The 260,036-nt window shown below is 43.1% G+C and overlaps 7 protein-coding genes across 12 annotated transcripts in view; 5 read left to right on the top strand and 2 right to left on the bottom strand.

Annotated features, from left to right (window-relative positions):
• Positions 1-71,215, top strand: part of LOC109885611 (protocadherin Fat 2-like) — an 80,336-nt gene extending 9,121 nt beyond the window's left edge. The window contains exons 2-29 of one of the 3 annotated variants that reach the window (XR_004202976.1): positions 4,065-7,385; positions 7,799-8,110; positions 14,051-14,109; positions 14,876-14,986; positions 15,293-15,502; positions 15,805-16,012; positions 19,606-19,745; positions 19,832-20,107; positions 20,319-20,529; positions 20,900-21,086; positions 21,241-24,724; positions 24,897-25,281; positions 25,647-25,843; positions 26,040-26,193; positions 28,353-28,586; positions 31,487-31,876; positions 35,312-35,523; positions 36,090-36,227; positions 36,478-36,621; positions 50,051-50,248; positions 50,632-51,472; positions 52,139-52,299; positions 60,526-61,027; positions 62,164-62,317; positions 64,538-64,637; positions 65,026-65,476; positions 66,091-70,266; positions 70,381-71,215. Coding sequence is in view for 1 of the 3 variants with exons in the window: in XM_031789599.1 (XP_031645459.1) it covers positions 4,082-7,385; positions 7,799-8,110; positions 14,051-14,109; positions 14,876-14,986; positions 15,293-15,502; positions 15,805-16,012; positions 19,606-19,745; positions 19,832-20,107; positions 20,319-20,529; positions 20,900-21,086; positions 21,241-24,724; positions 24,897-25,281; positions 25,647-25,843; positions 26,040-26,193; positions 28,353-28,586; positions 31,487-31,876; positions 35,312-35,523; positions 36,090-36,227; positions 36,478-36,621; positions 50,051-50,248; positions 50,632-51,472; positions 52,139-52,299; positions 60,526-61,027; positions 62,164-62,317; positions 64,538-64,637; positions 65,026-65,476; positions 66,091-66,611 (13,284 nt within the window). In the remaining 2 variants the exon portion in view is untranslated. Of the gene's footprint in view, positions 1-4,064; positions 7,386-7,798; positions 8,111-14,050; positions 14,110-14,875; positions 14,987-15,292; positions 15,503-15,804; positions 16,013-19,605; positions 19,746-19,831; positions 20,108-20,318; positions 20,530-20,899; positions 21,087-21,240; positions 24,725-24,896; positions 25,282-25,646; positions 25,844-26,039; positions 26,194-28,352; positions 28,587-31,486; positions 31,877-35,311; positions 35,524-36,089; positions 36,228-36,477; positions 36,622-50,050; positions 50,249-50,631; positions 51,473-52,138; positions 52,300-60,525; positions 61,028-62,163; positions 62,318-64,537; positions 64,638-65,025; positions 65,477-66,090 lie in introns of all 3 variants that reach the window. The other 2 variants (XR_004202975.1, XM_031789599.1) reach the window with 2 other exon arrangements.
• Positions 71,216-97,317: 26,102 nt separating this feature from the next.
• LOC109905911 (melatonin receptor type 1A-like) lies at positions 97,318-102,705 on the top strand. The gene is made up of 2 exons (XM_020503560.2): positions 97,318-97,549; positions 101,743-102,705. The coding sequence occupies exons 1-2, from the start codon at positions 97,318-97,320 to the stop codon at positions 102,543-102,545; spliced, it is 1,035 nt and encodes a 344-aa protein (XP_020359149.2). The 3' UTR covers positions 102,546-102,705.
• Positions 102,706-110,038: 7,333 nt separating this feature from the next.
• Positions 110,039-164,138, bottom strand: LOC109905912 (proton-coupled amino acid transporter 1-like). 2 transcript variants are annotated; one of them, XM_031789597.1, is made up of 12 exons: positions 163,908-164,138; positions 155,528-155,620; positions 154,665-154,791; positions 154,286-154,376; positions 152,818-152,906; positions 152,320-152,409; positions 151,879-151,963; positions 140,160-140,378; positions 136,852-136,950; positions 136,506-136,672; positions 130,713-130,882; positions 110,039-113,312 (listed from the first exon to the last, which is right to left on the bottom strand). In XM_031789597.1, exons 1-12 carry the CDS (start codon positions 164,044-164,046, stop codon positions 113,038-113,040), a joined length of 1,644 nt encoding a protein of 547 aa, XP_031645457.1. In that variant the 5' UTR covers positions 164,047-164,138; the 3' UTR covers positions 110,039-113,037. The 2 variants fall into 2 exon arrangements, with proteins under 2 accessions (XP_031645457.1, XP_020359150.2); XM_020503561.2 differs by having other exon boundaries at positions 163,998-164,138.
• Positions 164,139-164,680: 542 nt separating this feature from the next.
• On the top strand, positions 164,681-166,969 carry LOC109905983 (copper transport protein ATOX1-like). Its single transcript, XM_031789598.1, has 4 exons — positions 164,681-164,813; positions 165,930-166,002; positions 166,216-166,366; positions 166,492-166,969. Exons 1-3 carry the CDS (start codon positions 164,805-164,807, stop codon positions 166,341-166,343), a joined length of 210 nt encoding a protein of 69 aa, XP_031645458.1. The 5' UTR covers positions 164,681-164,804; the 3' UTR covers positions 166,344-166,366; positions 166,492-166,969.
• A 25,698-nt stretch (positions 166,970-192,667) lies between these two features.
• LOC109904951 (SPARC) lies at positions 192,668-213,456 on the top strand. Of its 2 annotated transcripts, XM_031789595.1 has the most exons (10): positions 192,668-192,829; positions 206,148-206,215; positions 206,355-206,393; positions 207,214-207,310; positions 209,116-209,237; positions 209,433-209,553; positions 211,036-211,169; positions 211,585-211,733; positions 212,074-212,222; positions 212,632-213,456. In XM_031789595.1, exons 2-10 carry the CDS (start codon positions 206,156-206,158, stop codon positions 212,658-212,660), a joined length of 900 nt encoding a protein of 299 aa, XP_031645455.1. In that variant the 5' UTR covers positions 192,668-192,829; positions 206,148-206,155; the 3' UTR covers positions 212,661-213,456. The 2 variants fall into 2 exon arrangements, with proteins under 2 accessions (XP_031645455.1, XP_031645456.1); XM_031789596.1 differs by having other exon boundaries at positions 192,730-192,829; positions 206,355-207,310.
• Positions 213,457-226,664: 13,208 nt separating this feature from the next.
• LOC109904953 (ras GTPase-activating protein-binding protein 1) lies at positions 226,665-237,356 on the top strand. 2 transcript variants are annotated; one of them, XM_031789594.1, is made up of 12 exons: positions 226,665-226,695; positions 229,151-229,267; positions 230,002-230,083; positions 230,326-230,499; positions 230,623-230,713; positions 230,970-231,063; positions 234,516-234,738; positions 235,111-235,212; positions 235,507-235,624; positions 235,889-236,017; positions 236,315-236,424; positions 236,583-237,356. In XM_031789594.1, the coding sequence occupies exons 2-12, from the start codon at positions 229,173-229,175 to the stop codon at positions 236,823-236,825; spliced, it is 1,461 nt and encodes a 486-aa protein (XP_031645454.1). In that variant the 5' UTR covers positions 226,665-226,695; positions 229,151-229,172; the 3' UTR covers positions 236,826-237,356. The 2 variants fall into 2 exon arrangements, with proteins under 2 accessions (XP_031645454.1, XP_020357631.1); XM_020502042.2 differs by lacking the exon at positions 226,665-226,695 and adding an exon at positions 227,141-227,432.
• Positions 237,357-258,876: 21,520 nt separating this feature from the next.
• Positions 258,877-260,036, bottom strand: part of LOC109878039 (glycine receptor subunit alphaZ1-like) — a 90,985-nt gene continuing 89,825 nt past the window's right edge. The window contains exon 11 of the mRNA XM_031789593.1: positions 258,877-259,230. Coding sequence (XP_031645453.1) covers positions 258,937-259,230 — 294 coding nt within the window. The 3' untranslated portion in view covers positions 258,877-258,936. The remainder of the gene's footprint in view (positions 259,231-260,036) is intronic.

Genomic DNA, 260,036 nt, shown 5'->3' with positions numbered 1-260,036 from the left:
GGGGATGGGAGACAGAGAGAGAGAGAGAGAGGAGAGAGAGAGAGGCGAGAGAGAGGGGGGAGTGAGAGGACAGACACACACAGAGAGGGGAGGAGGGGTGAGAGACGAGGACACAGAGAGAGAGAGAGAGAGAGAGAGAGGGAGAGGGAGAGGGAGGGAGGGGGATGAGAGACAGAGACAGAGAGAGAGACAGAGAGACAGAGACACAGAGAGAGAGAGAGAGAGAGAGAGAGAGAGAGAGAGGAGAGAGAGAGAGAGAGAGAGAGAGAGAAATCAATGAGCTGTTTAAAAATCATGACTCAGAAACACTGCAAACTTTGCCCCAAATAAATACATTTACAGGTACAATACCATGGAGGTGATGTTGAAATTTGATCTGTTCTGAGCAGCATGGCGTGTAGCAACAGGTCCTGACTGCGGGGGTTTGAATGAGGAGGAGGAGGACAGGCTGGAACACACAGGAACATGAACAGGAGAGCATCCCACAGCTAACAGCAGACAGACCTCAGTAATCAATGACTGCCTGAGGATCTTACCCACCAGCAGCACTGCCAGCCAGAAAAACATTTCATTTTAACCCCTACATCTGGAAATGAAATGGTTTAGTGCCATGTCCACGGCCTTACTTCGACAAATGACACCAATTCCCTACATTGCGCACTACATTTGACCAGAGTGCCCTGTATATAGGGAATAGGGTGTAATTTGGGACTCAACCCATGTTCATGTAAAGGATAAGGTTCATTTAGAATGATCTGAAGACTGTAAATTGATATGGCATCAAATTGAAAGAGATGACAGGAGCTGTTTAAACCAAGACAATATCAATACTGTGGTCCTTTGTAGCTCAGTTGGTAGAGCAGAGTAAACACCAGTGTAGAGGGTTCAATTCCCAGGATCACCACCAGGTTAAATTGAATTCCATATTTTTTATTATTATTTCACCAGGCAAGTCAGGTAAGAACAAATTGTGATTTACAATGACGGCCTACCCCATTTGTGCACCGCCCTATGGGACTCCAAATCACCAGGATGGATTTGAACCAGGGACTGAACTGAGAAGCGGTACCCGAGACCGCTGCGCCACTCAGGAGCCTTACGCATGCATGACTGTCGCTTTGGATAACAGCGTCTACCAAATGACATATTATATTATGATGTCACCAGCACGGCCTAGTTAAGACAAACCACACCTACAGTTGAAGTCGGAAGTTTACATACACTTAGGTTGGAGTCATTAAAACTCATTTTTCAACCAATCCACAAATTTCTTGTTAACAAACTATAGTTATGGCAAGTCGGTTAGGACATCTACTTTGTGCATGACACAAGTAATTATTCCACCAATTGTTTACAGACAGATTATTTTACTTATAATTCATGTATCAAAATTCCAGTGGGTCAGAAGTTTACATACACTAAGTTGACTGTGCCTTTAAACAGCTTGGAAAATTCCTGAAAATGATGTCATGGCTTTAGAAGCTTCTGATAGGCTAACTGACATAATTTGGATGTATTTTAAGACCTATCTTCCAACTCAGTACCTATTTGCTTGACATCAAAAATAAATCAGCCAAGACCTCAGAAAAATAATTGTAGACCTCCACAAGTCTGGTGGAGCAATTTCCAAATGCAATTTCCAAATGTCTGAAGGTACCACGTTGATCTGTACAAACAATAGTACGCAAATATAAACACCATGGAACCACGCAGCCGTCATACCGCTCAGGAAGGAGACTCGTTCTGTCTCCTAGAGATGAACGTACTTTGGTGTGAAAGTGCAAATCAATCCCAGAACAACAGTAAAGGACCTTGTGAAGATACTGGAGGAAACAGGTACAAAAGTATCTATATCCACAGTAACAAGTCCTATATGGACATAACCTGAAAGGCCACTCAGCAAGGAAGAAGCCACTGCTCCAAAACCGCCATAAAAAAGCCAGACTACAGTTTACAACTACACATGGGGACAAAGATTGTATTTTTTGGAGAAATGTCCTCTGGTCTGATGAAACAAAAATATAACTGTTTGTCTATAATGACTATTGTTATGTTTGGAGGTAAAAGGGGGACGCAGCATCATGTTGTGGGGGTGCTTTGCTGCAGGAGGGACTGGTGCACTTCACAAAATAGATGGCATCATGAGATGGGAAAATTACATGGATGTATTGAAGCAACATCTCAAGACATCAGTCAGGAAGTTAAAGCTTGGTCGCAAATGGGTCTTCCAAATGGACAATGCCCACAGCATACTTCTAAAGTTGTGGCAAAATGGCTTAAGGACAACACAGTCAAGGATTTGGAGTGGCCAACACAAAGCCCTGATCTCAATCCCATAGAAAATGTGTGGGCAGAACTGAAAAAGCATGTGCGAGCAAGGAGGCCTACAAACCTGAATCAGTTACACCAGCTCTGTCAGGGGAAATGGGCCAGATTTCACCCAACTTATTGTGGGAAGCTTGTGGAAGGCTACCCGAAACATTTGACCCAAGTTAAGCAATTTAAAGACAATGCTACCAAATACTAATTGAATGTATGTAAACCTCTGACCCACTGGGAATGTGATGAAGGAAATAACAGCTGAAATAAATCATTCTCTCTACTATTATTCTGACATTTCACATTCTTAAAATAAAGTGGTGATCCTAACTGACCTAAAACATGGAATTTTTTACAAGGTTTAAACGTCGGGAATTGTGAAAAACTGAGTTTAAATGTATTTGGCTAAGGTGTATGTAAACTTCCTACTTCAGCTGTACCTGACTCTGGCTGTCACCCCCTTTAGCAGTTGTTTTACGAGAGATGGCTGAGGAATGACTAATTTTAAAACATTTGATTAGTCAAATCATAATTTATAATAATGTGTAAAACCTTGTGTTCTTGTATGAGCATGTTTGTCTAAGCTAGTAATGATTCTACGGACCAAAACGATCGATCACTTTCTACGAGTGATGACACACTGAAAGTGAAAGGTTAGTTAGGTAAACTGTCGTTTTGTTCGTCGCCACAGTAACAGATTGACAGGTATTTTATGTACATTTTCTAAGGAGCAGCTAATTATTATGCGTTCCTCTCACTCCAGATCTCTCTGATATCTCCGGTAAACTTCAGGTGTAAGAGAAATGAAAAGGTAGCAGTCATGAAGCAAGAGCTATGGGCTTTTAAAGTGCTGAGAGATGGTCAAATCACCATGCAGGAATACTGGAGTCTTTATTTTTGCCAAGTACAGCACTAAAAACTAGACCATTTCACCTGAAGGCCAATTATATATTTTATTTATTTTGAGGATAATATCTGTAGTTCTTTGTTTTTATTGGCAAATATACATTTTTGTTATCCACTAGAGAAAAGGGCTTATGAATTGTTGAGCTTTAAATGTGTTTACATTTAGGAGTAAAAGGGTAATGTCTGAACAGCCTACGCTGAACAGAAGACCGCTCAGAACACAGACAAAAGGTGGAAACAAACCACCAAATCCTGTTTTACATCTGTCATCACGTAACAAAATCCAGTTTTATTAACACATGTTGACAAAGGCTTTATAATAATGATTTGATTATCAGTTGTTGCACTCAAGGGAAAGAAATAATGACATGGGGGGGGGGGGGGGCACCACCTGTCTAATGCTGCTCTGAGGCTGTTTCTTGTCATCAAACAATGTATTGCTTTGCTTTGGTCAAGGCATGTTAGAACAGGAGACAAATACCTCACAGCAGGCTTTCACTGTGGTGTTGTGTCATTGGATCATTATTCTCACATTGTACTGCTCAGACAGGAGCAGGCACTAGGGAAATGACTGATGTGTTCATAATCTGGTCAAAGAGATGTATTTTGTATGGAATGGACGCAATTTTCGTAGATGATTGAACTATAAGTTAAGATGTATATGTTTCCTCGCCATATGAACTCAAATCTAATTCTCTCTCTCTCTCTCTCTCTCTCTCTCTCTCTCTCTCTCTCTCTCTCTTTCTCTCTCTCTCGCTTTCTCTCTCTCTCTCTCTCTCTCTTTCTCTCTCTTTCTCTCTCTCTCTCTCTTTCTCTCTCTCTCTCTTTCTCTCTCGTAGAGCTGAGGATCCTGGTGATGACAGTGAAGATGGTTAAAACAGACACAAGTACACTACTCTTAGTGGTAGCGGTCTTACTAACCCTAGTAGCAAGTAACGAGTATCACAAAATACCAACAAAATGGAGTTTGGGAAAGGTGCTTGGAAAGGACAGCTCTCCCATGAGGTTCACTTATCATCTCTACAATGCCACCATTAATGAGAACTCAGCCCCCAGGACTGCTGTGGAGAGTCCCATCAAGATGGGCATCGTAGTGACCGATCCTTTCTGGGACATCAAGTTCAAACTCGTCTCTGGAGACGACGACGGCCTATTCAAAGCGGAGGAGGTCAGAGTAGGGGATTTCTGCATTCTGCGAATCAAAACGCGAAGCAGTAATTCTGCATCACTAAACAGGGAAGTAAGAGACAGTTATACTCTCACCATTGAAGCCACTGAAATCACGTACGACATCCAGGCCAGGACCAAGGTATTGGTTCAGGTGATTGACACCAATGACCTGAAACCGCTCTTCTACCCAGCCTCGTACAATGTAGTCATCAGGGAAGACGCTCCGTTGAAGTCAAGCGTGGTCAGGGTCAGTGCGACGGACGCAGATATTGGCTGCAATGCTGAGTTCTATTACTCCTTCATGAGTAGAGCTCATCCGTTCGCCATTGATCCTTTCACAGGCACCATCAGCCTCGTCAAGAGACTGAACCACAGCCGAGCAGAAACATACGATCTCACTGTATTAGCCGAGGACAGGACCAAGAAGATATCTGGGGTTCAGAAGTTTGGCAACGTGGCCAGGGTTAAAGTTACCATAGAAAAGGTCTCTTCGACCGGCCCCACCATCAAACCTCTCCCGGTTGTCCTGGCTCAGAAGGATGAAGAGGAGAAGATAACTATTGATGTCCATGTAGAGTCGGGTGTAAAGCAGGTTGAGTCCGTTAGTATTGTTGGTGGGGATCCACAGAGGTATTTTGAAATGATTCCATCCAGCCTGCAAGGCAATGGATTCCAAGTGGTCTCCACCAAGAGAATGAACTGGTCCCAGAGCCCATCTGGATTTAACCTCTCCCTTCAAGCTAAAGACAGGAGCAGTCCACCTTTAGTTTCTCCAGTTTCAGAAATCCATATCCCTCCCTATAAACAAAGCCTGTTTAGCTTTCTGGAAGACACTTACATTCTCACACTAAGTGAGTTTTCACCACCAAAAACACATGTGGTCAGAGTTAGTGTGAATCCGGCATATTTGAATGTTAGATACCACATTAAAAGTAACTCTGATAGCTCCAAATTTAAGATTAACCCCAAAACAGGAATAATCGTTACCTCAGACTCCTTTGACTTCGAGAAAAAGTATCGTTATGAATTCGACGTGATAGCGAATCACGGCGAAGCCGAGACCCATATAGTTGTTGAGATAACTGACGAAAATGACAACGCCCCCATATTCACCAAACCTTCATACCAAGCCACACTACCAGAGAACGTACCTATAGGCAGCAGCGTTCTAACAGTCTCTGCAATAGACGAGGACAGGGAACGAAATGGTTTTGTGACCTATGCCATAGCCAACTCAGCTCCTTCCCCATTCACAATAGACCCAATCAGTGGAGTGATCTCTACATCTGAGGATCTGGACTACGAGTTGATGAAGAGGTGGTATCATCTTAGAGTATGGGCTTCGGACAGCGGCAGTCCCTTCAGTCATGTTTCTGAATGCGCTGTGACGATCACCATGAGCAACGTCAACGACAACACCCCTCTGTTTGAGCAGGTGGGATGCAATGCCACCATACCTGTAGATTTAGCGGTGAGAGAGCCAATCGCAGAGCTGTCAGCTGTTGACCTGGACGAACTACAACAGCTCAGATATGTGATCGAGTCAGGGAATGACCAAAAACTGTTTGACATCGATGCTGTATCAGGAGTCATTACACTGATCAGACAGATACCCACAGCTTCGATAGAGACTGAATTACCTTCGTTCAGACTCAGAATCACAGCAACCGACGGTAAACATACCTCTGATCCCTCTGTTGTTACTGTTACTATCGGTAACCAGGGCACTGAAGCCACCGTCAGTTGTCAGGAGACTGGGATTTTCAAACGGCTTACAGACAAACTGATTGAATCCATAAAGCCAGGGCTGACTTTCCAGGAGGAGGAATCCTTCTCGGACGTTCATATCATCAACCGCTACTCTCCTAAGTTCAACTCTGGCATCCCGAGTACTATTGACATCAGAGAGGACTTCCCTTTGAATTCAACTATCCTTTACTTCAAGGCTACGGATAACGACACTGGATTCAACAGCAAGCTTGTGTACGCTATCTCAAGTGGAAATGAAGATGGGTGTTTCTCCATTGGTATTTTCTCTGGGGAGCTTCAGCTTGTGTGTCCTTTAGACCGAGAAACCAAAGAGTTCTACATTTTGAATGTTACTGTCTATGACTTAGGAAGCCCACAAACCTCAGCATGGAAATTTCTCGCTGTGAATCTGTTGGATGTTAACGACAACCGACCTGTATTTGACCAATCCAGGTATGTCGTGCACATCCCAGAGAACACGGAGGTTGACACAAGGATATTCCAAGTGCACGCAACAGATTTAGACTCTGAGGACAATGGAAACATATTATATTCGATGCTAACTTTAACTGATCTTTTCAAGATCAATGAACTCACTGGCGAAGTGAAAGTGTCTGATCGTTTAGACAGAGAGGCCTTTCCCAGACATAACCTGAAGATAGAGGCTAGAGATCAGTCTAAAACAGACCCACAGCTCTTCTCTATGACCGATCTGGTGGTCGTGTTGGAGGACATCAACGACAATCCTCCCAAGTTCGTCCCCAAGATCTACAACATCAAAGTCCCCGAGGACATTCCCTTGGGGACGGTGCTACTGTGGGTCGAGAGCTACGACTTAGACCTGGGCAGCGCTGGACAGGTCAGCTACAACCTAAAGAACAGTGAGAACGGGGCCTTTTTTCTGGACGCGTCGACGGGATCTCTAACCCTTGAGAAGGAACTGGACTTCGAGAGGAGACAGTCTTACAACCTGACGGTTCGAGCGGTTGACCATGGCCTTCCTCGGTCACTCTCCTCCTCCTGTTTCATCGAGGTGGAGGTCCTGGATGTGAATGAGAACCTCAATAAGCCGGTCTTCTCCATGTTTGTCTATGAGGCCTCAGTGAGGGAGGACGCTCCTGTGGGAACCTCAGTGTTCACGCTGACAGCAGCAGACAGGGACCTGGGGAGAGATGGAGTCGTCAGGTACCACATCCACGATGGATCTGGCCTGGGAGTTTTCATGATCGATGAGGAAACAGGTAAATATATATGTGTGCCCGTGTGCGTGTGCGTGTGTGTGTGTGTGTAATAATAGTAATGAGCAATGTAAAAAAATAACCTGAGCCTCCTTGGGACCCGTCTATGTTCCTACATAATGGATACTTTACAGCTGATAGCCTGTGACCTCACAAATTATCACGTTTCATTAGTATGCTTGACTCCTGTTGGAAAAATGCTCTGTCATTATAGTGCTGAACACCTGCACTGACGCACCAGGCCTCCCTTTCAGAATATTACTCATACTTATAATCTGACAGTGTAGTATCCAGTTTTAACCAAATAGCTATTTTTTGGGGTCAACCTAGATGATTTAACAAAGTTGTTCATCACCACACAAAAATGGAAATACAGATGGATGACATTATAAACGATTTCTCCTTATGTTTTGCAGGTGTAATCCGCACGGCTGAGACATTGGACCGCGAGGCCGTCCCACACTACTGGCTATCGGTCTATGCCAAAGACATTGGCACCATTCCTCTAGTGACCTGGACAGACATATTTTTGGAAGTCCTGGACATCAATGATAACCCTCCCCAGATGTCCGAGCCGGTCTACTTCGGCTCCGTCCTGGAAAACATGCCTAAAGACAAGTCAGTGGTTCAGGTCACTGCTACTGACGTGGACAGCTCCTCTGAGGGGAAACTCACCTTCCAGCTGTTGGAGTCACCGCGGATGTATTTCACCATCAACACCAAGACAGGTAACTGACACATTTCACAAGGAAACACGGACCGATGTGATTTTTAAAGAGATTTTAAAGTGATTTTTAAAGTGATTTTTAAAGTGATTTTTAAAGTGATTTTTAAAGTGATTTTAAAGAGATTTTAAAGTGATTTTTAAAGTGATTTTTAAAGTGATTTTTTAAGTGATTTTAAAGTGATTTTAAAGTGATTTTTAAAGTGATTTTTAAAGTGATTTTCTGTAGTAGAAGTCTTAACACTTTTCAGGAAAGATAGACTGCTGTTTTGTGCCCATATTACATTCGACAACTCTACGCCAAATATACATCTCAATATAAAGTTTAACGAGCTGTCATTTCTCAAGTTGAGTAGAAAATTGTATATTATAACATGTCTCAGCAGCACTGTGCACAGGCATCCCTCTGGGTGTGTCATAACCTGTGGTGAAAACCGGCCAAGGTTAAACTGCCCTTATTTTCTACCTATAAATGTACACAAAAACACAACAAATGATGCAGTCATGTCAGGGTGTGGGAGGGCAGTGAGTGTAAAATATCAACTTCTCAACCAGAAAGTTAAACCCAAAATCTCTGACAGTTTAGTCATGCAGCTGAGTGTCTGTCACACAACAACATAGCATGGGCATGCTGGGCTCTGTGTGTGTGTGTGTCTGTGTGTGTGTGTGTGTGTGTGTGTGTGGTGTGCCTCCCTACCCTAGGCTTACACCAAAGGATTAAGGCTGAAAAGGAGCTCCATTAATGCCTTGGAAGATGTACAATAGATTAGATGTTTTATAGAAACCCCCAGTGTAATCAAGACACAGGTTAGTTTCGCTGAGACTGCCTGGAGTGATCTGAGTGCGGAGGGGAAAACTGAAAACTAGCTGTTATTTGCAGCAGGTTCGCAACTCTCTTTCTTATTGAGTCTATTAACTCGATTATGGTCTGGTGATGTCAAAACTCTGTCCCACCGAAACAGGCTGAAATTTCAGGTGGTCTTTTCAAACAGCTCTTACACTAAAATTACAGTATCCTAATTTATACTGAATGTACAAGATAATAGTCCAGGTAAAGTCAGGTGAAAGCCATGGTCCCTTATTGATGTCACTTGTTAAATCCACTTCAACAAGTGTAGATGAAGGGGAGGACAAAGGTTAAAGAAGGATCTTTAAGCCTTGAGACAATTGGGACATGTATTGTTAATGTGTGCTATTCAGAGGGTGAATGGACAAGACAACATATTTAAGTGCCCTTGAACAGGGGATGGTAGTAGGTGCCAGGCCGGTTTAAGTGTCTAACGCTGATGAGTTTTTCACGCTCAACAGTTTCCCATGTGTGTCAAAAGGACATCCGGCCAACTGGAGTCAACATGGGCCAGAATCCCTGTGGAACGCTTCGACCCCTTGTAGAGTCCATGCCCTGACGAATTGATGCTAGTTCAGAGGGCAAAAGGGTGTTCAATATTCCGAAGGTGTTCCTAATGTTTTGTACATTCAGTGTATATAAAACACAGGAAAATCAGGCCTTTAAACTCATTACTACGACACAGGCCTTGTTCTTCTACAAAGTGAAAAGTACAAGTGGAATAAAACACTATATGAATAAAGTGAAAACTCAACTTGTATCACTCAACAGCATGGTAGATTAATGGCTCGTCGTGAGAGGATATGAGCTGTGCTCCTCATGTCTCAACAGGATACACATGACTCAGAGAAGTCTGACTAAGATCTCAGTTCAGGAGTGTAGCAGCAAAGTGCACACACAGTACAGTATCTGTAGAGATGTCCCAACAGAACGTCAGCTAAGAACCAATAATACATTTCAATACAAGCAGTGTAGCTGTATTACCAGCTGGAAGATACACAAAAACAAAAACTCGGAAAATAAGTCATATTTTGGGGGATGCTTATATTTGTCCTGTTATTCATTTGTAGACGTGTGTAACAGAAATGCCTTTCTTGCATATCCTAACTCCCCCAGTGCGTGGAGTCACCATTGTCCAGCACCCCTGGAGAAACTGGGAATAACTGCACAGAAAAATATTTATTTGTGGGCTCCAGGATTTAAACCAGCGACCTTCCGGTAAACTGGCCCAACGCGCTAACCTTGTTGGCCACCTGCTATCCCAGAAAAACCCTATGAGGTCAAGAGTCCTCTTTACAAGGCAACTCCATTACGAAAAACACTGACACAGGATGTGAACCGACAAGTCTCAGCTAATGATAAAAACAACAGCAAAATTTCTAACGCGTCTCCCGTAAAGACCCAGCAGGATGGGTTTTGAGTGCTGTAAAAGCATTTCGCACCCCCCCCCCCCGTCCGCCCACCAAACACACAATGTGTAATTAGTCCCTGGGGTGTCACTTGGGGCAGTCGGATGGTGAACTAAACTGAACTCTGATATATACTGATATCAACTCAGGCTGTGATCCAGACAGCCACACCCAGATTTCAACACAAAAGACTAAAAAAGTCCAAACCAGTCATGTAACCTGTTTTGTCAGTTTTTCTGATCACATAGTCGCTTTAATTTGGTAGGAGAATTATCCTACTAAAGGAATAGAATCAGCATGGCAGGTGAATTAGCCTACTAAAGGAATAGAATCAGCATGGCAGGAGAATTAGCCTACTAAAGGAATAGAATCAGCATGGCAGGTGAATTAGCCTACTAAAGGAATAGAATCAGCATGGCAGGTGAATTAGCCTACTAAAGGAATAGAATCAGCATGGCAGGAGAATTAGCCTACTAAAGGAATAGAATCAGCATGGCAGGAGAATTAGCCTCCTAAAGGAATAGAATCAGCATGTCAGGTGAATTAGCCTACTAAAGGAATAGAATCAGCATGGCAGGTGAATTAGCCTACTAAAGGAATAGAAGCAGCATGGACAATCTTTACCAAATGACAATACAGTTGCATAGCTTATCAGTGGATAGATTGGGAAAGGGGAAAGGGAAAGTGGGCTACCTAGTCAGATTGTAGCAGGTTGATGTTTATTGTCAAATGATTTGTCCTGGGGGGAGAGCTGAGCGATTTCCCTTTAGGCTAGCTGCAATGTGAAAATTGGCTGTTTTGTAAAATGTGTGATATCAAAATGATCTTTTTGTTCTTAATTTAAGGTTAGGGTTGGACATTAGGGTTAGCAGTGTGGTTAAGGTTAGGGTTAAGTTTAGGGTTAGGTTTAAAATCTGATTTCATGACTTTGTGGCTGTGCTAGCTAGTGACCACTCTGCAGACTCCAGAACATCATTCACCATGAAAGATGTTAACCTGCTTGACTGTATTGGCTCTTGCTACACACATTATAATAGTAAAGTGACCACAGACCTAAAAGGTTGAGTATTTTATGAAAATAAGAGGCTCTGGAAAGCTCTCAGAGGTTTCTTTAGTGAAGACTATAAAGCCAAATAAACACTGTTAGAAAAACAGACTTGTGGGAAGGAAGAAGAGTGAACCAGCTGCCTGGGGCTCGGACAGTGACAGGTGTGCTGGGTCATTCCGCTATTTAGGTGTCTTTTGAGAAGCGTAACTTGGTTTAAAAAAGATGTAACTTTTGATTTCAGCACATTTTACCATTCTGTCACAAAGAGCGCATGTTCAACAATAAAAAACACGTTTTCCTATCTCAAGAGGTTTATAACAAAACGACTGTAGTAAGTGCCTATTTTTGTATTTATTTATTTATTTATTTTACCTTTATTTAACCAGGTAGGCAAGTTGAGAACAAGTTCTCATTTACAATTGCGACGTGGCCAAAGGCAGTGGTGGGAAAAGTACCCATTTGTCATACTTGAGTAAAAGTAAAGATACCTTAATAGAAAATGACTCAAGTAAAGATGAAAGTCACCCAGTAAAATACTACTTGCGTAAAAGTCTAAAACGATTTGGTTTTAAATATACTTAAGAATCAAAAGTAAATGAAATTGATAGAATATACATAAGTATACAAAAAATAAAAGTATAAATCATTACAAATTCCTTATATCAAGGGGATATATCAGGATCTTTTCAGAGTCAGATATATTAGATGAACTCATGGATACCATATTTATTTCCCTGTGACCAATATATATTATTATATAATATGAAGGAAATTAGAGGAAGTTTTGCGAGCCAATGCTAATGCTAGTTAGCAATTATGCTAGTGCTATTTAGCAATTTCCTTCAAACTACAGTCTGAGACATACAGTGAATTTTCTCCACATTTTGTTAAGTTACAGCCTTATTCTAAAACGGATTAAATCGCCCCCCCCCCCCTCCCCCATCAATCTACACACAGTACTCCATAATGACAAAGCAAGGTTTAGACATTTTAGCAAATATATACAAAAATATATATTTAAGTATTTACATAAGTATTCAGGCCCTTTACTCAGGACATTGTTGAAGAATCTTTGGCATAGATTACAGCCTCGAGTCTTCTTGGGTATGATGCTACAAGCTTGGCACACTTGTATTTGTGGAGTTCATCCCATTCTTCTCTGCAGATCATCTCAAGCTCTGTCAGGTTGGATGGGGAGCGTCGTTGCACAGCTATTTTCAGGTCTCTCCAGAGGTGTTTGATCGGGTTCAATTCCGGGCTCTGGCTGGACCACTCAAGGACATTCAGAAACCTGTTCCGAAGCCACTCCTGCATTGTCTTGGCTGTGTGCTTAGGGTCGTTGTCCTGTTGGAAGGTGAACGTTCGCCACAGTATGAGGTCCTGAGCTCTCTGGAGCAGGTTTTCATCAAGGATCTCTCTGTACTTTGCTCCGTTAATCTTTCCCTCGATCCTGACTAGTCTTCCAGTCCCTGTCGCTGAAAAAAATAGCCACCACCATGCTTCACGGTAGGGATGGTATTGACCAGGTGATGAGAAGTGCCTGGTTTCCTCCAGACGTGACGCTTGGCATTCAGACTAAAGAGTTCATTCTTGGTTTCATCAGACCAGAGAATCTCATAGTCTGAGTGTCCTTTAGGTGACTTTTGGCAAACTCCAAGCGGACTATCATGTGCCTTAAACTGAGGAGTGGCTTGCGTCTAGCCTCTCTACCATAAAGGCCTGATTGGTGGAGTGCTGAGGTGATGGTTGTCCTTCTGGAAGGTTCTCCCATCTCCACAGAGGAACTCTGGCGCTCTGTCAGAGTCACCATTAGGTTGTTGGTCACCTCCTTGACCAAGGCCCTTTTCCTTCAATTGCTCATGTTGGAAGGGCAGCCAACTCTAGTGGTTCCAAACTTCTTCCATTTAAGAATGATGGCGGCCACTGTGTTTTTGGGGACCTTCAATGCAACGTTTTGATGGTGCTGGAAGGTGGTGTTGGTCAGTAGGAGGCACTCTTTCCTCTGGTCTAAAATAAATTATCCCAATGCCCAAGAGCAGTGATTGGGGACATTGCCCTTTGTAAGGGCAATGGGACATTAAATGGGATATCGGATGGGACATCGGGTGGGACATTAAATGGGTGTCCTGGCTCTCTGTGGTCACTAAATATCCCAAGGCACTTATTGTAAGAGTATGGGTATTTACCCCGGTGTCCTGGCTAAATTCCCAATCTGGACCTCATACCATCATGGCCACCTAATCATCCCCAGCTTCCAATTGGCTCATTCATCCCCCCCCCCCCCTCTCTCCCCTGTAACTATTCCCAAGGCTGTTGTTGTAAATGAGAATGTGTATTCAGTCAACTTACCCGGTAAAATAAGGGTAAAATAAATCAATCAAAATACAATTAAATATTGGTGCACAATTTCTACTTAAAATACCAAAGAGACTCAAAAGACACTCATTTCGTGGAACTACCCTGCTACTGCTGTCCATGTGGGAAAGATTCCTTACTGATGACCCTGCTCCTTCTTCCTCCTTCCCTCCCATCTCCTCCACCCCCCCCCCCCTCTCTGACCCCTCCCCCTCTCTCTGACCCCTGCCCCTCTCTCTGACCCCTCCCCCTCTCTCTGACCCCTCCCCCTCTCTGTTTTCTTAGGCGTCATCAGCACTCTGACCTCTCTGGACCGGGAACTGAAATCTGAGCACAGTGTTGAGGTGAGAGACTGAACCACCTGCTTGTGATTAAACAACATGTGCATTTTTTATGAGATCGTTAAAAGGCCTAACCATGAGAGCTTGCACTAGACTATTATTTATCCATCATGTGTGTAGTCTTTATAAAGAACATTGCTCACAAAATACATGTGATTTATGATACATACCATTTTTTATTTTAATTTTAAATGTCAATCAATACTCCACAGACTAAACCCTCCTACTCCTTATCCTACTGTTAGACTAAACCCTCCTCCTCCTTATGCTACTGTTAGACTAAATCCTCTTCCTCCATATCCTACTGTTAGACTAAATCCTCTTCCTCCATATCCTACTGTTAGACTAAACCCTCTTCCTCCATATCCTACTGTTAGACTAAACCCTCTTCCTCCATATCCTACTGTTAGACTAAACCCTCTTCCTCCATATCCTACTGTTAGACTAAACCCTCCTCCTCCATATCCTACTGTTAGACTAAACCCTCTTCCTCCATATCCTACTGTTAGACTAAACCCTCTTCCTCCATATCCTACTGTTAGACTAAACCCTCCTCCTCCATATCCTACTGTTAGACTAAACCCTCTTCCTCCATATCCTACTGTTAGACTAAACCCTCTTCCTCCATATCCTACTGTTAGACTAAACCCTCTTCCTCCACATCCTAATGTTCGACTAAACCCTCCTCCTCCATATCCTACTGTTAGACTAAACCCTCTTCCTCCACATCCTACTGTTCGACTAACTAAACCCCTCTTCCTCCTCTCAGGTGATAGTGTCGGACAACGGAGCCCCTCCTCTCCGCTCCACCTCGACAGTGATCATCCAGGTGCTGGATGAGAATGACAACAGACCCCAGTTCAACCACAAGCTCATCCAGGTCTGCTTTTGTTGGCTCTTTGGGGTCTCCTACATTTATAAACACAGCCTACATAGGGCAGCCCAATTCAGATTTTTTTTTTCAACTAATTGCTGTTTTGACCAATCACATCAGATCTTTTCACATCATATATTTTTCAGAGCTGATCTGATTGGTCAAAATGCCATTGTGCATTACTTCTGACAAGGACCATGTAGGGATCTGGCAACAAGAAGTGCACTATTTATGGAATAGGATGCACATTGTGACAACTAAAAAGGGCTTTTGTAAATAAATGTGACTGATTGATTCATTGATTATTTCCAGGTCAAACTACCTGAGCAACACAAGGGTCAGGGGGTGAAGCCACAGGTGGAGGTGTGTCGGATGGTTGCCCAGGACGACGATGAAGGGCCTAATGCTGAGGTCACCTTCAGTCTCCAGGACAACCAGAACGAGAAGTTTGAGATCCATCCAGACACTGGGGTGGTGACGGCACGGGGAGATTTCACAGCAGGCAACTACAGCATCCTCACGGTAGGTGGACAATATTATGATAGAACACCACAATTACCATGTTCCACTGATTCTTCTGCTTTTCACATTCACACAAAATGGTGGAACACTCTTTAGGGACACCTGCTATCCCTAAATAAATACAATCACACCTTCTTTCATGGCTCTCATTCACATGCAGGGAGTGTGTAAACTTGCATGTGAATACCATTGTGATGTACCCTGTCATTTTCTTATGTACTGTGATGAGTAACACAAAGATCCACACCCCAGCGCAATAACATTAACAGTGTCCTCTCCATCCCAACCCTTCCCTCTGTCAGATCAAAGCAAAGGACCATGGGAGCCCGGTGAGATCGTCGACAGTCCGCCTCGACGTAGAGTGGGTCTCCAAGCCGACGCCCACCTCAGATCCGCTGACGTTTGACGAGCCACACTTCACCTTCGCTGTCATGGAGACGGATCCTGTCACACACATGGTGGGGATCATCCTCACGGAGACACAGAGGCTACTGTGGTATGACATCACAGGTGAGGACTAACATCTGACGGGTGGAGATGTGCAGTATGTTGTGTGCATCGTGTTGTGTGCAGTGTGTTGTGTGTTGTGTGTTGTGTGCAGTGTGTTGTGTGCAGTGTGTTGTGTGCAGTGTGTTGTGTGTTGTGTGCAGTGTGTTGTGTGTTGTGTGCAGTGTGTTGTGTGTTGTGTGCAGTGTGTTGTGTGTTGTGTGCAGTATGTTGTGTGCAGTGTGTTGTGTGCAGTGTGTTGTGTGCAGTGTGTTGTGTGCAGTGTGTTGTGTGTTGTGTGTTGTGTGCAGTATGTTGTGTGTTGTGTGCAGTATGTTGTGTGTTGTGTGCAGTACGTTGTGTGCAGTGTGTTGTGTGTTGTGTGCAGTATGTTGTGTGTTGTGTGTTGTGTGCAGTGTGTTGTGTGTTGTGTGCAGTGTGTTGTGTGCAGTATGTTGTGTGTTGTGTGTTGTGTGCAGTATGTTGTGTGTTGTGTGCAGTGTGTTGTGTGTTGTGTGTTGTGTGTTGTGTGCAGTATGTTGTGTGTTGTGTGTTGTGTGCAGTGTGTTGTGTGTTGTGTGTTGTGTGTTGTGTGCAGTGTGTTGTGTGCAGTATGTTGTGTGTTGTGTGTTGTGTGCAGTGTGTTGTGTGCAGTATGTTGTGTGTTGTGTGTTGTGTGCAGTGTGTTGTGTGCAGTGTGTTGGTGATATGGACCACGCAAAAGTAGAGAAGTGTTTTTTTAGTGAATAGAATTACACCGTATTTTCTAGAAACTAAAATATGATCAGATTTGTGTAACTTGATGTTGTTATAGCAATAGTTATATTACTCACAATAAAGGCTTCGAGTAAAGTTAGCCGTTTTATTACACTGACCAAATGGGATGAGTCAAAATGAAGATGATTTGTCAACATGTACAAAACCTGACCCGTCAAAAGATTGCAAATGGATTGCGAAGGAAAGGAGATTATTATTGAGGAGAATGTGGCATGTGAGTCGTGTTTTGCTGTGCTCTGTGTGTTCTGCTGTGCTCTGTGTGTTTTGCTGTGCTCTGTGTGTTTTGCTGTGCTCTGTGTGTTTTGCTGTGCTCTGTGTGTTCTGCTGTGCTCTGTGTGTTTTGCTGTGCTCTGTGTGTTTTGCTGTGCTCTGTGTGTTTTGCTGTGCTCTGTGTGCTTTGCTGTGCTCTGTGTGTTCTGCTGTGCTCTGTGTGCTTTGCTGTGCTCTGTGTGTTTTGCTGTGCTCTGTGTGTTTTGCTGTGCTCTGTGTGCTTTGCTGTGCCCCATGTAAACTATGATGGTAATACATTGAGTTCATGTCAGCCTGCTGTTGAACAAAGTAGAGCAGGCCTGGTCTCGGTGTGGCAGATAACACCTCAGCTAGAGGCAGTTGCTCAATGTGTGTGTGTGTGTGTGTGTGTGTGTGTGTGTGTGTGCGCATGCGTGCATGTGTGTGCCCTACACCCCAGCACGAGGAGAACACAGACATATTTCCTCAGATGAAGGGCCAGGACACGACAGGATAGATAGAGCCTAACTCTGATGGATGATCTACCTCACGTGGCCACGTGGCAGAGCACGCTGCTGACCCTTTGCTAAAGTATTCATCCAGCTCTTTGACAATTAAATGAACTTGGATTAACATGGAAAAGATAACAATTGATACCAAAAATCAAGTACGGTAGCACTTACATTTAAATTATTTTATTGAACCTTTATATAACCTTTATAAATCCTTTATATAACCTTTATATAACCTTTATTTAACCTTTATATAACCTTTATAAAACCTTTATAAAACCTTTATTTAACCTTTATATAACCTTTATATAACCTTTATATAACCTTTATTTAACCTTTATATAACCTTTATTTAACCTTTATTTAATTAGGCAAGTCAGTTAAGAACAAATTCATATTTACAATGACGGCCTACCCCGGCCAAACCCGGACGACTTTGGGCCAATGGTGCGCCACCCTACGGGACTCCTAATCACGGCCGGGTGGTGATACATCCTGTAACACTATAGTGTTACAATTCCTGCTGCAGAGATATGTTTGTGAAAATATTCCAATGAAAGCATGAAAGCTTTGCGATGGGACATGCATGAACTCAAACATGGCAATTTAGATGGCGCCTTCGAAAAGCGTTTGATGGCTGAGTGTGGCAGCCAATGCAGTTCTAACGTGTTGAGGTTTTCAGCTTTTCATTTGACTTGTTCTTCGACTGTGCCAGCTGCTGTTCAACCCTCCATCTGGTCAACTAATATATATTTAAACAATCTATTTCTTCTTTGTCTCTTTCAATATCTTTTAATCTGGGCATGGAATACATTTGATGTTTGTTTTCCCGCAGATTAGCGTTTTTCATCATGAATGTTGTTCTAAAGGCAGCTTCACAGTCATCAAACCTCTAACCTCTAACCAATTATAACTTTGCAGCTGGCCTATCTAAGGGGAAATCGCTCAGTTCTGCCTCCAGAACAACCAACTGGTTGAATCAACATGGTTTCCACATAACTTCAATGAAATTACATTCAACCAACGTGGAATAGACGTTGAATTGACGTCTGTATCCAGTGGGAAGACTCATGACAATAAACACCAACTTGCGTTTTGTTTTTCACTTGTGGCAAAAGCACCAACTAGAAATCTAAACATTTGATTAATTATTCCATAATGTGATTTTTTTCTTTTTTAGGTTGTATTTAAACGTGGTCCCCACCGGTGGTATAAAAAAAGGGAAAGCTTGTTTAAAATGGAGTCATGTGAGCCTTGAAAAGGTGCATCTATTTCTTAATAAACACCATCTGGCTGAACAAGCATGAGCTTTACCCCTACTGTTCCCGACGTCTGTTCGAAGTGTGTCGCTGCCAAACGTTTCCCCTTAAAACAATTGTGTTACACTTATTCTGCGACACTTGGACACAGGGGGCCAACCCTTTGCTGCAACCTTGTTTTCTGTCATTAATACATACATGGCTGAGCATGTGAGGATGACGGTGGTTCGTTGGCCCCATACTGGCACATCGTTTTTGATTTAGTCTCAGTAAATGAGGCATAGTATGCACAGGGAGTAATACGGGTTCAAAACAGTACCTGTTTTTGTGTCCATATTCAGTGAGGGGAGAGGCCTTTTTAGCTCATATTCTGTATTCACAAGCACGCATGCAGGACGATGGCCAACAAGATTCGAAGGGGTGAAATTAGGTATTGACCTCTCTCAGTAGCTTTGGGATGTTATGTTGTTGTTCTTGTCTTTCCACCTGTCCTGACTGGGCAAACTCCGTTTCCAGTGGACGCTCCAATGCCCACAAGTCCATCTGTTGAAAGAATGATCCTCCAACCACGGCCAAGTCATTATGGTTCTGGATGACACACCTGTGTGTCACAACTGCCGTATGGGCTTTCACTCACTCCTCCCATAAGACTATTGGTGCCAGTCTCAGTGACAGACACATATGAAGCCAAACATCCTGAGGGACTCTGGGCAGGCTTCTATTGAGGCCTTTCAACTGTCAAATTTCAAACGGTCAAACTTGAAACGGTCCTTGTATGGGATGATTGAATGATATTGATTTATTTCTACCATCTCCTATCTATTGTGTTGTTCTACCCCAGGGGGCGATGAGGAGCAGGACTTTGACATTGAGAGGAACACAGGCAGCATCGTGATCGCCAGGCCTCTGGATGCAGTGAAGAAGTCCAACTATAATCTGACTGTACAGGTTACAGACGGGCATCAGGTCGCAACCACACAGGTGATACACATATGAAATATATCGTAAATCAGTAGTTATCGTAAAACTTTAGATTAAGTTTCTCTTCCTGTCTGTATGTCTCCTAGGCATATATCCGTGTGCTGGTCATGAACGAGCATCGACCCATGTTCATGAAGTCCATCTACGAGGTCAGTGTACCGGAAGACACCTCTCCATGGAAGGACATCCTCCACATCTCTGCTCAGGACCAAGACAGCAACAGCAAACTCATCTACTCGCTCCACGGCAGCGTCCATCCAGACAGCCTGAAGATCTTCCATCTGGACCATAAGAGTGGTGTTCTGGTCATGACTGAGCAGCTGGACCGTGAGAAGCTTTCTGTGCACACCCTCATTGTGATGGTAATGTTGTTGATGTTTTTTAGTTATCTCCCTTACCATTTGAAAACATGGAGGATCTAAAGTACAGTGTATCTATCATAACAGTTTCACAAAGCAAAGTCATCTCTGTCTGATTATAGCAATAATTTTTGCTGGTTATCTAGGAATTTGATTTTGATTAAGTTAATGTCCCTATACTGTCCTGCTCTCACCATCTCCTTTAAATGCGTAGGTTCGAGATCAGGAGATCCCAGTGAAAAGAAACTTTGTGAAGGCAGTGGTTTATGTGGAGGACTGCAACGACCACTCTCCTGCCTTCCTGGCGGCCGGCTATGAGGGAACTATCACCAATCTGGCTGCGGCTGGGACAGAGGTGCTGCGTGTCAAGGCTGTGGATAAGGACACGGGGAGCAACGCTCAGATTATCTACTCCCTTCACTCAGGTACAACACAGATCAGAGATTATGAGTGGTAGATTATGATGGATTTGAATTGTGAAAAATCTTCAAATATGATTATCTATTTTTAGCATTCTTTATAAGAGTGCTACAGCATAAGTATATTATATATTTGAGAATGTTTTTAACTTGATTGATCACTCACATTCTGGGGGTGGCAGGTAGCCTAGTGGTTAGAGCATTGGGCCAGTAACTGAAAGGTTGCTAGATCAAATCTCAGAGCTGACAAGGTAAAAATCTGTACTTTTGCCTGTGAACAAGGCAGTTAACCCACTGTTCACATATAGGCAAATGGGTTGACAATTTCAAACATTCAACAATATTTGTTGATTTGGTCTTTGATTCATCTTTACAGGGAACGTCGACAACACCTTTGACATTGATGGCGAGCTGGGGAGTATCACTATTGCCAAACCTCTGGACAGCCTACCCCAGGAGCAGTTTCATCTGACAGTGAAGGCCACAGACCAGGGTTTTCCCCAGCACAGCGATCTCTGTTCTGTCTCCATCACCGTCCTGCTCTCAGACAGAACCCCTCCCAGGTTAATATGTATATAAACTAGTATTATGTTGTTTGATAATTCTTAAATGCTTTGATTTGTAAATTGCATCAAATAATTCAACTTCAGGTACTGTTGATATTATATACTGCTTTTCTAATTGTTAATAAAAGCCATTCTCTCTTCTCTCTCCCAGGTTCCCCTCTGATGAGTTATTCTCAGAAGTCAGTGAAGCCAGTCCTCTGGGAACTCCCGTGATCACTGTCTCAGCAGCCAGCCCATCCGCAGTCCACTACAGCATCAAAGATGGAGACCCTAACGGAACGTTCCACATCAATGCAGAGTCCGGAGTTCTCTCTGTCCAAGCAAGCCTCAACTTCGAGAGGTGTTTCTCTTACAAACTCAAAGTGCATGCCAGCACCTCGGCAGGAGCCTCGTCAGATACGGTTGTTTACGTCTATGTGATAGATGAGAATGATAACCCTCCGGTGTTCCTCCAGGAGAAATTCCATGGCCAGATTAGTGAGTCTGCTCACATAAACAGCATGGTGATGGGGGAGAGCAACACACCTCTGGTGATACGAGCCTCTGATGCTGACAGGGACTCTAACTCTCTCCTAGTCTTCCAAATCCTGGAGCTGGAAGCGATGAAAGTCTTCAAGATAGATCCCAGCATGGGTACACTCTCTGTGATATCTGAGGTGGACTTTGAAGAAACACCTGAGTTTCACTTCAGCATTCAGGTACGGGACTCAGGGGAACCGTCGCTGTACGCAGCAGAGCCAGCCAGAGTCACCATCCGTGTCCTGGATTTCAATGACTGTTCCCCCATATTCTCTAGGCCGGTGTACGAGTCGTCCATCATCTTCCCTCCCGTCAGAGAGATGGAGGTTGTACGGGTTACGGCACAAGATGCAGATTCAGCTGTCTCGTACAGCATCACAGAGGGCAACATTCACAATGCTTTTCTCATTCATCCTTCCACTGGTGCTATCTCTGTAAACAATGTTTCAGAGTTTAAATCCTTTTACCAGCTGCTGGTCAAAGCCTCTGACGGCCTGTACAAAGACCTTGCTACAGTTAAGGTAAACGTCACCAACATAACAGCAGGCGGCCATCTTCAATTTGAGCAGGGATTGTATGCAGCCACCAGTGTGGAGAATACGATGTCGGTCAACATGTTAGTTGTTTTGAGAGCATCAGGTAGCTACTTGAACGAGCCTCTGATTTACTCTGTATTGAACCCAATGGGACGGTTTTCTATAGTCCCGACATCAGGGGTGCTTGAGACCACCGGCGTCCCCTTCGACAGAGAGGAGCAGGATGTCTATGACATAGTGGTGGAGGTGAGAGACATGAGGAGTCCCCCTCGCAGGGCAATAACCCACGTCAACGTTTACATAGTTGACGTCAATGATAATCCACCAAGGTTCTTGAACCTGCCTCACTCCATGATGATCTCGGAAGACACAGACCCAGGAGATGTAATCTTTCAAGTGATGGCGTCTGACAGGGATCTTGGAGAAAATGGCTCTGTTATATACTTGTTGGAGGAGGATTTTGATCTCTTTAGGATAGACCCTTATGTTGGTGACGTGTCCCTTCAGCGGCCTATAGACTTTGAAGCTGCTAATAAATATACCCTGACTGTCCTGGCCACAGACGAGGGCTCGCCCAGTTTGACCACTTCAGCAGAACTGAGTATCACGGTGAGAAATCGCACCAACCCCATTTTTCAGACTTTGCTCTATCCTCTAAAAGTCCCTGAAAACATATCTCCCTTCACCACCATCTTGCATGTACAAGCAAGAAACCCAGAGGGATATCGGCTTATTTACAATCTGGAAGAGGAGAATGCCTCGAAAAACTTTCACATAGATTTTAAAACAGGAGTGTTGAGTGTCACTGATTTATTGGACTACGAGAGCCAGACAATGCATCTATTGACGGTACGAGCCACTGACTCTGTGACAGGCTCCTTTTCAGAGGCCGCTGTCGAAATAGAGGTTGAAGATGTTAACGATAACGCTCCGGTCTTCTCCAAGCTGACTGACACAGTGGATATACCTGAAGGATTACCCATAGGCACGTCTGTATTACAGATATCAGCCACAGATAGAGACTCCGGCAGAAATAGAGACTTAACCTTTCATATTTTGGGGATGGGGGAAAATGAAACGGACTTCTTTAACATTGACCCCCAGAGTGGTCTAATTGTTACGACACAGGTGTTGGACTATGAGAAGACAAAACACTTCCAGTTAAAGATCACAGCCAAAGATAATGGCACGAACCCGTTGAGCAGCGATGCCTATGTCATTGTTAACGTAACCGATGTCAACGATAACCCTCCAAACTTCTCCAAGACCCATTATCAGGCAACACTGGATGAAATGGCCAAATGTGGCCACATCGTCATAAAAATCCAAGCTTCGGACCCCGACACCAAAGACTTGAACAATCTACAGTATAAGATCCTCTCAGGTAATGAGGGAAGATACTTCGCCATCAACGAATCCTCCGGGATTATCTCCTTTTCTAACGTCTGCAAGAGAAATGTGGACCCATACTACAACCTCACCGTGGCTGTGTCAGATGGAGTTTTCCAGAACACAGCCCCTGTGAACATTGATATGATGAACACTAATAAACACAGTCCCTATTTCAACAAAAACATCTACGAGGCGGAACTAGCTGAGAACGCTGAGGCTGGAACACGTGTGATTCGCCTGGCCGCTATAGACCCTGACGATGGACCTTACGGCAGCGTGGACTACACCATCATCAACAAACTGGCAGATGAGAAATTCTCTATAGACAAGAATGGACAGATCATAACATCTCAACCTTTAGATAGAGAGAACCCATCCCAAAGAGTGATCGCCATCAAGGTGATGGCTAAAGATGGTGGAGGGAAAGTAGCGTTCTGCACTGTGAAGATTATCCTGACAGATGAGAATGATAATGCCCCTCAGTTCAAAGCTACAGAGTACCAGGTGTCAATCCAGTCTACTGTAAACAAAGGCTCTCCCGTGATTCAGATAGTGGCGTACGACGCAGACGACGGCAAAAATGCTGACGTCACCTACACGGTGGACGAAGCAGAGGAAGTGACTGAGGACATCATTGAGATCAACCCCTTCACTGGCATTGTCAGCGTCAAAGAGAGTCTGATAGGTCAAGAGAACAAGATATTCAACTTCAAAGTCAAGGCTCGGGACAGCGGATTACCATTCTTCAACTCCACGGTTCCGGTGCAGGTGAAAGTAGTCCCACCTGAGGTCCCTCTTCCGAAGTTCTCCGAGCCGCTCTACACCTTCTCCGCAGCCGAGGACATCTCCATGGGAACAGAGATCGGGACGATCAAGGCCGACTCCGACATGCCAGTCATCTACAGCCTGGTCAATGGCAACACAGTGGAGAGTAACAGAGACAGAGTGTTTGCTCTGGATAAAGAGAGCGGTACTCTACTCGTCCAGAAGAGCATTGACCACGAGAAGACCAAGTGGTATCAGATAGATGTTATTGCTCAAGGCAACCACAACGGGACCGACGTAGCCTCGCTGGTGTCGGTCAGCATCCAGGTCCAGGATGTGAATGACAACGTGCCGGTGTTCGAGGCCAACCCTTACAAGGCCTTCCTGGCTGAGAACATGCCACCAGGAACCACCGTCATCCAGGTATGTTCTTTTTCAGATATATATATTTTTTAATTAATCTTATATTTTTGTAATTGAATGTTGTATACAATTCTTTACGATTTCTGTGTTCATATGATGTGCAAATCAAATTCTCATTTAGGGCAATAACAGTTTAGTTTTAATTAATGAATGAATCCATCCATCCATCCAGGTGACGGCCAACGACCCTGACCAGGACACTAATGGACAGGTGACCTACACCTTGGAAGCCGAACCCGATGACATCACCGATGTCTTCTCCATCGACAGTGAGAGCGGTTGGATAACTACTCTGAGAGAAACGGACTGTGAGACGACTCAGCACTACAGCTTCACAGTGGTGGCTACTGACCACGGGGGGGAGGTGAAGCTCTCGTCCTCAGTTCTAGTGGAGGTGACGGTGACTGACGAGAACGACAACCCTCCTCGGTTCAAGGAGGACGTGTACCATGGGTCTGTCATGGAGAACACTAGGCCTGGGGATGTCATCATGAGCCTGACGACCGTTGATATGGATGTGACTAAAGAGAACAGGCAGATCACGTGTTACATCACAGGTGAGTCTTGTTGATTGATTAATTTGGTTGATTGAATGATTGATCACATACACTTTTTTGAAGTAGTTGAATGGTAGTTTTTCAGGTCTATCAGCATTATGGACAACATTTTAATAAGAAACAGATGGGCTCAGTATTTCTCCAGAGCAATACACAGTATCTACTATAACAACGGCTTATTATAAGAGAACAATATATTGTCTATACTGGATCATTATAACAGAGAAATATATATATATATGGTTCATTCTAAGTGTAAAAGTGACTACAATGACAGGAAGAAATGTGATGGACATGATCAAAACCCATATAGGCCCCCAGGTAGCATTGACATGCATGTATTACATTCAAATGTTTTTCCTTAGACGGAGACCCATTAGGCCAGTTCTCCATTGTGCAAGAGGGAGAGGAATGGAGGCTGGTCCTCAAAGAGTCTCTTGACCGTGAAGCTAAAGATAACTACTCCCTGAAGATACGAGTTACTGACGGGAGATTCGAGGCCCCTGCCACTGTCGAGGTCCATGTCCTAGACATCAACGATAACAGTCCTCTGTGTGAGCAGGTATGTCAGTCAGCCATGACAGTAGACACTTAGATTCCTGTAGATAGCGGTAACATGTTGTACCTACATCAGGACTTTATAACAGTTCATACATACGTAACACATTAATGAGCAGTAGCCTACCTAAAGCATGAATAAAATATCAACAACTGCACTTTGACCTAAGACGTAGCTAACTATCAATGTTTCTGTCCAGTTGCTGTACACAGAGGTCGTCATGGAGAATTCCCCGTCAAGCATGTTCATACTGAAGGTTTCAGCGTCGGACCCAGACATCGGCACCAACGGACTAGTGTCCTACACCCTCCACGGCCCCAACGCAGACAAGTTCCATCTTGATCAAAAGACAGGTTAGAGACTACTTTTATGTGAGGTCTAAAAAAATGGAGGTCCTAAGTGAAATCCATTATTTGTTTGGTTTGACAGATAGCATCTCCATTCTTACAAAATACTTAAACGGAGGTCTTCAAGAAGACAAGATGGTGCACTGTCAGACCACCATAAATAGTTTTTTTTCCATGTTTGGTGCTTTGGCTTCTCATCAAACATACTTCCTGTTTGTCATAGCACTAGCCTAGCTTCATTATTGTAAGCCAATCAGAGCTCATAATCTCAATAATTTGTCCTATCACAATACATATATGCTAGGAGAAGCTTTAACATGGCCTTCAACCCAAAGTAATGGTTTGGCGCTGGTAGAACTGTGAACGACTACCAGAAATGTAAATATGTTGTGATTTATTTGTACTTCTCATGGTTTCTTTTTGATAGATTTCAGTAAATATTTTGTAAACTGTGATGCTATTTTTAAAGAATGCATAGGCCTACTGTCTGGCCCTTTTTTCCCATCCTTTTGAAATACTGTACCAGTCAAATGTCTGGACACACCTACTCAATGCAGGGTTTTTCTTCATTTTTTGTTATTTTCTACATTGTAGAATAATAGTGAAGACATCAAAACTATTGAAATAACACACAGAATCACATATGGAATCATGTAGTAACCAAAAAAGTGTTAAACAAATCTAAATATATTTTATGTTTGAGATTCTTCAATGTAGCCACCCTTTGCCTTGATGACAGCTTTGCACAGTCTTTGCCTTCTCTCAACCAACTTCATGAGGTAGTCACCTGGAATGCATTTCAATTAACAGGTGTGCCTTGTTAAAAGTTCATTTGTGGAATTTATTTCCTTCTTAATGCTTTTGAGCCAATCAGTTGTGTTGTGACAAGGTAGGGCTGGTATACAGAAGATAGCCCTATTTGGTAAAAGACCAAGTTCATATTATGGCAAGAACAGCTCAAATAAGCAAAGAGAAACAACAGTCCATCATTACTTTAAGACATGAAGGTCAGTCAATCCGGAAAATTTAAAGAATTTTGAAAGCAGTCACAAAAACCATCAAGCTCTATGATGAAACTGGCTCTCATGAGGACCGCCACAGGAAAGGAAGACCCAGACTTACTTCTGCTGCAGAGGATAAATTCATTAGAGTTATCTGCATCTCAGATTGCAGCCAAAATAAATGCTTCATAGAGTTCAAGTAACAGACACATCTCAACTTCAACTGTTCAGAGGAGACCTGAATCAGGCCCTCATGGTCAAATTGCTGCAAAGAAACCACTACTAAAGGACACCAACAAGAAGAAGAGACATGCTTGGGCTAAGAAATACAAGCAATGAGCATTAGACTGGTGGAAAGTCCAAATTTGAGATTTTTTGGTTTCAACAGCCGTGTCTTTGTGGGATGCAGAATAGGTGAACGGATGTTCTCCATATGTGTGGTTCCCACCACACTTAACCAGCATGGCTACCACAGCATTCTGCAGCGATAAGCCATCCCATCTGGTTTGTGCTTAGTGGGATTATCATTTGTTTTTCAACAGGACAATTACCCAAAACACACCTTCAGGTTGTGTAAGGGTTATTTGACCAAGAAGGGGCGTGATGGAGTGCTTCATCAGATGACCTGGCCTCCACAATCATCCGACCTCAATCCAATTGAGATGGTTTGGGATGAGTTGGACCGCAGAGTGAAAGAAACCAGCCAACAAGTGCTCAGCATATTTGGGAACTCCTTCAAGACTGTTGTAAAAGCATTCCTCATGAAGCTGGTTGAGAGAATGCCAAGAGTGTGCAACGCTATCTTCAAGGCAAAGGATGGCTATTTTGAAGAATCATAAAAAAATATATTTTAATGTTACTTTTTGGTTACTACATGATTCCATATGTGTTATTTCATAGTTTTGATGTCTTCACTATTATTCTACAATGTAGAAAATAGCAAAAAAATAGTAGGTGTGTCAAAACTTTTGTCTGGTACTGTACATCTAAGGGTTTTTCCCCCACCATTTTGATATACATCTCAGTGTCTGTCAGTCAGTCAGTCAGTTTCCATCTATACATTTACTGTACTGTATGCCCTCTGCTCCACTAGGAGATAGAAGGAATAAGTTAAGTCCATCTTTTATGTTCATCTAATTATTTGTCATTTTTATTTGTGACAAGGGGAATTGTTCACTCTGGCCCAGTTGGACCGGGAGAAGGTGAGGGAGTATGATCTGGTAGTTAAAGTCACAGACGGTGGAGGCCGCTCCTGCCAAGCAGACATCTTACTTATGATCCAGGATATGAATGACAACCCTCCCAAGTTCTCGAACAACCACTATGAAGTCACTGTGTTCGACAACACCACCATCAGGACACCCATCGCTGTCATCTACGCCAAAGACCCTGACACTGGTAAGTCATATTATTGAGATAAAATGAATAGAGTGGACATTCCCATTCTGAGGGATAGTCTGAAATGGGATTTGTTGATCTAGTTATTCTATTTCTATGGGCCAAAATATATAGAATCAGAATGACTAGAATGGACATTGACGTTTTGAGGTATGGTTTGAGGGGCATTGTCTGACCTAGTAATTCTATTTCTATGGTCAAATCTAAATCTCCCCTTTATGTAGCAGATGCTCTACACCAATATACTTACCAAGGTAGAGACTGTTTTCCTATCCCCCAAGTCATAACATAGAGACTATTCTCCTATCCCCCAGGTCATAACATAGAGACTATTCTCCTATCCCCCAGGTCATAACATAGAGACTATTCTCCTATCCCCCAAGTCATAACATAGAGACTATTCTCCTATCCCCCAGGTCATAACATAGAGACTATTCTCCTATCCCCCAAGTCATAACATAGAGACTATTCTCCTATCCCCCAAGTCATAACATAGAGACTATTCTCCTATCCCCCAAGTCATAACATAGAGACTATTCTCCTATCCCCCAGGTCATAACATAGAGACTATTCTCCTATCCCCCAAGTCATAACATAGAGACTATTCTCCTATCCCCCAAGTCATAACATAGAGACTATTCTCCTATCCCCCAAGTCATAACATAGAGACAGTTCTCCGATATACTTCCTGACCACCACCCACCCGCCCTTCATCCACACAATATTTCATGAGTTTAAATCTGCCTGCCCTGTGGATATAACCACCGAGACTACGGGTTATGAGTCAACAAATGCATCACTAATTTATGCATTGTTCGGGTGCCCACTTATAAATATCTGCGCATCTGAATTGACGAAAAGCTATCTTTCAAAAATCATGTTGATGAGTTGGTTAAGAAATTAAGAATTCAAATAGACGTCTTCTATGGGAACAGGTCCAGTCTTTTGTTAAATAGTAGAAAACAAATAATTCAGTCAACATTCCTGATGGCTTTAGACAATGGCGACACCATCTATATGAATACAGCTGCCAATACACTGAAATCATTGGATGCAGTTTATCACAGTGCACTATTGTCACGCCCTGACCATAGAGAGCCTTGTTTATTCTCTATTTGGTTAGGTCAGGGTGTGACTTGGGTGGGCAAATCTATGTTTCTATTTCTTTGTTGGCCTAGTATGGTTCCCAATCAGAGGCAGCTGTTTATCGTTGTCTCTGATTGGGGATCATACTTAGGCAGTCTTTTTTCCCACCTTGGATTGTGGGATCTTGTTTTTGTATAGTTGCTGTGTTAGCGCTACAAAACTTTACGTGTCGTTTATCTTTCTTGTTTTTTTGGTGGTCATTTAATAAATTCAAAATGTACGCCTACCATGCGGCACCTTGGTCCAATCCATCTTTAAACGATCGTGACAGCTATGCTTTATTACGGGCAGCAGGTTCAGGACACATCGCATGCATTCTGTATCAGAAAGTAGGCTGGCCCTCTTTGAAGTCTCCTGGATCGATACATTGCTCTCATTTTGTCTATAAAGCCCTCTTGCATAAACTTCCCCCATGCCTTACCTCATTGTTAACCTTCAAACACATACTTAATCATGTATTATCCTGAGGAACAGGGCCACTCCTGTATGTGTGTAGAAACACATAGCTAATCATGTATTACCCTGTGGCTGTTTATTATTGATGTTTATTATGGATGTTTATTATAGATGTTTATTATAGATGTTTATTATGGCTGTTTATTATTGATGTTTATTATTGATGTTTATTATTGATGTTTATTATTGATGTTTATTATTGATGTTTATTATTGATGTTTATTATTGATGTTTATTATTGATGTTTATTATTGATGTTTATTATTGATGTTTATTATTGATGTTTATTATTGATGTTTATTATTGATGTTTATTATAGATGTTTATTATTGATGTTTATTATTGATGTTTATTATTGATGTTTATTATAGATGTTTATTATTGATGTTTATTATTGATGTTTATTATAGATGTTTATTATTGATGTTTATTATTGATGTTTATTATTGATGTTTATTATTGATGTTTATTATTGATGTTTATTATAGATGTTTATTATTGATGTTTATTATTGATGTTTATTATTGATGTTTATTATAGATGTTTATTATTGATGTTTATTATTGATGTTTATTATTGATGTTTATTATTGATGTTTATTATTGATGTTTATTATTGATGTTTATTATTGATGTTTATTATTGATGTTTATTATTGATGTTTATTATTGATGTTTATTATTGATGTTTATTATTGATGTTTATTATTGATGTTTATTATTGATGTTTATTATTGATGTTTATTATTGATGTTTATTATTGATGTTTATTATAGATGTTTATTATTGATGTTTATTATTGATGTTTATTATTGATGTTTATTATTGATGTTTATTATAGATGTTTATTATTGATGTTTATTATTGATGTTTATTATTGATGTTTATTATTGATGTTTATTATTGATGTTTATTATTGATGTTTATTATTGATGTTTATTATTGATGTTTATTATTGATGTTTATTATTGATGTTTATTATTGATGTTTATTATAGATGTTTATTATTGATGTTTATTATTGATGTTTATTATTTTATTGTTCTTCATAATTGCACAATGCATATTGTTTTGATACAGCTTTGATAAGGCCATTAACTCCTAGCATACTTTGGAAGAAACCCAAATTCGCCGTGCCAAACCAACCAGACTGATAATTCCTATTCTCCTCCGGCAGATATGATCTCTGAGGTGAAATGTCATAGAGATAATAGTAGCTAGATAGTGTCCTGTCTCTATATGAAATAGTCTCTGCTCAGAACAACCAGACTGACTCCTTATTCTCTCCTCTCCTTCTGCAGGTATAAACTCAGAGGTGAAGTATTCTCTACTCGAGGACAACAGCGGCCACTTCTCATTGGAAGAGTTCTCCGGTATCCTGCGCCTGGAGAGGTCGCTGGCCGAAAACACCCGGTCGACCTTTGAACTCAAGGTCAAAGCCACAGACCGGGGGCTTCCCCGACAACTGTACTCCGTTGCCACAGTTACGGTGCACGTTGTCGACCTGAGCGACTACCAGCCGGTGTTCCTGAGCCAGGAGTACTCCGCCCAGATCCCAGAATCCACCTTAGTAGGAACAGAGGTCATCAGCGTCTCTGCCCTCACTAGAGACGGGACCGAGACGGAACCCATCGTCTACTCCATCGTCTCTGGCAACGAGGGGGGAAGGTTCTACCTGCACCCGGCAACTGGTAAGGTTCTGTTCCGTTACTTCCTTGAGTTCCATGGGTCAGTAAGGTTCTGTTCCGTTACTTCCTTGAATTCCATGGGTCAGTAAGGGTCTGTTCCGTTACTTCCTTGAGTCCCATGGGTCAGTAAGGTTCTGTTCCGTTACTTCCTTGAATTCCATGGGTCAGTAAGGGTCTGTTCCGTTACTTCCTTGAGTCCCATGGGTCAGTAAGGTTCTGTTCCGTTACTTCCTTGAGTCCCATGGGTCAGTAAGGTTCTGTGAGATTCCGTGAAATTCCGTAAGGTTTCATAAAGTTTTTTTGAGTTCATTTGTGCAAATTCACATATTTATGAAGCGCCAACCAATCTCTGTATTAGTTGTCAAACCATTCAGTAGCCGGGTTGTGTATAGTTCCATCCCAAGAGTAATCATCCCACCACACGGTTGTTTTGAACCCTAAAACGTACACCAACATCAGCAAGAAAGAACTGGGAGCAGGCAGAGAAGCCCACTTATGAGGTTGTTGCAACGCTAAAGGGTAAAAGCACATACCTATTCACCTGGTCGTGCTGCTGACTGCAATGAAGTACCATTTCTTGAATGTTTTGGCAGAGATAAGTCTGCTTTCTATTGCCACTCAGAAGTCAGATATCGGAGCAGTATTGCACAGCGAGGCAGAGAAGTGATTGAAAGTACATTGTCACTGCCGGTGCACTTTTGATAGATTTTGTAAAGGTCCTGCTGATATACAATGTACAGCAACCAGCTACTCTGGAGGAGTATAAACATAGTCAGTACGGTATCATATTGCCTGGTCCAGCACTGACATGCACCTATATACCGTACCTACTGTTTTCTCCCTGACTTCTCTTGGTATCCCATTCATTACAAATCCTCCCTGGTTTGATCTACCTGTAGCAGGGCAAGGAGTCTCATTGAGCTTGGTTGGACTGAGTGAAAAACCAATCTCCGGGCTTGTCAGCAACTTAATCAATTTGTGTATATAGTTCCATTATCGCACCACACAGTTGTTTTGTTGTCATTGCTACATGTGTCAAAGTAAAGAAGTGGCTTTTTTAGTTATGTTGTATCTATGGAGACAGACGTGGAAGCTTAATGTTATGTATTAGATGTTGTATCAATGGAGACAGACGTGGAAGCTTAATGTTATGTATTAGATGTTGTATCAATGGAGACAGACGTGGAAGCTTAATGTTATGTATTAGATGTTGTATCAATGGAGACAGACGTGGAAGCTTAATGTTATGTATTAGATGTTGTATCAATGGAGACAGACGTGGAAGCTTAATGTTATGTATTAGATGTTGTATCAATGGAGACAGACGTGGAAGCTTAATGTTATGTATTAGATGTTGTATCAATGGAGACAGACGTGGAAGCTTAATGTTATGTATTAGATGTATCTATGGAGACAGACATTGGAAGCTTAATGTTATGTATTAGATGTTGTATCAATGGAGACAGACGTGGAAGCTTAATGTTATGTATTAGATGTTGTATCAATGGAGACAGACGTGGAAGCTTAATGTTATGTATTATATGTTGTATCTATGGAGACAGACGTGGAAGCTTAATGTTATGTATTAGATGTTGTATCTATGGAGACAGACATTGGAAGCTTAATCTTCTTTTCTTTTTTAACTTTGGTCTTTGGTCTGCAGGTTGAGGCCATGTGGCAGAGAGAGATGCGGGCACATGAAAGAGAAAGTTTAGAGGTTTGAATGAGTTTGAATTCATGATTCTCTTTGTTGTTGTACTTCAGAGCAGAGCCCTGCAGTATGACATAATACATTAGTTTGTTTTCTTTAGTTTGAAAAATAGTTTATCTAAATGTTGAAAGTGCGTGGGGTGACGGAGAGAAACAAAATGGTGCAGGTTGAGGCCATGTGGCAGAGAGAGATGCGGGCGCTGGAGATGTGTGTAGGAGGGAGTATGAGAGAGAGAAAAACAGAGAGAGAGAAAGACAGATGTGTGAGCAGGTGGGTCTGGGCAGGGGTGATGTTGTGGATGTTGGTGAGCGTCTGTATGTTGCCATTTGTCTATGGATGTTTTGTATTGTTTTAAAAATGATACAAAACAAATTCAGAAAAAGGCAAATAGCACTGAGGGGTCCGGTACCTACGCCAATCCCCCTGTCTGTCTGTCTGTCCCCCTGTCTGTCTGTCTGTCCCCCTGTCTGTCTGTCTGTCCCCCTGTCTGTCTGTCTGTCTGTCTGTCTGTCTGTCTGTCTGTCTGTCTGTCTGTCTGTCTGTGTCTGTCTGTCTGTCTGTCTGTCTGTCTGTCTGTCTGTCTGTCTGTCTGTCTGTCTGTCTGTCTGTCTGTGTCTGTCTGTCTGTCTGTCTGTCTGTCTGTCTGTCTGTCTGTCTGTCTGTCTGTCTGTCTGTCTGTCTGTCTGTCTGTCTGTCTGTCTGTCTGTCTGTCTGTCTGTCTGTCTGTCTGTCTGTCTGTGTCTCTGTCTGTCTGTCTGTCTGTCTGTCTGTCTGTCTGTCTGTCTGTCTGTCTGTCTGTCTGTCTGTCTGTCTGTCTGTCTGTCTGTCTGTCTGTCTGTCTGTCTGTCTGTCTGTCTGTCTGTCTGTCTGTCTGTCTGTCTGTCTGCCTTATTTACTGATCACAGATGAAGGACAATATCCTAGCTACTCTGTTGAACAAGGGTCAGCTCTAGAAGTTTTTAACTAGCTCAGCAAACAGAGAATTGTACCTGTGTGATATAATTGCACATGTTGAAACCTGGTTTGGTTGTAAGAGGAATGCAGGTGGCAGTTATGTCTGTTGTTATGTTGTCATCTTGTCTTGTGTTTATGAAGTGTGTAAACCAGACTGGCAGACGGCCCAGGAACCCAGGAACTCTCTCTCTCTCTGCCCCATTTAAATGCGGAGAGATAGATAGAGAGATAGAGATAGATAGAGAGATAAAGAGATGGAAGGAAGGAAGGAGATGGAGAAAGAGAGGGAAGTGAGGGAGAGGAGGGAGGAGTGGGAGATTAAGAGAGGGGGGGTGAGAGAGAGAGGGAAGTGAGGGAGAGGAGGGAGGAGTGGGAGATTAAGAGAGGGGGGGTGAGAGAAAGAGGGAAGTGAGGGAGAGGAGGGAGGAGTGGGAGATTAAGAGAGGGGGGGTGAGAGAGAGAGGGAAAGTGAAGGAGAGGGGGGAGAGAGAGAGGGGGGGGGGGGGGATATTGAAAGGGCGCTGTCAAAAAAAACCACCAGGTGGAAACATGTCAGCATTGTAGTTTTTAACAAAAGCACCACAAGATGAATTGAATATATTGTTACTGTGGTAATCTTTGTAAATCGCTGTAATTTGTCCTATTGTTTTTGAAGGCTTCGAACATATACTCAAAACCCACACGTCAACCCAGGACTGTGTCAGTGTGCACAAGACCAAGTTAAAACACAGCTGTCAGTTAAATTAATAGAGTTTGTGTTGTGTGTTTTTCAGGTGTTCTGGCTGTGAATGGCTCTTTAGACTTTGAGCGGTGTCGTGAATACTACCTGTCATTGGAGGGGACGAGAGGCAAGTCGACTCTGAGCGACATCACCATGGTGATTATCAACATCACGGATGTCAATGACAACACGCCCGTGTTCGGACAGCGAGACTACAGTGCTGACGTCTCAGAGGACCTGTCGCCTGGTGATGTGGTGATGCAGGTAGCTATCACTCTCAACTGTCACTTCAGAAACCAGTGATTGTAGGACACAATTCAATGTGCTCAAGTCATTTCCCTGAGGGGACAAATAAAGTTGTTTTGAATTTGAATTTGGCATTTGGATAGAAACACATCTAAGTACTTATAGAACATGGCAGTTTGGTTGAGATAATAATAATACGACTGTCATTTCATTTGGTGTCAATAAGAGCCAAGCAGCTCAGTTCAATGAGGCTTACTGTTTCCTCTCCTCTCAATCCCCTCTCCTCTCATCCCCCTCTTCTCTCAATCCCCTCTCCTCTCAACCCCCTCTTCTCTCAACCCCCTCTCCTCTCTACCCCCTCTCCTCTCTACCCCCTCTCCTCTCTACCCCCTCTCCTCTCATCCCCCTCTCCTCTCAACCCCCTCTCCTCCCAACCCCCTCTCCTCTCTACCCCCTCTCCTCCCAATCCCCTCTCCTCCCAATCCCCTCTTCTCTCAACCCCCTCTCCTCTGCCCCTTATCTCTCCTCTCAAACCCCCTTTCCTCCTCCTTCCCCCTCCTTCCCCCTCCTTCCCCCACTCCAAGGTGACAGCCATCGACCTGGATGGGCCGTTGAACAACCTCATCCACTATTCCATCTCCAGTGGAGACCCTCAGGGGCAGTTCAGCATCGACCCTCGCAGTGGAGAGATCATAGTCAGGGCCACGCTGGACAGAGAGGAGGTGAGGAGGAGTGGGGTGGGGGTGGGGGTGGGTGGGGAGGAGTGGGGGGGGGGGGTAGTTTAGGCTTTTATATGGGGAAGGGATCACCTGGAATCAAGTTGAAAAAAACTACTCAGAACAGGGTTCCCTGGAGATTAACTGTCGAAGCCCTTTGCTCTCCTAGGAGCTAAGACAAAGCTAAGAGAAAGAAGTCAAGGAAGTCGTAGAACCCTGATATCCTGTATCTAACTGGTCTCTCTCCCTGTCCCAGATCACTCACTACTCTCTGACGGTCCAAGCAGCCGATGAGGGAGACCCTCCTCTGTCTACCGCGGTCCAAGTGACCTTGACCGTGTCCGATGTCAACGACAACCCACCTGTCTTCTCCCAGATTAAACACAACCTGGTCCTTCAGGTACCCAACACAGGCCACTTACCCTTTACACACACACGGACGCACACGCACGCACACACACACGCACACACACACACACACACACACACGGACGCACACGCACGCACACACACGCACGCACGCACACACACACACACACGGACGCACACGCACGCACACACACACACACGCACGCACGCACACACACACACACACACACGGACGCACACACACGCACGCGCACGCACACACACACACACACACATATATATATATAGACACACACAGGCACACGCACGCACGCACACACACGCACACACACACACACACGCACGCACGCACACACACACACACATATATATATAGACACACACAGGCACACGCACGCACACACACACACACACACACATATATATATAGACACACACAGGCACACGCACGCACACACACGCACGCACGCACGCTTACACACAGTCTCCCTCTCTCTCCCTCTACACGATCAGCATCCTAACAGCCGACCATCCCGGCTGCTTCTACACACCAGGCAGGCAGGAGTGGAATGGTTGATAGCTGAAGAACCAATCAGGCGTGTGCCATCTATTGATTAATTACTGAAATAATGAATTGATCTGATTCATTATATTTGATGAATTTGTTTATGCCAGGGGCACCATTAAGGGTTGGATATAGAGAGAGAGAGACCCTTGAATTAACTTCAAGACCTCAAGAACCCAATAAACTCAGTACTACGAATAATGATTTAAAATGTTTTACGAGATAATGAGGTAGTTAAGAGATACGCTATAGAGGGAAGGTATAACGGGATACACCACCGTTATTGAGGTTGAGTCTCCACAGGTCAATATAAATGAACTTCTGTACTCAACACAGGCAAATACAACAGTACATTCACAAGACTTTTGAGGATTAGATGGTCTTATTAAGAGAAAATGTGCGTGGGCTACATTAGCCACATAGGCTTTCACAACCGTTGAATCTAAAGAGAGTTTCACCGACCAGGAATAGACACTGGGCTAGGCTATCAGTTAGCATCATTAGCCACATAGGCTTTCACAACCGTTGAAACTAAAGAGAGTTTCACCGACCTGGAATAGACAATGGGCTAGGCTATCAGTTAGCATCATTAGCCACATAGGCTTTCACAACCGTTGAAACTAAAGAGAATTTCACCGACCAGGAATAGACAATGGGCTAGGCTATCAGTTAGCATCATTAGCCACATAGGCTTTCACAACTGTTGAAACTAAAGAGCGTTTCACCGACCAGGAATAGACAATGGGCTAGGCTATCAGTTAGCATCATTGGCCACATAGGCTTTCACAACCGTTGAAACTAAAGAGAGTTTCACCGACCAGGAATAGACACTGGGCTAGGCTATCAGTTAGCATCATTAGCCACATAGGCTTTCACAACCGTTGAAACTAAAGAGAGTTTCACCGACCAGGAATAGACAATGGGCTAGGCTATCAGTTAGCATCCGGTGTGGAAAGTGCAGAGACAGTATTGATCATTCGTTTGTAAATTAGACCTGCTGTCCTACAGCTGTCCTACAGCTACTCATTGACTTCCACCACACACTTTCTTATTAGTAACGTAGCAACGTTACTTGTATGTCATTGTTGCCTCTCGGTGGGATTGCATTTAAGAGAGGATAAGTGGTTGGAGGATGGTTGTCAGGCACACCTGTTACTGACAGGTGTATAAAACCCATTTGGCTATTTCAGCCACACCCGTTGCTGTTGCTGTTTTCCAGCCGCCTCAAACTGAGGGGGTGTGACTTTACTTTGTGGACTCTCGTCAACACGTGTTTAATTCAGCTACAGTATGACATCAGCTCTATGCTTTTCCTCTCCGGCTGACTATACACACCATCTACCTCCACTCTGTGTGTCTACAGAGGCTGACTATACACACCATCTACCTCCACTCTGTGTGTCTACAGAGGCTGACTATACACACCATCTACCTCCACTCTGTGTGTCTGTGGAGGCTGACTATACACACCATCTACCTCCACTCTGTGTTTCTGCAGAGACTGACTATACACACCATCTACCTCCACTCTGTGTGTCTACAGAGGCTGACTATACACACCATCTACCTCCACTCTGTGTGTCTACAGAGGCTGACTATACACACCATCTACCTCCACTCTGTGTGTCTACAGAGGCTGACTATACACACCATCTACCTCCACTCTGTGTGTCTACAGAGGCTGACTATACACACCATCTACCTCCACTCTGTGTGTCTGTGGAGGCTGACTATACACACCATCTACCTCCACTCTGTGTTTCTGCAGAGACTGACTATACACACCATCTACCTCCACTCTGTGTGTCTGTGGAGGCTGACTATACACACCATCTACCTCCACTCTGTGTGTCTGCAGAGACTGACTATACACACCATCTACCTCCACTCTGTGTGTCTGCAAAGACTGACTATACACACCATCTACCTCCACACTGTGTTTCTGCAGAGACTGACTATACACACCATCTACCTCCACTCTGTGTGTCTGCAGAGACTGACTATACACACCATCTACCTCCACTCTGTGTGTCTGCAGAGACTGACTATACATACCATCTACCTCCACTCTGTGTTTCTGCAGAGACTGACTATACACACCATCTACCTCCACTCTGTGTGTCTGTGGAGGCTGACTATACACACCATCTACCTCCACTCTGTGTATCTACAGAGGCTGACTATACACACCATCTACCTCCACTCTGTGGGTCTGTGGAGGCTGACTATACACACCATCTACCTCCACTCTGTGGGTCTGTGGAGGCTGACTATACACACCATCTACCTCCACTCTGTGTTCCTGCGGAGGCTGACTATACACACCATCTACCTCCACTCTGTGTGTCTGTGGAGGCTGACTATACACACCATCTACCTCCACTCTGTGTGTCTGTGGAGGCTGACTATACTCACCATCTACCTCCACTCTGTGTGTCTGTGGAGGCTGACTATACACACCATCTACCTCCACTCTGTGTGTCTACAGAGGCTGACTATACACACCATCTACCTCCACTCTGTGTGTCTGTGGAGGCTGACTATACACACCATCTACCTCCACTCTGTGTTTCTGCAGAGACTGACTATACACACCATCTACCTCCACTCTGTGTGTCTACAGAGGCTGACTATACACACCATCTACCTCCACTCTGTGTGTCTACAGAGGCTGACTATACACACCATCTACCTCCACTCTGTGTGTCTACAGAGGCTGACTATACACACCATCTACCTCCACTCTGTGTGTCTACAGAGGCTGACTATACACACCATCTACCTCCACTCTGTGTGTCTGTGGAGGCTGACTATACACACCATCTACCTCCACTCTGTGTTTCTGCAGAGACTGACTATACACACCATCTACCTCCACTCTGTGTGTCTGTGGAGGCTGACTATACACACCATCTACCTCCACTCTGTGTGTCTGCAGAGACTGACTATACACACCATCTACCTCCACTCTGTGTGTCTGCAAAGACTGACTATACACACCATCTACCTCCACACTGTGTTTCTGCAGAGACTGACTATACACACCATCTACCTCCACTCTGTGTGTCTGCAGAGACTGACTATACACACCATCTACCTCCACTCTGTGTGTCTGCAGAGACTGACTATACATACCATCTACCTCCACTCTGTGTTTCTGCAGAGACTGACTATACACACCATCTACCTCCACTCTGTGTGTCTGTGGAGGCTGACTATACACACCATCTACCTCCACTCTGTGTATCTACAGAGGCTGACTATACACACCATCTACCTCCACTCTGTGGGTCTGTGGAGGCTGACTATACACACCATCTACCTCCACTCTGTGGGTCTGTGGAGGCTGACTATACACACCATCTACCTCCACTCTGTGTTCCTGCGGAGGCTGACTATACACACCATCTACCTCCACTCTGTGTGTCTGTGGAGGCTGACTATACACACCATCTACCTCCACTCTGTGTGTCTGTGGAGGCTGACTATACTCACCATCTACCTCCACTCTGTGTGTCTGTGGAGGCTGACTATACACACCATCTACCTCCACTCTGTGTGTCTACAGAGGCTGACTATACACACCATCTACCTCCACTCTGTGTGTCTGCAGAGCATGACTTTACACACCATCTACCTCCACTCTGTGTGTCTACGGAGACTGACTATACACACCATCTACCTCCACTCTGTGTGCCTGTGGAGGCTGACTATACACACCCTCTACCTCCACTCTGTGTGTCTGTGGAGGCTGACTATACACACCATCTACCTCCACTCTGTGTTTCTGTGGAGGCTGACTATACACACCATCTACCTCCACTCTGTGTGTCTACAGAGGCTGACTATACACACCATCTACCTCCACTCTGTGTGTCTACAGAGGCTGACTATACACACCATCTACCTCCACTCTGTGTGTCTACAGAGACTGACTATACACACCATCTACCTCCACTCTGTGTGTCTGTGGAGGCTGACTATACACACCATCTACCTCCACTCTGTGTGTCTACAGAGACTGACTATACACACCATCTACCTCCACTCTGTGTGTCTACAGAGGCTGACTATACACACCATCTACCTCCACTCTGTGTCTGTGGAGGCTGACTATACACACCATCTACCTCCACTCTGTGTGTCTGTGGAGGCTGACTATACACACCATCTACCTCCACTCTGTGTGTCTGTGGAGGCTGACTATACTCACCATCTACCTCCACTCTGTGTGTCTGTGGAGGCTGACTATACACACCATCTACCTCCACTCTGTGTGTCTACAGAGGCTGACTATACACACCATCTACCTCCACTCTGTGTGTCTGCAGAGCATGACTATACACACCATCTACCTCCACTCTGTGTGTCTACGGAGACTGACTATACACACCATCTACCTCCACTCTGTGTGTCTACGGAGACTGACTATACACACCATCTACCTCCACTCTGTGTGTCTGTGGAGGCTGACTATACACACCATCTACCGCCACTCTGTGTCTGTGGAGGCTGACTATACACACCATCTACCTCCACTCTGTGTGTCTGTGGAGGCTGACTATACACACCATCTACCTCCACTCTGTGTTCCTGCGGAGGCTGACTATACACACCATCTACCTCCACTCTGTGTGTCTGTGGAGGCTGACTATATACACCATCTACCTCCACTCTGTGTGTCTGTGGAGGCTGACTATACTCACCATCTACCTCCACTCTGTGTGTCTGTGGAGGCTGACTATACACACCATCTACCTCCACTCTGTGTGTCTACAGAGGCTGACTATACACACCATCTACCTCCACTCTGTGTGTCTGCAGAGCATGACTATACACACCATCTACCTCCACTCTGTGTGTCTACGGAGACTGACTATACACACCATCTACCTCCACTCTGTGTGTCTACGGAGACTGACTATACACACCATCTACCTCCACTCTGTGTGTCTGTGGAGGCTGACTATACACACCATCTACCTCCACTCTGTGTGTCTGTGGAGGCTGACTATACACACCATCTACCTCCACTCTGTGTGTCTGTGGAGGCTGACTATACACACCATCTACCTCCACTCTGTGTGTCTACAGAGACTGACTATACACACCATCTACCTCCACTCTGTGTGTCTACAGAGGCTGACTATACACACCATCTACCTCCACTCTGTGTCTGTGGAGGCTGACTATACACACCATCTACCTCCACTCTGTGTGTCTACAGAGGCTGACTATACACACCATCTACCTCCACTCTGTGTGTCTACAGAGGCTGACTATACACACCATCTACCTCCACTCTGTGTGTCTACAGAGACTGACTATACACACCATCTACCTCCACTCTGTGTGTCTGTGGAGGCTGACTATACACACCATCTACCTCCACTCTGTGTTTCTGCAGAGACTGACTATACACACCATCTACCTCCACTCTGTGTGTCTGTGGAGGCTGACTATACACACCATCTACCTCCACTCTGTGTGTCTGCAGAGACTGACTATACACACCATCTACCTCCACTCTGTGTGTCTGCAAAGACTGACTATACACACCATCTACCTCCACACTGTGTTTCTGCAGAGACTGACTATACACACCATCTACCTCCACTCTGTGTGTCTGCAGAGACTGACTATACACACCATCTACCTCCACTCTGTGTGTCTGCAGAGACTGACTATACATACCATCTACCTCCACTCTGTGTTTCTGCAGAGACTGACTATACACACCATCTACCTCCACTCTGTGTGTCTGTGGAGGCTGACTATACACACCATCTACCTCCACTCTGTGTATCTACAGAGGCTGACTATACACACCATCTACCTCCACTCTGTGGGTCTGTGGAGGCTGACTATACACACCATCTACCTCCACTCTGTGTTCCTGCGGAGGCTGACTATACACACCATCTACCTCCACTCTGTGTGTCTGTGGAGGCTGACTATACACACCATCTACCTCCACTCTGTGTGTCTGTGGAGGCTGACTATACTCACCATCTACCTCCACTCTGTGTGTCTGTGGAGGCTGACTATACACACCATCTACCTCCACTCTGTGTGTCTACAGAGGCTGACTATACACACCATCTACCTCCACTCTGTGTGTCTGCAGAGCATGACTTTACACACCATCTACCTCCACTCTGTGTGTCTACGGAGACTGACTATACACACCATCTACCTCCACTCTGTGTGCCTGTGGAGGCTGACTATACACACCCTCTACCTCCACTCTGTGTGTCTGTGGAGGCTGACTATACACACCATCTACCTCCACTCTGTGTTTCTGTGGAGGCTGACTATACACACCATCTACCTCCACTCTGTGTGTCTACAGAGGCTGACTATACACACCATCTACCTCCACTCTGTGTGTCTACAGAGGCTGACTATACACACCATCTACCTCCACTCTGTGTGTCTACAGAGACTGACTATACACACCATCTACCTCCACTCTGTGTGTCTGTGGAGGCTGACTATACACACCATCTACCTCCACTCTGTGTGTCTACAGAGACTGACTATACACACCATCTACCTCCACTCTGTGTGTCTACAGAGGCTGACTATACACACCATCTACCTCCACTCTGTGTCTGTGGAGGCTGACTATACACACCATCTACCTCCACTCTGTGTGTCTGTGGAGGCTGACTATACACACCATCTACCTCCACTCTGTGTGTCTGTGGAGGCTGACTATACTCACCATCTACCTCCACTCTGTGTGTCTGTGGAGGCTGACTATACACACCATCTACCTCCACTCTGTGTGTCTACAGAGGCTGACTATACACACCATCTACCTCCACTCTGTGTGTCTGCAGAGCATGACTATACACACCATCTACCTCCACTCTGTGTGTCTACGGAGACTGACTATACACACCATCTACCTCCACTCTGTGTGTCTACGGAGACTGACTATACACACCATCTACCTCCACTCTGTGTGTCTGTGGAGGCTGACTATACACACCATCTACCGCCACTCTGTGTCTGTGGAGGCTGACTATACACACCATCTACCTCCACTCTGTGTGTCTGTGGAGGCTGACTATACACACCATCTACCTCCACTCTGTGTTCCTGCGGAGGCTGACTATACACACCATCTACCTCCACTCTGTGTGTCTGTGGAGGCTGACTATATACACCATCTACCTCCACTCTGTGTGTCTGTGGAGGCTGACTATACTCACCATCTACCTCCACTCTGTGTGTCTGTGGAGGCTGACTATACACACCATCTACCTCCACTCTGTGTGTCTACAGAGGCTGACTATACACACCATCTACCTCCACTCTGTGTGTCTGCAGAGCATGACTATACACACCATCTACCTCCACTCTGTGTGTCTACGGAGACTGACTATACACACCATCTACCTCCACTCTGTGTGTCTACGGAGACTGACTATACACACCATCTACCTCCACTCTGTGTGTCTGTGGAGGCTGACTATACACACCATCTACCTCCACTCTGTGTGTCTGTGGAGGCTGACTATACACACCATCTACCTCCACTCTGTGTTTCTGTGGAGGCTGACTATACACACCATCTACCTCCACTCTGTGTGTCTACAGAGGCTGACTATACACACCATCTACCTCCACTCTGTGTGTCTACAGAGGCTGACTATACACACCATCTACCTCCACTCTGTGTGTCTACAGAGACTGACTATACACACCATCTACCTCCACTCTGTGTGTCTGTGGAGGCTGACTATACACACCATCTACCTCCACTCTGTGTGTCTACAGAGACTGACTATACACACCATCTACCTCCACTCTGTATGTCTACAGAGGCTGACTATACACACCATCTACCTCCACTCTGTGTCTGTGGAGGCTGACTATACACACCATCTACCTCCACTCTGTGTGTCTGTGGAGGCTGACTATACACACCATCTACCTCCACTCTGTGTCTGTGGAGGCTGACTATACACACCATCTACCTCCACTCTGTGTGTCTGTGGAGGCTGACTATACACACCATCTACCTCCACTCTGTGTTCCTGCGGAGGCTGACTATACACACCATCTACCTCCACTCTGTGTGTCTGTGGAGGCTGACTATACACACCATCTACCTCCACTCTGTGTGTCTACAGAGGCTGACTATACACACCATCTACCTCCACTATGTGTGTCTACAGAGACTGACTATACACACCATCTACCTCCACTCTGTGTGTCTGTGGAGGCTGACTATACACACCATCTACCTCCACTCTGTGTGTCTACAGAGACTGACTATACACACCATCTACCTCCACTCTGTGTGTCTACAGAGGCTGACTATACACACCATCTACCTCCACTCTGTGTCTATGGAGGCTGACTATACACACCATCTACCTCCACTCTGTGTGTCTGTGGAGGCTGACTATACACACCATCTACATCCACTCTGTGTGTCTGTGGAGGCTGACTATACACACCATCTACCTCCACTCTGTGTGTCTGTGGAGGCTGACTATACACACCATCTACCTCCACTCTGTGTGTCTGTGGAGGCTGACTATACACACCATCTACCTCCACTCTGTGTGTCTGTGGAGGCTGACTATACACACCATCTACCTCCACTCTGTGTGTCCATCCACTTTCAGACCAGGGTTCAAAATCCTTTAAAATCCTTCATCTGGGATTGATTGAGTTTACCTGGCTTAATGGATTCAACTGGAAACCCGCACATCTGGTACTCCAGGCAGACTAGAGCAAAGTTCAACCTATTTCAGATTTCAAATAGTATTTGAACCTGTATTTGGTGAAAATGTACCATTATGTAGAAATGATGTTGAATATAATCAACTATTTTCATCAATCTGACTCCATTATTATGTGACTAAACTCAACAGGCCCTGTGGTTCTATTCAAAGCCTTTCTTAGTAGTGTGACTATATTGAACATGTGCCTTTCTTGTACGGTTATGCAATTATTAATTAAGAGACTTGTTTTTTCTTACTTAAAAAAAAAAACTCTGTGTTGCTGGTTAAAACGCTCGTAACTAAGCATTTCACGGTAAAAGTCTACACCTGTTGTATTCAGCACACGGTGACAAATCAAATGTTATTTGATTTGAGATAGAACCCTGGCGACCCAATGTACTAGCGTTATCATTTATTGAGGCAAGCAGATCAGAGATTTCAAGTTGGAACCCAAGCACATGCTGTGTGTACAGTGTGAATAACGACTATCAATATACATACTAATACACACCATCACTATCAATATACACTAAACTAAATGATGAGCACAATGGGCAATCAAAGAATTACTCTGTAAAACAAGGAATACATTTACTCAATTCAACTAAGAGGAAGGGTGGCAGGGTAGCCTAGTGGTTAGAGTGTAGAGGTGGCAGTGTAGCCTAGTGGTTAGAGTGTAGAGGTGGCAGGGTAGCCTAGTGGTTAGAGTGTAGAGGAGGCAGGGTAGCCTAGTGGTTAGATTGTAGAGGTGGCAGGTAGCCTAGTGGTTAGAGTGTAGAGGTGGCAGTGTAGCCTAGTGGTTAGAGTGTAGAGGTGGCAGGGTAGCCTAGTGGTTAGAGAGTAGAGGTGGCAGGGTAGCCTAGTGGTTAGAGTGTAGAGGTGGCAGGGTAGCCTAGTGGTTAGAGTGTAGAGGTGGCAGGGTAGCCTAGTGGTTAGAGTGTAGAGGTGGCAGGTAGCCTAGTGGTTAGAGTATAGAGGTGGCAGGGTAGCCTAGTGGTTAGAGTGTAGAGGTGGTAGGGTAGCCTAGTGGTTAGAGTGTAGAGGTGGCAGGGTAGCCTAGTGGTTAGAGTGTAGAGGTGGCAGGGTAGCCTAGTGGTTAGAGTGTAGAGGTGGCAGTGTAGCCTAGTGGTTAGAGTGTAGAGGTGGCAGGGTAGCCTAGTGGTTAGAGTGTAGAGGTGGCAGGGTAGCCTAGTGGTTAGAGTGTAGAGGTGGCAGTGTAGCCTAGTGGTTAGAGTGTAGAGGTGGCAGGGTAGCCTAGTGGTTAGAGTGTAGAGGTGGCAGGGTAGCCTAGTGGTTAGAGTGTAGAGGTGGCAGTGTAGCCTAGTGGTTAGAGTGTAGAGGTGGCAGTGTAGCCTAGTGGTTAGAGTGTAGAGGTGGCAGGGTAGCCTAGTGGTTAGAGTGTAGAGGTGGCAGGGTAGCCTAGTGGTTAGAGTGTAGAGGTGGCAGGGTAGCCTAGTGGTTAGAGTGTAGAGGTGGCAGGGTAGCCTAGTGGTTAGAGTGTAGAGGTGGCAGGGTAGCCTAGTGGTTAGAGTGTAGAGGTGGCAGGGTAGCCTAGTGGTTAGAGTGTAGAGGTGGCAGGGTAGCCTAGTGGTTAGAGTGTAGAGGTGGCAGTGTAGCCTAGTGGTTAGAGTGTAGAGGTGGCAGGGTAGCCTAGTGGTTAGAGTGTAGAGGTGGCAGGGTAGCCTAGTGGTTAGAGTGTAGAGGTGGCAGGGTAGCCTAGTGGTTAGAGTGTAGAGGTGGCAGGGTAGCCTAGTGGTTAGAGTGTAGAGGTGGCAGGGTAGCCTAGTGGTTAGAGTGTAGAGGTGGCAGGGTAGCCTAGTGGTTAGAGTGTAGAGGTGGCAGGGTAGCCTAGTGGTTAGAGTGTAGAGGTGGCAGGGTAGCCTAGTGGTTAGAGTGTAGAGGTGGCAGGGTAGCCTAGTGGTTAGAGTGTAGAGGTGGCAGGATAGCCTAGTGGTTAGAGTGTAGAGGTGGCAGGGTAGCCTAGTGGTTAGAGTGTAGAGGTGGCAGTGTAGCCTAGTGGTTAGAATGTAGAGGTGGCAGGGTAGCCTAGTGGTTAGAGTGTAGAGGTGGCAGGGTAGCCTAGTGGTTAGAGTGTAGAGGTGGCAGGGTAGCCTAGTGGTTAGAGTGTAGAGGTGGCAGGGTAGCCTAGTGGTTAGAGTGTAGAGGTGGCAGGGTAGCCTAGTGGTTAGAGTGTAGAGGTGGCAGGATAGCCTAGTGGTTAGAGTGTAGAGGTGGCAGGGTAGCCTAGTGGTTAGAGTGTAGAGGTGGCAGGGTAGCCTAGTGGTTAGAGTGTAGAGGTGGCAGGGTAGCCTAGTGGTTAGAGTGTAGAGGTGGCAGGGTAGCCTAGTGGTTAGAGTGTAGAGGTGGCAGGGTAGCCTAGTGGTTAGAGTGTAGAGGTGGCAGGGTAGCCTAGTGGTTAGAGTGTAGAGGTGGCAGGGTAGCCTAGTGGTTAGAGTGTAGAGGTGGCAGGGTAGCCTAGTGGTTAGAGTGTAGAGGTGGCAGTGTAGCCTAGTGGTTAGAGTGTAGAGGTGGCAGTGTAGCCTAGTGGTTAGAGCGTTGGACTAGTAACTGAAAGGTTTGCAAGTTCAAACCCCTGAGCTGACAAGGTATAAATCTGTCGTTCTGCCCCTGAACAGGCAGTTAACCCACTGTTCCTAGGCCGTCATTGAAAATAAGAATTTGTTCTTAACTGACTTGCCTAGTAAAATAAAGGTAAAATAAAAATGTGTTATGAAATAATTAACACTCAAACAATTACAGTGTAAACACATGACACATTACAGGATAACTCAGAGTAAATGTCCCTCAACTAAATAAGATATTACATGACACATTACAGGATAACTCAGAGTAAATGACCCTCAACTAAATAAGATATCGTCTGATACACACAGGCGCTTGCTAACAAGTTCTGAAAATATGAGCAAATTCATTTGCCTTTTAACCAAATTCAAGCAGGAAGTCACCACCAACCTGAAGTAACATTTCGTAGCACTTTGCCAGTAAAAACAATAGACAGGAACAACACATCCAGATTCTAATCAACTTCTATTTAAATAGTAGGAGGCCACATCTGCGTCGCTCCTCTTTGAACGGACCGACGTCCCGACAAAACAGAATAACACAGTGTCTTTGTAACAGTAACTCCATAGCACTTATCAGTAACAATGAAACATACAGTATGTCATAGCTCTTTATGAACTCCTGAAATAATCCTAACATGAAAATGTTATTCACACAGTAACGTTCATTTCCTGTCGTCGGTGACCCAAACACTTCCGTGGTAACGTCAAATCAAATCAAATCAAATGTATTTATATAGCCCTTCGTACATCAGCTGATATCTCAAAGTGCTGTACAGAAACCCAGCCTAAAACCCCAAACAGCAAGCAATGCAGGTGTAGAAGCACGGTGGCTAGGAAAAACTCCCTAGAAAGGCCAAAACCTAGGAAGAAACCTAGAGAGGAACCAGGCTATGTGGGGTGGCAAGTCCTCTTCTGGCTGTGCCGGGTGGAGATTATAACAGAACATGGCCAAGATGTTCAAATGTTCATAAATGACCAGCATGGTCGAATAATAATAAGGCAGAACAGTTGAAACTGGAGCAGCAACGTCTCTTTCCCAGAGATTGTCACGGCAACGGTGTGAGACGCAAATATAAGTCTATCCATACGGACAATGCCGTATTTAATCAACACGCCGGGCTGGCGTCAACAAGTCGCCTAGACGTATCTTCATCGCTGGCCTTCATCCTCCTTCCCATATCTCTACCAAAACACGGCACTCTGTTTCAAGGACCCGTTCCAGCTAAAATAGAGAGGCCTGAGGAGAAGGCTAGGTGTGTGTGCTTGTTGTGCCAAATTGTAGCACATCGCATAGTACACACTGTGGTATGAGCTTGTCTGCTTTCAAGCACCTCAGCCAAGTACTGTAGCATTCGGGGCAGGTGGAAACTTCCGGCAAGTCACTGGAAACTTTTGACATTTTTCCCCTCTTCGAGATAAGATCGCAATCAGCACGTTTTTTGTTGTTGTCGTAAAATCATTAGGCGCTGTCTTGTTTTAGACACTTGTGGAACAAGGTGCTATGAAAGGCTTGACCTAGTTTCTATGACTACTTAACTAACGATGGTACCGTATGTTCCTTGTCAGGAGGGCGAGGCCATCGGTAGCAGCATCCTCCAGCTGGTGGTCACAGACAGAGACACCCCTCAGAATGGACCTCCCTTCACATTCCACATCGCGTCTGGGAACGAGGACCGCCGCTTCCACGTAGACCAGGGTGGTCTGTTGTCCATCTCTGTCCCTCTGAAGAAGAAGATCAAGCCACAGCACCTTCTGAAAATACAGGTAACGATTTTTCCTCGTAAAAAAAGCACAAGATGGCGCACCACCCAGAGATCATTATTTAGTGTAGAGGTGCTGACTAATGGTGAATAAACTTTGAACTATAGTTGCACATTCCATATGGAAAACATCCCAGTCATTTATTGGGTAACAACAACAAAAAACATTTTGTCATCACTGTTCCTTGTTATGGGTGAAGAAGACACAGTGATGCTGAAACGTTGCAAGCAAAACATATTTACCTGGTTGTAATCTGTTTATCTGACGTCTATACAATGCCCACTGGTTATTTGGGATGTTAAAATAGAGTCAAACTTTATACCTACACAGCACTAGCAGATACGGACATTTGATAATGTATGTTTCTATTCATGTCCTTACCTCAGGTGACAGACAGCGGACACCCTCCTCTCTCCTCCATTTGCGTGGTGAAGATCAACGTCACTGAGCAGAGCAAGTACCCTCCTTCTGTGATGCCCCTGGAAGTCTTCATCACCACCACAGGAGACACTTTCTCCAACCGAGTCATAGGCAAGCTCCATGCCTCCGACCAGGACCTGCACGACATCCTAAACTACAAGCTGATCTCGGAGTCTCCCGATGGGGGAGACCCAGGTCCGAGCTCAGACCCCTCTGGAGGCCTCTCCAGGTTCTCTGTGGACCTGGTGGATGGGAAGATTTGGGCCGACGAAGACTTGAAACCTGGTCTCTACTCCCTCAATGTCAGCGTCTCCGATGGGAAGTTCAGCGTGTGGGCCGGGGTGAAGGTCCATGTATGGAAACCCACACAACAGGCCCTGGACGCTGGGCTCACTCTGCAGCTGGCTGGGCTTTCCCCGGAGGAGTTCCTGGGGGACCTCTGGAGAGGCCTCCAGAGGAGCCTCAGCACAGCCCTGGGTATAACCAGGCAAGACCTCCACCTGGTGAGCCTACAGCAGCAACCCAACTCCCTGGACCTGGAGGTTCTGCTGCTATGGAGGCCGCATGGTGGAACTGTAGAACCGTTACCAACCAACCGGCTGGCAGGGATCATCGCTGACATAGAAGACTCGTTGGGACTGAGTGTTCTCAGGGTGCATCACAATGGGTGTCTAGGGACAGAATGCCCTCCTAGAGGATGCAGGAACTCAGTCCAGATGAGAGGAGAGAGGCTGAGCCACTACGCCACAGCCAGGGCCGGCTTCATCACCCCACAACACACCTGGGAGAGTGTCTGCCCCTGTAACGGTAGGTGTACTGGGAGCATGTCTGGCTTTGCAACGGTAGGTGTAACTTGTGTAAGATGTGCCTGAGACGTGAACAATTGCATTAGCTCTACAAGTCCATGCCTAGGCTTTGGTTTAGTGGGCTAACTGGTACTTTTAACACACAGTAGACCCTGGGTTTGAACCCTATCAGTCAAATAGTCTCCTACCTTCTCTATGATCACAGTAGGAGCCTGAAGTCACCCCCTTCATGATCTAACTCACTTCACATTCCTATGGGGATTATCTGGGTGCAGGTGGCAGCTAGGAGCCACCAGCATAGTACTAGTGATTATCTTGTTGTCGTGGGTCTTCTTAGTTACTGTTGTCTGTCTGGCAGACATATTTCCATTGAGGTTATCGTCTCTTTATTAGACTATTTTAGCTAAACCCAGAGCCTCAACAAACCAAATGTCTCTAGGAAAGCGACATGGAAGATCTGAGACAGAAATATAATACATGAGGGGATTTTTTTTTTGTCTGTTTCAATCAAAGAGATTTGATGATGAGAACAAATTTGAGTGACTATTCATAATTTGACGGCCAGATCGTCATCCAAAATAAGTGCTTTGAATATTAGGCCTACATGTCAGTTAGACATGTTCTACAAATCATATTTAATATTTGCACCGTTTTTTTTCAACTTCAGAGTCTGCTGTGAGTTTTGACGGGACGGGCTATCTGAAATACCTGTATCAGACTGAGGAGGAGGAGGAGGGTCAGAACTTCCGTCTCTCTCTGCGCATCAAGACCTTCCAGCAACAAGGCGTTGTCATGAGTACCAATGCAACCAACTGGGGGAGCTTGAAGGTATTGTACAGCTCACATGCATTCATTATTATCGGAGATGAAAAAACACACGTCGTTATTTGCTTTCTTTTGTTAATCTCTCACATCTCATCCAATCAGGTCCATTTGATCTATAGCCCATTTTACATCATTGCATCACAGTATCAAACAAACTATGATAATACACTGCATTGTTATCAGAGATCATAAAAGCAACATGTTCTTTTTCCTCGGAAAGCCCCGTCCCCCCGTCCCCTGTCCTGTAGCAGTTTACATATGCCCTAATCTAAAAATGCCTGATTGCATATCAGAGGGCTGGCTTTATCGAGAACAAAACATTTCCGTGTGGATTCCAGGGTCAAACCATACGGATCTCTTATCATATTAGTCCCTCTGCTGGCTTTGTCTGTGTCAGTTGATCAATGGGACTTTTTAACTGATCCAACCATGTTGTGGTAAAGACTGTCTCTATCTTCATGTCCCCGTTTCCATCAATTTCTTTCATAGCCTGGTCCCAGATCTGTTTTCAGTATTGACAAACTCAATACTCTGAGTTTAATGTTTTTTTTTTTTTTAAAGGACCAGCACATTCTTCAGACACTTCTGGAATTTAAATTAAAGTGTTGGCAAGACATTAAAAAAAAAGCTCCAGATCGGGTACATCGGCTAATTCTTGCTGGGGTTTGGAATGTTGAGCTAGAGTCAGTTTTGTGCTGATGTAGGTTAGCCACAAAGTTTAAAGGGAATATTAAATGATTGTATATTTTGAAGAGAGGGATAAAGAATTCTCAGTGCTCAGATGAAACTTCTTGACACGCATGCAACATCCATCTCCCAATGGATTTCTCTTCATTTGTGTGGCATTGAATACATATAGATGGAATATTACATTTGTTCACTCTTGAAACATCAAAAGTAGCATTCACTTTTTTTCCATGCTTAGGCCTATTTCTGGGTTTTACATTCCTGGAACATCGGGGCCTTTTAATTCTAAGAAAATTGCTTCAAAAGGAATTGCTAAACATGGTTATTCAAGAATTTATTTCCAGTTTCTTTCCTCCCCCTTTACTTCACACCGACTTCATCAGAAGATACGACACGATTCATGTGTTTCCCTTGAGAGTTAGGCTTCACAGCACCTTGTACAAATTCTTAGCAATTCCCAAATCTCATCAATATTCTGACCTAAAGGAAAATGGTAGCAGCAGGCACATACATCCTTCAGAAACTTCTGAAATGGAAATTAAGTTTAGGACCTACTCACCGATCACCGGCTAAATCTTTTTCATGTATTCCACATCTTTTAAGTAAATTACCTTTGAAATGGAATAGATTTTTCCCATTTGAACAAAAGTGCCTGAGACAAGCCTGTGGAGAAAGAAGAAAGGGTGACTTGTCACATAAAACAACTGTAGCCTTTAACAATAGTGAGAGATTAGATCTATTATTACCAAGGAGAGGCATGCGGGAGAAGGAGAAGCATGCTAGAGAAGGAGAAGGAGAAGCATGCTAGAGAAGGAGAAGGAGAGGCATGCTAGAGAAGGAGAAGGAGAAGCATGCTAGAGAAGGAGAAGCAGAAACATGCTAGAGAAGAAGGAGAAGCATGCTAGAGAAGGAGAAGGAGAAGCATGCTAGAGAAGGAGAAGGAGAAGCATGCTAGAGAAGGAGAAGGAGAAGCATGCTAGAGAAGGAGAAGGAGAAGCATGCTAGAGAAGGAGAAGGAGAAGCATGCTAGAGAAGGAGAAGCAGAAACATGCTAGAGAAGGAGAAGGAGAAGCATGCTAGAGAAGGAGAAGGAGAGGCATGCTAGAGAAGGAGAAGCATGCTAGAGAAGGAGAAGGAGAAGCATGCTAGAGAAGGAGAAGCATGCTAGAGAAGGAGAAGGAGAAGCATGCTAGAGAAGGAGAAGCATACTAGAGAAGGAGAAGCATGCTAGAGAAGGAGAAGGAGAAGCATGCTAGAGAAGGAGAAGCAGAAACATGCTAGAGAAGGAGAAGGAGAAGCATGCTAGAGAAGGAGAAGGAGAAGCATGCTAGAGAAGGAGAAGGAGAAGCATGCTAGAGAAGGAGAAGGAGAAGCATGCTAGAGAAGGAGAAGCATGCTAGAGAAGGAGAAGTAGAAGCATGCTAGAGAAGGAGAAGCATGCTAGAGAAGGAGAAGCATGCTAGAGAAGGAGAAGGAGAAGCATGCTAGAGAAGGAGAAGCAGAAGCATGCTGGAGAAGGAGAAGCATGCTGGAGAAGGAGAAGCATGCTGGAGAAGGAGAAGCATGCTAGAGAAGGAGAAGCATGCTAGAGAAGGAGAAGGAGAAGCATGCTAGAGAAGGAGAAGGAGAAGCATGCTAGAGAAGAAGGAGAAGCATGCTAGAGAAGAAGGAGAAGCATGCTAGAGAAGGAGAAGGAGAAGCATGCTAGAGAAGGAGAAGCATGCTAGAGAAGGAGAAGGAGAAGCATGCTAGAGAAGGAGAAGCATGCTAGAGAAGGAAAAGCATGCTAGAGAAGAAGGAGAAGCATGCTAGAGAAGGAGAAGGAGAAGCATGCTAGAGAAGGAGAAGGAGAAGCATGCTAGAGAAGGAGAAGCATGCTAGAGAAGAAGGAGAAGCATGCTAGAGAAGGAGAATGAGAAGCATGCTAGAGAAGGAGAAGCATGCTAGAGAAGGAGAAGGAGAAGCATGCTAGAGAAGGAGAAGCATGCTAGAGAAGGAGAAGCATGCTAGAGAAGGAGAAGCATGCTGTTAAGAAGCAGATAGTCTTAATGCTACTAGTCACAGTGGCTGTACAGGACACCCTCTGATCATAATCATCTCCCGTGGGGTGCTAGTAGTGCATTAGGGCTCTGGTAAAAAATAGTGCACTACCCAATTAGGGCTCTGGTAAAAAAGTAGTGCACTACCCCATTAGGGCTCTGGTAAAAAGTAGTGCACTACCCCATTAGGGCTCTGGTAAAAAAGTAGTGCACTACCCCATTAGGGCTCTGGTAAAAAGTAGTGCACTACCCCATTAGGGCTCTGGTAAAAAGTAGTGCACTACCCCATTAGGACTCTGGTAAAAAGTAGTGCACTACCCCATTAGGGCTCTGGTAAAAAAGTAGTGCACTACCCCATTAGGGCTCTGGTAAAAAAGTAGTGCACTACCCTATTAGGGCTCTGGTAAATAGTAGTGCACTACCCCATTAGGGCTCTGGTAAAAAGTAGTGCACTACCCCATTAGGGCTCTGGTAAAAAGTAGTGCACTACCCCATTAGGGCTCTGGTAAAAAGGCAGAGCTGTACATTAGGCAGTCCATAGCTCCTCTCTCCAAAACAACAGAGGGGATCCTTTCATATCCATGTTAGCTCCATGTAGGCTCTCAGTACCCAGCAGCTCAGCAGCCAGGCACTGTGCTAGTTCAACATGTCCACAAAACCCTCAGAAGACTCTGCTGCAGTAGTTACAGTAATATGGAAAAGAACAAACAAAGCAAGAAAAAACCCATTACTCAGCAGTCCATCAATCAGTTGGTGTGTATAAGTGTGTGCTACGATGTTGAAGCTAGGCTTGGCTCTCTCTTCCCTCCAGGGTTTTGGGAGGGAGGGTGGACAATGAGCCTGTTATAGTGGATGTAAGCAATGTCCCCACACTCTCTGGCAGCTTTCATGACTGGGATCAGTTATTTCCTGTTCTGGTGCACAGCTTCAGGATAGTCCTCTTTGACTAATTCTAAAATTCTTGGGTCTTTCCAGAACAGTTACCTTGTACTTGAACCTCAGGAACTTGTCCACGATCGATCTGGGGCCTGTCACCTTGGCCGGTGATGGGATTTCCAGTCCCATCTTCAGTTTTTCCGAGATAATTTCCCTCACTTTGTCCTCAGACTCAATCCAGGTCTCGTGATTACCGTCCACAACAGTGTTGTGTTCCGCCTTGATTGTCCCTTGAGATAATCGGATTTCTCCGTCATGGTTATCATGGATTCACATACAGAAATGATGTCCTCTCTCAAGTAGTTTTGCTGTCATCTTGCTGTTCTCCCGATTAAAGTCTTCTGACCCTAGGAAACTGTAAACTGTTCTTCAGGTCCTGAACCTCCCTGGTCAGGTCCATTATTTTATTAGTTGACTGCAGTATATTAGTTAGTATTAGTATATTAGTTGACTGCACCAGTATTTGGACAAAACACTTGAAGTGATATTCTTGTTGTTGTAACAACTGCTTATATAACTTTTTTGTTTGATTTAAAGATCCTTCACCTGTGATAGGGAGACACGACTGTCCTCAACAGTACTCCCACCAGCTTTGGTCTTTGTTATGGTAGCAATGTAGGCAATGCTGTCACCTTCGCATTTCTAGACACAGCAGGTCGCAGGGCAGATGGAAACAGCAACAAACAGCAGGGATTCAAACAGTCACACTCCTGGGACAATCTGTGGTTCTAGCCTCAAGGGCTGTGGGCTGAGTACAACCTGCTAAGGAAACCTGGCTAGCTTGATAGCTAGCTAACGAGAGTTAGAAGCTAAGCTAGAATTTGCACCAATGAGGGAAAAATTTGCTACTTCTCTGGAGCAAAATTGACCTGATAATGTTGGGTTGGAGATGGCGATAATGTCGGGTTGGAATGGCTGAGATGACGATAATGTCGGGTTGGAATGGCTGAGATGGTGATAATGTCAGGTTGGAATGGCTGAGATGGCAATAATGTCAGGTTGGAATGGCTGAGATGGCAATAATGTCGGGTTGGAATGGCTGAGATGGCGATAATGTCAGGTTGGAATGGCTGAGATGGCAATAATGTCAGGTTGGAATGGCTGAGATGGCAATAATGTCAGGTTGGAATGGCTGAGATGGCGATAATGTCAGGTTGGAATGGCTGAGATGGCAATAATGTCAGGTTGGAATGGCTGAGATGGCGCTAATGTCAGGTTGGAATGGCTGAGATGGCAATAATGTCGGGTTGGAACGGCTGAGATGGCGATAATGTCGGGTTGGAATGGCTGAGATGGCGATAATGTCAGGTTGGAATGGCTGAGATGGCGATAATGTCAGGTTGGAATGGCTGAGATGGCAATAATGTCAGGTTGGAATGGCTGAGATGGCGATAATGTCAGGTTGGAATGGCTGAGATGGCAATAATGTCGGGTTGGAATGGCTGAGATGGCGATAATGTCAGGTTGGAATGGCTGAGATGGCGATAATGTCAGGTTGGAATGGCTGAGATGGCAATAATGTCAGGTTGGAACGGCTGAGATGGCGATAATGTCGGGTTGGAACGGCTGAGATGGCGATAATGTCGGGTTGGAATGGCTGAGATGGCGATAATGTCGGGTTGGAATGGCTGAGATGGTGATAATGTCAGGTTGGAACGGCTGAGATGGCAATAATGTCAGGTTGGAACGGCTGAGATGGCAATAATGTCGGGTTGGAACGGCTGAGATGGCGATAATGTCGGGTTGGAACGGCTGAGATGGCGATAATGTCGGGTTGGAACGGCTGAGATGGCGATAATGTCGGGTTGGAACGGCTGAGATGGCGATAATGTCAGGTTGGAACGGAACCTCTATTATTTCCAGTTTAAACGAATGATCTGCCAAAACTACATTGATTAAAGAGCAATCCAAGTATTATGGGTATTTCTGCAGGCGGCCTACAGCACAAGATTTCGCTTTCAGCGGATGATGTCTTGCTCTACATATCCAACCCTGAGAAATCCATCCCATTTTAGACACAATTGCTCAGTATGGCAAGTTTTCAGGTTATAAGATCAATTTGAACAAATCCACTGTCTGCCCTCTCAATATTACACTCACCAGCTCTATGAAGACACTATGTCCTTTCCAATGGAAAACACAGGGGTTTCAATACCTCGGGATCTTCATAACACCAGATCTGAATAGCCTTTTCAAGGAAAATTATCTTCCACTCATGGATCGAATCAAGAACGATCTCCAAACCTGGATCTCCCTCCCAATTAGCTTAGTAGGAAGAATGAATGTCATCCGTATGAACGTCCTCCCTAGACTGAACTATTTATTTCAGATGCTCCCATGCTATCTCTTAGTTTCCTTTTTCAAAATAACTAACCAAAGAATCACCAAATTTATATGGGGCAATAAAAAAACCTAGGATCAAGTTCTCCACTCTATCGAAACCTGAATCTAAGGGTGGTCTTTCCCTACCCTCCCTTCAATTGTACTACTCGTCTGCCCAAATCCGCAACATGCTAACATGGATCACAAACAGACAAGAGTCAACGTAGATTCAGATAGAAGCCCAATCCTGTGGTTCCTTGCCCTTAAGCTCAATTATATTCATTAATAACTTTAGTGGAGTGGGCAACATAGCCAAAACCTTTGTGATTTACAGCACCCTACTAGCATGGAGAGACTGTAAGAAATACCTGGGCATTTCCTACCAAATATGTTCTCACTTGCCTATAGTAGGCAACCCAGACCTGCCAAAAGCTCTGAGGGATGCCAACTTTAATCTTTGGCATACTCTAGGAATCAGGACCTTTTCAGACCTATTTCATCAGAAAACCACTACACTGAAATCCTTTCAAGAGCTCTGCAGGGAATTCAATGTCCCAAGATCCCATTTAAAAAAATATATATCCTCAAATATCTTCATTTACTTCCAAGAGGAGGTTTAGAACTCAGTTGAATGAAGTTGAAACCCTTCTTGTCACAGCACAATCCATTAAAGGCAAAATATCTTATATCTATAGACTCCTTTCTGAGAAAGGAGGCTCCTCCTTTACTCCTTTAAAAATAATCTGGGAAAAGGACCTGGTCTGACTATTTATTTATTTTAATTTTATTTTACCTTTATTTAACTAGGCAAGTCAGTTAAGAACAAATTCTTATTTTCAATGACGGCCTAGGAACAGTGGGTTAACTGCCTGTTCAAGGGCAGAACGACAGATTTGTACCTTGTCAGCTCGGGGATTTGAACTTGCAACCTTCCTGTTACTAGTCCAACACTCTAACCAGTGATGAGCTATGGGCGGAGGTTTGCAACAGGGTATACTGCACCTCTACTAATGTAAAAATGAAAGAATCTAATTACAATTTTTTGTACAAATTTTATTACACTCCTTTGAGACTCCATAGAATGAAAACAGATATGTCTCCTAACTGTAAAAGATGTACCTCTGAAAGTGGAACCTATATGCATGTATTTTGGAGCTGTAGAGAGATTGCCAGATTCTAAACATACTGCTGCACAGAAAATACTAAATGTACTAGATGTTCGGTTTGCCCAAATCCGCAACATGCTAACATGGATCACAAACAGACAAGAGTCCTTGTATCTATCTTCTTAATGCCCAGCAGGACTTTGTCCTTGATCCTGACAGAGAAAATTTGCTCATGACTATTACCTACTTTGCTAAGAAATGTATTATTCTATTGTGGGCCTCTAATGCCTCTCCTACATTTAAAATGTGGATTGACCAGATTGTTGACTTTCTCCCTCTTGAAAAGCTCACTTATGACCTCCACAAGAGACAGCCCAAGTTTGGTAGACTCTGGTCTCCACTATTCAACTGTATTTCAAACTGGACAGAGTGAACGGGGTGATTAGGGAAATGAGCAGATACATGTTGTGTAAGGTGCTGTAAAATCTAAAAAGGAATTATTGTCTCGTCGTCTCAGCGAAGGCTAGGAATAGCTGATAAGAGCCTTGATAGTGCTGCTGCACGTTTTATATGCTTTTTATTGATCATTTCTTGTTTATTGTTCTTTGTGAGTACGTGTAGGTATGTAGGATATGTGTGTGTGTATGCGTGTGAATGTATGTATGTATATGTGTACGTATGTATGTGTATATATATAGATGTGTATGTATGTATGTATATATATATAGATGTGTATGTATGTATATAGATGTGTATGTATGTGTATATATAGATGTGTATGTATGTATGTATATATACACAAAAAAAAAACATTTTTTTTAAAAAATTTTTATTGTGTTTTTATTATTATAATAATTATTATATATATATATATTTTTTTTTTTAAACCTGTCACATCTGTGAATGTGGAATGTGTTTTGTTGTGTGATTGAAAAACAAGAAAACTTCATAACTTTAAATTGAAGAAGAAAAAAAACTTAATTGATGTGTTGTGTTCTAGTCCACTGTCTCTACTTCAGACTGGTGAGGACTCTGAGGAATAAACGTTTACGAACAGTGAGCACTGTCATATTATCTGCATCAGATGATGGATAGTTGTACCAGCCTGTATATGAACAGTGTTCTATTATCTTCTACAGCTGATGGGTGGAGAGTTGAGGTTCATGTACCTCTGTGGCAACACGCTCCCGGGTTCCCTGCGTATCCACACAGCCCCAGTGGTGTCAGACGGGCGGTGGCACCACGTCCTTCTGGAGGTCAACGGCACCATCCTCAGACTCACCCTGGACCACATTCACTCATCCCAGGTCGTCCTCTCTGAACCCTGCCATCTGATGCAGCCCCATGGGGCTCTGATCCTCGCTGGTCCCCCTGGTCCTGGTTCTTCTCCCACCACCACCACCACCTCTACAGAGACCCAGGCCAGGGCCCAGACCCAAGCACATGGCTTGGTGGGCTGCCTGGAGGCCATGGAGCTGAATGGGGAGCCCATCAGGACAGAAGAGAATAAGGAGTGGAATGGGCCTGGGAGGAGGAGGGTGTTTGGGGTCTACCAGTGCTGTGTCAACCAGGTCAGGATCAACAGCTGTGACAATAACCCCTGTCTGAATGCAGGAACCTGTGAGGAGGAATCAAATGGAGGTCAGTTTCTTAACCTTGACATACTATATCACTCCCCAATAGTGTCAACCTCTAAAAACAACACAAATAGCACACTGTCAGCCTCTATCCACCTCATTCAAGGTCAGGTTCAGGGTTAAGTTAACCGTGTTAGCAACTCATGATATGTGCGGTAATGAAGGCATCACGTGGTATAGGCATGTAATCATATAGTATAGGGTGAGGGTGAGAGAGAGGACATTTGTAGAGAACATTTTCTCAAATGTTTTGCAATGTCATTGTGGTATTTGTCATTGTGATATTTGTCATTGTGATATTTGTCATTGTGGTATTTTGTCATTGTGATATTTTGTCATTGTGATATTTGTCATTGTGATATTTGTCATTGTGATATGTTGTGGCTCTGTGAAACCATAATCTATTTTCTCCGCTTGGTGAGTTGGCTATGAAGGCAAACAACGGGCTGTGAATAATATGCTGTGTATTGGGAACAACACATAACACATTAATAATATGCTGTGTATTGGGAACAACACATAACACATTAATAATATGCTGTGTATTGGGAACAACACATAACACATTAATAATATGCTGTGTATTGGGAACAACACATAACACATTAATAATATGCTGTGTATTGGGAACAACACATAACACATTAATAAAATGCTGTGTAATGGGAACAACACGTAGCAACAAAGCCTACAGGTTTTGAGATGTAGTTAATTGATATTTGATCTGAGATGTACCCACAGTATACTTAAGGTACATTATCTATCATCCCTTCAACAACAACAGATCAGGTAAAACTCTGCGAGGGTAGAAATTCAGTCACCAATATGAGAATACAATGTTGAACAAACTACAATGTTTGAACAGATTGGAGGTGTCCTATTGTCTATAGAGTATTATTATAATTGTTCTACAGGGAAGTTGAAACTAGAGTAGTGAGGTGCAAACTGAATAACCAGACCTCACGACAACGGGATGGAACCAAACGGTCTACCCTGTATTCCACTTTTTGAAATAGTTTGTATCCTATCCTTCCTTTGGAATCCCTCTGTTGTTACTAAGAGAGTGAGAGAACTTAAAAGGTGTTCTAGAACTTTGACCATCTTCGGGAAGGCTGATCTCGCTTCCTGTTTACCCTCCAGGGTTCCGCTGCAGCTGTCCAGTTCCCTTCTATGGCCCCCGCTGTGAGCTGGACAACAACCCCTGTGCCTCCCAGCCCTGTGCCCACGGTGGGGTGTGCGTGCCAAAGAGTCAAGGTTACATCTGTAACTGCCAACTGAATATGGCTGGAATCAGGTATTCTATCTCTCACATAGCTATCCTTCTCATCCCTGCAGCCTCTGTATTAACACGCTGTTAGTCCCCCCCCCCCCCCCACGCATTGCTCCAATGACGATTAGTGTTCAAATGTTTAGAACAAAAAGGCCCACACAATATTCTGTTCCTAACATCACCTTTTATTAATGATAGTGTTCACGTTTCTCTCATTTTTAAGTCCTCCTCAACTGCCATATAGTACTGTTTTTCTGATTCTTTAAGACCTCCTCACCTGCCATATCAAATCAAATGACATTGTATTGGTCACATACACATGGTTAGCAGATGTTAATGCGAGTGTAGCAAAATGCGTGTGCTTGTTCCGACCGTGCAGTAATATCTAACAAGTAATATAACAATTTCACAACAACTACCTCATACACACAAGTGTAAAGGAATGAATAAGAATATGTACATATAAATATATGGATGAGCGATGGCCGAACGGCATAGGCAAGATGCAGTAGATGGTATAGAGTACAGTTAATACATATGAGATGAGTAATGTAGGTTATGTAAACATTATATAAAGTAGCATTAATAATTAGCGTACACATCATAGACAAACTGAATTGGTCCACCCACACGGACAGCATCGTGAAGAAGGTGCAGCAGCGCCTCTTCAACCTCAGGAGGCTGAAGAAATTTTGCTTGTCACCAAAAGCACTCACAAACTTCTACAGATGCACAATCGAGAGCATCCTGTCAGGCTGTATCACCGCCTGGTACGGCAACTGCTCCGCCCACAACCGTAAGGCTCTCCAGAGGGTAGTGAGGTCTGCACAACGCATCACCGGGGGCAAACTACCTGCCCTCCAGGACACCTACACCACCCGATGTCACAGGAAGGCCATAAAGATCATCAACGAGTACAGGAGAGGGCTGAGAATGCACCCTTGTGGGGCCCCAGTGTTGAGGATCAGCGGGGTGGAGATGTTGTTCCCTAACCTCACCACCTAGGGGTGGCCCGTCAGGAGCAACATGTCCGTGTCCGCGACAGGGCTGGTTTTATTTTTATAATCCGTGAATGACTGTAGACCCTGCCACATACGTCTCGTGTCTGAGCCGTTTAATTGCGACTCTACTTTGTCTCTATACTGACGCTCAGCTTGTTTGATAGCCTTGTATTCAGTCATCTTTCCGGTCGCCTTACCGTGATTAAAAGCAGTGGTTCGCGCTTTCAGTTTTGCGCGAATGCTGTCATCAATCCACAGTTTCTGGATGGGGAAGGTTTTTATTAGTCACCGTGGGTACAACATCACCGATGCACTTGCTAATAAACTCACTCACCTAATCAGCGTATCTATCAATGTTGTTGTCTGAGGCTATCCGGGAACATATCCCAGTCCACGTGATCAAAGCAATCTTGAAGCGTTGAATCAGATTGGTCGGACCAGCGCTGAACTGACCTGAATACGTGCGTTTCCTATTTTAGTTTCTGTCTATAGGCTGGACAAAATGGAGTTGTGGTAAGATTTGCCGAAAGGAGGGCAAGGGAGGGCTTTGTATGCATCGCGGAAGTTAGAGTACCAATGATCCAGATGGTACAGTTGTTCTGATTCTTTAAGACCTCCTCACCTGCCACATGGTACAGTTGTTAAGACCTCCTCACCTGCCATATGGTACAGTTGTTCTGATTCTTTAAGACCTCCTCACCTGCCATATGGTACAGTTGTTCTGATTCTTTAAGACCTCCTCACCTGCCATATGGTACAGTTGTTAAGACCTCCTCACCTGCCATATGGTACAGTTGTTCTGATTCTTTAAGACCTCCTCACCTGCCATATGGTACAGTTGTTCTGATTCTTTAAGACCTCCTCACCTGCCATATGGTACAGTTGTTCTGATTCTTTAAGACCTCCTCACCTGCCATATGGTACAGTTGTTAAGACCTCCTCACCTGCCATATGGTACAGTTGTTAAGACCTCCTCACCTGCCATATAGTACTGTTGTTCTGATTCTTTTTGGTTAGTCACGGAAAATGTTACACATGCCGTGCTCCTAGTTTGATTGGCTCAGGTGCTGGAGAACAGCATTCGGCATTTTTGTACATTTACACGTCCCCAAACTGATTAAGTCTAATTCTGTTGTATGTCCTCCTTCCTTCCTTGAGTGGATTATACTGAAAGCAAAACCCTTCATTTCCGTTCTCTGCAAGTTAATGGAAACAATGTCTTATTCTGCTCCCCCTTCTTTAGGTGTCAGAGCCTAATCGACGGATGCTCCCCCAACCCGTGTCTAGAAGGGTACAACTGTACCTTCTCCGGGGGCTCCATCCACTGCGACCCTCTGCCCCAGGTATTGTAACATTCTAAACTAAGGTATACATAATGCTCTGTGTAACATATCTGGTTTGAGTAGGAATAGGGTGAAATTGCCCTAGATGCTGATATTGGGTCAGTTTAGCCTTTTTTCCCACTACTGGTAACGGTTATGATTGGGGGAGGGGAGGCTGATCCTAGACCTGTACCAACAGGAAACTTCACCCCTGGAGAATTTTTGTTAATCCAGGACTGGCTCCGCTAGGGGGCCCATAACCCATAGTTTTATTTTTGTTTTTGGGAACTCAGTCAGGGTTTCAAACTTCTTGTTGAGAGTTGGGGCGGGGGGGTCCCAACCAAATATCAGCCTTAGACAGCCCTGCTTGAAGCTAACCAAAAGGTGTCCTGTCTCATCCTCAATACAGGTGTACGCCGGACTGGGCTACATCGAGATAGTGGAGATATGTGCCAGCTTGATGGGGGTTTTCTTCCTGGTCGGTGTCTTCGTCTGTGTCCGCAAACGTTATGTCCAACAGAAGAAGAAGAAACCTGTCTGTGTTCAGGACTCCAACGGTTACTTCCAACCCAGTCTGGCCAAATCCATGATGGCCGACACTCCAAAAGTCAGCCCAATAGAGATGAACATGCTGATGGGCTCTGGTAACGACCTGGATAACATACACAGTCCCTTCAGATCTCTGAGGCTTCACAGCCAGATGGACCTGGGGCTGGGGTCCCAGGTAAGCCTAAGGGCCGGGAAGCAAAAGCCTCAGGGGCCCGTGGTGTGTAGTGTGGCCCCCAACCTCCCTCCTACACCTTCATCCATCTCTGACAATGAGTCCATCAGGAAACACCACTGGGATCAGGACTATGAAGGTGAGTTCATTGAATAAACTTTAATAATCTCCCAGAGGGGAAATTGAAGTGGATACTTTAAGCTAACTGTCTTAGTTTTTAATTGAGTCTTTATTGATAACTGTGGTAATAACTGTGGTAGTAGCTTACTCAACCTGCCGGGCCAGTCTTCACTTTATCCAACAATAAGTGATAGCATTTCATTGAGATGACCAATGAGACAACCAAAAGGACAAGTGTCTGAAGGTGAATGATCTGGAGATGTGAAGGATATAACAAAGCATTATTCATGTTATACTCCTTCTCACTTTGTCCTTTAGATCAAAACAATGGAGGTTACTCATCCATACATCCATGTAGTCCACTATCAGTTTTGATACATACAGGACATGTGGCGTTGATCAATAGCCTGGTCAGGCAGGCATTTCCTGCAGAGGATAAGTGTCTAGGTGTTGAATTTTAATAGGCTTTTCATCATTCAGAAGTTATAATACCTTACCTATAATGAGTTTAAGGAGTTTTATAACCGACAAGGACACTTTGAAAATTGGTATGAAGATCCTCTGAAAGGCGATAATACCGAAGGACTATAGTGAATGATAATGAGTGTTCTCTCTCTTCTCCCTGCCGTTCAGTCTACCCTGCTGATCCTGACTACTACGGTCGACCCAACCCTGCGGTCCAAGAGTACCCCCAGGTCCAGGAGTTTCCCCAGTTCGACATTGTGGAGGACACCTACGGCTCTGTGACCGCATCAATAGACTCACGTAGAAACTCTCGCTTCGGCGGATTCCCGTTTCCCCTGGAGCGCTCTGACCGCCGCGCTCCCTTACCCCCCTGTTATAGTAACCAGAACCTGGATGACTTCCTGGGGCCTGACGGTCTTCCCTTACCCAGCTCCCAGTGCCCCAATGAGTACACTGCCATCAGTTACTATCCGACGCAACATGCACAAAGCATGGACAATGTGTCGTCAGGCTACCGGCGCCTCAGCATGCGCCTCAGTGTTGCCATGCCGTCCTACGCTGAGTGTAATGCTCCTCCTCCTCCCCCTGCAACACAACAGGCTAGGCATGCAGGACGGAACTCTCGCTGCTACAACGGGTCTGACATGGTGGAGAGCGACTATGGAAGCTGTGAGGAGGTCATGTTCTAGAATGTTTTCAAAGTGTTCTATTCTAGAGTTAAAGATACAGTGCTCCCTATCAGAGGTCTCTTTCAGGGAGAGACTGCAACGTTTCAACAAAAGAGTTGATTCTTGAACATTCTACATTCTACTATTCTATACAGTCAATTCTTAGAATGTTTCCATAAAATGTGATTGATTGGCATCTAAGTGGGCTTGACATTCAGTAGAGTAAATGAAAGAGTCACTCACCTTTTGTTCCACAGGGTTCAACAGTATTACAGGATGTTTATCTGAAACTATGGCAACAAGGCCACGCAACACAAAGATATTCTGTACTAAATGCTGCAGCAATATCGAACTCACTCATCTAGGACCCCTCTGAGGGGGAGAGAGACTGGCTTTGGGTGAAACCGATTCCAATAAGTATGAATATGCCTAGACAACTATGTAACAACAAGGTCACGCAACACTGACCATATTAAAGAGAGTGGATTTACATAAAAAACTATTCCTATAAGAATGAATATGCCTACATTTCATGCAGATAATAGCTCCATTTAATACAATAATAACAACCCATAATAACCAAAAGATGTCACATAGAGTAATACAGATCCTATTTGTGACCTCACCATTCAGTGATATGGGAGTACATCTCAAATAGCCCCCTATACCTATGGACCCTGGACCAAAGTAGTGCACTACGTTTGGGACGGAGGGCATATGTGACAAAATAATACATCATACATTTTAATAATACATTTTATGAATAAGTAGATAATAAATATTCACAAATATTACACGTGTTTGTTGTAAAACAGGTTGTCTTTTCAATATAACTTTAATTGTTGATATTGCCAATTGTGTAAATAGTCTATAGTGTGGACGTTTTCTGACTTTGATCTCAAAAAACTATTCTCGGGAATTGTAACGGTTGGTGGTATTTGGTTGTAAACAGTATTTTGAGTCCGAACACATAAATGTGGTATCTAATCTGACTGTCTATAGCCCAACGCATAAATGTGATATCTAATCTGACTGTCTATAGCCCAACACATAAATGTGGTATCTAATCTGACTGTCTATAGCCCAACACATAAATGTGGTATCTAATCTGACTGTCTATAGCCCAACACATAAATGTGGTATCTAATCTGACTGTCTATAGCCCAGCACATAAATGTGGTATCTAATCTGACTGTATATAGCCCAACACATAAATGTGGTATCTAATCTGACTGTCTATAGCCCAACACATAAATGTGGTATCTAATCTGACTGTCTATAGCCCAACACATAAATGTGGTATCTAATATGACTGTCTATAGTCCAACACATAAATGTGGTATCTAATCTGACTGTCTATAGTCCAACACATAAATGTGGTATCTAATCTGACTGTCTATAGCCCAACACATAAATGTGGTATCTAATCTGACTGTATATAGCCCAACACATAAATGTGGTCTCTAATCTGACTGTCTATAGTCCAACACATAAATGTGGTATCTAATCTGACTGTCTATAGCCCAACAGTACAGAATGTTGTATCTAATATGACTGTCTATAGCCCAACAGTACAGAATGTTGTATCTAATCTGACTGTATATAGCCCAACACATAAATGTGGTCTCTAATCTGACTGTCTATAGCCCAACACATAAATGTGGTATCTAATCTGACTGTATATAGCCCAACACATAAATGTGGTATCTAATCTGACTGTCTATAGTCCAACACATAAATGTGGTATCTAATCTGACTGTCTATAGCCCAGCACATAAATGTGGTATCTAATCTGACTGTCTATAGCCCAACACATACATGTGGTATCTAATCTGACTGTCTATAGCCCAACAGTACAGAATGTTGTATCTAATCTGACTGTCTATAGCCCAACACATAAATGTTGTATCTAATCTGACTGTCTATAGCCCAGCACATAAATGTGGTATCTAATCTGACTGTCTATAATCCAACACATAAATGTGGTATCTAATCTGACTGTCTATAGCCCAGCACATAAATGTGGTATCTAATCTGACTGTATATAGCACAACAGTACAGAATGTTGTATCTAATCTGACTGTATATAGCCCAACACATAAATGTGGTATCTAATCTGACTGTATATAGCCCAACACATAAATGTGGTATCTAATCTGACTGTCTATAGCCCAACAGTACAGAATGTTGTATCTAATCTGACTGTATATAGCCCAACACATACATGTGGTATCTAATCTGACTGTATATAGCCCAACACATAAATGTGGTATCTAAACTGACTGTATATAGCCCAACACATAAATGTGGTATCTAATCTGACTGTATATAGCCCAACACATAAATGTGGTATCTAATCTGACTGTATATAGCCCAACACATAAATGTGGTATCTAATCTGACTGTATATAGCCCAACAGTACAGAATGTTGTATCTAATCTGACTGTATATAGCCCAACACATAAATGTGGTATCTAATCTGACTGTATATAGCCCAACACATAAATGTGGTATCTAATCTGACTGTATATAGCCCAACACATAAATGTGGTATCCAATCTGACTGTATATAGCCCAACACATAAATGTGGTATCTAATCTGACTGTATATAGCCCAACACATAAATGTGGTATCTAATCTGACTGTATATAGCCCAACATATAAATATGGTATCTAATCTGACTGTATATAGCCCAACATATAAATGTGGTATCTAATCTGACTGTATATAGCCCAACATATAAATATGGTATCTAATCTGACTGTATATAGCCCAACACATAAATGTGGTATCTAATCTGACTGTATATAGCCCAACACATAAATGTGGTATCTAATCTGACTGTATATAGCCCAACAGTACAGAATGTTGTATCTAATCTGACTGTATATAGCCCAACACATAAATGTGGTATCTAATCTGACTGTATATAGCCCAACACATAAATGTGGTATCTAATCTGACTGTATATAGCCCAACACATAAATGTGGTATCCAATCTGACTGTATATAGCCCAACACATAAATGTGGTATCTAATCTGACTGTATATAGCCCAACACATAAATGTGGTATCTAATCTGACTGTATATAGCCCAACATATAAATATGGTATCTAATCTGACTGTATATAGCCCAACATATAAATGTGGTATCTAATCTGACTGTATATAGCCCAACATATAAATATGGTATCTAATCTGACTGTATATAGCCCAACATATAAATGTTGTATCTAATCTGACTGTATATAGCCCAACACATAAATGTGGTATCTAATCTGATTGTATATAGCCCAACACATAAATATGGTATCTAATCTGACTGTCTATAGTCCAACACATAAATGTGGTATCTAATCTGTCTATAGCCCAACAGTAGAGAATGTCTATGCAGCTATTATACTGTTTTTGTACAGAACATGCAGGCCTGTTATAATACAAGTGTGTTGTTTGGGACTGTGTGCAGAACAGAATGCATTATTCCACATGAATTGTTTTTACATATAGAACATTTAAAGGTTTAACATTCTACTGGTCAGTCATAGAACATTTAAAGGTTTAACATATTCTACTGGTCAGTCATAGAACATTTAAAGGTTTAACATTCTACTGGTCAGTCATAGAACATTTAAAGGTTTAACATTCTACTGGTCAGTCATAGAACATTTAAAGGTTTAAAATTCTACTGGTCAGTCATAGAACATTTAAAGGTTTAACATTCTACTGGTCAGTCATAGAACATTTAAAGGTTTAACATTCTACTGGTCAGTCATAGAACATTTAAAGGTTTAACATATTCTACTGTTGTCATTTTAGACCAACAGAAATAACAGGTTGTAGGTGAAAAGGGTTGATACTGTAACGCAACGTGACTGTTGGTTAACCAGAAAAACAACACATCCTGTGCTTCTACACCCAGGTACAAAACCAACATTACTGTAACAATTTGTTAACACATTTCTATAAGAAAAGAGAGAAAAAAACTGGGATAGCATTATCGCTCGGTAATGTGAGCCCTCAAAAGCCTGAGTGCAACATTGGAAGCATGCATTAGGCCTGATTGTGTGCTTGTGTTGTGTAATTGGTGACCAATTAAGTATTTTTGTGCGGAAAGGATATCCAGCGCTTTGTTGTAGTTGTTAGTGCGCATGGGTTTGGAGAAGAAAAGCATTTTCAGTTTGTATGTACAGAATGACAGCGCATAGGTATGGAGACTGTAGTTGGTCACAGTCCCTTTTCAGTCTGTTGTAAGGGTTCCAGAAACCCGGTTGTAAGGGTTCCAGAAACCCAGTTGGAATAAGCAGGAAATCCGAGAATCATCCAAACAGGATTTCTGGAAAACCAGGGAATTTTGGACAAATGAGCAGAGTTGTGCAACCCGAGGGGTTATCATGATTTCCCAATGTGTTTATATGTGCTGTGTATGTATGTGCTAGTCCAATGAGTTCACATGAATGTATTCTTTTAAGTGTATAATTTTTTGTATCAATGTGAGGTGTCATGAACCCCATGTTTTGTAAGTTGTTTCTCTGTGAGAGATTTTAAGTCATGTTGTTTTCCCATTTTGTTTTCAACACTGTAAAGACACCATGAATAAAATATGATCTTATATTAATAATTATACTTTGTCAGTAATTATTGTAATACTTGTATGTGTAATGCGCTGATGCTTTTGAATTGACGTCTATAACATTGTCCCAAGGTTCTCACTCCCCACATATACATGCAACGCCAGCAGTGACCACAAGGAGACACAATTTGATGATGTCACAATAACTTCCCTGGTTACCAACGTAATGTTCAACAATGCATTATCATATTGGTAGAATAAAACTCCCTTCTCCTTCAAAACATGTATCATTTTACAAAACAATTTCCCTTTGTGAAGACCAGATGTTTTTTCCCCACATTAAGCCTACTCGGAGACACAGCGTCACGGTCACTTATCGATCTAGTAGTCTTGAACGCACTGAAGTCGGAGATTTCCTAGTTCCCGAGTTCCCAGTTGTTTGAACACAGCATTAGTCTCAGCGAAGGGAGGGAGAAAACAACAGAGGGTCCGCCTCTCACCGTCCCTGACTGCTCTCTCCTTCCTTTCCTCCGGTGAGACTGACTAGAGAGAGGGGACATCGTCTTCCATCTGAAGGTGAAACTCGAGTCGTACCGCATCAGCCTTATGCACACAATCATGTTGATCATATGACCAGAGAAAGTTAAATATTTCCCTGTATTGTTAGACACGAGGAGCTGCTAATAACAACAACAACGCAGAGCTATCGATACACTTGGCTACACATTCATTGCAGCACCAGGAGAAGTAGGGAAAAGCAGGATTTATGTTTTGTAATAGTGTTGAATAAACAGTGTTGACAGTGCTTAATAAATAAAAACTTAGACGTGAACTCACTCATCAAAACAGCAGCTCTTCACTGTATTCTTTGACAGTCTCTCTCTCTCTCTCTCTCTCTCTCTGGTCAAGGTTTTAAAAGTTATGAATCTCACGTACTGTAGGCTAGTATGAAATATTGCTGTGGTCGTGGATGTGGAAACTGTAGCCACTGTGATTTGAGATATCAAATTAAATTGATTTATTTAGCCCTTCTTACATCAGCTGATATATCAAAGTGCTGTACAGAAACCCAGCCTAAAACCCCAAACAGCAAGCAATGCAGGTGTAGAAGCACGGTGGCTAGGAAAAACTCCCTAGAAAGGCTAACACCTAGGAAGAAACCTAGAGAGGAACCAGGCTATGTGGGGTGGCCAGTCCTCTTCTGGCTGTGCCGGGTGGAGATTATAACAGAACATGGCCAAGATGTTCAAATATTCATAAATGACCAGCATGGTCAAATAATAATAATCACAGTAGTTGTCGAGGGTGCAACAAGTCAGCACCTCAGGAGTAAATGTCAGTTGGCTTTTCATAGCCAATCATTGAGAGTATCTCTACCGCTCCTGCTGTCTCTAGAGAGTTGTAAATAGCAGGTCTGGGACAGGTAGCACGTCCGGTGAACAGGTCAGCGTTCCATAGCCGCAGGCAGAACAGTTGAAAGTGGAGCAGCAGCACGACCAGGTGGACTGGGGACAGCAAGGAGTCATCATGCCAGGTAGTCCTGAGGCATGGTCATAGGGCTCAGGTCCTCCGAGAGAGAGAGAGAGAGAGAGAGAGAGAGAGAGAGAGAAAGAAAGATAGAATTAGAGAGAGCATACTTTATACATTAATTCACACAGGATAAGACAGGAGGTTAGAGAATCTCTAATGATCATGATCATTAGAGACAATTACTCGATGCCGACACATCTTTCTAGCTGATTTACATGCTGATGCTATGTTGCGCTTGGTGACCTCTGACTGTTCCATCCTAACATCATTGATGCCGACGTGGATAACAATATCCCTATACACTCTACACTCGCCAGTTTTAGCTTTAGCCAGCACCATCTTCAGATTAGCCTTAACGCCGGTAGCCCTGCCCCCTGGTAAACAGTGTATGATCACTGGATGATTAGTTTTAAGTCTAATACTGAGGGTAATGGAGTCGCCAGTGACTAGGGTTTTCAATTTGTCAGAGCTAATGGTGGGAAGCTTCGGCGTCTCAGACCCCGTAACGGGAGGAGTAGAGACCAGAGAAGGCTCGGCCTCTGACTCCAACTCCCTGCTTAATGGGGAAAACCGGTTGAAAGTTTCTGTCGGCTGAATGAGCTACACCAGTTGAACATTCCTACAGCATTTCCCTCCAGAAGCCATGAGAAAGTTGTCCGGCTGCGGGGACCGTGCGAGGGGATTTGTACTAACGTTACTATCTGTACTCACTGGTGGCACAGACACTGTTTCATCCTTTCCTACACTGAAATTACCCTTGCCTAACGCTTGCGTCTGAAGCTGGGCTTGCAGCACAGCTATCCTCGCCATAAGGCGATCGTTCTCCTGTATATTATGAGTACAACGACTGCAATTTGAAGGCATCATGTTAATGTTACTACTTAGCTTCGACTGTTGGAGGTCCTGATGAACCACGTCCAGATAAAACGTCCGGAGTGAAAAGTTGAAGGAAAAAAAGTTAAGTGAAGGAAAAACTAAAAATATAAACGGTAATTAAAAAGTAAAAACCGTAAAGTTGTCAGGTAGAAAAGTAAGGTTGGCAACAAAACGCACATCAGCACGTAAACAAGTCTATACCATTGGCCAGCACAGTAGGCACACTCGATTTAGTCACAGATCTCTCTATCTTTCTGGTAGGCGGAGTTTGTCTTCTCTCCATCTGGTAGGCGGAGTTTGTCTTCTCTCCATCTGGTAGGCGGAGTTTGTCTTCTCTCTGTCTGGTAGGCGGAGTTTGTCTTCTCTCCATCTGGTATGCGGAGTTTGTCTTCTCTCCGTCTGGTAGGCGGAGTTTGTCTTCTCTCCATCTGGTAGGCGGACTGGTAGGCGGAGTTTGTCTTCTCTCCGTCTGGTAGGCGGAGTTTGTCTTCACTCCGTCTGGTAGGCGGAGTTTGTCTTCACTCCGTCTGGTAGGTGGACTGGTAGGCGGAGTTTGTCTTCTTTCCATCTGGTAGGCGGACTGGTAGGCGGAGTTTGTCTTCTCTCCGTCTGGTAGGCGGAGTCTGTCTTCACTCCGTATGGTAGGCGGAGTTTGTCTTCTCTCCGTCTGGTAGGCGGAGTTTGTCTTCTCTCTGTCTGGTAGGCGGAGTTTGTCTTCTCTCCATCTGGTATGCGGAGTTTGTCTTCTCTCCGTCTGGTAGGCGGACTGGTAGGCGGAGTTTGTCTTCTCTCCATCTGGTAGGCGGAGTTTGTCTTCTCTCCGTCTGGTAGGTGGACTGGTAGGCGGAGTTTGTCTTCTCTCCATCTGGTAGGCGGACTGGTAGGCGGAGTTTGTCTTCTCTCCGTCTGGTAGGTGGAGTTTGTCTTCACTCCGTCTGGTAGGCGGAGTTTGTCTTCACTCCGTCTGGTAGGTGGACTGGTAGGCGGAGTTTGTCTTCTTTCCATCTGGTAGGCGGACTGGTAGGCGGAGTTTGTCTTCTCTCCGTCTGGTAGGCGGAGTTTGTCTTCACTCCGTCTGGTAGGCGGAGTTTGTCTTCTCTCCGTCTGGTAGGCGGAGTTTGTCTTCACTCCGTCTGGTAGGCGGAGTTTGTCTTCTCTCCGTCTGGTAGGCGGAGTTTGTCTTCTCTCCGTCTGGTAGGCGGAGTTTGTCTTCTCTCCGTCTGGTAGGCGGACTGGTAGGCGGAGTTTGTCTTCTCTCCGTCTGGTAGGCGGAGTTTGTCTTCTCTCCGTCTGGTAGGCGGAGTTTGTCTTCACCCCGTCTGGTAGGCGGAGTTTGTCTTCACTCTGTCTGGTAGGCGGAGTTTGTCTTCACTCCGTCTGGTAGGCGGAGTTTGTCTTCTCTCCGTCTGGTAGGCGGAGTTTGTCTTCTCTCCGTCTGGTAGGCGGAGTTTGTCTTCTCTCTGTCTGGTAGGCGGAGTTTGTCTTCTCTCCATCTGGTATGCGGAGTTTGTCTTCTCTCCGTCTGGTAGGCGGACTGGTAGGCGGAGTTTGTCTTCTCTCCATCTGGTAGGCGGAGTTTGTCTTCTCTCCGTCTGGTAGGTGGACTGGTAGGCGGAGTTTGTCTTCTCTCCATCTGGTAGGCGGACTGGTAGGCGGAGTTTGTCTTCTCTCCGTCTGGTAGGCGGAGTTTGTCTTCACTCCGTCTGGTAGGTGGAGTTTGTCTTCACTCCGTCTGGTAGGTGGACTGGTAGGCGGAGTTTGTCTTCTTTCCATCTGGTAGGCGGACTGGTAGGTGGAGTTTGTCTTCTCTCCGTCTGGTAGGCGGAGTTTGTCTTCACTCCGTCTGGTAGGCGGAGTTTGTCTTCTCTCCGTCTGGTAGGCGGAGTTTGTCTTCACTCCGTCTGGTAGGCGGAGTTTGTCTTCTCTCCGTCTGGTAGGCGGAGTTTGTCTTCTCTCCATCTGGTAGGTGGAGTTTGTCTTCTCTCCGTCTGGTAGGCGGAGTTTGTCTTCTCTCCGTCTGGTAGGTGGAGTTTGTCTTCACTCCGTCTGGTAGGCGGAGTTTGTCTTCACTCCGTCTGGTAGGCGGAGTTTGTCTTCACTCCGTCTGGTAGGTGGACTGGTAGGCGGAGTTTGTCTTCTTTCCATCTGGTAGGCGGACTGGTAGGCGGAGTTTGTCTTCTCTCCGTCTGGTAGGCGGAGTTTGTCTTCACTCCGTCTGGTAGGCGGAGTTTGTCTTCTCTCCGTCTGGTAGGCGGAGTTTGTCTTCACTCCGTCTGGTAGGCGGAGTTTGTCTTCTCTCCGTCTGGTAGGCGGAGTTTGTCTTCTCTCCGTCTGGTAGGCGGAGTTTGTCTTCTCTCCGTCTGGTAGGCGGACTGGTAGGCGGAGTTTGTCTTCTCTCCGTCTGGTAGGCGGAGTTTGTCTTCTCTCCGTCTGGTAGGCGGAGTTTGTCTTCACCCCGTCTGGTAGGCGGAGTTTGTCTTCACTCTGTCTGGTAGGCGGAGTTTGTCTTCACTCCGTCTGGTAGGCGGAGTTTGTCTTCTCTCCGTCTGGTAGGCGGAGTTTGTCTTCTCTCCGTCTGGTAGGCGGAGTTTGTCTTCTCTCTGTCTGGTAGGCGGAGTTTGTCTTCTCTCCATCTGGTATGCGGAGTTTGTCTTCTCTCCGTCTGGTAGGCGGACTGGTAGGCGGAGTTTGTCTTCTCTCCATCTGGTAGGCGGAGTTTGTCTTCTCTCCGTCTGGTAGGTGGACTGGTAGGCGGAGTTTGTCTTCTCTCCATCTGGTAGGCGGACTGGTAGGCGGAGTTTGTCTTCTCTCCGTCTGGTAGGCGGAGTTTGTCTTCACTCCGTCTGGTAGGTGGAGTTTGTCTTCACTCCGTCTGGTAGGTGGACTGGTAGGCGGAGTTTGTCTTCTTTCCATCTGGTAGGCGGACTGGTAGGTGGAGTTTGTCTTCTCTCCGTCTGGTAGGCGGAGTTTGTCTTCACTCCGTCTGGTAGGCGGAGTTTGTCTTCTCTCCGTCTGGTAGGCGGAGTTTGTCTTCTCTCCATCTGGTAGGTGGAGTTTGTCTTCTCTCCGTCTGGTAGGCGGAGTTTGTCTTCATTCCGTCTGGTAGGCGGAGTTTGTCTTCATTCCGTCTGGTAGGCGGAGTTTGTCTTCTCTCCGTCTGGTAGGCGGAGTTTGTCTTCTCTCCATCTGGTATGCGGAGTTTGTCTTCATTCCGTCTGGTAGGCGGAGTTTGTCTTCTCTCCGTCTGGTAGGCGGAGTTTGTCTTCTCTCCATCTGGTATGCGGAGTTTGTCTTCTCTCCGTCTGGTAGGCGGACTGGTAGGCGGAGTTTGTCTTCTCTCCATCTGGTAGGCGGAGTTTGTCTTCCCTCCGTCTGGTAGGTGGACTGGTAGGCGGAGTTTGTCTTCTCTCCATCTGGTAGGCGGACTGGTAGGCGGAGTTTGTCTTCTCTCCGTCTGGTAGGTGGAATTTGTCTTCACTCCGTCTGGTAGGCGGAGTTTGTCTTCACTCCGTCTGGTAGGCGGAGTTTGTCTTCTCTCCATCTGGTAGGCGGAGTTTGTCTTCCCTCCGTCTGGTAGGTGGACTGGTAGGCGGAGTTTGTCTTCTCTCCATCTGGTAGGCGGACTGGTAGGCGGAGTTTGTCTTCTCTCCGTCTGGTAGGTGGAATTTGTCTTCACTCCGTCTGGTAGGCGGAGTTTGTCTTCACTCCGTCTGGTAGGTGGACTGGTAGGCGGAGTTTGTCTTCTTTCCGTCTGGTAGGCGGAGTTTGTCTTCACTCCGTCTGGTAGGCGGAGTTTGTCTTCATTCCGTCTGGTAGGCGGAGTTTGTCTTCACTCCGTCTGGTAGGTGGACTGGTAGGCGGAGTTTGTCTTCTCTCCGTCTGGTAGGTGGAGTTTGTCTTCACTCCGTCTGGTAGGCGGAGTTTGTCTTCACTCCGTCTGGTAGGTGGACTGGTAGGCGGAGTTTGTCTTCTTTCCGTCTGGTAGGCGGAGTTTGTCTTCTCTCCGTCTGGTAGGCGGAGTTTGTCTTCTCTCCGTCTGGTAGGCGGACTGGTAGGCGGAGTTTGTCTTCTCCGTCTGGTAGGCGGAGTTTGTCTTCTCTCCATCTGGTAGGCGGAGTTTGTCTTCTCTCCGTCTGGTAGGCGGAGTTTGTCTTCTCTCCGCCTACCAGACGGTAGGCGGACTGGTAGGCGGAGTTTGTCTTCTCTCCGTCTGGTAGGCGGACTGGTAGGTGGAGTTTGTCTTTAAAGACAAATTAAATGGTTCGACACGGGAACACTTTGACTACTCGGTACGCAGGGATTCTGAATTTCAAAAAAGGAGCGCAAGCCTTTGTTGTTGGCGTTTCTACAGAAATGTTTGGTGATCGACTAGGCTGGTGACCACTGATTGAGATGGGTGACTGAGGGTTGAAAAATCTCAGAGGCTCAATGTTCTGTACCCTGGTCTACAGTAGTGCACTACCCTATGGTCCCTGGTCAACAGTAGTGCTCTATAAAGGGAATAGGGTATGTTTTGGGACTCACCCAGGGTCATTGACTTGGAACACAACACACTCATTTTGGTGGGTAATTGAACTCCATAAAAATGACTTTGACATGGGCCTGAACTTTCCCCTAATTACCAAATTATATTGCTACATTCACAGCAATGCAATTATAGTAATCATAATTATATCACTCCCAAAATGCACACACGCCTGGTGAGGGTGTTGTTAGTCAGCAACATCCCCTCACTGACAACCCTGTGTTTAGATCCGCTGTGTAGTAAGTCATCACATCCACCCAGGTGTCAATCACTCCACAGGCCTGTCAGTCTCCATCAGGCTCTCAGGCACTACCCTCTTTCTAAAAAACAAGACACCATTGAAATACTAGCCTCTCTCTAAAAACATGAAACCATTGAAATACTAGTCTCTCTCTAAAAACACCATTGAAATACTAACCTCTCTCTAAAAACACCATTGAAATACTAGCCTCTAAAAACACCATTGAAATACTAACCTCTCTCTAAAAACACCATTGAAATACTAGCCTCTCTCTAAAAACATGAAACCATTGAAATACTAGCCTCTCTCTAAAAACATGAAACCATTTAAATACTAGCCTCTCTAAAAACACCATTGAAATACTAGCCTCTGTGTGTGTGTGTGTGTGTGTGTGTGTTAAAATGGGAGTTGAAGGTAATTGTAGACATTGTGGTTAGCTATTGAAGCTGTTACCCAGAGTCAAACAACGCATACCAGCCTGGTCTCAAGAACTAGACGTAACGTAGTATATATATATCCGGGACACTCAAATTAGTATGCAAAAATGAAAGACGGGTGTTTGGACCAGTTGGGCATATATAATGCAAATGTCACACAAGCCAAAGAATTTGTTCTTAATAACCTCTTGCGACGAGCAAACCCGTATCCGGGAGCGTAATCATAGCCTCAAATGCATTAGCATAACACAGCAGACATAAATACGCAAAAAATCGCAAATGAAATGAAATAAATATATTCAAACACAAGCTTAGCCTTTTGTTAACAACACTGTCATCTCAGATTTTCAAAATATGCGTTACAGCCAATGCTAGACAAGCATTTGTGTAAGTTTATCATGACATAATGCTATGCAAAGCTCTGCTGGCAGTAGGCAACATTTTCACAAAAATAAGAAAAGCAACCAAATTAAATCATTTACCTTTGAAGAACTTCAGATGCTTTCACTCAGGAGACTCCCAGTTAGATAGCAAATGTTCCTTTTTTCCAAGAATATTTTTGTAGGCGAAAAACATCCCGTTAGTTCATCCTGCTTGGCTGGGAAATCGCCCGAAAAATTGTTAAACTATAACGCCAAACTTTATTCAAAATTTGCTCCATAATATCGACAGAAACACTGCAAACGTTGTTTAGGATCCATCCTCAAGGTGTTTTTAACATATGTATTCGATAATATATCCGTCGAGGCAGTTGGTTTCTCATAAGAAACGATTGGAAAAATGGCTACCTCAGTATGTTACGCAAGGTTTTCTCCCGGAGACACCATGCGACCACTCGCCCTATATGGTCTCTTACAGCCATTTTGTAATTTTATTTTATTTTATATATATATTTTTTATTAACAACAAATCAATACATAAAGCACATGAGGGAACACAAGCATACATAGATTACAAACAATGGACAATCGCGCTAGGGGCGGGGCTGGGGGCGGGGCTGGGGGCGGGGCTAGGGGGTACAATATCACATTACAATTACACAAGGACCTTAAGGGACATGCATATACTTACAATTCGAACAGCTTTTTTGTTAGTAGAGCATTTAACCATCTTAAAATACAGTTCAATTTCTTTTTGTAGGGTACGAAAATGTGGTTTTCTGTATGAAATTTGGCCAAAAGAATAATTAAATTAATTACATAAAAATTATTCCGCTTATTTCTATTGTATGTAAAGAATCCAAACAGTACATCTCTCCACAATAGTGTAAAATCTTCATAAATGTGTTCAATTATAAACCTACTGATGTCTTGCCACAGTTTTCTTACATGCATACAATGCCAAAAAAGATGCACAACTGTTTCTGGGTGGTCATTACAAAAGGAGCAATTTGAGTTGATGTTTTCCTTAAACTTCTTCATATAGTGGTTGGCAGGATAATATTTATGAATAATTTTAAAGGAAACTTCCTTAAGTCTCTTACAGCCATTCTCCAATGGAAATGCCTAAAAAGACGTCACAATGCTGTAGACACCTTGGGGAAAACGTGGAAAACGTAAGCTGACTCCTAGCTCCTTCACAGCCATATAAGAGGGGAGGTGGTCCAAGGTGGCATAGCAGTTCAGACGTCTTTTGTCCTCGTCTTGTCGTGTCCTGTATATATATATATTTACAACTTTTTCACATACATTTTATTTTTATTTTCCATCAACTCATCTTCAAAACACTCTCCTGCAACCCGCCTCACCAATGTATATTTATAAAAAAGTATTATTTACCTCAGATCTGTAATCCTCCAAGAAGCTAGCCAGAAACTCCAAGAAGCTAGCCTGAAACTAGCCAGAAGCTAATCCAGAAGCTAGTTCAGAAGCTAGTTAGCTCCTTTACTGGCAAATCGTTAGTATTCAGCTAACCACGGTTTGTGGTCATCAGCTATCCTTTAGCTCGAAAATCTATCGCCAGTTCTGTACGGCGCAGCGCGGCTCGGAACGGAACATACCGGACCAATTTTTCTCTCCATGTCCCTGGATTTCGACTGCTCTCTGGACATTCATACCCGGATCTCACAGCTAGCTAGCTGCTATTCGTGTGACTATCGGCCTTCGTCGATTCCGGAGCAAACATCAATTATTCCGGAGCTAGCAAGCTCCGTCAATCACTCCTGAGTTCCATCAATCACACCTGGGCTGCAGTCACCTATCCGGACCCGTTTTACTGCCTTCGCGGAGCCCCACCGGGCCTTCACAACTGGACTGCCGACGTTATCTACCCGAAGGAGTTATTCGGCTGGCTCCTCCGTCGCGACGTTACCCGAACGCCCATCTGCGGCCTGCTAACCGTTAGCTGTCTTACCGGCTGCTATCTGAATAGACAATCGGACAATTTTTTATTTTTTATTATTATTATTATGTTTTCTTCTTGGGCCTCTATAACTATATCTATTGTTTTTATTTTTGTTGTTGTTGTGTGATTTGGATTAATCCCCTCTACCATACGGAACCCCACTAATCTACTGTCGGAACGCAAGAGGTGGCTAACAACAGACCTCCATCCTATGCTAGCTTGCTACCGATGCCCTGGCTAGCTGTCTAAATCACCAACCAACCTCTCCACTCACCGGACCCTTTTGATCACTCGACTAAGCATGCCTCTCCTTAATGTCAATATGTCTTGTCCATTGCTGTTCTGGTTAGTGTTTATTGGCTTATTTCACTGTAGAGCCTCTAGTCCTGCTCACTATACCTTATCCAACCTATTAGTTCCACCACCCACACATGCAATGACATCTCCTGGTTTCAACGATGTTTCTAGAGACAATATCTCTCTCTTCATCACTCAATACCTAGGTTTACCTCCACTGTATTCACATCCTACCATACATTTGTCTGTACATTATACCTTGATGCTATTTTATCGCCCCCAGAAACCTCCTTTTACTCTATGTTCCAGACGTTCTAGACGACCAATTCTCATAGCTTTTAGCCGTACCCTTATTCTACTCCTCCTATGTTCCTCTGGCGATGTAGAGGTGAATCCAGGCCCTGCAGTGCCTAGCTCCACTCCTATTCCCCAGGCGCTCTCTTTTGACGACTTCTGTAACCGTAATAGCCTTGGTTTCATGCATGTTAACATTAGAAGCCTCCTCCCTAAGTTTGTTCTATTCACTGCTTTAGCACACTCTGCCAACCCGGATGTTCTAGCTGTGTCTGAATCCTGGCTTAGGAAGACCACCAAAAATTCAGACATTTTAATTCCAAACTACAACATTTTCAGACAAGATAGAACTGCCAAAGGGGGCGGTGTTGCAATCTACTGCAAAGATAGCCTGCAGAGTTCTGTCCTACTATCCAGGTCTGTACCCAAACAATTTGAACTTCTACTTTTAAAAATCCACCTCTCTAAAAACAAGTCTCTCACCGTTGCCGCCTGCTATAGACCACCCTCTGCCCCCAGCTGTGCTCTGGACACCATATGTGAACTGATTGCCCCCCATCTATCTTCAGAGTTCGTGCTGCTAGGCGACCTAAACTGGAACATGCTTAACACCCCAGCCATCCTACAATCTAAACTTGATGCCCTCAATCTCACACAAATTATCAATGAACCTACCAGGTACCTCCCCAAAGCCTTAAACACGGGCACCCTCATAGATATCATCCTAACCAACTTCCCCTCTAAATACACCTCTGCTGTCTTCAACCAAGATCTCAGCGATCACTGCCTCATTGCCTGCATCCGTAATGGGTCAGCGGTCAAACGACCTCCACTCATCACTGTAAAACGCTCCCTGAAACACTTCTGCGAGCAGGCCTTTCTAATCGACCTGGCCGGGGTATCCTGGAAGGATATTGATCTCATCCCGTCAGTAGAGGATGCCTGGATATTTTTTTTAAATGCCTTCCTAACCATCTTAAATAAACATGCCCCATTCAAGAAATTTAGAACCAGGAACAGATATAGCCCTTGGTTCTCCCCAGACCTGACTGCCCTTAACCAACACAAAAACATCCTATGGCGTTCTGCATTAGCATCGAACAGCCCCCGTGATATGCAGCTGTTCAGGGAAGCTAGAAACCATTATACACAGGCAGTTAGAAAAGCCAAGGCTAGCTTTTTCAAGCAGAAATTTGCTTCCTGCAACACTAACTCAAAAAAGTTCTGGGACACTGTAAAGTCCATGGAGAATAAGAACACCTCCTCCCAGCTGCCCACTGCACTGAAGATAGGAAACACTGTCACCACTGATAAATCCACCATAATTGAGAATTTCAATAAGCATTTTTCTACGGCTGGCCATGCTTTCCACCTGGCTACTCCTACCCCGGACAACAGCACTGCACCCCCAACAGCAACTCGCCCAAGCCTTCCCCATTTCTCCTTCTCCCAAATCCATTCAGCTGATGTTCTGAAAGAGCTGCAAAATCTGGACCCCTACAAATCAGCCGGGCTAGACAATCTGGACCCTTTCTTTCTAAAATTATCTGCCGAAATTGTTGCCACCCCTATTACTAGCCTGTTCAACCTCTCTTTCGTGTCGTCTGAGATTCCCAAAGATTGGAAAGCAGCTGCAGTCATCCCCCTCTTCAAAGGGGGGGACACTCTTGACCCAAACTGCTACAGACCTATATCTATCCTACCGTGCCTTTCTAAGGTCTTCGAAAGCCAAGTCAACAAACAGATTACCGACCATTTCGAATCTCACCATACCTTCTCTGCTATGCAATCCGGTTTCAGAGCTGGTCATGGGTGCACCTCAGCCACGCTCAAGGTCCTAAACGATATCTTAACCGCCATCGATAAGAAACATTACTGTGCAGCCGTATTCATTGATCTGGCCAAGGCTTTCGACTCTGTCAATCACCATATCCTCATCGGCAGACTCGACAGCCTTGGTTTCTCAAATGATTGCCTCGCCTGGTTCACCAACTACTTCTCTGATAGAGTTCAGTGTGTCAAATCGGAGGGTCTGCTGTCCGGACCTCTGGCAGTCTCTATGGGGGTGCCACAGGGTTCAATTCTTGGACCGACTCTCTTCTCTGTATACATCAATGAGGTCGCTCTTGCTGCTGGTGAGTCCCTGATCCACCTCTACGCAGACGACACCATTCTGTATACTTCCGGCCCTTCTTTGGACACTGTGTTAACAACCCTCCAGGCAAGCTTCAATGCCATACAACTCTCCTTCCGTGGCCTCCAATTGCTCTTAAATACAAGTAAAACTAAATGCATGCTCTTCAACCGATCGCTACCTGCACCTACCCGCCTGTCCAACATCACTACTCTGGACGGCTCTGACTTAGAATACGTGGACAACTACAAATACTTAGGTGTCTGGTTAGACTGTAAACTCTCCTTCCAGACCCATATCAAACATCTCCAATCCAAAGTTAAATCTAGAATTGGCTTCCTATTTCGCAACAAAGCATCCTTCACTCATGCTGCCAAACATACCCTTGTAAAACTGACCATCCTACCAATCCTCGACTTTGGCGATGTCATTTACAAAATAGCCTCCAATACCCTACTCAACAAATTGGATGCAGTCTATCACAGTGCAATCCGTTTTATCACCAAAGCCCCATATACTACCCACCATTGCGACCTGTACGCTCTCGTTGGCTGGCCCTCGCTTCATACTCGTCGCCAAACCCACTGGCTCCATGTCATCTACAAGACCCTGCTAGGTAAAGTCCCCCCTTATCTCAGCTCGCTGGTCACCATAGCATCTCCCACCTGTAGCACACGCTCCAGCAGGTATATCTCTCTAGTCACCCCCAAAACCAATTCTTTCTTTGGCCGCCTCTCCTTCCAGTTCTCTGCTGCCAATGACTGGAACGAACTACAAAAATCTCTGAAACTGGAAACACTTATCTCCCTCACTAGCTTTAAGCACCAACTGTCAGAGCAGCTCACAGATTACTGCACCTGTACATAGACCACCTATAATTTAGCCCAAACAACTACCTCTTTCCCAACTGTATTTAATTTTAATTAATTTATTTATTTTGCTCCTTTGCACCCCATTATTTTTATTTCTACTTTGCACATTCTTCCATTGCAAAACTACCATTCCAGTATTTTACTTGCTATATTGTATTTACTTTGCCATCATGGCCTTTTTTGCCTTTACCTCCCTTCTCACCTCATTTGCTCACATTGTATATAGACTTGTTTATACTGCATTATTGACTGTATGTTTGTTTTTACTCCATGTGTAACTCTGTGTCGTTTTATCTGTCGAACTGCTTTGCTTTATCTTGGCCAGGTCGCAATTGTAAATGAGAACTTGTTCTCAACTTGCCTACCTGGTTAAATAAAGGTAAAATAAAAAAATTCAATAAAAAATAAATAAGGAGTCATTGGCATGAGGCGGTTTCAAAAAATGCGGCACTTCCTGAATGGATTTTTATCTGGGTTTCGCCTGTAACATCAGTTCTGTGGCACTCACAGACAATATCTTTGCAGTTTTGGAAACGTCAGAGTGTTTTCTTTCCAAAGCTGTCAATTATATGCATAGTCGAGCATCTTTTCGTGACAAAATATCTTGTTTAAAAAAACGGGAACGTTTTTCATCCAAAAATTAAAATAGCGCACCCTAGTATGCAAAAATGAAAGAAGGGTGTTTGGACCAGTTGGGCGTATATAATGCAAACGTCACACAAGCCAAGGAATTTGTTCTTAACTGACTTACCTATTTAAATAAAGGTTACATTTAAAAAATATATATATTTGTGTTTGAATGTTATCATGGACAACATTTTTACCTTTTTAGCCATTACAGTGAGAGGTATCATACTGTCTAGTCTGTCCATAGTGGTTACAGTGAGAAATATGTCTACTGCCCAGTCTGTCCATAGTGATTACATTGACAGGTATCCCCAATGTTCAGTCTTTCCATAGTGATTACAGTGAAAGTTAGAAAAGAGGACATAGTTCTCAGGTGGATATTCTCAGACAGAACAAGATGACCTGTTTCTGCCCTGTACCAGACTCCTATGAGATGCTTCTTACCTCTGACATTTGGAGTGAAACTCAGTGTATGGACAAAGTGTTACTTATCTTCTTCTAGGATACCTAGTGGTTGAGACAATGTTCTACTTATCTTCTAGGATACCTAGTGGTTGAGACAATGTTCTACTTATCTTCTAGGATACCTAGTGGTTGAGGCAAGGTCTTACTTATCTTCTCCTAATATACCTAGTGGTTGAGGCAAGGTTCTACTTATCTTCTCCTAAGATACCTAGTGGTTGAGACAAGGTTCTACTTATCTCCTAGGATACCTAGTGGTTGAGGCAAGGTCTTACTTATCTTCTCCTAATATACCTAGTGGTTGAGACAATGTTCTACTTATCTCCTAGGATACCTAGTGGTTGAGAAAAGGTTATAATCTTCTAAGATACCTAGTGGTTGAGACAAGTTCTTACTTATCTTCTCCTAAGTGGTTGAGTCGGATTTCCTGTCCAAGCGTTAGGCTACATAAACATGGCATATGATGATGCTATGTCAACATGAATTATGCTAATGAGGTGTCTTAAATTGTCTTTATTCAAATGTTTCCACCATTGATAATTGTTTTATTTTATTATGAGTACAGTACATAGACACACAACCATGCATATGACTACAATAATAACATCCCAGAGAGACAATGATAATGTCCAGAGACCATATGACTACAATAATAACATCCCAGAGAGACAATGATAATGTCCAGAGACCATATGACTACAATAACAACATCCCAGAAAGACAATGATAATGTCCAGAGACCATATGACTACAATAACAACATCCCAGAAAGACAATGATAATGTCCAGAGACCATATGACTACAATAACAACATCCCAGAAAGATACTTCTAATGTTCAGAGACCATATGACTACAATAACAACATCCCAGAAAGACAATGATAATGTCCAGAGACCATATGACTACAATAACAACATCCCAGAAAGACAATGATAATGTCCAGAGACCATATGACTACAATAACAACATCCCAGAAAGACAATGATAATGTCCAGAGGCCATATGACTACAATAACAACATCCCAGAAAGACAATGATAATGTCCAGAGACCATATGACTACAATAACAACATCCCAGAAAGACACTTCTAATGTTCAGAGACCATATGACTACAATAACAACATCCCAGAAAGACAATGATACTGTCCAGAGACCATATGACTACAATAACAACATCCCAGAAAGACAATGATAATGTCCAGAGACCATATGACTACAATAACAACATCTCAGAAAGACAATGATAATGTCCAGAGACCATATGACTACAATAACAACATCCCAGAAAGACAATGATAATGTCCAGAGACCATATGACTACAATAACAACATCCCAGAAAGACAATGATCATGTCCAGAGACCATATGACTACAATAACAACATCCCAGAAAGACAATGATAATGTCCAGAGACCATATGACTACAATAACAACATCCCAGAAAGACAATGATAATGTCCAGAGACCATATGACTACAATAACAACATCCCAGAAAGACAATGATAATGTCCAGAGACCATATGACTACAATAACAACATCCCAGAAAGACAATGATAATGTCCAGAGACCATATGACTACAATAACAACATCCCAGAAAGACAATGATAATGTCCAGAGACCATATGACTACAATAACAACATCCCAGAAAGACAATGATAATGTTCATAATGTTATTGATGGAATGTCTCAGTATGATGACAATTAGAATAATGTTTTTTTTTGTTTTCCTTGAGAGGAATGCCAGAAGTCTTTTTGCTAACAGTCAGGAGTTTAAGAAATATGTAATAGATTTAGAGATCAAACCTGATGAGATATGTGTTCAAGAAACATGGCTTATACCACATCTTGATTTTATTGTTCCTGGTTATTGTTCAATCAGATCTGATAGATTAACTGGACAGGGTGGTGTGTGTTATACATTCATAGAGGAAGTTCTTGTATATATCGTAATATACCTGTCCCATCTGAATTTGAATGAGTGATGGTGGAAATCTACAGTTAAATTGTTCTATTTATTTAACCCTTTTATTTAACAATATTAAGTGACACAATATTTTTACAACCCTTGTCGTCAACTATCTGTAGCGATGTTTGATGAAATAAGAATTGGGCTCTGATATGGTGTGACGACTTTAATACACATAGTAGTTTATGGGGAAGCACACGTACAACACACGTACAGATGGGGCGGCAGGTAGCCTAGTGTTTAGAGCGTTGGACTAGTAACCGAAAGGTTGCAAGATAGAATCCCCGAGCTGACAAGGTATAAAAAATCTGTCGTTCTGGCCCTGAACAAGGTAGGTAACCCACTGTTCCTAGGCCAGGTAACCCACTGTTCCTAGGCCAGTTAACCCACTGTTCCTAGGCCAGTTAACCCACTGTTCCTAGACCAGTTAACCCACTGTTCCTAGACCAGTTAACCCACTGTTCCTAGACCAGTTAACCCACTGTTCCTAGGCCAGTTAACCCACTGTTCCTGTTCCTAGACCAGTTAACCCACTGTTCCTAGGCCAGTTAACCCACTGTTCCTAGACCAGTTAACCCACTGTTCCTAGGCCAGTTAACCCACTGTTCCTAGACCAGTTAACCCACTGTTCCTAGGCCAGTTAACCCACTGTTCCTGTTCCTAGACCAGTTAACCCACTGTTCCTAGGCCAGTTAACCCACTGTTCCTAGGCCAGTTAACCCACTGTTCCTAGACCAGTTAACCCACTGTTCCTAGACCAGTTAACCCACTGTTCCTAGGCCAGTTAACCCACTGTTCCTAGGCCAGTTAACCCACTGTTCCTAGGCCAGTTAACCCACTGTTCCTAGGCCAGTTAACCCACTGTTCCTAGACCAGTTAACCCACTGTTCCTAGACCAGTTAACCCACTGTTCCTAGACCAGTTAACCCACTGTTCCTAGGCCAGTTAACCCACTGTTCCTAGACCAGTTAACCCACTGTTCCTAGACCAGTTAACCCACTGTTCCTAGACCAGTTAACCCACTGTTCCTAGACCAGTTAACCCACTGTTCCTAGACCAGTTAACCCACTGTTCCTAGGCCAGTTAACCCACTGTTCCTAGACCAGTTAACCCACTGTTCCTAGGCCAGTTAACCCACTGTTCCTAGACCAGTTAACCCACTGTTCCTAGGCCAGTTAACCCACTGTTCCTGTTCCTAGACCAGTTAACCCACTGTTCCTAGGCCAGTTAACCCACTGTTCCTAGGCCAGTTAACCCACTGTTCCTAGACCAGTTAACCCACTGTTCCTAGGCCAGTTAACCCACTGTTCCTAGACCAGTTAACCCACTGTTCCTAGACCAGTTAACCCACTGTTCCTAGGCCAGTTAACCCACTGTTCCTAGGCCAGTTAACCCACTGTTCCTAGGCCAGTTAACCCACTGTTCCTAGACCAGTTAACCCAGTGTTCCTAGGCCAGTTAACCCACTGTTCCTAGACCAGTTAACCCACTGTTCCTAGGCCAGTTAACCCACTGTTCCTAGGCCGTCATTGAAAATAAGAATTTGTTCTTAACTGACTTGCCTAGTTAAAAATAAAGGTTAAAAAAAATTATAATGTTACTATTGTGGAAGATGTGATGGAAACAAGACCATTAGTATGTCGTAATGACGTGGTACAAGAGTTGACATTGTTAGAGAGGTTACATCCTGCCTGGACCTCACAACTAGGCTTTTAACTCTAATACGTCTGCGTGTGAATGGAATGGAATGATTCTACTGTTGGGGGTGATCACTTCCTGATTTGGTGTAGCATGAACTTGTAAACGTTACTATTCCAGATAGGGGTACCATTCAGAAGATGGTGATTTCATAGATGATGCTTATCGCTTCTTCAGGATATGGTGGGTCCCCCTGCGGGATGGTTGAGTTAACGTAGGCTAATGCGATTAGCATGAGGTTGTAAGTAACAAGAACATTTCCCAGGACATAGACATATCTGATACTTGCAGAAAGCTTAAACTCTTGTTAATCTAACTGCACTGTCCACTTTACATGAGCTATTACAGTGAAAGAATACCATGCTATTGTTTGAGGAGAGTGCACGGTGTTGAAGCAGACTGGGAAATGTTTGGTGATCATTGCTTAAAACTCTGTTGGACAGTTTGTCTTTAGAGAAGCCGGGTTGATGTATGTGTTGCCTCTGTGACCTCTGATTTTGAGTGCTGTGAATTTTATATGTACCAATGGGTGAATTGCGTGAGAAAAAAGGAAGGTGGTTCCTTGATGGACTGAAGAGTGCACTGCGGCTATTGGAGAAAGAACTAGTGTTTACCAAGTGATGCGTAGGAATATGACTCCTGAGAATCTAGTTGATTTCCTAATGAAGAGAGCTGTAGTACGAAGGGTTATTCAATCTGTCAAGAAAAATGCATGGAGTTAGTTCTACTCTATAATAAGCAGGGGTACTGAGCTGGGGGATGTGTGGTCTATGATCTATGTTCTATGGTCTATGGTCTATGTTCTATGGTCTATGTTGTATGGTCTATGGTCTATGTTCTATGGTTTATAGTCTATGTTCTATGGTCTATGATATATGTTCTATGGTCTATAGTCTATGGTCTATGATCTATGTTCTATGATCTATGTTCTATGGTCTATGTTCTATGGTCTATGTTCTATGGTCTATGTTCTATGGTCTATGTTGTATGGTCTATGTTCTATGGTCTATGTTATATGGTCTATGTTGTATGGTCTATGGTCTATGTTGTATGGTCTATGTTGTACGGTCTATGGTCTATGTTGTATGGTCTATGGTCTATGTTCTATGGTCTATGTTGTACGGTCTATGGTCTATGTTGTATGGTCTATGTTGTACAGTCTATGGTCTATGTTGTACGGTCTATGGTCTATGTTGTATGGTCTATGTTGTACGGTCTATGGTCTATGTTGTATGGTATATGGTCTATGTTCTATGGTCTATGTTGTACGGTCTATGGTCTATGTTGTATGGTCTATGGTCTATGTTGTATTGTCTATGGTCTATGTTGTATGGTCTATGTTCTATGGTCTATGTTGTATGGTCTATGGTCTATATTGTATGGTCTATGTTGTACAGTCTATGGTCTATGTTGTACGGTCTATGGTCTATGTTGTATGGTCTATGTTGTACGGTCTATGGTCTATGTTGTATGGTATATGGTCTATGTTGTATGGTCTATGGTCTATATTGTATGGTCTATGTTGTACAGTCTATGGTCTATGTTGTATGGTATATGGTCTATGTTGTATGGTCTATGGTCTATGTTGTATGGTCTATGGTCTATGTTGTATGGTCTATGTTGTATGGTCTATGGTCTATGTTGTATGGTCTATGGTCTATGTTCTATGTTGTATGGTCTATGTTATATGGTCTATGTTGTATGGTCTATGTTGTATGGTCTATGTTGTATGGTCTATGGTCTATGTTGTATGGTCTATGTTGTACGGTCTATGGTCTATGTTGTATGGTCTATGGTCTATGTTCTATGTTGTACGGTCTATGGTCTATGTTGTATGGTCTATGTTGTATGGTCTATGGTCTATGTTGTATGGTCTATGGTCTATGTTCTATGGTCTATGGTCTATGTTGTACGGTCTATGGTCTATGTTATATGGTCTATGGTCTATGTTGTATTGTCTATGGTCTATATTGTATGGTCTATGTTGTACAGTCTATGGTCTATGTTGTATGGTCTATGGTCTATGTTGTATGGTCTATGGTCTATGTTATATGGTCTATGTTGTATGGTCTATGGTCTATGTTGTATGGTCTATGTTGTATGGTCTATGGTCTATGTTGTATGGTCTATGTTGTATGGTCTAAGTATGAAGTATGAATGAAGTATGAAGTATAGAAGTAACGGAGGTGTGAGATTTGAAATGCTCATGTTGATTCATATAAGAAAAGGGATACTGTTGACTCTTCTTCGGATGCTGTTTGATGAATTGTCAGTATGCTCAGTTGAACTGTGTGGCGATAGTGGCCCTCCAGTGGGTGGAGGACATACAACCTGCTAGAATTATAATTCGCTCAGATTCTCTGTCTGTATTGAATAGTTTATCTGGGCAATCTAAATAGGAGTGACCTACTATTGGAGCTATTCATGTTATTATGGAGAATTGAGAGACCTGGGTGTAGTAGTGAGATACTGCTGGGTTCCAGCACATTCAGGTGTGGAAGGGAATGAAAATGAAGACCAGTTAGCCAAAAGAGCTTTGAAACTAGATATAATTGTTGACAGTTTTTCCTCATTTGCTTTGAAACAATTCCTGGAACAACTTACCATTCTCTCAAATCTTCACACGCAATTTTAAAAACCTCACACCCAACGGTACAAACATCTAACTTCTGGGTCCCAATTCAAACGAGCTGTCAAACACACAGACTACATGACTGTTTGTTACACACTGGAGGGATTTATTCAAAACACTGCTACCAAAATGTTTAGAATAGGTTTTCAGATAAATAATTAGAAACTTTAAAATCACAGCACTGACTATCCAGATAACCCTTTCAGGAACAACCTGGTGAGAGAACTTCAAAACACTACTGTAATAAATACCTCTTACATTAGTGGATAAGGGAGTACTACTGTAATAAATACCTCTTACATTAGTGGATAAGGGAGTACTACTGTAATAAATAGCTCTTACATTAGTGGATAAGGGAATACTACTGTAATAAATACCTCTTACATTAGTGGATAAGGGAGTACTACTGTAATAAATACCTCTTACATTTGTGGATAAGGGAGTACTACTGTAATAAATACCTCTTACATTAGTGGATAAGGGAGTACTACTGTAATAAATACCTCTTATATTAGTGGATAAGGGAGTACTACTGTAATAAATAGCTCTTACATTAGTGGATAAGGAAATACTACTGTAATAAATACCTCTTACATTAGTGGATAAGGGAGTACTACTGTAATAAATACCACCTACATTAGTGGATAAGGGAATACTACTGTAATAAATACCTCTTACATTAGTGGATAAGGGAGTACTACTGTAATAAATACCTCTTACATTAGTGGATAAGGGAATACTACTGTATATTCTGTTTTAGTCAAAAACCTGCCCTTTGAAATGTCACACTGACAAAACATGTAAGGAAGAGTCACAGTAAAATACCACATTTCCAAAAGCTTTCTTTCTAAATGCAGTAAATGTACAGGTTACTCAGCATCCGCGTTCTCATCATCTCGTCTCAGGTCTGGGGTCAGGCCATAATATCTCATCAACGTCACACATTGTGTTTGCTCTTGCCAGGCAGCGTGGGAAAAAAATGCCCTTGTGTGCCTTAGAAAACCCTGGATAGACTCCACAGACATCCCCACAGGCGTCCACCATTGCCTCCAGGAGGTGTTTCTGTGCGTAGGGGTTGCTGTCATACACTCTCCACTGCCATGCTGAGAGAAATTCCTCGAATCGGATTCAGAAATGTGGAATATGCTGGCAAAAAAAAAAAATGTGAACTTGGGGTGGTCATTGAACCAGGCGCGAACCAGAGCAGCCTGATGGAAACTCACATTACCCCAAATGACAACATATTGATGGCTTGCTCTGGTTGCCCTGGCTCCCCTTCCTGTTGAAGAATGTTATTGTGCAACTGATATTGAAGTAGAAGGAGTTGTACCGTGTTGTATGGACCCACTTTGACATGCCTGTGGAAGACGCCACAATTGCTGATGGCTGCACATAGGATGACGTTGCCGGCACATACTGGAATCTTTGTTCCTTAACTCTGTTTGAATTCCTTTCAAAAGGCCCACGGTACGGCTGCTTTGTTCTTATGGAGGTTCCTCTGAACTATCCGGTCAATGGTGGAAATGCTGATGTTGTCAAATCCTTGGAAGACTACCCGGTCTTCAACTATTTGGGTTTGAATTTCCCGTCAAACGGATGGCATTATTGGCAATCGCCATATTCACCAGGGCAGTCTCCTGCTCAGCTGTGAGAAGTCTCAGTTCTGCAAAAATGAAATTTGACCATTACTGACCTATGGTCATCCATTACCGTGGTAAAAACGACACTGCGAACAAAGTGGAGATTCAGTCTCTATGTACTACAACATTACATGGATCACAGTAACAACAAGGCAAATGACCTGTTTTCCCTTCTGAAAGTACGGACAATGGATGCAACCGTGTAACGGTTTAGGTTGTGTTGCACTAGCTGTCCAGCTTCTCTCATAGTCCTCCCATGTATGAGCACATGATGAACTAGGGTGGCACGGATTTCATCTGAGATTACTGGTCTTTGTTGTTGTTGTCGTCCTCATCCTCTTCCTCTGTTGTCTTGCAACTTCAACATTGTTAGGATCCATTGTTCCAAAGCACATGCCTCTAGGCCCTATTTATTGATTCTGCAATTCTGATTGGTGTGTTAACAATTTTGAGGCTTAGTGTTTGCACCTGGAGAACAGTGTGCTCTTTGAGTTTAGGTTGTGATGACTTAAGTTAATTGTATTGAGAACATGTGTTTGCTGAATTAATATATAGTGCAATGAATGATTTATTTGGCCACTTTTGTGTAAGGCTTTGCAGAAAGAGTATTGAATATTGAAACAGGTGAATAGTGTTTATGGTTATGGGAAGCGTGTGTGTGTTTTTGGAAATGAGTTTTTTGTGCCACATGAAACAGTTTTTGTGTTTAAGCAATTGAGAAAAACTGTAATGTTCCACTGGGTAGAGGTGAGGGCAGACGTAAGATCAGAGCCATTTTGATAGATGTGTGGCAGAAAAGATGAGACTCAGAGCCCAAGGGCCGGCATTTATATGCGCTCTAAAGAAACCTCTTTGGGCGAGACGTCCAGCTAGCGGCACACCTCGACAACATCCCGTGAAATTGCAGAGCGCGAAATTCAAAATACAAAAATCCTAATATTAAACATTCATGAAAATACAAGTGCCTTGCATCGTTTCAAAGCTTAACGTCTTGATAATCCAGCTGCTTTGTCAGATTTCAAAAAGGCTTTACGGCGAAAGCATACCATGCGATTATCTGAGGACAGCGCCCAGCGTACAAAAGCATTAAAAACATTTTCCAAACCAGCAGAGGCGTCACGAAAGTCATAAATAGCGATAAAATAAATCACTTACCTTTGAAGATCTTCCTCTGTTTGCAATCCCAAGGGTCCCAGCAACATAACAAATGGTTGTTTTGGTCGATAAAGTCCTTCTTTATATCCCATAAAAGTCAGTTTAGTTGGCGCGCTTGATTCAGTAATCGACCTGTTCCCCTCGTTCAAAATGCAGACAAAGGAATCCCAAAAGTTACCAATAAATAAACAAGTCAAACAACATTTCTAATCAATCATCAGGTACCCTAATATGTAAATAAACAATCAAATTTAAGACGGAGAATAGTATGTTCATTACCGGAGATAAATAACGAAGTGCGCGCGCCCCAAGACTACAGTCAAAATAAGAGCCACCTAGAAAAAGAAAGGGCGCTGTACATGTACCGCTCGATTGCGCTTAGGACATTGTACATTGAACTCGTCATTACATCTGGTTGGCAAGCATGTGAATGGTTTGTGTCTGGAGTAGGGCTCTTTTTTTATTTTCTCAGAAGTATTGAGTTAGGTAGTAAGATTTAGACATGTTGTAAACCGTGATTGACCACACTCCAGCACAGTAGGTGGCGCCATGCACCTTTAATGTTGGTTTACGGACCACCATTATATCATAGAAGAAGAAGACGGACGTTATGACCAAAATTATCCTATTTACACATAGTACATTTTGACATTAGAATAAAGGTTTTTGACTCACTTCGATGCCACACAAGCTGTTTTCCAAATGAGAAGTTGTTTTTTAAGGGGCAGGTACTCTTTAAGCAGGTAAGGAGTTTTTGTATGACGGCCAATGAGTGTCAAATTTAGTAAAGATAAAAGTTAATTTCTTTTTTGCTACATGAGCTTTGTTTGAACTAATATTTTTTGTTTTGTAATGCTTAGGTTGTTGCTAGGAGTGTACTGATATAAGTGTGACGCGCATGTGACATCCTGGCAACTTTGAGAAAAAACACACTTTATATCGGAGTTGTCCCTGTTGGAATACGAGATGGTCTATGTATATTCATGAGGCTAGCATAACATCTCACTCTCCATTGAATACAGATGGTTGATGTCAACGCCCCTCATCGAATATTCAAAAAATTATTCAAATAACAAGATAAGTATCCACCAATCCAAAGAGAGGAAGAGGTGGGAACTTGACAGCTCGCCGTTCCTCTCTGTGGACAACGAATCTCATTGTTAGGGCAGAGACACAAGCATCTCATCACTATATCCAGTATCTCTGGTAGAGCAGCGTTTCCCGAACTTGGTCCTTTACTTTAGATACTTAAGTATATTTTAAACCAAATACTTTTACTCAGGGTATGACAGTTGGGTACTTTTTCCACCACTGGATGTATAAATGTAATATAAAATTATCTGGGCACTCAGTTCTTCTCCCCTTGTTCTGTGCTGGTTCCAAAGTGCCCTATATAGGAGTCATCCTGGTTTACTTTATCTAAACTAGTGTTGTATACTAAATAATATGACCAGCCCTTAAAGTCATGTCATTAAAATGTAATAACAAAGGTTTTTAGTGTCTACACTGATGACTCATAAGTAGCCTTTTGAACGTAATGCATTAATGAAGTCTATTATCCAGCCAGATGTATCTGGAAAGGTACCATAATATAATCTCTGAAAATACTCACTTTGTTAACATTCAAATGTGATTAGACTGCAGCTTTTAAGTCTGTCATTAATCAGGTTTTGAGCACACATAGTTGTTGGGGTTTTCTTTTTTTGAGCGCGGGAGGGGTGCTATGGCAGGGGAATAGCCTTAATTTGCACCGTGAACGTGTTGTGTGCTGAGGAGAGCCCAACATCAGCATCATCATCATCTGAAAACGAAGGCGAGGAAAGCAGAGACGTTCTCACGCACAGGAGTGACAGGAGAAAAGACAACACCGACGCTAAAGCGGAGATACGGAACGGAAGGCATAACTATTGCGCCCCACCGGATTGATAGGGAGAAAGTGGGGATACAAACCGCTCGAGGTGGGAAGGGTGTGGGAAAGTTCGCTGTGCGCGCAGCAGCAAGATCATTTGATGAATGAAGGATTAAAGACTCCAGATGAATGAAGAGGTTTATGAATACTTTGTTGAGATTAATTGGTTCTGTCACACAATTTTGCCAATGTGAGATAATTCAATTACCTCTGCATGCATTGACTATTTGCCTAACCATGAATAAACTGTTGTTCCGAGTTTAATAATAATAATAATTTGCTAAAATATCATTTTTTTTGTTCTAATATTTTTTTCTCATTATAAAATATAATGATACATTACAATTAAATCTGCTATGATTCCATTTCAAATCAAAGTAGAAGAAGACAACATTCTTCTTTAAGAAGATTAGTTATCGGAAAAATAACAAATGACTTTCATGCATTCACTGACTGGAAAGACATACAACTTAAACGCAATGCAAGTCGTCATTGAACGGACAAGGACCATGCAGGACATACTGTCCCTGACGTTAAAGGATGAAGTGAGGATGGTTGAAGATACTGTGGCCCCTAAAAACTCTTCTTCACAAGGGGATGGCAGGGACACAGAGGGGCATCCTTACCCGTTGGTGGTCACTCTACTGGCAACAGTCCTGATCCTAACTATTGTGGTAGACATTCTGGGGAACCTGTTGGTCATCTTGTCTGTCTTCAGGAACAGGAAGCTCAGGAAAGCAGGTAATAACCTATTGCAAGTAGCCACCCAGTCTGTTATTTTCTGTGTTGTTAGTAGTACTATTTTACTGGGGTATCTGTGGTGTTAGTAGTACTGGAGTACTGTGGTATGTGTTGTTAGTAGTACTGTTTTACTGAGGTATCTGTGTTGTTAGTAGTACTACTGTACTGGGGTATCTGTGTTGTTAGTAGTACTGCAGTACTGGGGTATGTGTTGTTAGTAGTACTACTGTACTGGGGTATCTGTGTTGTTAGTAGAACTGCAGTACTGGGGTATCTGTGTTGTTAGTAGAACTGCAGTACTGGGGTATGTGTTGTTAGTAGTACTACAGTACTGAGGTATCGGTGTTGTTAGTAGTACTATTTTACGGAGGTATCTGTGTTGTTAGTAGTACTGCAGTACTGGGGTATGTGTTGTTAGTAGTACTACAGTACTGGGGTATTTGTTGTTAGTAGTACTACAGTACTGTGGTATGTGTTGTTAGTAGTACTACAGTACTGGGGTATTTGTTGTTAGTAGTACTGTGGTATCTGTGTTGTTAGTAGTACTACAGTACTGTGGTATGTGTTGTTAGTAGTACTGCAGTACTGTGGTCTGTGTTGTTAGTAGTACTACAGTACTGGGGTATCTGTGGTGTTAGTAGTACTACAGTACTGAGGTATCGGTGTTGTTAGTAGTACTATTTTACGGAGGTATCTGTGTTGTTAGTAGTACTGCAGTACTGGGGTATGTGTTGTTAGTAGTACTACAGTACTGGGGTATTTGTTGTTAGTAGTACTACAGTACTGTGGTATGTGTTGTTAGTAGTACTACAGTACTGGGGTATTTGTTGTTAGTAGTACTGTGGTATCTGTGTTGTTAGTAGTACTACAGTACTGTGGTATGTGTTGTTAGTAGTACTGCAGTACTGTGGTCTGTGTTGTTAGTAGTACTACAGTACTGGGGTATCTGTGGTGTTAGTAGTACTGCAGTACTGGGGTATGTGTTGTTAGTAGTACTACAGTACTGGGGTATGTGTTGTTAGTAGTACTACAGTACTGGGGTATGTGTTGTTAGTAGTACTACAGTACTGGGGTATGTGTTGTTAGTAGTACTACAGTACTGGGGTATGTGTTGTTAGTAGTACTACATTACTGGGGTATGTGTTGTTAGTAGTACTACAGTACTGTGGTATCTGTGTTGTTAGTAGTACTGCAGTACTGTGGTATGTGTTGTTAGTAGTACTACAGTACTGAGTTATATGTGTCGTTGGACAATTACATTTGCAATTGGGATATTATGTCATGCCTTCAGAAGTGCTCATCTCCTTTTCTGATCAATTTGGCCTCAACCCAGTGTCTCATTCCAATTCACAACAGAAGCTTCCCGGGTAACTTCATCCAGTTATATTTTCCTGTGCATCATGTCCCACAGAGAGGACTGTAAAGTGAAGACAAATACAGTAGAATAGTTTATTATATTTATATGGATACAGTATCCAGTGATTCAGTCAGGGGTGTTCATATGTAGCAGTATAACTTTAGACCGTCCCCTCGCCCATACCCGGGCTCGAACCAGAGACCCTCTGCACACATCAACAACAGTCACCCACGAAGCATCGTTACCCATCGCTCCACAAAAGCCGCAGCCCTTGCAGAGCAAGGGGAACCACTACTTCAAGGTCTCGAAGCGAGTGACGTCACCGATTGAAACGCTATTAGCGCGCACCACCGCTAACTAGCTAGCCGTGTCACATCCGTTACACATATCCTTTCTTCAACTGATTTGAAAAGCAGAGAGTATGTTATTCTGGTTTCGGCCACAAGTTGTCAGACAGGAACACTGTTGGCAATACGTTTCGACCCCTTAAACCAGTGCAGTTACTGCAGACATGGAGGACATCCTGGTTGTGCTACTCCGTACCTGTGCCAGATCATCAGCTGCAGGCCACCCATCACGACGTGTCACGACGTGTTACAATTCAATATACTTCCTGAAGTGAGCGATCCCTAATGACTACTGATTTATTTAACCTTTATTTAACTAGGCAAGTGAGTGAAGAACAAATTCTTATTTACAATGATGTCCTACACCGGCCAAAACCCGGATGACACTGGGCCAATTGTGCTCCGCCCTATGGGACTCCCGATCACGGCCCGGTTGTGATACAGCCTGGATTCGAACCACTACACTGTCTGTAGTGTCGCAACTAGCACTGAGATGCAGTGCCTTAGACCGCTGTTTAACTGTACAGCACATCTGTGAATGAATGCATCAATGAGTTGGCTATTCAGTGTGAACTATGGCGAGGCAGAGATATGATGATCCATCACCTGCTCTTTCTTACACCGGGGGGACATGAATCCACCTACCAAGCTAAACATCTATGGAGCCCTCAGCTGCTCTGAGTACACCGCAGATGTCCACGTTGGGGGTTAATTAACTCAGTTTTCAATTCAGGGTATAGGATTTCAAAATGCAGGCTCCTATGTAGGCGTCACCTCAATGAAAGTCCTGTTTTCTGCAAGCACATCTCACGGCTCTAGAGAGACATTTGAAATTATCGAGACAATAAGGCTGTGTTCATACAGGCAGCCCAATGTTGTTCTTTAGCCACTAATTGGTCTTTTGACCAATCAGATCTTTCGAAAATAAAAATAAATCAGAATTGGCCTGCCTGTGTAAACATAGCCTAAGATGCAAACTGCCTAGACACACTATCAATTGAAAAGTTGTAGTGGAGAGGCAGGCTATTTCAGGGAGTTCTACCCCCTTGTTTGAAACCCTTATTCAATACACCTCACTCTTTCCTCCTCTCCCTCCCCTCTCCTTATCTTCCTCTTCCTCCCCTCATCCTCATATTCCTCCCCTCTTATCTTCCTCCCCTCTCCTTATCCTCATCTTCCTCCCCTTTCATCTTCCTCTTCCTCCCCTTATCCTCATCTTCCTCCCCTCTCATCTTCCTCTTCCTCCCCTCTCCTTATCCTCATCTTCCTCCCATCTCCTTTCCTGCTTGGCCTTGTCACAGGTAATTACTTGATTATTAGTAAAGTTCTGTTAAAGACAATCATGTAAAGACAATCGTGCATCGTCTCTCGGGGTAGATTCACTGGCAGCCTTTGCAGAGAGAGAGAGAGACAAAGAGAGAGGAGAAGGTGAGAGAGAGGAGAAAGAGAGAGAGAGGAGAAAGAGAGAGAGGAGAAAGAAAGAGAGGGAGGAGAAAGAGAGAGAGAGGAGAAAGAGAGAGAGAGGATAAAGAGAGGAGAAAGAGAGAGAGAGGAGAAAGAGGGAAAGAGAGAGAAAGAGAGAGAGAGGAGAAAGAGAGAGAGGAGAAAGAGAGAGAGAGGCGAGAGAGAGAGGAGAAAAAGAAAGAGGAGAAATAGTGAATGTGTGGATTTGTATGAATACCAACCCCATCTATCAGGACACTGATATTACTATCTGACTGGAAGCAATGATTCAACTCATTAGACTCCGGTTCAAGTCAGATCGTGTGTCTGACTCCAGGGGCTATTCAACTCACAACGTGTAAATGTCATGTTTATGTTTTATGTTATTGCACACGTGGATGGGATGCTGTAAATTAAATCAATGAATGAAATAATCTAGCATGCAAGCACTAGCTGATGCTGAAATCCTGGGGGTCTTCATTAACTATTTACAATTATTATCATGTAGTTTTAACACACAAGTCAGTATGAGAATTAACAAGGATCCTCAAATCCCCTGGTCTTTCCCTATGTACTGTACATACTAATGGGAGTTTTATGAGGGTTTGGCAAGACAGGAATGATAACAGGGTCTTAAGGATATACCCTTAGAAAAATGAACTATAGTTAATTTGGAGCAACCAGTACATATTAGAGGGATTGGGTCGGATTATTTTCCAATAATTATTAGATTTATTACGTTTTGGTGATATTGAATGGTTTTACAAAGAGGATGGGAGACCTTGAACTTCTACTAATGAACGGTCACAGAACAGAACAAAATGGACTATTTAATCTGAGGTATCCTCTGCCCCATAGGAAATGCCTGTGTGTGGTGAGTTTGGCTCTGACAGACCTTGTGGGTGGAAATGTATCAATATTGAATTGTTTTAATTCTGTTTTTTAGATTATAAATGAATATATTTACAAATAAAAAATGGCAGCCCTTGAAAACTGTCCTAACACTCTGAAGATCCATCCAATCTTATGCACTCTCTGCCCCATAGGAAATGCCTTTGTGGTGAGTTTGGCTCTGGCAGACCTGGTGGTGGCAATCTACCCTTACCCTCTGGTTCTGACAGCCATCTTTCACAACGGCTGGATCGCCGGGTACATCCACTGCCAGATCAGCGGCTTCCTGATGGGCCTGAGCGTCATCGGCTCCATCTTCAACATCACCGGCATCGCCATCAACCGCTACTGCTACATATGTCACAACCTGAATTACGACAAGCTGTTCTCCAACCAGAACACTGTGTGTTACGTCATCCTGGTGTGGGCGCTGACTGTGTTGGCCATCGTGCCCAACTGGTTTATGGAGTCTCTGCAGTATGACCCGAGGGTCTACTCGTGTACCTTCGCCCAGTCGGTGAGTTCCTTGTACACCATCACCGTGGTCGTGGTTCACTTCATCCTCCCCATCAGTATCGTCACGTACTGCTACCTGAGGATCTGGATCCTGGTCTTACAGGTGAGGAGACGGGTGAAACCGGACACGAGGCCCAAGATCAAACCACACGACTTCCGTATCTTCCTTACTATGTTTGTGGTGTTTGTGTTGTTTGCTGTCTGCTGGGCTCCGCTGAACTTCATTGGGCTGGCGGTGGCTATCAACCCCAGACTGGGAGTGAATATCCCTGAGTGGCTCTTCACAGCCAGCTACTTCATGGCCTATTTCAACAGCTGCCTCAACGCAGTCATCTACGGAGTGCTCAACCATAACTTCAGGAAGGAGTACAAAAGGATAGTTCTAATCATTTTCAAGTTCCACTGCAGAGGGTTCGCTAGGGCTTCGGAACTGCACTGCTGAGGGTTCCGTAGGGTTCTGGAACAGCACTGCTGAGGGTTCCGTAGGGTTTCGTAGGGTTCTGGAACAGCACTGCTGAGGGTTCTGTAGGTTTCCGGAACAGCACTGCTGAGGGTTCTGGAAGGTTCCGTAGGATTCTGGAACAGCACGGTAGAGAGTTCCATTGGGTTCTGTGACAGGTAAGACTGAGACTAAAACTCTATGTCAGGATGGGGGATGAGTCAAACGATGATGTCTTGGTCAAAGTCAGAGCTGTTGGCAATGTCACAATCATCTGTCAGCAAGCTTTGAGTTACAAATTCTGAAACTTTGGGTTTGATCTCACACCTTTTCCATGGGTTGTCTATCTTGCATTTTCCCTGGAAGCGTTTTAGTATGGATCTGAGTGTAATGAAAAGTTGAATGCCAATCTGTTGAAGTACATTGTTTGGTCATGATGTAAAATCAACATCGTTACACGTTACATTTTTTTTTACTGCACAACTCTGCCTATCCCTTTAAACAATGTCCAATTCAAACTCCACACATTTGCTTAATCGAAACAAAGAATGAGGAACAGAAAACAAGAATAAATGAATTAATTTAAAAAAATGTATAGATACAGTTGAAGTCGGAAGTTTACATACACTTAGGTTGAAGTCATTCAAACTCGTTTTTCAACCACTCCACAAATTTCTTGTTAACAAACTATAGTTTTGGCAAGTCGGGTTAGGACATCTACTTTATGCATGACACAAGTCATTTTTCCAACAATTGTTTACAGACAGATTATTTCACTTATATTTCACTGTATCACAATTCCAGTGGGTCAGAAGTTTACATACGCTAATTTGACTGTGCCTTTAAACAGCTTGGAAAATTTCAGAAAATGATGTCATGGCTTCTGATAGGCTAATTGACATCATTTGAGTCAATTGGAGGTGTACCTGTGGATGTATTTCAAGGCCTACCTTCAAACTCAGTGCTTCTTTGATTGACATCATGGGAAAATCAAAAGAAATAAGCCAATACCTCAGAAAATAAATTGTAGACCTCCACAAGTCTGGTTCATCCGTGGGAGCAATTTCCAAACACCTGAAGGTACCACGTTCATCTGTACAAACAATAGTAAGCAAGTATAATCACCATGGGACCACATAGCCATCATACCACTCAGGAAGGAGACGCATTCTGTCTCCTAGAGATTAATGTACTTTGGCGCGAAAAGTGCAAATCAATCCCAGAACAACAGCAAATGACCATGTGAAGATGCACGGGGATGGCAGCATCATGTTGTGGCGGTGCTTTGCTGCAGGAGGGACTGGTGCACTTCATAAAATAGATGGCATCATGAGGCAGGAAAATTATGTGGATATGTTGAAGCAACATCTCAAGACCTCAGTCAGGAAGTTAAAGCTTGGTCGCAAATGGGTCTTCCAAATGGACAATGACCCCAAGCATTTTATATTTATTGCCTTAACTCCCTTATCTTACCTCATTTGCACTCTGACTTTTTTTTAGTTTTCTTTTGTTCTATTGACTGTATGTTTGGTTTATTCCATGTGTAACTCTGCATTGTTGTATGTGTCGAACTGCTTTGCTTTATCTTGGCCAGGTCGCAGTAGTAAATGAGAAAATGTTCTCAACTAGCCTACCTGGTTAAATAAAGGTGTTCTCAACTAGCCTACCTGGTTAAATAAAGGTGTTCTCAACTAGCCTACCTGGTTAAATAAAGGTGTTCTCAACTAGCCTACCTGGTTAAATAAAGGTGTTCTCAACTAGCCTACCTGGTTAAATAAAGGTGTTCTCAACTAGCCTACCTGGTTAAATAAAGGTGTTCTCAACTAGCCTACCTGGTTAAATAAAGGTGTTCTCAACTAGCCTACCTGGTTAAATAAAGGTGTTCTCAACTAGCCTACCTGGTTAAATAAAGGTGTTCTCAACTAGCCTACCTGGTTAAATAAAGGTGTTCTCAACTAGCCTACCTGGTTAAATAAAGTTGTTCTCAACTAGCCTACCTGGTTAAATAAAGGTGGAATATATATATTTTAAATACATCCCAAGTTGTAGCAAAATGGCTTAAGGACAACAAAGTCAATGTATTGGAGTGGCCATCACAAAGCCCTGACCTCAATCCCATAGAATATTTGAGGGCAGAACTGAAAAAGCGTGTGCGAGCAAGGACGCCTACAAACCTGGAGGCCTACAAACCTGACTCAGTTACACCAGCTCTGTCAGGAGCAATGGGCCAGATTTCACCCAATTTATTGTGGGAAGCTTGTGGAAGGCTACCCGAAACATTTGATCCAAGTTAAAACAATTTAAAGGCAATGCTACCAAATACTAATTGAGTGTATGTAAACTTCTGACCCACTGGGAATGTGATGAAAGGAATAAAAGCTGAAATAAATAATTATCTCTACTATTATTCTGACATTTCACATTCTTAAAATAAAGTGGTGATCCTAACTGACCTAAGACAGGGAATTTTTACTAGGATTAAATGTCAAGAATTGTGAAAACTGAGTTTAAATGTATTTGGCCAAGGTGTATGTAAACTTCCGACTTCAACTGTCTTTGATGCGTCACAATACTTCATTATAAGGTCCAATGGGACTGGTAACGTGGGATGGGAATATCAATTGGCCAATTAGCTGCAACTACCCAATCCTAGGTCCAACACAATTTGTTTTACTTGTTTAATTCAAATAATAAAATATAAGGACACAATTAAGGAAATGTTTAGTTTTTTCATAGTTATTAAAAATAGCCAACGAAGAAATTAGTAAGGATCGATGCTGGAGATGAGAAGCAGGTACAGGGAGTGAACATTTAATGAAACAACGGACATGAAACAGAACAGGAACAGCGTCTGGACAGGGGTAGAAATAACGACGTCAATGCCGACACAGGGAACAAATTTAGGAGCAGACAGAAATAGAGGAGGTAATCAACAAAGTAATGGAGTCCAGGTGATAATGGTTATTTATAATGGATATTTGACTCTGTCCATTAAACGAAAGGTAAGGTGCACATGTTAGAATGGTGTTTTCCAAACAAATTGCATTTGGAAACATTTCGCTCAGGCCTACCGCCGTGTGTACATTGCTGCGCATAAAATGTGCCGAAATAATACTTGATCAACATTTTAAGCTAAACTTTCTGATTTGTTCCATCAGTTTTATTCATTAATTGAGCGTATACCTCCACTACACTACTTTGATACGCATTGTGGGGATTAAGAAGTGAGTATACGAAATGATTGAATGTTTACATCTATTGTTTACGTATCAGGCGTACATATTTGTTTACATATAATTGTTTTGTGACGTATCACGTGTATATGTCTATCCTGTGAGTTATTTGAATGTCCTGGGTAGCTTGGTTTAAAAATATGATTCTGAGAATGTACAATTTTATTTTTGTCATGCTTTTTTCGCAAATGATCATAAAAATCATAAAGATGATGGAGAATGGTATTTATGACTTTAATACGTTTGATGAGAACATTTTGTGTCAAAGATAATTCAAATCAGTTTTAAATAAAGATGTCTTGTGGATGTGCTGTTGTTTTTCTTCTTCTCTAGCTTTATATGCATTCGGAAAGTATTCAGACCTCTTGACTTTTTCCACATTTTGTTATGTTACAGCCTTATTCTAAAATGTATAAATATTTTTTTTCTCATCGATCTACACACAGTACCCCATAATGACATCACAATACCCCATAATAACAAAGAGAAAACAGGTTTTTAGATTTTTTTTGGTGCAAATTTATAAAAAATAAAAACAGAATAACCTTATTTACATAAGTATTCAGACCTTTTGCTATGAGACTCGAAATTGAGCTCAGGTGCATCCTGTTTCCATTGATCATCCTTGAGATGTTTATACAACTTGATTGGAGTCCACCTGTGGTACATTCAATTGATTGGACATGATTTGGAAAGGCACACACCTGTCTATATAAAGTTGACAGTGCACGTTAGAGCAAAAACCAAGTTATGAGGTCGAAGGAATTGTCCGTAGAGCCCCGAAACAGGACTGTGTCGAGGCACAGATCTGGGGAAGGGTCCCAAAAATGTTCTGCAGCATTGAAGGTCCCAAAGAACAAAGTTGCCTCCATCATTCTTAAATGATAGAAGTTTGAACCACCAAGACTCTTCCCAGAGCAGGCCGCCCGGCCAAACTGATCAATCGGGAGAAGAGCCTCGGTCAGGGAGATGACCAAGAACCCGATGGTCACTCTGACAGAGTTCCAGAGTTCCTCGGTGGAGATGGGAGAACCTTCCAGAAGGTCAACCATCTCTGCAGCAATCCACTAATAAGGTCTTTATGGTAGAGTGGCCAGACAGAAGCCACTCCTCAGTAAAAGGTACATGCAAAAGGCACCTAAAGACTCTCAGACCAAGAGAAACCAGATTCTCTGGTCTGATGAAACTAAAATTGCACTCTTTGGCCTAAATGCCAAGCATCACGTCTGGAGGAAACCTGGCATCATCCCTACAGTGAAGCATGCTTTTGGAGCATCATGCTGTGGGGATGTTTTTTAGCAGCAGGGACTGGGAGAATAGTCAGGGTCAAGGGAAAGATGAACAGAGCAAAGTACAGAGAGATCCTTGATGAGAACCTGATCCAGAGCGCTCAGGACCTCAGACTGGGGAGAAGGTTTACCTTCCAACAGGACAATGACCGTAAGCACACAGCCAAGACAACACAGGAGTGACTTCGGGAAAGGTCTCTGAATGCCCTTGAGTGACCCAGCCAGAGCTCGGACTTGAACCCGATCGAACATGTCTAGAGAGACCTGAAAATATCTGTACAGCGAAGCTCCCCATCCAACCTGACAGTGCTTGAGAGGATCTGCAGAGAAGAATGGGAGGAACTCCCCAAATACAGGTGTGCCAAGCTTGTAACGTCATACCCAAGAAGACTCGTGGCTATAATCACAGCCACAGGTGCATTAACAAAGTACTAAGTAAAGGGTCTGAATACTTATGTAAAAGTGCTATATTTTTGGGGGGGCTGTGTCATTATGGGGTATTGTGTGTACATTGATGAGGGGAAAAAAACAATTTAATCAATTTTAGAATAAGGCTGTAACGTAATTTTGGGGTCTGAATACCTTCCGAATGCACTGTATGTTGTTCATCGAACTGATGGACAACCTGATATATACAAATGGGCGTGTTCGAGAGAATCGAATCTGATGCATTGTGGGTAAATGGTGACTGACGCACTAATCTACAAATAATAGGCTGTGTTCGAGAGAATCGAATCTGATGCATTGTGGGTAAATGGTGACTGACACACTGATCTACAAATAATAGGCTGTGTTCGAGAGAATCGAATCTGATGCATTGTGGGTAAATGGTGACTGACGCACTGATCTACAAATAATAGGCTGTGTTCGAGACCGTCAAATCCATGATGCATTGTGGGTAAATGGTGACTGACGCACTGATCTACAAATAGGCTGTGTTCGAGAGAATCGAATCTGATGCATTGTGGGTAAATGGTGACTGACGCACTGATCTACAAATAATAGGCTGTGTTCAAGACCGTCAAATCCATGATGCATTGTGGGTAAATTGTGACTGATTATGTAGATCAGTCAGTCTCGACTTGCCTTTCATGTCAGCTGCAATGTCCAACGTGCCCATAATGACTAGTTATTGACTCGTTTTTTCTTCTTCCTGCTCGAACGGCTAATAGATACACATTTAATAACAGGATTATGGAACATTAGCCACCCCAAAGCCCTCTCTCTATGTCACTCATCAGTTCATTCAAAACAGGATTATTAAACTACAAACATACTTACCGAAGACCCAACAACTTAAGTGGAGAGCATTTTAGATATTGAGGAAACATGCACATATTTTCTATATCCACAACACTACAGAAGTTTCTATTTTGCTGAAATTACATTCAGTGACTCAAAGGAACAACATTGCACTGGCTTAACATACATACATGTGAAAACCCCAAGACAAGCTGTAATGATAGTTGAGATATTCAGAATATGCAAATATTTATTTCCATTAAAGACATGCTCCGGTACTTCTGGCGAATAGTAAGTATATTTGGGGTGTATGTGTTCATGCATACATAATCTGAGGAGAATCACTGTTTCACCTAAATTAGCCATAAAATCCTTAGCTTGACAGCAACTTTTCTAGAAGCTGTGCGGTGCCATTTTCGCTATATTTATCCCCACGTGCGCCAGCCCCCCTAGCAATTTAAATTTCAGCCCCTCGCCATTTGAGTGACAAACTAGGAAGACACACACACAGTAGAATGAGGGAGAGAGAGAACAATGATGTGGTGCACATATGACGTAGTAGGCCATTTTTGGGGACCACCTTTGGCTCGTGGGCACTACTTTCAGAACTATTGGCTAAAAAGTATGTAAAAGTAGCGGCGAGTATCTTTAATTGAGTTCTTTGATGGAGAGAGACCAGTGAACGAGCCAGAAGTAGTGCACTACGTATAACCAGGGCCCATTGGACTCTGGTCAGAAGTAGTGCACTACGTATAACCAGGGCCCATTGGACTCTGGTCAGAAGTAGTGCACTACGTATAACCAGGGCCCATTGGACTCTGGTCAGAAGTAGTGCACTACGTATAACCAGGGCCCATTGGACTCTGGTCAGAAGTAGTGCACTACGTATAACCAGGGCCCATTGGACTCTGGTCAGAAGTAGTGCACTACGTATAACCAGGGCCCATTGGACTCTGGTCAGAAGTAGTGCACTACGTATAACCAGGGCCCATTGGACTCTGGTCAGAAGTAGTGCACTACGTATAACCAGGGCCCATTGGACTCTGGTCAGAAGTAGTGCACTACGTATAACCAGGGCCCATTGGACTCTGGTCAGAAGTAGTGCACTACGTATAACCAGGGCCCATTGGACTCTGGTCAGAAGTAGTGCACTACGTATAACCAGGGCCCATTGGACTCTGGTCAGAAGTAGTGCACTACGTATAACCAGGGCCCATTGGACTCTGGTCAGAAGTAGTGCACTACGTATAACCAGGGCCCATTGGACTCTGGTCAGAAGTAGTGCACTACGTATAACCAGGGCCCATTGGACTCTGGTCAGAAGTAGTGCACTACGTATAACCAGGGCCCATTGGACTCTGGTCAGAAGTAGTGCACTACGTATAACCAGGGCCCATTGGACTCTGGTCAGAAGTAGTGCACTACGTATAACCAGGGCCCATTGGACTCTGGTCAGAAGTAGTGCACTATGAAGGAACTAGGGTGCCTTTTGGGACACAGACTAAATGATGAGTACAGTTAAGGGATGTAAACATCTGAATTCCCGTCAACACTACAACAAGCATCAAAACAAATCAAATAGAAATAAATGCATATGTATAATATCCAGAAGTGTGAACCTTTTCATTAAGGCTGTAATGAAATAAAAACAATATATATTATTTTTTACATGTTCATGATCACGACAAAAAGACCCCTTATTAAATGCTCAGCAGTATTTTCTCATGGACAATTCAGAATACTCGATTTTTATTTACAATAAAGTCCAAACTCAACAATAGATCAAAACTTGCCATTATTCAAAGCTAGTTGAAAAAAGTGGCAATCAGTTCAGTTCTCCCAATGCCATGTGGTATCACCATGACATCCATCCAACTCTAAACTGGGCCCATTCAGTCCAACGCACTCTAAACGGAGCACATTCAGTCCAACCCACTCTAAACGGAGCACATTCAGTCCAACCCACTCTAAACAGAGCACATTCAGTCCAACCCACTCTAAACGGAGCACATTCAGTCCAACACACTCTAAACTGGGCCCATTCAGTCCAACGCACTCTAAACGGAGCACATTCAGTCCAACCCACTCTAAACGGAGCACATTCAGTCCAACCCACTCTAAACGGAGCACATTCAGTCCAACCCACTCTAAACGGAGCACATTCAGTCCAACCCACTCTAAACTGAGCACGTTCAGTCCAACTCACTCTAAACTGAGCACGTTCAGTCCAACCCACTCTAAACTGAGCACATTCAGTCCAACCCACTCTAAACGGAGCACATTCAGTCCAACCCACTCTAAACTGAGCACGTTCAGTCCAACCCACTCTAAACTGAGCACGTTCAGTCCAACCCACTCTAAACTGAGCACGTTCAGTCCAACCCACTCTAAACTAGGCCCATTCAGTCTAAAAACTCAAGAAAACAGTTGGCACATCCGAGACAAGTTAAAAAATAAATGCTGCCTAAATAAAATAATAGAGCATGATGAATAAATCCAGTGCCCAACTAGAGACAAATGTAATAAATGAAAGCACCAACATAAATGACCTCAACTGAGGAATAACACATGGTATTAGCTCCACAATATACACATGGTATTAGCTCCACAATATACACATGGTATTAGCTCCACAATATACACATGGTATTAGCTCCACAATATACACATGGTATTAGCTCCACAATATACACATGGTATTAGCTCCACAATATACACATGGTATTAGCTCCACAATATACACATGGTATTAGCTCCACAATATACACATGGTATTAGCTCCACAATAACACATGGTATTAGCTCCACAATATACACATGGTATTAGCTCCACAATAACACATGGTATTAGCTCCACAATATACACATGGTATTAGCTCCACAATATACACATGGTATTAGCTCCACAATATACACATGGTATTAGCTCCACAATATACACATGGTATTAGCTCCACAATATACACATGGTATTAGCTCCACAATATACACATGGTATTAGCTCCACAATAACACATGGTATTAGCTCCACAATATACAACATGGTATTAGCTCCACAATATACACATGGTATTAGCTCCACAATATACACATGGTATTAGCTCCACAATATACACATGGTATTAGCTCCACAATATACACATGGTATTAGCTCCACAATATACACATGGTATTAGCTCCACAATATACACATGGTATTAGCTCCACAATATACACATGGTATTAGCTCCACAATATACACATGGTATTAGCTCCACAATATACACATGGTATTAGCTCCACAATATACACATTATTTTGTCATATTTCTTTACAGTCCCTTAGGTTAATCAGTATTACAGTAGGTGATCTGGACAGTTTGACTTGAAACATGTAAATGATGCTTTTCCTTTTAAAAACAAAAATGTCCATTCAACTATTACATCTTTTTGTCTCTCAATTTGTAGTCGGGGAAACTGTATTCAATTTGTAGTCGGGGAAACTGTATTCAATTTGTAGTCGGGGAAACTGTATTCAATTTGTAGTCGGGGAAACTGTATTCAATTTGTAGTCGGGGAAACTGTATTCAATTTGTAGTCGGGGAAACTATTCAATTTGTAGTCGGGGAAACTGTATTCAATTTGTAGTCGGGGAAACTGTATTCAATTTGTAGTCGGGGAAACTGTATTCAATTTGTAGTCGGGGAAACTGTATTCAATTTGTAGTCAGGAAACTGTATTCAATTTTTAGTCAGGAAACTGTATCCAATTTGTAGTCAGGAAACTGTATTCAATGTCAATGTCATAGCTACATGTGCAGCAGTAATGATGGTGATTGTCAGACTACAGGTTGTTGTGTTCTGATAGTCATATTAAACACGGTCAGTCATTTACCATTCTATTGGAAATACACTAGTTAAAACAAGGCCTATATAGAATTATGATATGAATCAAAATGGAACTTAACTGTTATGTAAATGCTATTTTATCACTTGGACAACTTCCAGGATGTATTTAAACAGAACGTCGAACAAGAATGAGTATTTCTATTAGTACCTTGTTTTAACAATAATAAAATGTAACGAGAATGTGATTGTTCAATATTCAATGATTTGGTTAAATTATTCAACATAAAATAATGAACATGTAAGATAGGTGTTCTTGCGGCATGGAAAAGTAAAAAATATATATATATATATCAAAAAAGTACACCATAAAAATAAGAAGTTATAAACATGGTCATAAGGCACAGAGAGAAGCTCGTGTCATAGGGCGGAAACCATTGGACCAGCGCCGTCCGGGTTTGGCCGGAGTAGGCCGTCATTGTAAATAAGAATTTGTTACTTAACTGGACTTGCCTGGTTAAATAAAAAAGGTTAAATTAAATAAAATAAAATGTGTTATCTTCTTAGCTATACGGTTACTGTAACAATTAGTTGGTTTACACTTATATTCCATTAAATAATTGCTCCACAGCGACCAATAACCACAACAGTAAGCAGACTCACAATATCAATAAATGTTTAATCAATGGACAATTGAGCAAGTGAGAAAAACACATGTCTGAAGTCAGGGTGAAGACATCTTTTAACTGTGCTTGTTTGACAGCAGTGGAGGCTGGTGTCACTAAATCAAAGGAAGGTACCATCCATACTAAAAATGAGCCTGTCTTCAGATTTTATCCACCCGCCAGCCTCCACTGTTTGCCAGACCAACCACTGTCAAGATATGCTCCTCTTCCTCACTAGATCTCTCACTGGACCTGGAAGAAGGTCACATCCAGATTGTCATGTCTGCCGTTGCGTTTGATGATCTCTGTGATGGATATATAGGTGCCGGTGATGAAGCCGAGGAAGCCGATGACAGAGATCAGGGTGTTCTTGACGATGACCCAGGGAGACAGACCTTCGTTGTGGTAGGTGAGGATCTGGAGGAGTGGCGGGAAGATGAGAGCCAGGAAACTGCTGCTGACGGACCCCACTAAAGAGATGACCAGGTCCAGCTGGGGGATCAATATGGCCAGGACACCTGGGGAGAAAGAGACAGAACCATTACATCCCCTGGGGGGACGGAGAGAACCACATCTCTTGCTCTATACAGGTAGGGTGAGGGGTCAGGGGTCGAGGATGAGATGAGACAAATGAACACACAGAGTCACCTCTTTCTCTTACCTGGGGAGGTAGGAAGGGGTGAGGGGGAATGAAATGAACGGCGGTAGCATAAAAAAAAGTACATTGAAAAACAACAACAACCAAAGAAGCATAATTGTTATTGACTGTGTTTTTCCATGTCTGTGGGGCTGGTCGGTGGCCTTCCGGTGCTAGGAGACAACTGGGAATCACCCATCTTCATCTGTTGCTAAGGAGATTGATGTGATGTGATGTGAAAAGGAACAGGGGAGGGGCAGCTGTGGCAGCCCAAATAAGTTGAGATGCCGTGCCAATGTCACGCTCTTTCCACTACCCAGCTCCTCACTGATCCACTCACAAACCAACCACCTAACGAGACGCTATGAGAGAGAGCGAAACCAATCAGTTCCCTTAAAAGCCCGGTGAACACTTGCCTAATATTGAGTTACACCCCCTTGCCCTCAGAACAGCCTCAATTCCTCAGTGCATGGACTCTACAAGGAGTTGAAAGTGTTCCACAGGGATGCTGGCCCATGTTGACTCCAATGCTTCCCACAGTTGTGTCAAGTTGGCTGGATGCCCATTGGGTAGTGGACCATTCTTGATACACACCGGAAACTGTTGAGCGTGAAAAACCCAACAGCGTTGCAGTCCTTGACACAAACTAGTGCGCCTGGCACCTACTACCATACTACGTTCAAACGTACTTCAATCTTTTGTCCATTCACTCTCTGAATGGCAGACGTTCACAATCCATGTCTCAGTTGTCTCAAGGCTTATATATATATTTTTTTACCAGTCTCCTCTCCTTAAATCTACACTGATTGAAATGGATTTAACAAGTGACATCAATAAGGGATCATAGCTTCACCTGGTGAGTCTGTCATGGAAAGAGCAGCTGTTCCTGATGTTTCACCTGGTCAGTCTGTCATGGAAAGAGCAGCTGTTCCTGATGTTTCACCTGGTCAGTCTGTCATGGAAAGAGCAGCTGTTCCTGATGTTTCACCTGGTCAGTCTGTCATGGAAAGAGCAGCTGTTCCTGATGTTTCACCTGGTCAGTCTGTCATGGAAAGAGCAGCTGTTCCTGATGTTTCACCTGGTCAGTCTGTCATGGAAAGAGCAGCTGTTCCTGATGTTTTATACACTCAGTATATTTTCAGCATTATGAGATTGGAATAATACTGTGTAATTGTGGAAATATAATAATGACCTTTTAGTGTAAGAGCTGATTGAAAATAATGCCTGAAATTTCAGCCTGTTTTGGTGGGAGGGAGTTTTGGCCTTCCATGGTGACATCACCAGGCGGTAAATGAATTAATAGAAAACAAGAAAGAGTTCCAAACCTCTCTTCCAATAACAGATCATTTTGCAAAGCTGTCATCAAGGCAAAGGGTGGCTACTTTGAAGAATCTAAAATCTAAAATATATTTTGATTTGTTTAACACTTTTTTGGTTACTACATGAATCCATATGTGTTATTTCACAGTTTTGATGTCTAGACTATTATTGTACAATGTAGAAAATAGTAACAATAAAGAAAACCCCTTGAATGAGTAGGTGTGTCCAAACTTTTGACTGGTACTGTATGCATGTACAGGTTCTGTTGTGTGGAATCTGTGACAAGGATAATATGACAAAACAGGGACACAACCTCAAGTTCACTGTTGCGGCAGGTAGCCTCGTGGTTAGAGCGTTGGACTAGTAACCGAAAGGTTGCAAGATCGAATCCCTGAGCCAACAAGTCTTGGTGTGTTTGGACCATGGTAGTTTGTTGGTAATGTGGACCCCAAGGAACTTTAAAAACAACTCTCGACCCGCTCCACTTCAGCCCCATCAATGTTAAATGGGGGCCTGTTTGGCACTTCTTTTCCTGTAGGTCCACGATCAGCTTCTTTGTCTAGCTCACAATGAGGGAGAGATTGTTGTCCTGGCACCACACTGCCAGGTCTCTGACCTCATCCCTATAGGCTGTCTCATTGTTGTGTCATGGCAAACGTAATGATGGTGTTGGAGTCATGCTTGGCCACGTAGTTGTGTGTGAACAGGGAGTACAGGAGGGGACTAAGCACGCACCCCTGAGGAGTCCCAGTGTTGAGGATCAGCATGGTGGATGTGTAGTTACCTACCCTTACCACCTGGGGGCGGCACGTAAGGACGTTCAGGATACAGTTGCATGGGGAGGTGTTTAGACTCGGGGTCCTTAGCTTTGTGGGCATCATTTTTTTAAATTTTTTTTAAATCCTTTATTTTACTAGTCAAGTCAGTTAAGAACAAATTCTTATTTTCAATGACGGCCTAGGAACAGTGGGTTAACTGCCTGTTCAGGGGCAGAACGACAGATTTGTACCTTGTCAGCTCGGAGATTTGAACTTGCAACCTTCCGGTTACTAGTCCAACGCTCTAACCACTAGGCTACCCTGCCGCCCCACTATGGTGTTGAACGCTGCGCTGTAGTCAACAGCATTCTCACAAGTGTTCCTTTTGTTCAGGTGGGAAAGGGCAGTGTGGAGTGCGACTGAGATTGCATCATCTATGGATCTGTTGGGGCGGTACGTGAATTGGAGTGGGTCTAGGGTTTCCGGGATGATGGTGTTGATGTGAGTCATGACCAGCCTTTCAAAGCACTTCCTGGCTACCTACGTGCTACGGGGCGGTAATCATTTAGGCAGGTTACCTTCCCTTTCTTCGGCACAGGGACTATGGTGGTATTACAGACTCGGTCAGGGAGAGGTTGAAAATGCCGGTTGGTCCGCGCATGCTTTGAGTACACGTCCTGGTAATCCGGCCTTGTGAATGTTGACCTGTTTAAAGGTCTTGCTCACATGTGCTACGGAGAGCGTGATCACACAATCATCTTGAACAGCTGGTGCTCTCATGCATGCTTCAGTGTTGCTTGCCTTGAAGCCAGTATAAAAAGGCATTTAGCTCATCTGGTAGGCTCGCGTCACTGGACAGCACGCAGCTGGGGTTCCCTTTGTAGTTCCTAATAGTTTGCAAGCCCTGCCACATCCTTACTCCTGTATTGACGCTCTGCCTGTTTGATGGTTCGTCTGAGGGCATTGCAGAATTTCTTATAAGTGTCCGGATAAGTGTTCCGCTCCTTGAAAGCGACAACTCTAGCCTTTAGCTCGGTGCGGATGTTGCCTGTAATCCATGGCTTCTGGTTGGGATATGTACGTACGGTCACTGTGGGACGACGCCGTCGATGCACTTATTAATGAAGCCAGTGACTGATTCTTTAATATTAGACATCGCGCACCAGCTGTTAATGACAAATAGACACACATCCCAACCCCTTGTCTTACCAGACGTAGCCGTCCTGTCCTGCCGATGCACGGAAAACCCAGCCAGCTCTATATTATTTGTGTCGTTGTTCAGCCACGACTCAGTGAAACAAGATATTTAAAAAATGTATTTCCTGTTGGTAGGTTAATCTCGAACGGAGATAATCTAGTTTATTCTCCAGTGATTGGCCAATAGAACGGATGGTGGAGGCGGGTTACCCACTCGCCGACAAATTCTCAAAAGGCACCCCTATCTCCGTCTTTTCTTCATGCTAATGATGGGGATTTGGGCTTGGTCTCGGAGAAGCAGTATATCCTTTGCATTGAACCGGCGCCATTACATTTAAATGATTTTCAATGTCCGTAGTTTATGCCTGCCCATACCATAATCCCACCACGGGGCACTCTGTTCACAACGTTGACATCAGCAAACCGCTCACCCACACCACGCCATACACGTGGGTCTGCGGTTGTGAGGCCGGTTGGATGTACTGCCAAATTCTCTAAACAACGGAGACAGCTTATGGTAGAGAAATTAACATGAAATTCTCTGGCAACAGCTCTGGTGGACATTCCTGCAGTCAGCATGCCAATTACACAATCCCTCAAAACTTGAGACATCTGTGGCATTGTGTTGTGTGACAAAACTGCATATTTTAGAGTGGTCTTTTATTATCCCCAGCACAAGGTGCACCTGTGTAATGCTCGTGCTTTTTAATCAGCTTCTTGATATGTTTCACCGGACAGGTGGATGGATTATCTTGGTAAAGGAGAAATTCTCACCAACAGGGACGTAAACACATTTGTGCCCAAAATTTGAGAGAAATACATTTTTTGTGCATTTGGCAAACTTCTGGGATCTTTTATTTCATCTCATAAAACATGGGACCAACACTTTACATGTTGTGTTTATACACTGCTCAAAAAAATAAAGGGAACACTTAAACACAATGTAACTCCAAGTCAATAACACTTCTGTGAAATCAAACTGTCCACTTAGGAAGCAACACTGATTGACAATACATTTCACATGCTAGGCAATTAGCAAGACACCCCCAATAAAGGAGTGGTTCTGCAGGTGGCGACCACAGACCACTTCTCAGTTCCTATGCTTCCTGGCTGATATTTTGGTAACTTTTGAATGCTGGCGGTGCTTTCACTCTAGTGGTAGCATGAGACGGAGTCCACAACCCACATAAGTGGCTCAGGTAGTGCAGCTCATCCAGGATGACACATCAATGCGAGCTGTGGCAAGAAGGTTTGCTGTGTCTGTCAGCGTAGTGTCCAGAGCATGGAGGCGCTACCAGGAGACGGGCCAGTACATCAGGAGACGTGGAGGAGGCCGTAGGAGGGCAACAACCCAGCAGCAGGACCGCTACCTCCGCCTTTGTGCAAGGAGGAGCAGGAGGAGCACTGCCAGAGCCCTGCAAAATGACCTCCAGCAGGCCACAAATGTGCATGTGTCTGCTCAAAAGGTCAGAAACAGACTCCATGAGGGTGGTATGAGGGCCCAACGTCCACAGGTGGGGGTTGTGCTTACAGCACAACACCGTGCAGGATGTTTGGCATTTGCCAGAGAACACCAAGATTGGCAAATTCGCCACTGGCACCCTGTGCTCTTCACAGATGAAAGCAGGTTCACACTGAGCACATGTGACAGAGTCTGGAGACGCCGTGGAGAACGTTCTGCTGCCTGCAACATCCTCCAGCATGACCGGTTTGGCGGTGGGGATCAGTCATGGTGTGGGGTGGCATTTCTTTGGGGGGGCCGCATGTGCTTGCTAGAGGTAGCCTGACTGCCATTAGGTACCGAGATGAGATCCTCAGACCCCTTGTGAGACCATATGCTGGTGCGGTTGGCCCTGGGTTCATCCTAATGCAAGACAATGCTAGACCTCATGTGGCTGGAGTGTGTCAGCAGTTCCTGCAAGAGGAAGGCATTAATGCTATGGACTGGCCCACCCGTTCCCCAGACCTGAATCCATTTGAGCACATCTGGGACATCATGTCTCGCTCCATCCACCAACAGGTTGCACCACAGACTGTCCAGGAGTTGGCGGATGCTTTAGTCCAGGTCTGGGAGGAGATCCCTCAGGAGACCATCCGCCACCTCATCAGGAGCATGCCCAGGCGTTGTAGGGAGGTCATACAGGCACGTGGAGGCCACACACACTACTGAGCCTAATTTTGACTTGTTTTAAGGACATTACATCAAAGTTGGATCAGCCTATTGTGTGGTTTTCCAATTTAATTTTGAGTGTGACTCCAAATCCAGACCTCCATGGGTTGATACATTTGATTTCCATTGATAACTTTTGTGTGATTCTGTTGTCAGCACATTCAACTATGTAAAGAAAAAAGTATTTAATAAGAATATTTCATTCATTCAGATCTAGGATGTGTTATTTTAGTGTTCCCTTTATTTTTTTGAGCAGTGTATATTTGTTCAGTTTATATCTCTCAAAGGGAGGGAAAAATACATAAAATGTTCGCTGCTCAGTGTTCATGTACATTTATTGTGAAACCATGATTGAAATAATTGCATGTATAAATTTTGGGTACTATGGGTATAATAGAGTCATGCAGAAGCAGCAAGATTGTGAATGAGGTTCAAAGAAAGGCTCATTTGCTATTTTTAGTTTGTGTTTCTTTATTCTCAACACAGGGCTCTTGTCAGGTTTATTCACAACACAGAGAAATCCCTTTTCTACAGTTACTCTACTCGTTACAGCTTAACTTTCAATCTAACATGGTCTGAGAGAGAAAGAGGAGAAGAGCTACCATGGCTGAGAGAGAAGAAGAGCTACCATGGCTGAGAGAGAAAGAGGAGAAGAGCTACCATGGCTGAGAGAGACAGAGGAGAAGAGCTACCATGGCTGAGAGAGACAGAGGAGAAGAGCTACCATGGCTGAGAGAGACAGAGGAGAAGAGCTACCATGGCTGAGAGAGACAGAGGAGAAGAGCTACCATGGCTGAGAGAGACAGAGGAGAAGAGTTACCATGGCTGAGAGAGACAGAGGAGAAGAGTTACCATGGCTGAGAGAGACAGAGGAGAAGAGTTACCATGGCTGAGAGAGACAGAGGAGAAGAGTTACCATGGCTGAGAGAGACAGAGGAGAAGAGTTACCATGGCTGAGAGAGACAGAGGAGAAGAGCTACCATGGCTGAGAGAGACAGAGGAGAAGAGCTACCATGGCTGAGAGAGTGAGAGCGCCTGAGAGAGTGAGAGAAGAAGAGCACCCACCACAGGGGTGAAAATCAGTTCAGGCTGGTCGCATGCAATCTGCACGTTTTTCAAATGCAGACACATTCTCTAAAATTGACGAACAAGCGCCACCCACTAATCACAGTATCATCAATGGACACGCGGACAGCAAATGCTTTTAAGAAGTACCTAACCAACACAACATAGAATTTTCATCAGATCAGATGCACTGCTATTACTAAAAACCTCAACACAGGAATGTCTATCCACAGTAGAACTGAAAACACACACTAGATAGGTCATTGGAGCGACCTTTACCCTTTCCTCCCTGCATTCTCTGAACCCTCAGAGACCTTCCGTGTTCTTTAACCCAGGTGTCACTTTGATTTTGGGGTACGTTCTCTTCGTGAGGGAAGAAGAGAGGACAAATGAGGAGGGATTAGGTTTGTGTGCCCTTCCTAGCTCTGTAGGGGGGTGACAGGGTGCATGTGTCTCTCTCTCTGTCTCTGTGTGTGTGCGTGTGGACACTATCCTCCTCAGATTGGTCGACCAGGTCCCGGATGCAAGGACACCCCCTCTGGTCGTGTGTCATGGCTCTTTGCCCCTGTCCTCTCAGACAAGTTAGAGGTCTAAGGAGGCTCACGCAACATCCTGTTTCCATCAAGAGACACAGCAACAGACACGCTAGCCTCATCATCCTGAGGCCTGCAGCACAGAGGTTTAGTACCCTGGGAATTATTTCCTTCCTCATCCGCCGTTTCACATTCATTCATTCATTCATTCATTAAATGTGATGAACCACTTTGTTTTAATCTGAAAGATCAATTATCACAATATTTTTGCACTAGTTGGCTGCACCAAAACTCCAGTATGTTTTTAATGTATTATACATAATAGGCTTGTTCTCCATCTTCTTATTAAATGAGGCGCCAATTGATTTTCAGCACTTTTATTTCTATGACGGATCAAAACTGGTTTTCTCATGGCTCTCACTCGTCCCTCTGCAGCAGATATATTTGGACCACGGAAAATAAAAATCACAGTATAGAATCGCAATACATATGATATCCACACATAATTATAATTAATTATAACATAATTATGGTGATAATATGCTATTGGTGAGGTACCTGACAATTCCCAGCCCTAAATGATACCCTTGGATATAACTAAACTTTATACGTTTTGATATTTCATTCACTGTAATTAACTTGGTAAGTTGTTTGAAATAAGCTACATGGGACTGTCGTCATAAACGGACTGTGGCTGCTCTGAAAGTTTACAACACGTTTCGGACAGTGTTTTGTAGCCCCTTTACAAGAAAGTTCAAAGTGCAACGAGAGATTTCTGATTGTATGCACTTTTTTTCCTCGACTGAGAAAGACAATCCGTGTTCTTTTGTTGTTGTTGTCGTCGTCGTCCAGTTAGAAGCAGACTACAAGCTCAAAAGAACTGGGAGCATAAAAGTAGATTATACCGAATAAATATGCGTCAACCCAGCCACTCAACTCCATTGAACATACAGACAAACTTCTGGGATGAGACAAAGAGGGCTGCAGAGCGCAACAAAGATAAGCCCATCTCCAGAGAATCCAGGATACAGATCTTTTGGTTTTCAATGTGAAAGGATCTATACAAAAGCCATATATATATATATATATATATATATATATATATATATATATATATATATATATATATATATATATATATATATATATATATAAATAACTCCATCCATTGAATGTAAAGTACTGCTAGCCAATGGAGAGAATGTGTCTTTGTGTTTTGGCTGTACATCGTACAAATCGGCTCATTCACTCGAATTAGCCGAGAAGCTACACTGAATAATCTAGAAAATGTCCCGCAGACAAAAAGTGGCACATACTGTACATGTACTCCATCGTAGTGCCTTATCAATATGTATTATGACAGCTAAGGGCTGAGCTCATCTGCATACCATGTTTCATACAATAACAATCAAACCAACAAGAGGAGAGAAAGACCTGGCAGTAAAGCAGAGGAGTAGAAGAAGAAGGGGAAGGACAGAGAGGACAGGGTGTTTCAGGGGTATGGAAGGACAGAGGACAGGGTGTTTCAGGGGTATGGAAGGACAGAGAGGACAGGGTGTTTCAGGGGTATGGAAGGACAGAGAGGACAGGGTGTTTCAGGGGTATGGAAGGACAGAGGACAGGGTGTTTCAGGGGTATGGAAGGACAGAGAGGACAGGGTGTTTCAGGGGTATGGAAGGATCAAGAGGAATGGAATGATCTGATACATGAGGAGTGTGTTGAATCAAACGGCACAGCTGTTGCAGCTCTTCAAACGAACTGAGCAATTCTTCAGGGATTTCAAAATGGAAATTTAAAGAAAATCTGCTGCCTCCTCAAACTTCAAGACATCACAGTGTGTTCTTTATCATGTCCACAGGTTTAGAGTTAGGTAGCTAACTCTACCTCAAACATGGGGGTTGGATACTATGCCTAAATGAGGTTAGACTATGGTGGTGAGGTTTAAACTATCCCATTCAGAATACTAACTCAAAATGATCAAGTAGCCTAGTCTGGAGTTTGACGTCCCCTAATCTTAAAGGAAGCACTGATGTGGTGGCTCTTCAAGCTATACAATGTTGTAAAGGTCATTTAAATGTTGAGCTGGTAAATTGTAGTTCTTGTCAGCAGTACATTCTACAAAGGGAAACCGAGCCGCAAGCTGCCCAGTGACGCGAGTCTACCAGACAAGCTAAATGCCCTTGACGTTTGATGAAAGGCAAGCAACACTGAAGCATGCATGAGAGCACCAGCTGTTGAGGACGACTGTGTGATCATGCTCTCCATAGCCGATGTGAGCAAGACCTTTAAACAGGTCAACAGTCACAAGGCCGCAGGGCCAGGGCGTGTACTCAGAGCATGCACAGACCAACCGGCAAGTGTCTTCACTGATATGTTCAACCTCTCCCTGACCGAGTCTGTAATACCTAAATGTTTCAAGAAGACCACCATAGTCCCTGTGCCCAAGAAAGCCAAGGTAACCTGCCTAAATGTCTATTGCCCTGTAGTACTCACATCTATATCCAAGAAATGCATTGAAAGGCTGGTTCATGGCTCACATCAACACCATCCTCCCAGATCCACTCAAATTCGCATTCCGCCCCAACAGATCCTTAACAATCTCAATCGCACTCCACACTGCCCTTTCCCACCTGGACAAAAGGAACACCTATGTGTTCCTTTAGAATGCTGTTCATTGACTACAGCTCAGCGTTCAACACCATAGTGCAACAAAGCTCATCACAAAGCTAAGGACCCTGGGACTAAACACCTCCCTCTGCAACTGGATCCTGTTCACCAATGGCCTCCAAACAGACCCCCCATTAACATCGATGGGGCTGAAGTGGAGTGGGTCAAGAGTTTGAAATTCCTTGGTGTCCACATCACCAACAAACTACCATGGTCCAAACACACCAAGACAGTTGTGAAGAGGGCACGACAACAACTTTTCCCACTCAGGATACTGAAAAAATTTGGCATGGGTCCCCAAATCCTCAAAAGGTTCTACAGCTGCACCATCGAGAGCATGGTGGCATCAACGACTGGTATGGCAACTGCCTGGTATCTGACCGTAAGGCGCTACAGAGGGTAGTGTGTTCGGCCCAGTACATCCCTGGGGCCAAGCTTCCTGCCATCCAGGACCTATATTTTGATTTGAGCCAGAATGAAGGATATTTCGAAGCATCATGCTAAGAACGGACCAGTGACCGTTTGAGGAACTCTGATCCACATACAACACAAGGAGTAAGAGTCTGAAGTTAGTCTGATGGTCAATTCACTAAACAACTACTTCTATAGATGACTACTCTGAGTCAGAGATTCTAGGTCAGCTGACTAAGTATCAATCCCAAATCTCACACCAAGCAACTGATTTTCAGTCTCAACAGTATTACATGCAGACAGAGTGTTATTTTTTTTTGTATATAACTAGGCGAGTCAATAAGAACAAAATTCTTATTTACAATGACGGCCTACCAAAGAGAAAAAAGTCCTCCTGCTGGGACTGAATAAAATAAAAAATAGGACAAAAACACACCACAACAAGAGAGACACCACCACAACACTACATAAAGAGAGACCTAAAGACAACAACAGAGTATGGTAGCAACACCAACATGACTACAACACGGTAGCAACACCAACATGACTACAACACGGTAGCAACACAACATGACTACAACACGGTAGCAACACAACATGACTACAACACGGTAGCAACATCAACATGACTACAACATGACTACAACACGGTAGCAACATCAAATCAAATTTATTTATATAGCCCTTCGTACATCAGCTGATATCTCAAAGTGCTGTACAGAAACCCAGCCTAAAACCACAAACAGCAAGCAATGCAGGTGTAGAAGCACGGTGGCTAGGAAAAACTCCCTAGAAAGGCCAACATGACATCAACATGACTACAACACGGTAGCAACACCAACATGACTACAGCACGGTAGCAACACCAACATGACTACAACACGGTAGCAACACAACATGACTACAACACGGTAGCAACACCAACATGACTACAGCACGGTAGCAACATCAACATGACTACAACACAGTAGCAACACAACATGACTACAACACGGTAGCAACACAACATGACTACAACACGGTAGCAACACCAACATGACTACAACACGGTAGCAACACCAACATGACTACAACACGGTAGCAACACAACATGACTACAACACGGTAGCAACACAACATGACTACAACACGGTAGCACCATCAACATGACTACAACACAGTAGCAACATCAACATGACTACAACACGGTAGCAACATCAACATGACTACAACACGGTAGCAACATCAACATGACTACAACACAGTAGCAACACAACATGAATACAACACGGTAGCAACATCAACATGACTACAACACGGTAGCAACACCAACATGACTACAACACGGTAGCAACACCAACATGACTACAACACAACATGACTACAACACGGTAGCAACACCAACATGACTACAACACGGTAGCAACACCAACATGACTACAACACGGTAGCAACACAACATGGGCTACAACACAGTAGCAACACCAACATGACTACAACACGGTAGCAACACCAACATGACTACAACACGGTAGCAACACCAACATGACTACAACACGGTAGCAACACCAACATGACTACAACACGGTAGCAACACCAACATAACTTTCTGCCATTCTACCAATTGCATGGCTATTAACAAGAGGAATCTGAAACGCAATGCTCTTTTACAAGAGATGCCACGGAGAGAAAGAGAGAGCAACAGAGAGAGAGCAACAGAGAGAGAGCAACAGAGAGAGAGCAACAGAGAGAGAGCAACAGAGAGAGAGCAACAGAGAGAGAGCAACAGAGAGCAACAGAGAGAGCAACAGAGAGAGCAGAGAGCAACAGAGAGAGCGAAACAGAAATTGTCAGTATTTCACAGAGAAATGTAAGGCAGAGAGAGAAATGTAAGGCAGAGAGAAATGTAAGGCAGAGAGAGAGAGAGAGAGAGAGAGAGAGAGAGAGAGAGAGAAATGTAAGGCAGAGAGAGAGAAATGTAAGGCAGAGAGAGAGAGATAGAGAAATGTAAGGCAGAGAGAGAGAGAGAGAGAGAGCACGAGAGAGAAATGTAAGGCAGAGAGAGAGAGAGAGCGCGAGAGAGAGTAAACCACACAGAGAGAGAGCAAGAGAGCCACAGAGAGAGAGAGAGAGAGCGAGAGAGAGACCTCTCTGATGAGAATAGGCTACCCCTCCTGTTGGGGGAGGACGCAGAGAGCTGTGGGTTGGCAGCACACTACATTGCTGCCTGTCATAATATGAGGGACAGTGTCTGACAGACCAATCAACCTGCACATATACTCTACTGTATGCTTATTGTTATTGTTCAGTGTGTGGTTATTTTGACCCTTGGTTAATGTTGTTACTGTTGTCCCGGTGACAATTTTGATTATCTTAATATTGTAAAAATCCAAAGCAAGCTTTGCCAATATGTACATTGTTGCGTCATGCCAATAAAGCTAATTGAATTTAAAATTGAGACACACACACACACACACACACAGAGAGAGAGAGCGAAAGAGACACATTTGACCCCAATAACTACCGTGGGATATGCATCAACAGCAACCTCTGCATTATCATTAACAGCAGACCCGTACATTTCCTCAATGAAAACAATGTACTGAGCAAATGTCAAATTGGCTTTTTACCAAATTACCATACAACAGACCACGTATTCACACTGCACACCCTAATTGACAAATAAACAAACCAAAACAAAGGCAAAGTCTTCTCATGCTTTGTTGATTTCAAAAAAGCCTTCGACTCAATTTGGCATGAGGGCCTGCCATGCAAATTGATGGGAAGTGGTGTTGGGGGGAAAAACATACAACATTATAAAATCCATGTACACAAACAACAAGTGTGCGGTTAAAATGGGCACATTTCTTCCCACAGGGCCGTGTTTTTTAAAATTGTATTCTTTATTTCACCTCTATTTAACCAGGTAGGCTAGTTGAGAACACCTCTATTTAACCAGGTAGGCTAGTTGAGAACACCTTTATTTAACCAGGTAGTCTAGTTGAGAACAAGTTCTAATTTACAACTGCGACCTGGCCAAGATAAAGCAAAGCAGTGTGACACAGACAACACAGAGTTACACATGGAGTAAACAATAAACAAGTCAATGACACAGTAGAAAAAATAATGTCTAAAACAATAAACAAGTCAATAACATAGTAGAAAAAAATAATGTCTATATACAGTGTGTGCAAAAGGCATGAGGAGGTAAGGCAATAAATAGGCCATAGAAGCGAATAATTACAATTTAGCAGATTAACACTGGAGTGATAAATGAGCAGATGAACATGTGCAGGTAGAGATACTGGTGTGCAAAAAAGCAGAAAAGTAAATAAAATAAAAACAGTATGGGGATGAGGTAGGTAGATTGGGTGGGCTATTTACAGATGGACTATGTACAGCTGCAGTGATCGGTTAGCTGCTCAGTTAGTTGAGGTTTAAAGTTGGTGAGGGAAATAAAAGTCTCCAACTTCAGCGATATTTGCAATTCGTTCCAGTCACTGGCAGCAGAGAACTGGAAGGAAATGCAGCCAAATGAGGTGTTGGCTTTAGGGATGATCAGTGAGATACACCTGCTGGAACGTTTGCTACGAGTGTTGCCATCGTGACCAGTGAACTGAGATAAGGCGGAGCATTACCTGGCAAATACTTAGATGACCTGGAGCCAGTGGGTCTGGCGACGAATATGTAGCGAGGGCCAGCCGACTAGAGCATACAGGTCGCAGTGGTGGGTGGTATAAGGTGATTTGGTAACAAAACGGTTGGCACTGTGATAGACTGCATCCAGTTTGCTGAGTAGAGTATTGGAAGCTATTTTGTAGATGACATCGCCAAAGTCGAGGATCGGTAGGATAGTCAGTTTTACTAGAGTAAGTTTGGCGGCGTGAGTGAAGGAGGCTTTGTTGCGAAATAGAAAGCCGATTCTAGATTTGATTTTGGATTGGAGATGTTTAATATGAGTCTGGAAGGAGAGTTTACAGTCTAACCAGACACCTAGGTATTTGTAGTTGTCGACATATTCTAGGTCAGAACCGTCCAGGATGGTGATGGTAGTCGGGCGGGCGGGTGTGGGCAGGAATGCAGCTTAAGCCCCACCCTCTTCACCATATATATATCAACAAAATTGGCGCGGGCACTAGAACAGTCTGCAGCACCCGGCTTCACCTTACTAGAATCTGAAGTGAAATGTCTACTGTTTGCTGATGATCTGGTGCTTCTGTCACCAACCAAGGAGGGCCTACAGCAGCACCTAGATCTTCTGCACAGATTCTGTCAGAACCGGGCACTGGCAGTAAATCTCAATAAGACAAAAAAATAATGGTGTTCCAAAAAAAGGTCCAGTTCCCAGGACCACAAATACAAATTCCATCTAGACACCGTTGCCCTTGAGCACACAAAAAAAACTATACATACCTCGGCCAAAATATCAACACCACAGGTAACTTCCACAAAGCTGTGGACGATTTGAGAGACAAGGCAAGAAAAGCATTCTATGCCATCAAAAGGATCCCAGTCTGTTGTTCCCACATGCTTCAAGAGGGCCACCATTGTTCCTGTTCCCAAGAAAGCTAAGGTAACTGAGCTAAACGACTACCGCCCCGTAGCACTCACTTCCGTCATCATGAACTGCTTTGAGAGACTCAAGGAACATATCACCTCAACCCTACCTGACACCCTAGACCCACTCCAATTTGCTTACCGCCCCAATAGGTCCACAAACGACGCAATCGCAACCACACTGCCCTAACCCATCTGGACAAGAGGAATACCTATGTAAGAATGCTATTCATCGACTACAGCTCAGCATTTAACACCATAGTACCCTCCAAACTCGTCATCAAGCTCGAGACCCTGGGTCTCGACCCCACCCTGTGCAACTGGGTCCTGGACTTCCTGACGGGCCGCCCCCAGGTGGTGAGGGTAGGAAACAACATCTCCACCCCGCTGATCCTCAACACTGGGTCCCCAGAAGGGTGCGATCTCAGCCCTCTTCTGTACTCCCTGTTCACCCATGACTGCGTGGCCATGCACTTCTCCAACTCATCAAGTTAGCAGACGACACTACAGTGGTAGGCTTGATTACCAACAACGAGGAGACGGCCTACAGGGAGGAAGTGAAGGCTCTGCGAGTGTAGTGTCAGGAAAATAACCTCACACTCAACGTCAACAAAACAAAGGAGATGATCGTGGACTTCAGGAAACAGAGCAGAGGGAGCAGCCCCCTATCCACATCGACGGGACAGTAGTGGAGAAGGTGGAAAGTTAAGTTCCTCGGCATACACATCACGCACAAACTGAAATGGTCCACCCACACAGAGAGCATGGTGAAGAAGACGCAGCAGCGCCTCTTCAACCTCAGGAGGCTGAAGAAATTTGGCTTGTCACCGAAGACCCTCAAACTTTTACAGATGCACAATCGAGAGCATCCTGTCGGGCTGTATCACCGCCTGGTACGGCAACTGCTCCGCCCACAACTGTAACGCTCTCAAGAGGGTAGTGAGGTCTGCACAACGCATCACCGGGGGCAAACTACCTGCCCTCCAGGACCCCTACACCACCCGATGTCACAGGAAGGCCATAAAGATCATCAAGGACAGCAACCACCCGAGCCACTGCCTGTTCACCCTGCTATCATCCAGAAGGCGAGGTCAGTACAGGTGCATCAAAGCGGGGACTGAGAGACTGAAAAACAGCTTCTATCTCAAGGCCAACAGACTGTTAAAACAGCCACCACTACCATTGCTGCCAACATATGTATATATATTTTTTTAAATTCTACCTATTGTACCTTTATTTAACCAGGCAAGTCAGTTAATAACAGATTCTTATTTTCAATGACTGCCTAGGAACAGTGGGTTAACTGGTCTAGCAACAGTGGGTTAACTGGCCTAGGAACAGTGGGTTAACTGGCCTAGGAACAGTGGGTTAACTGGCCTAGGAACAGTGGGTTAACTGGCCTAGGAACAGTGGGTTAACTGGCCTAGGAACAGTGGGTTAACTGGCCTAGGAACAGTGGGTTAACTGGCCTAGGAACAGTGGGTTAACTGGCCTAGGAACAGTGGGTTAACTGCCTGTTCAGGGGCAGAACAACAGATTTGTACCTTGTCAGCTCGGAAGTTTGAACTTGCAACCTTCCGGTTACTAGTCCAACGCTCTAACCACTAGGCTACCCTGCCGCCTCATGTGTATATACTGTACTCTATCATCTACTGCATCTTGCCTATGCCGTTCGGCCGTCACTCAATCATATATCTTTATGTACATATTCTTATTCATTCCTTTACACTTGTGTGTATGAGGTAGTTGTTGTGAAATTGTTAGATTACTTGTTAGATATTACTGCACGGTCGGAACTAGAAGCACAAGCATTTCGCTACACTCGCATTAACATCTGCTAACCATGTGTATGTGACTGTCATTCTAGATCTCCTTGCTCTCCTTGTTCGGGCGGTGCTCGGCGGTCGACGTCACCGGTCTTCTAGCCATCATTGATCCATTTTTCATTTTCCATTGGTTTTGTCTTGTCTTCCCACACACACCTGGTTTCAATCCCATTCATTACCTGTTGTGTATTTAACCCTTTGTTTCCCCGCATGTCTTTGTCAGATATTGTTTTATTGTCAGTGTTGTTTATTTGTTTTGGTGCGCGACGGGTCCTCGTACCCATGTTTGTTCATGTATGTGTTTAGTGTTATGGAGCATGTTACGTGGACATTTATTAAAAGACTCCATTTACACTCCATTTTGACTCTCCTGCGCCTGACTTCCCTGCCACCTATACAGACACACACGACGCTGACAGTGACAAATCTAATTTGATGAACATAAAATTCAACATACCAATGAGCATCTGGCTAAAAATGTTTGAGTCAGTTATAGAACCCATTGCCCTTTATGGTTGTGAGGTCTGGGGTCTGCTCACCAACCAAGAATTCACAAAATGGGACAAACACCAAATTGAGACTTGTGGTCAATTTGCAGTGTACAAAATATTATAACAAAATTTGGCCTGCGGCTGAGCCTAGTTGCCTACCCCCGGCCTAGGCGCTTGAGACTTCAGTCAGACTCACAGGTGAAGTGATGTTTTTAGAGTCTAGCCAGATGCAATACTACACACTGAGGCATTGGGGAAGGTAGACTGCCCTGGGGGCGTCAGACAGAAAGATAGACGTCATACTCACAGGTGAAGACTACGAGCGCAGTGCGGATCAGGAGATCAACCGTCAGTTCCCATCTCTCTGAGAAGCGGGACAACACAGGAGGAATCAGGATCGCAGCTGGCACGTAGAACTGAAGGGCAAAGGTGATGTAGATACCGAAACAGTAGAGAAGCTTTACAATCTGATACATCCTGGAGAGAGAGAGACAGAGAGAGAGAGCGCGAGAGAGAAACACAGAGAGAGAGAGAGACACACACAGAGAGGGGGACAGAGAGAGAGAGACACAGAGAGAGAGAGACACAGAGAGAGAGACACAGAGAGAGAGAGAGACACACAGAGAGAGAGAGACACAGAGAGAGAGAGAGAGAGAGAGAGACACACAGAGAGAGAGAGAGAGAGAGAGAGAGACACACAGAGAGAGAGAGAGAGAGAGAGAGACACAGAGAGAGAGAGACACAGAGAGAGAGAGACACAGAGAGAGAGAGACAGAGAGACACAGAGAGAGAGAGAGAGACACAGAGAGAGAGAGAGAGACACAGAGAGAGAGAGAGAGACACAGAGAGAGAGAGAGACACAGAGAGAGAGAGAGGTTAAAGTCACAGCAAAGGCTGACACACACAACCACCATGGTTTTATTGATGACTGCATTGCAAGTTCCTGAGGAGACATCATATTAATTAATGAGCAGGGCTAATTATTACGTAATCAGTAGTAGTAAGTAGTCAAACAGCACAGCATTTTGACAATAATACATCATGTAGAAACAGAAACCGAGACGGTAGTTACAATCTTATGACTTTTGATGGCTGCAATTCAAATTGGGAGTGAGCCCCTGTTATGAATGAGAGTAGTCTGATATGAATGAGCCCCTGTTATGAGAGTAGTCTGATATGAATGAGAGTAGTCTGATATGAATGAGCCCCTGTATGAGAGTAGTCTGATATGAATGAGAGTAGTCTGATATGAATGAGTCCCTGTATGAGAGTAGTCTGATATGAATGAGAGTAGTCTGATATGAATGAGCCCCTGTATGAGAGTAGTCTGATATGAATGAGCCCCTGTTATGAGAGTAGTCTGATATGAATGAGCCCCTGTTATGAGAGTAGTCTGATATGATTGAGCCCCTGTTATGAGAGTAGTCTGATATGAATGAGCCCCTGTTATGAGAGTAGTCTGATATGAATGAGAGTAGTCTGATATGAATGAGCCCCTGTATGAGAGTAGTCTGATATGAATGAGCCCCTGTAAGAGAGTAGTCTGATATAAATGAGCCCCTGTAAGACAGTAATGTAGTCTGATATAAATGAGCCACTGTTATGAGTAGTCTGATATGAATGAGCCCCTGTTATGAGAGTAGACTGATATGAATGAGTCCCTGTATGAGAGTAGTCTGATATGAATGAGTCCCTGTATGAGAGTAGTCTGATATGAATGAGAGTAGTCTGATATGAGAGTAGTCTGATATGAATGAGCCCCTGTATGAGAGTAGTCTGATATGAATGACTCCCCGTAAGACAGTAATGTAGTCTGATATGAATGAATCCCAGTAAGATAGTAATGTAGTCTGATATAAATGAGCCCCTGTAACAAATGGCTCATCATTGTCTGACCCTTTACTACAGGTTCATGACCTGCTGACCTGGTGACCTGGCTAGATCCAGTTAACATCCAATCAATGCCACTGATTAGTCAGCTCATTGAGGAACAGGGTACTGATACTCCAGCTCAGACAAACAGGGTACTGATACTCCAGCTCAGACAAACAGGGTACTGATACTCCAGACAAACATTCAGACGTATGTACGGAACTGCCTGTTGTTTTCCATCGTGACAAAGTTAAAGAGCGTCTCCTATCAGTCTATAGATAGTCAGAACAGAAGGTATCCAGTTTAGATGCCCAGGTGGATGAAACAGAGTGACCTATTGGCACAGCTTCCTGTCATTTGAGCCAGGTGGTTAGGGGTGTGTGTGTGGGTGTGTGTTTATTTATAGGTGTGTGTGTGCGTGGCCACTATCCTATCCTGCAATGCCGGCCCTACTGACAGCTGAGAGCAGCTCCGAGAGCACAGTGGAATTGGTCGTGAGCCACGCCTCCTCACAGCTTCACCGGTCAACTCTCTTTCATGCTGCCTCCCTCTGACCTGTTCAATCTGTTCCTTCTATATCTACCCGACTGATCTGTTCCTTCTAGATCTACCCGACTGATCTGTTCCTTCTAGATCTACCCGACTGATCTGTTCCTTCTAGATCTACCCGACTGATCTGTTCCTTCTAGATCTACCCGACTGATCTGTTCCTTCTAGATCTACCCGACTGATCTGTTCCTTCTAGATCTACCCGACTGATCTGTTCCTTCTAGATCTACCCGACTGATCTGTTCCTTCTAGATCTACCCGACTGATCTGTTCCTTCTAGATCTACCCGACTGATCTGTTCCTTCTAGATCTACCTGACTGATTGCTTTGATTAAGGCACGATTGAGCAAAGAATCAGTCGGCTTTACTGCCTTAAATTGAATTCTCCCTGGCTCATGATGTCTGATTCATGGTGTCTTGTAACCTGCCACCATGAATGAACGTGACTGCTGCATCTATCTCCCAGTCATTGTGTCTGTGTCTCCATAGAGACAGATACAGGAGTGGTATTTACAGAACACCTCCCAGTCATTGTCTCCATAGAGACAGATACAGGAGTGGTATTTACAGAATACCTCCCTGTCATTGTGTCTGTGTCTCCATAGCGACAGATACAGGCGTGGTATTTACAGAACACCTCCCAGTCATTGTGTCTGTGTCTCCATAGAGACAGATACAGGAGTGGTATTTACAGAACACCTCCCAGTCATTGTGTCTGTGTCTCCATAGAGACAGATACAGGAGTGGTATTTACAGAATACCTCCCAGTCATTGTCTCTAAAGAGACAGATACAGGCGTGGTATTTACAGAACACCTCCCAGTCATTGTGTCTGTGTCTCCGTAGAGACAGATACAGGAGTGGTATTTACAGAACATCAAATCAAATTTTATTTGTCACATACACATGGTTAGCAGATGTTAATGCGAGTGTAGCGAAATGCTTGTGCTTCTAGTTCCGACAATGCAGTAATAACCAACCAACAAGTAATCTAACCTAACAATTCCACAACTACTACCTTATACACACAAGTGTAAAGGAATGAAGAATATGTACATCAAAATATATGAACGAGTGATGGTACAGAACGGCATAGGCAAGACGCAGTAGATGGTATCGAGTACAGTATATACATATGAGATGAGTAATGTAGGGTATGTAAACATTATATTAAGTGGCATTGTTTAAAGTGGCTAGTGATACATTTTTTACATGAATTTCCATTATTAAAGTGGTTGGAGTTGAGTCAGTGTGTTGGCAGCAGCCACTCAATGTTAGTGGTGGCTGTTTAACAGTCTGATGGCCTTGAGATAGAAGCTGTTTTTCAGTCTCTCGGTCCAAGCTTTGATGCACCTGTACTGACCTCGCCTTCTGGATGATAGCAGGGTGAACAGGCAGTGGCTCGGGTGGTTGTTGTCCTTGATGATCTTTATGGCCTTCCTGTGACATTGGGTGGTGTAGGTGTCCTGGAGGGCAGGTAGTTGCCCCCGGTGGTGCCTTGTGCAGACCTCTCTACCCTCTGGAGAGCCTTACGGTTGTGGGCGGAGCAGTTGCCGTACCAGGCGGTGATACAGCCCACCAGGATACTCTCGATTGTGCATCTGTAAAAGTTTGTGAGTGCTTTTGGTGACACGCCGAATTTCTTCAGCCTCCTGAGGTTGAAGAGGCGCTACTGCGCCTTCTTCACGACGCTGTCTGTGTGGGTGGACCAATTCAGTTTGTCCGTGATGTGTATGCCGAGGAACTTAAAACTTACTACCCTCTCCACTACTGTCCCGTCGATGTGGATAGGGGGGTGTTCCCTCTGCTGTTTCCTGAAGTCCACGATCATCTCCTTTGTTTTGTTGACATTGAGTGCGAGGTTATTTTCCTGACATCACACTCCGAGGGCCCTCACCTCCTCTCTGTAGGCAGTCTCTTCGTTGTTGGTAATCAAACCTACCACTGTAGTGTCGTCCGCAAACTTGATTATTGAGTTGGAGGCGTGCATGGCCACCCAGTCATGGGTGAACAGGGAGTACAGGAGAGGGCTCAGAACGCACCCTTGTGGGGCCCCAGTGTTGAGGATCAGCGGGGTGGAGATGTTGTTACCTACCCTCACAACCTGGGGGCGGCCCGTCAGTCCGCACAGGGCGGGGTCGAGACCCAGGGTCTCGAGCTTGATGAGGAGTGGAGGGTACTATGGTGTTAAATGCTGAGCTGTAGTCGATGAACAGCATTCTCACATAGGTATTCCTTGTCTAGATGGGTTAGGGCAGTGTGCAGTGTGGTTGCGATTGCGTCGTCTGTGGACCTATTGGGGTGGTAAGCACATTGGAATGGGTGGAGGTGGAGGTGATATGGTCCTTGACTAGTCACTCAAAGCACTTCATGATGACGGAAGTGAGTGCTATGATAGTCATTTAGCTCAGTTACCTTAGCTTTCTTGGGAACAGGAACAATGGTGGCCCTCTTGAAGCATGTGGCCCTCTTGAAGCATCCCAGCAGACTGGGATAAGGATTGATTGAATATGTCTGTAAACACACCAGCCAGCTGGTCTGCGCCTGCTCTGAGGATGCGGCTGGGGATGCCGTCTGGGCCTGCAGCCTTGCGAGGGTTAACACGTTTAAATGTTTTACTCACGTCGGCTGCAGTGAAGGAGAGTCCGCAGGTTTTGGTAGCAGGCCGTGTCAGTGGCACTGTATTGTCCTCAAAGCGAGCAAATAAGTTGTTTAGTCTGTCTGGGAGCAAGACATCCTGGTCCGCGACAGGGCTGGTTTTCTTTTTGTAGTCCGTGATTGACTGCAGACCCTGCCACATACCTCGTGTCTGAGCCGTTGAATTGCGACTATACTTTGTCTCTTATAGCCACAGTAAAGAAAGAGAGGATCATATTTAGGGCCACAGTAAAGAGAGAGAAGGAGAGAGAGAGAGGATCCTATTTTGGTCAAATCTTCAAGACGATGCACACTTCGGGCAATCCAAAAATGACCAAAAGCCTTTCGATGAATATAATTATGACCAGTGTTACACTGTTAAACAATACAGCATCTATGTGATTCTATACAGCACCATCTCTTCAGCATCTATGTGATTCTATACAGCACCATCTCTTCAGCATCTATGTGATGATTCTATACAGCACCATCTCTTCAGCATCTATGTGATGATTCTATACAGCACCATCTCTTCAGTATCTATGTGATGATTCTATACAGCACCATCTCTTCAGTATCTATGTGATGATTCTATACAGCACCATCTCTTCAGCATCTATGTGATGATTCTATACAGCACCATCTCTTCAGTATCTATGTGATGATTCTATACAGCACCATCTCTTCAGCATCTATGTGATTCTATACAGCACCATCTCTTCAGCATCTATGTGATGATTCTATACAGCACCATCTCTTCAGCATCTATGTGATGATTCTATACAGCACCATCTCTTCAGTATCTATGTGATGATTCTATACAGCACCATCTCTTCAGTATCTATGTGATGATTCTATACAGCACCATCTCTTCAGTATCTATGTGATGATTCTATACAGCACCATCTCTTCAGCATCTATGTGATGATTCTATACAACACCATCTCTTCAGTATCTATGTGATTCTATACAGCACCATCTCTTCAGTATCTATGTGATTCTATACAGCACCATCTCTTCAGGAGATTGTAAGAAGAACTCACCAGCAGTTGGGTAAGTTAAGGGTGATACTTCCCCCAATGGCCTCTCCAAAGGTGATGTACCCTATGGTCCCCAAGCTGATATAGAGGAAGGTGATGATGCCCATACCCAGACATAGAACCATATTGAAACTCTGAGGCTTCTGCATCTTGTTCTCCAGAGGCAGGACCTGAGACATGGAGAGGAACAACGCTAGGTGACACTTCACCTTAAGTTGCCATTATACCAATGAAACTACACCTTACTAACTGTAGTGACGTTTTAATACCATAAAATTACGTCAGTATTAACATGGTAATAATGGTTTTTTTTTGCGGCATATGTTCAACATGAACAGTAATACGTTACCACTCCTATCCCCTCGAAAGCAAAGATGGCCGTTCCAAAGAAGAGAGGGTAGTCTTTGGCATGACCCACCTTGGGCAGGTTGATATGATTTGGGATGTTCTGGAAATCAAAAACAGAAAAATCGGTTGAATATCAAATTAAGTCCAGTAAGGTAATTAAATAACAATGCATAGCAGTTAACATTATAGGATGTTTGAGACTTCGCATAGATTCTACTTGTGTCTGGAACTCTATTGGAGGGATACGACATCGTTCTTCCACCACAAACTCCATCGTTTGGTGTTTTGATGATGGTAGAAACACTGGCGGAAACACACAGCCATCAGCCGCCCCAATGGTCAGGGTCCCCCTGGAGGAAGGACTCTTTTTCTAGCCATGGTAGCCAAAGATAATGGGCTAACAGGCCATTTTTATACACCACGCTAAGCATGATGGGATGTTAACTGCATAATTAACTCAGAAACCACATCTGTGTGGCAGCACCCGCGTTCAGTATAGTTTGTCTCAAGCAGTTTCTTTTATTGACGCAGGTACCTGTATTTTGATCTATTATACATCTGTTTGGGATAGTGATCATTTGAAGTGGCTCCATTTGCCCCCAGAATGCATTTGTTCACCATTCTGAATGTCTTAAGTAGAGATGGCCAACTTTGATGGAGGTGGGGGCCACAAAACCAATCAGAACTCATGATGAAGGGCCACAGGGGTTCATGGGTCTGCACCCACATCGATGCCCACAGAGTCAGAGCTGGCTCTAGCCTATTTGTTTGTTTTAAAGAAACACGTTTGCCGCAATTATACACACTTAGCCATGGAGCAGAGAGAACATTTGGCCATGGAGCAGAGAGAACATTTGGCCATGGAGCAGAGAGAACATTTAGCCATGGAGCAGAGAGAACATTTAGCCATGGAGCAGAGAGAACATTTAGCCATGGAGCAGAGAGAACATTTAGCCATGGAGCAGAGAGAACATTTAGCCATGGAGCAGAGAGAACAATGTACAGTTTTTAACATGATATTTGATGATCAAATGAGGGCCCCCAGTCAGTAATTTGACCAGGATTATTTTAAAAGTTTAGATAGCTGGCAGCTAGACTCGCTATAAAATGTTAGCTGACATTGACTAACTGAGTAACTGTCAGTGACTGGCATAAAAAGACAACTGCTGATGTACAACCAAATTTCGAAAATTGCACCTTTGGTATTCTACTATTGTAACTCTCAACAGTAAATTAAAACCACGACAGAGTTCCTAGTTGCCCTGGTCTAAACTGAATTGGAACCCTCAACACCCCCCCTCCCCCCACCACCACCCCACCCTCCGGTCTTGGTCTCGACTCGGACTCGATTTGCGCCGGACTTGAATAGGTCTCGAACACAACACTGCCTGTCACTAGTCATTGCCTCTTCATCCATAACAACCACAACCCAATCAGTGGAGAGATAGGGGTGGCGGGGCTGGTTGCTATAGAATGCCTACATTAGAATGATATCATATTGTTGGAACATTTCATTATATACATAACAGGCAGTGGATTTAGATGGCTACTACCGTTAAGAACGGATGTTTTGGAGCTTTGCATCAAGTAAGTTACGTATTTACTGTAATTCACCTTTTAAGTGCCAACGTCATGAATAAACCAACTAAAGCTGAGACTGAGGGAACGGCCCAGTGTGTTACAGGCTTTTACATTTATTTTTCAAGGTTAGAGGTTATCACATTGGTGTCACCTCGTTAGTCAGTATGTGTTTTACCTGTGCTGGCCCAGGGGATATGTAAGAGCGTCTGGCCCAGGGGATATGTAAGAGCGTCTGGCCCAGGGGATATGTAAGAGCGTCTGGCCCAGGGGATATGTAAGAGCGTCTGGCCCAGGGGATATGTAAGAGCGTCTGGCCCAGGGGATATGTAAGAGCGTCTGGCCCAGGGGATATGTAAGAGCGTCTGGCCCAGGGGATATGTAAGAGCGTCTGGCCCAGGGGATATGTAAGAGCGTCTGGCCCAGGGGATATGTAAGAGCGTCTGGCCCAGGGGATATGTAAGAGCGTCTGGCCCAGGGGATATGTAAGAGCGTCTGGCCCAGGGGATATTTAAGAGCGGCTGGCCCAGGGGATATTTAAGAGCGGCTGGCCCAGGGGATATTTAAGAGCGGCTGGCCCAGGGGATATTTAAGAGCGGCTGGCCCAGGGCATATTTAATAGCGGCTGGCCCAGGGGATATTTAATAGTGGCTGGCCCAGTGCTCCAGTTGGCTCTCCCCATTTTGATTTCTAACAAACAAAAACAAAATCTGATTTACCCCTGTTCTGCTCCACTTTGTGGTCTCCTTCCTGTCGAAGTTTGGCGTTGGTTTTAATTGTGTTTGCCTCTTCTCTTCTTTTAGTGGGTGCTCCTGGTGGGTGTCTTTTAGGTCCCAGTTGTTGCAAGTCAACTTTCAGTAGACACCTTCATGAGTGTTTTTCAGAACCCCTCCTAAAACCCCACCAGTTTCGTTTTGGTTGTTGTTAGTGATTCTTCATTAGTTCCCCCTTCTGTTTGACAACATTTTGGGAGGGTTTCTTGCTAGGGAATGTAACACGTGTCATGGGACTGGAGTGTATTCATTAGTGCACACTGTAGCAAACTGTTTTGCAACAGAAAACGTTTCGCAATGAAAAGTTGCGTTTCTTATTTGGACAAGTTCATGTTAGTCCCTCCCCCCAGAAGACGCAGTCCTGCAGTACCTACCATGAAGCAGAAGACAGTACCTACCGTGAAGCAGACGATGCAGTCCTGCAGTACCTACCATGAAGCAGAAGACAGTACCTACCGTGAAGCAGACGATGCAGTCCTGCAGTACCTACCGTGAAGCCGAAGATGCAGTCCTGCAGTACCTACCGTGAAGCCGAAGATGCAGTCCTGCAGTACCTACCGTGAAGCCGAAGATGCAGCCCTGCAGTACCTACCGTGAAGCCGAAGATGCAGTCCTGCAGTACCTACCCTGAAGCAGAAGATGCAGCCCTTCAGTACCTACCATGAAGCAGAAGACAGCCCTGCAGTACCTACCGTGAAGCCGAAGATGCAGTCCTGCAGTACCTACCATGAAGCCGAAGATGCAGTCCTGCAGTACCTACCGTGAAGCCGAAGATGCAGCCCTGCAGTACTTACCGTGAAGCCGAAGATGCAGGCCTGCAGTACCTACCCTGAAGCAGAAGATGCAGCCCTTCAATACCTACCATGAAGCAGAAGACAGCCCTGCAGTACCTACCATGAAGCAGAAAACAGCCCTGTAGTACCTACCGTGAAGCAGAAAACAGCCCTGTAGTACCTACCGTGAAGCAGAAGAAGTAGATGAGGACCAGACTAGTACACATGGCCAGGTTGGCTGCCAGAGAGAGTGGGGCCAGATACTTCAGGTTTGGGGTGAACACCAGGAGTATAATGGCTGGCAGGAAACACAACATGTAGAGACGGGAGTCAAAGCTGGGGACGGTCACAGCCGTCTGGTTTCTGTGGCAGTTCATGGTTGTCCCGTTAGAAGCCTCCACCACCTGAAGGAAGAATGCCAAAGTATAGTGAACACATAGTAGGGTATCCTTCGCTCACGTCATGCCATCCTAAACTGTACTCTGCTGGATCTGGTATTTTCTTCATATTGCCCTTTCCAGCAAGGTGCAAGCAACCGATGGATAGTGATGGCTTTGGGATGTCTGAACTTTAAATGTTATGAATCATTAGCTATAATAGAGACCTGAGGGGTGCCATAGCCGAGGGACTACAGAGGCTAATGGTTATCTGTAGGAGGAAGGTATATGGTGGTTGCAATTAAGCTTGGAATGTACAGACTGTAGGGAAAGCGATCACATGTGGCAGGCATTGATAAGGGGAGAGAGAGTCATGGATTAGTGATGAAGGGGGTGGAGGCCAGGTCACATTAAGGGGGCAATGTTATTGCCCGTATCACTTAGTTTCCTGCCTAGCAATAAAGATAATGTGTAGCGAGAAGGAGGAGACTTCACCCCAAAGTGGGGTACAAATACCACCACTATTTTAAACATGTTTTTGTCGCTTCAACAGTTCGATCCTTTGGGAAGAATAAACTTGGTTTAAGCTTTCACAGTGTCCGTTGAGTTCTTACTCTAATAATTAGAACCTAATGGTTGGCGTTGTCGGCAGGATTCACCATGATTTATAGTCAAACCAGAGAGTCCAGAGCTGGCAACAAACAAGGTAGGCACAGTTCCTACACCTGTTGTTTCCACTCATTTTGATATCTTGGGGAGATGAAAATTGTAGGCTGAACACTTATAGGATACGGATCTAGAAAGCCTGAGTTTATTCAGTAGGGCCCATTGAGAAAGGACCGGTCGTAAATATATGGTGTAGGGTGGGTTCCTTTAAGGATAGGTCCCAAGTGGAGGTTTTCCTCTGCGAGATCTGTAAAAGGGGACAGAAATCTCAGCTGCAGTGACAGTGAGGCAGTAGAGCGTATGTGGATAGTGATAAGAAGGTTACCTATAAACTCTGAAGAAAAGCCTGGTTAAAAGAAAAGCAATAAGATATTTGAAAACTGTTTGAGATTCGTGTAGGAACATTAGCAATAAGGAGAGAGGTTGGTTTATGCCCCATGACAGATTATGTGGAAATAGGAAGTGTGAATCATTCTGGTAATGTGTGTTATCAACAACAGTGATATTTGATGCGCTACACTTGAATAAGACATTGAGTCATCCGTATTCTCCAGTAATACATTAACAGACACTGTAGTTTTGGTTCTAATACAAGGTATTAAGTGCCGTTACCAATACCATAACTATTCTCTGGGGAAGTGGGTATCAATGCCATAACTATTCTCTGGGGAAGTGGGTATCAATGCCATAACTATTCTCTGGGGAAGTGGGTATCAATGCCATAACTATTCTCTGGGGAAGTGGGTATCAATGCCATAACTATTCTCTGGGGAAGTGGGTATCAATGCCATAACTATTCTCTGGGGAAGTGGGTATCAATGCCATAACTATTCTCTGGGGAAGTGGGTATCAATGCCATAACTATTCTCTGGGGAAGTGGGTATCAATACCATAACTATTCTCTGGGGAAGTGGGTATCAATACCATAACTATTCTCTGGGGAAGTGGGTATCAATACCATAACTATTCTCCGGGGAAGTGGGTATCAATACCATAACTATTCTCCGGGGAAGTGGGTAGAGCAACCTTAGAAAGTAGTTAATAGAAGGTGGGTTTTATAGACGGGAGTGAAGAAATCTAAAACACCCGGGACACGGTCGGGAGAGGTTTGGGAATAATAACTATTGATATGGTGACAGACGGACCAGATTCTCCCTGTGAAGCGGAGCTAGAGGATTTTAATAAAGCCATGGAGGCCGCTGAAAGAAGCGCAAGAGCATTCTACCAATTTGGCTCGAATATGGGAAAAATGTAGCAAACTGGGTCAAATTGACCAGCACTTCCCTGTTGACGGAAAACTCAAATCAAACTAAAGAACTCAGACATGCTGTTGTGCACAATGACGTCAATGAGAAATCGCAAGCTCAATATACAAGTGTTTTGATGTCAGCGTTTAATCAACAGAAGAGTATAACTGATTATTATTATTATTATAACTTATTAACTTACTTATGATTAAAATTCATTTGTAGATGTACTCAGCTTCAAAATGTGAGTACATAGATATCATTTGTACTTCGGTTTTGATGGCAGGTTTGATTAAAAAAAATGGCAATTGAGGGGGTAGTGGATGAAATAGAGCAGGATGCTTTATGAGTAGAAAATAAAAAACTCTGCTCACTTAACAGATGTGCGAGGGGTTAATACGACCACAGGGAAAGTCACTAACTATAGTTTCAATGGCCAAGGTAAGGCACCGAAACGTAGAGAAAAAACAAAGGTGTGGGGCTGTTGGTCATTGGAAAAAGGAGTGTAAAGTAGGAAAGAAGCCTGCTGTATACGGGGGAAACATGCTGCCTGCTGTATACGGGGGAAACATGCTGCCTGCTGTATACGGGGGAAACATGCTGCCTGCTGTATACGGGGGAAACATGCTGCCTGCTGTATACGGGGGAAACATGCTACCTGGTGTATACGGGGAAACATGCTACCTGGTGTATACGGGGAAACATGCTGCCTGGTGTATACGGGGAAACATGCTGCCTGGTGTATACGGGGAAACATGCTGCCTGGTGTATACGGGGAAACATGCTGCCTGCTATATACGGGGAAACATGCTGCCTGCTGTATACGGGGGAAACATGCTGCCTGCTGTATACGGAAAAACATGCCGCCTGCTGTATACGGGGAAAACATGCCGCCTGCTGTATACGGGGAAACATGCCGCCTGCTGTATACGGGGAAACATGCCGCCTGCTGTATACGGGGAAACATGCTGCCTGCTGTATACGGGGCGTTCGCCTCTTTTTCAAAAGAGCAACAACAAATCCTCCTGAAAGCAGCAGGACAGGAAACTTCCACATAGCGGTGTATGGCCTCGGTACGATCAATAGTAGGTCATAGAGATTACAGTTTCTATGTCATCACGTCTTACACAACTTTTTAATAGACGCCAGGATCAAATATCGCGGATTCCTTATGGTGAGAAATTGGCTAAATTTGCCAAAGGAAAAAGCATATTGGGTTGAAGGATCTAATCGAAATACCAGGGGGATGGGTTCTAAGGAGGAAACCCATTGACATTATCTGGCCAAACACTCCTCGCAAACTCAGAAAACCTTGGGAGGTTTTTAATCTCATGAGACATTCTGTCATTTTATTACGAATAGATTTACATTTTATGTCGTCTTACTCTGAAATAGATTTCTAGAATGGACGAAAAGGTGGAGGGGGTTCACGAGGAATTAGCATATGGGTATATTTTTTGTTCATGAACATGGTAGTGTGGTGGTCATGCAGAATCATAGGGGAAAGAGACCAGTGAATTGTTGGACTCGTGGTGAGAATAAGTCACCGTGTCTAAGGGTAGTACATGCTAAATACATAATAGGATGGGGTGGATTAAAACATGATTGGAGTAATGGACCGTGGATTTACCATTATCTTCTTCGGTTTATAATTAATACTTCTGGATTGCTGATTAAGATGTAGCATAGTGAATGCTAACGAAATGTACACTTTGTTTTCCAGAAGAGGAGGGGGTTTCATTATCTCTCGTTGGAATGTTCCCAGAGACTGTGGTATTGGGGAGAGCAGTTAGTGATATTCAGCAGTTTTAAGTGTAAAAAGGTTCTGAATTAGAAACGGAGTTCTCAGATAAGGCCTGTTCTTGTGTGTTTTTGACACACACACACACACACACACACACACACACACACACACACACACACACACACACACACAACCGATTATGCATATGCGTTAGTGGTGTTGATACTGTGGGATTTATTTTGTGTGGGGTCTTATCAACTTGGTTTTAATTTGGGTATGCAATTACTTTACGAGATACCATTATTTCCACATGGAGTTATCAAGAGTTGTAATTCTGAGTTGATTGGTTATTCGAATTTGTTTATTTTTGATGGAACATGTTTTTGAATGACGATGTGAATCATGTGTTCGAAGGGGAAATAGTTCCCAGGGGCCTTTGGGTAAAATACACAAACGTATTTTGTTCAGTCTGCATATAGAAGGAAAAAGATACGTTAATAATGGGTTGACAGTTACTCCAAATGGATTGTGATATGTGAATTGATGATTTCATTTTGTTGTGTCTTTGTATCGATACAAATTACACCAGATTGAGTCTACTGTATTGTTGGGTTAGGGTGCTAATTCTCTGATCTGGTAACTCTTCAGAGCGGTCAGCAGTAGAATAAGGGAGTATGAACTAACTTTGACAATGGTTGTTTCTACAGTAACAGCATGTTGTTATGCTCTTTGACATTTGTCGTAGAGATAATGTTATTTAAGAAAATTGGGAATGGTAATAATTTGTCATACAGTTCAATGCTTGTCTGGATTTCTTGAATCCGAAATGAATTGAACTAAACTGTTTTTCCTGATCTGTCCTCTCGAGGTTATCATGGAAGGTGATGTTCGATCGTGTCTTAATGCATGTAGGAATAATTTGACCACAAACAGTGTGTGTGAAACTCAAAACCCTCCCTAACCGGCTGAAGAAAGAGCAACGAAGGCGTTCAATGTGACAGAGACTTTGGACCAATCGGAGTCCGAGCCATTAACCTGGGTACGTACGGGCAGCAGGAGTGTGCCATGAGTCCGGAGACGGCGCATATGGAGTGAGCATGGAGAGAGATCACATTCAAACTTCTATCATGCTCCTGGTGTACTGCTGAGAGAAATGGACCAGACAGAATGGTGGTAGCGGCTCAGGTGAGAGGATTGTATGTGGGGGAAAAAACATATTACTTTATATTGAAATTGGGACATTACCAAGGGCCATCAAAAGTGACAGACAAGAGTTACATATGTGCCGTTGGGAAGGAGGAAATGCCCGGGAGGAGAGGGGGTGGGATTGAAGAAGGCTTACACACTGCGAACAATTTAGACAAAGAATACATTGGAGATAGCGATCTAACATTACCATGCCTCTCACAACAGGAAAACAGGGACAAAAGGGGGGGGTTGTAATGAGAATAGTCATTACCGGCAATAAAAGGCCCCCGTTTATAAATGTACATTCTAACCGTGATGATGTGTGCCAGGTTGAAAAGCTCAAATTCACGTGATAAGACTCCAAGTAAAACACTAAGAACTGTCATTCTAAATTAGTTGGATAATTTATAAAAATGATTTAGTTATGATTCAGCTTCAGCGAGAGAGAGTTGCTCTCAAATTGTGAGGGGTGGGTGCACTGCCCAAATGTATTATGCCTAGGGAGGGCTCTAGAAACCTTATCTTTAAGTGTCCTTAGACAGGGAGGTTGTTAGGAGAACTCACTGGATGATAGCTAGGTTCAAACATAATTTCTTTGTAAAAAATTTTTTACCATGTCATCAGAATTTTTATGTTAAATCGCAACAATACATATAGATTGCTGGAGGATACGGTACAATGAATTGCATACAAGGCTCATAGTCTGTGTCTTGCGTTATTAACACCCAAGGATGGAGCCGGGCATCACAAGGGCATAGAACATAACAGATGGACAGTTCTTTCCCCAGTTTAAAGTCAAAAGTGCTGTGAAATTATCCCCGCTTTCCTTTTCAAGTCAATATGTTTTTAGGTTTCGTGGAATCATTGTTCCAGAGGAAGGACAGATTTATATTGACTAATTGATTTAAGAATGTTTTAGTGTGTGTTTATAACTGTAGAAGTGCATTAGGAGTAGTGACTAGTGTGTTACGGGTTTAGATGGAATGCTATATGTGCACATGTATCTGTAGCAGGAGGCGAGGTTCACACGAGGCCCGTGGTTGAGACAAAAGGTTTGCACAAGGTTGTTAAGGGAGATGGAATGTGACTGGGGTGGAGATCAGTGGAGGCTCATTAAGGAAGGTTGTTAAGGGAGATGGAATGTGACTGGGGTGGAGATCAGTGGAGGCTCATTAAGGAAGGTTGTTAAGGGAGATGGAATGTGACTGGGGTGGAGATCAGTGGAGGCTCATTAAGGAAGGTCGTGGTGATAGAGTGGTATTATTCCCAGAGACTATGTACAGTTGAAGTTGGAAGTTTACATACACCTTAGCCAAATACATTTAAACTCAGTTTTTCACAATTCCTGACATTTAATCTGAGTAAAAATTTGCTGTGTTAGGTCAGTTAGGATCACCAACTTATTTTAAGAATGTGAAATGTCAGAATAATAGTAGAGAGAATGATTTATTTAAGCTTTTATTTCTTTCAACTCATTCCCAGTGGGTGAGAAGTTTACATACACTCAATTAGTATTTGGTAGCATTGCCTTTAAATTGTTTAACTAAGGTCAAAGGTTTCAGGTAGCCTTCCACAAGCTTCCCACAATAAGTTGGGTGAATTTTGTCCCATTCCTCCTGACAGAGCTGGTGTAACTGAGTCAGGTTTGTAGGCCTCCTTGCTCGTAGACGCGTTTTCAGTTCTGCCCACAAATGTTCTATAGGACTGAGGTCAGGGCTTTGTGATGGCCACTCCAATACCTTGACTTTGTTGTCCTTAAGCCATTTTGCCACAACTTTGGAAGTATGCTTGGTCATTGCTTTAACTGATGCCTTGAGATGTTGCTTCAATATTTCCACATAATTTCCTTCCCTTATGATGCCATCTATTTTGTGAAGTGCACCAGTCCCTCCTGCAGCAAAGCACGTCCACAACATAATGCTGACCCCCCCCCCCCCCCTCCCGTGCTCCACGGTTGGGATGGTGTTCTTCGGCTTCAAAGTCTCCCCCGTTTTTCTCCAAACACAACGATGGTCATTGTGGCCAAACAGTTCTATTTTAGTTTCATCAGACCAGAGGACATTTCGACATTTCTCCTAAAAGTACAATCTTTGTCCCCATGTGCAGTCGCAAACCGTAGTCTGGCTTTTTTATGGCAGTTTTGGAGCAGTGGCTTCTTCCTTGCTGAGTGGCCTTTCAGGTTATGTCGATATAGGACTCGTTTTACTGTGGATATAGACACTTTTGTACCCGTTTCCTCCAGCATCTTCACAAGGTCCTTGTGTTTATTTTCCTCAGGTCTTGGCTGATTTCATTTGAATTTTCCCAAGATGTCAAGCAAAGAGGCACTGAGTTTGAAGGCAGCCTTCAAATACATCCACAGGTACACCTCCAATTGACTCAAATGATGTCAATTAGCCTATCAGAAGCTTCTAAAGCCATGACATAATTTTCTGGAATTTTCCAAGCTGTTTAAAGGCACAGTCAACTTAGTGTATGTAAACTTCTGACCCACTGGAATTGTGATACAGTGAATTATAAGTGAAATAATCTGTCTGTAAACAATTGTTGGAAAAATTACTTGTGTCATGCAAAGTAGATGTCCTAACCGACTTGCCAAAACTATAGTTTGTTAACAAGACATTTGTGGAGTGGTTGAAAAACAAGTTTTAATGACTTCAACCTAAGTGGATGTAAACTTCTGACCTCAACTGTATATTGTTACTGGAGATAACTGTCCTCCTGTCTCTCTACACAGCGAACTGTGCAAAATATAGGGTCTATTAGGAGTTCAATTGAACATTAACACAGACCCAGATCATGGTGAGAGTAGAAGAGATAGTGTCTGAAATGCCATCACTATTGTCAACTTTCAAGAAACCTGTGACTCAGAGTTGTGTTAGGTTGGATATTCCAACTTCATTAATCTCTTCCCCAATCATAACAACTGGTGAACACTTGACAGATTCCATGAAGTAGTTACTCACGGCAGTCGCTGTAGGGACAGTAATTGAAGGAGGCAGCTTGGAATGGGACTACGGTATAAATGAGGGAGTTTGAGGTATGCATCATCATGGGCATTACTTTAGTAGCATTGTTGGGATATCAGTTTGAGGACTCATGTCACATGGCTTGGTAGCTGGTAACTGGGAGACCGATGGGAGAACCGGGGGCTGTTAGTCACGTCACAAATTAGTGATCTAGTGGATCTACGTCGTCAGGAAGTGACCCGTGCGTTGCAGTGTGTATATTCCCAAGTGGAAGTGGCACGGGCTGAGCAAGAGATAACCGAGGGCACGGGCTGAATTCTGGAGATTGAGTGCACACACAGTACTCCGTACAGCACCTGCAGCAGTAAAGATCGTCATGTTTCTCCTCGGGAGGGTGCATAGCTGTCACGTGAAATGAGGTCTAGCTGCATAATGGGTGAGCTTGAAGACGCCATGACAGAGGAAGCGGAGCTAATGAGAGATTCCACTGTAGACATAGAGATGGGTTGGGTCTGGACGCTAATTTAACCGCCATAAAGATGCAATGTTTAGCGAGATGGAAGAGACTTCACCCAAAGTGGGGTACAAATACCACCAACTATTGTAAACATGTTGTCGATTCAGCTGTTCGATCCTTTGGGAAGAATAAACTTGGTTTCAGCTTTCACAGTGTCCGATGAGTTTACCACAGGTGGACTCCAATCAAGTAGTAGAACCATCTCAAGGACGATCAATGGAAAACAGGAAGCACTGGAGCTCAATTTCCAGTCTCATAGCAAAGGGTCTGAATACTTATGTAAATAAGGTATTTGTTTTTAATACATTTGTAAAAATTTCTAAAAACCTGTTTTCGCTTTGTCATTATGGGGTATTGTGTGTAGGTTGATGAGGGGGGACGGACGGACGATTTAATCCATTTTAGAATAAGACTGTAACATAACAAAATGTGGAAAAAGTCAAGAGGTCTGAATACTTTCCGAATGCACTGTAGCTGAGTAACAGAACAAGCAGAAGAGTTTGGCTGGAATCTTGTCCACACCAGTGATGATAACATCCAAACTGCTGGAATCTTGTCCACACCAGTGATGATAACATCCAAACTGCTGGAGTCTTGTCCACACCAGTGATGATAACATCCAAACTGCTGGAGTCTTGTCCACACCAGTGATGATAACATCCAAACTGCTGGAGTCTTGTCCACACCAGTGATGATAACATCCAAACTGCTGGAATCTTGTCCACTCCAGTGATGATAACATCCAAACTGCTGGAGTCTTGTCCACACCAGTGATGATAACATCCAAACTGCTGGAATCTTGTCCACACCAGTGATGATAACATCCAAACTGCTGGAATCTTGTCCACACCAGTGATGATAACCCCTTTTTTTAAGGGCAGAGAGAACCCTTGGTTTACTAAGGAACTTACAAGAATCATAAGGGAATTAAATGCTTTGTGGGCTAAAGCAAGAGGGACTGGTTTGGCAGATGATTGGATGGCTTTTAAACATCTTCGAAATATGGGTGTGGCTATGATCCGTAAATTGAAAGAAAACCACTACCTGTAATCTACTTCACAAAATGTAAATAATCCATCCAAATTTTGGCCAGTAGTGAAAGGTTTGGAGTGCAGAAAAGATACACAGCTTCCTAAACAATTGTTGGTCGACACACAGATTGTAACTGAAAGAACCTCCATTCTGAAAGCCTTGAACCAGCATTTTTTAGATGCAGGCAGTTTATTTGAAATGGTCAAAGGTATAATTGAGCCCCCTATGAATTTACCTGACACCCCTGTGCACTCATTCACCAAGTTCTCCTTTTCATCCTTCTCCGTTTCAGAAGTGTGTAAAGCCCTGAAAGAAATTGATTTTAAAAATCCCCTGGCCCTGATGAACTAGATCCCCCCCCCTCCTACACCTAGCTGCAGATATCATTGCTCCCCCTTAACATGTATTTTTAACCTTACGCTTGATGTTAAGGAAAACCTCAAGTTATGGAAATCTGCTTTTGTACTGCCTCTCCTGAAAGGTGGAGATCCCTCGCTACTTGACAACTATCGACCCATATCAAAATTGTCTGTACTGTCAAAGGTACTGGAGTCCTTAGTTAGTAGGCAGCTAAAGGTCTACTTCCAAGAAAACATCTTAAATGGAATGCAATCAGGTTTTAGGCCTGGCCACAGCACTGTTTCAGTAACATTGAAGGTTTTAAATTACATCCACTGTGCTCTTGATAAGAAGTTACATTGTGTGTCTATTTTTGTTGATTTGTCGAAGGCTTTTGACACCATGGACCCTGCTGTGTTAGTGCAAAGATTAAAATGTTGTGGAATTACTGGTCATGCTCTAGATTGGTTTATAAATTACCTATCAAATCGTACACAATATGTAATGGCGGATGGTAGAGGTGTGCTCAGGTGTTCCGCAAGGTTCTATTTTGGTACCACTGTTGTTCATTTTGTATATCAACAACATTGGGGATCTTATTGAAACAGCAGATGTTCATTTTTATGCAGATGATACTGTTATTTATTCAAGTGGTAGTAGTTCATCTTTAGCATTAGAAAATGCCCAAAGAGCATTTAACATCATACAACAGAATCTGTATGATTTAAAGCTGATTCTAAATTTGGGTAAAACAAAATGCATGGTATTTTCAAATGCCAGGCATGTTACAAATCATGTCATTGCTACATTGGCTGGACATATTATAGAGCAAGTTAAAGTGTACAAATATTTGGGTGTGTGGGTTGATGATAAGCTGAGCTTCATTGTGCATGTAGAGAACTTGATAAGGAAGCTCAAGCTGAAAATAGGATTTTATTACCGACATAAGGCTTGTTTTTCTTTTGAGGCCAGGAAGGAGCTGGTACGACGTATATTACTGTCGGTTTTAGATTTTAGTGATGTTATATATATGCAGGCATCAGCCACTACCCTGAGAGCACTTGATTCAGTATATCACGTAGCCCTCAGGTTCATTACAAATCAGAAACGTCTAACACATCATTGTGATCTCTACAGCGCTGTTGGCTGGTCGTCATTGACCTTGCGTAGGCTTAAACACTGGTATACACTGATTTATAAGGCCATATTGGGTAAAATGACATTTAATCTCTGTTCTTTTTAAGTCAGGTCAGTAAATAAATATCAATTACAGTCCCATTCTGATTTGCTTCTAACAGTACCAAAAATTAGAACAGGTCATGGTAGAAATAGTTTTAGTTACTCAGCTCCGTGGTCCTGGAATTCTCTCCTGAACATTTTAAAATGTGATGATCTAGTTTCATTGGTGGAGTTTAAACACTTGATCGATGTATATATCATAGAAGAGTGTAATTGTTTTTAGGCCAGCTGTTTTTAGTCAAGATGTTTGTGTTTTTAATTGTAATATGTATCTGTTGTACTGTATGCGTGTTTATAGTTGTGTTTAATGTCTTGTTAGTGTATGCAAGTTGTTTTGTCTGAAACGTTGTTCCCCCTGCTGCTATTGGACCAGGTCTCTCTTGGAAAAGAGATGTTATCTCAATGAGAAAACACCTGTATAAATAAAGGTAAAATAAAATGTTTAAAAAATAACATCCAAACTGCTGGTATCTTGTCGACTCCAGTGATGATAACATCCAAACTGCTGGTACTGCTCAGGAAGAAGGAAACAATACCACCTGGTGGTGTGAAGCAGTACTAGTCAACTTGATGACATGTCCCCTACCTGTTTGACATTGTCACTGAGGAAGACGAAGTAGACACAGCAGAAACCCAGCTGGGTGATGATCAGAAACACGTTCACTATCTGCCTGAAGGAAAACAGGGACAAGGACACAAATAAATATTGTTTCTAAACATTAGAGGGGACTGAAAACACCAGGTATTAAACCAAACACTTACTGAATAAGGTGAAAACACAAGCCATAATATAGAAGACTAGAGGGAGTTCAACTTGTTATTACAGAATACATTTCATGTGATTCATAACCTTCCTGTAGACACATTCTACAGTAACTACTATACACATTCTACTGTAGACACATTCTACAGTAACTACTGTAGACACATTCTACTGTAGACACATTCTACGGTAACTACTGTAGACACATTCTACGGTAACTACTGTAGACACGTTCCACTGTAGACATATTCTACATATATTTACCTCCCCCATATTGAGTGCCTTCTCAGCCACGGGACATTCTCCATACCATACTGCACAGCATCACCATAGTCCAGAAAGGGCTTGTTCAACCTAGAACAGAGGGAACATCACTCAGGGCCCAGATTCAGATCTGGGATCAGGACTACCCTGTCCATGTAACCTTATTCATTTTGGTCTGAATGGAAAAACTGAATATGGGCCCAGATGTGTATTGCCCCACTGTATTTTTGTTCAATTGGATCTGTTTATGGGTCTCCAGAGTGGCACAGCAGTCTAAGGCAGTGTGATTGAGGCGTCACTACAGACACCCTGGTTCAAATCCAGACTGTATCACAACCGGCCGTGATTGGGAGTCCGGGTTTGGCCGGGGTAGGCTGTCAATTTAAATAAGAATTTGTTCTTAACTGACTTGCCTAGTTAAATTAAAGAAAAATATGTATAATTATGGAACAACTGAGAAGTGCTTCAGACAAATGGTGTGAGAAAGGCTCCACTTACTTTGCACTGAGGTGGTGGGAACATTTTGCAAGCAGATTCATACAGTGGACTGCTATTATCCCCATGGCAAACAGACTCAGAGGTCCTAACTGGAAAGGAAGAGAGAAGACTGTCATTAGGTGTAGCCACACTGGGATTCCGTCATTAGGTATAGTCACACTGGGATTCTGTCATTAGGTATAGTCACACTGGGATTCCGTCATTAGGTATAGTCACACTGGGATTCCGTCATTAGGTATAGTCACACTGGGATTCTGTCATTAGGTATAGTCACACTGGGATTCCGTCATTAGGTATAGTCACACTGGGATTCTGTCATTAGGTATAGTCACATTGGGATTCCGTCATTAGGTATAGTCACATTGAGATTCTGTCATTAGGTATAGTCACATTGAGATTCTGTCATTAGTTATAGTCACACTGGGATTCTGTCATTAGGTATAGTCACACTGGGATTCCGTCATTAGGTATAGTCACATTGAGATTCCGTCATTAGGTGTAGTCACACTGGGATTCCGTCATTAGGTGTAGTCACACTGGGATTCCGTCATTAGGTATAGTCACACTGGGATTCCGTCATTAGGTGTAGTCACACTGGGATTCCGTCATTAGGTATAGTCACACTGGGATTCCGTCATTAGGTGTAGTCACACTGGGATTCCGTCATTAGGTATAGTCACATTGGGATTCCGTCATTAGGTATAGTCACATTGGGATTCCGTCATTAGGTATAGTCACAATGGGATTCCGTCATTAGGTGTAGTCACATTGGGATTCCGTCATTAGGTATAGTCACAATGGGATTCCGTCATTAGGTGTAGTCACACTGGGATTCCGTCATTAGGTATAGTCACATTGGGATTCCGTCATTAGGTATAGTCACATTGGGATTCCGTCATTAGGTATAGTCACATTGGGATTCCGTCATTAGGTGTAGTCACATTGGGATTCCGTCATTAGGTGTAGTCACATTGAGATTCTGTCATTAGTTATAGTCACTAATGTTGCAAAATTCAGGGAACTGTCAATATATTCCCTTGTTTTCCCAAAATCCCGGTTGGAGGTTTCTAGAATCAGGAGAGAATAAGCAGAGAATCCGGAATCATCCAGCCAGGATTTCTGGAAAACAAGGGAATATATTGAAAGTTCCAGGAATTTTTGCAACCCTAATAGTCCCCATTAGGATTGTGTCATTCCCTCACACTGCACTTGCAGAATAAATGTATTAGCCATGGACATCTACTAAGGAGCTCTAGAATAGATCAAAGTAAAATGGTGGTAGAACAATGTCCCCCTTCTAACCCTAACCCTTACCACAAGGCCTGCGTTCCTGACAGCCAGAGGTAGACCTAGCAGCCCCGTACCGATGTCACTCTTCTAACCCTAACCACAAGGCCTGCGTTCCTGACAGCCAGAGGTAGACCTAGCAGCCCCGTACCGATGTCCCTCTTCTAACCCTAACCCTTACCACAAGGCCTGCGTTCCTGACAGCCAGAGGTAGACCTAGCAGCCCTGTGCCGATGTTCCCCTTCAGGAGGTGGATCAGGGTCTGTAAAAAACTACACCATAACAAATAAAACATGATCCGTGTCAAATCACATCCCTTAACGCAATAATGTCGTCAAACAATTATAAATACAGGGTCTCATACGCTCTCATATAATCAGCTCTTTGTATGGGGCCTCAGGTCTCAGGATGGAAACTGTGTTGCTAGGGATTTCCCTGTGTTGCTAGGGAAAGTTACGCTCTTTAATTTTGTATGACCAAGAGCTGGAATGAAAAAAAAAAAAATAGAAAAAAATAAAAATATATATATATATATATGCATGTAACATAACCGTACTTACGAAGTCCCTGTTTGGCCTCCAATTCTCTCGTACCGAGAATCAGGTCCGTGGGGGAGAGGTGGAATAGGACAGAGAACATCCTCCTCAGAGGTGCTCGCTGATATCCTGGAGAGAACTGGACGTGGGCCTGCAATACGGGGACACACAGTTTGTTCCTACAGTTGGATTGGTACAACGGCAACTCCAATAATACTTTATATTCAAAATCACAAAAATTCCCCAGTCAGAAGAATGTCTTAATTCTACTGCTGAGATGACAGATACTGCTACATTATTTCGTACGGTAGATAGTAGGGTTGTACTATACAGAATCCCCACAGAAGGATCAGAGTTCTAGCCATAATCAGTCTGCTAGGCTGGGCCCTGCTTTGTTGACACAAACAAAACAGTGTTAGCTAATGATCATCCACAAACAAGACACTTTAGGCTACTTCTCATCCAAAATAAAAAAGACACTGAATGGAAAGTAATGAAATACATTATATCAGAAGAAAATAGCATCTGCATGTGGAAAAATGTGTTATCTAATCAATCACTCGTTACATCAGTTTCCTGGATATGTTCACGAGGCAAATGTCATGAATAGACATTTATCTTCTACATGTCAGAGAATCTCGTTTGTCCTACATAATATATTGCAAATGAACACGTTCCACAACGTTGAGCCCTGCTGAATGCAGCCCAGGGCCTGTAATCATGAAGCTACTCAAGAGTAGGAGTACTATTTCTAGCATAAAATAATACAATCGGCCTCCTGCTCATACGGAGACACTGGTAGTAGATGAGCTGTCCTACTCTGAGACACTATGAATACAGGCGTCTGTTCTGACTAAAACAGAGCCATGGGGTTTCAAATTCAATACCGTCTTGACGATGGTCAGTGTCAGAGGTCATGATTGGTCCGCTGGTGCTGGGTGGATCCTCCTGCTGCCTCTTCGATTCCTCCTCCAGAGACACTGTGGTAAGGACAATGTAATTGTAGTTCATTCCATGCTAAATTCACCCAAAAAAGAAACGTCCTCTCACTGTCAACTGCGTTTTTTTCCCAACAAACTTAACATGTGTAAATATATTTGTACGAACATAACAAGATTCAACAACTGAGGCATAAACTGAAAAAGTTCCACAGACATGTGACTAACAGAAATTGAATAATGTGTCTCTGAACAAAGGGGGGAGGTCAAAATCAAAAAAATAACAGTCAGTGTCTGGTGTGGCCACCAGCTGCATTAAGTACTGCAGTGCACCTCAACCTCATGGACTACACCAGATTTGCCAGTTCTTGCTGTGAGATGTTACTCCACACTTCCACCAAGGCACCTGCAAGTTCCCAGACATTTCTGGGGGGAATGGCCCTTGCCCTCATCCTCCGATCCAACAGGTCCCAGGTGTGCTCAATGGGATTGAGATATGGTCTCTTCGCTGGCCATGGTAGAACACAGACATTTCTGTCTTGCAGGAAATCATGCCCCGAACGAGCAGTATGGCTGGTGGCATTGTCATACTGGAGGGTCATGTCAGGATGAGCCTGCAGGAAGGGTACCACATGAAGGAGAAGGACGTCTTCCCTGTAACGCACAGCGTTGAGATTGTAGGCAATGACAACAAGCTCAGTCGATGATGCTTTGACACACCGCCCCAGACCATGACGGACCCTCCACCTCCAAATCGATCCCGCTCCAGAGTACAGGCCTCGGTGTAACGCTCATTCCTTCGACGATAAACACAAATCCGACCATCACCCCAGGTGAGACAAAACCGTGACTCGTCAGTGAAGAGCACTTTTTGCCAGTCCTGTCTGGTCCAGTGAAGGTGGGTTTGTGCCCATAGACAACATTGTAGCGGGTGATGTCTGGTGAGGACCTGCCTTACAACAGGCCTGCAAGCCTTCAGTCCAGCCTCTCTCAGCCTATTGCGGACAGTCTGAGCACTGATGGAGAGATTGTGTGTTCCTGGTGTAACTCGGGCAGTTGTTGTTGCCATCTTGTACCTGTCCCGCAGGTGTGATGTTCAGATGTACCGATCCTGTGCAGGTGTTGTTACACATGGTCTGTCACTGCGAGGACGATCAGCTGTCCGTCCTGTCTCCTGTAGCACTGTCTTAGGCGTCTCACAGTACGGACATTGCAATTAATTGCCCTGGCCACATCTGCAGTGCTCATGCCTCCTTGCAGCATGCCTAAGGCACGTTCACACAGATGAGCAGGGACCCTGGGCATCTATCTTTATCTTTGAAAGACAGGGTCCTGAATAAGGGACGTTTCTTTTTTTTGCTGAGTTTATAAATGGTCTACCAGATACCAGACCTCAAGCACCAGCAGTGTTCTTATCTGGAGAAACCTAGAACTGCTGGAGTCGAGGCTAGTTCTATGCTATTACTGTAGTCAGATCCTGACTGCGACTGCCGAACAACCTTGAAATTACAATTGCTGTTCTGAAAAGGCAACATTCTTTCTATTGTCCTGTTCTGAAAAGGCAACGAGGCAGGCTACATTCTGTTCTCCTGGGAGTGTGACTTTTAATATTTTGTTGTCTCTCTCGTGCGACAACATCCCAGGGCTTGGTTTAACTTCAACTTCTTGTCAACACATGTAGGCCTATACACACACACACACACACACACACACACACACACACACACACGTCAGTTCCTCCCTCAGGGGAGTGATGACAGTAAGTTATTAGTAGCACAACGTGCTACCATGTGTGCTGAAGAACAACTTAGATGATAAGCAAGTAGTCAAGTCAGTTTTATTGGCTATTAGGCCTAATCAATATTGATTATTTTTAGACTATCAAGTACAGTTCTTTTTTGTTTCTTGTCGCTGGATCAAAGAAAAATTATCTTAAATTGAAGCTACCAGGTACAACCCCAAACCCTCATAGATATCATCCTAACTAACTTGCCCTCCAAATACACCTCTGCTGTCTTCAACCAAGATCTCAGCAATCACTGCCTCATTGCATACATCCGTATTGGGTCTGCGGTCAAACAACCACCCCTCATCACTGTCAAACGCTCCCTAAAACAATTCAGTGAGCAGGCCTTTCTAATCGACCTGGCCCGGGTATCCTGGAAGGATATTGATCTCGTCCCGTCAGTAGAGGATGCCTGGTTATTCTTTATTTATTTATTTCCTTGACCAGCACAAAAACATCCTGTGGCATACTGCATTAGCCTCATATAGCCCCCGTGATATGCAACTTTTCAGGGAGGCAATATACATACACAAGCAGTTAGGAAAGCTAGCTTTTTCAAATGGAAATTTGCATCCTGTAGCACAAACTCCAAAAAGTTCTGGGACACTAAAGTCCATGGAGAATAAGCGCATGGAGAATAATAGCACCTCATCCCAGCTGCCCACTGCACTGAGGCTAGGAAACACTGTCACCACCGATAAATCCACGATAATAGAGAATTTCAATAAGCATTTTTCTACGGCTGGCCATGCTTTCCACCTGGCTACCCCTACCCCTGTCAACTGCCATGCACCCCCCACAGCAACTCGCCCAAGCCTCCCCAATTCTCCTTCACCCAAATCCAGATAGCTGATGTTCTGCAACCCCTATTACTAGCCTGTTCAACCCCTCTTTCATATCGTCTGAGATCCCCAAAGATTGGAAAGCTGCCGCGGTCATCCCCCCTCTTCAAAGGAGAGACACTCCAGACCCAAACTGCTACAGACCTATAGCTATCCTACCCTGCCTTTCTAAGGTCTTCGAAAGCCAATTTAACAAACAGATCACCGACCATTTCGAATCCCAACTTACCTTTTCCATGCTATGCTCTCTGGCTTCTGAGCTGGTCATGGGTGCACCTCAGCCACGCTCAAGGTCCTAAACTTATGCCATCGATAAGAGACAATACTGTGCAGCAGTATTCATCGACCTGGCCAAGGCTTTCGACTCTGTCAATCAACACATTCTTATCAGCAGACACAACAGCCTTGTGTCATGGCGTTGGCCTGCCAAAGACACGACACTTGGTTTCTCAAATGACTGCCTCGCCTGGTTCACCAACTACTTCTCAGACAGAGTTCAATGTGTCAAATCGGAGGGCCTGCTGTCCGGACCTCTGGCAGTCTCTATGAGGGTGCCACAAGGTTCAATTCTCGGGCCGACTCTCTTCTCTGTATACATCAATGATGTCGCTCTTGCTGCTGGTGATTCTCTGATCCACCTCTATGCAGACGACAATATTCTGTATACTTCTGGCCATTCTTTGGACACTGTGCTAACTAACCTCCAGACGAGCTTCAGTGCCATACAACTCTCCTTCCGTGACCTCCAACTACTCTTAAATGCTAGTAAAACCAAATGCATGCTCTTCAACCGATCGCTACCCGCACCTGTCCGCCCGTCCAGCATCACTACTCTGGACAGTTCTGACCGAGGATATGTGGACAACTACAAATACCTTGGTGTCTGGTAGACTGTAAACTCTCCTTCCAGACCCACATCTCCAATCCAAAATTAAATCTAGAAATCGGCTTCCTATTTCGCAACAAAGCATCCTTCACTCATGCTGCCAAACATACCCTCGTAAAACTGACTAACCTACCGATCCTCGACTTCGGCAAAATAGTCTCTAACACTCTACTCAACAAATTGGATGCAGTCTATCACAGTGCCATCGGTTTTGTCACCAAAGCCCCACATACTACCCACCACTGCGGCCTACTACACTCTCGTTGGCTGGCCCTCGCTTCATACTCGTCGCCAAACCCAATGGCTCCAGGTCATCTACAAGTCTTTGCTAGGTAAAGCCCTGCCTTATCTCAGCTCACTGGTCACCATAGCAGCACCCACCCGCAGCACGCGCTCCAGCAGGTATATTTCACTGGTCACCCCCAAAGCCAATTCCTCCTCTGGCTGCCTTTTCTTTCCAGTTTTCTGATGCCAATGACTAGAACGAACTGCAAAAATCACTGAAGATGGAGAATCTTATCTCCCTAACGAACTTCAAGCACCAGCTGTCAGAGCAGCTCACATATCATTGCACCTGTACATAGCCCATCTGTAAATAGCCCATCCAACTACCTCATCCCCATACTGTATTTATTTAGCGCCTTTGCACCCCAGTATCTCTACCTGCACTTTCATCTTCTGCACATCTATCACTCCAGTGTTAAATTGCTATATTGTAATTACGTCGCCACTATGGCCTATTTTATTGCACTCACTGTATATAGACTTTGTTGTTTTCTTTTGTTCTACTGTATTATTGACTGTATGTTTTGTTTATTCCATGTGTAACTCTGTGTTGTTGTATGTGTCGAACTGCTTTGCTTTATCTTGGCCAGATCGCAGCTGTAAATGAGAACTTGTCCTCAACTGGCCTACCTGGTTAAATAAAGGTGTTCTCAACTAGCCTACCTGGTTAAATAAAGGTGTTCTCAACTAGCCTACCTGGTTAAATAAAGGTGTTCTCAACTAGCCTACCTGGTTAAATAAAGGTGTTCTCAACTAGCCTACCTGGTTAAATAAAGGTGTTCTCAACGAGCCTACCTGGTTAAATAAAGGTGTTCTCAACTAGCCTACCTGGTTAAATAAAGGTGTTCTCAACTAGCCTACCTGGTTAAATAAAGGTGTTCTCAACTAGCCTACCTGGTTAAATAAAGGTGTTCTCAACTAGCCTACCTGGTTAAATAAAGGTGTTCTCAACTAGCCTACCCGGTTAAATAAAGGTGTTCTCAACTAGCCTACCCGGTTAAATAAAGGTGTTCTCAACTAGCCTACCTGGTTAAATAAAGGTGTTCTCAACTAGCCTACCTGGTTAAATAAAGGTGTTCTCAACTAGCCTACCTGGTTAAATAAAGGTGTTCTCAACTAGCCTACCTGGTTAAATAAAGGTGTTCTCAACTAGCCTACCCGGTTAAATAAAGGTGTTCTCAACTAGCCTACCCGGTTAAATAAAGGTGTTCTCAACTAGCCTACCTGGTTAAATAAAGGTGAAATAAAAAATGTAAACACTGTACATTTTTTTGTATTATTATTTATTTTGCTGCATTTATTATATATTTATCTCTCTGTTGGAAAAGGACCCTTAAGTAAGCATTTCACTGTCAGTCTACACCTGTTGGTTTATTAAGCATGTTGCAAAATATATATATATATTTGATATTGAGAGTGGCAGTTTGTGTGTGTATGAATATAAAACAGAGAGGAAGAGGCAAAGTGAGAGGTTTCACTCCTGACAAAACCTTTCAAAAATAAGACCAATGTGTTTCTATGGGCTAATTTTAGACCTAAGGTTGTCGTCTGCCTTCCCACTTTTGGGACGACTCCCATTGTTAGGTCGTCATTATATACAGATCTCTGGTGTAAAATGGCAAGGTGCACACAGCACAGCAGGAGTGAAGGAGACAAAAAAAAATGTAACCTTTATTTAACTAGGCAAATCAGTTAAAGAACAAATTCTTATTTTCAATGACGGCCTAGGAACAGTGGGTTAACTGCCTGTTCAGGGGCAGAATGACAGATTTGTACCTTGCCAGCTCGGGTATTTGAACTTGCAACCTTCCAGTTACTCGTCCAACACTCTAACCACTAGGCTACCCTGCCGCCCCAACAACTTGATTATTGTGATACAGGCATTTGGAATATACCTCCAAAAAACATTAAATATATATATATATATATAGATATAGCCTAGCCTTAGTTGAGATCTTGTGATGGACACACAACCTTTATTGTAGCAGTTAACAGTACATTGTGTGAAAACTGCATGGCCACTAACCCTTACTCTGCATCCAAATATAAACATGCTTGGATTAGCCTAAAATGTTGAAGAAGCTGGAACAGTGATGTCAGACGTCATTACTAATTTACAGTGCATTCGGGAAAGTATTCAGGCCCCTAGACTTTTTCCACATTTTGATACGGTACAGCCTTATTCTACAATTGAATCGTATGTATTTTAAAAAGTATATATTTAATCTACACACAATACCACATAATGGCAAAGCAAAAAACATTAGATTTTGTACTAAAAAGAAAAACTGAAATATTACATTTACATAAGTATTCAGACCATTTACTTGAGTCTTCTTGGGTATGACGGTACAAGCTTGGCACACCTGTATTTGGGGAGTTTCTCCCATTTTTCTCTGCAGATCCACTCAAGCTCTGCCAGGTTGGATGAGGAGCGTTGCTGAACAGCTAATTGAACAGCTAATCTTCCAGAGAAGATTGTTTGGGTTCAAGTCCGTGCTCTGGCTGGGCCACTCAAGGACATTCAGAGACGTGTCCTGAAGTCACTCCTGTGTTGTCTTGGTTGTGTGCTTAGGGTCGTTGTCCTGTTGGAAGGTGAATCTTCACCCCAGTCCTGAGCAGGTTTTCAACAAAGATCTCGTTGTACTTTGCTCCGTTCATCATTCCCTTGATCCTGATTAGTCTCCATTCCCTGCCGTTGAAAAACATCCCCACAGCATGATGCTGCCACCAACATGATTCACCATAGGGATGGTGCCAGGTTTCCTCCAGACGTGACATTTGGCATTCAGGCCAAAGAGTTCAATCTTGATTTCATCTGACCAGAGAATCTTGTTTCTCATGATCTGAGAGTTCTTTAGGTGCCTTTTGACAAATTCCAAGCGGGCTGTCATGTGCCTTTTACTGAGGAGTGGCTTCCGCCTGGCCACTCTACCATAAAGGCCTGATTGGTAGAGTACTGCAGAGATGGATGTCCTTCTAGAAGGTTCTTCCATCTCCACAGAGGAACTCTGGAGCTCTTTCAGAGTGACCATTGGGTTCACCCTTCTCCGCCGGTTGCTCAGTTTGGCCCGGTGGCCAGCTCTAGGTGGTTCCAAACTTCTTCCATTTAAGAATGATGGAGGCCACTGTGTCAAAGATTTTTTATAACTAAGCCAAGATTGACCACAGCTTGTCGTTTCCAACGGAAACAAATGAGTCATAGTGGGCAGAACAAGCAAGGAGGTGGGCAGAGCGAAGCATGCGCTAGCGATATCCTATTGGCGCGTTCTAGTATACATCTACATATTTCCATTAGGGAAAGCCTAATCTGTGAAGTCTGCATGTTCAATACCTAAATTTACATTTGCACTTATAAACAGCATGATTTTTTACAACTTTTGTAAAGGGTAAAGTCTACAAAACTTAGTCTGTTCATAACAGATTTTAGTTTTGGGAACAGAGAACTGTGTTGAGATCGAATGTTTAATTGAAGTTAATTTCTCCCACTGCCTGCCAGTGGGCTTCCTCTCATTACCATATTTGGTAGTGAGTGGAAATGCCAACCGGATGCTCAACATTTATACATTCAGTGAAATATCTGTCTCATTGTTCTGTGACTGTGTTCTTGGGGACCTTCAATGCTGCAGACAATTTTTGGTACCCATTCCCAGATCTGTACCTCGACACAATCCTATTCCTTCGACTTCATGGCTTGGTTTTTGCTCTGACATGCACTGTCAACTGGGGGACCTTATATAGACAGGTGTGTGCCTCTCTAAATCATGTCTAATCAATTGAATTTAGCACAGGTGGACTCCAATCAAGTTATAGAAACATCTCAAGGATGATCAATGGAAACAGGATGAACCTAAACTTAAAAATAAAATGAAAAAATGTAAATGAATTTGTAAACATTTCTAAAGACCTGTTTTTGCTTTGTCATTATGGGGTATCGTGTGTAGATTGATGAGGGGGAAAAAACGTAACAAAATGTGGGGAAAAAGTCAAGGGGTCTGAATACTTTCCGAATGCACTGTATCTGGACATAATAAGGATACATTAATCAATTAACAGAATTACCAACAAAAGGGCTTTGGCACAGTAGCTGTCAGTTAGCCACTGTAGCTACTTACCCACAACTATCCACTTATTTTACTAGCAGACAACAACAAAAAGCCATTGGTATGACGTTAACTAGGTACTGCACTTGATATCAGCAAGGCCATATTATATCAGCAAGGCCATAGTTATTCTGCAATTACTGCGTCCAAAATACCACAGTCGACTGCAGGTAGTACACTTTTTACTGCAGTTTCAAAACTGTAATATTGTTTTGAATGGTCTCAAAGCCAATTATCAGAAACAGTTCTGTTGGGGATGTATTCGTTAGCCAAACTAGCCTATATATCAAGTTACAACATCATTGTTTGATCACATATTACAGCTACACCACCTCCAGCTGGATACTGTTAGTTGACAACACATCATTGTTTTGCATGCTCCAATCCTGGCTAATTAGCTAGTCATGATTATTGTATGTTAATTCACCTGTAAAAGCTGTGATTCCTGGCTCGGTAGTATTTACATCAAAGAGGTTCGCTAGAGGGGCATGTCTTGGGAAAGCAGTATTTTTCCTACCGTCGATATTGTACTGGTTGTGAGAGGACGGGGCGATATCTGGTTCCATACAAGTGAACAGCTCGAGCTACCTATCTGGAGACCCCTTCTGAAACCCAGGGAGGGGGGGGGGGTTGGTCACATGACCTGGAAGATGCCGCATATCAGCTGATTGCATTTTGGGTGCTTGGTTTTATAGCTATAGCGAGCTGGCTTGTTAGCAAACTAACTTTCCATCCAAATTAAGTCAATTATCGTTAGTGTGAAATCATGGCAGTTGTCTGGTATGAAACATCACCCCAAACATTGAATTGGTCAAGTTGCAACAAGCGTGGGCCCTGCGTGTTGCCTTATCAGAAAATGCGCACCATAGTATATCGTTATTGTGATATGTCACTTTTTCGCGGTCTCTCATATTTGGTTCATTTGAAGCAGTTTTGATAAATGTTTTTTTTTCCATAATGTTTCAAACTTCCGTATTCCGGTGTGACGTTTTAAGGGCTCTGGAAAAGTTACCTGCAGCAATATTTTTATGAGAAGAAAAAAAACTACTTCTTCCAAAATAATGTAATTTGAAAGTGTTCTGCAAAATAATTATAACTGATATTAGTCAGTATAATTGTGCACTCGTCCCACCAACTTTCTACATGTGAATATTGAGTCAAATATGCAGTTATTTTCACCAATATCTAGCAACATGTCGATGGTCCCTAACTTTGATGTACTTTAGCTAGCAAGCAAGACAAGGCAGCAACATATTCAGCAGCTAGTTAGTCGTGCAAGCTTTGAAAGAGGAGAAAGTCCATTGAAATTGCGCTCTACCTCAACATGACGACCGTGAGTTATTGAATAAATTCGCACATTGTTACATAGTGCTGAGATTGGATTGCAGCGCTTTATACATATCTAGTTAGTCTGATTAATCATGCTGTAATGCACAATTTAATTGGTGTAACGTTACTGCCTAATGCCTGCACAATCGTGCAATTGTTCCTTTACAAGCCAGACTCTTTAATACGACTTATATTTAAACGTACTCTACCGATTGTCTGTGCGGCTTGTCCTTGAGACAAAATATCCACAGGCAAGTATAGTTTACCCGAATCAGTATCTGGGCGTTAGGGACCGAAATGGTTCGATTTTAAACTCTCATTCACCAGCTTATGCGTTATGTCAAAATACGTTCGTTGATCACCAAATATGGAGTTTCGCTGAGCAACTATCTTAATTTTCCCATTTTAAAATGGCCGGTATGTACTTCGAAAAAAGGTCTAAATAAAAATGTACAAGCAACTGATTTTTTTTTTTTGCCTATTTGGAACCTCTAATGTATTGCGCGGTTGCATATTTCCGACCTGTGCGTGGCAGTAATGAGGGACTGGAGGTGCCGAAAACGATTTTGGTTTTCCGTTGCTTGTACATTTTATTTTTTATTTAGATGTTTCCTAGAATTATATAGTCGTATGAACTCCATATTTGCTGATCAACGAAAGGTATTTTGACATTTTTATAATGCTTTCAGAGCTGGTAAATGGGAGTTTTGAATCTGCGCTTTGAGTATTAGAGAGGTCTAATAAAAGTTTAAAATAAAAGTTAACACAACACAAATGTTCTCCAACCTCCCCTGATACAGAAAAACATGGTGTTTCATTGTCATGGCATGCCGGGTTCAAACGTTTTTGAGAGAACCGAATATCCAATACAACAACAAACAAATATCGGTGTACAGAGTACATTTTAAATGTCATTTTTATTCCACATTCTGGCTTGTAAGAAACATTTTACACGATTTTGCAGTCATTAGTTTCAGGTTGTATATACCAATGCATTGTGTATTACAGCCTGATTTAATCAGACTAATAGCTGAGCTAGTCATTGCTTGCTAACTGATTAGCTGTCCCATACTAACATGAGAATGAGGCATAACTCCCAGACTGTGAATTATTCCCACAGAAGCAGGAATTCTTTGTGGACATGACATGTGAGGGATGCTCTGGTGCAGTTACCCGAGTCCTCAATAAACTGGGTGAGTGTCTCTAATAGCTAAATGTCACAGCAAATCCAGAATTCTGGAATATTTGGAGGAGGTTGTTAAACAGCACTAACATCCACACACACTTTGTTGAGAATCGTGTACTTTTGGTTTAGCTAAATTCAGCAAATCTAGATTACTTGTCCTATTGACTGGCTTGCTAAAATTGTTTTATTTTCTCTTTCTGTCTTTATTTGTTGGCGTAAGGTGGTGTCCAATTTGAGATCGACCTCCCCAACAAGAAGGTTTTCATTGAGTCTGACAAGGACACGGATGTGCTTCTGGAAACACTTAAGAAGACTGGAAAGGCGGCTAACTACATCGGCCCCAAGTGAAGAATCCTCCTCTTATAGAACAGGTGAACTCTCACGGTCTAAATGTATATTAAGTGACAATCAATTCAATATCGACAACTTTCCCATCCATCCCAACATGTCGTTCCTCTTCTCACCATTTGCAACCTGTTTTGTTTCTGTGTGTTAGCTGTTGGGTTGGTGATTTATCTGAAGGATGACTATGAGAAGAAAGAACCCTCTGACTGCAGAACAGTCTTGCTGTTATGTCTTCATGGATCACTGTAATGAGTTCACGCTGCCAAGCTGTCCACTTGTTATTTAAACACTATTTATGCATCCCAAATGGCACCATATGGACCCCAGTCCAAAGTAAGACACTATTATACGGAATAGAGTACTGTTTGGGACGCATCCACTATGAAAATCCAGTACGATTGCTGACTAAATTAAATAGATCATGTACCTCTATGGGTTAATGTTAGGCCTACTGCAGGTAAATTAGATTGTGAAATTGAAGTCAGTTTTGTCATGATGAAGCAGCTATTGTAATTCACGTTGATTTGGACAGTTTGGGGGGGGGTAGTAATCATCCTGTATTAAGTTTTCCTTTCATCTCTGAATATTGTTCATGTTCACCCATATGTCGAATTAAAAAGTTGATTCTAGTCACCTGTTCTCTTATTTGTAATACGAAGGACAGCCTCCCACAGAGGGTTTGACTAAAAAGCTGTTTGTTACCCCAACTAGATACTGAGCAAATGCAAAAAAAAAAAAGGCTTTTAGTTTTGCGTTCCCGAGTGGAGCAGCTGTCTAAGTCATTGCATCTCAGTGAAAGAGGAATCACTACAGTCCCTGGTTCAATTCCAGGCTGTATCACATCTGGCTGTGATTGGGAGTCCCATAGGGTGGCGCACAATTGACCCCAGCGTAGTCCGGGTTTGGCCGGAGTCGGCCGTCATTGTAAATAAGAATTTGTTGTTAACTGACTTGCCTGGTGAAATACATATATATATATATATATATTTTTTTTTTTTAATCTTGTCAGATTCTGATGTGACATGTTGTGCCACTGGGTGGCAGTGTTAGTTCTTGGTTTAAGTTGACCGGAGGAGTCGTCCCTGTCAACAATTCCATGGAATTAGACTTCGGTGTCTTGCACAATGACGTGTACATTTTTGCCATGCAAATGCAAACATCAACCGTTTTCATCAAAGATAAATGATTGATCTGTAATGCTCTAATGCAGTGATAAATCCTTTAGCGTTCACATCAGCTGCTTGAGACATTTTCATAGCCTACCTGTGAGAATATTGAGGCGTTGTGTGGCAATGGCTCTCCTACCTCTGAGATCTGGTCTGATAGTGAAGAGAGCACGGAAGGAGAGAGACCACTGGAGCCAGAGATGAAGATCCAAGACAAACTATATGTACCTCAATCAAATACAGTAGGTACTCAGGTATCTCACATTCATGCCATCAACTTAGCCTATGTTGTCATTTGTACACACAGTAGTAGGCAGTCAGTCAGCCATTACAGGGACATTCGTTGGGTTATTTAGAGAGAAACATCTCTTTTTTTGTTTTTTTTAAAGACTAAGACTGAAGTTATACTGTAATTGTGGTTATAATACTTTAATTGAAGCTATATACTTTTAATTGTAGTGCTACATTGAACTGTTGTTCTCTTGGATGAAACGGGTGTCTATGTCAACGTAGTAAAAGTTGAATGAATAGCCCACATTCATGACATCTTGTGAGTGAGACAACACTGCCTGATGTAACAAAGCTTTCAGTTTGATGACAGCACGTCACACTACTGCCAACACACTCATTTCAGACACAGTGGCCCAATTGTTGTGCTGTACAGTAGTTTGGAATAGCACTGAATGCATCCCAAATGGCACCCTATCCCCCATACAATATAGTGCCCTATGGGCCCTGGTCAAAAGTAGTGGGAATATAAAGGGATATAATATAAAAGGAATATGGTGGTTTGGGATTTAGCCACCCTCTCCACAAAAGGAAGATGGGTAGCAGTAACTCTGCTCACCTGTCCGTACTGGAGACATTGCAACTGGAGAAGCTGTTACAGACGATGAACAGGCCTTCGCTGGTCCCTTCCGGTTGGACCAGCCACCATGGGGGCACACAGGCACATTGTGTACAGCCTAAACTCCACAGACACCATGGCTGTCATCACTGTTACTGGGTTCCTCATGCCACTCGGTTTTTGTCTTTCTCTGCTCTTCAGATGTTCTTGAAAATGACCTCTTTCAAGCAACTTAGTCAGATGAATACATTTTTGGGGGGACAGATTGGAAAGAGCCTTGTAGTTCATAAGTTATAGCCTATATACAGTATCTGATTAAATGGTTTTGTCTTCTGGCTTCTTTGGCTCATAACTGGTTGTGTCCAATGACCGCATTGGATCTTTGTGTTCCTGCTTTCAGAATGTGATGTATTTTCTGTTCTATCAATGATATCATGTGTATTCTGTTCTATCAATGATATCATGTGTGTTCTGTTCTATCAATGATATCATGTGTGTTCTGTTCTATCAATGATATCATGTGTGTTCTGTTCTATCAGTGATGTCATGTGTGTTCTGTTCGATCAGTGATATGTGTGTTCTGTTCTATCAATGATATCATGTATGTTCTGTTCTATCAATGATATCATGTGTGTTCTGTTCTATCAATGATATCATGTGTGTTCTGTTCTATCAATGATATCATGTGTGTTCTGTTCTATCAGTGATATGTGTATTCTGTTCTATCAATGATACCATGTGTGTTCTGTTCTATCAATGATATCATGTGTGTTCTGTTCTATCAATGATATCATGTGTGTTCTGTTCTATCAGTGATATGTGTATTCTGTTCTATCAATGATACCATGTGTATTCACAAATGATACTGGCTTACCTAGACAGTCAAACATGTGGACACCCCTTCAAATGATTGGATTTGGCTATTTCAGCCACACCCGTTGCTGACGGGTGTATACAATTGAGTATTACACCGCCATGCAATCTCCATAGACAAACATTGGCAGTAAAATGGCCTTACTGAAGAGCTCATGGTCATTGGACACCAACTTTCCAACAACTCAGTTAGTCAAATTTCTGCCCTTCTAGAGCTGCCCCGGTGAAATGTAAGTGCTGTTAACAACAGCTCAGCCACGAAGTGGTAGTCCACACAAACTCACAGAACTGGACCGCCGATTGCAGAAGCACGTAGCACTTGAAAATCGTCTGTCCTCAGTTGTAACACTCACTACAGAGTTCCAAACTGCCTCTGGAAGCAATATCAGCACAATAACTGTGGTCGAGCAGCAGCACACAAGCCTAAGACCACCATAAGCAATGCCAAGCGTCGGCTGGAGTGATGTAAAGCTCGCCGCCATTGTTCTCTAGAGCAGTGGAAAACGTGTTTTCTGGAGTGATGAATCACGCTTCGCCATCTTGCAGTCCAACGGAAGAAAGAATGCTACCTGCCCCAGTGCATAGTGCCAACTGTAAAGTTTGGTGGAGGAGGAATAATAATGGCCAGAACAGATCCCTGACTTCAACCCCATTAAATATCTTTGGGAAGATTTTGAATTCTGACTGCGAGCCAGGTCTAATTGCCCAACATCAGTGCCCTCGCTAATGGTCTTGTGGCTGAATGGAAGCAAGTCTGCGCAGCAATGTTCCAACATCTAGTGGAAAGCCTTCCCAGAAGAGTGGAGGCTGTTATAGCAGCACTGTTCCAACATCTAGTGGAAAGCCTTCCCATAAGAGTGGAGGCATTTATAGCAGCACTGTTCCAACATCTAGTGGAAAGTCTTCCCATAAGAGTGGAGGCTGTTATAGCAGCAATGTTCCAACATCTAGTGGAAAGACTTCCCAGAAGAGTGGAGGCTGTTATAGCAGCAATGTTCCAACATCTAGTGGAAAGCCTTCCCATAAGAGTGGAGGCATTTATAGCAGCACTGTTCCAACATCTAGTGGAAAGCCTTCCCATAAGAGTGGAGGCTGTTATAGCAGCACTGTTCCAACATCTTGTGGAAAGCCTTCCCAGAAGAGTGGAGGCTGTTATAGCAGCAATGTTCCAACATCTAGTGGAAAGCCTTCCCAGAAGAGTGGAGGCTGTTATAGCAGCAATGTTCCAACATCTAGTGGAAAGCCTTCCCAGAAGAGTGGAGGAAACATAGCAGCAAAGGGGGGACCAACTCCATATTAATGCCCATGATTTTGGGAATGAGATGAGATGTTCGACAAGCAGGTGTCCACATACTTTTGGTAATGTAATGCATCTGGGAATGCATGCTTACTGAATACATTGTTATTGTAAAATGATTCTATACTCCTTGCATCCACAACATAAGGAAGGCTATCCTTGAGGGACAATGATAACACTTATCTCAACTTATTTATTACAGAGGGAGATCATTGGAAACAGGGATACTTATTTTTGTAATTCATACTAAAACCCATTTGAGATATTTCTGCATTAAAAACATAAAACAATCATAATAGTAATAATTGTGTCTGAATGAATCAAACAGTAATGAAACAAGATATTAGCTAATAAATGACTTACTGTATGTGTTGTTAAAATTGACATTCAAATATATTTTTGTAATTCCCTCAACCCAAGACTGTTGATTGTCTAATATAGAGACTGAATGATGAGCTATGATGAGCTATGAAGGCTGTTCAATGAAGAGTCTCAACAATCAGGTAATCTTAATGGGAGATTTTAACATGAATTATGAAGACAAGTCTTGTAGGAAAACCCTCAAACGGATCACTAATACCTTTGACCTTACACAGCTAGTTAAAGGGCCAACCAGGGTGACTTGTTGCTCTAAAACACAGATTGAGTTGGTGTCCAGTAATAAACCAGAGCGAGTGACTAAATCATTCAGTATGGTTACTGGGCTAACTGATCATAATCTGACACTTATAGCCAGAAAGCTTTCTAAGAGCAGGTTTAACCCCTCTACTGTTAGATAGCCGGATCAACTAAGAATACCTAAGAGTGAATTAAGCTATTTTGAAAACGCAATAAAGGGAATTAACTGGAATGATCTCTTGTCCTATACAGACGTGGAAGCTGATAGTCAGGTTTTTCAATCCACAATCCAGACTACAATAAATGGTTTCCTAAAGAAAATCAAATCCAAACCTGGCCAAAAGAGCACTCTTCCTTGGCTAAATGGAGAAATCTGGAAATTGATGTGAAAGAACGAGATTATGCTCTAAAAATAGCCCTAAAATCCAAATTAGAGCATGACAGACGTAGGTTTACCATGTTGAGAAATAAGGTGATGAAAGAAATCAGACAGGCCAAGGCAAATGGTTTTATTAAGATAATTGGTGTAGCAAAGGGAAATTCTAAACTGATCTGGGAGAATCTAAAAAAATTAACAGGGAAAGACCATAGTAACACTGCAAAAAGACTAGAAATCATGGTGAATAACAATCTAACACAGGATGCAGTCGAAATAGCAATAGCCTTCAATTCCTACTTTATTGACTCTGTCAGGGTACTGACACAGTACCCCTCCACTGGTTTCTTGGACTAGTAAATGACACTCAACCTGTCTTCATCATAAGGGAGGTTTCTGAGTCAAAGGTGAAGGTGATTAGCTCACTAAAGAACTCTAAAGCCAAGGATGTGTTTGGGCTGGACTCTACCTTTCTTAAAAACTACAATGAGTCACTCATTGGCCACATTACTAAGGTCACCAACACATCTATTGGTCTCGGGGTGTTTCCAAGGGTATGGAAGTCGGCCATAATAACGGCCATCTTTAAATCAGGCGACCCTGCTGACGTGAGTAACTACAGGCCCATTAGTATATTACCTGTGGTGTCAAAGGTTGTTGAAAAGTGTGTAGCAGAACAACTGATTGCCCACCTCAACAACAGCACCTTCACATTACACTCCATGCAGTTTGGCTTCAGAGCGAAACACTCCACAGAAACGGCCAACTGCTTTCTTCTGGAAAATGTGAAGTCCAAGATGGACAAAGGGGGCGTTGTTGGGGCTGTGTTTCTGGACCTAAGGAAGGCTTTTGATACTGTTAACCCTGAGATTCTCATCACAAAATTGTCCAAGTTCAACTTTTCCCCCGATGCCTTGAGATGGATGAAATCATACCTTGAAGGCAGAACTCAGTGTGTCAGAGTGAGCAATGAGCTGTCGCCCACTCTTAGCTATGATGTGGGCGTGCCCCAAGGGTCAATACTGGGGCCCCTCCTGTTCAGCCTGTACATTAATGATCTGCCCTCTGTCTGTACTGGGTTTGAAGTTCAAATGTATGCAGATGATACAGTGATATATGTGAATGCAAAGAGCAAACAACAAGCTGCACAAGAACTCACTACTGTAATGGACCAGGTTACAAAGTGGCTCAGTGACTTGTGTTTGTATCTCAATGTGAAAAAAACTGTTTGCATGTTCTTCACAAAAAGGGCAACAGATGCCACTGAGCCAGATGTCTGTGTATCAGGGGAGAAGCTCCAGGTTGTATCTGATTTTAAGTACCTTGGCATCATATTGATTCCAACCTCTCTTTTAAAAAGCATGTGAAAAAGGTAATTCAAATAACCAAATTCAACCTAGCTCATTTCCAATTTATACAAAATTGTTTGACTACAGAGGTAGCAAAACTGTACTTCAAATCTATGATACTCCCCCACTTAACATACTGCTTGACTAGTTGAACCCAAGCTTGCTGTACAACATTAAGACCTATTCAGTCTGTCTACAAACAGGCTCTCAAAGTGCTTGATAGGAAGCCCAATAGCCATCATCACTGTTACATCCTCAGAAAGCATGAGCTCCTGAGTCGATAAAATCTTGTGCAATACACCGACACATGTCTTGTATTCAAGATCCTAAATGGTCTGGCTCCCCCTCCACTCTGTACTTTTGTTAAACAGAAAACCCAAAAATATGGCAGCAGATCCACAAGGTCTGCCATGAGAGGTGACTTTGTAGTTCTCTTAAGGAAAAGCACCTTTAGTAAATCCGTTTTCTCTGTGAGAGCTTCCCATGTCTGGAATACACTGCCATCAGACACACATAACTGCACCACATATCACACTTTCACAAAATGCTTGAAGACATGGCTAAAGGTCAATCAGATTTGTGAACATAATCCCTAGCTGTGTGTTGCCGCTCTCCATGTTGTCTGTTGTCTGTAGCTTGTGAGGTGTGGAAACACTTTGTTGCTTTTATAAATTTTGTCTTGCTGCTTTTTGTTCTATGTTGCTCTGTCTGTATGCTACGTCTTGCTTGTCCTATGTTGCTCTGTCTGTATGCTACGTCTTGCTTGTCCTATGTTGCTCTGTCTGTATGCTACGTCTTGCTTGTCCTATGTTGCTCTGTCTGTATGCTACGTCTTGCTTGTCCTATGTTGCTCTGTCTGTATGCTACGTCTTGCTTGTCCTATGTTGCTCTGTCTGTATGCTATGTCTTGCTTGTCCTATGTTGCTCTGTCTGTATGCTACGTCTTGCTTGTCCTATGTTGCTCTGTCTGTATGCTACGTCTTGCTTGTCCTGTGTTGCTCTGTCTGTATGCTACGTCTTGCTTGTCCTATGTTGCTCTGTCTGTATGCTACGTCTTGCTTGTCCTATGTTGCTCTGTCTGTATGCTACGTCTTGCTTGTCCTATGTTGCTCTGTCTGTATGCTACGTCTTGCTTGTCCTATGTTGCTCTGTCTGTATGCTATGTCTTGCTTGTCCTATGTTGCTCTGTCTGTATGCTATGTCTTGCTTGTCCTATGTTGCAATTGTCTATATTGTAATTGTTTTTAATAACCTGCCCAGGGACTACGGTTGAAAATTAGCCGGCTGGCTAAAACCGGCACTTTTACTGAAATGTTGATTAATGTGCACTCTCCCTATAAAAATAAAATGCTTTTTTTTTAAATAAAAAGATGGATGAAATCATACCTTGAAGGCAGAACTCAGTGTGTCAGAGTGAGCAATGAGCTGTCGCCCACTCTTAGCTATGATGTGGGCGTGCCCCCAAGGGTCAATACTGGGGGCCCTCCTGTTCAGCCTGTACATTAATGATCTGCCCTCTGTCTGTACTGGGTTTGAAGTTCAAATGTATGCAGATGATACAGTGATATATGTGCATGCAAAGATTATTTTTTTAAATTTAGAAAGGAAATCCTAGGAAGGAAGAGGAAATCCACTGTGAACCAGGGCAACCCTCCTCTCACTACCCCGTCTTCCTCTTTCCTGAGTTGACCAGCGAGGCCGTCCTCCTGCGGGGAGGGAAATGCTCCTGTTAGATCCTGTGGTCCCTGCCAAAGGAAACAGAATTCAGATAAATGAGATAAATGTGCATATTGAGTGCTGAGAGTAAATATGCAAAAGAGGACATACAGACATGGCTAGACATGCTGAAATGTTATTTCCTGTCTGCACTGCCCACATCATTAGATTAAACTACATTTTGAAGGAAGTTATTCAAATAAATGTTTGTTGTCTAATCTCTGATTTCACACAGCCAAACAACAGACCGGATGGATATTAAAGCCACAATCTGTAATTTGTTAATCAGCCAAGCAATAGCCTTGCCTCTGTAAATACCATTTCATAGTATGATTGAAGGGGCACAAAATGAAGCAAAGTAACACTTTAAGGGTTGAGAGTAGCTGAAGGCTGGGACAAAAAAAACCAAACAGAAGATAACTTGTGTAAAATATACTGTCTGTGAAATGTATGCAGTATTTAGAAACTGGAAGTAGAGGCCTAAGTGTTGTTGTCCATTAGGTTACTCCAATAAGGGGAGGGGTGGTAAGGTTAGGGGGAAATAATGAAGAAGGAACATATATTTAAACAAATATCTATATATATATATTAATAATACATACTTTTACAAAAAAATATAGATATAGGGGATTGTAAATGATGCAGACAATTACATTGATAGAAGCCACAATCTATCTGCAATATTATAGCTGATCTAGCCCCTACATTTATTTTTTTATGTAAATGACTTTCTTTTCTTTATCCAATGTATTTGTCAAAACATAAATCCAGTCCCAGCTGCTGATGGATTCTGTGAGGACTGTCTTTTTAAACAACATAAATATAGTCCCAGCTGCTGATGGATTCTGTGAGGACTGTCTTTTTAAACAACATAAATATAGTCCCAGCTGCTGATGGATTCTGTGAGGACTGTCTTTTTAAACAACATAAATCCAGTTCCAGCTGCTGATGGATTCTGTGAGGACTGTCTTTTTAAACAAATTTCAAGAATCATACCGAATCTTGTGTGGAGCTTCGGCAATGTTGGACATCAAAACAGCTCAGGCTTGTTTTGGCGTGCTCACAGCAGTGATTTTCTTTGCATTCCGAAGTTGAATGTCTCCTCTGGGCAGTACTGATAGTACTGCTGATAACATGGAGCAGGGAGACTGATCACAGATCAGATTGGAGGGGGGGGGGGGGGGGGTAACATTTAGAGACACAGAGACATTTAGAGACACAGAGACAGAGACATTAAGAGATAGAGACATTTAGAGACAGAGACATTAAGAGACAGAGACATTTAGAGACAGAGACATTTAGAGACACAGAGACATTTAGAGACATAGAGACAGAGACATTTAGAGACAGAGACATTTAGAGATAGAGACATTTAGAGAGACAGAGACATAGAGACAGAGACATAGAGACATTTAGAGACACAGAGACATTTGGAGACACAAAGACAGATACATTTAGAGACACAGATACATTTAGAGAGACAGACATTAAGAGACAGAGACATTTAGAGAGACATAGACATTTAGAGACAGAGACAGAGAGACATTTAGAGACACAGAGACATTTAGAGAGACAGAGACATTTAGAGAGACAGAGACATTTAGAGATACATTTAGAGACACAGACAGAGACATTTAGAGACACAGAGTCATTTAGAGACATAGATACATTTAGAGACACAGAGACAGACATTTTGAGACAGATACAGAGACAAAGACAGAAACATTTTTAGAGAGACAGAGACGTTTAGAGAGACAGAGACATTTAGAGAGACAGAGACATTTAGAGAGACAGAGACATTTAGAAAGACAGAGACATTTAGAGACAGAGACATTTAGAGAGACAGAGCCATTTAGAGAGACAGAGACATTTAGAAAGACAGAGACATTTAGAGACAGAGACAGAGACATTTAGAGACAGAGACAGAGACATTTAGAGAGACAGAGACATTTAGAGACAGAAACATAGAGATATTTAGAGACATAGAGACATTTAGAGAACCACAGACACAAGACAGACACAGAGAGAGATACTTCTCTCATGCACGCTCATGCAGACACTAACATAACAAACACATAACCCCTATCAGACCTTCAAATAAAAAAAGACTAGTCTCTAGGAAGAACCCAAAATGGAAGATGTGTTTATTTGTGAGACATGAAGCCAACAAAGCCTAAACACATATTCTGAGACTGAAAGACATTAGAGCCTCCTGAGGGGATTTAAGAACACTGCAAGCAGGACTGAAGCCAACTGAATAATGTAGTACAGTTTTGCATGATTTAATCAAAGAGAGAACATTAACACTCCTTTTAAAACCACTGGACACAACTCTTTCATGAAATCGATTCTGCTACCAGGGCTGGTAAAACCCTGGATCATTGTTATTCTAACTTCCGCAACGCATATAAGGCCCTCCCCTGCCCTCCTTTCGGAAAAGCCGACCACGGCTCCATTTTGTTGCTCCTTGCCTAGAGACAGAGACAAAAACAGGAAGCTCCCGCGCTCAGGTCTGTTCAACGCTGGTCCGACCAATCTGATTCCACGCTTCAAGATTGCTTTGATCACGTGGATTAGGATATGTTCCGCATTGCGTCAAACAACAACATTGATGAATACGCTGATTCGGTGAGCGAGTTTATTAGCAAGTGCATCAGCGATGTCATACCCACAGCAACGATTAAAACATTCCCAAACCAGAAACCCTGGATTGATGGCAGCATTTGCGAGAAACTGAAAGCGCGAACCACTGCTTTTAACCAGGGCAAGGTGACCGAATACAAACAGTGTAGCTATTCCCTCTGCTAAGCGTCAGTATAGAGACAAAGTAGAGTTGCAATTCAACGACTCTGACACAAGAGGTATGTGGCAGGGTCTACAGTCAATCACGGATTACAAAAAGAAAACCAGCCCTGTCGCGGACCAGGATGTCTTGCTCCCAGACAGACGAAACAACTTCTTTGCTCGCTTTGAGGACAATACAGTGCTACTGACACGGCCCGCTACCAGAACCTGCGGACTCTCCTTCACTGCAGCCAACATGAGTAAAACATTTAAACGTGTTAACCCTCGCAGGGCTGCAGGCCCAGACGGCATCCCCAGCCGCGTCCTCAGAGCATGCGCAGACCAGCTGGCTTTTGTGTTTACGGATATATTCAATCAAACCTTATCCCAGTCTGCTGTTCCCACATGCTTCAAGAGGGCCACCATTGTTCCTGTTCCCAAGAAAGCTAAGGTAACTGAGCTAAACGACTACCTCCGTCATCATGAAGTGCTTTGAGAGACTAGTCAAGGACCATATCACCTCCACCCTGCCTGACACCCTAGACCCACTCCAATTTTCTTACCGCCCCAATGGGTCCACAGACGACGCAATCGCAAATACACTGCACACTGCCCACTGCCCTAACGCATCTGGACAAGAGGAATACCTATGTGAGAATGCTGTTCATCGATTACAGCTCAGCATTTAACACCATAGTACCTCCAAACTCGTCATCAAGCTCGAGACCCTGGGTCTTGACCCTGCCCTGTGGGGACTGACGGGCCGCCCCCAGGTGGTGAGGGTAGGTAACAACATCTCCACCCCGCTGATCCTCAACACTGGGGCCCCACAAGGGTGCGTTCTGAGCCCTCTCCTGTACTCCCTGTTCATCCATGACTACGTGGCCATTCACACCTCCAACTCAATCATCAAGTTTGCAGACGACACTACAGTGGTAGGCTTGATGTGGTGTCAGGAAAATAACATCACACTCAACGTCAACAAAACAAAGGAGATGATCGTGGACTTCAGGAAACAGCAGAGGGAGCACCCCCCTATCCACATCGACGGGACAGTAGCGGAGAGGGTAGTAAGTTTTAAGTTCCTCAGCGTACACATCACGCACAAACTGAATTGGTCCACCCATACAGACAGCGTGGTGAAGAAGGCGCAGCAGCGCCCCGCTACCCCGCTACCTGCCCTCCAAGGCACCTACACCACCCGATGTCACAGGAAGGCCATAAATATCATCAAGGACAACAACCACCCGAGCCACTGCCTGTTCACCCCGCTATCATCCAGAAGGCGAGGTCAGTACAGGTGCATCAAATCAGGGACCGAGAGACTGAAAAACAGCTTCTATCTCAAGGCCATCAGACTGTTAAACAGCCACCACTAACATTGAGTGGCTGCTGGCAACAGACTGACTCAACTCCAACCACTTTAATAATGGAAAAATGTATGTAATAAATGTATCACTAGCCACTTTAAACAATGCCTCTTAATATAATGTTTACATACCCTACATTACTCATCTCATATGTATATACTGTACTCGATACCATCTACTGCGTCTTGCCTATGCTGTTCTGTACCATCACTCATTCATATATCTTTATGTACATATTCTTCATTCCTTTACACTTGTGTGTATAAGGTAGTTGTTGTGGAATTGTTAGGTTAGATTACTCGTCGGTTATTACTGCATTGTCGGAACTAGAAGCACAAGCATTTCGCTACACTCGCATTAACATCTGCTAACCATGTGTATGTGACAAATACAATGTATTTTGATTTGAAATTACTTCAACTGTCTAGCATTAAAGCAAGGCGGGCCAAAAGCCGAACTAGGCTGTGTGACATCAGAGCAGGGCGGGCCAAAAGCCGAACTAGGCTGTGTGACATCAGAGCAGGGCGGGCCAAAAGCCGAACTAGGCTGTGTGACATCAGAGCAGGGCGGGCCAAAAGCCGAACTAGGCTGTGTGACATCAGAGCAGGGCGGGCCAAAAGCCGAACTAGGCTGTGTGACATCAGAGCAGGGCGGGCCAAAAGCCGAACTAGGCTGTGTGACATCAGAGCAGGGCGGGCCAAAAGCCGAACTAGGCTGTGTGACATCAGAGCAGGGCGGGCCAAAAGCCGAACTAGGCTGTGTGACATCAGAGCAGGGCGGGCCAAAAGCCGAACTAGGCTGTGTGACATCAGAGCAGGGCGGGCCAAAAGCCGAACTAGGCTGTGTGACATCAGAGCAGGGCGGGCCAAAAGCCGAACTAGGCTGTGTGACATCAGAGCAGGGCGGGCCAAAAGCCGAACTAGGCTGTGTGACATCAGAGCAGGGCGGGCCAAAAGCCGAACTAGGCTGTGTGACATCAGAGCAGGGCGGGCCAAAAGCCGAACTAGGCTGTGTGACATCAGAGCAGGGCGGGCCAAAAGCCGAACTAGGCTGTGTGACATCAGAGCAGGGCGGGCCAAAAGCCGAACTAGGCTGTGTGACATCAGAGCAGGGCGGGCCAAAAGCCGAACTAGGCTGTGTGACATCAGAGCAGGGCGGGCCAAAAGCCGAACTAGGCTGTGTGACATCAGAGCAGGGCGGGCCAAAAGCCGAACTAGGCTGTGTGACATCAGAGCAGGGCGGGCCAAAAGCCGAACTAGGCTGTGTGACATCAGAGCAGGGCGGGCCAAAAGCCGAACTAGGCTGTGTGACATCAGAGCAGGGCGGGCCAAAAGCCGAACTAGGCTGTGTGACATCAGAGCAGGGCGGGCCAAAAGCCGAACTAGGCTGTGTGACATCAGAGCAGGGCAGGCCCAAAGCCGAACTAGGCTGTGTGACATCAGAGCAGGGCAGGCCCAAAGCCGAACTAGGCTGTGTGACATCAGAGCAGGGCAGGCCCAAAGCCGAACTAGGCTGTGTGACATCAGAGCAGGGCAGGCCCAAAGCCGAACTAGGCTGTGTGACATCAGAGCAGGGCAGGCCCAAAGCCGAACTAGGCTGTGTGACATTAGAACCAGGCTGTGTGACATTGGAACTATGCTGTGTGACAATAGAACTAGGCTGTGTGACATTAAAGCAGGGCAGGCCCAAAGCCGAACTAGGCTGTGTGACATTGGAACTATGCTGTGTGACAATAGAACTAGGCTGTGTGACAATAGAACTAGGCTGTGTGACAATAGAACTAGGCTGTGTGACAATGGAACTAGGCTGTGTGACATTAAAGCAGGGCAGGCCCAAAGCCGAACTAGGCTGTGTGACAATAGAACTAGGCTGTGTGACAATAGAACTAGGCTGTGTGACAATAGAACTAGGCTGTGTGACAATAGAACTAGGCTGTGTGACAATGGAACTAGGCTGTGTGACAATAGAACTAGGCTGTGTGACAATAGAACTAGGCTGTGTGACAATAGAACTAGGCTGTGTGACAATAGAACTAGGCTGTGTGACAATAGAACTAGGCTGTGTGACATTGGAACTAGGCTGTGTGACATTGGAACTAGGCTGTGTGACAATAGAACTAGGCTGTGTGACAATAGAACTAGGCTGTGTGACAATAGAACTAGGCTGTGTGACAATAGAACTATGCTGTGTGACAATAGAACTAGGCTGTGTGACAATAGAACTATGCTGTGTGACATTGGAACTAGGCTGTGTGACATTGGAACTAGGCTGTGTGACAATAGAACTAGGCTGTGTGACAATAGAACTAGGCTGTGTGACAATAGAACTATGCTGTGTGACAATAGAACTATGCTGTGTGACAATAGAACTAGGCTGTGTGACAATAGAACTATGCTGTGTGACAATAGAACTAGGCTGTGTGACAATAGAACTAGGCTGTGTGACATTGGAACTAAGCTGTGTGACATTGGAACTACGCTGTGTGACATTGGAACTAGGCTGTGTGACATTGGAACTAGGCTGTGTGACATTGGAACTAGGCTGTGTGACATTGGAACTAGGCTGTGTGACATTGGAACTAGGCTGTGTGACATTGGAACTAGGCTGTGTGACATTAAAGCAGGGCGGGCCCAAAGCCGAACCAGGAGAAACAACTCATTAGGCTCCTGCTTTTTGTAGCAGAGAGGAAATGTTATATTTAAAGTTTATTGAACGTGCAGGAAGATACAGAAAGGGGCAAGAGAAATCATAGTGTATCCGTTGAATGGTGCATCCAAGATGCATTCAGCTATCTGTTTCTGAGAACATGGACATGAGGACATTACATACAGCAGAGACAGTTGAAGAGACAGTTGAAGAGACAGTTGAAGAGACAGTTGAAGAGACAGTTGAAGAGACAGTTGAAGAGACAGTTGAAGAGACAGTTAGAGACAGTTAAAGAGACCGTTAAAGAGACAGTTGAAGAGACAGTTGAAGAGACAGTTGAAGAGACAGTTGAAGAGACAGTTGAAGAGACAGTTGAAGAGACAGTTGAAGCAAAATGTTACAATGTCATTTCAAATGACGTCTTGATTTCAGTGTGTCTAACATACTTTTTCATATCAAGGAATGCTTTAAAAAAAAAAATGTTAATGACTCTCTGGCAGATAAGTGATTTAAAGAAATCATTCTACGGTAATAATTCTACGGTAATAATTTTACAGTAATAATTCTACAGTAATGGAGTCAGTGCTATCTGTTATGGGATGAGATCATAAACAATTCAACACTTCATCCATTGTCATTGTCACTAATTAAATGGAAAGGGAGATTAACTGTGGCCGGTACAGATCCACAGCGTGTCTCTCACACACACTCACAAACACACACACACACACACACACAATCTACCATCTAACGATCTCCCTCTGATGTTGCCCACGTCCTCCAGATTGATGATACACTGTCAGAGGGGCATATCACAAACCAGTTTGTTTCAAGGTTGTTCCTCTCGGTCTTGTCAAATTAATTTCCTTCCCACTTGGCGTTGACCCCGAGGAAAGACATAAAAGCTGATTGGTTCAATATCTCAATGCACTGCACTCTCCGTGGCAACAGAACAATAAAAAGACTGCACCCTTTCACTTGTTCATAAAATAAACAGACCGGTTTTATGCTCAAATTTGTACGTTGTAGTGAAAAGTTTCAGCAAAGTAAAAAAAAAAATCTGTAGAAATTCAAATAATGTACAATGTGCTTTACTCCTCTTTTATGGCCCTGAACACCCTGTTTCATCTCCTCGGTTCAGCTGGGCAGGACGTGAGTCAAAGTGTCTGGCCAGACCAGAACACCAAGCACAGGCTGTGATTCAGTACTCCTATACACCATGTCATCAGAGTTTTAAACAGTGGGCTACGTCTGAATGCATTTCACTACTCAGAGGGACCATTCGACTGCCATGCAGGCAACTATCCATCAGTTATAGGTTTCTTCATCTGTTGGGCTGTAGTAAAAGATGCTGTCACATTTCAAGACTGAAAAATGTCTAGTATTAACCATATTAATGTAGCTAGGGGATCTGTCAGACAGTCTCAAGGGCTATTCTTCACTGTTCTTAGAGGTCATTTTAAGTCACCTATGCATCCTAGCTGTTATCCTAAAGTCAGTTAAATTGGAGAATGAAAGAACTGCCAAAATAGGTATTCTTCCCTGCATACTGCCAAAGTAGCTATTCTTCCCTGCATACTGCCAAAATAGGTATTCTTCCCTGCATACTGCCAAAATAGGTATTCTTCCCTGTATACTGCCAAAATAGGTATTCTTCCCTGCATACTGCCAAAGTAGGTATTCTTCCCTGCATACTGCCAAAGTAGGTATTCTTCCCTGCATACTGCCAAAGTAGGTATTCTTCCCTGCATACTGCCAAAGTAGCTATTCTTTCCTGCATACTGCCAAAATAGGTAGTCTTCCCTGTATACTGCCAAAATAGGTATTCTTCCCTGCATACTGCCAAAATAGGTATTCTTCCCTGTATACTGCCAAAATAGGTATTCTTCCCTACATACTGCCAAAATAGGTATTCTTCCCTGCATACTGCCAAAATAGGTATTCTTCCCTGCATACTGCCAAAGTAGGTATTCTTCCCTGCATACTGCCAAAAGAGGTCCTTTCTTAAGATAGTCAAAAACAGATCCTCTCAATATTACCAAGTTGACATCTGTAGCATCGTATTTTGTATTTCTATTGGATTTATTAAGGGTCCCGATTAGCTACTGCTGGGCTCCAGCAACATTAAGACCGTTATAAACAAGAACAAATATCACATGACATTACATTTCATAACAGTATGTTCCCTCAGGCCACTACTCCACCACCACATATCTACAATACAAAATCCAGGTGTACGTGTGTGTGTGTGTAGAGTACGTGTGTTATCGTGTGTGTGTGTGTCTGTGTCTGTGTGTGTGTGTGTCACAATCCCCACGATCTGTGTGTCTCTGTGTAATTACAGAGTACAACTGCCAATCAGTATGCATCTCCTGGGTTACTGTGGGGTCAGACGGACAGTTACGATAGCCTGGTCCCAGATTTGCTTGTGCTGTTTTTGCCAGTTCTGTGTTTGGTGTCACTGTGACCACAAGAGTTGGCAAAGACATCACAAACAGATCTGTGACCAGGCTAGAGCCACGGAGCATGAACAAAGAAAGCATTAAGGGCGGGAAAACATTGTGCATAACAACATTCATGCATAGGGCTGCATTAGCCTGCATGGTCATCCTTGTGGGTGTTCACAAAAGCCTTATGGATTATTGACCTTATGTACCACAGAGGATCAAACAGAGGACACACAAGAACCTATCATTTACACTTTAACTAAAGAGTAAAACCCTAAACTAACTCCCTAGGCTGTAATTTATTCCAGTCCGTGTTTGTGCTGTTGTTGGAGATGCGTCCCAAATGGCAACTGTTCCCTATGTAGTGTACTACTTTTGACCAGGGCCGTTTAGGGTGTCGTTTTGATCAAAGGTTAGCATAAAGCCTTACATCTATCATATAAAAAGGGCCTCTGTCCCGAGCAGTGCAGTAGTCATCGTTTTAAGACTCAGTGTGACTTTATAGAGGAAATGGAGCTGAGGCGTTTAATGTTTGATGCTCCTAGCAGCATTTCATGTTCAGTCGAGTTCCCCCGTGGCACGCACTCATGCTGAAGGATTTAGTTAATATACTTTACTAATTCACTTATGCTGAAGGATTTACATAGTGTCACACCCTGATCTGTTTCACCTGTCTTTGTGATTGTCTCCACACCCCTCCAGGTGTCGCCCATCTTTCCCATTATCCCCTGTGTATTTATACTTGTGTTCTCTGTTTGTCTTTTGACAGTTTTTCTTGTTTGTTCAAGACAACCAGCGTTTTTGTGTCAGCTCCTACTTTTCTCATCCTCCTGGTTTTTGACCCTTGCCTGTCCTGGCCCTGTATCCACCCACCTGACCACTCTGTCTGACCCTGACCCTGTCTGCCGTCCTGTACCTTTGCCCCACCTCTGGATTACCGACCTCTGCCTGACCTGACCCTGAGCCTGCCGTCCTGTATCTTTGCCCCTGTTGCTGTAATAAACATTGTTACTTCGACACGGTCTGCATCTGGGTCTTACCTTGATACATGATAGTACGAACTGACCATGACTGACCCATCAGACCCGGGCCAGCTGTGCAACACCATCTTCACCCAGAGAACCACCATCGGTATGCATAAGGAATTGCTTTGTGGCCTTGTGGAGGGGGTCCAAATGTTGGCTGAACTCCAGAACCGGGTGTTGAACAGCTTGGAGCAATTCCACGGGTTATCTGGAGGAGATCCCACTGCTCCTCAGCGATTCAGCTACTAGCAGTGCTGTCTCATCGGTCACTCCACCTTCTCGGGAGCCCCGCTTACCACCTCCGAAATGCTTGAATGGAGAACCGAGCACCTATCGGGCGTTCCTAGCTCAGTGTGCCCTCGTCTTCGAGCTTCAGCCCTCCTCCTTCCCCTCGGATCACTCCAAGATTGCCTACCTCATCACGCTGATGTCCGGGGGGGGGCTCTCACCTGGTCTACTGCAGTGTGGGAACAACAGCTGGCCATATGCGCTAGTCTGGAGGGGTTCGTGGGAGAAGTGAGGAAGTTTTTTCGATGCCTCGTTCTCCAGGCAGGAGGCCACCGGGAAGCTAATCCAGCTCCCGCAGTGTAGATGACAATGCTGTGGATTTCCCATCGTTGGCAGCGGAGAGTGTTTGGAACCAAGAGGCAGTGTTCGATATGTTCCTGCACGGCGTCTCAGAGGAGGTCAAGGACGAGCTTGCAACCCAGGAGTTACCTACGGAACTCGATTTCCTCATCGCTTTGACCATCCGTATCGATGGGAGATTACGGGAACGATGGAGGGAGATGAAATTGGGTTTCGCTCGATCGTCCAGGGATCACACCAGCCCGGAAGCTCTCGACGGTCTCGTTGCTGAGAGAACTCGAGGCTTTCCAACCTGCCCCGAGGGCTGCCGAAGACGGTCGAGTCACCCCTTCCTGAGCCTATGCCACTAGGCAGAGCTGGGCTGTCGCCAGCGGAACGGCAAAACAGGATCAACACCAAGAGTTGTCTGTATTGTGGGACTCTTGGTCATTTCGTGTCCTCTTGTCCTTTAAAGAAACCATTCTCACTGGTAGGAGCAAGAACTCTGGTGGGCCATTTGGAGAACGTTCCTACTTCCCCTGCTCACACTAATTTTCATGTCATTCTGCTGTGGGGAGACCAGTCCAAATCTCTCCGGGTTCTCATTGACTCTGGGGCTGACAAGAGCTTTTTGGACGCTACCCTGGCATCTGATCTGAACATCCCCACTCAGCCCCTCTCCATTCTTATGACGTTAGAGCGCTGGATGGGCGTTCTATAGGCAGAGTCACCCACAACACCCTTCCCATCAACGTACAGGTGTCAGGGAACCACAGCGAGGCTATCCTGTTCCTGCTCATCAAGTCCCCTCTGATTCCTGTGATATTGGGATTCTCCTGGCTCCAACAACACAATCCCCCGATTAACTGGTCTACCGGTGCCATCATGGGCTGGAGCCCATTCTGCCACGCCATTGCCTGAAGTCAGCATAACCTGCCCCGGATGTCTTCCTGGGTGCGCGGAAGGTGCCCTGGACCTCTGTGCCTTTCCTGTGGAGTACCAGGACCTCCGGAAGGTGTTCAGCAATGCCCCGGCCATGTCGCTAACACCGCACCCACCCTATGACTGCGGGATTGACCTTCTCCCAAGCACCACGCCGCCACGGGGAAGTCTGTACTCTCTGTCGGGACGTGAGAACAAGGCTATGGATACCTACATTGGGGACTCCCTAGCTGCTAGATTTATCCGTCCCTCTTCCTCTCCCACCGGCGCAGGGTTCTTCTTCGTGGAAAAAAAGGACAAGACCCTGCGCCTACCGGGGACTCAATGACATTACGGTTAAGAACCTTTTTCCCACTAACACTCATCTCCTCAGCCTTCGAGCCGCTCCAAGCGACCACTGTGTTTTCCAAGCTGAATTTACGGAACACCTACCACCTGGTGCGGATACGAGAGAGGTACGAGAGGAAGACTGCCTTCAACACAGCCAGTGGTCACTACGAGTATCTGGTCATGCCCTTTGGCATCACCAACGCCCCTGCTGTGTTCAAGGTTCTGAATGATGTTCTCTGAGACATGTTGAACTGGTTCGTCTTCGCAGGGGTTTCCAGTACCTGGTTGACTGGGAGGGTTATGGCCCGGAGGAGAGGTGCTGGGTCCCCGCCAGAGACATCCTGGATCCAGCTCTCATCGCCGACTTCCACCACCGACACCCCGGTCAGCCAGGTATGCTCCCAGGTAGGACGCCAAGTGTGCCCCTAGAGGGGGGGGGGGGCCTGCCTGCCATCCTGTATCTTTGCCCCTGTTGCTGTAATAAACATTGTTACTTCAACTCGGTCTGCATCTGGGTCTTATCTTGATACTTATTAGTATACTTTACTAATTCACTCATACTGAATGATTTACTTAATATACAGTGCCTTGCGAAAGTATTCGGCCCCCTTGAACTTTGCGACCTTTTGCCACATTTCAGGCTTCAAACATAAAGATATAAAACTGTATTTTTTTGTGAAGAATCAACAACAAGTGGGACACAATCATGAAGTGGAACGACATTTATTGTATATTTCAAACTTTTTTAACAAATCAAAAACTTTAAAATTGGGCGTGCAAAATTATTCAGCCCCCTTAAGTTAATACTTTGTAGCGCCACCTTTTGCTGCGATTACAGCTGTAAGTCGCTTGGGGTATGTCTCTATCAGTTTTGCACATCGAGAGACTGAAATTTTTTCCCATTCCTCCTTGCAAAACAGCTCGAGCTCAGTGAGGTTGGATGGAGAGCATTTGTGAACAGCAGTTTTCAGTTCTTTCCACAGATTCTCGATTGGATTCAGGTCTGGACTTTGACTTGGCCATTCTATCACCTGGATATGTTTATTTTTGAACCATTCCATTGTAGATTTTGCTTTATGTTTTGGATCATTGTCTTGTTGGAAGACAAATCTCCGTCCCAGTCTCAGGTCTTTTGCAGACTCCATCAGGTTTTCTTCCAGAATGGTCCTGTATTTGGCTCCATCCATCTTCCCATCAATTTTAACCATCTTCCCTGTCCCTGCTGAAGAAAAGCAGGCCCAAACCATGATGCTGCCACCACCATGTTTGACAGTGGGGATGGTGTATTCAGGGTGATGAGCTGTGTTGCTTTTACGCCAAACATAACGTTTTGCATTGTTGCCAAAAAATTCAATTTTGGTTTAATCTGACCAGAGCACCTTCTTCCACATGTTTGGTGTGTCTCCCAGGTGGCTTGTGGCAAACTTTAAACAACACTTTTTATGGATATCTTTAAGAAATGGCTTTCTTCTTGCCACTCTTCCATAAAGGCCAGATTTGTGCAATATACGATTGATTGTTGTCCTATGGACAGAGTCTCCCACCTCAGCTGTAGATCTCTGCAGTTCATCCAGAGTGATCATGGGCCTCTTGGCTGCATCTCTGATCAGTTTTCTCCTTGTATGAGCTGAAAGTTTAGAGGGGCAGCCAGGTCTTGGTAGATTTGCAGTGGTCTGATACTCCTTCCATTTCAATATTATCGCTTGCACAGTGCTCCTTGGGATGTTTAAAGCTTGGGAAATATTTTTGTATCCAAATCCGGCTTTAAACAGTATCTCGGACCTGGTGTGTTCCTTGTTCTTCATGATGCTCTCTGCGCTTTTAACGGACCTCTGAGACTATCACAGTGCAGGTGCATTTATACAGAGACTTGATTACACACAGGTGGATTGTATTTATCATCATTAGTCATTTAGGTCAACATTGGATCATTCAGAGATCCTCACTGAACTTCTGGAGAGAGTTTGCTGCACTGAAAGTAAAGGGGCTGAATAATTTTGCACGCCCAATTTTTCAGTTTTTGATTTGTTAAAAAAGTTTGAAATATCCAATAAATGTCGTTCCACTTCATGATTGTGTCCCACTTGTTGTTGATTCTTCACAAAACAATACAGTTTTATATCTTTATGTTTGAAGCCTGAAATGTGGCAAAAGGTCGCAAAGTTCAAGGGGGCCGAATACTTTCGCAAGGCACTGTACTTCGGGGAACCGGGCAGTTTATTATGCTACAGATGAAATACGTTATGATGAACATCACAGGGTGATGAAAGTGCACGGTGATGAGCTTGATGCTCCTTTCCAATAAATGGTTTTATTCTGGTGACATAATGATCGACACTTGGCTACCGTTTGACAAATACAAATATTTTCACTCTTATCCATATTAATCTCATCATATAGACACGATAGTATTTTATAGTATATACTAGATAGTATTTTATATTGTACTAGATAGTATTTTATTTTATACTAGATAGTATTTTATATTATACTAGAACTATTTTATATTATACTAGATAGTATACTAGATAGTATTTGATATTATACTAGAACTATTTTATATTATACTAGATAGTATACTAGATAGTATTTTTGGTGTCTTTCCTATATACACTGAACAAAAATATAAATGCAACATGCAACAATTTCAAAGGTTTTACTGAGTTACAGTTCATATATAAGGATATAAGGAAATCAGTCGATTGGAATAAATCAAATAGAACCTAATCTATGGATTTCACATGACTGGGAATACAGATATACATCTGTTGGTCAAAGATACCTTTAAAAAAAGGTATAAGTAGGGGCGTGGATCAGGAAACCAGTCAGTATCTGGTGTGACCACCATTTGCCTCATGCAGCGCGACACATCTCCTTCTCATAGAGCTGATCAGGTTGTTGATTGTGGCCTGTGGAATGTTCGTACACGTCGATCCAGAGCATCCCAAACATGCTCAATGGGTGACATGTCTGGTGAGTATGAAGGCCATGGAACAACTAGGACATTTTCAGCTTCTAGGAATTGTGTACAGATCCTTGAGACATGGGGCCGTGTGTTATCATGAGCTGATGGCGGTGGACGAATGGTCCGACAATGGGCCTCAGGATCTCGTCATGGTATCTCAGTGTATTCAAATTTCCATCGATAAAATGCAATTGTGTTCGTTGTCCATAGCCTATGCCTGTCCAAACCATATCCCCACCGCCACCATGGGGCACTCTGTTCACAACGTTGACATCAGCAGACCGCACACCCACACAACGTCATACACGTACGTGGTTGTGAGGCCAGTTGGATGTACTGCCAAATTCTCTAAAACAACGGAGACGGTGTATGGTAAAGAAATGAACATGAAATTCTCTGGCAACAGCTCTGGTGGACATTCCTGGAGTCAGCATGCCAATTGCACGCGCCGTCAAAACTTGAAACATCTGTGGCATTGTGTTATATGTCAAAACCGCACATTTTAGAGTGGCTTTTTTATTGTCCCCAACACAAGGTGCACCTGTGTAATGATCATGCTGTTTAGTCAGCTTCTTGTTATGCCACACCTGTCAGGAGAAATGCTCGCTAACAGGGATGTAAACAAATTTGGGCATAAAATTTAAGAGAAATAAAGCATTTTGTGCATATGTCAAATTTATTTTTATTTCAGCTCATGAATAATGGGACCAACACTTTACATGTTGTGTTTATATTTTTTGTTCAGTGTATAATTCTGTAACTTTTTCATGTATTTGTATGTTTTATGTGGACCCCAGGAAGAGCAGCTGCTGCATGTGCAGTAGCTACTGGGATCATAATAAACTAAACTAGTCTACCCACACAGCACTGTATTTGCCAGCTGTTTGCTAGAGTGCAGGCACCAAGACCAGAGTTGCCACATTTGCTATTTAATGCAACCGTTTTTGTGACAGAACTATCGATAGAGGTGAAAATGCCATGGAAACACATTGAATGTTCCATTTTTATTCGGTACATGAAAACTTAAGCAAAAAAAAAATACATTTTGTGTGCACTATGTTGTCACTCACTGACTTTTATCTGCAACAAGTCCAGCTGGTGGAAACATATCGCTGGTGGAAACATATCGCTGGTGGAAACATATCGCTGGTGGGAACATATCGCTGGTGGGAACATATCGCTGGTGGGAACATATCGCTGGTGGGAACATATCGCTGGTGGAAACATATCGCTGGTGGAAACATATCGCTGGTGGAAACATATCGCTGGTGGAAACATATCGCTGGTGGAAACATATCGCTGATGGGAACATATCGCTGGTGGGAACATATCGCTGGTGGGAACATATCGCTGGTGGGAACATATCGCTGGTGGGAACATATCGCTGGTGGAAACATATCGCTGGTGGAAACATATCACATATTTTCTTTATACGGATTCTCGAATATTCATGTTCAAATCTGTCGCCAATTGAATGGAAACCTTGCTATAAATATCTGTCTATAAGTGATTGGTGCCAATTTATTCTTTCTTTCTCAGATAATCATTTTGAGGTGTATACTGTATAGTAATCTGAGGCTCACACACTGCAGGCAGGCAGCTGGGAATCTCAATTTTCAAACTGTAATGGCATTTATACACTAGATTACAGCCCTTCTGTATAACTGACTCTGTGAGGACTTGTTGCCTCAGATATAGGCTGTGTGCGAAATGGCATCCTATTTCTTTTAGTGCACTACTTTTGATCAGGGCCCGCATAGGGAATAGGGGGCCATTTCAGACACGGCAGCCTGTACAGACAGTACTGCTGCCACGTCTACTGGGAACCGTGAGACTCAGTTTAACTCCGCCCCCTTTCTCTCTCTCCATCGCATGCATTGGGCTTGGGGTTTAAGAATGTTCCAGCCAGAATGGAAAATGCCACGTTGCATTGCAGCTATTTTTTCTCCCCTTGTCTGATCCAGATGTTGTTCTAGCTTCACACTGGGGTGACTGGAAACAGACATTAGTAATCCACCACAGAGAGGCACAATCCGATATATATATGGATCTGTAAAACCTCACAATGTTTTTCTGATTTTGATTATTTCTGTCTGATGGTTCCACGTTTCACCAGCACTGACTTCCAATGATAAAGAAATGGTTGCAGGGACCCATAGGATTACTCATCTCTACAGCTCTCAATTTGTTCCTTTCAGATTTTTGAGAAATTATAATGTTATTTTCTAAAACATATTAAAAAAAATATATCTTTAAACTATGTTTTTAACCTTATAGAAACAGTAATATGAATCAATATCTTATCTAACCTGACATTGGAATTGAGAGTGAAACATATCTTTGACAATGGCTGTGTTGTGAATTACAGCAGCCTCTTTCAGTAGTTATATTGTTTGGCCTGTGGAGTCACTGTCAAATGTCATCTAGTAGATGTGTGTATCATGCTGAGGAAGGAAACCCCTAGGGCCTAATTAGTTAGGGGTGAACCAAGATGACATGACCCTGGTCAGTTACGTCATAGCAATTACAGTCAGTAGAACTCTCCGGTTTCTCAGCTTTCCCAGACAACATAGAAGCTGAAACAAGGATTGATTTCATGTTTTCAAATGTTTTCACTGCCAAGTAAAATGCATAGAAAAATATCTGCCATAAGGAATAGCTTCATCTCAAGAGAGCTTCTGCAAGCTAATGTTCCTACAACAATTCATGATTAAACATGTAGGTCCTGTCCTGTATACATTAAAACATTATATAACAGTGCAAATACTATAAAACGACAGCTGCCGTATATGACTGTCTTTAATTAAGGCTATACATTTTCTATTGCTATGCTAAAATGTCACAAAATTGGAGTCACTTCTGAAATGCATGTGGATGATCCGCCCGGTCTCTAAACAATGTATAAAAATTAAAAAAACTACAAAGCAAAATAGGCCCCTGTAGAATCCATAAACCTTGGGAGTTCCTGCTGTCTAGAAGGGAGCATAGAGTTAAATTTAGGAGCGTCTGTCAGATGTCCCACCCTCTGAGGAAGGGACGGGGTTAGGGGGTCTGCCTGAGCCTGCCCACAGCAAATGTCTTCTGTGTGAACTTGTGTAGCTGTTAGATAGTCTTAGTCCTCTCTGACAGCTGACTTCTCCTTTGGCTTTTCTGCTTGTTGGTGTTCTGAAGGTAAGACAGCATCCTCCTCAATGACTTGCTGTGACTTAGTCAGTAAGGACTTCTCAACTAATGTTGCATTGGAAACGTGGTGCTCTGTTTTGAGTTGCTGTGATACTTGAACTATGTGATAGTATTTCAGAGTGTTAACCTGAACGACAGTGATTGGAGGCTTTCCTGTGGTTATAAATTCAAGTTGTGCAGGAAATTAATCGTTTTTTTGCTTGACCACACCTTGAAAGTTAAAATATATCATGGTGCAAAATTGGAGAAAAAAGATTGTGCAAACTTTGAAATTAGTAAATATTTCTTCTGAAACTATATTGTCAATAGAATATTTAGTTCAACAGAATTTAGAAAAGTTATAATCAAATGATTTCCGTACCTTTTCATTCATGGAAAAGCTGTGAAAAGTATACAGACCGCAGAGGAACTAGTTCTGACATTCGCTATTGGAACAGCACAATGTTACACAAGTATTGTTGCCACATAGTTACTTGGAGGGGTGGTGGAGGGGGATGGGGCTCGACAAAGCCTGAGGGGGGGGGGGACAAACACCACTGTAAATACAACCCATATTTATGTTCATTTATTTTTCCTTTTGTACTTTAACTAGTTAGACATTGTTATAACATTGTATATGGCCATAATGTGACATTCGAAATGTATCTACTCCTTTAAACATTCGTGAGTGTAAAGTTTACTGTTCATTTTTGATTGTTTATTTCCCTTTTGTTAATGATCTATTTCACTTTCTTTGGCAATGTAAACATATGTTTCACATGGCAATAGAGCCCTTTGAATTTAGTTGAGACACAGAGAGAGAAGGGGAGAGAGAGAGAGAGAGAAGGGGAGAGAAGGGGAGAGAGAGAGAGAGAGAGAGAGCGAGAGTAAGTAAGACAAAAGTAATGATGTTCCAAAAAAGGTCCAGTTCCCAGGACCACAAATACAAATTCCATCTAGACACCGTTGCCCTACAGCACACAAACAACTATACATACCTCGGCCTAAACATCAGTACCACAGGTACCTTCCACAAAGCTGTGAACGATCTGAGAGACAAGGCTAGAAGGGCCTTCTATGCCATCAAATGGAACATAACATTCAGCATACCTATTAGGATCTGGCTAAAAATACTTGACTCAGTTATAGAACCCATTGCCCTTTAAGGGGAGAAACACCAATCTGAGACTCTGCACGCAGAATTCAGCAAAAATATTCTCAGTGCACAACATAAAACATCAAATAATGCAGAGCAGAATTAGACCGATACCCGCTAATTATCAAAATCCAGAAAAGAGCTGTTCAATTCTACAACCACCTAAAAGGAAGATATTCCCAAACCTTCCATAACAAAGACATCACCTACAGAGAGATGAACCTAGAGAAAGAGCCCCCTAAGAAAGCTCGTCCTGGGGCTCTGTTCACAAACACAAACAGACCCCATAGAGCCCCAGGACAGCAACACAATTAGACCCAACCAAATCATGAGAAAACAAAAAGATAATTACTTGACACATTGGAAAGAATTAACAAAAAAAACAGAGCAAACTAGAATGCTATTTGTCCCTAAACAGAGAGTACACAGCGGCAGAATACCTGACCACTGTGACTGACCCTAAACAGAGAGTACACAGTGGTAGAATACCTGACCACTGTGACTGACCCTAAACAGAGAGTACACAGTGGCAGAATACTTGACCATGGTGACTGACCCAAACTTAAGGAAAACTTTTACTATGTACAGAAATAGTAAGCATAGCCTTGCTATTGAGAAAGGCCGCCGTAGGCAGACCTGGCTCTCAAGAGAAGACAGGCTATGTTAAACCCAATTTTGATAAACTCCCATATCTACTGGGTGACATACCACAGTGTACCATCACAGCAGCACAATGTGTGACCTGTTGCCACAAGAAAAGGGCAACCAGTGAAGAACAAAATTCTGTACAATCCATATTTATGTTAATCTATTTTCCATTTTATACTTGAACTATTTGCACATCGCTACAACACTGTATATAGACATAATATGACATTTGAAATGTCTTTGTTCTTTTGGAACGTCTGTGAGTGTAATGTTTACTGTTTATTTCACTTTTGTTTATTATCTACTTCACTTGCTTTGGCAATGTTAACATATGTTTCCCATGCCAATAAAGCCCTTGAATTGAGAAAGAGAGAGAAAGAGAGAGAGAGAGAGAGAGAGAGAGACAGAGAGAGAGAGAGAGAGAGAGGAGCAATCTCAACACAGATCCCTCCCTCCCTCCACTCCCAATTACTTCCTTCAACAGGAATGCACGTTACCATGACAATCCCCACCAGCTGTTTAGGCTCTTTGTGAGATCCTGCAGATGTCTGTTCTGATAGCCTCTGAGTTTGACAAACTCACACAGAAAGGCTGACATAACACACTCTCTGTCCATTGTTCTGCCTGAGAATTACTGCAACTTTGAACAAATAAATACCTTTAAAACAAAGAAAAGTGAAAACCATTTATTCTCAATTGCCTTTTTTTTTGTTGTACAAGAATATAACTCTATTAGGTTATTAGTCAATGTTTCATTTTTTTCAGCTTGTATTGTCAGCTTTTCAGGAAAAGCACATTTCACCCGTTGAGATATCAAAGCTGGCTTATAGGATCTATTTGTCTTTTTTCAGTTTAGCAGTGAACTGAGTGAAGTATTCAGGTTTGAGTTAACGACTAAAGAATGACAAACTGTTTATGCATTGGATTGTTTTTTTTTCTTCACATATCCTCTTGCCTATTGATGAATACAAATACTTTTTTTAAACTGTCTTTCACTTAGTATGAGAGGAGGTCGCTTTTCTGAAAATAAAATGTGTTGTTTGGTTCGATGTGCTGAAGGGTAGCTATTGTTGTGCAGAGTATAAAGTTTAAACTAGGTCAAGAAAGAGAGAAAGGACTGTGGATATTTTGGATTGGCTGCATGGCAACCCTAAGAAAGCTCTAATCCTGGACAGGAAGGAAGTTATTGTGCTCATGCCATCTCTTCACCAACAGTCTGACGAGGAAATGGAAAACATTTTAACTCTCGAGTCAGCATAAAAAAAAAAACAGCAGAATTAACCATAGAGTGTTAGCTAGACTAGGAACGCCAGATCTCACTCCTTCACTTCTTCAACCACTAAGCAAATGTACGAAATCACAAGGGGATGGAAACAAGGGGATGGGTGTGTGAGAGAGACTCAGAGGAGGAGAGGTGGAAGGAAGCCGGAGTGTATTGCCTAGCGACACTCCTCTGGCTCCGTGCCAGTACAGCTAGAGAGATGAGGGTCTGAAGGCCTATATACAGTGTTGCAGACTGACTAGCCCACTGTAGATGACAAAAGAGCTTTTTGTGTTACATAGTAAATGACTAACATACTGTTTACCACACCAGGTCAGACTTTAGAGTGAAATATATTGGATGCACATATTTTAAAAAATTAAATTAAAAAACACATTTAGAACAAACTTTACGAACTCAAACACCTGATTGGCACAGATTTTGTGCCAATCAGAGCTTGTGGTAAATTGTTAAATTATTTAACTGGAGAATTAGGAAACTGGTGGTAGTTTTTTATGTGAGACAGGTGTGTGTTTAGGGCCAGTAGACCAACTGAGAGGAGTTAAGTCCAGAGAGAATGACAGAGAAAGGGGTTTAACACACATTTAAATTATAGGACTCAGGAATTCCATTCAGATTTATATCTTAGTCACGTTTCAACCCACTGCTTTAAGGTTAACCCTCTGAGACAGAGAGGAAGAAAGAGAGATGTGATGGTGGGATAGGGATGATTTAAACGGCTCAGGTGACTAAGTCTTAACTTGGGTTACTCCATATATCAGTCCTTGACTTTTCTCCCTCTCTCCGTTGTGTAGCTTAGAGGTCCCATGCGTTAGGAATAGACCATGGTTTTCAAAACCTCTTTTGTTTGCCCCTCCTGAGATTTGCCCCTCCTGAGATTTGCCCCTCCTGAGATGTGCCCCTCCTGAGATTTGCTCCTCCTGAGATTCGCCCCTCCTGAGATTCGCCCCTCCTGAGATTCGCCCCTCCTGAGATTCGCCCCTCCTGAGATTCGCCCCTCCTGAGATTCGCCCCTCCTGAGATTCTCCCCTCCTGAGATTCGCTCCTCCTGAGATTTGCTCCTCCTGAGATTCGCCCCTCCTGAGATTCGCCCCTCCTGAGATTCTCCCCTCCTGAGATTCGCTCCTCCTGAGATTTGCTCCTCCTGAGATTCGCCCCTCCTGAGATTCGCCCCTCCTGAGATTCGCCCCTCCTGAGATTCGCCCCTCCTGAGATTCGCCCCTCCTGAGATTCGCCCCTCCTGAGATTCGCCCCTCCTGAGATTCTCCCCTCCTGAGATTCGCTCCTCCTGAGATTTTTTTTCCCTCAGATGGAGTACTTTGATTGATTTGGAGTACTTTGTTTGATTTGTTGTCAAAGGTGTCATTTCAAGCATGGTAGAAGATGGTTTACATTTACATAGCTTGCTATTCAAAGAACAACAACATAACGATAGGGATATACATTATGAAAATACCCGAAGGTTCTGGAATTGGTTCTCAAACATTTGACATATTGTGAGGATTGCAGTAAAGGTTCTTAAATGCAATGGAATGGCTCCATACCATCTGGGACCTGTACGCATCATGTGTCTCATTGGGCCTAGCTGTCCAGAGAAATACCACTCATTCAGAAAATATTTTGTTTGCATAATTCTCAAGACTAACACTGTACGACTAGATTTAATTTAATGCATTTCTTAGAATTGTTATATATTTTATTTCTCTAAGTAAGTGCATGAGTTCTAAAGTGCGTTGAGTCTTTGAAAGGGACTTTTCCAGTGTTTTTCAAAATGTACATTTACTGTCGGTAAATGTTTGTCCATTTTCCATGCTGAGGTCCTCCTCTGACCAACATACACAGAGACTGAGCCACTAGTCCCCCTATAGCCACCAGGCTTCTTTTCCAAGACATTTAACCACCGGTTATATCACCCTGAAGAAGAAGAAAGAATTCCCTAATCCTGCAGCCTTTAAAGCCTCTTTGAAAACCATTTAGATCTGCTCTTTCCCTCCCAGTTTAGTTTACGCCCCAAACCAACAAACCTCTAAATGAAATACCTGCTGAAAAGGGGCCTCTTTGCACAGCCGTTTCCTCTTCCTGTTTGTCTATGAGCACCGCTTTCCAAATAAAATCACTTGTTTTGCTGTTACGTCAGTCATCCTCCCACTGAACTGAAAACAAGACTAAGTATAAATATGTTAAAAAATATCATTAGATAGGAAGTTTGGCAACACAGTACAACCTCCAAGCTAAATATAGACATTTCTTGAAGCTGGTAGCAGTGTTTTTGTTTTCACATCGCTAGCTTCCTCTCAGATACTACCTAGCTATATGTATACTAGCTATCTGTATACTAGCTATATGTATACTAGCTATATGTATCCTAGCTATATGTATACTAGCTATATGTTTACTAGCTATATGTATACTAGCTATATGTATCCTAGCTATATGTATCCTAGCTATATGTATACTAGCTATATGTATACTAGCTATATGTATACTAGCTATATGTTTACTAGCTATATGTTTACTAGCTATATGTATCCTAGCTATATGTATACTAGCTATATGTATACTAGCTATATGTATACTAGCTATATGTATACTAGCTATATGTTTACTAGCTATATGTATCCAGCTATACTAGCTATATGTATCCTAGCTATATGTATACTAGCTATATGTATCCTAGCTATATGTATACTAGCTATATGTATCCTAGCTATATGTTTACTAGCTATATGTTTACTAGCTATATGTATCCTAGCTATATGTATACTAGCTATATGTATCCTAGCTATATGTATACTAGCTATATGTATCCTAGCTATATGTTTACTAGCTATATGTATCCTAGCTATATGTATACTAGCTATATGTATCCTAGCTATATGTTTACTAGCTATATGTTTACTAGCTATATGTTTACTAGCTATATGTATCCTAGCTATATGTTTACTAGCTATATGTATCCTAGCTATATGTTTACTAGCTATATGTTTACTAGCTATATGTATCCTAGCTATATGTTTACTAGCTATATGTATCCTAGCTATATGTATCCTAGCTATATGTTTACTAGCTATATGTTTACTAGCTATATGTATACTAGCTATATGTTTACTAGCTATATGTATCCTAGCTATATGTATACTAGCTATATGTTTACTAGCTATATGTTTACTAGCTATATGTATACTAGCTATATGTTTACTAGCTATATGTTTACTAGCTATATGTATCCTAGCTATATGTTTACTAGCTATATGTATCCTAGCTATATGTTTACTAGCTATATGTTTACTAGCTATATGTTTACTAGCTATATGTATACTAGCTATATGTTTACTAGCTATATGTATCCTAGCTATATGTATACTAGCTATATGTTTACTAGCTATATGTTTACTAGCTATATGTATACTAGCTATATGTTTACTAGCTATATGTTTACTAGCTATATGTTTGTTAGAGGTGGAGGTCCAAGTTCTAAGTGTGAAAAAAAAGATATATATTTTTTTCATTTTTCAAAGTAGAGAGAACCTTCCTTGTTCACAGTATTTGAAGACGTCATCCTTTGTAACTTCTGCCAGAGTCACTGTATTTTTCCACATTCAGAGTTCGTAACCAAGCAAAGGTCACTCATATAATTGCCAGAAGTATGCGGACACCTGCTTGTTGAACATCTAATTTCAATATCATGGGCATTAATGTGGACTTGGTCCCCCCTTTTGCTGCTATAACAGCCTCCACTCTTTTGGTCAGCTTTCCACTACATGTTGGAACATTGCTGACGGGACTTGCTTCCGTTCAGTCACAAGAGCATCAGTGAGGACGGGCACTGATGTTGGGCGATTAGGGCTGGCTTGCAGTCGATGTTCCAATTAATCTCAAAGGTGTTTGATGGGGTTGAGGTCAGGGCTCTGTACAGGCCAGTCAAGTTCTTCCACATTTCTTTATGGACTTTGCTTTGTGCACTGCGACATTGTGATGCTGAATGTCATTGTATGCTGTTGCGTTAAGATCTCTCTTCACTGGCTCTATGGGGCCTAGCCCGAACAATGAAAAACAGCCCCAGACCATTATTCCTCCTCCACCAAACTTTACAGTTGGCACTATGCATTGGGGCAGGTAGCGTTCTCCTGGCATCCGCCAAACCCAGATTAGTCCGTCAGACTGCCAAATGGTGAAGCGTGATTCATCACTCCAGAGAACACGTTTCCACTGCTCCAGAGTCCAAATGCGGCAGGCTTTACATCACTCCAGCCGACGCTTGGCTTGTGTGCGGCTGCTCGGCCATGGAAACCCATTCCATGAAGCTCCCGGCGAACAGTTCTTGTGCTGACGTTGCTTCCAGAGGCAGTTTGGAACTCGGTAGTGAGTTTTGTAACCAAGGATAGACCATTTTTACTCGCTACTCGCTTCAGCACTCGGCAGTCGTGTCAGACTAAACAGGAAGGGAAGCATATGGAACAGGTATCAGGGACTAGACAGGAAGGGAAGCATATAGAACAGGTGTAATGGGACTAAACAGGAAGGGAAGCATATAGAACAGGTGTAATGGGACTAAACAGGAAGGGAAGCATATGGAACAGGTGTAATGGGACTAAACAGGAAGGGAAGCATATGGAACAGGTGTAATGGGACTAAACAGGAAGGGAAGCATATAGAACAGGTGTAATGGGACTAAACAGGAAGGGAAGCATATGGAACAGGTGTAATGGGACTAAACAGGAAGGGAAGCATATGGAACAGGTGTCAGGGACTAAACAGGAAGGGAAGCATATGGAACAGGTGTAATGGGACTAAACAGGAAGGGAAGCATATGGAACAGGTGTAATGGGACTAAACAGGAAGGGAAGCATATGGAACAGGTGTCAGGGACTAAACAGGAAGGGAAGCATATGGAACAGGTGTAATGGGACTAAACAGGAAGGGAAGCATATGGAACAGGTATCAGGGACTAGACAGGAAGGGAAGCATATAGAACAGGTATCAGGGACTAGACAGGAAGGGAAGCATATAGAACAGGTATCAGGGACTAAACAGGAAGGGAAGCATATGGAACAGGTATCAGGGACTAAACAGGAAGGGAAGCATATAGAACAGGTGTCAGGGACTAAACAGGAAGGGAAGCATATAGAACAGGTATCAGGGACTAGACAGGAAGGGAAGCATATAGAACAGGTGTAATGGGACTAAACAGGAAGGGAAGCATATGGAACAGGTGTCAGGGACTAAACAGGAAGGGAAGCATATAGAACAGGTGTAATGGGACTAAACAGGAAGGGAAGCATATGGAACAGGTATCAGGGACTAGACAGGAAGGGAAGCATATAGAACAGGTATAATGGGACTAAACAGGAAGGGAAGCATATAGAACAGGTATAATGGGACTAAACAGGAAGGGAAGCATATAGAACAGGTATCAGGGACTAAACAGGAAGGGAAGCATATGGAACAGGTATCAGGGACTAAACAGGAAGGGAAGCATATAGAACAGGTGTAATGGGACTAGACAGGAAGGGAAGCATATGGAACAGGTGTAATGGGTCTAAACAGGAAGGGAAGCATATGGAACAGAAAGAATGTCCTGCTGCTCTTTAATACCATAGACAAATAAGCCAGTGTGGAGAGGGAACATCCCACTCGGCAAAAACTGGTTGAATCAACGTTGTTTCAACGTAATTTGTCAGCATAATGTGCCATGGAATCTACGTGGAGAATACATTGATTTATCTACAACACATTCTACTGGAGAGTTGATCTATCTACAGCACCTCCTACTGGAGAGTTGATCTATCTACAGCACCTTGTACTGGAGAGTTGATCTATCTACAGCACCTTGTACTGGAGAGTTGATCTATCTACAGCACCTTGTACTGGAGAGTTGATCTATCTACAGCACCTTGTACTGGAGAGTTGATCTATCTACAGCACCTCCTACTGGAGAGTTGATCTGCCTACAGCACCTCCTACTGGAGAGTTGATCCATCTACAGCTACCCTTTGGTCTTCCATCCAGGTTTTTAACCAAGCCCAGCTTAGCTAGAATAGTTGTCAATGACTACTACCAATGTGCTATGATCAGAGAGCTCTAAGTAACTAAATAGATTCACCGTCACTATCAAAGTCAATTAAAAGGGTCGATTTAACCCCTGTAAAACGCACCAGTGCGGGGGGGGGGGGGTTTCAACAGAGCAAATGAACTGTATCCATGCTTTATAAGTCTTATATCACCAATGAGACTATTTAGGCCTATATAGCATTAAGGAAGTCATAAACAGATCATGTTTCATTTCAACCCAGTGTTCCATGACGAATAGACAATACGTATAGAACTAGTGTTTCAGGCTTTGGTGGATTTCTTTTTATGGAAACATGTAACTTATTAATTTGTAAACTGGATATTGTATTGTGTTTGGTTGTCAAAGCAACCAAAGGAGATGTATCTTCTGCCTGTATAATTCCATCTGTGCCACTGACTGAGTCTGGCTTTAATTCCTGTTGGTCTACAAATGAATAATTGATATGTTGGAATCGCGTCTCCATCTCAACCAAAACCATTCGTCTGTGTGAGGGACTGAGCTAGAGCAGTGTTTGTAAGACAAGGGTGGATCAAGGGACCTGTGGCAGGGACATTTTACAAAAACGTATGTATAGTCCGAATAGTTTGAGCTACAAACTATTAAAAGCTATCGATGAAAAGCTGAGACTCTCACGAACACATACATGTAACATGTTTTGATCTATGACTCTCACAAGCTATGCAGGAGTCGTTAAAATGTAAGGGGTTCATCTACATAGAAGATCATAGAAAATCTCAGGACATAGTGTCCATAATACTGTAATGGATTCATCTACAAAGAAGATCAGAGGAAATCTCAGGACATAGTGTCTATAATACTGTAAGGGGTTCTTCTACATAGAAGATCAGAGGAAATCTCAGGACATAGTGTCTACAATACTGTAATGGATTCATCTACAAAGAAAATCAGAGGAAACCCCAGAACATACTGTAATGTCTATGATACTATAATACGTTCATTTAGTTGCTGTCACAAACTCCACACAGTTGTCACTGACAGGTTGAATAGTCATTTACCAAACACTTTACTTACTTACGCCATTCATAGAAATGTATTTTTTAAATCTTTTTTTTTGAGTCGGCAGACCTTTGTCAATTTGTCAATAAAACTCATGAAAGCAACTGTTTATAACTGATTATTTTGTGTTCTACTTGTAGTCCTTGTTGTCCCGAAAGTAAAAGGGTAAAACACTTCTTTGTACGGCTCAATATAAGGGCTGGGCATGGAGATAAATGATAGTCAGAGAGATAAATGAAAAGCTGATTTTAGTTGGGATCGCGGGACTGGTAGCGTTAACAAATGATACGTTGGATTCACGTCCCCAACTAAACCAAAAATCCAAAAAGACAAAAACCAAAAAGACAATGATTTAGCCAGTAGCCAGTAGTTCAGTAGTTCACATGAAACTATCGAGGCATTATATACCTTGTTGATATTTGGTTGGGTTGTCAACCAAACACTATTCAATATTACTTTAGTTAAGGCTATCTTACAAACGAATGTATTTGTTCAACCTTAAAATGAGTAACACATCCATGGCCACATTGAGGTTACTGTAACTATAAATGTCTTCTTCAAAATAGCATGAAAAGTTTTCAGGTCTTTGGAGATTGCTGTAATAATCTATGCATAATCTCAAACAGCATTGATCATGTGCTATTCATGTACTACTGATGTAGTACTGATGTACTATTGATGTACTACTGATGTACTACTGATGTACTACGGATGTACTACTGATGTACTACGGATGTACTATTGATGTACTACTGATGTACTATTGATGTACTACGGATGTACTACTGATGTACTATTGATGTACTACTGATGTACTATTGATGTACTACTGATGTACTACGGATGTACTACGGATGTACTACTGATGTACTACTGATGTACTACTGATGTACTACTGATGTAATCTCAACTGCAACCCAGGTCTTTGTTCTATTGTTCTATTAGATGAATCACAGTGATAACACATTAGGTTGTTGTATAAATACAAATATATGTTATTGAAAACGCAGTGATAACACATTTACAGTTGAAGTCAGAAGTTTATATACACTTAGGTTGGAGTCATTAAAACTTGTTTTTCAACCACTCCACACATGTCTTGTTAACAAACTGTTGTTTTTGCAAGTTGGTTAGGACATCTACTTTGTGCATGACATGAAGTCATTTTTCAAACAATTGTTTACAGACAGATTATTTCACTTATAATTCACTGCATCACAATTCCAGTGGGTCAGAAGTTTACATACACTAAGTTGACTGTGCCTTTAAACAGCTTGGAAAATTCCTAAAAATGAGGCCTACAAACCTGACTCAGTTACACCAGCTCTGTCAGGAGGAATGGGCCATAATTCACCCAACTTATTGTGGGAAGCTTGTGGAAGGCTACCCGAAACGTTTGACCCAAGTTAAACAATTTAAAGGCAATGCTACCAAATACTAATTGAGTGTATGTAAACTTCTGATCCACTGGGAATGTGATGAAATAAATAAAACCAGAAATTCATCATTCTCTCTCTACTATTATTCTGACATTTCACATTCTTAAAATAAAGTGGTGACCCTAACTGACCTAAGACAGGTTATTTTTACTAGGATTAAATGTCAGAAATTGTGAAAAACTGAGTTGAAATGTACTTGGCTAAGGTGTATATAAACTTCCGACTTCAACTGTAGATGCCAACTAAACCAAAAATCCTACATTGTTTTTCCATTGGAATGGTAGAACGCATAGGGATTACACATTGAGAATTCAACAAACTTCTGAGTGTCTTTTTGAGAATGTGAAAATAGGTTGGAATCTCATTGATCAATATCAGTATTTTGGAGTGGGTGAGTAAAGGTTGAAAAGACTGAACCAAATATTACCCACATTTCCAAAAATGGGAAATGCCTGTCCTTAAAGAAGGTGATCCAAGTCTACACTAAAGTCTACACTAAAGTCTACACTAAAGTCTAAGTCTACATTAAAGTCTACACTAAAGTCTAAGTCTACACTAAAGTCTAAATCAACACTAAAGTCTAAGTCTACACTAAAGTCTAAATCAACACTAAAGTCTAAATCTACACTAAAGTCTACACTAAAGTCTACACTAAAGTCTACACTAAAGTCTAAGTCTACACTAAAGTCTAAGTCTACACTAAAGTCTAAATCAACACTAAAGTCTACACTAAAGTCTACACTAAAGTCTACACTAAAGTCTAAATCAACACTAAAGTCTAAATCAACACTAAAGTCTAAGTCTACACTAAAGTCTAAATCAACACTAAAGTCTAAATCTACACTAAAGTCTACACTAAAGTCTACACTAAAGTCTACACTAAAGTCTAAATCAACACTAAAGTCTAAATCTACACTAAAGTCTAAGTCTACACTAAAGTCTAAGTCTACACTAAAGTCTAAGTCTACACTAAAGTCTACACTAAAGTCTACACTAAAGTCTACACTAAAGTCTAAATCAACACTAAAGTCTAAGTCTACACTAAAGTCTAAGTCTACACTAAAGTCTAAATCTACACTAAAGTCTAAGTCAACACTAAAGTCTAAATCTACACTAAAGTCTAAATCAACACTAAAGTCTAAATCAACACTAAAGTCTAAGTCTACACTAAAGTCTACACTAAAAAATCTCCAGTAGACCTCATATGTAATACTGTAGACTACTAGCACAAGACTACATTCAACATTACTTTTCTAAGTATCTATTTACTAGTTGGAAATACAATGTCGAACAGGAGACTGAATTCAGCTCCGGTGATTGAATAAGACAGTCATTTGAGCAATCCACAAAGAATGTGAACGTAGCTATCCACAAAGAATGTGAACATAGCTATCCCCCTATAATCAGACAGGACAGTGGACAGTTTGTCTGGAACCAAACCGCTACCCATGAGCCTTTTGTGATTCTTGGAGTAACATCTTGTTTTTGTCCCTGCATGACTTGTTTGACCACGCCTGAGTAAATGTCTGGACCGTGTCTGGCCCGTACACTTTGTACACCGTGTATAGGAATACAGTACATAGCGCTGCTCTAGACAGGCGGTAAACTGGAAAGCAGTATGACCTCAACTGCACCTCGTTATCAACCAGACATCAGTTGAGTTGAATGTGTGTAATGTGTACTAAAATGTTCCTCTTTGTGTCTCTCTCTAGACTGAACGATGAGGGTGTGGATTGTCTTCCTCCTGTGCCTAGCTGGTCAGGCATTCACCGCTTCCATTGTAAGTGCCCCTTTGATGTGTGTGTGTGTGTGTGTGTGTGTGTGTGTGTGTGTGTGTGTGTGTGTGTGTGTGTGTGTGTGTGTGTGTGTGTGTGTGTGTGTGGCAAACAATGATAACACCATCGTCTTAACCATTTCAGACTGAGGAGGAGCCCATCATTGATGATGTCGGTGAGGAGGTAAGGTCATTATCTTGTTTCCAGATTTCTATGGACAGATGTGCTTAGGGGGGGAAACAACATCACACAATGTGAACGTACCCACTGGGCACACACTGGTTGAATCAACGTTGTTTCCACATCATTTCAATTCAATTACGTTGAACCAACATGGAATGGACGTGGAATTGACGTCTGTGCCCAGTGAGTAGACACTTTCACAGGTGGGAGCAAATTAGCAATAGTGTCGTGTAGGAATCAAAACACAGAGAGATGAAAAACATTTACAGTAGATGTATTCTTTACTCTCTCTGTGTCGCTTTTGACAAGTTAACAAACGTAAACAACGGTACGACTGAAATAATTTAATAATTTAATCTCAAACGTTTTTGTGACAGAGGATTTTTCCCTTGAATGTTGACTATTTTTCTGTAATGTAGCTTGAGACAGAGTGAGCAGAATCCCACAGGTTATAAATACAGCGGACAGGAAACCATGACGTTTTAATGGCTTCACCACATGTGGGTCAGACTCTATCCACCCCATCCAGCTGTAGGCTGCTACACCTCTGTCTAGACCTGTCTGAAGTACAGACTTCATTCTGCCGTACCGCTTGATAACTAAAGACATTTAGCTACAGCTTCCTTTTCTGGTACTAAAATTGTGCGACCAATTTATGAGCATTGCCCATAGCTTATATAGTGTCATCTTTGATATGGTATATATTAACTTGAAATGTGTTGATTCCAACTCTACTGTCTCTCTATTGTTCAAACATTCTGGAACATTAAAAATGGAACATATGGAAGTGTTGTTTTGTGTTCTTTTGCCCTTGTCTCAGGCACAGCCAGAGGTGGGGGTCAACCCGGTGCAGGTAGAGACTGGAGACTTCGACGAGGCCATCGATGTCGAGGAGGAGGAGGAGGTCACCGCTGAGAGTGAGCAATACTCATTGTAATCACTAATCACTACTGTCGCTCGACAGATGTGAGAAAACAATACCTAATCCCCAATGCCTTCTGTGAAGGGAAGCTTATATTAAAATCCTAGTTTACCACATATTACAATGCTAATTGGGAACATTCACCAAGCTAACAGTCAGCATGGCTACAGTAATGTATAGCTATCATTGTAACGTTAAACACACAATAGCCACTACAGGGTTCCCCAATTGGTGGCCCGGAGGCCAAATTTGGCCCAAGGGTGGTTTTATTTGGCCCCCCCAAGTCATCTGAGTGAGAAAAAGAATATGAAAAAATATGTATTTATTGTTGGACATAAAAGACAAATCAGCAAATCAGCTCCAATTGATTTTAACTTTGGAAATCTGCTCCAAGGTATTCCCACGCATAATAGAGACATGTGATCTTATTCAAATGTAAGCAAGGTTTAAAATGATTATGTTTTAGTCAAATATTATATCTATTTGGGCTTCTTGTGGTCAATTTTCAATCTACACATTTCTTTTGTAACTATATATCCGGCCCCAGTGATCATCCACTCAAGAAAAACTCTGCATCTAGTTGATGATCCTTGGGCTACTATATATTTTAGGCTGCTTAGGTTTAGTAGAGGTGTGAAAACATCAATCAAATGAAGCTGTATGTCGGTGCTCCTTTGCAGCAGCTGTGTTGTGAGATGTTGGCTAGATGTTAGAGAGAGCGAGAGGGGGGCGACACGTTGAGATGTTGGCTAGATGGTAGAGAGAGCGAGAGGGGGGCGACAAGTTGAGATGTTGGCTAGATGGTAGAGAGAGCGAGAGGGGGGCGACACGTTGAGATGTTGGCTAGATGGTAGAGAGAGCGAGAGGGGGGCGACACGTTGAGATGTTGGCTAGATGGTAGAGAGAGCGAGAGGGGGGCGACACGTTGAGATGTTGGCTAGATGGTAGAGAGAGCGAGAGGGGGGCGACACGTTGAGATGTTGGCTAGATGGTAGAGAGGGGGGCGACACGTTGAGATGTTGGCTAGATGGTAGAGAGGGGGGCGACACGTTGAGATGTTGGCTAGATGGTAGAGAGGGGGGCGACACGTTGAGATGTTGGCTAGATGGTAGAGAGGGAGGCGTCACGTTGAGATGTTGGCTAGATGGTAGAGAGGGGGGCGACACGTTGAGATGTTGGCTAGATGGTGGAGAGGGGGGCGACACGTTGAGATGTTGGCTAGATGGTAGAGAGGGGGGCGACACGTTGAGATGTTGGCTAGATGGTAGAGAGAGCGAGAGGGGGGCGACACGTTGAGATGTTGGCTAGATGGTAGAGAGAGCGAGAGGGGGGCGACACGTTGAGATGTTGGCTAGATGGTAGAGAGGGGGGCGACACGTTGAGATGTTGGCTAGATGGTAGAGAGGGGGGCGACACGTTGAGATGTTGGCTAGATGGTAGAGAGGGGGGCGACACGTTGAGATGTTGGCTAGATGGTAGAGAGGGGGCGACACATTGAGATGTTGGCTAGATGGTAGAGAGGGGGGCGACACATTGGTAATGACAGGGTTCTTCTGTCTCAAAAAGAGAGACCTATCATCATGTGTTCCACCCAATGGTTCCAGTAAGCTTTTAGGAAACGGAAAATAAACCCTTCTCCTAATTGACAGGGGCGCCGCCACACTCCTCTGCTAAATACTGCCAGGAATATCTGTCTGTTGAATAACTTAGCATTAAATTCAAGGGCAAAAGAACACTTCGATATGTTCCATTTTTAATGTTCCAGAATGTTTTAAAAAAAAAAATCCGATTCCTTCGTAGGCCCCTGCTTGAACCACCACTGCAAGAAGGGAAAGGTGTGTGAGGTGGATGAGGAGAACACCCCCATGTGTGTCTGCCAGGACCCAACTACCTGCCCAAGTGCTGTTGGAGAGTTTGAGCATGTGAGTTATCATTATATGAATCATATTCTAATCTGTTCAGACCAACATCAAGTAGGCCTAGATGTTTCATATTTAACTACGTTCCTAATAGAACCTTGACCTGTACAATAATGCTACTACTGATTTGCATCATTGGCTAATTCTTGATATACTGTAATTTCTGACTATATCATGAATATAATCTGTGTATTCCAGGTTTGCGCCACCGACAACACAACCTACGACTCTTCCTGCCACTTCTTTGCCCAGAAGTGCAGTCTGGAGGGAACCAAGAAGGGCCACAAACTGCACCTAGACTACATCGGGCCATGCAAATGTGAGCTATGCTTTATCGTTACAAACATTCATGGATTAAATTGTTTTAAATTCATTTCAATTCAACGTATTTTATCCCCACAGGGACCATTGAAAACGTTTTAATACAACCATTCAATTCAGTGCAAAAAAAAAAGTTCACCTTTCAGAATCCCCCAGAGACACATTTTCCTCTGAGACTCCGTTCCCAGTGTGACTGGTTATGTTGTCTTAGAGCTGAAGCCCTGCTGAAAGCTTCTCCAGGGGAATGATTGATGGGCTTGAAAGAGAGCCTTAAGGAACCTAACACTTAGAGTGGAGGGCAGGCTGTAGCATGCTCACTGCACCGCCACCCTTCTCAAACTACCGCTGAGTCTGCAGCTAAAATGTCTGTCATTAAACAGAATCAAACCCATGCATCTCTCACTGTTGGTGATGAGTACCTTAGGACTGAAGGGCACCGGTGGAGATGATGTTGTTGCACGTTGTGGACGCAGAACATTTTAAATGTTTGTTTTTTTAAACTAAAAGCCTCTAAATGTCAGGTACAGTATTCAACCACGGGATTAAACAAGAAGGTACAAAATCATTGCCTATGGGGCTGTACGCATCAAACATACATTTCAATGGACACAAATGTCACATTTTGTGGGTTTTATGTTCTATGACGTAGGGCTTGACCATAATTGTTTGAAAAATAGGACTGGAGATTTTGACTTGAATGTCCTACTTCCAAAACAACTTTCTGACTATGACTTACTTGACTTAATTAAATGAAACCCTTTGGCACCTTGGGGACCATACATCATTAAACAAAACCTTCTTCAGCTGTTCCTGGGTCTGCCCTGTTTATTTCTCTCTCTCTGACCGTACCTAATGTTTCTTCCCGTGTGTCTCTCCAGTCACTGAGCCCTCTGCTCTGACATATAACTCATTCTCCTTCCTGTTTATTCTCCAGTCACTGAGCCCTCTGCTCTGACATATAACTCATTCTCCTTCCTGTTTATTCTCCAGTCATTGAGCCCTCTGCTCTGACATATAACTCATTCTCCTTCCTGTTTATTCTCCAGTCACTGAGCCCTCTGCTCTGACATATAACTCATTCTCCTTCCTGTTTATTCTCCAGTCATCGAGGCCTGTGTGGACAGCTCTGACATATAACTCATTCTCCTTCCTGTTTATTCTCCAGTCACTGAGCCCTGTGTGGACAGCTCTGACATATAACTCATTCTCCTTCCTGTTTATTCTCCAGTCATCGAGGCCTGTGTGGACAGCTCTGACATATAACTCATTCTCCTTCCTGTTTATTCTCCAGTCACTGAGCCCTGTGTGGACAGCTCTGACATATAACTCATTCTCCTTCCTGTTTATTCTCCAGTCATCAAGGCCTGTGTGGACAGCTCTGACATATAACTCATTCTCCTTCCTATTTATTCTCCAGTCACTGAGCCCTGTGTGGACAGCTCTGACATATAACGCATTCTCCTTCCTGTTTATTCTCCAGTCATCGAGGCCTGCATGGATGCTGAGCTGAATGAGTTCCCCCTGCGTATGAGGGACTGGCTGAAGAACGTTCTGGTCACCCTGTACGAGCGCGATGAGGAGAACAACCTGCTGACTGAGAAGCAGAAGCTCAGAGTAAGTCCACATAGCCACTCTATATGCACTGCACAGAACCCATTTACTGCACAGAACCCATTTACTGCACAGAACCTATTTACTGCACAGAACCCATTTACTGCACAGAACCCATTTACTGCACAGAACCCAGTAACTGCACGTTTGCCTCATGAGGTTGGGTCAAAATCATTATTAAACACAGCACAGAACCAATTAATTTTGCTTACGTTCATTTACCGAACTCTGCAGATGGGTCGAAAATAATGAATAAACCAAAATATGATTATAGGATTTTACATTCTGCTCTCACTGTGAAGTCGACTCCTTTTGTGCATCCAATCCTACTGGGATTTATTTATCAGTTTAATCTATTCGAAAGATTATTAGGCAAACAAATGTTTGCAAAAAAAAAAATGTTTTACTTAACCTGCAGGTGAGGAAGATCTACGAGAACGAGAAGAGACTGCAGGCTGGAGAGCACTCCCTGGACCTGCTGGCCCACGACTTTGAGAAGAACTACAACATGTACATTTTCCCCGTCCACTGGCAGTTCGGTCAGCTGGACCAGCACCCCGTCGATGGGTAGGTTGAGGAGAGGAAGAGTTTCCTGTTTTCTGCTTCAGCAGGATTGTTTCAACATTACATAAATACAGGCTTGTTTGGGCTACAACTTTGATTCAACTCTGTGCTAGTCAGGACTTCAATACTGAAACATCTCTAAAAATGTTTCAGAAAGGATATCAGCAGCATGCCTGGATGTAATTGTTTTATGAGCGAAAAAAGCTGACATTGCTACATTGGTGCTCTTCATACTTTTCTAGGGTCTAACACTATAGCTTACAAAGCCTTCATAAAGCCTCTATATAAAGCCTTTATAAGGCCTGCGTAGATGCTTCGTAACAGGTGTTGTGTGGTGTTGTAGGTTCCTGTCCCACACAGAGCTGGCCCCCCTGCGCGCCCCTCTCATCCCCATGGAGCACTGCACCACTCGTTTCTTCGAGCAGTGCGACGCTGACAATGACAAGTACATCGCCCTGGAGGAGTGGGCCAACTGCTTCAGCATCAAGGAGCGTGAGTAGTTTTAAAAACACCTCGCTCATAGTTTACACTCGTTATTTACACTCGTTAACAGGAGGACCAATATAGTGCACTACTTTTGACCAGAGTCCTATGGCCAATGGCATCCTATTCCCTATATAATGCACTACTTTTGACCAGAGTCCTATGGCCAATGGCATCCTATTCCCAATATGTTGCACTACTTTTGACCAGAGTCCTAAGGGCCAATGGCATCCTATTCCCTATATAGTGCACTACTTTTGACCAGAGTCCTAAGGGCTGTATAGGGCATAGGGTACCATTTCAGACATATCTTCCCGTCCTTCTACTTTACTGTCTGGTTTTGAATTGAAACGGTTCATAGCCATTTCATTATTGCTTGTTAATGGTGGGCTTGTATTTTTATTTAATTTTTTTCCAGAGGATGTCGACCAGGACCTTGTCATCTAAGCTCATCAGCTGACCTACAGTATGAAAACGAGTCTCTATCGGGACAAGGTGCTCAGCTGATCCCTAAATTAGAGGAACACAGTAACGGTGCTAACTACAACTAATTAACGACCAACCGACACCACTAAAATTGCTGAAAAAGACATATGCACAGTCTGAACTAACAAATCACAAAACGTGATCATGATACCATTTTTTTTCTTCTTGTTTCTGCAAATAAAAAAAAATCCTTTTTAACCAGATAGATTAGAGGAGGTAACAGAAAGATACCTTTTGACGGGAGAAAGATGTAAATGTATGTTGAATGGGTTGTGATAATGGTTGTTCACAACATGTATATTGTGTTCACGTGATCAGGGCTTGGATTTATAAACATCAAATAGAACATTCTTTGGAGGATACAAGTTTTGTAAAAATCTTTAAAAAAAATAAAGTTTCTAAATAAATGCTTCTTTCATTTGCTTTTTTTCCAAAATATTTTAGTTGTTTTGGTGTCCTCACTCATTTTGTCATCTTCGTTGTTTTGTTTGACTCTTGACTACTGCTTAAATTAAGGCCTGACTATCCTCAGGTTTGTTTTCTTACATAGATTCTGCCACACAACAAGGGCATAAGTGTACTGAAATTTTTTTTTGAGAATAAAAGGAAATATTGTTTCAACTCTACGAGGGAAACGTCTCGCAGGTTGACCGTTCTTCTCAAGCTTTAGCATGTTCACTGACATTCTTCTACTTTGTGACATTGTGTGACCAACAATAGATCTCTTTCCTTAAATAAAAGTTACTGGAATGTCCAACACTGCTGCATGCTTTCATATCTGCATTTATTCAGTATCCTCACAATGTTGATCAATTTCAACTGGAACAAATGGAAAAACATGGACTTAGAACATATCATGGGACATTTAATTAGTTGTCTTTTACACATTAGTTTTGAAAACAAAACAAAAAGACCTCCAAAGCGTCCATATCACAGATATGAAGCACATCATCATGAAGTATCAATTCATTGAAAGAAATGCCACATATACAGTTGCAGTGCATGCTGTTCTGTACTGCATTGTAGGCTACGCCTTTGTCTTATGAGTTACAGGCTCAGTACTCGTCTCAACGTCCTGTGATGAGTGTAGTTCTGGCCCATGAATCCAGTATTTTTTGGTCAAAACATTGGTATACCACAAAGCAAAAGTTTTCTAACCCTCTATTTAAGAGTCTATATTGAAAGTTCAAACCAGCACTTTGCATTGGCTTGAAACTACCGTATCTAATAACTTTCCTACGAGACCAATCACCTCATGCAGTTAAAATGTCCTGTGTGGTTCTGTGGCATGAACGCAATGACATAAGAGAAAAATACTGAACCATAGAATTGCATTGTGTTTGTAAAAACCAGCTGGACACCCTGTCCCAATGAACCCAGAAGAATAGGTTTGCCAGGAACTGGCTAGTTTAGTTTAGTTAACTTTTCAGAGAAATGAATCTTATGTATCCTCTTTAAAAACAGAAAAGAAAGAAGATCAAAATGGCCATATTTCCATATTTGGTCAAAAACCAGAACAAGCTGAAAGTTTCCTCTCTGTAGAATCGAAAAAATGTCCCATGAGAGTCAGAGGAAAGGAGAAGCCTATAGTGTGTTACTGCAGCACCCTGTTACCATCTCTACCCTTTCAGCCAGACAGTACAGCGAGGCAGGAACTCCGAACAAATGTAGAGCCTCCTCCACATAGGCTGAGCCACAGGCACCACCCCTTCTTCCACAAGTGGGAAATGTCCTCCCTTCTCTCCAAGACAAACGGAGGAAATAACAGTTGAATACAATGAGATTATTGTTAACAAATCTCAATGTTTTTGGGGGGATGAATAAAGAATGTGAATTAAAGAAATACTTCTGACTAGAACTAAATATTTTCGCCTTTATCATGATGTTGAATTGACCACAGATCACTTGCATCCCCCAGAAGAAGAAAAAAACAGAAGAAATAAATCATTCATTGTGGAAAATGTTTTAAAGAAAAACAAATTATCTTTGTTAATGATATTATTAATAGGAAAGGTGGAGTTATCCAAAATTACAACAAACTGATCGCAGAATTACCACAAAAAAGGGAGGAGGCAAGTGGAAGGGGGAAAAGGTGAGGAACTTGTTTATCTATCCATTATTAAAGACCAAAAAAAGTAATACAAAAAATGATATATCAGCTTTACACGGACCAAAATGTTGATTGCGCGCTATACAGGTTGGAAGAGATGTTAGATGTGCCGACTCCGTGTCACATGGTTTCTGAACTGATACGCAAAACAACGCTTGATTCAAAACTACGAGTTTTTCCATTTAAATTATTATTTAAAATATGATTGCCACAAACAGAATGTTATGTATATGGAACATAATCTTAGCTCTGTAGATTTTGCTACCATAGAGACAGAATCATTAAATTACTTATTTTGCTATTGCCCCTATGTAATTTACCTTGTTTCAGGTCACAGGTTCAGGAATGGCTGACAAATATGTGGCACATGGAAATCATTAGACTGATTAGACTGAGGGTGGTTTATGCAGATGGGTGGGATGGACTGAGTAGCTGAGGGGTGGATTTATGCAGATAGGTGGGATGGACTGAGTAGCTGAGGGGTGGGTTTATGCAGATAGGTGGGATGGACTGAGTAGCTGAGGGGTGGGTTTATGCAGATAGGTGGGATGGACTGAGTAGCTGAGGGGTGGGTTTATGCAGATAGGCGGGATGGACTGAGTAGCTGAGGGGTGGGTTTATGCAGATAGGCGGGATGGACTGAGTGGCTGAGGGGTGGATTTATGCAGATAGGCGGGATGGACTGAGTAGCTGAGGGGTGGGTTTATGCAGATAGGCGGGATGGACTGAGTGGCTGAGGGGTGGGTTTATGCAGATTTTATTTATTTATTTTTATTTTACCTTTATTTAACCAGGAAAGTCAGTTAAGAACAAATTCTTATTTTCAATGACGGCCTAGGAACAGTGGGTTAACTGCCTGTTCAGGGGCAGAACGACAGATTTGTACCTTGTCAGCTCGGGGAGTTTGAACTCGCAACCTTCCGGTTACTAGTCACACGCTCTAACCACTAGGCTACCCTGCCGCCCCATGGTAGGCGGGATGGACTGAGTAGCTGAGGGGTGTGTTTATGCAGATAGGCGGGATGGACTGAGTAGCTGAGGGGTGGGTTTATGCAGATAGGCGGGATGGACTGAGTAGCTGAGGGATGGGTTTATGCAGGTAGGCGGGATGGACTGAGTAGCTGAGGGGTGTGTTTATGCAGATAGGCAGGATGGACTGAGTAGCTGAGGGATGGGTTTATGCAGATAGGCGGGATGGACTGAGTAGCTGAGGGATGGGTTTATGCAGATAGGCGGGATGGACTGAAAAAATGTGTGGATGGGCCCAAAAAAACTAACAAAATTAACATTGAGAATTAAATAAATGATTTGGCATATTCTTCATTTATCTGACAAGAACAAAATCTGTTTCTCCTTAACACGATGTTCAACGTTGAATTGACCACAGATAAATTGCATCGTTCCTGTGAAATATTGATAATTCACGGAAGGATCAGTAGTGATTTTAGCATGTGACTCTTGGTGGGGCAAACAAAAAACACCAATTAACTTGATGCATGTCGGCAAAGCCGCAACACAACACAACTCTAAACAAGACATTCATTTCACTTTAACGGTGACAAACGGTGTCCACAAACTGCTAGGGCCAACATAAAGCTCAGTGGCCATTTTAGCATTTAATCTCGGTGGGGAGAAGCCGCCATTTTAGGTGCATGCCAGCAAAACCACTACACAACACATCCCTAAATAATACATGAATTGCACTATAACGGTGACAAACGGTTCCCATAAACTGTTAGGGCCTATACAAAGCTGTCCAGACATCAGACCTTTCTTTTCAGCACCATGGAGTGAATCCTTACCACCGCGACACCAGGCTATCAGCGGAGCCTTGTCTGGCAGAGAAACAGTTTACTGCCTTTTAACGTAGAGGTCCGTCACTGGCCGCGGGCAGCAGGTGGTACTTTAACGCACACATTCATCACTCCTCCCTGCTCCGTTATCAGATAACGTAACAATGTGGGCGACACACAAATTAACTTATGTCTTAGTACATACATTTCACACTTGTCAGTGTTCATATTTAATATAAGCAATATTTATTATACTTATCTATGTTGTGGATGAGCGCGTTTGTTTGTTCTGTGCCTCTCTCTCTCTCTCTCTCTCTCTCTCTCTCTATCTCTGTAGCTTCCGGGTATGCTGGATAAGGACCCGAGCTAAGGGAATTTGGCTTTGTAGTAGTGCCTGTCCCGAATGGTTCATTCATGTAAATGGGCATATTGAAAGACACTGTCAGTAGTGATGTAATGTTGTAAATGTTATATTGGGATATTGTTTCATAAAAAACGTGTTGCAATGTATATCCTGTAGTATGTTTAGTTAATGGAAAATGTAGGTTTGACTAGGTAATTGCTTAATTAATTAGGGTTAATTGTTCTGAGGGGAGGGGCTAGCCCTACAAAAGGAGCCTCTCTTTCAGTTCATGGAGAGGCATTTTGGATTGAGCTGTGAATGGGGTAGCATTGTTTTTAGCTGGCCCATAAGGTATACGGTTAATGTCATCACTGTTTTTGTTCCGGAATCACTATGTAAATAAACACCCTGAAGCACAGAAGAACTGTTGCGGCTCAGACATCTTTTATTATTTTGATAGAGGTCAGGTGTTCCAGTAGAGCCTTCTGGCCTACTCTATGTGATAGAGGTCAGGTGTTCCAGTAGAGCCTTCTGGCCTACTCTATGTGATAGAGGTCGGGTGTTCCAGTAGAGCCTTCTGGCCTACTCTATGTGATAGAGGTCGGGTGTTCCAGTAGAGCCTTCTGGCCTACTCTATGTGATAGAGGTCGGGTGTTCCAGTAGAGCCTTCTGGCCTACTCTATGTGATAGAGGTCGGGTGTTCCAGTAGAGCCTTCTGGCCTACTCTATGTGATAGAGGTCGGGTGTTCCAGTAGAGCCTTCTGGCCTACTCTATGTGATAGAGGTCGGGTGTTCCAGTAGAGCCTTCTGGCCTACTCTATGTGATAGAGGTCGGGTGTTCCAGTAGAGCCTTCTGGCCTACTCTATGTGATAGAGGTCGGGTGTTCCAGTAGAGCCTTCTGGCCTACTCTATGTGATAGAGGTCGGGTGTTCCAGTAGAGCCTTCTGGCCTACTCTATGTGATAGAGGTCAGGTGTTCCAGTAGAGCCTTCTGGCCTACTCTATGTGATAGAGGTCAGGTGTTCCAGTAGAGCCTTCTGGCCTACTCTATGTGATAGAGGTCGGGTGTTCCAGTACAGCCTTCTGGCCTACTCTATGTGATAGAGGTCGGGTGTTCCAGTACAGCCTTCTGGCCTACTCTATGTGATAGAGGTCGGGTGTTCCAGTACAGCCTTCTGGCCTACTCTATGTGATAGAGGTCGGGTGTTCCAGTAGAGCCTTCTGGCCTACTCTATGTGATAGAGGTCAGGTGTTCCAGTACAGCCTTCTGGCCTACTCTACGTGATAGAGGTCAGGTTTTCCAGTATAGCCTTCTGGCCTCCTCTACGTGATAGAGGTCAGGTTTTCCAGTATAGCCTCTGGCCTACTCTACGTGATAGAGGTTAGGTTTTCCAGTATAGCCTTCTGGCCTACTCTACGTGACATATGGTGGCAGTGATGCCAAGATGTGGCCAAGATGTGGCAGTGGCCGGAGGTAGAGTGGGCCTGCAGGCTTGTCCCATTGCTCACTTGTCCCATTGCTCAAGGCCTTAGAGGCTTACACAGCAATGGATGAGGGGCTGTCCAACATCTACAAGGGCTTGAAGGAAGCGCTGCTGGTGAAGTTCGACATCTACAAGGGCTTGAAGGAAGTGCTGCTGGTGAAGTTCGACATCTACAAGGGCTTGAAGCAGGCGCTGCTGGTGAAGTTCGACATCTACAAGGGCTTGAAGCAGGCGCTGCTGGTGAAGTTCGACATCTACAAGGGCTTGAAGCAGGCGCTGCTGGTGAAGTTCGACATCTGCAAGGGCTTGAAGGAGGCGCTGCTGGTGAAGTTCGACATCTCCCCAGAGACCTACCGTCAACGTTTCAGAGCGGCATCGACGCCATCGGGTGAGTTTCCGACAGAGACGTACCACCGCCTGAAGGGTCTCTACCGACGATGGGTTCGACCGGAGGAGAAGACACAGGACGAAATCGGTGAGGTCATCATCCTCGAGCAACTTCTACAAGTTCTACCACAAGACATTCGAACCTGGGTTCGAGAGCACGAGCCCAAGGACGGGCTTATGGCGTCCAAGCTTGCACTGCAGTACCTTAATGCACGTAAAGGGGGCCCACCACGACCTGCAGCACCCGCTCCAAGAAGTCTCAGAGACACAAGGGACATCAGCGACGCCAGAGATGGTGGAGGTAACTCTGGGGGTTATGTGTCTGGGAGGAGGGAGGTAAGGGATCATGCAGTTCGCTCTGATGGGAGGGGGGTCTGACCTGTTTTTACTGCCTGCAACAGGGGCACAAAGCTTCAATGTGTCCGCTACGTAAATCCAAGCTCTCAGGTTGCTGTTATGTGCCCAGAGAGGGGGATGGTGTTCAGAATAGACAGACTGGGGAAGGGTCAGGATTGGTACCTGTTAAAGTGAATGGTAAAAGTCTTACTGCAATGATTGACACCGGCAGTTCCCTGTCATCGATCAGAAAAGCTAATGTACCTGTTAATGATATTGATTACGGTCATCAGACACTGAGCCAATGTGTTCATGGTGACCAGTCACAGCAGCCCACAGCTGAGCTCACAGTTGAGATTCAGGGTCAGAAATACTTCCTCAAAGTTGAGGTAATGGAGAAGCTACCTTTTGAGATGATTGTGGGGACGGATGTGCCTGTACTCTCTGATCTGTTGGAAAGTGTGGGGGGTCAGCTATATGAGCAGTCAGTTTGCCAGTCTGATGTTCAGTTGTCAGTCGTGCCCAGGCCAAAGCTGGTTTACAACCTCTGGCTGACTTGCTTATTTAACAAATGTGGTTTCTACTGACAATTGAGATGTACAAACTATGGCATAAGGGAACGACAAGTGGATAAGAAGCCATCCATAATTTCGATGAAGACATTAATGAGCAAGCTAGGAAATGTACAGGCTATAGACTGCATGTGCACCACCAAGTCAGAGCAGTAGGTAAAGTTATGAGGGGGAAAGGGACCAAACGATTAGGGTGAGAGGCACCTGGGCTACTAACCGCTTACTACACAACATACACTTAGTATTACTTTATTAGCTACAGTATACATATCTCCCTGGCATATTACATCATTTATGCAGCAGCATACAAGACATTTTTGGACTCCCCTTGTTGTGTTCACTTGAACAGGATGGTGGCCCTGCGGTCCTTCTTGTGGGCAAATTTTGTCATCAAAGTCTGGCATTCAGGGTAGCCTAGTGGTTAGAGCGTTGGACTAGTAACCGGAAGGTTGCAAGTTCGAGCTGACAAGGTACAAATCTGTCGTTCTGCCCCTGAACAGGCAGTTAACCCACTGTTCCTAGGCCGTCATTGAAAATAAGAATTTGTTCTTAACTGACTTGCCTAGTAAAATAAAGGTAAAATAAAAAATTATTTGGATTTATGGTGCTTTCAAGACAACTTGGAACTCGGAAAGATACAAGGTCGAATCATGACATCAGTGATCTTTAGGTCGGAGCTCTAGAAGGAGGCTGGAGTTCCCGACTTGGAATTCCGAGTTGGATGAACGTTCAAAACACATATTTTCCCAGTCGGAGTACATTTTCTTCCAGAGTTCCCAGTTGTCTTGAACTCAATGAAGTCTGAGATTTCGAGTTTCCAGTTGTTTTGAATGCGGTAGAAGTCATGCTGGATTTGACAGCATGGACAATGTATTCAACCTTTTCTGGCCCATGACATGAAGGAAACTTGGAAAAGAGACCCTTAAACCCAGACTTGGACCACACACCCACTCCACTGAATAGCAGGCTACTGATAGCTTTGAAATGCTTGCAGTTAGCCACTGATCCCTTACAAATCACTCATTGTTGAATTAGATATTTACAACTTGTTGTGTAATGTTTATGTCCAATGGACGATGAGCACCGATACGTTTTATCTATAATTTATCTTCATATGACAAAGATTGAAAAGGATTTGCCAGTAGATTGTCGACTTGATTCATGATTGAAAGCTAAGATTTTGAAAGTATGATGCTGACATGATCATCCAATCAAAGCTACGATAGATATTACGTGACTTGACATCATTTTATCTGTGGCCAATGACCTTGAGCCGCCTTGGATGGGCCTGAAATTCCGTGCTCTCCCAGTAGATTGTGCGGTGACGTAGTGTCTCTATGAGTGACAGAACATTGAGCCAATCAAGGCTCAACTAGAAAACATTACCAACCCATACGCTCCGTATTTTCCGCTGGCTGCCCCACCACCACAGAAAGCACTGAGCTAGGCTGAAACACCTGTGTTTTGGAGCTGCCTTAACTAAAGAAAGCACTGAGCTAGGCTGAAACATCTGCATTTTGGAGCTGCCTTAACTAAAGAAAGCACTGAGCTAGGCTGAAACATCTGCATTTTGGAGCTGCCTTAACTAAAGAAAGCACTGAGCTGGGCTGAAACATCTGCATTTTGGAGCTGCCTTAACTAAAGAAAGCACTGAGCTAGGCTGAAACATCTGCATTTTGGAGCTGCCTTAACTAAAGAAAGCACTGAGCTGGGCTGAAACATCTGCATTTTGGAGCTGCCTTAACTAAAGAAAGCACTGAGCTGGGCTGAAACATCTGCATTTTGGAGCTGCCTTACTCAAGAAAGCAAAAAAGAGACTAAGTTTGTATGCAGCTTTATCAACTATATTATTATAATTTTTTACATTGTTTGCAAACTGATATGTGACACGTATTAATGCCAAAATAACAAAACAAGGAAAACATTTTGTTATATTTATATATCTATAAAACAGGTGGGGCACTGCCCTGAATGACGGTTCGCCGCTGAACATGATGCATTAATAGCCCAACCTAAAAAGTTTTAGCAAAATGTAATATCTTCAACAACAACAAAAAGAATGGAGGGAAGATGACCCAGAGAAAATGATTTGATAGACGTTGGGCAAAACTTCTGATATACGATAAGGTTACATATGAGTGGTCAACCATCAGATGAGCAGAAATTCATAATCATAGAACTAAGGGATTGAGAATAACCCCTACTGGTTACAGTTCAGTCCAGATGCCATGTCACATGAAGAGTTCTGGGTGGATTTGTGTCGCCACCTAGTGGATGAATACATAACTTCTCTAGAATTTATAGGCACGCTTGATTTAACTTGCCTGTCGCACCTTTTGGGCAGAAGTTTCAGTTTTGGGTTCATTCCATTGGTGCTGAAAAAGAACAGTGCCCACCAGGTGAAGCTGTCACTGTATTGAAGCCATTCAACACTGTTTATCTTAGCGCACCATGCTTCGATTAAGGGCGATGGCTTCAGTCAATGACTGGATGGGTTCAGGACACATTACTGCATTCTGTATAAGAAAGTAAACTGGCCCTCTTTGAAGTCTTGTAGATCTATGCATTGCACTCTGTTTGTTTATAGAGGCCTCTTGTATATCTTCCACTGTACTTTACTCCACTGTTACAGACGTACGAGATACCAGACCTGGTCTCAGGGATAGCTAACTCTGGAGATCCCTACTATGTCCACTGAGAGGTAAATCTGTTTTTAGTTCATTTTGCACCTTACTTGTAGAATGATCTCCAAGGCTCTCTAAAGTTGAATGACTTGGTGCCTCTTGCACTATTCAAAAGGCTGATTGAAGACTTTTTTTTACTGAAGAATGTGTTTCAAATCACTAACTGTAAGTCGCTCTGGATAAGAGTGTCTGCTAAATGACAAAAATGTCAAATGTGTACATTGATACGTATAATCTATTGATGTGTTTGATGTGTATTTATCAGTGGAGGCTCCTCAGAGGAGGAAGGCAAGCACCATCCTCTGTGGATTTCAAAAAATAAAAATTGTGAAACATTTAGGTAAAACTATACAAAATATATTTACGTCACCAAATAATTTATTAAAACACACTGTTTTGCAATGAAGGTCTACAGTAGCATCAACAGCACTCTGTAGGGTAGCACCATGGTGTAGCCAGAGGACAGCTAGTTTCTGCCCTCTGGGTGCATTGACTTCAATACAAAACTTAGGAGGCTCATGGTTCTCATCCCCTTCCATAGTAACAAAATAATTATGACAACCTCCAGAGGACATCCTCCAACCAATCAGAGCTCTTGCAGCATGTGATACTTTTTATTTTTACTTTTGTTTATTTAGTAAATATTTTCTTAACTCTATTTCTGTCATGTGTGCTCCCTCTCCGGCCTCTAGGTCACCAGGCTGCTCATTATGGCGCACATCTGTCATTACTCGCACCTGCGCGTCATCAGACTCACCTGGACGCCATCACTTCCCTGATTACCTTCCATATATATATATATATATATATATATACACAGTGCCTTGCGAAAGTATTCGGCCCCCTTGAACTTTGCGACCTTTTGCCACATTTCAGGCTTCAAACATAAAGATATAAAACTGTATTTTTTTTATGAAGAATCAACAACAAGTGGGACACAATCATGAAGTGGAACGACATTTATTGGATATTTCAAACTTTTTTAACAAATCAAAAACTGAAAAATTGGTCGTGCAAAATTATTCAGCCCCTTTACTTTCAGTGCAGCAAACTCTCTCCAGAAGTTCAGTGAGGATCTCTGAATGATCCAATGTTGACCTAAATGACTAATGATGATAAATACAATCCACCTGTGTGTAATCAAGTCTCCGTATAAATGCACCTACACTGTGATAGTCTCAGAGGTCCGTTAAAAGCGCAGAGAGCATCATGAAGAACAAGGAACACACCAGGCAGGTCCGAGATACTGTTGTGAAGAAGTTTAAAGCCGGATTTGGATACAAAAAGATTTCCCAAGCTTTAAACATCCCAAGGAGCACTGTGCAAGCGATAATATTGAAATGGAAGGAGTATCAGACCACTGCAAATCTACCAAGACCTGGCCGTCCCTCTAAACTTTCAGCTCATACAAGGAGAAGACTGATCAGAGATGCAGCCAAGAGGCCCATGATCACTCTGGATGAACTGCAGAGATCTACAGCTGAGGTGGGAGACTCTGTCCATAGGACAACAATCAGTCGTATATTGCACAAATCTGGCCTTTATGGAAGAGTGGCAAGAAGAAAGCCATTTCTTAAAGATATCCATAAAAAGTGTCGTTTAAAGTTTGCCACAAGCCACCTGGGAGACACACCAAACATGTGGAAGAAGGTGCTCTGGTCAGATGAAACCAAAATTGAACTTTTTGGCAACAATGCAAAACGTTATGTTTGGCGTAAAAGCAACACAGCTCATCACCCTCCTCACTGTCAAACATGGTGGTGGCAGCATCATGGTTTGGGCCTGCTTTTCTTCAGCAGGGACAGGGAAGATGGTTAAAATTGATGGGAAGATGGATGGAGCCAAATACAGGACCATTCTGGAAGAAAACCTGATGGAGTCTGCAAAAGACCTGAGACTGTGACGGAGATTTGTCTTCCAACAAGACAATGATCCAAAACATAAAGCAAAATCTACAATGGAATGGTTAAAAAATAAACATATCCAGGTGTTAGAATGGCCAAGTCAAAGTCCAGACCTGAATCCAATCGAGAATCTGTGGAAAGAACTGAAAACTGCTGTTCACAAATGCTCTCCATCCAACCTCACTGAGCTCGAGCTGTTTTGCAAGGAGGAATGGGAAAAAATTTCGGTCTCTCGATGTGCTAAACTGATAGACATACCCCAAGCGACTTACAGCTGCAATCGCAGCAAAAAGTGGCGCTACAAAGTATTAACTTAAGGGGGCTGAATCATTTTGCATGCCCAATTTTTCAGTTTTTGATTTGTTAAAAAAGTTTGAAATATCCAATAAATGTCGTTCCACTTCATGATTGTGTCCCACTTGTTGTTGATTCTTCACAAAAAAATACAGTTTTATATCTTTATGTTTGAAGCCTAAAATGTGGCAAAAGGTCGCAAAGTTCAAGGGGGCCGAATACTTTCGCAAGGCACTGTATATAATGTCACGCCCTTAGGTTCCTTCCCCAGATGTTATTGTTTCATGTCTGTGTTTCTTGGTTTACGGTGTGTTTATTTACTAAAACACACTTCCTGACTCTCAGCACACATCGTTACAATTTCTTGAACTGCATTGTTGGTTAAGGGCTTGTAAGTAAGCAAAGAGAAATTTGATGGAACTGACATGTCCACCTAATCAAAGGATCAGAGAATGAATCTAGTACTGAAAGCATACGCTACAGCAAGCCTAGTACTGCATAACATGTGAATAGTTGACTAAAAGTTAGAGAATAGTTTTGAAAAAATATTTTTTCAAAAATGGAGGGGAGAGTTTTCACTCATTTAGCTAGCAAATGCAGCTAGCTAGTTTAGCCTACTCAAACACCCTGCTCAGAGGGATGCTATGTTAACCAGCTGGCTGACCATCCAACACTGGAACTCCAAGTCAAGGTAAGCTTTTGGTTTTACAAATGTATTGCCACTGGAGCCTGCCGGTGTAACTGCTAAACTGCTTACTGACTGTACTGCATGATTTAGAGCGGGTTTACTAACATGTTAGATCTATTAGCTATGTTGACTATGACGTTACTTTAGCTAATATGGTGACAATGATCTAAGTTGTATGTAGCGGTTATGATATGAAGGCTTGGCTTGGAAAGGTTTTTTTCACCTGGTCAGACAGCTGATGTATTGTGCACGGAAGTCCACAAGCGAGGGGAAAAAGTTGAGATGAGTGCAGAGATGTGAGAAGGAATACAACAATCTGTTTTTTTTTGTGGCTATGAAAGCTAACTGTTTGTGTGATCAGGAGTGTATTCATTCTGCCAATTGTGTTGAAAAACATTTAATTAAACAGAATATAATGGGGATTAACATACCTGAATTTGTCCCATAGAAACTGTCGGGACTAATGATTAAACACTGATCTAGGGTGTAATCAAAACTTGGTCCTGCCCCAGTTTTTTGCCCTAGTACTACACAGCTCTCGTTGGCTGGCCCTCGCTTCATACTCGTCGCCAAACCCACTGGCTCCATGTCATCTACAAGACCCTGCTAGGTAAAGTCCCCCCTTATCTCAGCTCGCTGGTCACCATAGCATCTCCCACCTGTAGCACACGCTCCAGCAGGTATATCTCTCTAGTCACCCCCAAAACCAATTCTTTCTTTGGCCGCCTCTCCTTCCAGTTCTCTGCTGCCAATGACTGGAACGAACTACAAAAATCTCTGAAACTGGAAACACTTATCTCCCTCACTAGCTTTAAGCACCAACTGTCAGAGCAGCTCACAGATTACTGCACCTGTACATAGCCCACCTATAATTTAGCCCAAACAACGACCTCTTTCCCAACTGTATTTAATTTATTTATTTATTTTGCTCCTTTGCACCCCTTTTTTTTTTCTTTTTTTTTCTACTTTGCACATTCTTCCATTGCAAAACTACCATTCCAGTATTTTACTTGCTATATTGTATTTACTTTGCCATCATGGCCTTTTTTTGCCTTTACCTCCCTTCTCACCTAATTTGCTCACATTGTATATAGACTTGTTTATACTGCATTATTGACTGTATGTTTGTTTTTACTCCATGTGTAACTCTGTGTCGTTTTATCTGTCGAACTGCTTTGCTTTATCTTGGCCAGGTCGCAATTGTAAATGAGAACTTGTTCTCAACTTGCCTACCTGGTTAAATAAAGGTAAAATAAAATAAAATTAAATTAAAAAATTAAAATCATCAAAGCTTCATGCTGAATTGGTTATTTGAATCAGCTGTGTAGTGTTTTGGCAAAAAAAACAATTGTGCACGGGGACTGAGTTTGGGAAACCATGCACTATATCAGCTAGATACAGGTTAGTGTGCAAGGCGGTATTACATGTCTTTGTCTATCACCTCAAATCTCTTGACCTGTGTGCACCTAAATTGTGAACATTCATTCGTAGGCTAGGTTGTAGCAACCTCGTGGTGGGTATAGGGACAATTTGAGTATCATGTGGTAGCCTAAACCTATTGATGGTAGATTGAACTGGGTGAATGTTAATTATATTCCAGTCATCCAATATGCTGTAATAGAAATAAGGCTATGTGGACATATCTTTGAAAGAGACCTTGGTCTCAGCACGACTTCCTCTTAAAATAAAGCTTGAATTAAAAATGTGTGCCGGGGTAGCTGAACTAAGTGCAACGAAAAATAGCCCTGACAATTAAGTTCGGGGCCATGATCCGGCGTGCTGCTGCGCGGTCAAATTTCTTACCAAGCGTGCCTATAACCGGAATCCACCACGTCTCCTATTGGCTACATTTAGAACGACAGGTAAACACATACTCCACAACAATTGGTTGTAGACTAAACTGCTTAGAATAAAAACATTTGATTGGTGACACTTCCTCTCGCCGTATATTAATTGGTTCATATATCTCGGGGGGAAAATCACGGTAGGTTGTCCATGTCCCACAGTTGAGACCGGTAAAAGAGCAGCTGAACACGTTGTGCGGTGCCCTGTTAGAACAATCATTCTAGCTACCGCCTGGCAGAGCGGAGGTGATTCGGTGAAATCACTTTATTAACGATTTGAACATTTGCCTCCTGGTAAGTACAATACCCTGTGTATCATGATTAAATAAATATCCGCTGCTTTTAATACCCGTAATCTTAACGTGAACGCTAGTTCGCATGATGAAGCTAAAATCCATCTTGGAGTTGTGTTAACGAACAACTCCATCTAGAAAAATCGTATCTTCATTCATTCAATGTGTGACTAATGACATTGCATCGGTTGACGTGGGTTTAATCAGTCGGCCAATGCCCAAATTGACTGTCTAAATAGTCAGCTAATCCGATGGTTGAAAGAAAGGCCTTTCCTGATTTATTTAGTTTAGCTAATGAAACAGCTAGCGAGACATGATTGCCCAGTTAGCGGTGTATTTAAAAATAAATGTTTTACCATCCAACGCCTCTTTGTTGAAATGTTTACAATATCAGTTTGTCGAAGATGAACAGTTTGTCTGCTGTTTTAGACTGTTAGCTGAATTAAAATCTGAACGGGGAAAAGTTAGCCAGTTAGCCAGCTAGGCAGCAGCGTTCTATTCGCCGCACGTGCTGCTCATGAAAGATGTCGAAGCTAGTTCCAGCTGTCAGCTGATTGGCTATTAGGATAGTTGTCTGGACAACTAAATAAATACCCTTTTTCTGAAGGGCAAAAACGTAATTTCTATATTTGTATTTTATTTTTCTGTCCGTGGCGTTACCGGTGTTGAATCTTGGCCTTTTATTTATTTATTTATTTTTAGGTATAGACACTATTGGCTAACTAACGTTAGGTAACTAGCTTAGCAGGGTGGGTCTAGGTGACCCATTTGTCTCCCACAATGAATTTCATACTACTATGAACTGAAACCAATTCTTGGTTGACTAGATTTCTAGCTAGCTAACAGTAGACCAGTTGGAATGCAAATGATTCATGCTCTTACAAAGCCTCCTGTAACGTCCTCGGACTGCATTTGTCTCATGATTGGCTAGATGTGTGTGTGTATATATTTTCAGCCACACCCGTTGCTGACGGGTGTATAAAATCGAGCACACAGCCATGCAATCTCCATAGACAAACAATTGCAGTAGAATGGCCTTCCTGAAGAGCACACTAACTTTCAACGTGTCACTGTCATAGGATGACAACAAATCAGTTTGTCAAATTTCTGCCCCAGTCAACTGTAAGTGCTGGTATTGTGAAGTGGAGACATCTAGTAGCAACAACGGCTCAGTCGTGAAGTGGTAGACTACACAAGCTCACAGAATGGGACCGCTGAAGCGCATAGCGCATTAAATCGTATATCTTCTGTTGCAACACTCACTACTGTGCGCAAAGCGAGGTCCATACAGAAATGTTGATCGGTGTGGAAGAATTTGACTGCACAGATCCCTGACCTCAACCCCATCAAACACCTTTGGGATGATTTGGAATACTGACTGCGAGCCAGGCCTTAATGCGCTTGTGGCTGAATGGAAGCAAGTCCCCGCAGCAATGTTCCAGCATCAAGTGGAAAGCCTTCCCAGAAAAGTGGAGGCTGTTATAGCAGCAAAGGGAGGGAGGGGGGGATTTCGATGAGGTGTCCACATACATTTGGTCATCTAGTATAGCTTGACTATATGGATAGTGGGATTTCAGACTGAACAGAAACGGATGGTGACCAGAACGGGTACAGATCATTTGTATGCAACCTACCCAATTTAATTTGAGATCAGACCGCTATTCACCTTCCAGTCAATTATCAACACCATGATGACAACTACACCTTGACCCTTTTCAGTTCTCTCCAGCTGACCAAAGAAATGGTGATGGAGAAGCCAAGTGCCCAGCTCGTCGGGCGGGAGTTTGTCCGACAGTACTACACACTACTCAACCAGGCACCTGACTACCTGCACAGGTAAAGCCAATACAGTACTACACACTACTCAACCAGGCACCTGACACCTGCACAGGTAAAGCCAATACAGTACTATACACTACTCAACCAGCCACCTGACTACCTGCACAGGTAAAGCCAATACAGTACTACACACTACTCAACCAGGCACCTGACACCTGCACAGGTAAAGCCAATACAGTACTATACACTACTCAACCAGCCACCTGACTACCTGCACAGGTAAAGCCAATACAGTACTACACACTACTCAACCAGGCACCTGACTACCTGCACAGGTAAAGCCAATACAGTACTACACACTACTCAACCAGGCACCTGACACCTGCACAGGTAAAGCCAATACAGTACTATACACTACTCAACCAGCCACCTGACTACCTGCACAGGTAAAGCCAATACAGTACTACACACTACTCAACCAGGCACCTGACTACCTGCACAGGTAAAGCCAATACAGTACTACACACTACTCAACCAGCCACCTGACTACCTGCACAGGTAAAGCCAATACAGTACTACACACTACTCAACCAGCCACCTGACACCTGCACAGGTAAAGCCAATACAGTACTACACACTACTCAACCAGCCACCTGACTACCTGCACAGGTAAAGCCAATATAGTACTAGAGAATTTGTCCCACACCAGTATCTATTCCATGATCTGCTTTCATATATTAGTGGGATATCTATGCCTCTAATAAAATAACTTATTTTTCAACTTGTTTTAGGTTTTATGGGAAGAACTCTTCCTATGTACACGGAGGTCTGGACAACAATGGCAAACCAGTTGAAGCGGTCTACGGACAGTCGGTGCGTGCTGCAAAACAATTTCCCTAAATTATGTCTGCAATACTTAATGAAACCTTAGTGATGCAGTAATATATAGGTTTAATTTGTCAAATATCCAATGTGACACATCCACTCATGATTTTCATGACGTTGCTCGATCATTGTTATTAAAGATGGCTAATGTATTGTCAGTTAGGCATTCTGATACAAGGCTAACCCTTAAGTTTGAGATTCTCATCAAGGTCTTTTATTTATGTGAAAAGGAGATCCATAAAATAGTGTTGGCGCTGAACTTTCGTGACTGCCACACCAAGATCAGACACGTGGACGCCCATGCGACCTTGAACGAGGGCGTGGTGGTGCAAGTGATGGGGGAGCTGTCCAACGACATGCAGCCCATGCGCAAATTCATGCAGACATTCGTGCTGGCCCCTGAGGTAGATCCTTCAAGTGTATAGATGAACATTTGTCCTTGAAACATTTTCATTATTGTGTTAGTGTGGTCCAGTTCAGCTATGGGGTTAATTTTGTGTTAAAATTCAGTGACGTTGGTGTTTCAGGGCACTGTAGCAAACAAGTTCTACGTTCACAACGATGTATTCCGTTACCAAGACGAAGTGTTTGGGGATTCTGACTCAGAACCCCCTGAAGGTGAGTCTGTTAAAGATTAGGAAGCTGCTTTACAGTTGGCTGGTTGTTTCATATGTCATTTACTTCTCATGACTACATAATGGTTAGAAGTGTTGCTCTTATTGAACTCCATCGCAGTGCTTTTTTTTACTCATACATTACCTTGCATATGGGTCAACAATAGTGAATAATATGCATCTGCTAAATGACTAAAATGGAATGGGTATTTGATTCTGCCCCAAAACGGCTGTAAGTGGGACTCGTGTTGACGTTTCAGAGTCTGATGAGGATGTGGAGGAGATGGAGGAGAGGGTACCATCACCAGAGGTGAACCAGGAAGAGGCTGCAGCCTTCTACGAACAGACACCATGGTAAGGGAATTTATCCATCTTCTCTTCATATCATCTTAGTCTTGACTAGATCAGCAATCCTACCCTACTTTAAAAAAAAAATCGATGTTAAGTATGTATTACTGGCGCATAAGTGGTGGAAAACATGCCCTTCATAATAGTGACGGTATGTTAGTGAGTGTCGGATATGGGGGTGTAACGCATTAGGACCTCTACCAACGGTGCTCAGCCACATTTGGATTATTGTAATTAATCCTAACAGAATAGAAATTACCCTGTTCAATTGTAATCACGTAGAACAATGTCCTCATACCAACACTGACAGGGGTTATTGGAAAGCAAAACATTGCCCGTTACGTCTTCATCCCTGCTATAAATTAATATCATTTTTCTTTAAATGCTTAGAACAGGTCTCCTACACGGTAATAAAACACAATTCCCACTAATATTTGTGTTGCTAATTACCTGTCCTATGGACCATTTGCATGAACATTTTAAATACATGAAACGGCTGTTTTGAAATATAATCGGAATCTAGCCCTTTCTCATTTAATTTAGCCTAGCCATTAACATTTTTTAATTGTTATTGGACATTGTTGCATGTGTGGGGGGAAAAAATACTGAAATACTGAAATGAAAAAAGTTTGGATGCCTACTCATTCCAGGGTTTTTCCTCATTTGTACTATTTTCTACATTGGAGAACTATGAAATAACTATGAAAAAACACCTATGGAATCATGTCACAACCAAAAAAGTGTTAAACAAAACAAAATATATTTGAGATTCTTCAAAGTAGCTACCCTTTGGCTTGACAGCTTTACGCTTTCTCAGCATTCTCTCAACCAGCTTCACCTGGAATGCTTTGTCTTGAATGAGTTCCCACAAATGCTGAGTACTTGTTGGCTGCTTTTCCTTCACGCTGCAGTCCATCTCTCAAAATTCTTGAAATGTTGCGGATTGACTGACCTTCGTGTCTTAAAGTAATGACCTGTCGTTTCGCTTTTCTTATTTGAGCTGTTCTTGCCATAATATGGACTTTTTTTTTTTTTTTACCAAATAGGGTAATCTACTGTATACCACCCCTACCTTGTCACAAAACAATGGTCTCTAACGCATTAAGAAGGAAAGCAATTCCACAGATTGACTGAAGGCCCACCTGTTAATTGAAATGCACTCCAGGTGACTACCTCATGAAGCTGGTTGAGACAATGCCAAGAGTGTGCAAAACTCTTATCAAGGCAAAGGGTGACTACTTTGAAGAATCTAAAAAAAGACTTTTTTGATTTAATGCTTTTGGTTACTCAATGCTTCAATATGTGCTATTTCATAGTTCTGATGTTTACAATGTAGAAAATAGTAATACAAAATAAATTGTAAAAAACTTGAATGAGTAGGTGTCAATGTTTGACTGGTACTGTACATTGAACAAAAATATAGATGGTGTAACTTCATTTTACTGAGTTGTAGTTCTTATGAGGAAATCAGTCAATTGACATAAATTCCTTAGGCCCTAATCTATGGATTTCACATGACTGGAAATCTGTTGGTCACATCGTCATGGTATTTTTGTGCTTTCAAATTGCCATCAAAAAAGCCCAGTTTGTTTTCCATTGCCTGCCCATACCGTAACCCCACTGCCACCTGTTTTCAACGTCATCAGCTAACCTCTCTCCCACACAACGCCATACAGGCCGGTTGGTCATACTGCCAAATTCTCTAAAACAATGGCTTATGGTAGAGAAATTAACATTATATTCTCTGGCAACAGCTCTAGTGGACATTCCTGCAGTCAGCATGCCAATTGCACACTCCCTCAACTTGAGACGTCTGGCATCGTGCACATTTTATTGACCTTTTACTGTCCCCAGCACAAGGTGCAACTGTGTAATGATCATGCTGTTTAATAATCATCTTCATATGCCACGCCTGTCAGGTGGATGGATTATCTTGGTAAAGGACAAATGGTCGCTAACAGGGATATAAACAAATTTGTGCACAATTTAAGAAATACGTTTTTTTGTATTTATGAAACATTTCTCTGATCTTATTTCGGCTCATGAAACATGGGACCAAGACTTTACATGTTGCAATTATATTAGTTCTGTGTGAGTGAATACTGAGAGCTAGCTCAAGTATGTGGACACCTTCAAATTAGTGGATTCGGCCATTTCAGCCACACCAGTTGTTGACCCGTGTAAAAAATCGAGGACACAGCCATGCAATCTCCATACACGAACATTGGCAGTAGAATGGCCTTACTGAGGAGCTCGGTGAGTTTCAACGTGGCACTGTCATAAGATGCTACATTCCCAACAATTCAGTTTGTAAAATTGCTGCCCTGCTAGATCCCGGTTAGCTGTAAGTGCTGTTATTGTGACGTGGAAAGGTCTAGGAGCAACAACGACTCAGTTGCTAATTGGTAGTCCACACAAGCTCTCAGAATGGGACCGCTGTAAAAATTCTATCCTCGGTTGCACCTCTCACTATTGAGTTCCAAACTGCCTCTGGAAGCAATGTCAGCACAAGAACTGTTCGTCAGGAGCTTCATGAAATGGGTTTCCATGGCCGAGCAGCTGCACACAAGCCTAAGATCACCATGGGAAATGCCAAGCGTCTGCAGTCCAATGGACAAATCTGTTTTTTGCAGATTCCAGTAGAATGCTACCTGCCTGACTGCATAGTGCCAACTGTAAAGTTTGGTGGAGGAATGTTCTGCGGATGTTTTTCATGGTTTTGGCGAGGCCCCTTAGTTCCAGTGAATGGAAATCTTACCCCTACAGCGTATGACATTCTATGCTTCCAACTTGTGGCAACAGTTTTGAGAAGTCCCTTTACTCTGTTTAGTCAAGATCGGTGTGGAAGAACTTGACTGGCCTGCACAGAGCCCTGACCCAATTCATCCAAGATGTTCGATGGAGTTGAGAACGCCTGCTGCGAGCCAGGCCTAATCACCCAACCTGGGTGTCTGACCTCACTAATGATCTTGTGGCTGAATGGAAACAAGTCCCCGCAGGAATGTTCCAACATCTAGTCGAAAGCCTTCCCTGAAGAGTGGAGGCTGTTAATAGCAGCAAAGGGAGACCAACTCCATATGAATGCACATGATTTTGGAATGAGATGTTTGAGCACGTGTCCACGTGTGTAGATAGAGAACCACCATTTTGGCATAATGTGGTTATATGCATCGTAACGCTGAAGAAGGCACTAATGCCGAAATGTTGGTTTGCCAAATAAGTGCAACATGATTTTTCTAGCCTACAGTTTAGTCTCTGTTAGTCAGCACCTCTTAACTGTTTTGCACCAGTTCATGCCTTTCACCAGAGTTTTTGTTAGAGTAACATGGAAGGTTGCATGCTGCAATGCATATTCTCCTTGTTCCTAATCTCAAATTAGAACGTTAGTTTCTTTATGAGAAGTCTATGGCCAGAATATGCTCGAGGTTATTATTAGATCTGTGTCTGGGCTATTTCAGCACCGAGCCAGAGGGGCTAGTGGAGGAGGAGGTAGCTGTAACCCCAGAGCCTGAGGCGGAGGCGGAGCCAGATCCAGACGTGGTGGATGGAAAACCGGTCCTGGAGCCAGAGACCCAGGAGCAACACACTACAGAGGAGCAGGCAGATAAGTGTCCTGTCTCCTCACCCCTGCCCTCTGCCACTGCAGACCCTGCCCCTGCACCCGCTGCTGAAGATAACCGGGTAGGGCTCAACCCTCGTTTTGGCTACGGTATGGTCATCTCAACGTGGTGGTCAGGTTTCCATGTGTGACCTGGCTGTCTAATCGTCTCTGGATGCTGTTTTTTTTTAGCTGGTTATCCTCTGTCAATGCTGAGGTCACTAGGCAATCCCATGTGTGACCTGTCTACACCTATTCTGTTTTGGTTTAAGAACTATTTTGGTTGCATGACAATCAGCTTTGATAGTTGTTCATTTACCAAATTAGCAATTGCTGAGAAATTCCTTTTATTTTTGCCTCTTGATGTTCATTAGTTTTACCTTGCTTCTAGTGGTTTCCCTGTACCAGACCTCGTTCAGCTTAATATAATAGCGTCTGTTTGGTCTCTCCTCCAGCCTTTCTCCTGGGCCTCTGTCACCAGTAAGAACCTTCCCCCTAGTGGCGCTGTCCCCGTCTCTGGCATCCCCCCCCACGTTGTCAAAGTCCCCTTGGCACCGGTACGTTAACTTTGTTACTTTTCTCAATGTAAAATCATCTATTAAATACCAGTAGAAGAAACGACCACATGTACTACATTGATTACTAAGAGGGCTAAAGTCTCTTATGTATTTAGGATGTATCCTTCCAGTTGAAGAAAAACGATTAGGTATAAGAAACACATTTGCCAACTTTTTTTAATGAAGGTTCCTCTTAAAGGGGCCATGAACACATTCAATCAACTGGTTATGTAGCTTGAAGTCTTGTCTTGGTCTTATAGTCTGGTTTGTCGTTGTCTTGTCTTGGCGCTTTAGCCCAGGGTGGAGGTGAAAACAGAAGCCGCAGCACAGAGAACACAACCGAGAGGAGACCAGAGACCACGGGAAGCAAGGCCAGGCCCCCCACCAGTCAACAGAGGACCCCGACCAGGAGGTACCGTCCACCAGACAGCTGGGTCATGTTTAGGATGTAGAAAATGTTTTGAAATGGAGTGAAACTGGGCGGTACTACCTGACGTCGTCCAATAAGAACGGATTTAAAAAAAAATCAGTTTTAAAAATGTTTTGCTACAGTGTGCTGTCTACATTGAATGTAATCCGATCTGTGTTGGTCTGGTTTGTTTGAGGAAACATCAGACATGTGGATAGAGTTGCATGTCCGTTACTAAAGTGATCTCTCATGCCTCTTGGTCTGCAGTGCGGGAAGGAGAGCAGGGAGAGACGTCGGAGGTTCGCCGTGTGGTGAGGTATCCAGACGCTCACCAGCTCTTTGTAGGAAACGTCCCCCATGATGTGGACAAAGCAGAGCTCAAGGAGTTTTTCCAGCGTATGTCACATTTTTATTTAAATGGTCTGTAAAAAATAAAGTGTTTTAATGAAATGGATTTGTATGGCTTCAACTGACTGCTGGGGTGTCCAAGTGCCAGATTTAGGGGTCTGGTCTTCATTAATCACCCCCAATGACCTGTAAAAAGGGTTTGAAATAATTTATTAAAATCATTGTTCTGTAATGTTAAATGATCTGTGTCCCTGCCACAGAATATGATACATGTTTTGCAGCTAGTGAAGTAATGAATTGAAATGGTTGATTTGTAATTTTTCTATGATCTGGTTCCTCCTACAGAGTATGGTTCTGTGCTTGAGCTACGGATCAACAGCGGAGGGAAGCTGCCCAACTTTGGATTTGTGGTGTTTGACGATTTTGAACCTGTACAGAAAATCCTAAGCAACCGGGTAAGAATTATTTTCAATATTTTTTTCATTACTACGTCCCATGCTGATTAGGGACTTAGTGAATTTAACTCCACTTTGTTAAGCCTTGGATTCACTCTGATCTTTAGTTGTTTTTGATCCTATGAATGAATGTACTGACAGTCCTCTCTCTTCTGTAGCCCATTAAGTTCAGAGGAGACATCCGACTGAACGTGGAGGAAAAGAAGACTCGCTCCGCCCGGGAAGGGGACCGGCGAGACATCCGCCCCAGAGGTCCAGGTGGCCCCGGAGGGCCCCGGGAGAGGATAGGAGGGCCCAGAGGCCCCCCCACCAGGGGTGGCATGACACAGAAACCCAGCTTTGGCTCTGGACGAGGTACTGGACCCAGTGAAGGAGGTCGCTACATGGGACCTCGTCAGTGAACGTCACTGTTAGTCTAATGTACCATGCCAGCTACAACTGCTGATGTCAGTCGCCCCGACTCAAGTATTGTACAAAGATGGCTTCTCCATCCCTCCCTCCTGTTCGCTTTTTGTTTTCTAGCCTGGGATTCTGGAATGTGATCCACCTCTCCTTTCTCCCGACGTTGACATGATCTGGGCATTTCTCCTCGTCTTTTACGTCCCGAACTTGAATTTGTGGAAAGAAAGTAAAGAGTCTAAACTAACTAGTTGAATTGGAACCGCCCAGTTTGGTTTTGGCGTTCTCTCCCTGTTTCTTAAAGGAACGTGTAAGTACTGCCTGGGCAGTCCTGTGTATCGCTACCACTGTCTTTTCAGGTCAAATGCAAGTATGGTTTTATTTTAAATTGTGAAGTTGAATCATGGTTGTGAATGGTTATTATCGAGCATGTAACAAGTCCTGTCTGCCTTTTCACTGATGCACTTCATCATGACAATACCAATCAGCTGATGAGAGAACTGAATAAACATGGTTTACTGTTTTAAACATGACTTTGTATTGTAACACATTGTGTTGCTTTTTATGGACCTGTTTCCTGGACACAGATTAAGGAGGTTTTTGGTGGAGATTGTCCATTTGAGTTAGTTTTTAACTTAAGTGCAGGTATAGCCTTAATCTGTGTCTGGGGAAACTGCCCCCTACACTGCAAGAATATAAATGCCACGATTTCAAATAAATGTTAAGTTACATGTAAGGAAATCAATCAATTGAAATAAATTCATTAGGCCCTAATCTATGGATTTGACATGACTGAAGACTCCTGCGTCTGGTCACAGGTTCCTTTTATAAAAAAAAAAGTAGTGGTGTGGATCAGAACCAGTCGGTGTGACCACATTTAGCCTCATGCAGCGGAATGTCTCCTTTGCATAGTTACTCGGGTTGGTTGTGGAATGTTGTCCCACTCCTCTCCAATGGCTGTTCAATAATGTCAGGAATTGGAACATGTGTTTGTACACATCGATACAGGGAATCCAAAACATGCTCAACGGGTGACTCGTCTGAGTGTGCAGGCCACAAACCACTGGGACACTTTCAGGTTATAGGAATTGTGTACAGGTCCTTGCGACATGGATGAGTTATCCTGTAAAATGAGGTGATGGTGGCAGATGTCATGAGATGTCATGGGTATCTGTTTTTAAAATGCAATTGTGTTGTCCGTAGTTTATTCCTACCCATACCATAACCCCACCATGGAGAACTCTCAATGTTGACATCAGTAAACTGCTCTCCCACATGATGCCATACACGATCTGACCAGTACAGTTAAAAACAGATGTAATCTGCGAAGAGCACAATTCTCCACTGTGCCAGTGGATGAGCTTCCCTGAGATGTTTTCTGACAGTTTGAAAGAACTATTTGGTTGTGCAAACCCAGTTTCATCAGCTGTCCGGGTGGCTGGTCTCCGATGATCCCGCAGGGGAAGAAGCCGGATGTAGAGGTCATGAGCTGGTGTGGTTACATGTAGTCTGCGGTTTTGAGGCCGGTTGGATGTTCTACCAAATTCTCTAAAACAACGGAGGCGGCTTATGGTAGAGAAATTAACATTTAATTATCTGGCAAGGGTTCTGGTGACCATTCCTGCAGTCAGCATGCCAATTGCACGCTCTGTGGCATTGCGTTTTGTGATAAAACTACACATTTTAGTGTCCCCAGCACAAGGTGAACCTGTGTAATGATCATGCTGTTTAATCAGCTTCTTGATATGCCACACCTGTCAGGTGGATGGATTATCTTGGCAAAATAGAAACGGGGACGTAAACAAAATTTCCACAAACGTAAAAAAAGAAGAAAAAAAAAGCTTTTTTGGAACATTTCTGGGACATGTTATTTCAGCTCATGTTTAAGTTTTATATTTTCGGTTAATTTTTTAAATAATTATTAGAAAAGTGTGGCCGCCAAAAGGAAACCTGTCAGAGAGCCGAGGAAAAGGAGACAACATCCCCCAAAAGGAAACCTGTCAGAGCTGTGGAAAAGGAGAGTACATCCCCCAAAAGGAAACCTGTCAGAGAGCTGTGGAAAAGGAGAGAACATCCCCCAAAAGGAAACCTGTCAGAGAGCTGTGGAAAAGGAGATAACATCCCCCAAAAGGAAACCTGTCAGAGAGCTGTGGAAAAGGAGATAACATCCCCCAAAAGGAAACCTGTCAGAGAGCTGTGGAAAAGGAGACAACATCCCCCAAAAGGAAACCTGTCAGAGAGCTGTGGAAAAGGAGACAACATCCCCCAAAAGGAAACCTGTCAGAGCTGTGGAAAAGGAGACAACATCCCCCAAAAGGAAACCTGTCAGAGAGCTGTGGAAAAGGAGACAACATCCCCCAAAAGGAAACCTGTCAGAGAGCTGTGGAAAAGGAGACAACATCCCCCAAAAGGAAACCTGTCAGAGAGCTGTGGAAAAGGAGACAACATCCCCCAAAAGGAAACCTGTCAGAGAGCTGTGGAAAAGGAGACAACATCCCCCAAAAGGAAACCTGTCAGAGAGCTGTGGAAAAGGAGACAACATCCCCCAAAAGGAAACCTGTCAGAGAGCTGTGGAAAAGGAGACAACATCCCCCAAAAGGAAACCTGTCAGAGAGCTGTGGAAAAGGAGACAACATCCCCCAAAAGGAAACCTGTCAGAGAGCTGTGGAAAAGGAGACAACATCCCCCAAAAGGAAACCTGTCAGAGAGCTGTGGAAAAGGAGACAACATCCCCCAAAAGGAAACCTGTCAGAGAGCTGTGGAAAAGGAGACAACATCCCCCAAAAGGCCAGAAGCATTGGCACTCCTCTAGTAGAGGCCTTACAGTGCATTCGCAAAGTATTCAGACCCCTTCCCTTGTCCACATTTTATTATGTTACAGTTACCTTATTCTAAAATGGATGAAACTATCTTTCCCCTCATCAATCTACACACAAACTGTTTTTTAAGAAATGTTTGCAAATGTATTAAAAATGAAAAACAGAAATACCTTATTAACATAAGTATTCAGACCCTTTGCTATGAGACTCAGGTGCATCCTGTTTCCATTGATCATCCTTGAGATGTTTCTACAACTTGTAGTCAACCTGTGGTAAATTCAATTGATTGGACATGATTTGGAAAGGCACATCTGACAGTGCATGTCAGAGCAAAAACCAAGCCATGAGGTCGAAAGAATTGCCCGTCGAGGCACAGATCTGAGGAACGGTACAAAAAAAACTTTTTCAGCATTGAAGGTCCCCAAGAACACAGTGGCCTCCATTTTTAAATTGAAGAAGTTTGGAACCACCAAGACTGTTCCTAGAGCTGGCCGCCCGGCCTAATTGAGTAATCTGGGGAGAAGGGCCTTGGTTCAGAACCCGATGGTCACTTTGACAAGAGTTCCTCTGTGGAGATGGTTTTCATTCTGGAAGGTTCTCTCATCTCTGCAGTGCTCCAGTGGCCAGACGGAATCCACTCAGAAAGAGGCACGACAGCGCGATTGGAGTTTGCCTAAAGGCTCCTAAAGGACTCTCAGATCATGAGAAACAAGATTCTCTGGTCTGATGAAACCAAGATTGAACTCTTTGGCCTGAATGCCAAGCGTCGCGTCTGGAGGAAACCTGGCACAATCCCTACGGTGAAGCATGGTGGTGGCGGCAGCATGCTGTGGGGAGGTTTTTCAGCGGAAGGGACTGGGAGACTAGTCAGGATCGAGGGGAAAGATGAGATCCTTGAATTACCGATATGTAGATACTTGAATCAAAGCTTCAAAGACTTATCCTCAATGTCAACGTGAGTGTCTTGCAAAACATTCCCAAATCCTACTGATATCAAGGGTCTTCATTAGGGCACACAATGCACACCAGTTTCCAATGGAAAACACATATCAGTTTGTTATTGGACACGTCCAGCCTCTCTGTTACAGTCCGTTTTCTTCAGTTTGGTGCCTAATGAACACCTTGGGTGTATTCACTAGTCGGTACTACCTGAAGTTAGGGTTTAAACATGGTGTTACTACCTGAAGTTAGGGTTTAAACAGGGTGTTACTACCTGAAGTTAGGGTTGGGGTTTAAACAGGGTGGTACTACCTGAAGTTAGGGTTGGGGTTTAAACGGGGTGGTACTACCTGCATTTAGGGTTGAAACAGGGTGGTACTACCTGAAGTTAGGGTTTAAACAGGGTGGTACTACCTGAAGTTAGGGTTTAAACAGGGTGGTACTACCTGAAGTTAGGGTTGGGGTTTAAACGGGGTGGTACTACCTGCATTTAGGGTTGAAACAGGGTGGTACTACCTGAAGTTAGGGTTTAAACAGGGTGGTACTACCTGCATTTAGGGTTTAAACAGGGTGGTACTACCTGCATTTAGGGTTGAAACAGGGTGGTACTACCTGAAGTTAGGGTTAGGGTTTAAACAGGGTGGTACTACCTGAAGTTAGGGTTGGGGTTTAAACAGGGTGGTACTACCTGAAGTTAGGGTTGGGGTTGAAACGGGGTGGTACTGCCTGAATTTAGGTTTGAAACGGGGTGGTACTGCCTGAATTTAGGGTTTGAAACGGGGTGGTACTGCCTGAATTTAAGGTTGAAACGGGGTGGTACTACCTGAATTTAAGGTTGAAACGGGGTGGTACTGCCTGAATTTAGGTTTGAAACGGTGTGGTACTACCTGAATTTAAGGTTGAAACGGGGTGTTACTACCTGAATTTAAGGTTGAAACGGGGTGGTACTGCCTGAATTTAGGTTTGAAACGGGGTGGTACTACCTGAAATTAGGTTTGAAACAGAGTGTTATTACCAGGGCTGTGGTGGTCATGTAATTATGTCAGCCTTTATTGTCATGCTATGTCTCACGGTAATTTACATTAATGAACATAAACATGTTTAGCATCTCCAGACCCCCATGCATTCAAGCCACATACGATCTGCTGAGGCACACGTTTGGAACATCAATAGGACATTCACTATAATTGTAGGCTAACTCTGTACGCCGCCCTGCACAATCAATGAACCAACAGCATCGCCTAGGCCTATACGTTCTCTCCCAGACTCATGGATAGTAAGTATTAGGGCAAAGCATCAGGTAACCTGTCCACCCAGTATACATAGTAATACAGTCCACACTCAAAAGGTGATTACTATCATTTGTTTAACATTGGATTATGGGCTACTGTGATGGGGGTCGGGGCCCTAACAAATCAGAACTCATGAGTACCCACAACCCCCCCCCCCCCCCCCCCCCCCCTGTTTTAAATATGTTTTAAAGTTCAGTTCCTGGAATTCTGCACATTTTTTGCCACAGGATGTTGAGAATATGTTTCCATTTGAATTAAAGCAAGTTTCCTGCAATTTTACACATTTTTCTCCATGGGGCGTAGAGAAGATTTAGCCATTTCAACTGAGTTCCTAAAAAAAATATACAGCACCAGTCAAATATTTGGACACACCTACTCATTCAAGGGGTTTTCTTTATTGTTACTATTTTCTACATTGTAGTCTAATAGTGAAGACATCAAAACTATGAAATAACACATATGGAATCATGTAGTAACCAAAAAAGTGTTAAACGAATCAATATATATTTCTTTTTTTTTATTCTTCAAAGTAGCCACCCTTTGCCTTAACAGCTTTGCACACTCTTGGCATTCTCTCAACCAGCTTCACTTGGAATGCTTTTCCAACAGTCTTGAAGGAGTTCCCACATATGCTGAGTATTTGTTGGCTGCTTTTCCTTCATTTTGCGGTACAACTCATCCCAAACCATCTGAATTGGGTTGAGGTCGGGTGATTGTGGAGGCCAGGTCATCTGATGCACCACCCCATCACTCTCCTACTTTGTCAAATAGCCCTTGAAAAACCTGGAGGTGTGTTGGGTAATTGTCCTGATGAAAAACAAATGATAGTCCCACTAAGTGTACCCCAGATGGGATGGTGTATCGCTGCAGAATGCTGTGGTAGCCATGCTGGTGCCTTGAATTCTACATAAATCACAGACCGTGTCACCAGCAAAACACCCCCACACTGTAATTTTACTGAGGTCATGACTAACGACTGACGGTTTGGCTGTAATATCGTCATTACAACAGCCCCTAGTCAAAGACTCAACCATGAACACTTACTGACAGTTGTGGCTGCTTTGTGTGATGTATTGTCGTCTCTACCTTCTTGCCCTTTGTGCTGTTGTCTGTGCCCAAGAATGTTTGTACCATGTTTTGTGTTGCTACCATGTTGTTGTCATGTTGTGTTACTCCCAAGTTGTACTGTCATGTGTTGCTGCCTTGCTATGTTGTTGTCTTAGGTGTCTTTATGTAATGTTGTGTGGTCTCTCTTTAGGTAATGTTGTGTGGTCTCTCTTCATGTAATGTTGTGTGGTCTCTCTTCATGTAATGTTGTGTGGTCTCTCTTTATGTAATGTTGTCTGGTCTCTCTTTATGTAGTGTTGTGTGGTCTCTCTTTATGTAATGTTGTGTGGTCTCTCTTTATGTAATGTTGTGTGGTCTCTCTTTATGTAGTGTTGTGTGGTCTCTTATGTAATGTTGTGTGGTCTCTCTTTATGTAATGTTGTGTGGTCTCTCAATGTAATGTTGTGTGGTCTCAATGTAATGTTGTGTGGTCTCTCAATGTAATGTTGTGTGGTCTCTCTTTATGTAGTGTTGTGTGGTCTCTCTTTATGTAGTGTTGTGTGGTCTCTCTTTATGTAATGTTGTGTGGTCTCTCTTTATGTAATGTTGTGTGGTCTCTCTTTATGTAGTGTTGTGTGGTCTCTCTTTATGTAGTGTTGTGTGGTCTCTCTTTATGTAATGTTGTGTGGTCTCTCTTTATGTAGTGTTGTGTGGTCTCTCTTTATGTAATGTTGTGTGGTCTCTCTTTATGTAGTGTTGTGTGGTCTCTCTTTATGTAGTGTTGTGTGGTCTCTCTTTATGTAATGTTGTGTGGTCTCTCTTTATGTAGTGTTGTGTGGTCTCTCTTTATGTAGTGTTGTGTGGTCTCTCTTTATGTAGTGTTGTGTGGTCTCTCTTTATGTAGTGTTGTGTGGTCTCTCTTTATGTAGTGTTGTGTGGTCTCTCTTTATGTAGTGTTGTGTGGTCTCTCTTTATGTAGTGTTGTGTGGTCTCTCTTTATGTAGTGTTGTGTGGTCTCTCTTTATGTAGTGTTGTGTGGTCTCTCTTTATGTAGTGTTGTGTGGTCTCTCTTTATGTAGTGTTGTGTGGTCTCTCTTTATGTAGTGTTGTGTGGTCTCTCTTTATGTAATGTTGTGTGGTCTCTCTTTATGTAGTGTTGTGTGGTCTCTCTTTATGTAGTGTTGTGTGGTCTCTCTTTATGTAATGTTGTGTGGTCTCTCTTTATGTAGTGTTGTGTGGTCTCTCTTTATGTAATGTTGTGTGGTCTCTCTTTATGTAGTGTTGTGTGGTCTCTCTTGTTGTGATGTATGTTTTGTTCTTTATCTATATGTTATTTTTTCATTTTATTTTATTTTTAATCCGAGGCCCCGCAGGAGGTATTTAGCCTTTTGGTCATTGTAAATAACAATTTGTTCTTAACTGACTTGACTAGTTAAATAAAGGTTAAATAAATAAAATAAAATAGAAGTTACTACCTGAATTTAGGATTAGGGTTGCTATAGTGTGTTCTAATGAACACACCCCAGCAAATGGTACTGTAGATTTCCTCATGAACAAGGACAAGGTCTTCAAGCAGTTGGCCAGAGACTGTTCATTAGTATTCATGATGTGGAGGAGGATGCAACGTAACCTCTCAGGGTGTATCGGCCGTATCATATTTGGTATCCCCACCCTGTGACCCACATGGGCTGAGAAGGTGCTGGTACAGCTGGCAACAACCTTCTGAGCATACGACCCTCCAGCTGGACAAACCCCTCCCAAATGGCACCCTATTCCCTACATAGTGCACTACTTTTTTTTTTTACCTGAGCCCACCCAATTCCCTACACAGTGAAACCCTACTCCCTGCATTGTGAATCCCTACTCCTTGCATTGTGAATCCATATTCCCTACATTGTGAATCCATATTCCCTACATGGTGAATCCATATTCCCTACATTGTAAATCCCTATTCCCTACATGGTGAAACCCTATTCCCTACATTGTGAATCCCTACACAGTGAAACCCTATCCCCTACACAGTGAAACCCTATTCCCTACATAGCGAAACCCTACATAGTGAAACCCTATCCCCTACATAGTGAAACCCTACACAGTGAAACCCTATCCCCTACATAGTGAAACCCTATCCCCTACATAGTGAAACCCTACACAGTGAAACCCTATCCCCTACACAGTGAAACCCTATTCCCTACATAGTGAAACCCTATTCCCTACATAGTGAAACCCTATTCCCTACATAGTGAATCCCTATTCCCTACATAGTGAAACCCTATTCCCTACATAGTGAAACCCTATTCCCTACATAGTGAATCCCTATTCCCTACATAGTGAAACCCTATTCCCTAAATAGTGAAACCCTATTCCCTACATAGTGAAACCCTATTCCCTACATAGTGAAACCCTTTCCCCTACATAGTGAATCCCTATTCCCTACATAGTAAAACCCTACATAGTGAAACACTATTCCCTACATAGTGAAACACTATTCCCTACATAGTGAAACCCTATTCCCTACATAGTGAAACCCTATTCCCTACATAGTGAAACACTATTCCCTACATAGTGAAACCCTGTTCCCTACATAGTGAAATCCTATTCCCTACATAGTGAAACCCTATTCCCTACATAGCGAAATCCTACATTGTGAATCCCTATTCCCTACATAGTGAAACCCTTTTCCCTACATAGTGAATCCCTATTCCCTACATAGTGAAACCCTATCCCCTACATAGTGAAACCCTATTCCCTACATAGTGAAACCCTATTCCCTACATAGTGAAACCCTATTCCCTACATAGTGAAACCCTTTCCCCTACATAGTGAATCCCTATTCCCTACATAGTAAAACCCTACATAGTGAAACACTATTCCCTACATAGTGAAACCCTATTCCCTACATAGTGAACCCTATTCCCTACATAGTGAAACCCTATTCCCTACATAGTGAAACCCTATTCCCTACATAGTGAAACCCTATTCCCTACACAGTGAAACCCTATTCCCTACACAGTGAAACCCTATTCCCTACACAGTGAAACCCTATTCCCTACATAGTGAAACCCTATTCCCTACATAGTGAAACCCTATTCCCTACATAGTGAAACCCTACATAGTGAAACCCTATTCCCTACATAGTGAAACCCTACATAGTGAAACCCTATTTCCTACATAGTGAAACCCTATCCCCTACATAGTGAAATCCTACATAGTGAAACCCTATTCCCTACATAGTGAAACCCTATTCCCTACATAGTGAAACCCTATTCCCTACATAGTGAAACCCTATTCCCTACATAGTGAAACACTATTCCCTACATAGTGAAACACTATTCCCTACATAGTGAAACCCTATCCCCTACATAGTGAAACCCTATTCCCTACATAGTGAAACCCTATTCCCTACATAGTGAAACCCTACATAGTGAAACCCTATTCCCTACATAGTGAAACCCTATTCCCTACATAGTGAAACCCTATTCCCTACATAGTGAAACCCTACATAGTGAAACCCTATTCCCTACATAGTGAAACCCTACATAGTGAAACCCTATTCCCTACATAGTGAAACCCTACACAGTGAAACCCTATCACCTACATAGTGAAACCCTACATAGTGAAACCCTATTCCCTACATAGTGAATCCCTATTCCCTACATAGTGAAACCCTATTCCCTACATAGTGAAACCCTATTCCCTACATAGTGCACTACTTTTAGAACAGAGTGCCATTAGGGATACAGCCACAGTTTCACCCAGAGAGAGGGTCCTATAGCCTGAGGAGCCCTGGAATGAACACACACACACACACACAGACACACACACACACACACACACACACACACACACACACACACAGACACAGGAATGCAGCAACACAGGCACTTAAGCACACAGACACCAACACGTTGGAGGCGATCGGGTCTCTCATTAAGACTGTTTGAATCTATTAACATTCACATCCTGGCGTGTGAAGAAATGTCAAGGTCTTCGTTATCATGTGGTGAAACCACCAAGGTTTTAGTCATCACCACCAACACAACAAAAACAGAGCTTGTTTCTCAGTGTGAAATAGGGAGCAGGGTCACAAACACTGAGAATCTAATGAGAATCTAATGTCTGTGTAAAACAACATAACTAGCACCATAATGCCAAAAAGTGCTATCTTTTGCCTTAACCAGAGAGGGAGGCCAAATGCTCTTATTTCATACACTGAGAAACACATTTCTGTCAAAGCCTTCATGTTTCACTGGCTTCAGGCCCTGGGGGTGGTTTTCAGTGTCAGCTGTAATGTCATTTTAGTAAGTCCCACTGTAGTATCCTGCTACTTACTGCAGGGCCATCCAAGGGACCGGGTGGTCTGGGAGAGGGGGAGGGGGGAGTGAGTTGTTACGTACACCACCACCAGAACAAGGGCAGAGGAGCCAACGCTATGACTATGTAACAAAAGACGTCTTATTCCCTATATAGTGCACTACTTTTGACCATAGCCCTGTGGTGTAAGTAGGGCACTTTGTAGGAAATAGGGTACCATTTAGAGCGTAAACGTCATGACGGAACCCAGTCCTTTATTGGGTCATCGTCATCCAACAGCTAAAAATATCACGTTACAGAGGAGGAAGTTCATGCATTTAGAATCAAATGTGAAGTAGCGCTTTATAGTTATGTGATGACATCACGTGCTACGTGTACCATCAAAATGATTTAGAGATCATAGTTTGCGTCACGTGTCGCAATAAAGAAAGTTCAACAAAAGAAAAATGCACCGCTGTCGAAACAGAGACTAAATGTGTCTTGATCTTTAGAAAATGTATCCTATATCGGGCGTTTTATTACACATATCGCAATGATTATTTTTGCACATTGCTTTTACCGATTAATCCTGGGTCAATGGAAATCTGCCTATTGTGTGTTTAAGAGGAGGAAGTTCAGTCAGTCACTGTGTACCAGGAGATTTTCTACATCATAACTCAAGAGATGAGGGAGATGTAGTGCGCTACTTTCGAACAGAACTGGTCAAAAATGCTGCGCTATGTAGGGCATAGGGTGTCATTTGGGACATATCCTTTAGTTGTTTAATGAAGTGTCATAAACTAGGTTTCCATCCAATTTACGACAGATTTACATACAAATATTCAAAAATCTGCATAAAACAATACCCGCAATTTCCCCACCAGAGATGTGTTTCCATCAAACGGACCCATTGCGGATTAAAAGGCTGTGGGTGAAGACGTCGTGCACATAAAAAAAATCACTTTTGTGGTTAAATGACATTGTACTGAATGAAAAAATACAAAGTTAAATGGGTTTCCATCGCATTTTCAACTCTACTGATGGTTTTGTCACAAACTGTTGTGTTAAACAGCAAACGTGCCCACTCTGGTCTTCACACGTGCTTTCTAGCCAACAGCTGGCAGATACAGTGCTGGTAGGCTACCTGCATTTAGAAATTATTCTGGATAAGAGCGATATTTGTTTTATTTGTCAACCAGCAGCCAAACATCATAATCTCACCAGAATAAGATATTTATTGGAAAGGAGCATCAAGCTCATCATGTGCACTTTCAACACCCTGTGAAGTTCATGATAATTGATTTAATCTGTAGCCTAATAAACTGCACGGACCAAACACATATCATCGCGTGACTCCAAGTTTACTTCAATATGATGGTTATTAAATCAATACTTGCGCATAAAGGCGTTTCCACCGCTATGTCTCGCATAATTCATTTTACCGTCACAAAAAGATCCCACCATGTCCAACGAACAAATGGTCTGTCAGCAATTAAACTAGACACACAAATACTCCTGTTGACTGGGCCTCCTTCAGAGCGCTAAGAAACAAATACACAGGATAGATCAGGAAGTCCAAATCAGATGACAATTTAAATACAGTCATAGAACCTAAACAACCCTACCAAATTCTAGAAGCTAATCAAATCAGTGTCAGATTCTAATCTATCCTCTGGCCTTCCTGGCCATTTAATGATGGATTCTAATGAAGTGAAGGATAAAGATGATATTGTCAGGGTTTTTAACAAGCACTTCATATCTGCTGGTTCAGTTTTTGATAATGGTGGGTCCCAGGCCTCTAATGTCAGCTCTGTTACAGTCAACTATAATATAGGCCCTCATGAACCATTTTAACTTTGAGCCTGTGTCTTATACTGAGTTCTATAAAGAACTAAAGGCAATAGACACTAAAAAGTCTGCAGGTCCAGACAACCTGGACCCCCTACCTCTTAAAGATAGCAGCTGTTATTATTACTGAACCTGTGGCTCACATTTTCAACTTGAGTCTCTTGACCAATTCCATACCCAGCATTTGTAAATCAGAGATCTCTCAGATGCTAATAACTATGGTCCTATCTCTAAACTCCCTATCCTGGACAAAGTCTATGAATCCCTAGTGAACTCACAGTGTAAAAAACGTCTTAATTGAAAAGAACATACTGAGTGGGGTTCAGTCTGGCTTTAGATCGGGGCACAGCACCACACCTGCAGCTATGGCAGTGGCACATGACATCATTAATGCACTTGATAAAAAGCAACATTGTGCTGGTCTGTTTGTGGATTTTTTCAAAGGCCTTTGATTCAGTTGACCATGAATTGTTGCTAGCCAGACTCAGAAACATTGGTCTCAGTGAAGGGGCAGTAAATTGGTTTAGGAACTATATTTCTGACAGCACACATTGTGTTATATACTGACAATCACAAGTCTGGCTTTCTAGAGATTAATAGAGGTGTGCCCCAGGGTTCCATTTTAGCTCCTGTGTTGTTCTCAGTTTTCATTAATGATTTGGGAAATGGGATGCAACCAGCAATCTATATGCAGATGATGCAGTTATATATTCTTGTGCTCCTTCTCTGGTTCAGGCTGTTGAAGAGCTCCAAACTGCTTTTCAGTCACCGCAGGCCTCCCTTTATGGTCTCAAACTGGTCTTGAATGTACAAAAAAAAACTAAATTCATGACCTTTATCAGAGCTAGAACTCTGCCAGAGAACATTAGCATTGTCACTTCTGGTGGCTTATCCATTGAAAAAGTGTCATCCTACAAATAACTAGGTTGGATGACAAGTTGTCCTTTAAAGTTCATGTTGATAATCTTGTGACAAAGCTTAAATTGAAATGTTGTTTTTATTTTCGTAACAAGGCTTGCTTCCTGCTTATGGCTAGAAAGAAGCTTGTTCAGGCTACTTTTCTCTCTGTAATTGATTATGGTGACTTGTTGTATATACATGCAGCCTCTTCCGTCTTAGAGATTGGACTCTGTTTATCATGCAGCCTCTTCCATCTTAGAGACTGGACTCTGTTTATCATGCAGCCTCTTCCGTCTTAGAGACTGGACTCTGTTTATCATGCAGCCTCTTCCGGCTTAGAGACTGGACTCTGTTTATCATGCAGCCTCTTCTGTCTGACAGGGACTGGACTCTGTTTATCATGCAGCCTCCTCTGTCTTACAGAGACTGGACTCTGTTTATCATGCAGCCTCTTCTGTCTGACAGAGACTGGACTCTGTTTATCATGCAGCCTCCTCTGTCTTACAGAGACTGGACTCTGTTTATCATGCATCCTCCTCCATCTTAGAGACTGGACTCTGTTTATCATGCATCCTCCTCCATCTTAGAGACTGGACTCTGTTTATCATGCAGCCTCCCCCATCTTAGAGACTGGACTCTGTTTATCATGCAGCCTCCTCCATCTTAGAGACTGGACTCTGTTTATCATGCAGCCTCCTCCATCTTAGAGACTGGACTCTGTTTATCATGCATCCTCCTCCATCTTAGAGACTGGACTCTGTTTATCATGCAGCCTCCTCCATCTTAGAGACTGGACTCTGTTTATCATGCAGCCTCCTCCATCTCAGAGACTGGACTCTGTTTATCATGTATCCTCCTCCATCTTAGAGACTGGACTCTGTTTATCATGCATCCTCCTCTGTCTTACAGAGACTGGACTCTGTTTATCATGCAGCCTCCTCTGTCTTACAGAGACTGGACTCTGTTTATCATGCAGCCTCCTCTGTCTTACAGAGACTGGACTCTGTTTATCATGCAGCCTCCTCCATCTTAGAGACTGGACTCTGTTTATCATGCAGCCTCCTCCATCTCAGAGACTGGACTCTGTTTATCATGTATCCTCCTCCATCTTAGAGACTGGACTCTGTTTATCATGCATCCTCCTCTGTCTTACAGAGACTGGACTCTGTTTATCATGCAGCCTCCTCTGTCTTACAGAGACTGGACTCTGTTTATCATGCAGCCTCCTCTGTCTTACAGAGACTGGACTCTGTTTATCATGCATCCTCCTCCATCTTAGAGACTGGACTCTGTTTATCATGCAGCCTCCTCCATCTTAGAGACTGGACTCTGTTTATCATGCATCCTCCTCCATCTTAGAGACTGGACTCTGTTTATCATGCATCCTCCTCCATCTTAGAGACTGGACTCTGTTTATCATGCAGCCTCCTCCATCTTAGAGACTGGACTCTGTTTATCATGCAACCTCCTCCATCTTAGAGACTGGACTCTGTTTATCATGCAGCCTCCTCCATCTTAGAGACTGGACTCTGTTTATCATGCAACCTCTGTCTTACAGAGACTGGACTCTGTTTATCATGCAGCCTTGCGCTTTATAACAGATGCCAAGTCCCTCACCCACCATTACACATTGTGCCAATGTGGTAGGTTGGACCTCACTTTATATGTGCAGAAAGATACATTTGTATGTGTTCATCGACAAAGCCCTTTTGGGTAAACTCCCTCTTTACCTCTGTAGTCTGGTCTCCTGCACCACCAGCAGATACCATACCTGGTCTGCTAGGTAGTTGCTACTTAAAGTCCCCAGGACATTTACAGTATTAGGCAAGACTGCCTTCTCTTCTTGTGCACCAGACCCATGGAATAGTCTAAAATCCATGGTTCATCTAGACATGTTAGTGCCACTGAATTAATTTAAAATATTGATGGGAGACTCTGTTATAGAGGAGTGTTAATGCTTGTTTTAGTCTGGATCATGTAGTTGTATTGTTGTATGTTTTAATTCTGTAACGTATTGATTGTTGCTGCCTTCTTGGCCATGTCTCCCTTGAAAGAGAGACTCTGGGTCTCAATGGGCTTTTCCTGGTTAAATAAAGGTATAAAATACTAATAATAATATAACAACTGGCAGATCCGGTTTCCATCAGCCCAGTTGTGACTTTTTTAATGCATCAGTTAATTCATCTGCATGAAATGGTTTTATGGGAACCTGTTTATAGGCTGCTTTAAGACAGTTCAGATTTTTTTCCCCACAAATTGGTCTTTTGACCAATCACATCAGATCTTTTAACACCTGATCTTTTTCAGAGCTGATCTGATTGGTAAAAAAAACTAAACAGAATTGGGCAACTTGTCTAAACGCAGCCAAAGTGCTTTAAAATGTATTTTAAAAAAAACGTTTAGTCCTTTTCACGATATCCATTTGGTAGTTACAGTCTTGTCCCATCGCTGCAACTCCAGTACGGACTTGGGAGAAGCGAAGGTCGCGAACCATGCGTCCTCCAAAACACGACCCTGCCAAGACAGACAACACCAATGTGTCAGAGGAGACACCATACAACTGGCAACCAGGGTCAGCTTGCGGGCACCCAGCCCGCCACAAGGAGTCACTAGAATGCCAAAATACCAGCAACAGTGTGTGAAAACCTTGTGAAGACTTTTGACCTCTGTCATTGCCAACAAAGGGTATATAACAAAGTATTGAGGTAAACTTTTGTTATTGACCAAATACTTATTTTCCACCATAATTTGCAAATAAATTCATAAAAAATCCTACAATGTGATTTTCTGGATTTTCTTTTCTCATTTTGTCTGTCATAGTTGAAGTGTGCCTATGATGAGAATTACAGGCCTCTCTCATCTTTTTAAGTGGGAGAACATGCACAATTGGTGGCTGACTAAATACTTATTTGCCCCACTGTACCTATTTGAGTGGATTCTTGTTATTCGGTTTACTGTTTGAACAGTCGCTGAGATTATATTTGGGAAATCAATGAAAAAATAGGCTGCATTGTTGAATAGCCTATGTAGCCTATAGATCAGACCCAAGTAACCAAGCGTCAACAATGCCCCAACAATGCCCCAACAATGCCCCAACATGCCCCAACAATGCCCCAACAATGCCCCAACAATGCCCCAACATGCCCCAACAATGCCCCAACAATGCCCCAACATGCCCCAACAATGCCCCAACAATGCCCTGCGGAAGGAATGATACCGGGAGTCTCAATTTTCGGTTAAAATGAAACAGGAAGTCTAACGCCAGAGTGTATCACAAGGAGCCGTGTCATTTTGTGACACTGCAACACTGCACTACGCTCTGTACCTTCCGTCTCCGTAGTGTGTGAATTTACCTTTAGGCCACCGGATCTTAGCAATGTGACCTTACAAAAGGGTAATACTTACAATTTCAATTTGTATTTAATTTTCTAAAATGCAGAACATTTATGTAACATGTGTTTGAAAGTCAATTAGAGTAAAAGCCCCATTCAATCATTCAGCGGAGAGAGAGATGTTTCTCTCCTCAAGGGCTTTTTGTTAGTTAGCAATATCACAACAACCTACGGATGTGATTTAATTGGTATGATTATACACAGATCCTTGATCTGGGAAAAAATAAATATATAATCCATATGTATATATTCTTATTCCATTCCTTTACTTAGATTTGTGTGTATTAGGTTGTTGTTGTGGACATTGTTTTGATGACTTGTTAGATACTGCTGCACTGTCGGAACTAGAAGCACAAGAAATTCGTTACACTTGCAATAACATTTTATTTTTATTTTACTAGGCAAGTCAGTTAAGAACAAATTCTTATTTTCAATGACGGCCTAGGAACAGTGGGTTAACTGCCTGTTCAGGGGCAGAACGACAGATTTGTACCTTGTCAGCTCAGGGGTTTGAACTTGCAACCTTCCGGTTACTAGTCCACCGCTCTAACCACTAGGTTACGCTGCCACCCCACTGCCAACATCTGCTAACCGTGTGTATGTGACCAATAAAAGTTGATTTGATTTGGAAACAGATCTTTGAGTTGGGTAACAGATCCTTGACCTGGGTAACAGATCCTTGAGCTGGGTTACAGACCTTTGACCTGGGTAACAGATCTTTCACCTGGGTAACAGATCCTTGAGCTGGGTTACAGACCTTTGACCTGGGTAACAGATCTTTCACCTGGGTAACAGATATTTCACCTGGGTAACAGATATTTTACCTGGGTAACAGATCTTTGAGCTGGGTAACAGATCTTTCACCTGGGTAACATATCTTTGACCTGGGTAACAGATCTTTCACCTGTGTAACAGATCTTTGAGTTGGGTAACAGATCCTTGACCTGGGTAACAGATCTTTGAGCTTGGTTACAGACCTTTGACCTGGGTAACAGATCTTTCACCTGGGTAACAGATATTTCACCTGGGTAACAGATATTTCACCTGGGTAACAGATCTTTGACCTGGGTAACAGATCTTTCACCTGGGTAACAGATATTTCACCTGGCTAACAGATCTTTCACCTGGGTAACAGATCTTTCACCTGGGTAACAGATCTTTGAGCTGGGTAACAGATCTTTCACCTGGGTAACAGATCTTTGAGCTGGGTAACAGAACTTTCACCTGGGTAACAGATCTTTGAGCTAGGAAACAGGAAGTAATAGTTTAACTCCGACCGTCCAACTCTTGACAATAAAAAAAGGGACACATTTTTGTTCAGAAAACCTTTAATTGTAATTAGAATGACTTATAATGACATATTTCAATAAATATTTAGTTATATACATTTACAGCAGAAATTGTACATTCCTTTTTTCTTCAAATTGCTCACATTTTTGTACAAGCCAAAAATATCTGCCATTGTAATTATATTCATGCAAAATATTCAGTGTTTTCACATTTTAATGAAAAATAAAAAGGATTTGCTGAACTTTTTTCCTTCTTCTGAAGTGCACTCTTGGATTATTATCATAACTGTAATTAGCAAATCAAGATGTGCACTTTGTGCCAATACACAATATTTAAGCAAGTAAAACAAAATTAAGGCCATTCCAACTTGTGCTAAAAAATAATAAAAATAAAAAAAGTTTCAATTTTTGTGTACAGTTCAGTTCATGACTGGTTATTTGTGTCCATCTCTATCACTGGGTGGTGAGTGCATCACCACAACCAGGGCATCTGATATATTCAAAAGACAATAAACAGAATCAAACAACTGTTGCAATTACTAACAAATCATAACATGCTAGTTGAATTTCATACTTTTACAATGTTCATATTGCTCTGTCCTATATGCCAAATATTATATGAACTTCCTTCATTGTCAATAATATTTGACATTATGATAGGTCAGGTTGATATGAAGGGTAGGAAGTCCTATCTGTTCAATGGAGTTTCCCCCATCAGTGAACATTCTAACCACTTCCATACTTTGAACATTGAATTGCTGAGTAATTAAGTTAAACATACAATTCTTGTTGTAGAATGTGTCAGTGTTCTAGAATACATTAGACCTTATTGACGTTGTCTATTCAGAGCAGTAAGTGTCATTTCCATCTTGAAAAACATAATAAACAAAGTAAGCCTTGTCCGAGCCCCTGCCCCTTGTCCCGTAGGGCAGGAGCCTATCAGGGTCAGGGTAAATTCCAGGAATTCAATTCCAATTCAATTCCTTCTTCCTATTCATGTCCCATGTATTCAATTCAAATTCCAGGACAATCCTCAATTGAATTAAAATTCAATTTAAGTTGGAATTGACCCCAACCCTGGAGCCTATCTCCTGTTTCTGTAGCATGAGGCAGCTTGATGTACAAGTACACACCCTGGACAGGGCGCTAGTAATAATGCACCTTAATAAGCAATTGGTTACAATAAATCCATATAGCATTGTCCCAAGTGCAGTGATCCTTCACATGGTCAGGGCATAGAGTTCAATCTATAACTATTGAATGGATGAGTGAATATCATGGTGGTTGAGTGGAGGTACATGATATGATTAGTTGCTAGTTTGTTGCATATTCACCATTGGATAGAATTTTATTTAATGGATAGTTTTGTCTGAGGAAGTCAAAACTGAGGAAAGATTCATGGTCAAAATCTGTGCTGAAATATTGTGGCCAAACGAATAACTATCAAATCTTTTGTCACTTTCAAAACATATGATTACTGTGCTGATATTTTAACCAATACGTTTTAACCCCCTTTAAGCAATGAACTTTTATAAATGCATAGTTTTGGGTAAAGCATAATGTTATGCATGTTGAAAGTAAATTTTCTGGGATAAAATAACACTAATAGAAAAAGATAGCCCTTCAAATCAATTTACCCCATCGACTGTGTCTGTGAAAACACACATCAATACGTTTTTGACAAATACTGCCTCAACTCGAAGGTATGAATTACCTGGAAGATAATATACATTTTAAGAAATAGTTGGCCCGAAATGTTAAATATGGTTCTAATCTCTTGTGCAAGTCCATCAAGCCTTAAACATCAAACCACCTCAAACTATCATTAACACATTCGAAAATCTATGACATGTTAAAAAAAGTAATGGATTACACTTTTCAAGAAGAAGAAGAAGAAAAACAGGGATGAAGAAGCAGAGAAAGTTTCATATCAAAATATAGAATATTGTTAATCGAATAGCATCATATTACCACAAAAATAAATGGAAGCACTTTATTCACACACTGGAAAGTCAATGGAAAGAACTGAATCAATTTAAGTTACGACAACAAAACCTAAACAATATCCTGAACCAGTGCATAATATCTGTTTGCAAAGGTGTTCTGGCATCTTTCCCCTTATGTCGTCATATTCAAAACCGAACCAGGAAGGCAATGATCATAGGTTAACAAAATACTTATTTGGTTTGGAATAAAATAGAGGAAAATAACATTTGGCAATGAAGTTAAATGTAAAAAACCCACGTGTTTATTTCCACTGTGTCCGAGTCTCCCATCCATGACAATGTGTCGCAGGCCATATTTCCTGTGGTAGCAGTAGTGTAGTCTTTATTTCTGGGGCTTGGTGACAGCACTTTAGGCTAGCTAAACAATTTCCCAGAGGTGGGGCTACAGAGAGCAGAGAGTCTTACATATGCAATATGAAAAGCCACTGTAGCTTGGCCTGCTTGTAGTTGAATGTGAATGTGTTTAGAATGATGGGCCTAGGAGGAGGGTGAATAGTTTACATTATGCTTGGGGATGTAGATATGAAGGCCTTGTGTGTGTATGTATGTATGTATGTATGTATGTATGTATGTATGTATGTATGTATGTATGTATGTATGTATGTATGTATGTATGTATGTATGTATGTATGTATGTATGTATGTATGTATGTATGTATGTATGTATGTATGTATGTATGTATGTATGTATGTGTCCACCATTGGAAATATGAGCACTGTGATTTGTAATATCTGAGATTAAAAGCCATTGATGTCACACAAGTTCAAACCGATTCATGATAATGTTTTGTAAATGGTAAAGCTAATAAAAAAAGAATTGCATATATTAATTATTGCATAGAAAAGCCTGGTGAGAAGTAATGGAATTCAGTATCTTAAATCAAGCCTCTTGAATAAATGAATCAGTTACACAGAATCCTGTAGTTGTGTGAACTATAACATGTACTGTATGGTACACCAATGAGAACAATGTGTTAATCATTGCTGTTAAAGTAGAAAACTTTTTTCCATGATTTTGAGTGAATATCTTTAGGCATATTTTGAAACTGATTATAATAACACTTTTTTTTTAAGCTACATTATTAATGTGGGTATATGTATCAATGGTAATAATTGTTAAGGTACAGTAGGTGTTTTCTTGTTAAATCTTAACTCACTACATTTTTCCTCCATCGACCTGCCGGGTATCTTACTGTACCTGGGCAATAAACAATGAGCTTACGAAAAGAACTAAACAAATTGTTAACAGTATAGCTTCAATGAAATGAGTAGGAAGAATCAGGATTTTTCTAATGCTTTTCCTCCCTAGATTTACTCTTAATTAATCATATTTTGATTGAAGTACCAAATCCTTAAAATAGCACATGCATAAATAAATTAAGAAATGCAACAATGACGATATGTGAATGATGGCAAATGTCCCTTTAGAATTAGACTTTAGAGTTCCCAAGAAGAGCTTGAGCTGATTACAGCATCATGATGTATACTGAGCACGTTAATTAAAAAACGATATGCAATTAATAAATAAAGTTAAGGGCAGACAGAGGAACACGTTGACCACAGCGTTTAGAAACAATAGAATATTATTTTGACTCATCAAGTCTCCTTCATTTAGTTGATAGCAGCATAAACCACATCTCAGTTTCTGTTGAGGGCTCAGGGAGTGTTGACAAGTGCTTGCAACACACATTGAAGCTAATTGAGATATATAGGACATATGATCCTTGCATCACTTCATTCATGGAATCACTAAATCATCTTAGAACAATCTTAGAATCCTTTTAAAAATCCATCCCTCGTGTTCCATCCAGACACCTTTCGAAGAAATAACCGTTTTTACATGTATGATAGATATATACTATATTACAGTGCTGTATGTTTCACCAAATTCTCCTTCTTTATAATGCAGTATTTGTCTTCTTCGAGTTGCGAAAAAAACCGAACACCTCTTAGAAGAGAATCTCTCGCTCTTTCTTTTTTTTTTTAATTCTCAGTTATCATAAATTCCAAAGCTCTTGAATGTATCGGTAAAAGTCGTAATATTTACTGATTTATCGTTTGGTAAATATATTGCCACATTCATATATCATGCATTTTACTGCATTGCTATTGCACTGGTCCGGATTATTAGGGAGAAAAGGGGGAGGGAAAGAAAAGAAAAGAACAAATATTGATAAATAACCTTTGCCAAGGCGATAGCCACCAAAAGCAAGTGAGCAAGTGAAGAGCGAGGAGTATTGGGTTTGGGAGCAGGATGGTGTGGTATTGAACTCTCTCTCTTCCCTTGCTTACGTCATCTGGTGTACATCCGTGCTTCGGATGATCTTGTATACGAGCCAGTAGAAAATATTAAAAATGAGGAAGACTAGCGGGAAAGCCACGCGAGAGACCGTGTCGATCCTCTTCGCGCGGCCGATGAAGAGCTTGCGCATCTCTTCCACCGTTTTCTCCTGAGGGCCGGCAGTGGCGGTCGGGGCGTTGTTGTTGTTCCCTTTGATGGCCATGCCGTCTTTGGCCTGCAGGCAGGCAGGGCCCATGCCATAGGCGGTGAAGCTGAACCGGCCCTCACCGCCCTCATCCTCCTGTAACACAGCCAAATATTCATTCTGTTAGGAATTTAAAAACCCATGACACATTTGATATCCATGCATGCTCTCTCTTTGTATACAGTATCACTTGAAGGCCCACCCCTTAAGTTGTAATAACATAACTTTGATAATCATAGTGGGCCTTTAAGGAAAAGGCTCTTAACCGACTTAAATCATAGTGGGCCTTCAAGGAAAAAGCTCTTAACAGACTTAAATCATAGTGGGCCTTCAAGGAAAAAGCTCTTAACAGACTTAAATCATAGTGGGCCTTCAAGGAAAAAGCTCTTAACAGACTTAAATCATAGTGGGCCTTCAAGGAAAAGGCTCTGAACAGACTTCGTAATTTGAAATCACATATAATGGTTGTAAAAATCACAGTGGGCCTTCATGGAAAAGGCTCTGAACAGACTTAAATCATAGTGGGCCTTCAAGGAAAAGGCTCTGAACAGACTTCGTAATTTGAAATCACATATAATGGTTGTAAAAATCACAGTGGGCCTTCATGGAAAAGGCTCTGAACAGACTTAAATCATAGTGGGCCTTCAAGGAAAAAGCTCTTAACAGACTTAAATCATAGTGGGCCTTCAAGGAAAAAGCTCTTAACAGACTTAAATCATAGTGGGCCTTTAAGGAAAAGGCTCTGAACAGACTTCGTAATTTGAAATCACATATAATGGTTGTAAAAATCACAGTGGGCCTTTAAGTAAAGCAGAGACATATTAATGAACATAACGAGGCACATCATGTTGAGCATTAAATGTCAAAGTCCAACATGATTCACAGCATACTATCTCATTAAG

The sequence above is a fragment of the Oncorhynchus kisutch genome, linkage group LG15 (genome assembly GCF_002021735.2).
Source record: "Oncorhynchus kisutch isolate 150728-3 linkage group LG15, Okis_V2, whole genome shotgun sequence".
Taxonomy (NCBI): domain Eukaryota; kingdom Metazoa; phylum Chordata; class Actinopteri; order Salmoniformes; family Salmonidae; genus Oncorhynchus; species Oncorhynchus kisutch.
This window is presented reverse-complemented; position numbering and strand designations above follow the sequence as displayed.

Bases quoted from the DNA above. Each gene is read 5' to 3' on its own strand.
- LOC109905911 (XM_020503560.2), top strand. From the start codon at position 97,318: ATGCAGGACATACTGTCCCTGACGTTAAAGGATGAAGTGAGGATGGTT. The intron at 97,550-101,742 runs GTAATAACCTAT...TCTGCCCCATAG, and splicing joins CAGGAAGCTCAGGAAAGCAG to GAAATGCCTTTGTGGTGAGT.
- LOC109905912 (XM_031789597.1), bottom strand. From the start codon at position 164,046: ATGGAACCAGATATCGCCCCGTCCTCTCACAACCAGTACAATATCGAC. The intron at 155,621-163,907 runs GTGAATTAACAT...TCCTTACCACAG, and splicing joins AGGAATCACAGCTTTTACAG to TGTCTCTGGAGGAGGAATCG. The intron at 151,964-152,319 runs GTAAATATATGT...GTTTTCCTTCAG, and splicing joins AGGCACTCAATATGGGGGAG to GCAGATAGTGAACGTGTTTC.
- LOC109905983 (XM_031789598.1), top strand. The intron at 166,003-166,215 runs GTGAGTGTCTCT...TGTTGGCGTAAG, and splicing joins CCGAGTCCTCAATAAACTGG to GTGGTGTCCAATTTGAGATC.
- LOC109904951 (XM_031789596.1), top strand. From the start codon at position 207,049: ATGAGCATTGCCCATAGCTTATATAGTGTCATCTTTGATATGGTATAT. The intron at 209,554-211,035 runs GTGAGCTATGCT...TTTATTCTCCAG, and splicing joins CTACATCGGGCCATGCAAAT to TCATCGAGGCCTGCATGGAT. The intron at 211,170-211,584 runs GTAAGTCCACAT...CTTAACCTGCAG, and splicing joins CTGAGAAGCAGAAGCTCAGA to GTGAGGAAGATCTACGAGAA.
- LOC109904953 (XM_031789594.1), top strand. From the start codon at position 229,173: ATGGTGATGGAGAAGCCAAGTGCCCAGCTCGTCGGGCGGGAGTTTGTC. The intron at 230,714-230,969 runs GTGAGTCTGTTA...TTGACGTTTCAG, and splicing joins TGACTCAGAACCCCCTGAAG to AGTCTGATGAGGATGTGGAG. The intron at 231,064-234,515 runs GTAAGGGAATTT...GGGCTATTTCAG, and splicing joins TTCTACGAACAGACACCATG to CACCGAGCCAGAGGGGCTAG.